Below are 288,358 nucleotides of genomic sequence, written 5' to 3' on the forward strand. Positions count from 1 at the left end.
TGCTATTGTTTCTTTAATACTGACTGCTTAATGGGTACTAGATCTTAAAAATTCGATCATTTTGATCTTTCTTTTTTTCAATCTTACCCTGTTTCCAAGAGACCCTCCTTACTCTGTCATGTGACTTATGCGGATGTTCCCTCCAGTGATTCTAATAGCCTGTGAAAATGCATGTGGGTTATTTTTACTTTATTTACATTATCCATTCCCTCCACGCTTTAGACTTTCTTTTATGTACAGCCATTTCTTTTAGTTATGATTCTGTATTTCCATTTATTTATTTATTTATTTATTTGACAGACAGAGATCACAAGTAGGCAGAGAGACAGGCAGAGAGAGAGGAGGAAACAGGCTCCCTGGCGAGCAGAGAGCCCGATGCGGGGCTCGATCCCAGACCCTGGGATCACGACCTGAGCCGAAGGCAGAGGCTTTTACCCACTTAGCCACCCAGGCACACCTGTATTTCCATTTTTATCTTATTCTGGATTTTCTTCATTGCTTATTATTTTGATTTTTTTTTATTATGATTAAAATAAAGTAGGGGATTTGACAGACATCCCTCCAGGCTGGTGTTCTTAAACATAAGACTAAGTGCTAACCATCTGAGGAAATGTTAATTCTTGAATAGTACAATAAACAGAGTCAATGCTCATAAATATCACTGATAATTAAAATCTATAAATTTAACTGGTAAATTATGAGAGGCATTCCATTAGAGTCCCTGATCTTAGCAGTCTAATTGCTAAGTGAATATAGTTCCATGCAAGTGGACAGCTAACACATCAAAATGAATTTTATCATTATTGCAATATAAATTGTTATTGATTTTGAGTTCATGTGCCTTCCTTTTTATTCTAAAGATTGATTTTTCCATATAAGGGAAGAAGTGGTTAGCTAGATAATGCCCTTAAAGCTTTAGAAATAGACTGGTTCAACTCAACCTTTGAAGTATTATTATCATTATGCTGTTAGTAATTACTAAATATCTGTAGTTTTCAAAATAGATGAGTTAATATTTTTAACTGTTTAGACAGAAGTGCTTTCTTGAAGTTGGTGTTGGTTGTTAGGGGGACCATATGTCTTCAAGAGGCTAGCATGGGCTTTCTTTATGGGACAATGTTCCAAGAGGCTAAGTCCCAACACACAAATGCATTTCAAGCCTCAGCTTATATCATGGTTGCTGATATTCCATTGATCAAGGCAAGCCAACATGGCCAGCAAAGCTAACATGGCCAACAAGGCAAGCCAACATACCCTCAATGTGGGAGGGGACTATACAAGATCACAGAGAGAGGGACTTGTACTTTATTAGGGGCCCTTATTGTAACAATGTATCATGCTTAAAGTACTGGGATAGTCTCTAAGACATTCTCTTAGGTTCCTATCCTGCTGACCTTTTTCTGTTCATTCTACACAACCACAATTGGACAGTCCTTCTTAAAAACCAATTATTCTGTCACCTAGAGCTCAGTTATTCTCAATCTGTGATAATTTTGTTACCCAGGAGACATCTGGCAATGTTTGGAGACATTATTGGTTGTCACAATTTGTCAACGGAAAGATGCTACTAACATCTAGTAGGTTAACACTAGAGATGCTGCAAAGCATCCTGACATACACAGGGCTAGCTTCCCATGACAAAGAGTTATTTGGCCAAAAATGCAATAGTGGTTAAGAAAACCTACATCTTAGCTCATAAATTCCCAGAGGTTCCCCAATAAAAAGAGAACTAAGGGTTAACTCTTCATCTGGACATTCAGAGTCCTCTGGTCCCACTTCATATACCCAAAATCTCTCTCTTTAGATTACATCAGTGCTCCTACTATCCCCTTGATTATGTAATTAACATAATAGCTCCTTATTATTGTCACAAAATGTGTATATCAAACTTAATTTTCCCCTCCTCTGTCTAACCAAACCATTTCCCAGCTTTCGAGGAAGAGCTGGATCCTTCTGTTCCTACCAAAGTTTCCACAATTTCATTGTGACCTGTCACAAAGACGTTACTTAGTATGAATTATGTCAGCTTAAGTAAACAAGGCTCAGGAATGTCCTTTTTTTTTCATGGTTTTACTTTTCAAGTTAAAGTTCTATTCTGTCTGGAATTTGGTTTGGGTCAGATATGAGTTGTAGAATTAACTTTACAGTGATTTTTCTAGTTGTTCTAACACTGGTTATTCAACTGTCCCTTCCCCATGGATTTAAATGTCACTTTTGACATATACTCATTTCCTCCCTGTATTTGGGTTTATTTCTGGACTTTGTAGTCAGTTCTACTAAGGAATCACATTTTGAAGGAAATCTTGGGCTTATAAAAAGATTCCTGAAGTTCCTAGTGGGTTGCCTTTCATATTTTAAGTGTTTTTTATACAGCATTAAGCATATGGCAGAGGAGATCAGGAGAAACAGAAGAGGAGGTATGAAGCATAAGACTAATTCATTAGGCACAAGTACAAACTGACAACCATCTGAAATTGTCATGTAAATCAGTGAGAAAATAATTGATTTATAGAAAGAGTAAGGAACCTCCAGTTTATCTAAAACATGAGATGCTTCTGCAAAGCCAGTCACAAGTTACTGAGGAATGCTTCTGAATATCTTCAGCAATATACTCAGGGGAAGGCCAGGGTTGTGTAATCTGTCTCTAATTTTTTTAAGAAAGAGGGAGAAGAAAGAAATAGGAAGCATTTCTTTTCTGTTCTAGCATCCAAAAACAGCTAGTGAGAAATTGGAGATAACAGAGCAACCTTTGAGAGCCAATGAATTGGTAGGTAAAGAGAGCTTGCCTGTATTTATTAGCATGACTTTGGGAAAGATCAGCTTGCTCTGTGGCTACCCAAGGATTTTAAAAATCAGAGATAATCTTGTTAGAGTGTGTTTCTCAAAACAGTGAAAAGATATTATGTGATCTAATACACTTCTAAAACACAAATAAATTTGGAAAAGAATCCTATTCTGCCCCTTCTTGGATGAGATAAAGAAAGCAGTTTATACTTGCTTAAGCTAAAATTTCCTAAATGTATTTGACTATGAAAGTAGGGTTTTGGGTTTGGTTTGGTTTTTGTTTCAATTTCTGAGGGCTTTCCACCAAGTTAGTGATCTTGAGAACATTCTTCAGGAAACCAGTGACCAGGGTAATGAGTCATGAGAAATTATTCCTTTGCCCCAATATCATAAATTGACCCAATTTCTTATAACAGGGAATTAGCATGATCCCCTAACTTCCTCTTCACTCAGTAAAATGGGAGAGGCTTTTAGTGGAAGCCTGTTGTAATCTACCCTATAGGATTTCTTTCAGATACAAGAGCCTTCCTCAAAGTCACTTAACATTCCAGTTACTCTGCCCCAGAGAGATCCAATGAGCCTGTTAAGATGGGACAAGATAACCAAGTAATGGCATACCACTGAGGGACCAATTAGGAGGTTCAGAAATTTCTCAAACATAGGCACCTCTGCAAGACCTTGAGTCTTAGTTCTCTCATGGATATCTGCCATGGCTTGCTGTTTCTAAGGAAGTTACAAGAAAATTTTGAAGATTTTATAAAAAAAGAATGTGTCCACAAATTTATATCATAGTGATTTACTTGCTCGTTAAGTAAATCTGGAAAAAAGAGAAAAGAATAATGTAACACTGATTTACAAAATTGCAAATATGAACATTTTGTCAGATTTTTTTTTTTTTTTTTTAGAAAATACAGCATTATGGATCCATCTAGATGAACTTCCTCTTTGATTGCCTATTGTTTCTGTAATCAATATACAGCATTGTTGTGTGTGTGTATGTGTTGGCAGTTATCAGACTTTGGGAAATCATGAATTATAGACAATTAGTATGGAATGTCAACTCTGCTCTGGTTTGTGAAATGGTGTTTATACTGTTTAGAACACAATAGAGTTGGTTCGATTGAAATTGAAAAAAGGATCCTCTCTCTCTATTGAATTACCTTTGTCAGAAATCAAATGGCCATACATGTATGGCTCTATTTCTGGACTTTTTATTCTGTCTTCTTGACTTGTACATTTTTTTTAAAGATTTTAGTTATTTATTTGACAGAAATCACAAGTAGACAGAGAGGCAGGCAGAGAGAGAGAGGGAAGCAGGCTCCCTGCTGAGCAGAGAGCCCGATGGGGACTCGATCCCAGGACCCTGAGATCACGACCTGAGCCGAAGGCAGCGGCTTAACCCACTGAGCCACCCAGGCGCCCTTGACTTGTACATTTATCCTTTCACCAAGACTATATGGTCTTGATCACATTGCTTGATAGTAAGTCTCAAAATCAAGTAGGATAAGTTCTACAGCTTTTTCTTTTTCCAATAGTTTTGGATATTCCTTGGTCTTAGGTATTTCCATATAAATTTTAAGATCAGTTTTTCAATTTATACTTATATGTCTGGCATTGTGATCATGTTGAATCTTGTAGATCAATTTTAGGAGAATTGATATCTTAATATTAAGTCTGCCTATCAATAAACATGTTGTATCCCTCATTTATTTGTTTCCAGCACATAAAATTCAATTGATTTTGGAATTTTGACAAACTTATATTCTGAGACTTTGATCAACTCACTTATTAGTGATCTGGTAGAATTCTTAGAATATTCTTCTTACACAGTCATGTCGTCTGTGGGAAGAAAAGGGTAGTTTTACTTCTTCATTTCCCATATGTATGTGTTTTCTTTTTCTTGCTTTACTGCACTGGTTTGGACTTCTACTACAATGTAGAATTACAGTGGTAAGAACAGATCTCCTTGCTTTGTTTCTAATCACGGGGGAATCATTCACTCTTCCACTGTTGATTGTAAAGTTAACAATAGAGTTTTTGTAGATGCTTTTTATAGGGTTTAGAAATTTCTCCTCTGTTCCTTCATTGCTGAGAATATTTATCATGGATGGATTTTGGATTTTATTAGATGCTTTCAGCATCTATTTAGAGGATAGTGGTTTTTTCCCTCCATCATCCTGTTAATGTGATGAATTCTATTGATGAATTTTCAAATTCTAGTCCAGCTTTTACTTTCATGGGGTCTCACAGGGGTCTCACATGACCCCTCCCTCAGGACAGTTAGACTTCCTACATGGTGCCTCAGGGCTCCTACCATGAGTTTTCAGAGAGTCTTGGGCCAAGGCTGCAAGGCTTCTTACAACCTAGCCTCAGAAGTCTCCAGTGTTAGTTCAGCCACCTTCTATTGGTCAAGCTAATCACTAAGGCCAATGCCAACTCAAAAGGAGGGTAAATTGTCACCATCACTCAATGTGAGGAGTAGTAAAGAATTTTTGACCATCTTTAATCTACTACACCTTTTTTGTTTTGAGTTGGGCTTTATATTACATCCTTTTTGTTTTCTACATCTCTGTCTGAAGTGGGATGGGCTATTTTTCACTTCAGCTCTGGCTGCCATATTTACCTGACATTCCCCTCACCTGTTTTAGACCTCAACTTAGGTATCATTTCCCTGACTTTCCAAAAAGAGATTATGCTTTCCTCCTAAGTGTCCCCATAGGACCCCATTTGCACCCCCAAACCTACTGCACATGCGGATCTGTCCTCCAGCCATATTTTTTCCCAAACATTAAGCATTCTTTTTTTTTTTTTTTTTTTTTTTTTTTTTCAGACAGAGATCACAAGTAAGCAGAGAAGCAGGCAGAGAGAGAGGGGGAAGCAGGCTCCCTGTTGAGCAGAGAGCCTGATGCGGGGCTTGATCCCAAGATCCCAGGACCATGACCTGAGCTGAAGACAGAGGCTTAACCCACTGAGCCAGCCAGGTGCCCCTAAGCGTTCTTTTTAAGATGCTGTACTTCATCTACAATATTCCCTCTTCCCAGGATCCTTTCCCTATTTTGCCACCATGCAATCATATTTCATCCTTTGAATATCCTTTCACAAAGTTAGGCTTCCCAATTTGGGAGATAAGAAAACTAAATCTGAGGTTGAGTGTTATCACTAAAATCACACAGCTACTCAAACTAGGATTCAAACCAGATTGCCCGATTCAAGTGCTCCATGGCACTTGTACATGGCACAAGTACCAAAGGCTCTCTTGCTTGGCCCCATCCCCTATGCATTCTGCCCAACAGTCAGCCTTGAGGCTGTTCGAGTTTACTTTGCCTGCACGTCTAGTTAGCTGTAGATACCAAGCAATTTGTATCTCCTCTGAAAGTAGTGGTGGTCAAGCCCCCTTGCGCTCACTGTAGAGCAACTCTGAGTTGACCCGTAAAATCTTCATCATTGGGACAGAGACAAAGTTACCCATTGGGTGATGTTACTTGATGTCAGTGGTGCACTGTTGCTTATCCTCCTTCCCTTGACTGTTCTACCTGCCCCACTTCCCTTACCTTCCATGTCCATGTGAATCCTCATCCCAGTGTCTGGGTAACCTGCCATACAGTGTACACCTATGTCCTCGGCATGAAATAGTCACTACAGAGACTCAAGTCAAAGGGCATGACTCTGTGGGATATATGGGCTTCCCAGAAGTCACTACAATGCCCTGATGCAAGTTCTAAAGAAATAAAATATTGGGCATTGCTGTATTACATATAAACCATGGTGCATACAATTAAATATATATAACTTATAAAAGGAAAACATTCCTTCCAGAGTTAACTGACATATGATTCTCTCTTAACACACTGAGTGACTCAAAAGTAGATTGCAATTTACCAATTAGGAATCTCAGGTAAAAGTTTAAATTCATTATAAACAAATAGTAAAAACTGGCAAGAAAATACCAATATTTAAAATTTTATCATTTTTATTTTATTATGGGGGGGTAAAGATGTTTGACATACAAAAATGGATTATTTTTTATAAGATCTCAACATAGTACCATGCAATTATTCCTTGATTGTCTACCTCTTAAGTCAAAAATAATATATATCTTGCTTTAATTGGGAATATTTCTGGGCATATTTAACTTAGTATATTGTTAATGTCTTTATTACTAGAAATTCTATTTTCCTGAAAACATTAGCATCATATAATACTTGGTCTCTTTTGAAAGTCTCTTTTATTTTGCACATGTCAGAAGTTACAGTGCAACCATATAGATGGAGAATCTTCAACCTAAAAAAAAAGCGAAGAGACAAGACCCCCAATTATGGTGGAGACAGTAGAGCCTAGATTCTAAGCATGGTAAGTGTATGAAAATTATTTATGTTAAGTACTTTATGTTTCTCAAGGAGAAAGATAGCATCAAACTTGAGAACATCAAGTACATTTTAAAATTCTGTCGCCTAAGGGCGCCTGGGTGGCTCAGTGGGTTAAGCCGCTTGCCTTTGGCTCAGGTCATGATCTCAGGGTCCTGGGATCGAGCCTCACATCAGGATCTCTGCTCAGCAAGGACCCTGCTTCCTCCTCTCTCTCTGCCTGCTTCTCTGCTTGCTTGCCATCTCTCTCTGTCAAATAAATAAATAAAATTTTTAAAAAAATTAAAAAAAAATAAAATTCTGTTGCCTTAGTAAGGAATGGTGAGAATATCTGAAGTTGAAGACCAGCTATATTCTGAAGGAAAGGGTATGTTCTGTGCTACTGTAACACTCACTCTCCATAAAAAAAGTTTTAGTGGAACACAGTCCTGTGCATTCACTTTCACGCTAGATGGGCACAGCTGAGTAGTTGCAATAGGCACATCTGACCTGTCAAACCTAAAGTATTCATTCTCTGGCCCTTTACAAAAGGATTTTTCCAACCCTACTTTATGTGAAGTAGTGAGGGAAGGACATGTCTCACATGTTCTCATAGCACAAGTTAACAAAATGCTCTAGCAAAGGATCTCCTTGTTTTCAAACTAATCCTCTACCTCGTGCTTCTGAAAATTCCTCAAATCCAATAAAAACATAATATTTCAACTTACAGGGAAAGAAGTGCATTCATCTCACAGCAATAGTGGTAGCATGAAGGAAGAATGCGGAAACTCCATCAATGGAGACTCGTTTAGCATTTTTTTTAAATAAGGAAATATTGACCAGGCAGAATCTTATGCAATCAGCTGATATGTGTGACTGCTAAGGTTTTTCGTTTCTCAGTATTGTAGAAAAACCCAGTAATAAATTCTTCTCAGGATGTATTAATTTTGCCTTTGATAAAGAATTGCCAGGCCTAGTTTCAGAAGGCAAAAAGGGCCATGATTTTTATGGTGCTTCCCATTTTGCCTTCCCTGCCAGTAGTTCCAACTTCAGTCTTCACTCACCTTGACCCCAGTTCCATTTCTCCTGTTTCTCTACCTGGTTTCTGAGCAAACTTTTTTTTTTTTTTTTTTTTTTTACCATAATTTCAAACTGCTCAGCTGTGTGTGTGTGTATGTGTCTGTGTGTTTACCTATTTAAAAAAAAAAATCCTAAAGCCTTTGGAAAGGAGGCAGGATTTAAATTTAGGAATAATTATAAACAACTATTAGGCAGTTGTGTGCATTTTAATGTTGATGGTACTGGAACAATAATCATGCCAGTATTCCCTTATTAGTTTACTACTTTTTTTTTTTTTTTAAAGTTTTTTTATTTATTTGACACAGAGAAGGAGAGGGAGAGCAAACACAAGTGTGGGAGCAGCAGGCAGAGGGAGAGGGAGAAGTAGACTCCCTGCTGAGCAAGGAACTGGACATGGGACTCGATCCCAGTTCCCTAGGATCATGACCTGAGCTAAAGGTAGACACTTAACAGACTGAGCCATACAGGTGCCTCAGTCTACTACTTGTTTTAGAACTGCCTAGGACACACTCAACTTTTTCCCAAACTTACATTCTAACAAAAGACAAATCATGTTCTATGATCACAATGGATTTCTTCTTAGGAAATCCTATGAATTTGATCTCAAATGCTCAAAAATTACTTTTAGCCCCAGGGAATGCAATGTGTGCATTGTTAGATCAGAGACACATTTATATTCATTGAAAATAATGGAGAATTGTACATTTCTATGTGGCATGGAAGTTCCCAATTCTATAATAGGAGATGGTAAAATATTTATCTTTTTTTTTAGACTAAGAAAGATTAAAGCTCCTGTTACCAGAAGTACAAAATGGGAAAAACTAGATCAGTCATATAGATATCTATAAAATTCAAAAACCCTTCCTTTTCCTCTAGAAAGTATTCTATAATTCAGTATTCAAAGGATGAGATATTCAAATAAGTCTCTTCCACCAATACCCTGGAGTCTCAGCTTAGCAATGAACTAGGACACTAATTTTTTACTGATGTAGTAATTGGAAATACAGAATCAGGATTTCTAACCCTCTTACATGTATTCTTTAATGTTAAAGAAGATGGGTGAAGAAAGTGAAATCTAGCTTAAAAAGAAAAAAAAAAAAGTAAGAGGTCGCATTTGCACCATGCAATGAGATATTGGAAGAAGACAGAATTCTTTGCCCACCAACACATTTGTGGAAGAATGCCTTATCTTTAGGATTTTGGAAAATAATGTAAATTCCATTATGTCTTCTAAGTTCTCAATTCATATTTTTAGTAATAAACAAATTATTAGTTAATTTTCATAAGACATAGATGATCAGCAAACTGAATTTCCTCAAACTGTTCCATTATTTTGTTTGTTTTGAAACCTAAAAAGTTCTGGGGTTCTATACAGAAGTATTTGTTCTATGGATTCCTCTATTTTCTGAAAGATTAACTCATTATAGAAATCTCAGATTTCCTCCAAAAAGTTCAGATTTCACAGAGGAGACTAGGATTAATCAAATAATTCTTGAAATATGGGACATCTGAAATGGTAGTTTCAACTCCAAAAACTCCTCAAATGTTTCCCCCCCCCCCCCCCCCCCGGGCTTGTATATCGTTCTGGTAAATGGTATCTCAAGGACAGAGGCCAACATAACTGAAAAATATCTAATGTCCCTCAAGTATTTTTTCCTCAACTTTTCAATGAACTTCAAAGTACCAACGAGCTAATATATTTTTTGTGCTATATGAGAAGTCATGAAAACTTGGTTTGGTCTTAAATAAAGTTTCAGAGGCTACTTTCTGGGAAATATTTAATGATAGCTAGAATTCTGTGTTGATAAAATGGAAGCAACACTGAGGATTTATAAGTAATAATACAAATATTTAATACTAAACAAACCAATGCACAGCTGATATCAAGTTTTCATTTTGTGATGATATTTAAGACTGAAAGAGAAACAAGTGGACAAAAATAAACATTCTCTTACCATCTACAGTTTTCACAAAGTTTTTGAACCACGTCCAGGGTGACATTCTTGCAGAAACTGAGTTTCACATGTTCCAAACTAATGTGACAATAATTAGCCAATGAATAAACTCTGGGAAGGAGAAAGAGAACAAAAAGTTATGAGAATAGATAGTGAAGTGTACTTTTTTATGAAGTTTTCAAAAACTCAGCCCCCAAATTTACCTTGGCTTTGCATGTTCACTAACCCCACACTATCCCTCCTCCCCTACCAGTCCTGCCCTCCCATCCAGACAGAGACTGCAAACATAGTTCCCTAACAGCAGCACATGCAATGAACACACCGAATAAAATTTCCAGACAAAAACAAAACAAAAAAAAGTAAAGAAGACAGGGGAAAAGATCTAAAGATGTCAGATTCTACTTGGAGATACTTAGAGAAAGGGCAATAGTAGGTAGATCCAGAGGGTTATTACAGTGTTGTCATTTTGATGGGTATTTAGTTATAATGAAGTAAAAGTGATCATTATCTTAACATCTGGCACCAGACTTACTCCCAGAAGGGACCTGTCTTTGTTTGGGCTAATACTGTGCTAGATGTTTGTAGGAGGAAAGGGCCTGCAGAACAACATGTGATAGTTCTGCCACTCTTCATGGACAGGGATGGGTTTTTCTTCCTCCTGACAGCTGGGTAAAGACCATGGAGTGGGGAGAGACAGAAGGCAGAAAATGGGGCGAGGCCAGAGCTGGCAAGGTAAGGTTGACGGGACACTTGAGGCTGTGAGAAGGTGTTCTCTTTGTTGTGATCTAGGCCTTTCTTCGGGTTCCCTGAAACATTTCTACTGAGGTTTATTTCACTCACTATTGAGATAGAAGAGGCTGAGTTACCATTGTGCATGTGAGAGGGAGCAGGACCCCAAGAAGCACAAGACAGGAGGGGACCTGAGAGTCTAAGTCCCACCACCCCAGAATTTGTCAGAATCATGAGGATGGAATTTTGGAAATGTTGAAGAGTCTACCTAGATCTTGGGAGTAAAATGTCCACTCCCAGGACAAGGGATCCATGTATAACCTAAATTGTTAGTCCTCACGGGATGACTCCTGGACCAGCAGCATCAGCATCACCTAAGAAATTGTTAGAAAATTTGGCTTTACTCCTGATCCACTAACTCAGAAACTATAGAGTTGGGGCTCACCAGTCTGTGTCTATAGGGGTGTGTGTGTGTGTGTGTATTTCTGTTTAAGATTTTGTATATTTATTTGAGAGAGAAAGGGAGAGAGAGAGCAGGAGCACATGGAAGGAGGGACAGAGGGAGAGGGAGAACATCTCCAGCAGACTCTGCTCTGAGCACAGAGCCAGAGGTGGGGCTCAATCTCATGACCCCAAGATCATGACCTGAGCTGAAATCAAGAGTTGGATGCTCACCTAAGGGTCCCACACAAGCCTGTGCTTTAACAAGTCTTCTGAGTGATCCTGATGTACATAAAAATTGAGAACTACTGATCTTATTGATGGTTCACAGCCTTGGCCACACAGCAGATCCACCTGTGATCCAATGATTAGCAAATATGGATGCTAGAGAATCATTGTCAGTGATTCTACCAATCTAAACAAATTGTACTTCTGAGAAACAGATTACTGAAAATAAATCTATAGGTTAAAGTAAAAACCTCTGGTAAGCAGGAGTTTTTACTGACCTTCTAGTTGGGCTTCCTAAAAATAGTAATTGTGCTTTAACAGAATCCATGTTCAGTATTTGTGCCCTCTGTAAGCATTAATTCTTCTGTCCATTTCAGACTCTTCTGTTAGGCTAGTTACCAGGTCTCCATCTAAAATTGGGGGACTATGGGAAGGCAGGTAAGAATGGGGAATAGGAAGAAGGGGGGAAAGTTAGGGCAAGTAGGTCTGTAGCAAACATATTTTTACTATCCCCAGAACTGTTGGGAAATGGGACAGTCATCAATGTCAGAAACATGAGATGATCCCACAGAAATAAAGCCATGCCAATGTTAAAAGCAAAGGAACTTTCAAACTTAAATGCTACGTATTATCATCTTTGCTCTCCAGATATAGACCCAGATAGTATGTGTGGCCTGTACTCACTATCAAAGATGATCTGTTTGGGGATTTTGAATATTTTACATAGCATACCATGGAGAGGTCTCCTAATGTTAACAAGGGCAAGGGGAAAAGCTTCCTTAGACTGTCTCTGATATACTTCCCCATGTTTCATACTGGTGAAAGCACATTATCTATAGTAAGAAATCTATGCTTTTCAATGTTAAAAGAACATTATACATACAAAAAATTCCACAATTTATGTCCTCACCTTTAAAATGGACATTTTCTTAGGGTACCTGGGTGGCTCAGTCAGTTAAGCTCTTGCCTTCTGCTCAGGTCATGATCCCAGGGTCCTGGGATCAAGTCCTACATCGGGCTTCACTGCTCGGCTAGGAGTTTCCTTCTCCCTCTCCCTCTGCCCCTCCCCCCACAACTTATGCTCTCTCTCTTTCTCACTCTGTCTCTTTCTCAAATAAATAGGTAAAATCTTTAAAAAAAGAAAATGGACACTTTCTCTAGTTTTCAAGTAATAACAGAAAAATCAGAGGACTTTAAATGTCATGATAATATCCATAAATATTGAAATTCTGATATCTCTTGGGGTTCCACTGAATGATTAGACCAGTGCTCTCAAGTCTTCCCTTTAATAATTATGAAAATTCAAAGTTCTTTACAATGGGTTTATTCAAACTGAGTAATGATAATTTTTACTTTCTAAGAAATAACCACCTTAAATAAGTAGCATGAGTGTATGCATAGTGAATAATACTTATGATTTGAACAAAAACAATTTTAATGGTATTTATAAACAAATAATAATGCCTAACACAGAGTGCTTTTCATATTTAAGGCCCTTAAATCTTTTCCTGAGTTAAGTCACTTAGTCCCCACGAAGACCCTGAGGCAGGACCTATCATTTTCATCTTCATGTTACTGATGAGGAAAGTGAGGCACAGAGAGGTTTAATATCTCATCCAAGGTCACCCAGCTAATAAAAGAGCTGGGGTTTGGGTCAGGGAATCGGGCCCCAAAGTCCATGCTAAATCAATCCTGCCTCTCAAATGAAACAAATGATTTAGTCTACTTGCACAAGAATTATGTGAGTGTTTTCCTGAACATTTTAGTTAGAGATCTTATCGCCTCACAGGAAAAAAAAAGTAATCTGCTTCTCATTCCTGAGTGTCTATCAGTAAATGAGTCGGCAAGACTCTGTTTGATAATTGTTCCTGTTCATTTCTGGTCCAAACCTCAATGATAATATAAAAACCACAGGACGCAGACCCAGGTTTCTGTTGCATGTTTTCATGAACATGGGAACAGTGTTTCATGTTTTCCTCTAAGAAAACAAGTTCACTAACGTGAGGAAGGCAATGTAAGAACAGGTTTCACATTGCTGTAAATGTTTCTCTCAGGTTATTCAACTACTTCCGGAAGTCCCCATTGCTTTCAGAATAGAACATTCTTTTCTCTTACAATCGAATAAATCCTGCTCAGATAGGCTCTGCTGTAGAGGTACCCCTGCTCCGAGAGAGGCAGTAAAACAATGAAACACCCACTCATGTCGTATATTTGCCTACTTGATCACCTCTCTCTAAATTAAGCTACTGAATGGCTGGCTTGGGGGCAGTAAACAAGGCAACTGTAACTGGTTTTGTATTCACATTTGAATTAACTGAATGTTTTATTGGAGACAAAATAGAAAAGGAAGATCCTGAGGCAGCATGAAGCAGATAATCCAGTAAGAGTGCCAGGAAAGCCAACAAAAATGGGGGTGTTGCCATAGTTACCAATAAACACACACACACACACACACACACACACACACACAGCCTACAACCTCCATGTCAGTAAGATAGTGAAAACCAGCAAAATAAGCTCTCAAGTCTGGGGTTGTTCTCTCCTCTGTACTTTAATTAGTATGATCCAGCCTTTGGAGACAAGCCAGAATGAAAAAAAAAAGTCTTTAATTCTGCCTGTTAGTAGGTTCTAGCCTTATGAAACCCTCTCTGAAGTGAAGCCTCTGGTACATATCATTGTAATTAGGGACACAGCAACCTTCTACCGTGAAGGTAGTCTCCTAATTAGGGACTGACCTGAGCTGTGTATCATTCATGCAGGCCCCCCGCCAACAGTAACACAGGAAAGACTTGGGTTCCAGTCAAGTCACACTTTTGTTAGTTCTGTATCACCCAGACGGGTGACTTTTGTCTCAGAGACAAAATCAGTAAAAGCTAACAGTGGCTTATCATTAGCCCAGCACACTGTATATTCACTTTTTATTTTGTTATATTTCAGTCAGACATTTATAAGTGAAATCCAAACACGTATAGTAAGATGATCAGCGGGATCATAAGCACAGTCTTTATCCAGATACTCACAGATAAAAGACAAAATGAAAGAAAGGTCAGCGGGCGGAGGGGGGGGGTATAGTTTTCATCTGTAACGTGGCTTAAGCATAAATAAAAACTGGGCCTGAAGAAAAAGTAGGCCTCAAGGCTATAATGAAGTACATTTATGATGTCTTCCTTTCTATTCTATTATACTGATTTTTCCCATGTAGATTTGTAGGATCTGACAAGCGTCCTCTGTCTACCAACTGCGGCGTCCATTATGACGATCATAGACAGACGTGATGAGCAAGAGGGATGATATTGGTGAAGTTGCAAAGAGGAGAGGAAGCATGTCGGTTCTGTAAATCCAGCAGAAGTGTGTGTGGGCCCAGTGGTCTGCTAACCCAAGGGCATAGATCTGCGGTAAATACTGTCGTAAATGAATGGAAAACACCAGGGTAGTTTGAATTCATGTCTATTTTACATGCCCCTCTTATTTCCATTCAGACCCATTTCCAGACCCTGCATCTAGTATATAGATGCAATTCCATAGGAGGAAACCAAGTATAACCTTTATATTTTTTGTAGACCAACAGGGGGCCACACCCTAAAATACCGTCATAGAACAAATGCATTCAATAAAAAGGGCTTCGTGTGTGACTCTTCCAAACTGATAAATGATTGTCTCATATATTATCTTTAATCAGAGATTTTAAGTTCAACAGATGTTAACTAGACTTATTGTGGTGATAATTTTGCAGTATACAAATACTGAATTTTTATGTTGTATGCCTGAAACTCATATAATGTTATTTATCAGTTAAACTCCAATAAAAAATAAGTAAATCAAGCAGCTTAGATCTAGAAAAATAAGACAGTATGTATTTATCATTGTAACACATTGTAAAGTGTGTATATTTTATACATATTCGGGTATTCTACTTTAAGTTATATTCAGTGTATCAAGAAATCCTGAGAATCACCTGGAAAACTTTTCATGAAATGGTATACTGGAACAAATACTTAACAAAATTTTTTAAAAATTGATCATTAATACCATAATATCTATAAAGAATATTTATAAATCTATGAAGCTTCACATATGTATGTTTCTTTTTTTTAAGATTTATTTTTTTGAGAGAGAGAGAGAGAGACAGAGCATGCATTGGGAGAGGGGCAGAGTAAAAAGTAGAAACAGGCTCCCTGGTGAGCAGGAAGCCTAAATCAGGTCTCAGTCCCAGGTCCCTAAGATCACAACCTGAGCAGAAAGCAACCACTTAACTGACTGAGCCACCCAGGCACCCCCCCAAGATATATGTTTCAATAGTACAAGGGAAACCCCACAACACAGAAATAAATAAAAGCAAAATACCATTAAGGATATTAAAAAAAGGGGAACGTGCTTTTCCCTCTTCCTCTGCTGCTCCCCCTGCTTGTGGTCTCCCTCTCTCTCAAATAAATAAATTAAAATCTTAAATATATATATATTAAAAGCATTGAATGTCAAGAAGCACCAGCAAGGGGCGCCTGGGTAGCTCAGTCGGTTAAGCCGCTGCCTTCGGCTGGGGTCATGATCCCAGAGTCCTGGGATCGAGCCCCGCGTCCAGCTCTCGACTCAGCAGGGAGCCTGCTTCCTCCTCTCTGCCACCTGCTTCCCTTGCCTACTTGTGATCTCTGTCTGTCAAATAAATAAATAAATAATCTTAAAAAAAAAAAAAAAAGAAGCACCAGCAAAATACGCTGTCCATAACATTGGCTCTGTATGTACCAGAGCACTGAGGTCTCCACTGGCAAGGCAGGCAGGTCCACACACCACTGTTGGAAGAATGCACTGTACAGCCTTCCGAGAGCACTCCAGCAATATTAATTTCAAAGCCTTAGAAATGTTAATTTCCTAATTTTTTGAACTAGTAATTCTATTTTTTAGGGCTTTCCATGAATGAAATAATAAAAGATGCAAATATTTGCATATGAGGATATTTTTTAGTATGTTATTTTTTATAAAGAAAATCAGAAGCAATCTCTACACCCAACATTAAGATAATTTTTTTAAAGATTTTATTTATTTATTTGACAGACAGAGATCACAAGCAGGTAGAGAGGCAGGCAGAGAGAGAGAGGAGGAAGCAGGCTCCCTGCTGAGCCGAGAGCCGGACGCGGGGCTCGATCCCAGGACCCTGAGATCATGACCTGAGCCGAAGGCAGAGGCTTAACCCTCTTAGCCACCCAGGCGCCCAAGATAATTTTTAAATTAAGTATAGCATATTTATGTAATGGGATATCAAGCAAACATCAGAATAATATTTTTGAAAATTAATGGTTTATTAGGAGAACATGGTACAAGTTTAGATGGAAAAGTGACAAACGATTATATTTATGGGATGATTCATATTTAAGTACATTAAGCGATTTGTAAGAAAGCTTTTGGAAAATATAAGCTCTTTTTGTAAAAAAAGAATTCACATTCACAATGTGAATGCCCACCTGAATCCTACCAATCCTTCAAGGATTATCTGAGGTTAAACCATTCTCTAGAAGTCACCCCCCCCCCTTAAAAGATGTGTATGCTATTTAGATTTTTACATGTGTGTGTGTGTGTGAGAGAGAGATACTTTTCTTAAATTAGGTGGTAAGTACCTTGAAGGAAGTACTTGTCTGGATATTGTTTTCTATCCCTTACTGCAAACAGCTCACCTAATTATTTTGAATTTATGATCTTTTTAAAGTATGCCGATTAAACTCGATGGCAGGAGTTTGTTGCATCTACTCCCAGAATAGTCAGCTCTTGTGATTCTAAGGAGTTAAGGCTGAACCACAAAGCAATCTTTTATCTGAAAATTTTTAAAGATATGTACCAGTAAGAGAAAATAAGTACAAGAACATTATTTGATGTTTCCAGGAAAATAAAATGCTTCCAGTAAACCATTCCCTTGTGGAGGCCAAGAAAAACAAGGCTGTACTCACCTCAAGTCTAGCACTGACATAAGTACAGCCATCTTGACAAAGCAAAAGCTGGCACCTTGCACCCCCCTCTCCATTCGCTCCCCTCCCCTCAGTAGTATGTATGAACCAATAGTTAACTTGCAGAAATCACAATCCTGCAAGACAGGAGTCTCCCTTGGTTTACAAATGTCTCAATGCAAAATCTCACTAACAAGGACGCTTGATAGGAGGAATGTGACATTCCACCAGGAAACTCCCAACTGTCTTCATATTAGAGGGAAAAACGGCCTTGGCTTGATAATAAGTAGGGCTCCAATATCCTGACAGTCTTCTTTATCCCGATAGCCCTTCTGAACACCCCCTTTCTCCTCACCCATCGCTGAGTCCACCCTTGCTCTGCCTTTAAAAACCCTGACTATAATCTGGTTCAGGGTACAGGTCCCTACTCTGCTGCATCAGGTACACTTGGGCCCAAGCTTAAGCTTGTCAAATAAACCCTCATGTGATTACATTGCTGTTGGCTCCTTGGTGGTCTCTCAGATGTGAAAACTTGAGCACAACAACCCTGTCCTCCAACTTCCCTGAAAACTAAAAATAGTAATAGTAATAATATCTAGAAGCTGGAGAATCTGTTGACTTCTTGTAATCATTAAAAAGTTGATTCTCTGTAAGTTTGATTATTCTAAATTATTTTATAGATATAAAATCTCAATTTTCATGAGACAAAATAATTTAAGCATCCTTTGCAATGTTGCAAAACTTCAGACAGTAATTATTAAAGTGTGTGTGACCCTTCACATTCCAAACCAATATCCCCTCTATGTTTATTTTATTGTTTTTATTTTTTAAATATTTTCAGGTATCTTTGGCAAAGAAGATTTTTTAAGTAATCAACCCTGATTTGGAGCTAACCCACTAATGACCCTGTGGTGTAGTAAATGTATTAGGTGTTATGAGAGATGGAATGAAGTACAATTAATCCCTTAAAATCATTGTTTGATGAGATGGCCCATTCAGAGCTCAAGAATATTTTTGTTCAAATATACAGCTATAAAAGCAACCAGATGTGATATATGGGCTTAGGCAAGAACCGTCATCAGTGTGTTACTCAGAAAGTGGAAATAATGCCAGCTCTGAACACTTCTCCATGAGTGTTAATTACATGGTGTATACCAAGTTACTCCCAAACTTAGCTTAAAATAATATCACATAATATCTCTGTTTCTCTGCCTCAGGAATCCAAGTACAACTTAATTGAGTGGTTCTGGCTCAAGGTGCCTCATGGGATTGTAGTCAAACTGTTGGGAGGGCTGAGTCTCATCGATAGGCTTGGCTGTGGGAAGATTTCCTTCCAAGTTCACTCACATGGTTATTGTTCCTTTCTGGCTGTTGCCCAGAGAATTTAGTTCCTCACCGTGTGGACTTCTTCCCAGATTGCCTGAGTGTCCTTATGATGTAACTGGTGGCTCTCCCACAAGAAATAATGAGTGAGAGAGAGAGAGAGAGAGAGAAAGAAGAAAGCTGCCCTAGATGGAAGGCTCAGTCTTTTATCACCTTGTCTCAGATGTGAGATGCTATCACTTCTGCTGTGTTCTGTTGGTCTCCGAGACCAATGCTAATACAGTGTTGGAAGGACCTACACAGGGCATGAATTCTAGGAGTTGGGAATCTTCGGGGGCTAGTTTGGGAACTAGCTACCACAATGATAGAATATCGCCTATTATTAACTGTGATCAAATATTAAGAGTCACTGAAATAGGCATTTTGTCACATCCCTTGACTTGTTTGGGGCCCAGGAATGCCATAAGCAAATTCAGATTCCTTTTGGCCTACCATCTCATGGTCTACATTATAGGCTGCATTTAAGGTGCCCTTAAAATGACGAACTGAAGTGGATAATTAACTCATGATTCATTTTTCTAAAGCAACTGGATAAAAAAGGACAATCTCATTTCTCTACCCTCTTCTGCTTATTCCTGTAGAGCTGAGGTCTAGATATTTGAGCTGGCGGCAGCTTCTTGCCAATACGTGGATTCCTGCATTGTAATCTGTCAGTTTTCACTCACATCGGGATACCTGTAGAGTTTAAGTAAAAAGGATTTAGTAGGGGCTTTTCATAAATGGGCACACTTGAGGCACCTGGGTGGCTCAGTGGGTTAAAAGCCTCTGCCTTTGGCTGGGGTCATGATCCCAGGGTCCTGGGATCAAGCCCTGCAAAGGGCTCTCTGCTCAGCAGGGAGCCTGCTTCCCCTCCTTCTCTCTCTGCCCGCCTCTCTGCCTGCTTGTGATCTCTGTCTGTCAAACAAATAAATAAAAATATTAAAAAAATAAAATAAAATAAATGGGCACACTCAGTTTCCCCTTTCCTAGCTAACAGATCAAGAGTTGGTGTTTCTAGGGGTGCCTGGGTGGCTCAGTGGGTTAAGCCTCTGCCTTCAGCTCGGGTCATGATCTTAGGGTTTTGGGATCGAGCCCCACATCGGGCTCTCTGCTCTGCGGGGAGCTTGCTTTCTCCTCTCTCTCCCCTTGCCTCTCTGCCTGCCTCTCTGCCTACTTGTGATCTGTCAAATAAATAAATAAAATCTTTAAAAAAAAGAGTTGGTGTTTCTATATGGGGAAACATTAATGTCATATTTAACTGAGTCTCTGAGAGGAAAGGACACTTCAATGGAATTTGCTGTTACAAAGAAAGCACACACCTACGCAATTCAAATCACATTGTCCTTTGCCCAAGTCTTATATTCCTAGAGATAGAGATCTGTCTACACTGCCCCCTACATCTATTTAGTTAACCATCATGAGCTCTAAGTATTTAAACAAGTTTAGTCTTAACCTAGAATTTTATAGATTGATCTGATCTTGAGAGTTATTTTGAAAAGTATTAAAGATAATATAAGCAAGATTTCTATGACCAGAGTTCAAATAAAGCTCAAATGTTTTTGCAGCTTTCTTTTAAGTATTTTTAAGTATCAAAATCAAGATATAGAATAAAGAGGTTTCTAATCAAAAGGTATTTGAAAAATCATTGTCAGATTTTTGCAAGAGCAAGAACAGCTTCAGCTTTCATAACAGGGAAGGGCTTGTAATATAAACATCTACTCAGATATGACAGTAACTATATTTTAACATTTTATTATCTGTATTATTTATATTCTTTGTTATTAATCTCTTTTTTTGTTGTTTAATGTCAAAGGTCACCTTGAAGAGTCAGTTTACAACCCTTCAAGCTCATGAGACAAAAATCACTTCCAGGGTCTTCTCTTCTAGAGTCTTACTTCCAGAAACCACCACAGGTTCCCTGCCTGGCTTCTCCAAGGAAGCAAACAAGCATTTCAGAATGCCTTTGCTTGATTTGCATGAAAGCCAGCAGTAGATGCTCATAAAAAGGGGTGCATTTCTAGCAGCAAGAATGGCATTGTTTGCCTTTTACTCCCTTTTCCCTCTTTTAAAGGAAATAGGACATTCTTAAGAAATGAAAGGCTTGGGGCACCTGGGTGGCTCAGTGGGTTAAAGCTTCTGCCTTTGGCTCAGGTCATGATCCCAGGGTCCTGGGATCCAGCCCTGCATCAGGCTCTCTGCTTAGCAGGGAGCCTGCTTCCCTTTCTCTCTTTCTGCCTGCCTCTCTGCCTGCTTGTCATTTCTGTCTGTCAAAGAAATAAATAAAATCTAAAAAAAAAAAAAAAAAAGGAAATGAAAGGCTCACTAGACAGGTACAGGGGCTGGAGTCAAAAGTGCTGGTTTTGTGTCCTTGTTCTCTGATGCATCCCATGACACTCAAACCCTCCCCTCGCACAAGGCAGACTTCCATAAAATTAGGAATTAGGGTATCCTTATCTACTTAGGTTGCAAATGAAAGATTAAAACCAGCTTTCTATTGGGGAAAATACGACATAGGATGTGCAGCCAGATGACTTGGTGTGGAGTCTCACAGTGCCATTTACTAATTATGCAAATCTGGACAAGTTACTTAATTCCTTTAAACCCCAGTTTCCCTTGAGGAAAAAATAATGGGAGTAGCTGTCTATCATTTAGTTATTACGGCGGTCAGTGTATGTGTCTGTGAAAGTGCTACTCTGATGGAAGGCAATATTATTAAAGAGGTGGCACATTGCTGGATTTCCCAGCTCTTCCTCTGTCCCCCATGTTTTCCATAGAGGTGGCAGTCCCTATTCAGTGCAACTGTTCCTGCTGGTGGTGTCATCACCCCTTCCAAAGCTCTCTTTCGTCAGAGAGAACAGTTTGTAGTGAATGATGCTCAGTTGCTAATACTCATTCGTTCTGATGGAGAGAGCACTTGGTGGTCAGATGACCTGGGATCTGATCCCAGTCCTGCCGTTTCCCGGCCGTGGGAGCTTGGGCAAGTCACAGCACCCTCTCTGGGTCTTGATACTATCCTTGTTATTTAAAGAAGTGTTTGGATTAGGGAAATCTTTAAGGTTTTCTTTGGCACAAAAATTCAAAATCTATAATTATCATAGATGTTATATGATAAGTTATTAATATTTCCTTAAGTGCTTCAACTATAGAATGGCCATTTTATTTTAATGACCGTAAAACTTTTTGACAGTCCTCCAACTGCGAGGTGAGATCTATATGCCTTTCCCTATAAAAGTGGGCACAGTCATTATCTATTTGTATCACTAGAGCACAGAGGAAATGATACTACATGAATTCCAAGGCTATGTCATACAGAGGGATGCAGCTGCCTCCTTGCTTCCTAGGTACTCCTGCTAGAGCCATGAGCTTCCATGTAGAAAGCTGCACTGTCCTGGGCAGCCATGCCATGAGGAAGGAAGGCCAAACCATAGGGAAAGGCCATGTGTAAGCTCTTCGGAGGACAGTATCCGTTCAGTCCAGAGTTCAAGTCATTCCTACCCAGAAGCCAAACATGTGAGTGAGAGATTATTCTAGACCCTTTCAGTCTTCCCAGTTTAGGGAAGAACAGACATCCTATAGAACAGAGATAAGCAATCATTTCCATACACAAACCAAAGAATCTGGGAATCTAATAAAATGGTTATTTTGTACCGCTTGATTCCAGGGGCAGTTATTATACAGAAATGGTAACTGGAAGAAAGGCTAATAATACCATATAAAATAAAGATAGGAGGTTGTCCTCCATGTCCTTTGCAGCTGTGGAATTCTCAGTTAAAAGAAAGTGAAGAAACTGGTCGTGAGATGGGAATCAGTTAAGCACACAGTGCTGAGGCTCAGACCTTTCCAGCATCAGCTTTAACACCGTGCCTCTCCCTGGTGAACACTCTTGGCTAAGTGGACTTCTGTTATAGGTGGTATTTTGCCTGACTGCTCTGCCTTCCCCTGACCTCTTGTCACCGTCGCCATTCTTGCTTACATTTGAGGGTAGAAGGACAAAGAGGTTAGAACTATTTACTGCTGTTGTTAAGACAGGCCCATTAAAGATATAGAATGGTCACTGTGCTGTTGTTGGAATCCTACCCTAAATTTGCCCTTCAAACAAACTTTGATTAGACCAAATCTCACACTTCCTCAAACTGTGCATCCAGTCCTTTCTGTTTCGTTCCATTCCAGTCAGTGTTGATGGGTCAGGTCTCTTCAGAGAATGATGCCGGCTTTTGAGCTCTACACAAAAACATATCAGGCAGAACTCTGGCTCCTAATTCATCCATCCACAAGTGTGTATTGGTTTTTTCAGTGACTTAAATCAAGAAAAAACACAGACCAAAGCCACAGTCTTAAAGAACAACGTGACCACTGTGCTGAGGTCTGGGACAGTGCTCAGAGAGAAGAGATTAACTGAGGGTTCGCACATGGGCACTGATTTCCACTAAGCTCCTGTCTGTTACCGAGAGCAAGCACTGAGGACAGGACTGTCCACCTTAGGGCACCAAGTCACAATGAGATGGACAATCCAATCTTTTACCTACAGGACGAAATAAATAAGAATTTCTTTTCAAGCACCGGGCTCCCTGCCCAGCAAAGACAGGGCAGTGATTCAGGAATGTTTTGGTTAAAATGTGCCTTTTTTTCAGATGCATTGTCATTGTCATCAGCATACTAACAGGTCTGATTGAGGAGTGCCTGAGGTATGTCAGATTCTGAGCTAGTCACTTCGTATGCACTAACTATACTCCTTGCAGTGGTCCTACAAAATAAACATTAGTGTCACTTTACAATAAGGAAAGTGTGCACCTGGGAGTTAAACGTCTTGCTGAGGCTGTCCCTAAGGAAGGGGCAAAGCAAACAGTCAAGTTTAGAGCTGATGGTTCCAAAGCCCGTATTTTTCCCAAAGCACTTTCTGTTAAGAACTAACCTGGTAAGAGTCAGTCATCTGATGCAAGCAAGCACAAAGGTTTCCTGTTAATAAAATCAGGCACTAAGAGAGACTTTGATAAATTAATGATAGAAAGTGGACTTAGTTGTAAGATTATAAAATGAATGTCGGGTATAGGCCTAGTAGGTTCAGTTTTAGGTTCAGTTTTATTATTAGAATAAAATCAGTTATGGAACCTTAGGAAAATGAGGTGTTATGAAGGATGGAAATGCACCAAACTAGAAGCAGACAGGAAAATCAGATCTAACTTGTGATTAATGGCATGGATTCGCATGATTTTCCTGCTTCTTTTAACCACCACCCATCATGGTTTTATCACCATCATAGTAATGACTGCTGAGTACTGCCTTACTAAGAAGGTTGTATTCCTCTCCCTGACATTATCGTCATCAGGAAAAATCACTAATAATCACCTAATTGCAATGAGGGTGGTACTAGGCACTGAATGAACACAGACTTGGATTCTCCCTCTCATGATTTTTAATAGAGCAGGATCTTGGAAGTACCATCCCTTTATATACCCGTGCAGAAGGGGAAATCAAGTCCTACAGTGCTCTCCGACCCTTATATCTATCCATCTCTGTGCCTTTACCTAGATCCGTATTTATCCACGTTGTGAATTTATTCATGATGTATCATGTTTGTGCTCTAATAGTTATTGCCTTTACCTTATAGTCTGGTTTAAGTGCACATATACATCATACTCTTTATGTGAGTGAGTCCAAAGACCACTTTTCAAACCATGCTATAAACATTCGGGTGCATATGCCCCTTCGGGTCACTACGTTTGTATCTTTAGGGTAAATACCCAGTAGGGCTCTGGACCACAAAGTCTACAGTTTCAAAAGCAAAAGAGCTGCCCTTCTTCCATGGCAGCTTTCTTTCTTTCTTTCTTTTTTATTTATTTTTTTAATTTTTATTTTTTATAAACATATAATATATTTTTATCCCCAGGGGTACAAGTCTGTGAATCGCCAGGTTTACACACTTCACAGCACTCACCAAAGCACATACCCTCCCCAATGTCCATAACCCCACCCCCCTTTTCCCAACCCCACTCCCCCCAGCAACCCTCAGTTTGTTTTGTGAGATTAAGAGTCACTTATGGTTTGTCTCCCTCCCAATCCCATCTTGTTTCATTGATTCTTCTCCTACCCACTTAAGCCCCCATGTTGCATCACCACTTCCTCATATCAGGGAGATCATATGATAGTTGTCTTTCTCTGCTTGACTTATTTCACTAAGCATGATACGCTCTAGTTCTAACCATGTTGTCGCAAATGGCAAGATTTCATTTCTTTTGATGGCTGCATAGTATTCCATTGTGTATATATACCACATCTTCTTGATCCATTCATCTGTTGATGGACATCTACGTTCTTCCCATAGTTTGGCCATTGTGGACATTGCTGCTATAAACATTTGGGTGCACATGCCCCTTCGGGTCACTACGTTTGTATCTTTAGGGTAAATACCCAGTAGTGCAATTGCTGGATCATAGGCCAGTTCTATTTTCAACATTGTGAGGAACCTCCATGCTGTTATCCAGAGTGGTTGCACCAGCTTGCATTCCCACCAACAGTGTAGGAGGGTTCCCCTTTCTCTGCATCCTCGCCAGCATCTGTCATTTCCTGACTTGTAAATTTTAGCCATTCTGACAGGTGTGAGGTGATATCTCATGGTGCTTTTGATTTGTATTTCCCTGATGCCGAGTGATATGGAGCACTTTTTCATGTGTCTGTTGGCCATCTGGATGTCTTCTTTGCAGAAATGTCTGTTCATGTCCTCTGCCCATTTCTTGATTGGATTATTTGTTCTTTGGGAGTTGACTTTGCTAAGTTCCTTATAGATTTTGGACACTAGTCCTTTATCTGATATGTCATTTAAATATCTTCTCCCATCTGTCAGTTGTCTTTTGGTTTTGTTAACTGTTTCCTTTGCTGTGCAAAAGCTTTTGATCTTGATAAAATCCCAATAGTTCATTTTTGCCCTTGCTTCCTTTGCGTTTGGCGATGTTCCTAGGAAGATGTTGCTGTGGCTGAGGTCGAAGAGGTTGCTGCCTGTGTTCTCCTAGAGGATTTTTATGGATTCCTTTCTCACATTGAGGTCCTTCATCCATTTTGAGTTTATTTTCATGTGTGGTGTAAGGAAATGGTCCAATTTCATTTTTCTGCATGTGGCTGTCCAATTTTCCCAGCACCATTTATTGAAGAGGCTGTCTATTTTCCATTGGACATTCTTTCCTGCTTTGTCGAAGATTAGTTGACCATAGAGTTGAAGGTCTATTTCTGGGCTCTCTATTCTGTTCCATTGATCTATGTGTCTGTTTTTGTGCCATTACCATGCTGTCTTGATGATGACAGCTTTGTAATAGAACTTGAGGTCCAGAATTGTGATGCCACCAACTTTGGCTTTTTTTTTTTTTTTTCAATATTCCTTTGGTTATTCGAGGTCTTTTCTGGTTCCATATAAATTTTAGCATTATTTGTTCCATTTCCTTAAAAAAGATGGATGGTACTTTGATAGGAATTGCATTATATGTGTAGATTGCTTTAGGTAGCATAGACATTTTCACAATATTTATTCTTCCAATCCAGGAGCATGGAACATTTTTCCATTTCTTTGTGTCTTCCTCAATTTCTTTCATGAGTACTTTATAGTTTTCTGAGCATAGATTCTGTGCCTCTTTGGTTAGGTTTATTCCTAGGTATCTTATGGTTTGGGGTGTAATTGTAAATAGGATTGACTCCATAATTTCTCTTTCTTCTGTCTTGTTAGTGTAGAGAAATGCAACTGATTTTTGTGCATTGATTTTATATCCTGACAGTTTACTGAATTCCTGTACAAGTTCTAGCAGTTTTGGAGTGGAGTCTTTTGGGTTTTCCACATATAGTATCATATCATCTGTGAAGAGTGATAATTTGACTTCTTCTTTGCCGAGTTGGATCCCTTAAATTTCCTTTTGTTGTCTGATGGCTGAGGCTAGGACTTCTAGTACTATGTTGAATAGCACTGGTAATAATGGACATCGCTGCTGTGTTCCTGACCTTAGCGGAAAAGCTTTCAGTTTTTCTCCATTGAGACTGATATTTGCGGTGAGTTTTTCATAAATGGCTTTGATAATATTGAGGTATGTGCCCTCTATCCCTACACTTTGAAGAGTTTTGATCATGAAGGTATGCTGTACTTTGTCAAATGCTTTTTCAGCATCTATTGAGAGTATCATATGGTTCTTGTTCTTTCTTTTATTGATGTGTTGTATCACATTGACTGATTTGCAGATGTTGAACCAACCTTGCAGCCCTGGAATAAATCCCACTTGGTCATGGTGAATAATCCTTTTAATGTACTGTTGAATCCTATTGGCTAGTATTTTGGTGAGAATTTTTGCATCTGTATTCATCAAGGATATTGGTTTATACATCTCTTTTTTGATGGGATCCTTGTCTGGTTTTGGGATCAAGGTGATGCTGGCCTCATAAAATGAGTTTGGAAGTTTTCCTTCCATTGCTATTTTTTGGAACGGTTTCAGGAGAATAGGAATTAGTTCTTCTTTAAATGTTTGTTAGAATTCCCCCAGGAAGCCATCTGGCCCTGGGCTTTTGTTTATTTGGAGATTTTTAATGACTGTTTCAATCTCCTTACTGGTTATGGGTCTGTTCAGGCTTTCTATTTCTTCCTGGTTCAGTTGTGGTAGTTTTTATGTCTCTAGGAATGCATCCATTTCTTCCAGATTGTTAAATTTGTTGGCGTAGAGTTGCTCATAGCATGTTCTTATAATTGTTTGTATTTCTTTGGTGTTAGTTGTGATCTCTCCTCTTTCATTCATGATTTTATTTATTTGGGTCCTTTCTCTTTTCTTTTTGATAAGTCTAGCCAGGGGTTTATCAATTTTATTAATTCTTCCAAAGAACCAGCTCCTAGTTTCGTTGATTTGTTCTATTGTTTTTTTGGTTTCTATTTCATTGATTTCTGCTCTGATCTTTATGATTTCTCTTCTCCTGCTGGGCTTAGGGTTTCTTTCTTGTTCTTTCTCCAGCTCCTTTAGGTGTAGGGTTAGGTTGTGTACCTGAGACATTTCTTGTTTCTTGAGAAAGCCTTGTACCACTCTATATTTTCCTCTCAGGACTGCCTTTGTTGTGTCCCACAGATTTGGAACCATTGTGTTTTCATTATCATTTGTTTCCATGATTTTTTTCAATTCTTCTTTAATTTCCTTGTTGACCCATTCATTCTTTAGAAGGATGCTGTTTAGTCTCCAGGTATTTGGGTTCTTTCCAAACTTCCACTTGTGGTTGAGTTCTAGTTTCAGAGCATTGTGGTCTGAAAATATGCAGGGAATGATTCCAATCTTTTGATACAGGTTGAGTCCTGATTTAGGACCGAGGATGTGATCTATTCTGGAGAATGTTCCATGTGCACTAGAGAAGAATGTGTATTCTATTGCTTTGGGATGAAATGTTCTGAATATATCTGTGATGTCCATCTGGTCCAGTGTGTCATTTAAGGCCTTTATTTCCTTTTTATATTTTGCTTGGATGATCTGTCCATTTCAGTGAGGGGAGTGTTAAAGTCTCCTACTATTATTGTATTATTGTTGATGTGTTTCTTTGATTTTGTTATTAATTGGATTATATATTTGGCTGCTCCCACGTTGGGGGCATAGATATTTACAATTGTTATATCTTCTTGTTGGACAGACCCTTTGAGTATTATATAGTGTCCTTCCTCATCTCTTATTATAGTCTTTGGCTTAAAATCTAATTGATCTGGTATAGGATTGCCACTCCTGCTTTCTTCTGATGTCCATTAGCGTGGTAAATTCTTTTCCACCCCCTCACTTTAAATCTAGAGGTGTCTTTGGGCTTAAAATGAGTTTCTTGTAGGCAACATATAGATGGTTTTTTTTTTTTTAATCCATTCTGATACCCCATGTCTTTTGATTGGGGCATTTAGCCCATTAACATTCAGGGTAACTATTGAGAGATATGAATTTAGTGCCATTGTATTGCCTGTAAGGTGACTGTTACTGTATATGGTCTCTGTTCCTTTCTGATCTACCACTTGTAGGCTCTCTCTTTGCTTAGAGGACCCCTTTCAATATTTCCTGTAGAGCTGGTTTGGTGTTTGCAAATTCTTTCAGTTTTTGTTTGTCCTGGAAGCTTTTAATCTCTCCTTCTATTTTCAATGATAGCCTAGCTGGATATAGTATTCTTAGCTGCATGTTTTTCTTGTTTAGTGCTCTGAATTTATCATTCCAGCTCTTTCTGGCCTGCCAGGTCTCTGTGGATAAGTCTGCTGCAAATCTAATATTTTTACCATGTATGTTACAGACTTCTTTTCCTGGGCTGCTTTCAGGATTTTCTCTTTGTCACTAAGACTTGTATATTTTACTATTCTTATTGATTTTGAGGGACGTTCTCTGCACCTCCTGAATTTTGATGCTCGTTCCCTTTGCCATATTAGGGAAATTCTCCCCAATAATTCTCTCCAGTATACCTTCTGCTCCCCTCTCTCTTTCTTCTTCTTCTGGAATCCCAATTATTCTAATGTTGTTTCATCTTATGGTGTCACTTATCTCTCGAATTCTCCCCTCGTGGTCCAGTAGCTGTTTGTCCCTCTTTTGCTCAGCTTCTTTATTCTCTGCCATTTGTTCTTCTATATCACTAATTATTTCTTCTGCCTCATTTATCCTAGCAGTGAGAGCCTCCATTTTTTATTGCACCTCTTTAATAGCTTTTTTGATTTCAACTTGTTTAGATTTTAGTTCTTTTATTTCTCCAGAAAGGGCTTTTATCCCAAATCGTGAGGTGGGAGAAAGGGGATAAACATAGGTTCAAAAAGAAAGAAAGAAAGAAAAAAAGAAAAGAACAGAATTTAAAAAAAGAAAGTGAATAAAGGAAAATATAAAAAGGAAAAAACATATATATTAGATAAACTGGTTAAAAAACGTTAAAAAAGGGTAAAAGTTAAAAAAAAATAGCAGAAGAAGAGAAAAAATAATGAAAAATAAAAAAGTTAAATTAACTGCAAAACTAAAAAAAAAAAAATCATAGGGAGAAAGCCATGAGATCTGTGCTTTGCTTTCTCCTCCTCTGGAATTCTGCTGCTCTCCTTGGTATTGAAACCTCACTCCTTGGTAGGTGAACTTGGTCTTGGCTGGATTTCTTGTTGATCTTCTGGGGGAGGGGCCTGTTGTAGTGATTCTCAAGTGTCTTTGCCCCAGGCGGAATTGCACCGCCCTTACCTGGGCCGGGCTGAGTAAGCTGCTGGGGTTTGCTTACAGGAGCTTTTGTTCCCTGAGCGCTTTTCGTAGAGTTCTGGAGGACGGGAATACAAATGGCGGCCTCCTGGTCTCTGGCCCAGAGGAGCCAATCCCAGGGCCCCACTCCTCAGTGCGCCCTCAGAGAACAGCGCCCAGTAACTCCCGTCTGCCTGTCCTCTGGCCGCGCTCCTAGCTCACCGAGCCTGCAACCGGTTCAAGGTAATCCTGAGCTGTGAGCTTACTGTCAGCTCTGTCTCTGTATCCGGCTTCCCCGTTCTAATACCTGTAAGCTCTGTGACACTCATACACCCCTGATCCTTCTATGACCCTGCAGGACCTGAGGCCATGCTGACCCTGCGTGGGCTTCACCCTCTTTTAGCCTCTGGAGCGATGTCCCTCAGCGGAACAGACTTTTAAAAGTTCTGATTTTGTGCTCCGTTTCTCCACCACTTGCTGGGAGCCGGCCCCTCCCCCCGGGGTCTATCTTCCCGTCGCTTTGGATTCACTTCTCCGCCAGTCCTACCTTTCAGAAAGTGGTTGATTTTCTGTTTCTAGAATTGCTGTTCTTCTTCTCTTCCATCTGCCGATGGATTTGTAGGTATTTGCAATCTTTAGATAAGCTATCTAGCTGATCTCCTGCTAGCTGAAATAGTCTCAGCCTGCTACTTCTCCGCCATCTTGACTCCTCCCTCCCATGGCAGCTTTCTTAAGAACTTACTGAAAGGCTTGACAGTTAGAGACTATCATAAAGGGCCTTCGACTTTCCAGGACAAAAGAAGATGGAAAATCACAGGAGAGATCCTGTCCAGGACATCATGTTATGCTAAGTGATTTTCTCATACACTCAGATGACCCACACTTCAAGGAAACCTTAGATAAGAGAAAGTCCAACTTAAACAGAGGGCAAATGAGGAAGTAGCTATTCATTTTAAAATAATTCTAAGCAAAGTTCTTAAATATAAGAAGCCCCCCCCCAAATAAGACTTGACTCACAACATTTAAATTGACATATCAACACCCAGCGCCCCAAGACCTTTTGGACCTGAGCTCCAAATCTGTGGTCTGGTATGTCTATTTTAGTGTTAGAATCTATAGCATTCCCAATACATCAAAATATATAAATCAGAGTCATAGGGGTGCTTATCCCATATTGTACTTAGATTAACTAAGGAACCACAAAACTGATAGTGATATGGCATTTTTAAAAATAGCCTCTTATCATTTAAGTGATAGGCTCTGGCTTTGTACAACATCCATCCTCTCATTCATGATATCAATAACCCAACATGGCACAGGTAGTGCTAATTTGGGAGCTCTTTGTGGATTAGAAGCGAATATCTAGAAATTAAATAAGATTAAGCTTTTGTTACTATGTCAGTTTGCTGTTTTGAGCAAAAAGAGACTAAGAATTTTGAGCTTGTGAAAGACTTCCCCAAACATATCTGAATACATCATCAAGCAAGCTAAGAGCAGACTGTCTACTTTCAATGGGGAATTCTTTTCAAGACATGACGTTTTGATTAAAAGAGAAAGAAATGCAGTATTGTCCTTCTCTCATTACTTCATTCCGAGCAGTGTTCAAGGCAAGAACAATCCGGTGCTCAAGATGAAGCTGTAAAAGAGAAAACAATACCGAAGTTTTAATTCAGCTGCTTACAACAGATCACCTTTCCACTGGCTTCTAATCAACCACTATCAAAAAGCATAAAAATATGTTCTCAGCCAGAAGTGTTGTCCACTCCAAGGTCATGGAATTGCAGTCCACATTCAGTTTGTGAAAATCAGCCTGTCCCATGGTCATGTCACCTTTCAGTTCATTATACTGGAGGGGGAAGTCAGCCCGCCTTGTCCTTCCTCATACGCAGAAACCAGTGGTTATGGGAGGTGGGGAGGCAGATGGTGGGGAGAAGCAGGGAGTCAGGTATACTAGCTTTGTGACCTGTATCCTATTTCTTTTAACCCCCGGAACCTCAATGACTCCAATTGATAGTTGGGGATAATGTTTCTTCTCCCACAAAGAAGATAGATGGGAAGCTAATGGACTAATGCTTGTAACAAGTGCCTTGTACAGTTCTTGGAATATGGGAGGGGCTCAATAAATGAAAACAATTATCACTATCTCTTGTTTGTTCGAGAGTTTTATTGAATTACTATAAATATTAGTTCAGTTAAAAAGTGGTAGAAGATGCAGTTAATGGGTTGACTATTAGGTCTGTCACCTGCCCCATAACTACATAACACTGCTTCCCTAAGGATATCATATTTGCTTCTCTACAGTTTAAAGCATTTTCTTTTGAGTAGGAAAGAATAATCCAGTGCCCAAACCCCTTTTATCCTGGTACTATGAGTTCTCCCCCCTCCCTCCTTAAATGCACATTTCACTGCATTACTTCATGATAAGGCTGGAAAGCCACAGAAGCATTATTAGTTTAATGTTCTGGAAACATAGGAATGTGGAGACTTCGTTAAAAGTCTGGTACAAGAGGTCTCACCATACTGTGACCAGCAGCATTACGTGTGGTAATTTCTCATTAAGTTCTCCAGGTTCCTGACCAGGCAGGCCTCAGAAAGCCTGGGGACTCTCCTTGTGCTCAGGGTCCTCAGGTGTGACAGTGCAAGGCCACCCTCAGCAATAGGGGCAAGGCAGCCAAATACTCCCATTTTGCAGAGACTAAGGAAGAAAGAAAGAAGAATTAGCAAAATTTACCACGTTCTGTGATCCACTGCATCTGAGAAGATCCCTTATGTCACCTGTGTGGCATTTTTACTTTTTCATGGTGGGAAGCTTCCATGGTGGGAAGCCTGCGTATTGAGAAGTCAGTATATGATGCTGATAACATGGAGCTGGTAAATTTATTCACCAGATGAATAAAATTCCTCAAGAGTGGAAGTATTTTTCACAAAAACAAGTCATGTTGATTCCCCTTATTCCTGACAGTCACGTTCTGTACAGTTGCTGCAAACACTGGATTAATGAATACTTAATCGTTGCTTCTAAAGGAAATGCAAGGTTAGGTTCTTGCAAGCCTCTGGTCATGACATTTTTGTCAGCTGGTCAATACGTAACCTGTTTTATGTGTGTTTTGGTTTAAATTACTTACTTCTTTATTGAAGATTTTATTTATTTATTAAAGAGAGAGAGAGAACACCCGAGAGCCTGAGCCAGGGAGTGGCAGAGGGAGAAGGAGAAGCAGACACCTGGCTGAGCAGGGAGCCCAACATGGAGCTCGGTTCTAGGACCCTGAGACCATGACCTGAGCTGAAGGCAGATGCTCAACCAATGGAGCCACCCAGGCGCCCCTAAAGACGCCTATTTTAAGATATATATCACCTATTCATCAGCATAGGACTCTTGGCCAATGCTGTAACTCCTGCTGAAATAAATTAAGCTGACACTTCTCCATAAGACACTCTACAGCCTCTTGCCCTTAGGAACACTGCACAGCACTTCAGTACTATGCTTGGGGACCATCTTAAGCAATAGAATTAACAACTACAACAAAAGCACAAAAATGTGAAAAACATGGCACTAAGTGGACTGCCTCAGGGACACTTACACTATGAGAACCAAAACAAGAAGGCAGAGCCTCACCCAGTTGGATGTCAGCTCAGAACACGCACCGCAGGCAATGCAGGTTTATTACCAGGGAGGCTCTGTTGATTTGGGAATTACAATAAATTTGAACAAATAGGCAAGTTCACAAATATGGCATCCCCAAATAAGGAGGATCGACAATATCAATACACTAAAATCAGCAATAATAGATGAGGTTAAAGGCAGCTTCCAGGAGAAGCAACATGACCTTAGATTGTGCTAAGGACTCCTGAATTACAGGGAAACCATGCTCAAGGGCAGTGCAGATTCATCAAAAATGTCGTCACACTTCTTACAGATTGATACTACACAGGAGTATGAAACCATCCCTCACGCTCAAATTACTTACAGGACATATAAAGCCTGTCTGATTGCTGCAAAGCACTAAGGCTTGAAAGTGTGCAGTATCTATCACATGGCTGGCGCTGGTCTACTTTTCACACACATTTGTCTGACTGGGGTTACTACTTGCTGTGCTTTAGGAGCCTCGTCTTAAGAGAATTTTGGTTCAGGGCAGAAGCAGGGGAAGGTAGTTAGCAATAACGTGTCTACTTGGTATAAAGCTACACGATCAAGAGTTGGCTCTGAAGGAATCTGGGAGTTTCTGCCAGCTCCTGCTGGCCGCCCTCTATAAATGTGGTTCTTGAACCAGAAGAACCTTGTTAGAAATACAGACAGCTGGGGCTTCCCCAGACCTATTGTCTCAGAAGCTCAGAAGGTGGAATGCAGCACCCTGTGGCTGACAAGCCCCTCGCCTCCCTGCAACTCTAGCTTGAGAGAGCTGGGCCTCAGGAATTTTCCTCATCATATCCAGGTCACTTGAGTCCTTAGCACAGGCACGTGGGTCTTGGATCCATAGTGACATCTCAGATAAGTGAGTTCCTTAGTGAGTAATGAAGCTTTAATTACCTATTTCCCAGAACCAGAACAAAATAATAAACTACCTCAAATGATGGCATGCTTTTAGGACGTTATTTCAAGAGCAACTTGTATGAAAATTAACGAGTTATTGTGAAGTATTTTAACACATAGCCTATTATTGCCCCATCAATTGAGACAGGTTCATTTGAGTTAAGAAATTTTTAAAAATTTTTTTTAAGATTTTATTTATTTATTTGACAGAGAGAGAGATCACAAATAGGCAGAGAGATAGGCAGAGAGAGAGGGGGAAGCAGGCTCTCTGCCTTGCAGAGAGCCTGATGCGGGGCTGGATCTCAGGACCCTGAGATCATGACCTGAGCCGAAGGCAGAGGCTTAACCCACTGAGCCACCCAGGAGCCCCCCCCCCCAAATTTTTTTTTTAAGGGCAAAAAAAAAGCATATATTCAGATGTGGGGTGTCTTTATGTTGTGTGTTAGTGGAATTTGTGAGGATAGTTGTGTAGATGGAAGCAAAAGTCAGAAAGAGAAATCTAGCATATTATAGTATCAGAATTATAATGAAATATGACATATGCTGTTATAAGAACATTTTTTTTCTTAAAGTCATTTCCCATTTACCTAAATAAATATTTATTATACTGATTGTGCTCTGGCCATCTAGTAGTCAGCTAAAACTCATTGTGAGATATGATCTATATTGAATAAAAGTCAGATTTTACTGAAAGTTCCCAACATAGTAAGGGAATGTGTACTTCAGTGTCAAAGGCCTCTGCCTTTTTTTTTTGCAGCCCGTGTTCTTAGGACCCATCCTTTACCTCTCTGAAGCTCACTTTCCTCATCTGTAAAATGAGGATATTAGAGAAGTCTAGGGCGCCTGATCTAAAATTCTACCTGAAGGGGACACTGATTTGGATATGCAAGCATTGGCTTGAGAACTCTAGTCTCAGAGAAGAGGAAACACTTGAGGTAGAGGCAGAAACTGAAACCTCGGGTGCAGTCGTTCACTGTTAGCTACTGCAAGATAGGATGGGACAGGCAGGACCAGCAGGAACGGTAGCCTGAGGGAAGAAATACTGGGGAGACATCAACATCAGGGCACAAGGGAATGCTGCCTTCCTGGTCCTAAGGGAATGTATTTGAATGACATTCATACCTAAGGAAAAATGTAATTCCCCCCGGAATTCAGCCCAGCTGAAGCCCAGCAAGGTTAACAATTGCCTATTGCCCTTCCACTATGATGTTGTTCGTGTGCATTTGACCTCATTATCTGTCCCAGTGGCTGTTTTTTCATAGAATTTGATCTCCAACTTAATTACCTGAACCTGGACCCTTAACCTGCTTCCAGCTAGGCTTGTCCAATCTTAGAAAGACCTTGATATTAGTTTCAAGAGATTTTACTCAGCTTTTACCACCTTGTTGGAAAATATTATTGTTATCCAAGTAGAGCGAGGCCCACAGACCAACAGTTCCTAAGAGGAGGGGCACGCCATGGGACATTGGCCACATGGGCAAGAGCCTTTATGGTGGTTTCCATGGGAAAGAATCGGTGAGGCAGGGTAAGCCAGTTTAGAATTAGTTTGGATCATTTTGGTAGGCTTTAGGGCACAGGGGCTATCCCTAGTTGTCTGGTGCCTGGTCCTCCTGTGACTGGGACAGGCAAATAGTGGCATGGACTATAATAGAGAGATAAAGAATGTGGGTAGGAGGGTTTGGACTTGGATTGGTTGGCTCACATATGAAAACCACACTTGCAAGTGAGTCCTTGACTCTCTGGGAACTGGGGCCCTGGGAACAGCAGTCTCTCTAGGGCCACCAAGGCCCTAGATGTCAAAGCATCAGAATAAAAAGTTGTATCTCCCATGACCTCTTTCCCTCTGGCTATTCTCAACCTCCTTTACATGGTTCTCAGTTATCATAAGAGCAAAAGAAGGAAGCATCTGCACAGAATAGGTGAAGTCAAATACCCAAGGAATCAGCTTGTATTCGATGTGGTCATATCTACAGCAAGTACAACACAGAGCTATTTGTAGGAGACCCAAGCTTCAAACCCATTGTCACTGTTCAGTAGCTCTTGAATGTCATCAGCACTCAAAACCTCTGGGTTGTTTTGTTTGTAATGTGCTGACCAGTAATAGTAATACATAACAAATGATTGTGATAACCCAATGAGATAAGGCACTTTAAAGCCGTAAAGCACTATGTAAGTTTCATCATTTGTAGTAATTTTAATAACATAAAAGTAGATCAACAGAGGCAAATACTGAAGTGTTTATGGGCGAAATAATGTACCTGGGATTTGCTCTAAATAACCCCAGAAAACAAACAAGAAGTGGAGGGGACTGATGACACAAGATTGATAAAATGTTGGTAATACTGAGGGTGAATGATGGGTTTGTGGGAATTCTTTACATAATTTTGTATATTTCTAATATTTTCATAACAAAAATTTTAAGTACAAGTTGAGAGAGAAAAGAAGCATTAGACTTTAGCCATCACTGGAAAACAGCTATTATGTAAGAACACAAACTCTATTGTACAATTTTTTTTTTCCTGTCATAAATCAAAGGCCCTCTTTCCTTGGACTCCTGGATTGCTAAAGCAACTTGATCTTGTCAATGGTTCCAAGTATCTCCAGGCTAAAATTGACTTAGGTTAATCAAATTCTTGTTATAATCCATTTGTATTAAGCAATGGAATTCCTAATGGTAAAACTATAATCAACATGTTATGACTGGTGTATGATGAGAGGTCCTATTCAATTAGGAGATTTCCCGAATCAAAGACTCTTCACTCTCAAGAGAGCTTTACTGAATAGTGGTGGAGGTTGCTTAATTAGTAAGGTTAAAACATCTTTCAGAAACAAGGTCAAGATGACATTTCTATCTGTGCCAAGTTGATGAAAGAATTCTCCAAAGACTACACTCAGAAATCTTGGTGTGAAAATTCCTGGAAGACTTACCAACAGAAGGAAAAGGAAAATATGTTGATATTAATAGTATCAGTGGACCTTTCTTTAAGCACATTGTTGGCATTGGATTTACATAAGCATTTCCTTAAACTTTCCATAAAGTGATCAGCTTTTGCGTTGAGCAACTTTTTCCCCAAATTCATTATTCTTGTTTGGAAAAATAAGAATCCTTAAAACAACAACTCTCACCCCCACCAAAAAAAAAGACAAAAAACAAACAAAAAAAACCCATAAACCATAATTCTAAGCCAATCAACAGAGGAAATTAAAAAAGAGGCAATCCTTGGAGAGTCTTCTTTTCACAATATCTGTAAAGCTACTGAAAGAGATTGAAGAAACACTGAGTCAGTCTGTGCAATAAAAGGAGATGACTAACATAAGAGATCCTTTAATCAAAAAGTTGTATGTAGTGACAAAGCACTTGATAATCAAGGTCTGCTAGAGAAAAGGAGAGAGTATGAATCTGTACAAATATACTTGGTGGTATTGGTCCATTCAAACTGCAAGAAATTGCTTCCTTTATCTTCCCATAACAAGAAAACTTCAGTGACAAATCCTGGAAAATTCTTTGTTTCATCTGATGAGTCAATTCTGTTTTCCAAACAATTATATTCTTGGTAGATGACATCAACTGTCAAACCCCTCATTTAACTCTGTATACTTTTTTTTTTTTTTTGTCTTTAGCTAGCTAAAAACTTTATTTCAAACAAAAATTAAAAACAAATTGAGAGTTACTTCTCTGGGTGCCGGAGCAGGGAGGGATCAGGCCAAGGAATTCTCTGTGGCTGGCTGATATCCTCATGCACTAAAGGGGTTGTGATCGTTCCCTTCCTTGCCCCTAGGATGGGGATCCCTCCACAAGCATGAGACCCTGTGCCAGAGCCCACCTAGCAAGAGAAACTCGGCCTGGGCCAGTCGTTGGGAGGAGACAGAGCCAGGCAGCAGGTAGGCCATGGCCAACCACAAGATCCAGTCCTGAGTACCAAGAACCTACTCTCCCCACCCTCCCCACCTCCTGGGACCGCAAAAAGAGTAAGGCTGGCCTGTGGGAAGGAACTTCATGGACCCTGGCTAGTAGTAGAAAGAGAATAAAGTCCCAGTGCCCCTCACATCAATTACCTCTGTTCTCTAGAGGGCAGTGAGTCCTGTCTGGGTACTTTAATATAGCTGACAACGATATTAAAATATTGTCCACTCTCTAAAAACAGCTAAATGTTCAAATTAGTATCGGGACACCCAAGTAGTATAAAGTAAAACAGGCCACATTATTTAATACTTGCCCACAACCAAGACTAGCTTGCCCTGGACAGAAGACCTCCACACCCTTCCTGTGCTTTCAAACATCAATTTAGTGCTGAGTGTAAACAACAGTTCAGCTAAGAGGAAGAAATGAAAGCTTCGCATTTATGGACTGTCTACCTTGTTCCAGGTAAATGAGTTTCATAACTTATATTGTTAATAGGGAGGAATATGGGGTTCAAGAGCTGTTTTGTAGCTGACTCAAGCTTGAGCATTAAAAGCATCTGTAAGAGGGTAAGTTTCCACGCTTCATGCTTTGTTTCTTTTTGCTGCTTCCAAGGCCAAGGTGAGCTTTACATTACCAGCCAGATATTCAAAGTATTGGCCACTTCCCTCCAATCTTGAAGAGTCACAAATAAGAGATTAGTCTCAAGCCCTGAGGACCATTATGTTAAAAGTGAAAAAATAAAAAGTGGAAGACACCATCAAGCCTGGAGAACAACACATAAAGATGCACCAACTGAAATTCGCATCACCTTGACCCATCCAAGGTCACTGAAAACTGATAAGGTGTACACCTCACCCCTCTCTCCTCAAGCTTACTTTTCAAATCTTAATCCCCTTCAATGTGTTTTTTTCATTTCCACTTGATAAAACAATTAATCTAACTGAAAAAATTAACCCAAAATAAAATTCTCTTTTCTCACCCCGAATTTGCCATAATTGTGAATAAACCGTAAGAGAAAAGCTTTGTGTTTTTAAAAACAAAATTCAAGGCATTATATGGCATCATGTACTTGAAAGTACCTTGAAAACTGTTCCAAGGCCTGTAAACACTATGAAAGGATATGATTACATTATTATAGATCCCAGACAATTTATGGCAAGCAAGTGTGCTGCTAGGGTATAAAAGCTGAACCTAATCATAGGCAGGGATTATGATGAGAAGACTGCATAACAGTAAGGTTTTACACCATCTCATGCCTTAGCTGCGGGGTTGCAGCCTGGAAGAACACCACTCGAGGCCAAGTGATTGCAGAAACTGCAGCTGCTGGGACCAGCATCAGCTAAGAGAAGTCATCTGCACACAGGCCCATTGCTGACTCTCCTTAGATTAACTGAAAACCCATGTATTTTCACCAGGAATATCCGAAGTATGAATGTCTGTCATTCTGTTCTCTCCTCTACCCTCATCCATCTGTTGGGATTTCTGGGCCTTTGACCCAGCCCATCCCTCTAAACCCATCTAAACCCTTGAGTTCCATTCTATGGAAATACTGCTCCATACTAAAATCTTCTGTGAAGTTATCTGTTTGAAAAATCCCTCAACCTTGCCTTAAGGGAGAAGCCCCACCCCCACCCAATTACTTTCCCACATCCCTCACAAGTGGAAATTGTTCATTCTCTCATTGCCATGGAGCTCAAAATCTGGACGGAGAATTTTTGTCCTCTGTGTGCACGATCATCACTTGCCAACAATGATCGCCTCCTCTCACATGATACACAACAGCTTCTCCAACTTCCCTTAGATGTCATTTACCACCCTTCAACACATCAACTTCCCTCATCCCTCCATCACCATCATTTATGAAAGACTTTAGCATAGGCCCAGTCTTCCTCCCCACCCAAGTCCTGCGAATAGCCTGGGTGACTTTAGTTGCCAAGTGGACAGCCCATCTAACATCTTTTTTATTTTTTATTATTTATTTATTTATTTATTTTTTAAAGATTTTATTTATTTATTTGACAGAAAGAGATCACAAGCAGGCAGAGAGGCAGGCAGAGAGAGAGGAGGAAGCAGGCTCCCTGCTGAGCAGAGAGCCCGATGTGGGCCTCGATCCCAGGACCCTGAGATCATGACCTGAGCCGAAGGCAGCGGCTTAACCCACTGAGCCACCCAGGCGCCCCCATCTAACATCTTGACCTTGGATTCTCGACCTCCTGATCTCTTATGATCTTCTGTGCACCCCCATCAGCCACTTACTCGTTAGTATGGCCTTGAATTTGTCATACCCTGAAATTACTGACTAGGACTTCCCTTATTTAGATCTTGACTTCTTTTCCTTCCTGCTTATAACTACTTTTCTAGCTACTCTCACTGTGGCCATTCTTCCATCTCATCAAGGCCTTCAAATAAATGTCTAGGCAAAAAGGATTTTTCAAATACATGCAATTTCTTTAAAAGATAGAAAAGACTTTGTAATGGAAATGTTTATGTGAGGATCTAAAAATAGAGCTCTGGAATTATGGAGATGGGTAGGAAGGGTGTCACAGGTAAAAATGCAGCACAATCTGCTAGTACTAAGTTAGACTGTGCTTGTTATAAAATATGGAACTAATAATCAGAAGCACTGTATAAATGAAGTCCCTAAGCAAATACCATGTGTGTGTTTGGGGGTTCAGTGGAGAGGTAACACACGCATGAACATGAGCTGGTATGCACAGGAGTTCCTGGAGATGACTGTGAGCAAGCTGAAGCAAAAGACTAAAATCAACAAAATCAGGGGTCTTTGTAAAAAGATCTGCCTTTTGCAGGAGGGTCTGAAAATGTACCTGTAATAAAGTAAGCCTTACTTAACAAAGACAGCAGTGGAAGATGGGATGAACATGAGTCCATGTGAAGATTATAAGCCCTACATGTGTTAACAATATAAAAACATATGTTACACCAGAATTGAACTCGTAAAAGCAGAGGTGGTTAGGTAGCATCATAAGAACATATTAGGTAAATATTATGATATAGAGAATGCAGATTGATATACCTATATCAATAGATATATCAATATGTATTATGATATAGAGAATGCAATTTTTTAAAATTGATATTTTAAAAAAAATCCACCATAAAGCCAGTAGAGGAAGACAAGCATATTCTGACCTTTAAAGTTTAGACACAGAAATAATGGGATATATATTGCTCCAGTAGGAACCCAAATTTGTAAGTTCCCGTGGCAGCAAGAGACCCAGGGCCAGAAATAGTCAAGAAGTAGACAGCAATCTGGAAGGTATCCAGAGCTACTGCCATTTATTTAATATCCTAAAGCAGACCTCTGGGAATCCCCTAGTGTCTTCTGTTCCTCATGTACTATTCCAGTTTCTCAGCAAGGTCTCTCCATTTTAACTCATAAATGTCCTACTTCTCTCTGACTTTTCACTGCCACTGCCCTTGGATACCATTGTCTCTGGTCCAGACCGCATTGGTAATAATTACTAGATGAGAGCCCTGCTGTTCAAACATGTTTCCCATGTCAGAGGCATCAGCACTATGTGGGAACTTGCCAGATATGCAAATTCTCAGACCATAACCCAGACCCCCTGAATTATAATCTGCATCTTAATAAGACTTCCAGGTAATTCATATGCACATACAAGTCTAAGAAGCCCTGGACCAAAGAACATTGGAAACTTCCTCTCAATTTTATGGGCCAGTGGTAGTGTAAAACCAAATCGGCTTGTAATGATCTAAAGGTAAAGAGAAACAAGAGCCCTAATTTTTTTGTTTGTTTTTGTTTTGTTTTTTAAGATTTTATTTATTTATTTGACAGAGATCACAACTAGGCAGAGAGGCAGGCAGAGAGAGGGGGAAGCAGGCTCCCCACTGAGCAGAGAACCCAATGCAGGGCTTGATCCCAGGACCCTGAGATCATGACCTGAGCTGGAGGCAGAGGTTTAATCCACTGAGCCACCCAGGCACCCCAAGAGCCCTCACTTGTTAAGAATACATTTAAATCTTTAAATTCTTCAATGAGGAAGGGTACTCAGTTCGTGCTTCAATTTGTTGATGTTATTTGTAACTAAGAGTTCTTGAATTGCAGTTTCTGTGTTTGTGATTTGACTCCAGGTGGTGGGAGGGTAGAGACAGGAATTCTCCTAGATCTCCTTGTGACCCCTAATCTAGCACTATAAAAACCAAAAGGAACAACAGAGTCTTGCTAGTGAACCAAATGGGATCTTGAGCAACAACACTGTAAAGAACCAGAATATCTATATTAAACATCTGTGTGTTCAAAAACACAGGTGAACCTCAAAGCATTAGGTTGAGGGAAAGAAGCCAAATGCACACAAAAAATACACATTGCTCTATACTTGCATTTAAATGAAGTTCAAGAAAAGGTAAAAGTAAGCTATGGTGATAGAAAAATAAAGAATGATTACTTCCAGGGAGAGAGATGGTAGCTAAGAGAAACATTAGGGAGCTTTCTGGAGTGATAGAATATATCTTAATGTTGGTGATGCTTATGTGGATGTAGACCCATTCTTTGAGTAGTACACTTAAAGCTTTGTTCATTTTACTCCATGTAAATTATACTTCACTAAGACAAAAATAAATAAATAAAAATCATTGCATTAAATCTGAGTTTCATAAAAGGGAAAACTTGGATAAACTTACTTCAGCACAGTATTTTGAAAGTTCATGCTACCAAGTCATGGCTTAAGCCAGAGGTCAGAGAACCAGAGCCTACAGTCACCATATTTATTTCAAAAACAACAACAACAACAACAACAACAAGTTGAATTGGAACACAGACACACCCATTTTTTTATAGCGACTATATGTTCTTCCAAGCCTAAAGTATTTACTATCTGGTGGCTTTCCATAAAAAATTTGCCAGTGGGGCACCTGGATGGCTCAGTGGTTAAGCCTTTGCCTTTGGCTCATGTCATGATCTCAGGGTCCTGGGATCAAGCCCCACGTCGGGCTCTCTGCTAGGCAGGGAGACTACTTACCCCTCTCTCTCTGCCTGCCTCTCTGACTACTTGTGATCTCTCTGTCAAATAAATAAATAATCTTTAAAAAAAAATTGCCAAATACTGACCTGGGCCAATAGTTTGTAACTTCTGGGGGGGGATTCACGTTTGTCTCAGAGAATCCAGCGAAAGCTATAGACCATTTCCTCAAGAAAATATACAGGTTCTTAAATATAAAACGTTCCTTATAATCTCAGGAAGTTCTACCCTCGGAAGCACAGTCATCATCCCCAACTTGAGACTTCCTGTTTGAGGTTTCCATCACCATCTACTAAACCACTGTACTGAGAAGAGTCCACACGTTGGCTCTATGAACCACAAACGATTGAATTTCCTCTTCACACTCTCATTCCCTCCATGGAACTACTTAGGGTATAGCCAATAATAAAATAAAATTGCAATACCTCATCTTGCATCAGTCAGTGTATTTTGTTCTCCTTCTGGGTGACAGTCTATATACTACTTAGTCTTAGAATTTTTTCTAAAAATGTCTTGTTTGGTATCAAGGTAGACCAAGAACACCAGAAGTGATGAACTGGTGGTCCTTAGCCTCAATACCAGAAAAAAAGCACAAAGCTATAGCTTACAGACAAGGGGTGAGCAATGTCACATTCACATGAAGATATTGTCATGTTTATCCAATAGACCAAGAATGGAGAGGAAGTAAGAACATGGGGACCAAACGATGGCGTGTATGTGGATACTCTGAGCTCTTGCACAGCAGGGCCATCCCCTGCAGCACCTTGAATGTTGTAGGAAACTCATAGGCAATAAAGAAATGGATAAATTAAACTAATTTATAAAAACAAAAGTCATTATTTTATGTGTTTCAGGCGTCCTGGGAGCAACACAATAGTTTAATTCATTTTGCATTACATAAAAAGACAATTATGAGCGAGGAACACCCCTTGTGTTTCTTTAATGCTTATTTCATATTAATGTGCTCACACGACATATATCAAAGGTCTAGTTGGTGGGAGGTCTACCAACTTATTAGCAGCATTTATTGTCCTAAAAGAAACCATTCAGAGTCATTTGAGGAGGACATGGCATGTTTTGAGCAATTCCTAAATAATAATAATAATGATTATAATAATAAGAATAATAAGAAAGGATCTTCACACAAAATAAAAACACTCCAGTAAACATGATCTCTGATCTAATGCTAGTTCTACAGTTTTTCATTACTGCCTTCCTAGCTGCTGTACGAACAGTGGGTGGCATTCTACAAAAGCTGATTAATGCTAGGATCTCAAATTGCTGAAAATTGAAGGAATGTGCCCCATGCTGACAATTTGCTAATCAAAAAATTGTCATTTCTATCGTTGTGCAAGGCTTTAGCCTATCTTATTTTCTTCTCAAATGCCATGTTATATTCTCCATTCAATGAGATTGAATGCTTTTTTCTAACAGTAAAAAGGTTTTATGGGTTCATCAGGAGGCTAAATCTCTCTAATTCCAATGAATCAAACACCAAAGTGGAAGGAATATATTTCTGAAAACATTTGCTATTTTTGGTATCAGGTCAATAACAATCCACAGATCTGTGCTGACATGGACCTCCCAAGTTTATAAAAAAGCATTTTATTACCCACACAATTATATTTTTAAAGAAAATTAAATGTGCCAATTCATTTGTGGTCGTTAGCATTGTTAAGGTCTCAGAGCAATTGGCATAGATCAGCCTATGCAAAGTGGCCATCTCAGTGTGGACAAATGATGACTATCAGAACAACCATATTTAGAAGCCAAAATGGCTTCTTTAACACTGACACTAGTAGTCCCTATGGCTCCTAAGCCACAGGGGACATGGGCCAAACTCTCAAAGTGGCTCTCACCACCCCTTCCCCCATGGCTTGAAGTCAAGGTGCACTTCCCCCTTGGAGAATACTGCTAACTTACTCCTCAAATTCCCTTCTCCAGCTCTACAAAATTTACGTCTCCTACAGACTGAGAGTAACTGCCAATCCTGCAAAACTAACCTTACACTCTCTTAGCATGTCCTCTATGGGTGGTCTGGCATCTTAATTTAGAATGAAAATGGGGGTATTTTCTCAAACCTTGCTTGAGAAATGGCAACACAGAGGACAGGATCTACCACCCTAGTGGACGTAAGAAGAAAGGAGTCAGAACAGAAATGTGCACATAGAACCAGGACCTTAAATGTCTCTACCTTCAGTGAAAGAATAAGCTGGGCTCACCCCAAAAAAGGAGACACCACAGAAAGTGCCCATCTGCCCTTCAGTTTATAATCACAAGTTGGCCCTCACACTGCATGGTGCCCTAAATTTTTACCACTTGTTTGATCTGAAAAACCCCCAAGTCCAGATTTTTTTAAGGTGATTCTGATTTAGAACGAGGAAGAAAAAAAGGCAAATTCTTACTGGAGAAAAGTACATTTACCCTGTCCTCCTGGTGTTCTGAAAGGAGCTTGAAACATGAGCTGACATTAAAAACTAAGAAGTCACATGAGGAAACAAGGCATCATGAGCAAGAATTGCCAGAAACAACAAGTGGCAAAGTCAAATGCACAGAAGCTGAAGAAACTGGAATTTTTAGTTACAGAATATAAAATAAGAATATACGATATTTCTAAAGAAATTCCAGAAATTATTAAAAGTATGTGCAAATAATGAAAAACTATCAAACTTGGATAGGCAGATTTGAAGAGAGAAAAGAAAGAAAAGAAAAGAGAGAAGAAGGAAGAGAAGGAAAAAAGGAAAAGGAAGGAAGGAAAGAAATTCAAGCATGAAAATGTAATAATTAAAATGTAGAATTCAGGGATGCCTGGGTGGCTCAGTAGGTTAAGTGTGTGCCTTCAGCTCAGGTCATGATCCCAGGATCCTGGCATCCAGCCCCGCATCTAGCTCCTTGCTCAATGGGGAGCCTGCTTCTCCCTCTGCTTGCTGCACCCCCTGCTTGTGCTCTCTCTCTCTTTCCCTCTGACAAATAAATAAATAAAATCTTTTTTTAAAATGTAGAATTCAATTGCTGGATTAAAGGGCATGCAGTGGGAGAGTTAATGAGCTAGAAATCGAGCTGAAGGTTATATGCAGAATGCAAACGTTTACAAATTTGACAAGACATTGATCTTCCCAGGTAACATAACACTTACAAAATTTTTAATAAGAAAATTTCAGAGAAAATTTCTGGAGGAAATTGAGAAAACATTCTAAATATAGTCCAGAAAAATGGAACAGGAAAGAATGGAGAATAAAATGTTTAAAAATAAAAGGAAGCACTTCTCCTTTTATTTAATAGAAATATAATAGAGAAATGTGATATTAACACAAGAATTGGCAGACACATTAATGTAATAGACTGGGTAGACATTCTACGTATTCTGATGAGGAGGAAAGCTTACTATGTAATAAAGCTTCTAAACCAAAAAGATACTATTTAGAAACATATCTAATACTGTCTAGCAAATGGTATTAGAAGACTGGCCCCGCTCACAGAAGTCATTCCAAATTATCACTTTACACTAGTGACTGAAATAAGTAAGAATGGATTTTTCCTTCTTGCATCTTTAACATTGAATCTCTTTTCCTAGTAGCCAATGAAATGAATGACCAAAATCTGAGAAAAGTGAAAACATCCACAGCTCTTCAACAACAAACCCCCCAAAGCAAAGGTCACTGAATGTAATACACGTAAAACACCTTTGAATGGAAATAAATAGATTCTGGAGCCAAGAAGGGTCAGTATGACTTGGTTCATAGTTCCGCCTGCAGCCCCAGGATTGGTGATGGCAACAAATTGCTGAAATTCTCAGCAATTCCTGAAAATTTGAGGAGCAAAATGATTTCTGCACAATGAGTCTGCAAATAAGACAACTTTTTCTTTGAAAAGATAAGAAAAAGGAAGGCAAAAACCTAAATACTAACAGCATATAGTTTGGGGTGGTAGGAATACAGGTAATTGTATTTTCTTAGTACATTTTTAGTTTCCAAAGAATAAAATCAATGTAAATAAATATAAATCAATATAAATATATATGTAAATAAATATATAAATATATATATATATATCACTATAAATATAAAGAGTTAAATTGAGAAAACACTTTTTAAAGTAGAAAAAGTGGACAAATATTAAGTTCAGGGCTTTTGACGCTTTTTTTAAACTAAAAACATGGAAGAAAACATAAAGGAGATTAATATAACTAAATAGTTTTTATAAATCTGAACATGGGAGTTTTTAAATGTGAATGGCAACTTGGAAAAATGCTTACAATAGCTGTAATAGAAAGTACCCCTATATCGAGAGCTCTTAAAAAGAAAACCTCTGAAATATGAACATATATTTCACAGAATAGAAGCAAATAATAAACTTGGGATAAACAAATGTTCTATTGGGTCAGTCTGAAGGCTTAGCCTTCAGCTAAAATCATGATCCTGGGGTCCTAGGATGGAGCCCTGCTTTAGGCTCCCTGCTCAGCAGGAAGCCTGCATCTCTCCCTCTGCCCTTCCCTATGCTCATGCTCTCTCTCACTCTCTCGAATAAATAAATAAAATCTTAAAAAATTTTTCTATTAAACTTTTAACTCTGCTATCAAAGAGAAGTAAATCAAAATCGTGAAATATAACCTAATTCTATCTAAGAAGCAAAAAATTTATTTAAAATTATAATAATGCTCAATGCCAGTAAAATGAGGTTTGATTGACATTTTTACATTCTGCTGAAATACATACTGTTACCACTTTCTAGAAAGCTATTTTGCAATATTTATGTTCATGCCCTTGATCCAGTAATTCCACCTCTAAGTCTCTATTCTAAGATTTTTTCATCATATTACATACAATAACAAACATTCAGAAACCATCCAAATATCTGTTAGTGAGTTTGTACATAAATTTTATGCAACCATTAAAAGTTATTCTTTTAAGGGATATTTTATGAATTGAGAATATCCTTTCAATGCAGTCAATGAAAATAAAAACTACAGAACTATCCTAGTGATCATGGTTCTATTTAAATTATTTTTTTAATATATATAAAAAAGACTGAAAGATCACATGTGAACAGTGCTCCTCACAGGGTAGTAGAATTAAGGGCCATTAAAAATTTTTTTTATCTAATTCTATATGTTTTAATTTTTTTAAAATATACATTGTTTTATATTTTAAAAACAAGCACTGTGGGGCACTTGAGTGGCATAGTCAGTTAAACATCTGACTCTTGGTTTTAGCTCAGGTCATGAACTCAAGGTCCTGAGACTGAACCCTGCATTGGACTCCATGTTCAATGTGGAGTCTTCTTGTCCCTCTCCCTCCCCCCATTGCTCTTGCTTTCTCAGTCTCTCAAATAAATAAATAAAACCTTTTAAAAAATAAAATAATAAATAAAATATCAATAAGTGTTTAATTTAAAAATCCCTCTGGGTTTAAGAATCAATTTTCAATAAATATAGAAGAAATAAAATAAAATATAGATATAATAGTCTAATATCAACAAGAGAAAAGAACTGTGTTATCTTTTTTTTTTAAAAGATTTTATTTATTTATTTGACAGAGAGAGATCACAAATTGGCAGAGAGACAGACAGAGAGAGAGATGAGGAGAAGCAGGCTCCCTGCTGAGCAGAGAGCCCTATGCGGGACTCGATCCCAGGCCCCTGGGATCATGACCCGAGCCGAAGGCAGAGGCTCAACCCACTGAGCCACACAGGCGCCCCAGAACTGTGTTATCTTAAAAGAATAAAATCTTTGTTACAAAAAACACTATGCCTTCAGTAGAACTTGAATGGAAAATGTACACATGAAGAAATGCAAAGAGCTAACATATGAATCAAGATAAAACCAAGTAATGAAAAACAGGAGTATTAAAGGAATCATGCAATATCTTTTTCTCCCTATAAAATCAGTGATGCTCAATTTGTCCTCAGCCCTCAACTCTCCACCCCATCCCAAACAACAGAGTGACTGGCCAGAGTATCATGAGCAGGCATTCTGTTCTACCATTGATGGAGTATAACTTGATGGAATCCTTGAAATCATCTGGAAATGTGAATCAAGATTTCATGGTATTTTCCTGTGGTTAGACCCAGAAATATCCCTTTGGATATTCTAGCCTAAATATGTAGTCATAAGAAGGGAGGTAGGAATTTCTATGCAGAAACATCACTGGGGCTGTATTTACTTTCAAATATTAGAAACTGTTAACTGTTCAACATTTGAGAGATGGATAATAAATTTTGGAAACACTAAACTGATTTTAATCACAAGTTTTCAATAATGTAGGAAATTGTTTTCTAAAATGTTAAAGGTAAGAAAGTTAAAACTATTAAAAAACAAACCTGTGTATTAAAAACAGTTAAAAGCAAATATATGCAAATAGTAATACCTAAAACAAAGAAACAAGGAAAATACACTGGAATTTTTCTAAACTGAAGGATTAATATTATAGAGTGAGTGAAGGTGAAATTCGAAACCAGCAACTGAACATTTTGGAAATCCCTGCCAAGACTTCATTTCTAGTTTTATCTTTCCACTTAATGTTGACATATGTCAAAATTATCCAAGGTCAAGGACTCAAAAAAAAATGAGATAATTCAGAGAAACCACAGTCTGCTGCCAACTTATTCAAGAAATGTTGGCCTTCTTAATTTACTCACACACTTTGCTAATCAGAATTCAATTTGATGAGCTTTTTATTGGCCAGCTGCAACCGTTTGTTTGTTTGTTTGTTTGTTTGTTTGTTTTGCTTTGTTTGTTTCTTTAATCACAAAGGACCATGCTCCTTGGTGTGTTTTTCTACCAAACAAGCTATTATACAATTCACAGCCTGGTGACTTTGGGAGGATTCAGGGTATTCCCCCAAATTATTCTGTGTATTGTGCCAGATCCTGCAAGTGCAAAAGGTAGTCTTGCTTTAAAAGTTGCTTATGGAGACAAGGTTATCATTGTAGAAATACTGGGAAATAAACAGTGTATGCTACAGGCATTCAGAGAAGGGCATAATCAGTGTAGGCTGAAACAAAGGGGCATTTATTGAGCACATACTAAATACCAGTCACTGAGAGTTGTGTATTTTTTTAAATAAACTTTCTCTTAATTTTCATAACAACTCTCCCTGATAATCATTATGACCCATATTTTATAAGTAAGGTAACTGGGGCTCAGAAAATATATGTAACTTTCCTAAATCCACATAACTAATGAGCAGGCTTATATGATTCCATTTTTTTCTCCTGCTACTTAAAGAACACTTCACAGAGAAAGTTTTGTGGGGGAAGGAATAACATGTCAATATGTAAAAGGATAGATATTCTATAAATAAATTATAATCCATTCATTACTCCTGCCTCACAATAAGTTGATCAATGACTAGAGTCAATTTAGTAGAATATTTTTCTCCTTATAGAGTAGAAAGGCTAAGGTATCAAAAACAACCACAGTTTTAATTAAGCAAATATCTAGTTTCTCCATTACTCTTTCCAAAAACACAATATTAAACTGATTCCTAATTTATGAAATTATAAGGAAGAGAATGAAGAGAGTGAAGAGAGTGAATTGAAGTGATGATGTTTCAAACAGATCCTTGAGAAAATATCGAACTCCCAATTCATATCGCACTCCTCATCTGCCATGTTTTTAACACATTATCACATCTAAGTACTATTCAATTAGACTTTCCCAGGCTGGTAACATTGGGAAATTTTATTTATTTTTTTTAATGGACACTGAAATACAAATTTAATAAAATGTGCATGTATTTCAATAAATTGTTCTTATTTTGATTTTTCCTCCCATTTTATTTTCCAGCTACAATTCTTTATTAAACTTCAGAGAACAACCTACTTTAATATTAAATGTGTATGGGAAACTTTGTTTAAAAAGCAAATAAAAAGTTGAAGAAAAGGCAGCAGGTTCTCTCCATAGGGAGAGGTTGTGATAAAAGTCCTGTTTATCCAGAAGTTGTTCATGCCTGGACTTCAGTGTCCTCTGGTCCCCACACTGGGCAAGACTCACCAGACTCCCTTGGCATGTCCACAAATCAGAATCAGACTCAAACATGAGGAGCAAAAATGTGTCACCCTCCAAATCATCTTACCTCAGAAATAGGCCAACCCTGCTCTCCATGAAGCTTCTTTCTAAATGGTTCCCATAGGGTGTGGAAGCGCAGAGAGAACGGTCACTGTATCTGAAGCCCGCCCCCCCTCCCCCAGTTTGAGCCTTCACATTACTGAAGTCAAACCTCCTCCACAGAATCCCTATGGAATCCTGTGAGTCTGAGCAGCTTCCCACAGTGCCATTGGCTACTGGTCACCCTACCGTGGTGTGTGGGCAGTTCCTCCCCCAAAGTGTGGGAGAATGACAGCTACTGAAAAGATAGTCATTTGATCTTTCCAGAATGGTGGGATAAATGCATGGTGTTAACTCTGTCCATTTGATTTCATCAAATCATGATGGGAAAAGTCCCTAGTTATTTGTGATTGGCCTTGAGGTTCTGAATGAGTGAGGGAAAATGTTTTCCACATCTTTCCTTGAGTTGTGCCAGAACACGCTATGCTTGAAAACTGGAAAGTCTAGCTTCTATAACTTACTGTGTGCCGGTTAGCAGTTAGCCACTTAATGGCTCTGGGCCTAAGTTTATTCAACATACACATGTGGATAATGAGTTCTTGATGAAACACCAAATAACATAATACAAAAACCATAGAATGCACTGTGTAAACTGATAGGTGATACATAAATGAAAAGTAAGTGTAAATGAGAAGCTTATCATTATTACCTATTTCCATGCTTTTTAACTAAAGTTTTAATGGCTTTATCTGTAATCTCCCATCCATTGACAGAGAGTCCTTAAAAGCTGGAAGTTTACAAAAAAAAGAAAAAAGAATTACCTCTTAATAATATCTCTATTTTATTTTTTAAAAGATTTTATTTATTTATTTGAGAGAGAATGAGAGAGAGAGAGAGAAGGAGAAGAGGATGGTCAGAGGGAGAAGCAGACCCCGCTGAGCAGAAAGCCTGATGCGGGACTAGATCCCAGGACTCCAGGATCAAGACCTGAGCTGAAGGAAGTTGCTTAACCACCTGAGCCACCCAGACGCCCTATTATTTCTATTTTTAAAAAAAGAATTTCAGGGGTGCCGGTGGCTCAGTGGGTTCAGCCTCTGCCTTTGGCTTGGGTCATGATCTCACAGTCCTGGGATCGAGCCCTGCATTGGGCTCTCTGCTCAGCAGGGAGCCTGCTTCCTGCCTCTCTGTCTACTTGTGATCTCTCTCTCTCTCTCTCTCTGTCAAATAAATAAATAAATAAAAATCTTAAAAAAAAAATAGAATTTCATACCAAAGTCTGCGGTTCTTTAGTTTTTCAAATAGCCTCAAAATATCCAAAGAGGAATTTTGGTAAAAAGTGCACTTTTTTTTTAAATTTTTTATTTTTTATAAACATATATTTTTATCCCCAGGGGTACAGGTCTGTGAATCACCAGGTTTACACACTTTCACAGCACTCACCAAAGCACATACCCTCCCCAATGTCCATAATCCCACCCCCTTATCCCAAACCCCCTTCCCCCAGCAACCCTCAGTTTGTTTTGTGAGATTAAGAGTCACTTATGGTTTGTCAATTTTGACTTATCAACTTTGGGGAACATCTCAATAAGTCAGGCACAAATATTTATCTTTATTTCTTAGATTTCTTTTCTCTAAGTTTTTCTTTATAGAAAAATGTATTTTCATTTCAAATTATTTTATCAAGGCTTCAGTTATGTCCAAGGAACATGGTTGTATAAAGGTTATGGAATATTCCTGGGTGTGGTCATTTAAAATATAGTTTCTATCATCACCTCCATGTTCTTAAGCCAAGAATAATTTCCTATAAATTAAAGAAAGCATATAATGACATCATGATCCTTTTAAAGATTCTCTATGCTCAATGCTAGGCCAGGCTTCATCTAGAAATTAACAAAGAAATGAAATACAGTGAGTCTTACATAGCCTTTGATTTTAGATTTACCACCATATATAATGGGACATAAGAGCAACAGTGCTGTTTATATGACACATTCCTTCTCACTGGGTGCACAAAATAAAAAAGGCTAAAAGATCATACCTGGTACCAGATTACACTAGCAGTAGGGATTCTTTCTGAAAACAAGGCTCAATATAAAGTCCTTATCTTAAAATGTCCTATAAGGAAAGTTTTCATGTTGAGAAGCATGACTGAAGAACCCTTACTAAAGTCACAAGTCATAGAAATGTGTATCTTACATAATTACTTGGAGCAAAAGAAGACAACTAAGGTAATAGCCATGGAGATGGGAGACTTCCCTCCCTATCAAAATTGCCACCTGCAATTTTGAAGCAGGCCATGAGGGAGTTGAAAATTGTGTCATTTTCATTACACAGGCAACTGGAAGAAATTAGCGATATTGCTCAGTGCAGCCATTTCCTGGTTTTCATCTGCTATACACATATGGAAACATATAACAGTGGATTCCTGTATTACTTCCCCTTTTAGGAAACCAGTAAAGACACTGATAGCTTCAAAATGACACTAAATGTATTTTGCAAAAGTTCTTATGGACCCTGTGTACAGACATTATATTTGTGATGATTGACAACACACCTGATTTTGCTGCTTGAGATGGAAAAGCCATTAATGCTTCATTGCCTTCTGCATCTGACATAGACTGACATCAAAGATTCTATTAAAAATTCTGAAAGAAGCCTTGCATACTGTTCGGAGAGTGTCAACTTTGTTAGAGCTAGGGATTGGGTAGTTAAAGGGGCAGGTGGAAAACTAAAACTACTCTGGCCACAATTCTACTCTAGAAAAAGAGATTAAGAGCAGATCAATTATGATATCAGAATGGCTGTGTAAAATCGTTTTGTTTTCTCTTTCCTTCTAGAAATGTGCTAGGATTACAATGCCCCATTCGGCAGAGCTTGTTGCTTTGACCATGAAATGGAATCAGTTGCTTTAGGTTCCAGTGCAAGATTTGCTACCTGCCCGTTCCTTCTGACAGTTGCCAGTACTCCACACAGTGCTCGCTCTTTGAGCCCAGGCCCTGGTCTGAGCCAGATGAAGCTGTGGACTGGAGCTTCCAACCCATGTAAGATGGACATGAGCAAGAAATAAACCTCTGCTGTTTTAAGCTACTGAGATCTAGAAGTTCTTTGTTACAATGTAACCTATTTTTCTGAGGACAGATTCAAGGAATCTGGCAACTTTCTACCACCAGAGTATTTCAGCAAGTAGAATTCTGCAGATAATCAGAAACTCTGCAGAGCTCTTTTCCATGTTTCTTAAACTCAGATGACCCTTAAAATTTAAATGTAGATCTGTAATCTTTTCCTCACTGTCATAAACAGCACCAGTGATGAAAAGCTTGCCAGGGTGACCTCTTGCTTTAGGAACAAAGGAGGGAATACAATATCAGTTCCACTGAAGAGCCTCTGGGAAATCCAGAATGCCGTGATCTTGATATCCATCAACCATTACCTGATAAAGAGACCTTCTAGAGTTCTGATTCCATTTATGCATCTCTCTGAGTCAGGCCTCTCAACTCTCAACTTCTGTTACCATCAAAACAAAAAGTCACAACCATTAGGATGTTAAAGATGATCTTTGTATTCAGGAAGAGCTTTTGTGTTAGAGTTGCTTTGGAGCAGATTTAATTTTTGCTTATGCTTTAATTATACAGTTTGGAACTATTTCAGTTTCTTGGGGATGGAATTAACTTTTGCATGAAAGTATTTATGAGATAAACTATATGTAAAGATAATGTTCTGATTTTTCTGAAGAGAATAAAATTTCAAGGCAACATATCAATAGGTGTAAATATATCATACCAATTAATATGCTTATATGTACATCAGTTGGTAATATACATGTATTTGTATATATCAATATACTTATCAATATACGCAAAAGGCTTGATGCATGTGTTTAGGTGACTCATTATGGGTGAGGAATCCTTTGCTTTCATCTGATTCTCAAAGAAGTTGTTACTTATAATATTGTAATTACTTCTCTAAACTAGGGGTCAACAACCATGGCCCACAGGCCAAATATAGCCTGCCACCTGATTTTGTAAACGAAGTTTTACTGGAACATGACTGGGTTCATTTACTTACATGTTATCTATGGCTGCCACAAAGTCAGAGTTGAGTAGTTATGATAGACTGTATGGCCTACAAGCCTAAAATATAAACTACTTTTATAAAATATAAACTACCCACTTGAGAGAGAAAGTCTTCTGATTCCTGCTCTGGACTCTGCTCCATCTACAGTCAGACACTCCCGGCTGTGAACTGAGACTAGCAGGTCTGACTCTACAAAAATCATTGCTCGATTAGAGCCAAACATTAAACCCAGAAAAAAAATCCTCACTGTTTCTTTCTGCCAGAAACAGATAGAAGGCAGAGGGCAATGAAACTCTGGGTTCCAAAACAGCCTCTACTACTTACCAGATGTGTGAAGTTAGACCAGTTACTGAATCTCACTGTGCCTCAGTTTACTCCTCAGCAAAATGAAGAAAATAATAAGAATTCCTACCTCGTAGGGATTAATATAATGCATAAGTAGCACTTAGAACAGTGGCTTGCATATAATAAGAGCAAGAAATGTTATTTCAAAAAACGTATTATCAAAGAATTAATTGGAGGAACGGCAGGGGAAGTGTTGGTGCATTATCTTGAAGCTGCTTGTGTGCAAGCCATCACGACCACAGCTGTGGCTAGGAGCCAATTTACGCCCACAGCTGTAAGTCTGTGGCAAAGGGCCCCTATGTGGAGCAGGACCTTGTCTCCTGTAAGATCAGGACCATTGCAGCTTGTCACATTCAGCTCCTGCGTGATTAAAACCAAGGGAGCATTCATTAGAAATGCTTCAGAATCCCTTGAGAACAGGGCATGATCCGAAAGAGATGTCAGAAACTAACAGAGAGGGTTAGGGAGTGAGAGAAATCACCATAGAAGCCAGCGGCTGAGGTATAAACAGCTTGGCAAAGGGGGAAGGAGAATATGATGAAAGGAAATCAAAACTAGAATGTTTCCGGGAACCTGGTGGGGGGCTCAGTTAAGCGTCTGGCTCTCAATTTTGGCTCAGGTCATGATCTCAGGGTCGTGGGTTCTAGCTCCAAGTCAGACTCTGTGCTCAGCAGGCAGTCTACTTGAGATTCTCTCCCTCTGCCCCTCCCCCCCAAAATAAATTAATAAATCTTTAAGAAACAAAACTAGAATGTATCTTTTTTAGCCAGCCTGCCTTTCAGCAGGCCTATTTACTGAAACTGCCATGCCTTCTTTCTGATAGCAAAGGATTACACTGCAGGAGAGAAGGAACTCAAGAGCCCTGGTGGGATGATAGGAACTCATTCAAATGGCCAACATTGTGTGGCCATTCAACGCTATTTTTACGAAGAGCTTTCAATCAACTGAGAAAATGTTTGAGTGAAAACAAGAACTACAAAATGTTTTATATATTTTATAATCTCCATTATGTTCTTTAAATGTTATTTTAACATGCTCTTTAGTAAATATAGATTGGGGTGCCTGGAATGGCTCAGTTGGTTAAGCATCTAACTCTTGATTTGGACTCAGGTCATGATCTCAGAGCTGTGGGGTTGAGCCCCGCATCAGGCTCCGCACTCAGCGGGGAGCTTGCCCTAGATTCTTTCCCTCTCCTTCTGCCCCTCCCCTTGTACTCTCTCTAACAAATAAATAAATGTATAAATAAATAAATAAATAAATAAATAATTTTGTAGCTTAAAATTTTTTTGCAGCAAGGCAAAACTAATTGTTAGTGGAGAGCTCAGAACAGTGATTTGCTCTGGGGGAAGTTGGCATGGAGATTCTTACCATTAACACCAAAAGCATCATGCCCAACATTATTCTAATTAAACAATATCAAAAATTAATTTTTTGCTACATTGTGCTTAAAAAAAAAAAAACCAGGGCTCTCCTGGGACACCAAAGAAACAGGCCTGGATTTCCAGCCCTGCCTATTTGTTTACAGAAGGATTTTTGCCCTTTTTGTGCCCTGGACTCCATTGACAGATGGGCAAACTTATGAACCTGCATCAGAATAATGACTGCAAATGAATTAAATACAACATACAGCATTGCCAAGGAAGCCAATTATATGGAAATACAGGTGCCAAAATTTTTAAAAATTTGTGATATAGTAACACATTTGTTTCTTTATTAATACAGCATATAATATGGTGTAGCTGCTGGTCCAGTAACGGCCGTGATTTTGAAGTAGTGACAGTTATAAACTGCATTTTGGGATTCTGCGGTAACTTTAGTGTAAAATGAAAATAAGTATGTCTTCTGCTGGTGAGACCAAGTCACAGGTATTACTAATACTAGGTGATTAGTTGCCATTAGTCATAATAGAAGGAGATGCTAAATCTCCTCCTAGGGGTAGAAGTGGAAGTAGACATGTAATCTCTTTTCCAAGTTCACAAGCCCTTTGGATTTCCAATGTCACAAGAGCCCCAGGTTAAGAGTCGCTACCAGGTTAAGAGCTGCTAACTGAGACTTACCTGTCCTTTTGTTAGGACAAACTGGGAAAGGAAACGTGGTACGGGGAGGACACGGGAGAAAGCAAAGAAAAAGACTGAGAGCGAGAGACAGTGAGAGACTGAGAGACTAAGATGTGGAATGGAACAATTCCAGCATCGTGAATGAAAGGCTGGTGTGTGTGTTGGCAGGACAGTGGAGAAGCAAAAAGCAGGAATAAAAACGAAATGAGAGCCTGGAAGGAGAAAGTGAGCTTCATTTCCCAGGCACCACAGGTAGGGGTGAGTTACCGGGTGTCCTGATCCAGGGGTGTCACCGCTTTCATAGACGATCCTTTGTCTGCGAGCAGCCCTGAAACCAGACACCCGCAGCAAGGAGGTGGGAAGCCCAGCAAGCCTACGGAAATGCATACCCCTGAGACTGCCATGGCCGTGACTCAGAAAAACAAATTTAGATATGATTTCCCTAATTTTTCGTGCCTTCCAACAAGAATCAACCCTGCTTGTGATGGACAATATTTCTCATGATATTTCTTGAATGAATTCATATTTGCTCCTATGTATTGACCTGAAACTCAACCAATGTAGTGCCTACTCCCACAAAGAGGATTTTTTGCAAAAACGAATGGAATTATTTCTGACATTTCCACTTCTCCTACTCCGTAATTTATATAAAGACCATGTTTTCATTATGAAGCATTTTGGCAATTCTGAAACTCTAAAAACAGTGATGATGGCTTCAATATAATAGTTTTTATTCCATATTATTAGTTTTTATTCCATATTATTTTGTTCAAGCAAGTCCATATTCTGGTATTTACCAATCACTGAGCAAAGAAAGAGAAAAATAATTCAAATCAATGGATTTTATCCCCACACAGGTCAGTTATCTTTAAACAAAAACAAGGAAACAAAATCCAGGAATGTTCTATGTCACAGACTATATACTATTAACTCTTGTTGGATGACTTTCAAATAGTGCCTTTGGGGCCAAGACAGTGATAAAATCAATAAAACTGCATCACTAGTGTGGGAATGAATTTTAGCACCTTGATTTAAAGTCAATTAAAATTTAACAGCTAGTGCTTCAAATTCAAATATTTTGTTACTACTCTGGAGTATTTATTTCGAAGAGCAGAGGCACCCTCGTCTCATGTAAACCAACAATTCATGTAAGAGTGAGATGTTAAGTGGAAGGTTGTTCCTTATTTTTTAAAAATGTGCATCTTCCTTAGACCAGGTTTAGTGTCACTGCCAGGAAGCCATTTGGGTTGATAACGGCCCATCTTACTTGGAGATGTCGTCTCAGGACCATTCTAGATTGCAGTGGGTCACTTCCGTACCTGCTCCAGTCTAGACACAGGAAAGCCAAGAGATTCCACACACTCTGATTCAATTATTGGCACTGAGGTGGAAGGTTACAGGTTTGCGCCTCTCTGAACCATAAAAATGAAACATCTATGTGGGTACAGCCTGGACTATGGGATTTAAAATAATGGTGCCTTTTAGCATCATCAGGACAAATAATCTCTTCATGCAGTGCATATCTGGACATCTGCAGAACCTGTGAAGACATCTTTTTTGACCAATCTGCCTTTTTGCTTAGAAGTCGCTCTGGTGATAACTGCCTAAAGCCACATTCACAAAGTATATGTTTCCTGGAACCGACATTGAACAGATTCCATGGGGAAAAGAGGGTTCTGGGCTAGAATGTCTTTTCCAAAGATGGTAGCAACAATATCTCCTCCTTGTCTACATGTGCTTAATGGAGCTCTACCACTGTCTCATCAAGATGTAAAATTGAATTCCCTTGCTTTTGTGATCTTGGGATCCACTTACATGTGAAAGTCATGCTTGCCTGGTATCCAAGGTTATGAATCACCATAGCTTTCACCTGTGGTTGGAAGCTCTGAGCTACCATGAAAGAGTCCTAAGACTGTGGGCAGCCATGCTGTGAGGAAGTGCAATCCAGCCTCCATGAGACCACAAGGAGATACTCCAAGGTGATGTAAAGAGAAAAATACCCCAGCTGCTCCTGCCACCTGCTGCTCTAGCCCTAGCCACCACCTGACTACACTGAATGACAGCCCCCAAGTCAGAACCTTCCAGGTGTGAGTCCTTCCCCAATTCCTGATCCACAGAAACTAGGAGGAAATGAAATGTTTATTGTTTTAAGTCTCTAAATTTTGGGGCACTTGTTCATACTAAGAGGAAGAGGTTCCATCACAACATTTGGCCAAAGCTGGGTTAAATAAGACTCTATAGGTTTTTACTTTGCCAGAAGGATTTCCCAGAGCCTTCATATGCAAATGAGCATGTGCATCTCCAAGACTGACATTTAGTGTGCAGAACTTCCTAATTTGTGTCCCCAAGAAACCATTTTTATAGCTACACTCAAGGGATAACTTTGGGAAACACTGGGCTAAAATGATGCATTTTTATCCCGGGCAGGTTCTCCTTTCCCCCAGTGATCTGAACTCCAGATAATAAGTTTACTTCACTGTGATAATAAATTGAGGAATAAATGGTTATTGGAAGCCTAGAAGGAGTCACCTCTTGGTAACTCCTGTGTGTGATGTAAACTCATTCTAACATATCACTGAGCAAACAGTATGAACTCTGAATGTCACTCACTATTTGCTATGCCAATAATAGCTCCAGGATATACTGTCCTTTCAACGGGTTCAGCAAACATTTTGATGTGCTGAAATTCTCATAACCCTCTGGCTCTTCTGACTCTTTCACTTTCAAACTGAAAAGCTCTAAAGTGTTGGTTAGAGAAAGAGAGAGAGGCATTTTGTGCCAAATGTCTTTGAGAGGAATGAAGGAATGATGCAGAAAATTCCACTTAGTAGAATCAGTTCCCCACATGGCTTTAAGATAGAGTGCTTCTCCTGTCCTGAAGATTCTAAAAGGCCAGGAATGAGGATTGTTTTTAAAGCTTTTATTTATTTATTTGACAGACAGAGATCACAAGTAGGCAGAGAGGCAGGCAGAGAGAGAGGAGGAAGCAGGCTCCCTGCTGAGCAGAGAGGCTCAATCCCAGGACCCTGAGATCATGACCTGAGCCGAAGGCAGAGGCTTTAACCCACTGAGCCACCCAGGCACCCCAGGAATGAGGATTAAACTGCTAGAGATTGTTGGGAAACTTCTGCCCACTTTGTAAGTGTTAAAAATTAGAGAGAGAATGTTGAAAAAGTTAGAAAAAGTTCATTTTTCTAATCAAATATGTGAAATGGGAATTAAGGTAAAGGGATCAAACCTTAATAAATATATAACAAGGGAGTATCACTTTCTGATTTGATAAAAGAGTAGGAGTTACCCATATGATTCCCAGTTAGTCACTATATGACTATCAATGTATGACATCAAATGCTCTAATCCATGACTCAGTTTCTCCATGACTAAATTACCACTCAGTTTTCAAGCTCTTTTACCTAAGGAACTCTAAATAGGGTCAAAGTTACAGCTAGGACAAAGATGAGGCCAACAAGACACTCCCTTTGGATGTAAAATTATAGGAGATGTTCAAAATCTCAGTTATTGACACATAACATATTTAGTGCAATAGTTTTTTTATCAAAATTCATGCAAATGAATTCTATAATGAACAAATGTCAAAATTTCCAATAAAAAAGCAGGATCAATATTACTGATTTTTCTTTTTGTCTTAGGTTCCAATATGGCAAGATACAGTGCTATTATGAAGCCCTTAAGAGTAAGGTAAATTGAACACCGATTCATCACACATGATTAGTATGACAGACTAGTGATCAATACTTACATTGTTTTGGGTTCCCCTCTTCAACTGAGAAACACTATTTTACATACAGAGCATATTATTTATTTAAGCAAATTACTTTGGGTCTCTGTGCTAGTCAAAACTCTGATAGCCAAATTTAATAGCTATAGATACAGATATGGATAAAGAGACAGACATATAGATAGAGATATCTAGATACAGCTCTGTATTCCCAAGGTACTGAAATGGATTTTTCCATCACACACAGGCTTTCTCATCCCTCTTCTCCCCTCTCTACTCTCAGTCCCCTGAACAGCTAAGGTGGCTTGACTTGTACTTTGTAACAGAGAACACACAGGTAGGAACTCAATGACTTACACAGAGAAAACCTGTGAAGAACATGCAGTTTGCATCTCTTCCTAGTGGGAAGAGTCTCTCACTTTGGTCAGACTGATTGGAAGAAGATTCTTTCATCCAACAAAGATTTGTTCTTTTTCGGGACGCTTGGGTGGCTCAGTGGATTAAGCCTCTGCCTTCGGCTCAGGTCATGATCTCAGGGTCCTAGGATGGAGCCCCGCATTGGGCTCTTTGCTCAGCAGGGAGCCTGTTTTCCCTCTCTCTCTCTCTGCCTGCCTCTCTGCCTACTTATGATCTCTCTTTGTCAAATAAATAAAATCTTTGGGACACCTGGGTGGCTCAGTTGTTTAGAGGACTGCCTTTGACTCAGGTCATGATCCCGGTGTCCTGGGAATGAGTCCTGCATCAGGCTCCCAGCTCCACGGGGAGTCTGCTTCTCCCTCCGACCTTCTCCTCGCTCATGCTCTCTCTCACTGTCTCTCTCTCTTTAAAAATAAAATCTTAAAAAATAAGTAAATAAATAAATAAATCTTAAAAAAAAAAATAATTTGTTCCTCTTCGATCATAGTAGTTTTGGATAGATGGGTGGATGGATGGATAGATGGATAGACAGATAGGAAATAAGGTCTTTGTTAAATTTAAAGACAAAGATGGTACCAAATGGATTAAAAGTTACAAAATGACTGGTGCACAGATTGGCACTCAGATTTTTTTAAAAAAATAACTCTTATTATTATTATTAAAGTGATATATGCCCACTATAAAAGACTAAGTAAATGAAGGAAGAAAGTAAAAGCAACCTGCAAATAGGATTGTAAAATATTGTAACTGCTTTGGAAAACCATTTGGCAACACCTCAAAATGTCCAATATGTAGTTAGCGTGTGACCCAGCAATTTCCTTCCTAGGTAAGTAGACAAGAGGATTGTACGTGAATGCTCTTAGCAGCATTGTTCATAGTAGCAAAAGAGTGGAAACAACCCAAATGTCCATGGATAAACAAAATGTGATAGATCAATAAAATGAAATTATTCAGCCGTAAAACAAGAATGAAATAACGATGCATGCTGTAATGTAGACAAACCTTGAAAACATGTTACATGAAAGAAGCGAGACGCAAAAGACACCTCTAATTCCATTTATATGAAACAGCCTGAACACTGAAATTCGTAGACATGGAAGGTAGATGAGTATTGCTAGATCTAGGCTGGAGGAGGGGAGACGGGGATTGATTGCTAGTGGGCACAGGATTTCTTTTTGGGGTACTGAAAGATAGCAGTGATGGTTGTACAACTCAGTGAATATACTAAAAACGGTTGAATTGTATGCTTTAAAGGTGGGAATTTTATGGTTTGTAAATCATATCTCAATAAACCAGTTATTCTTTTAAAACCCAACCATAAGTCTAAAACATAAAAATAAGTACCATTAATATTTTCAGTGTTGCAGGTTATTTCCTGGTGATTATCCACCAGTGAGTTCACTCCACAATAACCCCGTTGTCAATGCAGACACAGCCCAAATGCCTCTAAGCTTTTTTTCTCTATAGGCAGGAAGTATTACCTGTATTTGTATTTCACAGACATGTTAAGGTAGACAGTGATTCAAGAATATTTCTTCCAAGGTATCCCTCAACCCTTAGTTGAAACTTCCCTATACCTGGCTCATCAGTGTATATCAATACTCAGTGGAGAGTCCTTGGTCAATATGTAATTATTATAGTTTCCCTAGAAGACCAACAGCTTCACTACATTCATGAGAATGTAAATTATATATATGTTACATATATAATATAAATAGTAGAGACATCATCTTACATATTTTAATTAAAGCTATAATATTAAAAATACATTAAAATAATAATAGACCATACGTTCATCACCCTCGTGAAATTACTTTTATTTCTGCATATATGTCTATTGTCTTCTATTGACTAATAGGATGTTTTATAATTGCAATCATAATATAATAAGAACATGCCTTCTTTTTTATTTAAACAGTCTCCATGCATCTTTAGCTTTACTATTATTTGCATGGTTTCATAACATACACTTGTGCAAAGTGAGAATGCATAGCCATGTCCCTAATATTAAATATGACACAGTTAGAGTGAACACCTTTAATATAGAAATACATATGAAGAAGGAAATACTAAGTAGTTGTATCTATTTAATATACACATATGACTTATTTAACCTTGAGTACTTCATTAAGATAAATTTCTGCATGGTGGATGATTAGCTCTCATTGCAAATTATCATTTTTCTTCTATCAGATAACCAATCTATAGAGCCACTACAAGGAATGTGTACCAATTCTACTATAACATTGCTTATATTATATGGTATAATTTTTTTTAAAGATTTTTCTTTATTTATTCAACAGACAGAGATCACAAGTAAGCAAAGAGGCAGGCAGAGAGAGAGGAGAAAGCAGGCTCCTCACTGTGCAGAGAGCCCGATGCAGGACTCCATCCCAGGACCCTGAAATCATGACCTGAACCGAAGGCAGAGGCTTAACCCACTGAACCACCCAGGCACCCCTAAATGGTATAATTTTAAAAAACATTTCAGTTGGCCTATTTTAGTTGTCCAGAGTTGTTTATTTCATGTATTTTTTCCTGGAATGATGAGCTCTTCTATTTTGTGTGTTCCCCTTTAGTTAATTATTCATTCAATATTTAAGACATATGTATTAGGTGGGTAATGTAATATACAGAAATGTCCCATTCCTTATAGACTTCGCAGTCTAGTGAAATGCATCCATATCCTCTTTAGTGAACCTTTGAAGTTTGAATGTCATCTTCATAAATATGAGTTCTTAAAAATATTGTATCTATCAGCACCTTTGGGTTTTTTTTTTAAAGATTTTATTTATTTATTTGACAGACGGAGATCATAAGTAGGCAGAGAAGAAGGCAGAGAGAGAAGAGGAGGAAGCAGGCTCCCTGCTGCGCAGAGAGCCCAATGCGGGCTCCATGCCAGCATCGTGGGATCCTGACCTGAGCCGAAGGCAGAAGCTTTAACCCACTGAGCCACCCAGGTGCCCCACCTTTGGGGTTTTTTAATGGTATAGAAATTTTAAATAGTGTTGAAGCTATCAATCATCCCTTTACAATTTATCTCCTAAAGAATGAAGTTGTTCCCTGTTGTATATTATTGACTAAAGGTTCTAGTCTTTGTCAATTTTTATTATAAACTGATATGACTTTTATATTTTTATTCTGAATGGATTGATTTTGAAATACGATAAAGCAGGGATTCACCTTAATTTTACTGAAATGTTATCCTGTTTCTATAATACCCTCTATTAAACAACACTTCCTTAACTTTTTCAAACACAGGCACAGTTTGGCACATATATATTCATGTATCTATCACCTTATGTTGCTCTCTCATTGTGTTCATTGATAGTCCCGTTTTCACTGTATCAAAATACTGTCTGGGAAATTGTTGGTTTATGGACTAAGCCTGATAGTACACATGATAAAAGAACATAGTCCCTGGATGCAAAATTAATAAGATAGTAAGTACGTAATGAAAATTATAATCATAAAAATGGAGCAAATTGGAGTCGGAAGTTAAGTGTGGTGAAACATTCATATTAAAAAGTCAATCTTGAAAAATGTTACTGCTTGGTCTGCCTGGATGTGACATTTCCTGTAACAGTGGGACATCACTCAGTAGACAAAAAACAGGACAATGGTGAATGTTGAGAAGGATTAAAGAGCTAGAGGCAGCAAGACAGTAACAGGCTCATGCTGGGAAGAAGAAAAAGCGAGTGGTCCAGATCGATATCGCAAAGCTTGCTGACTGAAGTCAGAAGCTAGATCAGCTGGGGCAGGGGCCAGTGCATGTCACTTGATTTGAATGCTATGGAAAGGCACGAAAGTTTATTTAAACACAGTTTGCAGCCAGGCAGGGTGAGAAGGCTGGAAATTCAGGAGGCAGCCGTGGAGAAGCCACAAGGGATTTTTATGTATGAAGAGAATAAGAAGGAATGCACGTGGAGCAGAAAAAACGCTAAGAGGCAGGGAAGGAGGCCAGGGAGGCGGAAGGAAGGGCCAGATGGACGGATGCAGGTTAAACTGGCAACACGCTGTTGCATTTCTAAAAAAGAAAGATAAAAGATACTTAAAAGACGGTCTTGAACATTATCCATGGAAGGAGCTACCCCATTTGAAAATAGAAATGCAATTTAATTGTTAGTTACTTTACAAAGACCACACAGCATAAGAAATTAAATAGTACCAGCAGTGATTTATCCAAAGCTACAGAACCTGGGTCAGTGGTACTTGCATTAATCTGTTTTTCCAAACATCTAAGACCCTTAAAGCTTCCCAGGCACACTGTTTTCCTAACTGCGTCCATTGACCAAACACTCCCAGCGGGCTAGTTTCAGAAGGCACCACCTTTGAAAATGCTACCACTATCGGTCCTTTCTGTTAGGTCTCAAGTGGTCCAGTTACGCCTTTATGGCTACGTGCCTCACAGTTCTTAGTGACAGCATTACCCATAAACTGCCAATGGTGAAGATGGTCCTCTAAGGAAAATATAATAAGGAAGTAATGAATGTCGGGGGAGAAGTCCGGAAAATAGTGGACGCCAAGCACAGAGCAGGGGAAAAAAGCAATCGTATCCTGAAAATTAACTCCGATTTAGGTTTGACACCCTAAAAATGTCCAAAGGGGCAGAAAAAGGACAACAGTGGAATCTATTTGGAGGTTCTCCCACAACATTTCTTCTAGATCAACAGGAGCGGTTATTGTCATTAAACGTGATGAACATCTCAGTTCTTCTAGACTATAACCAACTTTTTCAACATGGCTCTTTTTCCCATTGTGCCAAACACATCCTAGGCTATTTTACTAGGAAGACTGCGTTCCTTTCAAAAATCCCCTGTGGAGCTATGTGACCTCTCGGTCTATGTGACCTCTATCCATGCCTGGAAGAAAGGTCTGAATTTTTATGACATCAACTGTTGCAAACAAACCCTACTTCAAACTCTTAGAAGCTTTTTTAAAAAAATTATTTATTTATTTTTAAAGATTTTATTTATTTATTTGACAGGCAGAGATCACAAGTAGGCAGAGAGGCAGGCAGAGAGAGAGGGAGGCAGATTCCCCGCAGAGCAAAGAGCCTAAAGCAGGGCTTGATCCCAGGACCCTGAGATTATGACCTGAGCCAAAGGCAGAAGCTCAACCCACTGAGCCACCCAGGCGCCCTCTCCCTTTGGTTTTTAAATAAAAACGTATGAATGGTGTCATGAAAATGATAAGACTTATCTGTGGTGGCCACCTCTTTTCCAAACAGTCTCTGCCCAGATTAAAAGGTCATGAATATTTGGACATGAAACGGAACACAGTTATTAACAGAGCAACTATTTGGGAACAACCTCCGTTTGGGGGGCAAAGGTCACAGAGCACCAGGCCCTCAGTGAGTCTGGAAATGTGACATTGCAGAATTGTCCCTGTTTGTGTCTTCCTGAACGGTAATCAAGATACGAGTGATGGGGGCTCCAAATCACGAGCAGACCAGCTCGTCTGGCACCTTACTGCTCCGAACGGCAGTGTTGACATTACCCGGGACCTTGTTACAAGTGCAGAACCTGCATTTTAACTGGATCCCTAGGGGATTTACGTGCATGTTCAAGTTTTAGAAGCACTATATGTTAAAAAAAGATTTGCTGCTCTAGCACACACCCCTCCAAAATATTTCCTGGTGTATAAACTAGAGCAGAAATTGTACAAACTAGAACAGAAAATGTAGAGTGTAGAAATGGATTTGGGCTAAAAATCTTAAGGGTCATAGAAAGAAAAGCCCCACTTAACATGAAAACATTTCATTAGTGTAGCCAATATTAGGATGTTTTTAGCATATGGTAACAGGCTGCTAATTTCGTCTTCACACTTTAAAATAGCAACAGGGGCGCCTGGGTGGCTCAGTGGGTTAAGCCTCTGCCTTCGGCTCAGGTCATGATTTCAGAGTCCTGGGATCAAGCCCCGGATCGGTATCTTCGCTGAACGGGGACTCTGCTTACCCCCCCCCCCCCGCTGCCTGCCCCTCTGCCTACTTGTGATCTCTCTCTCTGTCAAATAAATAAATAAATAAAATCTTATAAATAAATAAATAAGTAAATAAAATAAAATACCAACATATTGGGGAAATTATAACAGCGGTGGGAACTAAAGATATAAATCAACAATATTAATGATGTTTTTCAATCACTGGGAGGAATTAGTCCTAACTGTGGTGTAGATGGGTCATACTGAAACATGATGGCCAGGGAGCTCATGTACGGGTTTCTTAAGAATGCAACATGGTCATAAAAATTCATTATTACACTAGACACCTAATTCCTGAAAAGTTCTTCCTCCCTACAAAAATTATTTCCTGGGAATTCTTCAGTCCCTCATTGTTGGGTTCACTTTAGAGTCTATAATGCCCAGTAATTCAACTTGGCCATGAGGTCATGAGTCCAGCAGTAGGGCATTGCATCCCATCTTGTCACATGATGAGTAACTGGGAGCATAAAAAGGAAGCGGTCCACTGGGAGACCGAATTTACCCATGTTCTACCTCTAACAAAGCAGGAGCTACACACTGATTCAAAATTTTCAGTAGTAAATACACAACCTCTTAGAAAACCAAGCAATAGGAACAAAATGACCTGCCTCAATAAAGTAATACTGATCAGGATAAATGTCTTCTGTTTGACCTCCAGCTTACATCCTGAAAGAGAATTCTGATGTTGGTAGACAGTGAGAGAATCCAAATAAAATATGGGAGTCCTATTGGCTACCAAACATCAGACCGGAAGCAATCTTCCTCACTCAAAGTTCAGAAATCAGAAAAAAAAGTATGTAAGATGTAGTTTTTGAAGATCAAAGAAGGATTATTATTGCTCCACATGGGCAGGGGAAAATTATTCTTTTTTTAAAAGATTTTATTTTTTTATTAAACACAGAGAGAGAGAGAGAGAGAGAGCACAAGCAGGAAAAGTGGCAGGCAGAAGGAGAAGCAGATTCCCTGCTGACCAAGGAGACCAATTCAGGACTCGATCCCAGGACCCCGGGATCATGACCTGAGCCAAAGGTGGTCACTTAGCTGACTGAACCACCCAGGTATTCCAGAAAAATTATTCTTATTAGCACTGAGGAATCAGATAGAAATTTTAAAAATGAAGGAAAAAATGATGAAAAAAGAAGTCACTGAGACACATGGCTCCTGTAAAAAGGTAAATCACAAGGACATGTAAGAAATGTAGAGGAAGGAATATGGTAGTAGCTAACTAAAACACAGCTCAGGGCAGCAAAGAGCAGAAAACAGAACTAGTGTGATGGCACCAATTACAAAACAGAATCGGTGGGACCAAACACCAACTAGAAAAGCTCCAGAAGGAAAAAAGAGATGAAATTAATTAGACAAACAGAAAGCAATAAATCACAGAGCACGGAGATCTGCATCAGCTGAGCTTCAAGAAGGAATAGTGAGAGTCTGAGACATGCTTGCATGAGACAGCCCCAATCACTCCCCCAGCTTCTTCCAGCTCTGTAGGCATGGGGCTCTGCCAAGCAGGGCACACGCTGTGCTTCCAGGAAGATGGTTCAGTCCCTTTGGGGTGGTGGTGACCTCTATACCCAATGGCATTGGGTTTTGTTTTTTGTTTTGCTTTGATTTTAAGATTTTACTTATTTGAGAGAGAGAGCACAAGCAGCCGGGAGAGGGAGAAGGAGAAGCCAACTGAGCACAGATCCCAGTGCAGGGCTCCATGGGGGGGCTTCATGGAAGACTCCATCCCAGGACCCGAGGATCATGACCTGAGCTGAAGGCAGATGCCTAACTGACAGCCACCCAGGCACTACAGACGACTAGTAGTGACACCCATGTCCAATGGCATTGTTGATGACAGTGATGAAAGAGATGATTGAATGAATTGGGGGTTGGGGGGAGCAGTTGGTCTACTGCCTAAGGTTGAGGTTCTGATGGAGCAAGCACATTCCTGGCCCAGGATTGTCTAGGACTGGGGAGTAGGAGCAAAGATTAGCCACAAGGGAACATGTAGGAACTGTCTGGGATCATGACAATGTTCTGAAATCAAAAATCCGTGAACTTTACTCTTAGCATGCATAAATTTTATATGACATTTATTCACCAATAATACTGTTTTTATTTTATTTTTATTATCATTTTTTATAACTCTTAAAAATTATTTTATTTAGTATTATGAATGTTGGTATACCAAACAATTTTTTAAAGCAATGATACTTTCTTAACTTTATAAGTTAATTACTTTTTTTTTTTTTTTACTTTTTATTTTTTATAAACATATATTTTTATCCCCAGGGGTACAGGTCTGTGAATCACCAGGTTTACACACTTCACAGCACTCACCAAAGCACATACCCTCCCCAATGTCCATAATCCCACCCCCTTCTCCCAAACCCCCTCCCCCCAGCAACCCTCAGTTTGATTAAGAGTCACTTATGGTTTGTCTCCCTCCCAATCCCATCTTGTTTCATTTATTCTTCTCCTACCCACTTAAGCCTCCATGTTGCATCACCACTTCCTCATATCAGGGAGATCATATGATAGTTGTCTTTCTCTGCTTGACTTATTTCGCTAAGCATGATACGTTCTAGTTCCATCCATGTTGTCGCAAATGGCAAGATTTCATTTCTTTTGATGGCTGCATAGTATTCCATTGTGTATATATACCACATCTTCTTGATCCATTCATCTGTGGATGGACATCTAGGTTCTTTCCATAGTTTGGCTATTGTGGACATTGCTGCTATAAACATTCGGGTGCATGTGCCCCTTTGGATCACTACGTTTGTATCTTTAGGGTAAATACCCAATAGTGCAATTGCTGGGTCATAGGGCAGTTCTATTTTCAACATTCTGAGGAACCTCCATGCTGTTTTCCAGAGTGGCTGCACCAGCTTGCATTCCCACCAACAGTGTAGGAGTGTTCCCCTTTCTCCACATCCTCGCCAGCATCTGTCATTTCCTGACTTGTTGATTTTAGCCATTCTGACTGGTGTGAGGTGATATCTCATTGTGGTTTTGATTTGTATTTCCCTGATGCCGAGTGATATGGAGCACTTTTTCATGTGTCTGTTGGCCATCTGGATGTCTTCTTTGCAGAAATGTCTGTTCATGTCCTCTGCCCATTTCTTGATTGGATTATTTGTTCTTTGGGAGTTGACTTTGCTAAGTTCTTTATAGATTCTGGACACTAGTCCTTTATCTGATATGTCGTTTGCAAATATCTTCTCCCATTCTGTCAGTTGTCTTTTGATTTTGTTAACTGTTTCCTTTGCTGTGCAAAAGCTTTTGATCTTGATGAAATCCCAATAGTTCATTTTTGCCCTTGCTTCCCTTGCCTTTTGCGTTGTTCCTAGGAAGATGTTGCTGCGGCAGAGGTCGAAGAGGTTGCTGCCTGTGTTCTCCTCAAGGATTTTGATGGATTCCTTTCGCACATTGAGGTCCTTCATCCATTTTGAGTCTATTTTTGTGTGTGGTGTAAGGAAATGGTCCAATTTCATTTTTCTGCATGTGGCTGTCCAATTTTCCCAGCACCATTTATTGAAGAGGCTGTCTTTTTTCCATTGGACATTCTTTCCTGCTTTGTCGAAGATGAGTTGACCATAGAGTTGAGGGTCTATTTCTGGGCTCTCTATTCTGTTCCATTGATCTATGTGTCTGTTTTTGTGCCAGTACCATGCTGTCTTGATGATGACAGCTTTGTAATAGAGCTTGAAGTCCGGAATTGTGATGCCACCAACGTTGGCTTTCTTTTTCAATATCCCTTTGGCTATTCGAGGTCTTTTCTGGTTCCATATAAATTTTAGCATTATTTGTTCCATTTCTTTGAAAAAGATGGATGGTACTTTGATAGGAATTGCATTAAATGTGTAGATTGCTTTAGGTAGCATAGACATTTTCACAATATTTATTCTTCCAATCCAGGAACATGGAACATTTTTCCATTTCTTTGTGTCTTCCTCAATTTCTTTCATGAGTACTTTATAGTTTTCTGAGTATAGATTCTGTGTCTCTTTGGTTAGGTTTATTCCTAGGTATCTTATGGTTTTGGATGCAATTGTAAATGGGATTGACTCCTTAATATCTCTTTCTTCTGTCTTGCTGTTGGTGTAGAGAAATGCAACTGATTTCTGTGCATTGATTTTATATCCTGACACTTTACTGAATTCCTGTATAAGTTCTAGCAGTTTTGGAGTGGAGTCTTTTGGGTTTTCCACATATAGTATCATATCATCTGCGAAGAGTGATAATTTGACTTCTTCTTTGCCGATTTGGATGCCTTTAATTTCCTTTTGTTGTCTGATTGCTGAGGCTAGGACCTCTAGTACTATGTTGAATAGCAGTGGTGATAATGGACACCCCTGCCGTGTCCCTGACCTTAGTGGAAAAGCTTTCAGTTTTTCTCCATTGAGAATGATATTTGCGGTGGGTTTTTCATAGATGGCTTTGATGATATTGAGGTATGTGCCCTCTATCCCTACACTTTGAAGAGTTTTGATCAGGAAGGGATGCTGTACTTTGTCAAATGCTTTTTCAGCATCTATTGAAAGTATCATATGGTTCTTGTTCTTTCTTTTATTGATGTGTTCTATCACATTGACTGATTTGCGGATGTTGAACCAACCTTGCAGCCCTGGAATAAATCCCACTTGGTCGTGGTGAATAATCTTTTTAATGTACTGTTGAATCCTATTGGCTAGTATTTTGTTGAGTATTTTCGCATCTGTGTTCATCAAGGATATCGGTCTATAGCTCTCTTTTTTGGTGGGATCCTTGTCTGGTTTTGGGATCAAGGTGATGCTGGCCTCATAAAATGAGTTTGGAAGTTTTCCTTCCATTTCTATTTTTTGGAACAGTTTCAGGAGAATAGGAATTAGTTCTTCTTTAAATGTTTGGTAGAATTCCTCCGGGAAGCCGTCTGGCCCTGGGCTTTTGTTTGTTTGGAGATTTTTAATGACTCTTTCAATCTCCTTACTGGTTATGGGTCTGTTCAGGCTTTCTATTTCTTCCTGGTTCAGTTGTGGTAGTTTATATGTTTCTAGGAATGCATCCATTTCTTCCAGATTGTCAAATTTATTGCCGTAGAGTTGCTCATAGTATGTTCTTATAATAGTTTGTATTTCTTTGGTGTTAGTTGTGATCTCTTTTCTTTCATTCATGATTTTATTTATTTGGGTCCTTTCTCTTTTCTTTTTGATAAGTCGGGCCAGGGGTTTATCAATTTTATTAATTCTTTCAAAGAACCAGCTCCTACTTTCGTTGATTTTTTCTATTGTTTTTTTGGTTTCTATTTCATTGATTTCTGCTCTGAGCTTTATGATTTCTCTTCTCCTGCTGGGCTTAGGGTTTCTTTCTTGTTCTTTCTCCAGCTCCTTTAGGTGTAGGGGTAGGTTGTGTACCTGAGACCTTTCTTGTTTCTTGAGAAAGGCTTGTACCGCTATATATTTTCCTCTCAGGACTGCCTTTATTGTGTCCCACAGATTTTGAACCGTTGTATTTTCATTATCATTTGTTTCCATGATTTTTTTCAATTCTTCTTTAATTTCCCGGTTGGCCCATTCATTCTTTAGAAGGATACTGTTTAGTCTCCATGTATTTGGGTTCTTTCCAAACTTCCTTTTGTGGTTGAGTTCTAGCTTTAGAGCATTGTGGTCTGAAAATATGCAGGGAATGATCCCAATCTTTTGATACCGGTTGAGTCCTGATTTAGGACCGAGGATGTGATCTATTCTGGAGAATGTTCCATGTGCACTAGAGAAGAATGTGTATTCTGTTGCTTTGGGATGAAATGTTCTGAATATATCTGTGATGTCCATCTGGTCCAGTGTGTCGTTTAAGGCCTTTATTTCCTTGCTGATCTTTTGCTTGGATGACCTGTCCATTTCAGTGTGGGAAGTGTTAAAGTCCCCTACTATTATTGTATTGTTGTTGATGTGTTTCTTTGATTTTGTTATTAATTGGTTTATATAGTTGGCTGCTCCCACGTTGGGGACGTAGATATTTAAAATTGTTAAATCTTCTTGTTGGACAGACCGTTTGAGTATGATATAGTGTCCTTCCTCATCTCTTATTATAGTCTTTGGCTTAAAATCTAATTGATCTGATATAAGGATTGCCACTCCTGCTTTCTTCTGATGTCCATTAGCATGGTAAATTCTTTTCTACCCCCTCACTTTAAATCTGGAGGTGTCTTCGGGCTTAAAATGAGTTTCTTGGAGGCAACATATAGATGGGTTTTGTTTTTTTATCCATTCTGATACCCTGTGTCTTTTGACAGGGGCATTTAGCCCATTCACATTCAGGGTAACTATTGAGAGATATGAATTTAGTGCCATTGTATTGCCTGTAAGGTGACTGTTATTGTATATGGTCTCTGTTCCTTTCTGATCTACCACTTATAGGCTCTCTCTTTGCTTAGAGGACCCCTTTCAATATTTCCTGTAGAGCTGGTTTGGTATTTGCAAATTCTTTCAGTTGTTGTTTGTCCTGGAAGCTTTTAATCTCTCCTTCTATTTTCAATGATAGCCTAGCTGGATATAGTATTCTGGGCTGCATGTTTTTCTCGTTTAGTGCTCTAAAAATATCATGCCAGCTCTTTCTGGCCTGCCAGGTCTCTGTGGATAAGTCAGCTGCCAATCTAATATTTTTACCATTGTATGTTACAGACTTCTTTTCCCGGGCTGCTTTCAGGATTTTCTCTTTGTCACTGAGACTTGTAAATTTTACTATTAGGTGACGGGGTGTGGGCCTATTCTTATTGATTTTGAGGGGCATTCTCTGAACCTCCTGAATTTTGATGCTCGTTCCCTTTGCCATATTGGGGAAATTCTCCCCAATAATTCTCTCCAGTATACCTTCTGCTCCCCTCTCTCTTTCTTCTTCTTCTGGAATCCCAATTATTCTAATGTTGTTTCGTCTTATGGTGTCACTTAATTCTCGAATTCTCCCCTCGTGGTCCAGTAGCTGTTTGTCCCTCTTTTGCTCAGCTTCTTTATTCTCTGTCATTTGGTCTTCTATATCACTAATTCTTTCTTCTGCCTCATTTATCCTAGCAGTTAGAGCCTCCATTTTTGATTGCACCTCATTAATAGCTTTTTTGATTTCAACTTGGTTAGATTTTAGTTCTTTTATTTCTCCAGAAAGGGCTTTTATATCTCTCGAGAGGGTCTCTCTAATATCTTCCATCCCTTTTTCGAGCCCGGCTAGAACCTTGAGAATTGTCATTCTGAACTCTAGATCTGACATATTACCGATGTCTGTATTGATTAGGTCCCTAGCCTTCGGTACTGCCTCTTGTTCTTTTTTTTGCGTTGAATTTTTACGTCTTGTCATTTTGGCCAGATAAGAGTAAATGAAGGGGCAAGTAAAATACTAAAAGGGTGGCAACAACCCCAGGAAAATATGCTTTAACTAAATTAGAAGAGATCCAAAATCGTGAGTGGGGAGAAAGGGGATAAAAAGAGGTTCAAAAAGAAAGAAAGAAAAAAAAAGAAAAGAAAAAAAATTTTTTTTAAAAAAAGAAAACACCTGAGAAAAATGTAAAAAAGAAAAAATATATATATTAGATAAACTAGTAAAAAATCATTAAAAAAGAAAAAGGTAACAGTTAAAAAAAAAATTTTACCCAAAGGTGAGAAGAAAAAGAAAAAAAAAATGAAAAAGAAAAAATTAAATTAACTGCAAGACTAAAAAAAAATCACAGGAAAAAAGCCATGAGTTCCGTGCTGGCTTTCTCCTCCTCTGGAATTCTGCTGCTCTCCTTGGTATTGAAACCGCACTCCTTGGTAGGTGAACTTGGTCTCGGCTTGATTTCTTGTTGATCTTCTGGGGGAGGGGCCTGTTGTAGTGATTCTCAAGTGTCCGCCCCAGGCGGAATTACCCCTCCGTTACCAGGGGCCGGGGTGAGTAATCCGCTCGGGTTTGCTTTCAGGAGCTTTTGTTCCCTGAGCACTTTCCATAGAGTTCCGGAGGACGGGAATACAAATGGCGGCCTCCTGGTCTCCGGTCCGGAGGAGCCGAGAGCCCAGGGCCCCACTCCTCAGTGTGCCCTCAGAGAACAGTGCCCAGTTACTCCCGTCTGCCTGACCTCCGGCCACGCTCCGAGCTCACCGAGCCTGCGACCGGTTCAAGGTAACACCGAGCTGCGAGCTTACTGTCGGCTCTGTCTCTGTAGCCGGCTTTCCCGTTCCAATACCCGCAAGCTCTGCGACACTCAGACACCCCTGATCCTTCTGTGACCCTGCGGGACCTGAGGCCACGCTGACCCCGCGTGGGCTTCACTCTGGTTTAGCCTCTGGAGCGATGTCCCTCAGCGGAACAGACTTTTAAAAGTCCTGATTTTGTGCGCGGTTGCTCCGCCGCTTGCCGGGAGCCGCCCCCCCCCCCCCCCCCCCCCGGGGTCTATCTTCCCGTCGCTTTGGATTCACTTCTCCGCCGGTCCTACCTTTCAGAAAGTGGTTGTTTTTCTGTTTCCAGAATTGCTGTTCTTCTTCTCTTCGGTCTGCCGATGGATTTTCAGGTGTTTGCAATCTTTAGATAAGCTATCTAGCTGATCTCCGGCTAGCTGAAGCAGTCTCAGCTTGCTACTTCTCCGCCATCTTGACTCCTCCCCCAGTTAATTACTTTTTAATTTAATAAGTAGTTGTAAGCCCCCAAAAGATAAAATACTCTTCATAAACTATTTGGCAAATTTATTCTCTCTTTAATATATGTATTAATTTTGGGGGCAATGGGTGGCTCAGTTCAGCTCAGTTCATGATCCCAGGGTCCTGGGATCGAGCCCCACATTGGGTTCCCTGCTCGGTAGGGAGTCTGCTTCTCCTTCTCCCACTCCCCCTGCTTGTGTTCCTGCACTCACTCTCTCTCTCTGTCAAATAAATAAATAAAATCTTTATACACACACACACATACACACACACACAAACATATAAACTTTCAATTTCTTTTCCTTTTTTAAGATTTTAAAATAATAGTTTTATACATAAAACTATGGCCCCAACTATCCATTATTGTAACATTTAACATTTGCAGTAAAAATTATGCTCTTATATCTCAACATATAAAATATCTGAGCTTTTCTACCCTCAATTACATGTGTAGTATTTACAACTGCATATTCAGATATTAACAGCTAGTCTACATGATCTCCCTTTTAGTTACACTGATTACATATGGTCGTGACCAAACTGATCACTTGGTCATGCACAAGTCCAAGGACACCAGAAATGCCACTGAAGTGATGATTTAGTACTTAGACTTTCAAAGGCTGAGGCCAGAGTTGAAGCCAAAGAGCGGATCTTGGCTGAATAGTGACATTGAGGTCACACTGAGGAGCTTTTCTACTTCATCTGAAATTTAATTCTTCATATAATGTTTAGAATTAAGACTCAGAGTCTAAAAAGGAAAACTTTCTAAGATTAAAAAAAGGCTCAGCTGATAGCTCTAAAGAACTCACCATGTGTCTCACAAAAATTAATATTGCTCAGTCTTCAGCTTGTCTTGGCAACAGTTTTATTTTCATATAAAAATTGTGTAAGTGATACAATCTTATCCATGTGGGAAAAGAAAACCAGAAAAACGTAACTTGCGGAAGAAAAATAATCACTGAACCTAGTCTTCACCTGTATGAATGTAAATGTCATAATAAAAAGAAGAAATTTTTACACAATTTTAATAGGACAAGTTGAGCTCTCAAAATTGTATGCCAAGCTAAGATGTAGCTCTTTGTCAAGGCCAAAGAATTATAATCAGGTGTGTTTATTTGATGCACAAAAGAGTTGGTGCATTTCTCTGAATTGCATGCAAATTACATGCAGTTCAGATGAAGTTTGATTTGTAAACAATATTTTTCCCACCTCACAGATCCACACCTGCTGCAAATCTGGGGCCTCGAGTAATTGCCTTCAGGGGCAGGCAAGTAGCATACACAAGGGGAGAAGGCCAGGTGTATTACCACGGTACAACAGCGTCCTCTTTTTGGAGTGTTAGCCCTCATCTTGACACTTAGCTTCTGCATCAGGGAAAGGCAGGGGTGCTGAGGACCATGGCCACCATGGGGGGCCATGCCACTCAATGGACACTTTTCAGGAATGGGAATCTGTATTGCTGAGTCTTGTCATGTTTAAAAGAAATTTGATATCTACATTTTTATACTTTAAAGAATCTTCAGTTTCTGCATCTGAAAATGAAGGGTTTTGTCCAGGATCCGTGGCTATCGTGCTATGTCATGCTACAAAAGTCTGTCTTCGAGTTAAATTCTCTGCAGAACAGAAGAATTTGAAACAGAACTAGATTATATTTCAAATCCCCATGATTTTAGGACCCTAAATAAGAGCTGGCTGAGTTATGATCTGGGATCTGGCTGGTCAGCATACTGAATGCCAATTTAACTCATTTGGTTAGCTCAACTGAGCAGGCATTAAGCGACTGCTGTGGATGGACACTGTGCCCAGGTCATGATCTGTCCCTTTATGGATGTGGGCTCACACAGCTGACAGTCACACATACTTCCTCCCGGGCAAGGAAGGTAGAACACCACAGAGGCTGCTGAACATCTTGCTCCTGCTTAGGGAGGAGGGACAGAGGGAAGATGTCAGCTAGGGGGACATTTCTGCTGTGCCTTACAGGCTGGGCTGAATTTTTCCGAGCAGAGATAGGCCTGGTGGTGGTTATCCGGAACAGTATGAAGAAACACACGGGGGTAAGAAAGTACACAGCACAGGCAGACAGAATGAGACAGCTGGTATACAAAAGGAAACAGCACCCAGAAAGGAAGCATTAACTTATTTACTGGAGAGCAACTGAGTTACACTAATCAGTTACTTTCTTAGAGTATCCCGCATGGAGGAGGAGAAAAACCTGGGCTTGGATTGGCATGGCTGCAAATCCTAGTTTCCATGTATAAATCATTTATTCAATTACGCTCTTTAAATTTGAATCACAAGGACTTTATCCTAATAATCCAAATCCCCTTAAATTTTATAAATACTTAAAACACAAATATTTACAGATTTTTATGCAAGATATTAATAATATGGGTTCGATTCTCATCAACATTTCTAGTCTTAATTTCTAGGATTATGATCTGTGAATTCATAAAAAAGACAATTTAAATCACCCCAAACAATTTTGAGCCTACTTTTCCAAGCAATTTTGGGGGCTGTCTCCTCAGTTTGCTAAAAATCTCTACCAACCAGAATGATTGGCTGGAATGTAGCCTGAATTTTTGTTCAAAATTCAGTGACACAGAGCCCTCTTTAAACATTGAGCAAGGACTATAAAACTTATAATAGAAGCTAATCGAACATTCTGATCACTGGGGTGAAGTCACAAAATGATATAGTTTTCATGTCAGATTTGAGCCTATAAACCCCATCCACTAGAGAGAATTCTGGGTTAATTTCACTTGATATATTACATTTTTAAGATAAACTATATTTTTAATATATATTTATATGTATATATACATAATGTTAAATATGATCATTTATTTTCCCAGTTAGCTGAAGAGACCTTAGAACTTGAGGGAAACCTGAATCCTTTTCATATTCTTTCTACCTGGCAGGGACCCAATGCTTTATTCAATATTAAAAAGGCAGCTAATCGGATTCTCTATGTCTTAAGCCTGTCTCACCACAACTGCTAACGTGGGCCTTGCCTATTTTGCTGTGGAATGAATAATAGATCCAAAGAAGATTATTAAGTACAATATGGAAAAGGAACTTCAAAATACCCACAGTTCAATAAGATTAAAAATAAGAAAGAAAGAAAATAGAAATAAACAAAAAAAAGGGAAGAAAAATAAAATGAGAACAAAGTTTAGGTTAGTTTACAAAATGTAAGTCATAACATCCTATGTCCTATGAATATGTCTAATTTCACAGATTTAAGTCTATGTTTCCTAGCAAGGAATTTCTAAGACAAAGCAGAAAGCATCGTCATACCTTCCATAAAGTAAACACAAATCAGTTACTCAGAACGATGACAACTCCCCAACAATGACAAGAACCCTAAGTCCAAGTTCTTTGAGAAGTTTATCTCATGTGCACTCATGAAGAGTTCAGTTGATAATGTAACTATAAAGAATGCTCAGCCCTAAAGTTTAATAACTGATGATATGTGAAGTGGACAAAAGAAGTGCTAAAAATGCAAAAAATAGAGTTCTTGAAGGTGACACTCCTCAGGGAGCCATATGGTGGCTCATAAGTTAAGTCCTCAAAGACATTCATGTACAAATGCAAGACAACTGTTTTTTGCAAGATTCCTCAAAGTGGCCAAGTATATATGAGCAATCACCAGTAATTCAGTTAATCTCTGTGGACTTCAGTAATGGTCAGTTTGAAAGAGGGAAGATGACTGGCAGGTGGAACAGTGTAGATAATCCCTAAGAGTCCTTTTAGCTCTGGGGAAAAAATGTCTGTGATTCTTTTTATAGTTTTTATTGAAGTGTAATTGACATACAATGTTATATTTGTTTCAGGTGTAGGACATAGTGATTCATCAATTCTCCACATTACTCAGGACTCACCTTAAGTATATCCAGCAACTGCCACCATGTAATGTTATTGCAATATTACTGAATGTATTTCCTACGCTGTACTTCTCACCTTGGGGACTTAATATTTTATAAGTGGAAATTTGTACCCGTTAGTCCCCTTTATCTATTTCACCCATGCCCCCACCCACCTTCCCTTTGGGCAAATCACCAGTTCCCTGTATTTAAGAATCTGTTTATTCATTTGCTTTGTTTTCTAGATTTCACATAAAAGTGAGATGGATTTTGTCTTTCTCTGACTTCTTTCACTTGTCATAATACGTTCTAGGTCCATTTACGTCATGGCAAATGGCAAGATTTCACTCTTTTTTATGGCTGAGTAATGTGATTCTTGGTGAAATTTTTTTTACTGAGCCCCTACTATGTGCTATATCCTTGGATTAAAAGGAATTCTAAACCCACACACAAAAGGGTGCAAAGACCCCTTTGATTATTTTGTAATTGTGCTTTACTGGAGAGTAGATTTGCTGCTATTTGCCTGTTATTATAGCAGGAAAGAATCCAATATTTGCACACCAATTGATCCATGAATGTCAACAGAGAGCGGGCACCTTCTGTCCTCCTAAATTGTTAATCTTTGAATCTCAGATGAAGGTTAGAAACTCTCCCTAAGTATTTAAAATTCCTTTTGAATGCTTCTTTCAGACTGAAATTTTCAAACAAATATGTAACTGGGTGCATATGCTAAATGAGGCACTCAGCACCTCACTGTCTTAAAATCTGTGTATCGAAATCCCAGGAATGTTTCCCACCATTAAAAAGACACAACTAGAAATGTTGGGCTTTTGAAAACTTGGGGACCAAACAGTGCAGAAAAGACAGAGCCCCCAGGAACTGGAGGAAAATTAAAGAAGTGGACCAATAACAACTAACAATCTTTAAGAAAATTTTAAATCGGGGCTCCTGAGTGGCTCAGTGTGTTAAAGCCTCTGCCTTTGGCTCAGGTCATGATCCCAGGGTTCTGGAATCGAGCCCCACATCGGGCTCTCTGCTTAGCAGTGAGTCTGCCCCCCCCCAAACCCTGTCTGCCTCTCTGCCTACTTGTGATCTCTGTCAAATGAATAAATAAAATCTTTAAGAAAAAAAAGAAAATTTTAAATCTTCAAGATATTGTACAAAATCATTATGTTCCAAACCTCCCCAAAGCTACAAATATTTAACTTTATGCATAGATCATGAATGTGTCATATATATGTATGTGTGAGTACATACATATCTCTTTGTGTATTTTTCCCATAATATTTTTGGGACTATTTTGGGAATATCTGTAAATCTGGCTTAGAACATTTGCAATCCCATTCTTCTCACCTCAAAAGAAGAAAACTGTGTAACAAAATGAAAAGCACACTCCAGATCATTTTTACAGTTGCAGGATCCTGACATTTTTCTGTAAATGAAGCATGTTTTCAGTGTGTTATCATAGTGGTCCCAATTTTCCAGACATGAACAACTCCTTGTAAATTTCCAAACAAAACAAACTCAGTAAGTATGGTACTTGCATTTCTGAGAAATTCAGCACATATTAAAACTGTGCAAAAATTACTTGGAGTGTCTATGTAAAGTCATCTATGCTCAGATAATTATAAAGTACTTTTTTACCTGCATGAAAGTTGAATCAGACATTAAAATATAATGGGGGATATGTGTTATGGGTTGAAGTGTGATTCCCAAAACTTTACATTTTGAAGCCCTATCCACAGTGCCTCAGAATGTGACCTTATTTGGGAATAGGTTCATTGCAGATGTAATTAGTGAAGATGAGGTTGAACTGGTATGGGAGGGCCTATAACCCCATAAGCCTGTTGGTGGTACCCTGCTATGACCATCCTCCCCAGCTAATACAACATGGATCTGGGCGCAGTCTCAGAGGATAGCTCTTCACACTCTTTTCACTTTTTACACCAAGCAAATGTACTACCCATCCAACAGATTACATTTGTGTGTAGTCTTATGCCAAAGAGATAATGTTTTATGCGGAGTGACAGGAAAGGGAGGGAGAAAGCCATCAAAACGCAATCCATACTGTTCCCCCCGGGAGAAACAGTGTCAGGTGTGCAGCCAGTACTGATACCTGAAAAGCAGCCCCACAGCTCTGGAGAAGTCCTTCGGCCCTTGCTCCGTCATGGCCTGGACAACATGGCGGCAGCAGTGCAGAGAGAGAGAACGGGGCTGGTGGCCAGCCGCAGCCACTAGCCAGTCATCCTGTAGGATGCAGCAGTCTGTGATCCAGACCTGCTTTCCTGGGAGTTAAAAATAATAACAATAAATAAAACCAAAGACCTTAAGGAGATCCCCTCCAATAGCACCCTCAGGATAAGGCCCATTCCAGGTGTCCTCTCTTGTGCCATCAAGGTTACTGAGCACCAGCAAGTACCAGGCACTGTGGTGCATGTGGAGATGTAAACACATAGATACATAGACCCTGTTCTCAGGCTGCTCAGCTGGGAGAGGCAGACCTCCAAGGGAGGGTCATGTGTGCAAGGTCACCAGCAACCCTGACCAATGATGGAGTAAAGATGCTGGAAGATTGTATGAAGGGTAATGTCAGAGTTAGAGAAGCCTTCTCTGGGAAGAGACATTTGTGCTGATGTGAGAATCCGCATGGAAGGGAGAAGGGAAAGAGCCTGGCACAGGGAAGGGAAGAAAGGCTGGTGTGACCTGCATTTGCACAGTGGGGGGTGCGGTGACCCAAGATGAGGTGGCAAAGGGTCACACTGCATGAGGCCTTGTGGCCTTGGATAAGGGTCAGAACCCAGTGATTTTAAGCAAGAATCCATCTTGAGTTTTAAAAAAAGATCACTCTGGCCACCTCGTGGAGATGTGATGGGTCATTCTTAACATTCCCCATTCTCTCTAGGGCAAAATGATTTCCAACAATTATTGTTTCCTGGAGCTGTTTGGGTTTAGTTGCAATTCCTTTAAATATACTTTCTTAAGACATCATCTAAAATCAGCAAATCATTTCGTGTATGAGCAAAAAGCGGACATATCAAACTTCTGCTGTTGAAAATTTTAAGCATATAAATTCTCTACGTGGTTATATGAAATAATGGAACTAAAGTAACTCTTTTTTTTTTTTAAAGATTTTATTTATTTATTTGTCAGAGAGAGAGAGAGTGAGAGCGAGCACAGGCAGACAGAGTGGAAGGCAGAGGCAGAGGGAGAAGCAGGCTCCCTGCGGAGCAAGGAGCCCGATGTGGGGCTCGATCCCAGGATGCTGGGATCATGACCTGAGCCGAAGGCAGCTGCTTAACCAACTGAGCCACCCAGGTGTCCCTAAAGTAACTCTTTATCTTTATATTCCCTGGGCTGTGATCGTGAAATTTGGATCAGCCATTTAAATACTTGAATGTGATGCTCCAGAAGACACACAATCATGCACTAAACTTTCAAAAGATGTGGATTCATGAGGCCATGTGAGTCAGGGGCCCGCTGTGTTACTGAGAACTCAAGGATCCATTTCCACGTAGAATACAATGTTTATCAAAGGGTTAAGTATTGCAAATGGATTCATTTAAAGCTCATATATTAATTATTAGAATTCCAGAGCAACTGCAACAGTTGTATACAACTTAGGTTAAGATTTTCTTTTCCACGGGCGTCTGGATGGCTCAGTGGGTTAAGCCTCTGCCTTTGGCTCAGGTCATGATCTCAGGGTCTTGGGATGGAGCCCCGCATCGGGTTCCCTACTCAGCAGGGAACCTGCTTCCCCCTTTCTCTCTGCCTGCCTCTCTGCCTACTTGTGATCTTTCTGTCAAATAAATAAATAAATAAACTTAAAAAAAAAAAAAAAAGATTTTCTTTTCCAGCAATGAGTACTTCATTGCTGAAACCATTTAGATTTGCCTTTGCATGGTGATAATAGGTTTAGTAGGTAACTTTTAGTAGGTTTTCTTACTGCTTTTAAACTCTTTACAGTCAATGTACCTCCTTCCTAATGCACCCTGGACACGTCTCCTCCCTCTGCCCCCAGCCCTCAGGACACCACAGGTGTGAAGAATGCACTGAAGGAGAGCAAGACATCTGGAGAAGGCCAGTAGGAGGAAAGCCAGTGGCAGAGAAAATGGAGGCTTGTTAGGGCTTTGTGACTGACTGGACATTCAGACAGGGAAAGGAATGAGGCCACGCCCAGCAGTCTGCTGGGCACCCAGGGGGATGGACTCATTGGTCTGTAGATGGAGACTGATGCCACAAGAATGGCCTGGGAAGGGAGGGTTGTGCAGTAGTGCTGAACCTTGATGAGCTCTAACATGGAGAAGGGAGTATGTTGGCAAATATTATTTCCATTTTGCAACCAGAAAACCAAGGCACTGGGCAATTACATCAGTTTTCCAAAAGCAACTTAGGAGATACCAGGGTTGATTTTTGGCCTCATCTTGCGCACCCAATTACTTGTTCAAACTTTGTTTTGAGAAAGAACCATCTCTCGGAGATATTGAAAAGAAACACAAGGTCTATCACTCTGCATTGCAGTGAGGAGTTGCCTACAGACATTACCAGTGTCTGGTGCAGTTGGAACTTAGAGCTAAAGAGGACATGGTATGAAGAGAGCAACACAGACCTGCTTCTCTCTGAAAATAGGTTTGTTTTACGTGACATGTGGTTTCAGGAAGTCCAGGAAGGCTACCAAAGACGTAGAAGAAAGCCCACAGAAGCTGGCATCACCAAAACCAAGAGGAGAGGACATTTCAGGGAGAAAGACCTCTTCTGATATCCCTGGTGCCTAAACCGGGGTCTTCACATGCGGTAGGGGCTCAATACTTGCAAGATGGCAGGAGATCTGATAGACCAGAAGTCTCACGAGGCTAAGGATCCATCCCCTCGATCTAGATCCAGCTCTAAGGAAACTTTACGTGCTGACTTTTTAAAAATTTTTTTTTCGTTGTTCCAAAATTCATTGTTTATGCACCACACCCAGTGATCCATGCAACATATGCCTTCCTTAATACCCACCACCAGGCTCACCCAACCCCCCACCCCACCCCTCCAAAACCCTCAGTTTGTTTTTCAGAGTCCATAGTCTCTTGTGGTTCATCTCCCCTTCTGATTTCCCCCAACTCACTTCTCCTCTCCTTCTCCCAATGTCCTCCATGTTATTCCTTATGCTTCACAAGTGAAACCATATGATAATTCACTCTTTCTGCTTGACTTATTTCACTCAGCATAATCTCCTCCAGTCCTGTTCATGTTGATACTAAAGTTGGATATTCATCTTTTCTGATGGAGGTGTAATACTCCGTAGTATATATAGACCATATCTTCTTTATCCATTCATCTGTTGAAGGGCATCTTGGTCCTTTCCACAGTTCTGTGACTGTGGCCATTGCTGCTATGAACATAGGCTCTTCTTTTCACTACATCTATATCTCTGGGGTAAATACCCAGTAGTGCAATTGCAGAGTCATAGGGTAGCTCTATTTTTAATTTTTTGAGGAATCTCCACACTGTTCTCCAAGGTGGCTGCACCAACTTGCATTCCCACCAGCAGTATAAAAGGGTTTCCCTTTCTCCATATCTTTTCCAAAAGTTGTTGTTTACTCTCTTAATGATTTTGGCCATTCTAACTGGTATAAGGTAGTATCTCAGTGTGGTTTTGATTTGAATCTATGGCTAATGATGATGAACATTTTTCCATGTGTCTGTTAGCCCAAATGTGAAGCCTTAATCAAATAATTTAACTTATGTCAGATTGGACCACTTCTAGAATAATTATCATTGCCTTCATTTATCAGATTGAATCACAAATTCCAAAAGCAGAGCTGGAAGGGACCTTACACACCATCTTCCTTCTTTGGGCCCTTCAATCTAAGGAAGCCCAGGCTAAGAAAGAGCCTCTCTTTCATAAAGGTCACCATTCCATCTTACAGGTCCATTGTCTTTCTTCATGTGTGGAAGAAAATGAAGAAAGCCACTAGACTCTCAGAATACCTCTGTGCACATGTACACACATACACACATACTGAAAACTGTAACTGAGGCCTAACTCAGAAACCTTACCTATTTTTTCCCATCAATCTCTCCAACCTCTTGTACAGTATTGATAGGGCCTGTTGCAACAAAGAGATAATTAAAATCTCAGGCACAGTTGACAAGACTAAATCTTGCTAACCACATAAACCCCTTCTATGCAGTTAGTGACACTGCGCTCAGAATAAAGTGAGCATACCACTGGAGAATTTGGATGACCAGTGTTTTCTGCTCCAGCCCAATGAAATATTCTATGCTGCTTGATTCTGCCAAAAGAATACCTTCAGAAAATTGTTTTGCAGAGTAACATAAAATACATAGTCAAGCCTTGAATAGCACAGGTATGAACTATACGGGTCCACTTACACACAGAATTTTTAAATAAATACAGTACAGGACTAAATGTGTTTTCTCTTCTTTATGATTTTTTAAATATTTTTTCTCTAGCTTACTTTATTGTAAGAATACTGTATATTAAACATATAGTGCACACAACATGTGTTAACCAACTGTTTATGTTATCAGGAAGGATTCTGGTCAATAGTGAGCTACTAGGAGTTTGGGGGAATCAAGTTACACACAGATATTCTCCTGCATGAGGGGCCAGCCCTCCTCACCCCCACAGTCAAGGGTCAATTGCAGTAGAAATTAGAAATAAGTTCGATCAATTCCAACTCAAATGCTATGACTTTAGTGAAGACAAAGGTTACCAGGTCTCCTCAATTCTCTCTTATTACTGCTTATAGAAATCTGCTGTCCTCTGCATATTCAAGGGAGCCCACTATTTACTGTAAATGTTCCAAGGCACTACGAATCACTCCAGAGTTTAAGAAGACCATCTCTAATGCTATGGAAACCACAGAGAAGGTGTATGTCAATTTCATGTCACAAGGCAGTCTTTCATTTTGTTTCTCCATCACAGGGACTCTGAGCTGCCTTCTGTACTTTCCCTGGAATGACAGTGCCCTTTCTTCTCTAACCTAGTAATTCAGCTGTCTAAGACTTTCAAATTCCACCCCATGCCATAGAAGTCTCATACAGACCCATTGTGTGATACTATTTAACGATATTTTATTCCTTTTGATTTTATCTTCTAGTCCTTGGCACCAGTGGGCCTTAAGGTAAATAAAAAGATAAAACTTCAGAAGCGACACCTAAAAAAAAAAAGGCAGCTCCTGCCATATAGTGAAGAGTCTGTGGCACATTCTCAGGTAGGTATCGCAGACCCAGGTGTGTTGCACACAGTCATGGAATACCACTTCACTGAGGCCTCACCCTGACACCTGCTTAGTGCCCAACAGTTGTCAAATAACCTTTCCACAGCTCCTTAGGAAGCCTACATAGAATAGTGGAGAATGCATAGGATACAGACCCAAGATGCCTTTTTTAAAGTCCTGGATCTATTATTTATTGCTGTGTGACTTAAGAGTTACTTATTCTCTCTGGGCTCCAGCAACTATGAACCATGGATGGTTTTGGGGTAAAGAGTAGGCAATACAACAGCTCACATCCTGGTCTACATTTGGCCACTTGCCAGCTCTCGGTCAATATGGCCTCAAATACCTTATTATAAAACAAGAACAATAATATCTTCCCTGTATGGACAGTGTTGCTGTTATATAAGGAAAGGAGAGATGGCCTGTGAACTACACAATCTTCAAAGGTTGAAGGAACACCCTTCTTGGGCCTCCTTACCTTATCCATTTGCCTGTTAAGGTCTCATTTAAAAGCCCAAACCCTTCTGGAACCCTTTCTCCCCAGCATGGAAAGTACCATCCACAGTCCTATGTGCACTAGTGTGATTCCAGATGGGTCAGGAACTCCAGAACACTGGGTCTCTGCTGCCTTACAGTCATAGCGAGAGAACTGACAGCTGGGCAGAAAGCTGTTCCCTCCCCCTCCCCTGCCCTCACTCCCTGGGTGCACAGGTTTGCCTTTGAAATATAAAAAAAATCAGGAACTTTCAAAGCACCATAAGTTGGAACATGATTTCTATAAGTTCTTGATAAAGGTTGGATGACCTTCTTTCTACCCCATGGCAGTTCCCTTGCTCACAATCTGATGTTTTTTTTAAGCTTGCCTTTTCCTTTCTCCACTCCAGCAGACACCTTTCCTCCTGCTTATGTTTAAAAAAAAAAAAAAGAATATTTATATTCACAGACTTAATGAAGTATCCTACAAAGGTGAAATTACAAATACTATATTTTAGGTTCTCCACTATCTAAGGAAGTAATGGCAGAAGGTGTTTTTATCCCTGTTTTAGAATTAAAAAAAATAAAAAGGCAAGAGTCAGAAAGGCTGGGTGATGTGCTCCAAGGCCACATAGATAGTATGTGGCCAAGCCTGGCCCCACACGCCAGCTTGCTGACTCAAGGTCAATATTCTGAAGTTACACCTTGTGGGTTCCGTAAGAAACTCAAGAGGTACAGCCAAGAAGGAACATTCTAGTCACCTATAATAAACAGACTGAATCCTGAAATAAACCAGAAATTAAAAAAGGAAAAGGTCATTGACTCTAAGAATAACAGGCAGCATTTTGGGGTCATTCAGTCTCCCAGAGTCATGTTCAGAGGGCCAAAAACACACTTCAGGGACATTAGGATTCCTGGATGCCCTGTCTCTTCTTCCCTCTATGGTGCCTGAATTCCATACATTTTCTTCCAGTGAAAAATGCAAACAAGTGCCTCCATTTTCTTTTTAGAACTAGGATGGTGTGGAGGTAGAAATACTTCAATGTACCAATGAGAATACTCTGGAAGAAAAATACATATATTTTTCTCTACTTTTTGCAATCACTCCAGCATACAGACAGACAGAGCCAGCTTGTCACTTGGATTTGTCAGTCAGCTTCCAGCAAGGTTTGCTTTCAGAAATTTCAGGGCAGCAGTTTGGTGCAGTGAAAAGAACCCCAACTCTGCAAACTTGAGCTTCTATCCCAGAATCTGTCACTTAATAGCTATGTGGCCCTGCGATGCATTTATCCTGCCTGGAAACATGGGGGTATCTGTTGGAGAGCTATAGCCAGTATCACAAACTTTTTTTTTTTTTTTAAAGATTTATTTATTTGACAGAGAGAGATCACAATTAGGCAGAGGCAGGTGGGGGGTGGGGGAAGCAGGCTCCCTGCTGAGCAGAGAGCCCAATGTGGGGCTCGATCCCAGGACCCTGAGATCATGACCTGCGCTGAAGGCAGAGGCTTAGCCCGCTGAGCTACCCAGCCCCCCACCCTCCCAGTATCACAAACTATGACTCCCGGGCTTTACAGTGCCCATAGACATAACTTCCTTGATTCCCAAAACTGTGAAATGTACTTTATAAATTCCTTTAGAGGAAGCCTGCCTTCTCCTGTTTGGCACACTCTGTTCTCCCCTCTGGTCTTATACTGACCTGCGTTAAGGTTTGTGTTCTGCGGCCAGGCCCATGGACCTCTCTTCAGGAGTCCCATGAGGGTGTAAAATCTCCTAGCATAGAGCAAACCCTGAGGCAATATCTGAGTGATCTCTGCAACCTGAGAAGTGGCATTCTGCAATTTGAGTTTCAACTTCCAGTCTCTGTTGCTTGCCCCTCCACTTCTTCCCTTTTCCAATGATGGGGTGCCTGGGGCATAGTACTTGGGCTTCTCCTGTTTCTTATTCCCATTGGTGACCCCATCCAATCTCATGGTCAAATATGATCTACATACTGATGATTCCCAAATGTGTAGATTTTACCTAATGTGTTCCAGAACAGACACATCAGGAACCCAAGTCTCATTTATCTAACTGCATGCATGACTCTCTCCCCTTGACTATCAAAAGGTGGGATAATCTTACATTTGTTTCTCTAGAACCTTTCTGGTTTGCATAGGAAAGTCTTGGATTGTGCCTGTGGTCCCAACAGCATCCCATCTGATCTAGCTTGTGCCCTGGATTTTCCATTTTATATTAGATTTATTTTATTTTTAAAAAATAGATTTTATTTATTTATTTGAGGGAGAGAGAGCATGAGCAGGGGGTGGTGGTGATGGAGCGAGAGGGAGAAGCAGGCTTTTCACTGAGCAAGGAGCTGGAAGCTAGACTCAATCCCAGGACCATGACGTCATGACCTGAGCTCAAGGCAGACGGTTAACAGAATGAGCCACACAGGCACCCCAGGATTTTTCATTTTTAATGAAATATTATCATTATTATTTTATTACAGTGAGCTGGGATGGGTTTATGAGGTCTCCACTTTGTACTTCCAACTCCTGCCTTGATCTTGTTTAATAATATGGAAGATACATGGGGCGTATACAAAGTTTTCATATTAACACGTGGTTCCATTTAAAATAACCCATCTCTCTTTTCCCCACCATTTCAAGATGAAACCTAATCCTCCCTCTCAAATATAGCATTGAAGACACTTACTGCTTTAAAGAAAGTCTGGACAGAAGAGAAGGTTAAGTCAGGGCACCTGGGTGGCTCAGTCAGTTAAGCATCCAACTCTTGACTTCAGCTCAGCTCATGGTCTCAGGGTTCTAAGATGGAGTTCCATATCCAGCTCTGTGCTGGGTGTGGAGGACCCAATCACCTCAATCCAGCAATCAATTAATCAGTCAATGAACTAAGAGTTGGCTAACTCCTGGTATCAGGTGGCGAAAGGAAAAACCCTGGAAGCTCCTATAGCAACCACCGCTTGGTGCACCAGCCAGTGTTGCTCTGGAGGCTTCCATGCCCTACAAAATGAAGACACAGCTGCCAGTCAGTGAGGTCAGGGGTCAGTGCAGGAATTACAGGTCAGGTGGACATAAAAAATACACAGGAAATAGAGTGAGCACAGGACTAAGAGCAGTCTTAGTAGTTTAGTGAACTTGGTTACAGAGGTCTTATCATGTAGATGGTATTAATCTGTGACTACCTATTTTATTGTTCGAGAACAGTTTTTGAGTTTTTATTATTTTTTTGGATTTGTTTTTATTATTATTTTTAAATTTTTATTTTATTTTTTCAGTATTCCAAGATTCATTGTTCATATTATATTTTAAAATATTTATAAATACTTACAGATATTAAATGGGAATCATTATATATTTTTACAACTATATCTAATATTTGTAAGTAATATTTGTAAGCTTTACATATACATATATAAATTACAAAACAGTGTGTGAATAGATGTAAAGATATTTTTCAAAACAAAAATATGCTTTCTCTCTTCGATGCATAACCTCAAGCAAATTAGAAAAGTCTGAGCTTTTAAAAAGTGCTTTGTAAGTTAACCTTAATGTTCTGCACTTACATTGAACATTTTATAAGTAAGCCCTCTAAATTGTTGGTACCCCTTGTTCTGCATCACTTGAATATTTTTAGTAAAATGTTCAATGAATGGAGTATCAAAAATTTTAGCTTTTGCAATTTGCTTTTAAAAGTTTCAGTGATAGGGGTGCCTGGGTAGCTCAGTGGGTTAAGCCGCTGCCTTCGGCTCAGGTCATGATCTCACGGTCCTGGGATCTAGTCCCACATCGGGCTCTCTGCTCAGCAGGGAGCCTGCTTCCCTCTCTCTCTCTTTGCCTGCCTCTCCATCTACTTGTGATTTCTCTCTGTCAAATAAATAAATAAAATCTTAAAAAAAAAAGTTTCAGTGATAATAAGTAATGCTTAAAGGCAGAAATTTCCTGAACTATATTCTATAAAAACAAGGAAGGGAGGAATTGAAAAAATTTAGTAGCCAGAATTCAAATGGGAAATAATATTTAGCTTTGAAATTCTCTAACTGTGCTTTTGGATATCCCGATGTATAGCTCTTTTGGATATCCTGATGTATAGCTCTTTTCATGGAGCTCCTATTTTTTTTTTTAAAGATTTTATTTTTTAATTTGACAGAGAGAAATCACAAGTAGACGGAGAGGCAGCCAGAAAGAGAGAGAGATAGGGAAGCAGGCTCCCTGCTGAGCAGAGAGCCCGATGCGGGCCTCGATCCCAGGACGAGGGCATGACCTGAGCCGAAGGCAGCAGCTTAACCCACTGAGCCACCCAGGCGCCCCAGGAGCTCCTATTTTTAATTGGATAATTTTATATTCTACATTGAAATGAAATAAATTGAGAAAATACACAAATTTTCATCATTTACATTTCGAAAAACATTGAAAATAATTATAAACAAATTATTTGATAATTTTATCTTATAAAATATTTGTTGAATAAACACAAAACTTATGAAAATATCATAGATGCTATATTTACAAATTTCAATACAGAAAAATCAGAATTCAGACTTTTGTTCACTCCAGAGGACTTACCATGAGCTCACTAGGTATCCAGACATCTATAAAGAGAGTTGATTTAAAATATGATGGCCTACAGATGAAAATCAATAGAAAGTATCAGTAATTTAAAAATTGTAACCATAGAATGCAACCACTTTCTCAAGCAAAAACTAAGGAAGTTTGTTGCCAGAAGATTTCCCTTGACAGATATGTTAAAAGAAGTTATTTAGAGAGAAGGAAAATCATATAGACCAGAAATTCAAATCTGCATAAAGAAAAGAAGACCATCAGAGAAAGAATAAGTGAAGGTAAAATAAAAGTTCTCTTTTTCTTGTTTTCAATTGTTCTAACTATGACAGTTTGTTCAAAACATTAAGAGCAACAAAGTACTTGATTATGTAGGCATATGTATATGAAATGAATGGCAGCAAGGATAAATGGGACGGGAAGGAAGAATTAGAATTACTTTGTTATAATGCACTGTAATGTACTCACACCACCTGTGAAGCAGTACAGTGTGAGTTGAACATGGACTTGGATTAGTTTTAAGTGCATATTGCTAACCCCTAGGGCAATCACAAAAGAAAGTTAGGAAAAAATGTATAACTTATATGCTAAGAAAGGAGAAAAATGAAATCATATAAAACATTCAACGAAACCCACAAAAGGCAGAAAAGAGAGCAGAAGACAAAAATAGGAACAAAAAACTAAGACAACAAATAGAAAACAGTAAGGAATGTGGCAAATATTAATCCAACTATGTCACTTGCAACAGTGCAACTGTACCAGCTAAAAGACAGAGACTGTCATAATGCATCAAAATACAAGACCCAACTACATGTTGTCTACAAGAAATCCACTCTAAGTATAAAGACACATATAGATAAAAAGTAAATGAATGGAGATATACTATGATAACATTAATCAAAAGAAAGAAGGAGTAGTTACATTAACTTCAGACAGACTTTGGAAAACGGAGCATTATCGGGGATAAAGACGGTAATTACATAATTATGAAAGGGTCAATTCTCCAAGAAGACCTAATAATCCTTAACAAATCTGTTCCTAACAAAAGAGCACCAAGCTTATGAGGCAAAAACTGATAGAATTGCAAGGAGAAATAGATGAATCCACTATCCTTTTTTTTTTTTTTTAAGATTTTTATTTATTTATTTGACAGAGAGAGAGAGATCACAAGTAGGCAGAGAGGCAGGCAGAGAGAGAGGGGGAAGTAGGCTCCCTGCTGAGCAGAGAGCCCGATGCGGGGCTCGATCCCAGAACCCTGAGATCATGACCTGAGCCGAAGGCAGCAGCTTAACCCACTGAGCCACTCAGGTGCCCTGAATCCACTATTCTAACTGCAGACTTCAACAACCCTCTCTCAGAACTGGATAGATCCAGCCAGAAAATCACTACAGACACAGTTGAACTCAACACCACTGCCAATCAACTGTACACAATGGACGTCCATAGACTATGTCACCCAACAACAGCAGAATACACATTCTTCTCAAGCTCATGTGGAATATGAACCAACACAGACCACACTCTGGGCCATAAAATATATCTTAACAAATAAATTTAAAAGAACAGAAATCATACAATGTCTGTTCTCATACCATAGGGAACCTCAACTAGAAGTTAGTAACATAAAAGTAGTTTGAAAATCCCCAAATGTTTGGAAATTTAAAAATATACTTTTGAGTAACACACTCAGAACATCCAATATGATATTAAAGGAGAACAAGGGTGGATGACTGGTACTACCCAACTTCGAGTCTCACTGTAAATCTACAGCAATTAAGGTATTATGCTATTGTTGAAAGAATAAACAAATAGATCATTGGAATAAAATAGAGAGCCCAGCAAAATAGCTCCATAAATAGAGTCAACTGATCTTTTTTTTAAAAAGTACGAAAGGCAATACAAAGAAGCGAAGATAATTTGTTCATGAAATAATGCTAGAACAATTGGACAGCCACATATAAACAAAAATGATGTCTATATATACTTAACACCATTCACAAAAATTAACACAGAATGCATCACAAACTGAAATGTAACAGGCCAAAATATAAATTTAGCTTCCAGAAGATAACATAGGAGAAAACCTAGATGACTTGGGGTGTGTTTTGCCTTTATAGATACAACACCAATGATAGGATCCATGAAATGCATAACTGAGAAGTTGTATTTCATCAAATTTAAAATTTCTGCTCTGCAAAAGACCTATCAAAAGAATAAGAAGACAAGCCACAGACTGGGAGAAACTATTTGCAAATGATACATCTGATAGAAATCTGTTATACAAAACATACAAAGAATTCTTAAAACTCAACAAGAAAACAAACATCAGCATTAAAAAATGGGTCAAAGACCTTCACAGGCACCTCACACCCAAGAAGATATACAGGTAACAAGCATATGGAAAAATGCTCTACGCCATAAGTCATCAGGGAAATGAAAATTAAAACAATAAGATACCATTGCACACCTATCTGAATGGCTGATATATGGAGCATTGACAACACCAAAGGCTGACCAGGGTGTGGAAAAACAGAGACTCTTATTTGCTGCTGCTGGAAATGTACACTTTGGAAGACAGCTTGGTATTTTTTTTTTTTTAAGATTTTATTTATTCGTTAGGGAGAGAGAGAAACAGAGCACAAGCACAGGTGGACAAAGTGCCAGCCTAGAGGCAGAGGGAGAAGCAGTCTCCCTGCCGAGCAAGGAGCCTGATGTGGGACTTGATCCCAAGACGCTGGGATCATGACCTGAGCCAAAGGCAGCCGCTTCACCAACTGAGCCACCCAGGCGTCCCAGATTGGCATTTTCTTACAAAAGTAAATATGCTCTTACCAACCAATCCAGCAGTTGAGTTCCTTGGTATCCACCCAAAGGAGTTAAAAACGTATGTCCATACAAAAGCCTGCACAGAGATGTTCACCGCACTTCACCTCTGTTGATAATTGCCCAAACTCAGAAGCAAATAAAAGGTCCAGGAGATGAATGGGTCAACTGTAGTACATCCAGACAATGGGATATTATTGAGCATTAAACATTAAACATTAATGAGCTATCCAGCTCATTAGGTGCATATTACTAAGTCACTGAAGCCAATCTGAAAAGACTACTCACTTGGATGATTAACTCCTCCTTCATCTGCCCAAGCTATTCTCAAGCCTGAGCAAATTTTTTTTAAAGTAGTAGAATTTGAATATCACCACTTTGCAATACCTAAGGGATTAATAAATATAAGCATTGAATATCAACAGGTGCTAACACCAGACCGAAAAAGCAACATGTAGACATTTTACTTCCTGATGGAAGAACACAATGCCATTTGAAAGGTATGTGGCTCAGTGGGTTAAAGCCTCTGCCTTCAGCTCAGGTCCTGATCTCAGGGTCCTGGGATTGAACCCTGTACCAGGCTCTCTGCTTAGTGGGGAGCCTGCTTCTGCCCCCACCTCCACTGCCTGCCTCTCTGCCTACTTGTCATCTCTATCAAATAAATAAGTAAATAAAAATCTTTTTTAAAAAGTAAGTATAATAAAAAGTATCTGACAAAAATAAAACCTGAATCTGAGTAGACCTCTAAGCCTAATTAATAATGTATAAGAAGTACTGGGGAAGAGAGGCATGTTGGAGAGCTCCAAAAGATACCATCAGCAAATCCAGAATGTGGAAGTCTCCACAATGTCAGCAACAGTAATCTGGATTTTTCCACAAATAAACTAAAGAGTTAAAAAACAAACAAACAAACAAACAAAAAATAAGGGGAGAGAGGAGAATTTACAGATTAAAACAGACTAAAAAATGCATCAACCAGTTGAATGTGTGTCTCTTATTTGGATCCTGCATTTTTCTAAAAAAAGACTAGAATATGACATATATAGGAGAAATAGAAGGATAAATATTGGTTGATATGTGTTGGTATGTGATGATATTAGCATGTTATTATTAATTGTGTGGGGCATAATGGTATTGCAATTGGGTTTTTAAGTGTCTGCTCAATGAACTCTAGTACCTTCTCCTCTTCCTCAGGATTAAGAGCTACAGTTCTTACAATAGCTGTGTGGTAAAACCTACACGGACTGGCTCTTTTCCCTGTCACTTTATCTCTTATTACTCTTCCTCTTAGCTAGCAGATAATTAGGAGCAAGAAAGGTTCCTGTAGGTGGTGGAAGCCAGAGTACTAGATGGTATTAACCAGAACAAACTAGAAGTCATCTAAAACTGAACAGTCCTAATATCCTAACATGTCTCAGCTGCTCTTCAACTTCCAATACAGAAGCATTTATAAACCCTTTCCCTAAAATAAAATCATAATTTAGATTTAAGTTGTACTTGAAATAAATAAAGAGTTAAATAGGACATCGAGAGGAAGATATGCCTGAGTATATTAAAGGGAAGATAAACTGCAGAAGCTCCAGATTATGAACAAACTAAGGTTTGTCCCTAGCAGATGCATGGTCATCACTCCCCCTCCCCGCAGTGACACACCGTCTTCCTCCCCTCCTCCGCAATAAAGTGCACAGCCCTTGATTTAACCACGGGTGAACAACACAGGACAGCTCGAGGTACAAGTCAGGTCAGTGCAGCCCTCCCCTCCCAAGTCAGTGCTAGGAACACTGCATATTCCTTCTCTCCAGCCTGAAAGCTGACTGTTGAACTCTCGGAAAGGTTCAATATCACTGTGAAAGGAAACAATCTGGCCCTTGTCCACAAACAAAATACAAGTGTGACCACGCCTCCCCCACTCCCCCCACCCCCCGCCCGAGGTCGCCAAGTACAGACACAGCTGGGGAGGGCAATCTGCGTGACCTGGTAGGAACTCTTAATTACACTTGACACACAGGATTGCAAATAGGGACATAGGGACGGGAAGTCACAAGGAAAGCACTGTTGCACCTGTAAGCCTTCTCTAAACAACCAACCAGAAAGACAAGTCCAGGAACTGGTGGTGGACGCCCATTGACGCAAAACCCGGGAGCCACGGTATAAAGTAACAGGCAACCCTGTGGCCACGTTAGCAGTAAGACGCTGTGGGGAGTGTGGTGTGTCCATCCGCACAATGCATGTGTGTTTGGGTGTGTATGCACAGTGAGTCTTCTCGAATCCCACAGCTCTTGTTCTGGATCCTTCTTTAGTGGTGTTATGTTTCCAGGGGGTTTCCTTGAGCCTGAGGTCACAAACAATGGGCAGCTCCTCCTCTCCCCTGCCTTACCCCACCCCCACTCCAGCCGGATCACCTGACCTATGAAGGATTCCTCTAGTTACTGCAAAGTAAGCTCTGCTCCCAGTTGAGCTCTGAGCCTGGAAGTCATCAGTTCTCTGATGCCATCCACCTTGGGCTCCAGTGTTGGGAACTCAAAACCACCTCGGATCTCAGCGCAACTACACAGAGAGAGAAGGTTCTCTTCAGCTCTTCCTGCAATTGAGGTTGAGGTCCAAGATCCCAGCATCCAAAGAAGAGAAGCTCTCTGCCAAGAACACAAGTTCAAGAGCAAGAGGGCCTGGAGCCAGACTCCCTGGGTTCAAATCCCAGTTTTGCCACTTCCTGGCTCTGTGGTCTGGGGAAGTTCATCCCCATGCTTCTATTTCCTAATCAGCAAATGGGGTCAAAGTAGCAGTTTCTTCAGAAGGTCCTAAAAAGGATTTAATTAGTTAATATACTTGAGGGTCTTAGAACAATGCCAGGCACAAAATTGAGACTTATTTATGAGTCCCTAAATAAGAGATAAATAAGTAAGGAGTAAGCAGAAAATACCTTGGGAAAAAAAACTCATGTGATGAAAATAACACTGGAACTGGCCTTGGGGATGGTGGCTGGCAACTCCTTGCTCTACCACAAACTAGCAAATATCTTAGGTAAATCGCTTAGAGGCTTTAGAGCTTACTTTCTGGCAATACCAATCTCTTCCCCGGGATTGCTGTAAAAGCCTAGGAGACGTTCAAGACAGTAACACTTTGTAAATACATATTCTACAAATGCTGGGGATATGCCTCTTGCATTTTCTTTCTCTTGCAGCGGCGCTATTGACACAGAATTCACATACCATACAACTCACCCATTTAAAGTGTGCAGTTCAGAGACTTTTTTGTATTTTCACAGTTTTGCAACCATCACTATAATCAACTGTAGAACATTTTTAACATCCCCCACAAGAAATCCCATCGGCTTTAGCAGTCACCCCCCATTACTCACTCTCCCTCCCCCAGAGCTAGGTAACTGCTAATCTACTTTCTGTCTATATAAATTTGCCTACTATAGACATTTCCTATATTCAATATTTCCTATATTCAATATTCCTATTGAATAATATAATGTATGGTGTTTTGTGTTAGGGTTCTTGGACTTGACATAATGTTTTCAAGGTTCATCCAAGTAGTGTTAGTACTTTATTTCTTTGTATGGGTGAATAATACTCTATTATATAGATATATCACATTTTATTATCCTCAGTTGATGACCATTTGGGATGTTTCTACTTTTTGTCTATTATGACTAATGCTGCTCTGAACATTCATGATGGTTTTTTGTGTGGACCTATATTTTCAGTTCTCCTGGGCATGTATCTAGACATGAAATTGCTGGGTTATAAGGCTAATTTGATACTTAACATTTTGAGGGACAGCTAAATGTTTTCCAAAGAGCCTGCTCCAGCAGTCCTACCAGTTTCTGCACATCCCTGTCCATACTGGCTACTATTTTTTTTTTATAGTCATCTTAGTGGGTATGATGAAATGGTATCTCACCATGGTTTTGACTTGCATTTCCCTGATGGCTAATGGTGTTGAGCATCTTTTAATGTGCTTCTTGGCCATTTGTGTATCTTCTTTGGAGAAATGTCTATTCAGATCCTTTGCTCATTTTTAATTGGGTTGTCTTCCTATTATTGAATGGTTGGAGTTCTTTATATATTCTAGACACAAATCCCTTACTCCAATATTCCTTATTCCCACCACCTTATTTGTACATTATTGGCAAACATATTACATTTCTGTATGTGATAGATTTGCAGTACAATTAAATATATATCACTCTGTGTGGTTGCTTTTTAAATCCATTAATACAAGAAAGAAGAAATGTGCATTCATCCTGTTTTTTATAATAACATAATAACCTTTACCAGTGTTCTTCGTTTTTGTCTGTATGGATTTAAATTACTTTCTGAATGGTTTGAAGAACTTCCTTTAGTATTTCTTGTAGGGTGGGTTGGCTGGCAACAAATTCTTTATCTTTGTTTATCTGGGAATGTCTGCATATCATTTTCATTTTTGAAATATGGTTTCACTAAATATAAGATTCTTGGCTGAAAGGTTTTCTTGTTTGTGTGTTTACTTTTCAGATTTTGACTAGGACATCCAACTGCCTTCTGGCCTCCATTGTTTCTGGTGAAAAGTTTCAGGTGAGATGTTGCTCTTATTGCAATTTCTTTGTATGTCATTTGTCATTCTTCTCTTGACACTTTCAAGATTTTCTCTTTATTTTTGGCTTCTAATATTTTTACTACAAAATGTCCTCGTGTGGATCACTTTACATTTATCTACATAGAGTTTGTTGAGTTTCTTGATGTACATTGTTTTCTCATCAGTTTTCTTTCTCTCTTCTCCATTGGGGACTTTCATTATGTGTGTGGTGGTGTGTTTACTGGTTTTTTTCATTCTCTTCTTTTTCTCTCTGTTGGTTTCATGATTTCTGTCTTCAAGCTTGTTAATTTCTTCTTTTCTCGGTTCAGATCTACTGCTGAAACCCTGTAGTGACAAGTTCCAGGACTTTAAATGGTTGTTTTTAAATAATCCTCACAAGGTGTGGTTGTTTCATTGGGGAGTAAGTCTTCAGAGATCTTCAGGCTGTCATTGCAGAAGTGGAAGTCCCTCCTGTGTTCTTTATTGTTCACCTCCTCAAAGACATTAAATTTGAAAATGTCTTTCTCTCCAATAGCCCACTTTACTGTTACAAAACACCATATCACGGTGCCTGGGTGGCTCAGTCACTTAGGCATCTTGGTTTCAGCTCAGGTCCTGATCTCAGGGTTGTGGGAATTGAGCCCCTCATTGGGCTCCACACTTAGCAGGGAGTCTGCTTGGGATTTTCTCTCTCTCCCTCTGCTCCTCCCCCTATACACCCTCTCTCTTTATCTCTCTCTCTAAAAGAAACAAATAAGTATTTTAATAAAAGACCATATTTTACACTGAGGTACCACTCAAGCCCTTGCTAGTTGACAAGTCTTGTAAGCAGTTCTTGCCTTATCCTTCTGCACCATTATTCACTCCCTCCTGGAGATTTTCTTCTCCCCTTGTTTCACTATTCAGGTTACCCCAAACCATAAAATGGTTCTTTCCTTCTATCTACTTTTAAATGCTGGTGTAACTGGTGGAGGTGTTAATGCTGGTGTAACTGTCTCTCTTCCCTTATTACCTGGATGCCCTGGCTGCCTCATCCATGCTGATGGCTTATACTTTCACTCATGTCTTCTAACCACCAGTTCATGTCTCCAGCCAAAACCTTTCCTTGAGCCCCACACCCAACTACCTACTGGACATTTCTGTTGTGACCCACAGACACCTCAAATTTACTAAACACAGCTAAGATTGGACTCCCCCTTTTCTCCAAAGCTTGTTTCTCTTTTATATTTCATATTATGCTTAATTATATCCAACTGTCTAATCACCTAAACCAGGAAGCTGGGAGCTTTCCTCATGTCCTCCTCTCTTCTCACATTCTACTGTCCTGAGAGCTAAGCTTTTTCCCCAAAGTCTGTGCCTTAACTCAAGATTTCATTGTTTGCCAACCAGCCTAGCATAACCTTCCATTCTTCCCCACTGCCAGTCCATTCTCTACATGGCAACCAAGGTGATCTTCCTGAATCACAAATCTGATTATGTGATTCCTTGCCAAAACATTTTTATTACCACTCCTGTTGTCTACAATCATGTTCCCTAATAGCAGTGATCTAAGTACAGCCTTCACAATTTTTTGCCATAACTATTATCATTGTCATCATACATTTATTTGCATGGCATATTTATCATTATTTGTTTACCTAGATTTATTTCAAGGGGAAATTTGATCTCTATTTCGAAAAATCAGTATCATTGGTCATAAGCAAGATAATTAGGATAATAAATCCATAGCTATTAAAACAAAAAATACTTGTCTAAGTAGCCTTTAAACCTTCTTGATTCACAGCATTAATACTCTTACCACTGAGAAACCCAGTCTTAGAGCAAAATCATTGTCACCATACAGAAAGCAAAGACTGTCAAACCTCAGATAAGCATAAAGCAGAAGATGGCTTATTCCAAGAGATGAATATTGTTGTGGTTTTTGTTTCTTCAGTATCTACAGTGCCAACCCAGTCCAATGAGAAGGGGTAACCAGCATTAGATAAGTTGCATCAAAGCAAGGACCATGTCTCTTTCATTTATTTACCACCTGTCATTCATAGCCCGTCAAACACTAGAGTACCTAGAGTGTGGGAGGTGCTTACTGGATATTTCCTGAATAAATGTACCTTAAAAAACCTACCGTAATTGCAAAGAAATTTCTCTGACAAGTTCATATTTTATCAAAAAACAAGTAACTTGATATTTTGCTAAATAAACAAGGAGAGCATAGTGTGAAAAACATGTTGCCATTTGCATCACACATGCACACGTGCGTGCACGCGCACACACACACGAATGACTGCAATGACGACCTTTTAAAATATAGGGTTGGCTCCAACTAAAAAAATTGAAAAATAGAGAATGAAAATATTTTCACTATATTCCACTTGATAGCGCTTGAATTTTATTCTATAGGTATGTGTATTACTTTAAGAAAATTTTTTTAAGCCAAGTGCAAAATATAGGAACCAAAACCAAGAGGAAAATATTTTAAATCATATAACATATGCCTCTATATCAGGATGGTTAAAAATTACACTAACCTGCATCTTGCAATCAAACAGAATATGAAAAGCAAGCATGATTAAAGAAGAAATTTCAACCTGTTAGAATGAAGCAGATACAGTGAAGAATAAATAGCCAGCCACTTTAAATGCAACTGGTTGTCTAGGTCTGCAAAATCTGTAATTTTACAGAAGTCAATATTTTTGCCAATTATGAATAAGGAAACCAGGAATGGACCAATGGATAAATGTTACTCTTGTTTCCAAAACATGGTGAAAGGGAAACTTTTTGAAATATTTGATCAATAAATATGACACAAATCACAGTAAAACTTCTAGAACACGTTGATCTAAGAAAAAGATCAGGGGCGCCTGCGTGACTCACTGGGTTAAGCCACTGCCTTTGGCTCAGATCATGATCCCAGGGTCCTGGGATTGAGCCCCACATCGGGCTCTCTGTTCAGCAGGGAGCCTGCTTCCTCCTCTTTCTCTGCCTGCTTCTCTGCCTACTTGTGATCTCTGTCAAATAAATAAGTAAAGTCTTTAAAAAAGGAAAAGAAAGAAAGAAAAAGAAGATCATTAGATCTAAGGAAAAGAAGAGAACTACTATTATTGGGTGTTGCTGCATCAGGCAATGTTGTGGGTGTTTTACCCAAAGTTCTTCTCAGTTTAAAATAATCACTGTAAGGATGCTTACAGGGAAATGTTGCTCTGATTGACCAGATCTGGGTCCTGTGTTCTTCTTGGAAATCACAATGAACCCAATTAAGGGAAGACTGCTTCCCCAGAGGGATCAGGGATGCCATTATCAAAATGAAAATAGAGGCTAGAAATTCAAAAGGGACATTCACCTACAAAAAATTGTAGCCTTTAGCTTCACTAATAGAAGCAAAGCACAGATCTCAGGATATGAAAATGCATGTGTAGTTCTGTCAGAATTTATCTGCTTATTTTGTGATACATTTTAAAGTAAGACTCTGTTAAGAAGACCATACATCTCGGATTTCCCTGGACAGTCCCTGTTTACATTCTTTTGTCTCCTTGTAATTATTAGGCACCCCTGTTATTCTCAAATGTGCCCCAATAACGGAGAAGTAAATTAGAAGACGATGTTAGATCTTGGCAAATAAGAGAGCATCAGGAGGTGATGTGTGTTCAAAATGGTGAAAGTCTGAACTGGAAAAAAAAAAAAAGAAAAGAAAAGAAAAGAAAAAAGAAAGTGCTGGAGAAACCAGGGGTGTTTATCCAAGAGAAAGCTATTATGAGATATGAGAGTTGACTTCAAATATTTGAAGGACACCCACTTAAAGAGAAGGGCTAGGATAGAATTGTTTTGTGTGATTCCAGAAGACAGCCCATATCATGGGCAGAGCTTCAGGGAGTAGGTTTTATCTTTACATAAGAAAAATTTCTGAGCACTAGCTGGATGGAAGAACCAGAATGGGAGACAGCCTCAGATTCCTGAGAAGGGTTTGTGCCCAAGCATCAGAGACTATAATGATATGATTGCCATCAGACCACAGATCTTCAAGACCAAACACAATCAAACCTAAAAGAAAAATTAGGATAAAGCAGGGATGAAGAAGGGATGGATTTTTGTGTAATTACAAGATTTGGAGGAGGCAGCAATGGTCCCCAGAGCTAAGCATCCTCTCCAGCTGAACCCTTGTGAGGCAGCCTGTGACACTGGTGTCATGGAAGGATCGACAGAGCATTTCCTTAAAGAGTTATTACCTCAGGTGTGACAGCAGTGTGGTAATCAGTGGTCATTTTTTCGTGCAAGATAATTTCCTGAACACAGTAATTTCCCGGTCAGAAGAGAGATGAGGCCATGAGAAATAGCACATGCCTCCAAACCATTTCAGAATAGAGCACCATTACTTCCTCCCCAAACACCACCAATTAAAAAGCTATTTAATCCAAGTCATGTGAGAAGACTGATGTTCACACATCCCTCTCACTATTTGACTAAATATAAAACAAGGTAACATTCCTGTCAATTCTTCTTCATCACTCTCCTATTATAAAACACAGTTAACAAAGACTTGTTGACTAGAAATTGACTTCAACTTTAAAATCCTTTTCACTTGCTTAGACACATTTATGTTTGTGGTGTCTTGGTCTGAGGAATTTGTGCATAGGCACATGAAGGACTCCTATGTCCAGAAAGGTAGCCAGCAACCATATGAGGCTATTTAAATAAATTTAAATTAAAAAAATTAGAAGTGTATTTATTTCGTCACATTTCAGTGTTTTTGCTTATAGTCATATGTGGCTAGTGGCTACCATATAGAACAAATATAGAGCATTTCCATGATTATAGAAAGTTTTATTAAACAGCACTGTTCTATAGTCTATATTGAGTTTCCATCTGTGTGTTTTTGTCCCTTTTGTAAATGGAATCATTCAACATATACTATTTATGTGTCTCATTTCTTCTGTTTAACATTGTGAGTTCCATCTGTGTCTTTGTTTATAGCAGTACTTCTTTCATTTCCATTTTAGTAATGAATTGTATCAATAGACAATTTACTGATCCATGCTACTCTTGATGGACATTTAGATTTTATCCAGTTATGACTATCACAAATAAAGCTGCTATGAGAATTCTTTTGATGCCTATATGTATGGGATTTTGTTGAATAGATACCTACCAGCAGAATCACTCAACCCACTTTTTGTCAAAATAGCAAATGAAATAGAATGGAACTAAGTGGAATGGAATGGAATGAAGCAGGACATAATACAATAAAGTAGAATTAAGAATACATCACATGTAGTAAGGTTAAGTATTTTTTTTTTAAGATTTTGTTTATTTGAGAGAGTGAGAGCACACACACAAGCAGCCGGAGGGGCAGAGGGAGAGGGAGAAGGAGACTCCCCACTGAGCAGAGAGCCGAACGAGGCTTAATCCCAGAATCCTGGGATCATGACCTGAACTGGAGGCAGATACTTAACTAAGCCACTCAGGTGCCCCAAGTATTGTTTTTCAAAAAACCTTCATTCAGTCATACATGTTTGCTGAGAAATGATATAAAATGTATTTCTCTGAGGGGCACCTGGGTGGCTCAGTCTTTAAGCATTTGCCTTGGCTCAGGTCATGACCCCAGGGTCCTGGAATCGAGTCCAGCATTGGGCGCCCTGCTCAGCTAGCAATCTGCTTCTCTCTCTCTCACCCCCACCCCCACCCACCACTTGTGTTCCCTCTCTCACTGTCTCTCTCTCTGTGTCAAATAAATAAATAAAAATTTTTTAAAAAATGTATTTCTGAGTCACAATACAATTTGTAAGCACTGCATCAATATCTTTAAAATCTGTGTTTCTAGACCAAAGTAGCCATAAACAAAACTTTGCAGGGTGGTGGGAATTTTTTCTTTGGGGAGAAGAGTAGGGATAGTTAAAATGAGGGGAAATGGGAGTCTGTGCTTGGTGGTATTTGTGAATGCAGTGGCCCAAGGTGAGCATTTCTTAGATAGGAGATGGGAAAAGGGCTCCCTCTCAAAAAATGAACTAGACACATGTGGACCAGTATACTAAATCTTTCACTGCATAATTCAAGAAAGGCTTTAAATTGAATACCCTTGGGAGAAGTAACACAGCAACACATAATAGTTCCATGACAGGTGAGAGATATTTTCCTGGGGTATTTTTGAGAAGGCAAAAGAGGTAGAAGGTAGAAGGTTATATCTGGCAAACTTGCTCTCTTTCATAGTCTTGCCCGGACCCTACAGAATGGGACACATGGACCTGGGGGCTTCCATTGCTGGACTGATGTTAATGTGACTTCTCTCCCTAGCACTGGGCATAAACACCAAGGCAGAATTCTGAGACCAGGGAATTCAAATACCCAGCCATCTTTGTCTTAGTCCTTTGTTACTCAGCCTAACTTGGGTCCACCCGGTGGCATCTATGCAGACACAACGTTCTCATCACTGATAGCTGGAAGTGCCAATGTATTAATTACACTGGTGGGCTTTATGTTCATCCTGTCCCTCTGTCTGGAAAGACTCTCTTCTTCCTCTTGGGCTGCAAAACTCATAGATGTTACTCTGGCCAGCTCAGTAAACCTGCTTCTTACAATTTCAAGCTCAATCCGCTGCTCCTTTTCCTGTGCCTAATCCTGCTGTTGTACTAGTGAAATTGTGCCTTAAAATTGTTCTCTGTTAATGCCTGTTTGCCCGGCTAGTTTTCCTTGTGGGTGGTAAGTGGTGTTATCTGTTTATCTCTTAGCACCAAGCCATACTAGGCCCATAAAAGGCACTTCATAAATAACTGATTAATATATATGGATTGGAGACAATGTCTATGAAATTGGCTGTTGGCTGCATTCATCACGTAAGATACAATTTATTTATAAAACACAGGACCTAAACAGCATCAAGAAAAGTAACACGAAACGTCACTGTCTAAAATAGAAAAAAAAAAAAAAAGAAGTATCTCTCCTATTAAGAATTTATTCCTGTGAAAAGCCTTTTCTCCGAGCAGCTGGCTTGTTTTTCTTTTCTGGAGCAATGAGAATTTTGTGATTCCTCATGCTCACCTCATTCGAGGCCCAGAAAAACAGAGTCGATTATGCAGTGACTTTACAATTATGAAAAGATTTAAAAAGAACACCAAATTATATGTATTTATTTCCCCTTGCCTTTATTTTTTTTATGTGACCCTTATTTTTGTTTTGTCCTGATATCATTATAAAATGAAATTTATATTTCTTATTGCTATACACTTTTTTTAAATACCTCAAAAATCTTTTAGGAAAAAGTATGGAGTACATAAGTAAATAATAACACAAGACAAATGTTTTTAACTATCTACAAAACTACTTTTTTTTAAAGATTTTATTTATTTATTTGACAGACAGAGATCACAAGTAGGCAGAAAGGCAGGCAGAGAGAGAGAGAGAGAGAGAGGAAAGCAGGCTCCCTGCTGAGCAGAGAGCCTGATGTGGGACTCGATCCCAGGACCCTGAGATCATGACCTGAGCTGAAGGCAGTGGCTTAACACACTGAGTCACCCAGGTGCCCTACAAAACTACTTTTTTACCTAATCTGGCAAACAAAAATAAAAATTCCATACTGTGCTAACTCTTCCTCGATACTTATCCACTCCTGGAAACAAAAAAGCACAACCAGTTTGGATCATTCTCCAGAGTAAGTGTCCACTCTTACTCACAGTGAGTTGGACTCTAGTCAGATGAAGGAGTCTGGTGAGGCTCAAAGATGTGTGCACATTGCCCTTGGCTGCCCCACAATCACGCAACCGCTCAAAACATCCGGCTTCATTTGCAGGATCTCCACCCAGGAGTCCTGCTCACTCTAAACAACACACCTGATGTCGAAAACACTAATGCACGGTGTCTGAGACACAAGAGTCTGCTGCTTCCAGCCATTCAGTGTTGTTAACACTGCCAGTTGCCATTAGCCTCAAGTTGTACTGTGAGAATGTCACAGAAGCCAAAATCTCTGACTAGTAGCAGGGGAAAAGCAGACCAATCAATAGTCATCAGCACCTTCTCAGATGTATTTGTTTATGGCCTTAAAGCTCCTGTTGACTAAATCATGGAAAGCAGGAGTTTCCTACACCTATACCATGACTGTCACTGGACAACCAAAGGTTTATGCTGTACATCAAAGCGAATCTGTGATTCAATTTTTCAAAATTCCAATTTAAATGTAATTCCTTTGAGTCATCTTCAGTAAGGCTATTTAATTCGAAAACAATTGTCTAATAAAGAATTACATGATCAGGATAAGTGTAAACACTTAGGCAAATAAACTCATATTTTGGGTTCAATTAGTCAATTACATTATCATTAGCAGAATGGTCAGATTAGACCAAATGGAACAAAATATAAAAGTCTAGGGAAAAAAATGTAAGTATATAAGTATTTGGGCAATTTACCATTTGAGAAGAAAAAAACAAAAACAAAAACAAAAACACTTTAGGTTCCAAAACTTGTCAAATGTCAAATGGGTGAAATATTTAAATGTAGGAGAGGAATTCATAAAAATAACAGAAGAAAATTTAAATAAATATATAACAACCTCTAAAGTACAAATGTGTGTTTTGTTTTGTTTTCAAAAAAGAACACAAAATTAGAAACCATAAAAAGTTTTCATTATATTAAAATTTCACCCTGGCATATCAAAACAAGACTATAGAAAAAAGGCAGATGACAAACTGGAGAAACAGTTTGTAAGATACATACTAGGACACTGAAACATTTCTACTTCAGCACCCAAGGCATGGTGTGCCAATTACCTGGATTCTAAATGTTGATACAGGGAGTTTGTGAAAACCAATTTTGCAGCCCTTAGCCACTCTTCTGCTTCAACAGGATCAAAGGGTTTAAGCTGGAGAGGCTAGAAGTTGGAGTTGAGAGAATCTCTTTGGAGAGCGTTATTGATGTGCTCTGGGTAACAGTCACGAGTGGGGTACCACTTGGTCCTTTTCTGAAGCCTCGAAACAGATCATCTAAGACTTCTCAAGGAACTTGGTGTGTACTTCCTGAAGTGTGCAGTGTGGGATGGACTTGCATCTGACTCGGCTCTGAATTTAAAGAAAACAATGCCCACAGTTGGGAGGCCGGCTGAAACAAGTGTGTGAGCAAACTAGAGAAATATGTTTGGGAAATCACAGCAGGTCAAGGTATACAATCTGGGGAACAGATGTGGAATCCACAGAATGAATATCAGTGGGGGGAGCAGGCTCATGGAGGCAATATCAGGGTATCTGCTTGGGGTCATTCAAACCAAACCTCCTATTGAAGACAACTGAAAAAATCGATGTAGAATTTATTTTTAAATTCATCTGGAACGTACTAAAAAGCTAAATGGTAAGGAAAAACCTAGCTGAATGCCTGGAAAAGCTGTAACCCAGTATAGTTAGTCTAGAACCCCCTTTTCCCTAGGGTATGTTCCTCTCTAACAAAGGCAGCAGAGAGACCAGACAGTGGTTTTCACAGGGCTCTTGGGGATAGAGGGAATCAAAAGAAAGAATCAGTCCCTGCAAGGCCAAGGACACAAGGCAACCACCCATGGGTTTGACCCAAACCCTAGGATTAAGAATGAATGAAGACTCAACTATTCCTGGGACCTGGACTGTCCTAGGAGGTCAAGAAAACCTCAAGCACTAAAACTGAAAAAAGCTGATAACCATGTTAATAGTGTCCCCAGGGGCCAAGCAGAATCAAATTCTGGAGGAATGTAAAACCATCTTAGGGCTCAAATTTTCCCACAAATAACTTTTCAAAAACAATGTTCCATATATAATCAAAGAAAACAAGGCACAAATAAGAAACAACAGAAAGGGACTCAGAGGGCTATAAATGACCAGACATGGGCTTTAAAACAAGTACAGTTAGTATATTTCAGAAAATAAAATCTTAGAATGAATCTGCAAACTTTAAAGAGTAGCAAGTTTAATGAAGAAAGAGAAATTCTAGAACTGAAAGATAAGAAGAAAAAAAATCTAAGAACTTAACAAACAGGATAACACTCAATGATGTGCTTGAGTTTAATATTTAAATGAAGGATTAGTTTAATATTCCAAAATCAATCAATGCAATTCATCATGTTAACAGAATAAAGGAGAAAAAGTGTATCATTTTACTAAATTAAAAACATGTGATTGAATGTAATATCAATTCATGACAAAAACTCTCAGCAAACTAGGAGTAGAAAATATCCACAATCTGATAAATGTCATCTACTTAAAACCAATAACCAACATCAATCTCAAGGATGAAATATTAAACTGTTTCCTGCAAGACTGGGAAAAAAGGCAGGAATGACTGCTCCATCATTTCTGCCCAACATCATCCTACAGGTCCTAGACACTATATGAAGACCAGAAGACAAAAGGCAAAAATAATGGAAAGGAAGATGTAGAACTGTTTCTGTATTCAAGTAACATTATTATTTATATCTTAATAAATCTAGAAACAAATATTAAATATAAGAATTGAGCTTAGCAAGCTAAAGGGACACAATGCTGAGATAGAGAGATAAGTAGATAGATATATAATTTTTAAAAGATTTTATTTATTTATTTGAGGGAATGAGAGCACAAGCAGAAGAGGGTTGAGGGGCAGAGGGAGAGGAGAAGCAGACCCCCTGCTGAGCAGGAAGCCCAAAGTCAGGATCTCCATGGGGTTCAATGCCAAGACCTCAAGATCATGACCTCAGAGCCAAAAGCAGATGATGCTTAACTAACTGAGCGACCCAGGTGCCCCACAATGTTGATATATAAAAACAATTTTAGGAGTGCCTGGCTGGCTCAGTAGGTTAAGCAATTGTCTTTGGCTCAGGTCATGATCCCAGGGTCCTGGGGTGGAGTCCTGCACTGGACTCTCTGGCTGAACAGAGAGCCTGCTCCTCCTTCTCCCTCTGCTTGCCGTTCTGCCTAACTGTGCTCTCTCTCTGTCAAATAAATAAATAAAATATTTAAAAATAAATAAGTAAATAAAAATAAAATCAATTGTATATTTTATACTAAGGGCAAACAAAGAAAAATAAAATTTACAAAAATAAGTTCATTTACAGTAACATCAAAAAGCAGAAAATACTTAAGAATAAACTTAATAAAGGATAAGCAAACCCCTACAATAAAATGTCTAAGACATAGCTAATATTATTTTTATAAGTGAAATAAATGGAGATAGAAACCATCTTTATGGATCAGAAAACAATATAGTATTAGTGTAAGGATAAACATAGATCAATGGGACAAAATAGAGATTATGAAAAAGACACACTTTATATAGTCAACTGAAGTTTTATAAAGATATCGAGGCTATTCAGTAGGGCAAGGATAACCTTGTCAACACGTGGTACTAGAGGAATCAGATAACCATATGGGAAAAGAAAAATCATCACTCAAATAGTAATTCAAAATGATAAACCTAAATCTAAAAGCTAAAAGGATAAAAATTCAATAAGGAAACATAGAAAATGTTTGTGACCTAGTGATAGGCAACAATTTCTTCAATAGGATATGAAAAGCACATACTATAGAAAAAAATTGTTAAACTGGGCTTTATCAATATGAATGAAATTTGCTGCTTGAAAGAATCCATTAAGAAAAGGAAAAGTCACAGACTGGGAGAAGGTACTTGCAAATACATATATCTGATAAAGGCCTTATATCCCAAATATATAAAGACCTTTCACAAATTAATAAGGAAAAAAAGGCAAGTTATTTGAACAGACAGTTTACAAAAGAAAATATACAAATGGCCAATAAGCACATAAAAAAGAATATTGGTACCATTAGTCATCAGGGAAATGCAAATTCAATACACAATGAGTGGTCACCCTACACATCATAGTGATCAAAAATAAGACCGATGATACCGACTATTGGTAAGGTTGTACAATGACCCTAAGATTATACAATGATGGTGGGAGCCTAAAATTGTTTTTAGGTTTTGGAAACCAGCATTTTGAAAAAAAAAAAAAAATCTTAACATTTAACATTGTAGCATATGACCTAGCCCTTCCTTACTAGACTTCTACCCAAGATAAACAAAAACACATGTCCACACAAAGGCTTATATATGAATGTTCATTGCAGAATTCTTTGTAATCTCCAAAAGCTCAAAATGTCCAAGTGAATAAACAAAATGTGCCATATTCGTACTATGAAATACTACGCAACAATGAAAAAAAGAGTGGGTTACTGATATATGCAGTAATAGCAATGAATCTTGAAATCATTGTGCTGAGTTCAAGAAGCCAGACACAAACAGAATGCATATGTATGATTCTATTTATATAGAATGCTAATTAATACATTACAACAAAAAGTTGTCTGAGGCCAGGCACTCCTCCTCCTGAAGGTGGGATAGATTGGAAGGGTACACAAGGAAAATATAAAATGGAAATGTTCTATATCTTGACTGTGGTGTTAATTTCATAAGTGTAACTGTCTAAACTTATCAAATTGTATACTTTCAATGGGTAGAGTTTTATATCATGAATTGTACCTCAATAACGTTAAGAGAAAAAAAAAACTTGTAAAAGGAACATCACTTGGATCACTTAGATATACTTAGACTATTCACAAATTTCTGTTTGCATGGAAAATCATTCTTATAAACTCTGTACATGGCGAAGCAGTTACAATTTCACTTGGCAATAAGCAGTATATTGTGAATCCTTGAACATTTAGCAGAACATTATCTAGCAGTGTTTCTAGATAGGATTCCTCATTATTTTTTCCATTTTTCCAGTGTGAAAGAATATATTCTAGACACAGATTAAGCAAGGCGCTTGAAGATTTTAGGTATGAATACAGTTTACTTTAAATGAACATGATTTTTTAAAAAATGAATTTAATCAGTGGGGTTTTTCTTCTTACTGTTAGATAGCTTGACTTCTATTAAATCATTGTTATTATCCAATTTGTTACAGGACTCCAAAGCATTCATCATCTATGGTTGAATTATTATAATCATTTAGAAAAAGCAGTCAGGGCATTTGTACTACATAATAAAGTCAGTGAAATGTTAAACTTATGGAGAAAACATTCTCATTTTGTTTCTAAAGTAAACTACTTGAAGAAATTAAAACTCTTCATCTTAAAAGAAATGCAAAATCTCAATGCTTAACATGGACTGTTAGTAATTAGAGAGTGGGGATTTTCTCTGGGAGGAAACAGCTCTCTGGGAGGAATTTGGGGCCACTTTTGAAAAATTAGCTTTCCTCCCAGAGCAGAATTTCTCAGAATCACCTGTGGACTTGGGACACCTTAGATGGCTGGACCCACCCAGAAGGCCTGCGGTGGGGTTGGAGTATTTGCATTTCCAAGTCCCCAGGTTAGGGGGACCACACTTTGAGAACAAGGGTCATCCCAGAGGAAGAGGAGGGAAACTGGAATGGACAGATGATGAGTAAAACTTGGACACAAGTAAATGGGGGACGGAACAATATCCTCACCAGTTCAAGTTTTTCACTAATCACTACAATTGCGATTGGGGAGTGACTAGGGACATTTTGAGTCATGGGTGGCACCTGAGCTGTGCTGCACGGGACTGGTAGAGATGGGAGAAAAGGAGATGTTGGGTGAAGGAAGTATCAGGAACAAAGGATCAGGAATGGCCTCAGGACGTATAGAAAGTCCTCCAAGAACAGTGTGGGCTCTAATCAAATGGAAGGTAGGGAGAGATGCGACGGGAGGGTGGTGCCGGCTGGCGGGATATATTCTCTTCCACAGGCAAGCAAGGCACACTGCTTTTCAGGGTCAGAGGTCCTATGCTTGGCGTCATGCAACCAGATGTGATTTTATAGAGGCTTTTCCAGCACTGGCCCTTTGCGCATGCTCCTGGGTCCTTAATGGCAAGACTACCCCTCCCCCACCCTTTATTTCCCCACTCAAACCCTATTCTCACTTCAGAGACCAGCTCAAGCTCTATTTCACCCCATGTTCCTTCCTAAAGACAAAATTCCACATTGAATTATCCCACCCCTGCTCTACACTTGGCTAGACCTTACCGTTTTCTCCTGTTTCTAAGTATTCCTCATCTCTTCAGCCAATCAGAAAAATCCCTCAGGATAAGAACCAGGATCCCACAATACCTAGTATAAGACCAGCTGCATCATAAGAATTAAAAATAAAACAAAACAAAAAACACACACAACCCCCCCCAAAACCTCACTGCTTGATTGGCAGGTTGCTAACATATTAAATCATCAACATTAATTGTTTTTTATTGCTTGTTTTCTCCGTGATGGCGGTACTCAAAAGATGGTTCCTAGACCAGAATCAACGTTGCTAGTCAGCGTCAACGACTGGGAATGTGTTGGAAAAGCACAGACTCAGCCCTGCCCAGAACCAAGAGTTACTAACTGTGGGGGGAGGGTGGCCACCTGTATTTTAACAAGACCTTCAGGTGATTAGGAGGCACACTTGAGTTTGAGAACCATTGCTTTCTACAAGGCTTGAATCCCAAAGTAAGTCCAGCTGGCTTTTAAGGCTTGGAAACAGTACTGTGTATAATTTAAAATCTATTTTTTTTAAATTATAAAATTTCATCTTATAATTCTGTTTTATGCAATTAAATAAGATATATACTCTATCTAATATATATTATTAGATAATATATGATAAAATGCATAATTAGATTTTATACAATTCTATTTTAAATTATAAAGATAATTTAAATAGGAACAAAAGATAGTATGATGAGAAAGCAAGGATAGAACTTACCAGAGCCAGCCCTGTTCTTGCTCAGCAAAGCCAGTACCCCCTCACCCATCCTTTATACGTGTTAGCAGTGAGCCACGGACGGAGCCCCCAGCCTGCTGTGTGCTGGGGTGCAGCCTTGCCCACCTGAAAGCCCTGGGTGGGGGAGATCTTATTTATTCCTGAATTCCTCCCCCCTCAACTTAGTGAATGCGAAGCTACAGTGGTAATTAGACAGGCAGCCTTCACAATTTTTTGCAGAACAAAGTTCTCCAGAAAGAATCATTCTCTCACCCCACTGACGAGCTACCCTGCTTGCTACCATCCTCCTTCTAAACCTATGTCCCAGTGTTGAAAGGCACGACACCTAAAACCCTAATCTTCAGATGACCTTTCCTTAATACTAGCCATAAAAATAATTAAGTGGTTTGCTTTTATTATTTGCTCTACTGAAGGGAAATTTAAATTTGAGGACTTCATATTCACACTTGGGATTGCAATGACAAATATATATTCAATGTGAAACGTAAGAAAGTCCTGTGAGAGGCTCCAAACTGATTTCTAACATTTTTCTCCAGCCACATCATTTACAGAATTCCATGGGAGAACAGGTAAATAGAACACAATTTTATTTTATTTTGTTTTGTTTTCATGTGGGTTTTTTGTTGTTTTTGTGTTTGTTTTATAAGTAAATAAATAAATTAAAAAAACAAAACTATTTTGTCAAGAAAGATTAAATCTGGGTGCCTGGGTGGCTCAGTGGGTTAAGCCGCTCAGGTCATGATCTCAGGGTCCTGGGATCGAGTCCCGCATCGGGCTCTCTGGTCAGCAGGGAGCCTGCTTCCTTCTCTCTCTCTCTCTGCCTACTTGTGATCTCTGTCTGTCAAATAAATAAATAAAATCTTAAAAAAAAAAAAAGAAAGATTAAATCTTATAAAAAGTACTACGTAAGCTCCTAGATCCCAGGCCCAAGAGCAAAAATATTCATAGGTTTTTTCTTTTTTTTTTTTTCCCCTCCACAGAAATTATCCTGGAAAAAGAGGAATCAGGTGAAATCAAATGTTTTAGGCAGGAGGAAGCAAAGTTTCCCTTTAAAAGTTTTAAGGAAACTAAATAGTAAATATGTTAGGCTTGGAGGGTCTTAAGGTCTTTGTGGCATCTACTCACCCCTGCCATTGCAGCAAGAGAGCAGATGTAGACGATGTGTGAGCAAATGGGCATGGGTGCGTTCCCAAATAATTTTATTTACAAAACCAAGTGGCTAGAGTTTATGACTCCATGGTTTGGGGAATCCTAGAAATGTCCTGATGCCTAGCATGAAAGTACAACACAAGCACAACTGCGTAAGTTAACCAAAAAACCCAATGACCCAACTTGGGAAATTCCTTCTTTACAAATCCTCCCCATGTCTATTAGAAGCTCATCCCCATTTTTGAAACAACAGAGCGAGACTGCGGAGAGCCGTTCTCAAGATATCATCAAGTACTGTCTGTCTAGTGATGGAATGAAGCCGGGATAAGAGGGTTAGGGAAGCCACCACATTCTCCCTGCCCCTCAGACCAGAACCCTCAGTCACGGTGAATGCCCAAGCCTCCTCCAAACAGCTACCCTCCAATGGTAGAACAAAAGGAGGTATCTGGCTTCTTGAGGACATCCCAAGTCAGTTAAATCCATCCTAGATGACCTACCTGTAGATTTCATGTCACGTGAGAAAAAATAAAATGCTTTCTGAAAGTCTAAGCCACCATTACTACAGGTCTCTGTAACCAGTCACCAAATGGAATCCCTACCTGCTACAAAGTCTTTTTGCTCTCTTCTTGTTACTCAGTCTCTTCAGAATGTCCTTCTTCCCTCCACCTTCTATTAAATAACTATGTTTTAAAAAAATATCTGTTAATCATAAAAATGAACAGTAAGATATCCACTAATTCTAATGGGACAATAGGCATCTATCTACATACACAACACAAAAGAAAAATACCTGTTCGTTGATGAGCTTGCCTCTCATTTATGGGAAACATCAGGTCTTTGAGGATTCAGGTTAATAACTCTCAGCTTTTCATTTACTTATGACTGTGGATTTCACAGCCCTCAATATTTTTATTCTGTGAATGCTGAATTTTTTATCTTGTTCTTAATGACGTCAACATTGTATATTAGGGGGGAAGAGACGCCTAACTAAGAGAATAGGAACACCTGGAAAAAGACTGGTTCTTGGCCAACGTTCCCACTTCACTAAATCCTTTGTTAAGACACGTAATTACTGGGGCACCTGGATGGCTCAGTCGTTAAGCATCTGCCTTCGGCTCAGGTCATGATCCTGGGGTCCTGGGATCGAGCCCCACATTGGGTTTCCTGCTCGGCGGGAAGCCTGCTTCTCCCTCTCCCACTCCTCCTGCTGTGTTCCCTCTCTTTCTGTGTTTCTCTCTGTCAAATAAATAAATACAATCTTAAAAAAAAAAAAAGACACGTAATTACTAACTGCCCAAATTGAAAGGCATTTTCACTCAAATTGCCACAACTGTGCTACAGCAATGATCATTGTGAAAAGCCTGAAACCCTCACCTGGCTTTAGGCAAAGCCATTATTCAAGCCTCATCAGCCTCTCCCATCCACCATGGCCTACTCCCATCTAGTCACCAAATGACATTCCTACTAGAGCAAGATTTGTCCCATTTGGGGCTTTTTCGAACTTAAGTAAAAATGAGACTAGCATGTTGATTATTCGTGCGGTGCGTGGGCTGGCTACCTTGTTTTCCGTCTCCGCATCTCGAAGCACAGTCTTACAAAAGACTTTTTCAACAGATCCTAGAAGAGGAAAAGAAATTTAGCACATGAGACCCATGGGAGGAAACCAGTGACATAGCCCCCTAGTCAATGAACAGGGTCCCCAACCGCCCCAAGGAGTCTGTAAGTCATCACGCTCAACTCACAGAGAGGAAAGCCCAGCCTGGGAAGTTTTGATGCTTCTGTGGGTTTTGACCTTTCCGTCACCAGGAAAAACAGTGTGCTAACAAAGTCTCCAGGAATGACGAAGGCCTTTCCCTGGACAGAAGGCACCTTAGTCTGATCATAGTTTCCTGTTACAGAATGATGAACAGGCAGGCACCAACCACAAACCCCTGCAGAAACAGCCCCATTCCCGTCACAGCTTCCCCTTTATTACTTCTTGACAGGCCAAGACTAAAAGACTATCAGGTGAGGAAAGCAGCACGGTCATCGGTTGGATTCACTCATTTCATCTGAACAATTTTCAGCCATTATTTTTTTCTAAATTTTTAAAAAGATTTTTATTTATTTATTTGAGAGAGAAATCACAAGTAGGCAGAGCAGCAGGCAGAGAGAGAGGAGGAAGCAGGCTCCCCGCCTAGCAGAGAGCCCGATTCTGGGCTCGATCTCAGGACCCTGGGATCACAACCTGAGCCAAAGGCAGAGACTTAACCCACTGAGTCACCCAGGCGCCCCTAGCCATCATTTTTTTAGCACTTGGAATCTATGGAAAAGAACCCCGTGGCAGGTGAGGGCTTCAGACCTTTACACACTATCCACTGGAGCTTCCATTTGGAAGCCCACAATATTGAGAAGACTTAAACTTGATCATTCTTCCTCTTTGGTGAATTACGGACTTCAAAGTATCAAACCTTTATCCGCCTCATACACCCTCCCTCATTCCTATCCAAAGAAATGCTTTCTTTGGCAATGACATGGATTGAAACATTATCCAGAGATGGTAACATTAGGGAAAGTTGGATCAACGGTATATGAGAAGTCTGTACTTTGCAACTTTTCTGGAAATATAAAATTACTCCAAAACAAAAAGGGATTCAAAGAAGAATGCGTTAGGGGGTAGTTGGGTGGCCCAGTTAGTTGAGTGTCTGACTCTTCATCTCAGCTCAGGTCTTGATCTTGGGGTCCTGAGTTCAAGTCCTGCATTGGGCTCCATGCTGAGTATGGAGCCTACTTAAAATAAATAAAAAATAAAATAAAATAAAAGGGACTGGGTTAGATAAGGACAACAGTGGTAAACACAGTTGACTACATCCAGAGCAAGTAAAACCGGTTGTTCCAGGTTAACGGAAGTAATGAAGAGTGCAATTTTATCACCGCAAAAGAGTAAGTAGTGACATCATGCCAAAATGTAAGCTGTTTCATTCCTATTTTTTATTAAAAGATTTTATTTATTTGTTAGAGAGAGAGAACACGAGTAGGGGCAGAGGCAGAGGGAGAAGCAGGTTCCCCACTGATCAAGAAGCCCAATGTGGGGCTGGAGCCTGATGTGGGGCTCGATCCCAGGACCTGGGATCATGACCTGAGCCAAAGGAAGATGCTTAACCAACTGAGCCACCCAGGCATCCCTCAGTACTATTTCTTATGTAAATGTCTTTACTTTTGAGAACCCAAGAAACTGCATTGGATAATGTGCCCAGGATCCTACAAGAGACGGTTTATAATATCCAGCAGTTAAATGGACACATCCACCCCTATGCAAGGCCTTTTTGAGGTGCAGAGTATAGAATATGGAATGGGTTTGCTGTGTGGAGATGTGGGATTCTTTGCTGCTGGGACCCAAACGCAAGCAGAAGTAGTGGACAACACTGCAAAGTGAGATAAAAAGGAAATGCCAAAACCCATGTGCGTGCCCATCAAATGGGGCTCCCACCTCCCTGGGGGAAGCCCCATGTGTCTTAACCAGGACCACACTTCATAGCCAGACCAACAGGAGGGCAATACAGAAACCCAGTCTGGTGCTATAAGCTGAGAGAGAATGGAGAGTGGGTTTATTCCCTTTCCACAGTATAAATACCTACAGGTATATAAGATCAGAGAAAATTCAAGAACTGTGTACACTCACCCTGGAATATCTTCCCTTCACCCTCACTATGATGAATGGACTTCTTCACACAAAATTTGTATGCCAATAATTCTAAGCATTTCGATGAGCCCTAGAGAGAAAAATCCATTCTTGAGGTAGGCAGAATGCAAACACCCTGCATTACTTTGCTTGAATGAAACCACATCTAACGCAGTGCTTGGTGCATCGTAAGTATCCGATAAATGCTAATTTCCTCCCTCTAACTGGTCTCAGACATATGGAATTATATATTAAAATCAAAATTGATATTTCTTTATGGTAGTGCATGTGATAAATGAGACAAGAAGAATCCTACATGTCTAAAATCAAAAATAAAGATAGAGAATGTAAATTAGGCAGGAGGTGGCGGAAGAGCATCCCGGGGGTCAAAGGGAGAGCGCATGTGTATAAACAGGTGAAACAATTATACTGAAGTCTGATGACATCAAAGGCATTTTATATTGGCCTCTTCAGTCACGTCTCCAAGCCTCAAGCAAGATCGACTTACAAGGTTCTACGCTGCATGAGCTTGGGTGGCAGCAGACAGAAGTGCTTACTAACTCCTCATCGCTTTTTAGAATAGTTTTAGATGTACAGAAAAGTCACAAAGGCAATAAAATAAAAAAAGGAACTCTCTAGTTTCTACACCCCCCCCCTTTGTTTTGCCTGTTAATGTCTTACATTACCATAAAATATTTGGCACTAGTAAGAAACCAACACTGGCAAATTAGTATTAAATTAATTCCATACTTGATTCAGAGTTTAATAGTTTCTCCATTAAGGCCCTTTTTCTGTCGCAGGATCCCATCCAAGACACCACAGTACGTTCAGTCATCAGATCTCCTTAGGCTCCTCTCACCTGAGAAGGATCAAGGGATTCTCAGACTTCCCTTGTTCATGACCTTGACAGTTTTAAGGACTACTGGCCAAGTATTTTGTAGAATGTTCATTGATTTGCGTTTATCTGATGTTTTCCTCACAGTTCACCTGAGTTCTGGCCTTTAGAGAAGAAGACTATAGAGTTGCAGGGCTCTTTTTTTTTTTTTTTTTTTTTAAGATTTATTTATTTATTTGAGGTGGGGGACAGGCAGAGGGAGAGCATCTTCAAGCAGATTCCTGCTAAGCACGGAGCCTAGTTCTGGGCTTGATCTCATGATTCATGAAATCATGCCTGAGCTGAAATTAAGAGTCAGATGCTTAACCGACTGAGCCACCCAGGTGCCCCAGGGAATTGCCCTTCTTAAACACCGTGGACTACTGGCTATCACTTATAATGCTGATGACTTGTTGACTTATCACTGATAATGCTGATCTTGACCACCTGGTCAAGGTCGAGCTTGCCAGTTCCGCTACTGTAAGATTACTTCCCCGCCTTCCATACTCTGAAGTCATTAAGTATAGCCCAATCTTGAATTGGGGGAGGGGAGCTCAAGCTCCACCTGCATATTATATAAACTATTAATATCTAAATTATTTGAAATTCTTCTGTAAAGAAGATGTAATCTCTTCTCTACCACTGATTTATTTATTTATTCATTTCTATCAGCATGGACTCATGGATATTTTATACTTTCAATTCTAACTCTAGGTTATTGATTTTCATGCTCAAATTGTTCTGGCTTTGGTCAGCTCTAGTGGGATGGCTCCTGCATTCCTTTAATGTGTCCACCCTTTTGTTTCTTGAACAATTCCTTACCCCCTGGTGCTGCAGGATGTTCCTGACCCCCTTCCCTTCTGTGCCCCAGCCCTACAAACAGTCATCTCTCCATGGAGACTGGCTTCCTTTGATCAGAGAACGGTGTCAGAGGAAAAGAGCCATGCACTGGGTTCCCCATTGGTTGGGTGCTCAGAGATCACACTCCAACTGTCTGTGACAGGCCTGGCCTCCCCTGGAGGCTTATTCTGGAGCATGGACTTGGTCCACCAGCATCTCCTTACTGAATTATGGTTGTCCCATGTCTGGGACCTCACACTTCTGTGTGGTGGGACTTCAGTTTGAGGAATTTTTCTGCCCTGGACATGAGTAAGAGCCAAGGTGTATGGGCTCACCTGGACCCTGAACCATTCATTCTACCACTCAGAGGCAGAATGAATTATCTGGTGATTTTGAAAGAGGAAACTAAGTTTCCTCAGCCCTGTCAGGGTTCTCTCTTTCCAACATGTCTGACAGAAGAGCAGAGGCAGCAGTCCCTGATGCCTTCAGGAGGGTGTGGGGTGGGGACAGCTGGTCTCAGGATGAGGAGGCGCACCCTGGCCATGCTGCTAAGTCGTGTCAATCAGTCATTCATGCATTCGTTTGTTCCTTGGGTAACAAGTATGTATTTACCTCATATACAAGTTGTTCCAGGCACTGGTGATACAGCAGTGGAAAAACAGGCACACGAAAACCAGACTTCCTTCCCTCATCGAGCTAACATACTTGCAGGGGAATAAGGATCACAAGCAGGAACCAATATGTAAAGATCGGAGGGCTAGCAGTGCTAGAAACACACAAGGCAGGCTACGTAGAGAGAGCCAGCAAGGAGGGAAGAGGGTCCAGGAGAGGACGACCCTCTGAATGAGGGGACGCTCATTAGTGGGCTTTGAATGGAGGAATAGTTCCTCTCCTTTCTCTTTTTTCTTAGGGGCCACTCTGTCAAGTTTAAAGTGGCCTATTGATAGGAGTCTTGGGCAATAGGAAGATAAAGGACAAAGCAGGAAGGCTAGCTGGGTGGCTCCCACAGTCACCGAGGCCAGAGATGATGATGGCTTGGGCCGGGGTGGTGGCAGAGGAGTCGCACACGGAAGAGAGAAGGACCCATGGATTTCCAGGAGTTTGGTCTGCACCACTGGCTCGCAGAATTGGACTTGACCGAGACAGGGACGGGTGCGGGATCAGTTGGGGTAGAGAGGATCAGGAGTTCAATCAGAGACACGATCCGTTAGTAATGGTGAAGAAAGCCTGAACGTCAGTGTCGGAAAGCGCCACACAGATCTGGCCCCTCAGAGCTACCTGACAAACAGCTATGATCAGTGGAAACACCTTTCCCACTCCTGTGACTCTGTACCTGGATCAGACTGTAAGTCTCACCCTGCACAGCTAGAATGATCTAAGTCACGTGTAGAAAGTGGAACTCTGGCTTCTGTGGGTCCACGTGAGCCCCCACGCCCTGCTCGCATTCACGTCCATGTCAGCCTTACGCAAGTCCTGTGGGAGACAGGGCAGAGAGCAGTCCTTGGCCTGCTGCCGGCCTCTCGAGAATGTGGAGACGCTGTACCTCCTGTACTCCCATTTTGTACCTTTCTGTAAAGCCCCCTAAATGTGATATGGGATTGAAGCCTCTCTGTGTCTTGAGTCTGAGGCCAGCTCATACCTATAACCACAGCTGCGCTACTGCATAATAAAGATGGTTTTTTCATCTCTCTCTGCCTGACTCCTGTCCTCCCATAATTGGGATGGGAAAAAAGCGGTGTTAATTATTGCCTCCCTGGATCTCTGACATCCCAGTGGGAGTTTCCTCGAGGTGGTGATATGTGCTAATCAGTCTTTATCATAGCTGAGAGGCCAAAAAGCAAACCACAGACCTGGAAATCTAATCCTGCTACATCAATTAAATCTTCACCAGTTGTTGGAAGGACGAAAATTCTCAAGAGTTGCTCTTCCAGTGAAGAACAGGTTGTTCCCCAGACAGGAAGGAGTGAGCTGCTGTTCTGTGATGCTGTCACTGAAAACTGAGCAACATGGCCCCAGTCAGCCTCTGGGACCCAACACTCCCTGGTTACAAGAGTCATTCTGCGTCTTCACGAAGCATCTCCTGATACTGCGTAAACGCAGCCCTTGGGAGCCACAGAAAGACCAACCTGGAGAGGGGTCTTTGGCAAGGTTCTGATGGGCACACGGAGCAGCTGGTGGGAGTCTGTCCTTTGTTCCCTCAAGTGGTGGCAAGAGGAAAAAAAGCGCCAGAGGATATCCAAGTAATGCTGGTGGTGTTCAATGGTGATTCCCTAATAAGGAATTTCTGAAGGAAAGGTTTGGAAATCATTTTTGAGACCACAGAGTTAACGGGTGCTTCTCTGAACACTATGTTAACATGCGAGCAGTTTGCATATCATAGACCCAGCTCCCCTTTCTTCACCCCTGCCTATCAGCGCCCTTGGGTTTTCCATTCTAATTGGGTCTGGCACATGCAATTTCTCTCTCTATTCCCATCTGGCAGATCTGACCACTTGGCATATTCACTACTTGGCCATCTACCAACCGCATAAGCATTGGCGGGGCGCGGCGTCCCAGTGCAAAGTCTCTCCTCTGCTTCAGCCCAGCAGGGTCTGGAAATACTTTGAGATCTTCAGCAACAAAAGGACAGGGAAGCAATTCAGCCGGTTGATGGGGACACTGCTTTGTTCTTGTGTAAGAGAGAGAATTGTAGTTTGCAAGTTCACGTGAACACCTCCTGGAAGTCATCGCACCCACGCTGACCTCACAAAATCTCTCTCTCATTCTTAGATGCCCCAGGAACAAATGACCTCTTGGACCTATTTATTTATTTATAATGAGGTGATAATGACCTATTTATTTATTTATTTATAATGAAGTAATCACAGTTCATCATTCCTTTCCTACATAATGTCAGGACTCCCCAAATAACGTATTCTTTGCTAAATCCCTCAGACATATAATCTGGAAATAAGGAACCAACTGAAATCTATGAGTACATGACACTTATATTCAAAGCAAACAGATACCCTAACACACAATTTAGGAAAAGATAATGTAAGGGACTTCACCCCTTCCTCTTTACTGTCTAAAAAATGCAATGCCAACAGTTTCTGCTCCTTTTATTATGCATAGGGAAAGCTCGTTCCTTATGCAAATTTGGAAGGTTTTCACTTTCACACCCTGCACATTTTTATAGGGGATGGACTCCCATGCCAGGCGCCCTGCTGGCAGACCCCAGACAGTGGCCCCAATTCATTAGCCCACTGGACCAGTTAATGTGACACACATAGAGATCAGGAGGCCAATTAGTGGATCTCAGGTTCCTTCCAGCTCCTACCACCCACCACTCACCTCAATCCAGTGTCTCAGGCAGAGTAAACCTGCTCGCCAGGCCTGGGAGCTAAAGCCATGCCCCCGTCAGCCCACCCCTCCCTGAGCCCATTGTAGTTACATGTGTTTGGGGGCCCTGTCGCCTCCTATGTAGACAGGGGTGGAGAAAGCAAAGTCCAAAGGATGAGAAAAGGCAGAAGGAGTAGCTCTCTATTCCTCTACAGTTTAAAAACCTACAGATAGGCAGAGAAAAGGGATAAACAGAAAACACTTTGTCATGGAAATAAACACCTAAAGTATTTAGACAATGAAAGAAGCAAAGAAGATTGCCACAGGAAGGGGTCAGCACACAAAGAACTCATCCAAAAGTTACAAACTTCAAACACCTGGTCTGAGCCCTGAGAGGCTTTCATCTCAAATTACACTGCTTGCTGACTCCCCAACTATTTCCAAGACCTTTGCAAGAAAAAAAAGATCCAACCCTCTTCCAAAGTTTGGCAGGATTTTAGGTCAGGAAACAAAACCAGGTTACACTTTTGCAAGTTGGGGTCCCCCACCCCATACATTTTGGAGACACCTGGATAGACTAAACAAAACAAAACAAAAACAAAACCCAAAACAAAATAGCACTTGACCCCTGAAAACTTACTAGGGCAAAGTCAGTTTTATTTTCCTATTAGAGATCTGCTCTCGAGAGTTCTGCACTGGGGCCCCTGGATGGCTCAGTCAATTGAGTGTCTGCTTTTGGCTCAGATCATGATCCCCAGGTCCTGGAATCAAGTCCTGCATCAGGATCCTTGCTCACGGGAGAGCTTACTTCTCCCTCTCCCTCTGCTGCTCCCCCTTCTTGTGCCTCTCTCTCTGACAAATAAATAAATAAACAGTATCTTTAAAAAAGAGAGAGGGAGAGGGACGCCTGGGTGGCTCAGTTGGTTAAGCAGCTGCCTTCGGCTCAGGTCATGATCCCAGCGTCTTGGGATCGAGTCCCACATCGGGCTCCTTGCTCAGCAGGGAGCCTGCTTCTCCCTCTGCCTCTGCCTGCAATTCTGTCTGCCTGTGCTCACTCTCTCCCCCTCTCTCTCTGATAAATAAATAAAATCTTTAAAAAAAAAAAAAAAGAGAGAGAGAAAGAGAGAGGGAGGGAGAGTTACGCACTTTCAGCAAAAGCAAGCATGCATGCATCTACTGACTGAGGCCCTCTGTCTAGCAGGAAATCGCTCACCAACATGGGCAGCCTGCATGTTGAAACTCGCTCACCAACATGGGCAGCCTGCATGTTGAAACAGCGTCATCCACTAGAGGTCAGGACGAGACTGTCGTGTTCAGTGCTGCTGAGGCCCCACTGAGATTCCAGGTGAGTACAGACTCAGGGAGAAATGAAGCCTAAGACATCAGAGAGTGACACCCACAGCCATGGGTGACAGGTCTGCACAAGGCACTTCTGAATCCTCTTACAAAGAGTTTCCTTCCACGTCTAAAGATAATGTAAGGGACTTCACCTGACAGGACAGCACCTGTCAGCAAAAGTTGACACAGAATGAAGGACTCAGAAGGTAGCAGGACAGAGGACAGATCTTTCCTGAACTGAAGATCAGAAGGAAGGATGAGAGCAGGTAGGACCCTGGAGTTGGCAAGAAAGATGCCAAGATACGCCACGTGGCCAGTAGGGATGACAGAAAAGGAGAACAAAGAAATGGGCAGGGGAAGTGCCTCTCTAGTTCTCAGACCCGGAGGTGGGCTGGAAACCAGCCCTAGCCTAGGGCATTCATGGGGAACTGATTAACTACAGATATCACACGTGTGACGCGGAACACGGTAGAGCCGCCAAAGACTGAGCCATACCTGTCTGTTGGTAAGGAAGGACCTCTAAGACGTGTTTAAGTAAGAAATAGAAGACAGTATGCTCTTTAATGGTGGCATTTGTGTACATGTGTTAAGGATACACACACGCACACATACATACCCATATGGATGCAGGAAAGTCTTCCAAAAAGATTCACGCACACCCAACCAAAAAGGAGGTTCCCGATCAGGGCCTTCGCACTTGTGGTTGCTCTTATTCAGCTCCTCCCCAGAGCCTCCTCTCAGTTCTACAGTCAATCCTCATCTCAGTAGGACACCCCTGGCCGCCATATTTAAAATCCCAACCCCTCCAGCACTCTCTATCCCCTTTTGCTGCTTTATTTTCCTCTCAAACACTTACTGTCAGCTGCCACATTTCATGGTTTACTTATTTGTGTGTGTTATTTTTGCCTCACTCCCTAGATTATCATCTTCATGAGGGGAGGGATTTTTTTATCTGTTTTGTTGTGTGTCCCCAGTGCCTGAGGCAGTGTCTGCTCATAACAAGGACTCAATGTTTGTTACATGAATTAGTTAAGATGAAATGTTCCCTTTATTGATGTTCCCTGAAGTACAAAGACCTAGAAATTACTTAAGGGCCACCAAGGCAATGAAACAGGGATGAAGCCGCCTTGGACGTGATCTCTAGCTGACTTCACACTAGAAGTGGGTCTAAGGAATCTAGGACTCTGTCCTTCAAGGCTTTCACTCTCTGGAACATGTTTGAGTCCAGGTTCTAACAGGGAATGCAACTACTCATAGACTTTTGATAAAAGGATGGCCCTCCTTTTCCTAGAAGGTCATTGACTTCTATCAGTTGCACAGGTTTGGGACCATCCTGGTGAAGCTGGGGAAGAAAGACACCTACCCGCTAAGTTAAACCAGCTGACTGTACCCTGACTTTGATGGGATGGCCACCGGCCTCAGGTCTCTGTCTGGAATGAGGTTCTTCTCCACATAGCGTACTTTCTTCAGCCTCAAACTGCATCAAAAAGATGCAGCAGAATGCTAAGAAACGGCCCATTCAAGAGTCACAGCATACAAGAATGTATCTTCCTAGCATCGTATCATGCTGAAATAATTGTAAATCACCATAGCTTGAGTATTCTCTTTGCAGAGGTCTTGCTAAGGGAGACAGCTCCAAATACTAATCAGATTCAGGGGCGATGGGGTGGGAGGCAATTCCTTAAGCAATCTAGCTCCATTTCATAATTTTTAAAAAATAGCATTCTGAGAAATGTTTTCAGAATAAAACGTGACTTGTCATGTGAGCCAACATGTAGCAGTTGGGTAAACTGTAGATATTAATGGGATGCTTTTTCTACTTCCTCATTCCTAACTACAAATTAGTTACCTCCTGAAGATCTAGCTCTACTTAGTATGTAGATAGGGAAAATTACTTGGTGCAATTTCATGCTTGGCTTGTGTTCTCTTCAATTCCATTTTTCAAGTGATTTGCATTCTATTTTAAATACTCTAGCTCCTAAATGCATGAATAAATATGGTAATATCTCTCTTCCCAGATTATCAGACCTCGGACTATTCTGGGCATCTGAAAGCCAGCCCAGGACATACACGGAGGAAGCTAAAATCACTCTGCCGCATAGAACCATGCACTTTGCTCCTTAGGCTTTCACTCAAAGCCTTATTAACTCTTATTTAATGCACAAGCTTAACAAGTACGTTTAATTAATTTCTAGATCTAAAGCAGATTGGAAGGACATAGTAGTAAGACTGTTAAAATGATTCAGGGGTGAGAAAGATGATAACAATAAAAGGGAAAACAGAACCATAGGTAATAATGAAGATTAATTGTCAAGACAGTATTTAACTATGACCAGCATATGTTGAAATGACAGCGAGCTTTTGTAATTTATTTTAAAAAATTTTTAAACCGAAATTGCTTTAAAAAGAAGCAGTATTTAAAAGAGAAAGTTATTGTTATCTGGATTATTTCTTCAAAGGACCCAACTTTTAATTCCTTAAGCTAGTAAAAATGGAAATGTTTATATAGAGACCATATAATAGTCATGTATATATATTACACATATAATTTATAGATATATTAGAGATGATAGATCACAGCAATCCACTAAAAATGAGGTCAGCTTTCCACAAACTTTACATTTATTTACTCATTTATTCAATAAATAATTATTGAGCTTTTTTAAATTATTTTTTTTCTAATTATTTTATTTATTTATTTGACAGACAGAGATCACAAGCAGGCAGAGAGGCAGGCAGCGAGAAAGGAGGAAGCAGGTTCCCTGCTGAGCAGAGAGCCTGATGCAGGGCTCGATACCAGGACTCTGGGATCATGACCTGAGCTGAAGGCAGAGGCTTAACCCACTGAGCCACCCAGGCGCCCAATTATTATTTAAGTAAGCTCCACATGGAGTCCAATACCGAGCCCAACACAGAGGTTGCACTCACGATGCTGAGTTCAAGACCTAAGCCCAAATCAAGAGTGAGATGCTTAACTGACTAAGCCACCCAGGCACTCCTTGAGCTCTTATGAAGTGCTAAGCACAGTGCTATTTCCAAGTGAGCTGGACAGAGTTGACCTTGCCCTTATAGACTCTCCTTACATTCTATTTCATCCTATTTTAGATAAGTTCCTAGAAAGAAGAAAACAGAGTGCATTGAGAGCAAAGAGACCAATAGACCTGATCTAGTCTGAGGGTGGTGGGGTGGGGAGCGGCCCTGGGGCTTTAAGCTCAGCTCTGGAGTGGTCATCCCTTAAGTAGGTGAGTTGCTCATGGTGCAGAGGGAAGTGGAAAGGCGTGGGGGTGGAAGAGCACTGTGGCCAAGGGACTGAATGCACCAAGCACGCACTGTGGCTGCAGTGAAGAGGGTAAGAGGAAGGGATGGGGCCATGCTGAGCCCAGAGGATGTGTTAGTGAAGGTCACCTTCACTCTAAGGACAATGGAGGTCCACAGCAGAGTGACCTTTTAAGACGTTTGGAAAAAAAAAAAATCACTCTGATGGCAGTAGGAGGAATAGATCAAAGTGAGAGTCAGAGTATTTATGGGGAATAAGGTAGGAGGTTACTATAGTCCTCCAGGGAGAGCAGAGGGTAAAAGTGTGAGTGGAAGAAAAATAGCTAGAATCAACAATATTCAGGAGGCAAAGACTTGTGGGATTTGGAAGGCACCACAATGGAGGGTAAAGAAGGGGGCAAAGTCAGGACAGCCGTCAGGGTTCTGACGCGGACAGCTGGGTGTGTAGGGGTGCCAGGCACTAATGGAAGATACTACAGAGCGGCAGGGCTATCATGGGATGAGGAACAGGGACCCATGGATGTAGTGTTAGACTTGCCTAATGTGGAGCTCCAGTGAAACATTCAGGTGGCGTGTCAGTCAGGAGGATGTAGGCCTGTGTCTGGAGTCCAGAGACCATGTCTGAGGGTAAGATATAATGTTCAAGCCCTGTGCTTCCACTGGTTGTGGAACAACAGATTTTATTGGCAAGAACCAAAACTTCTCAAGGGAAAACTTGGGTGCTTTTGATACAATTCCTGAAATCTCAGGAATTAAATCACTTGCACTTTCTAAAGACATTGGATGAAGCAAGAAAAATGGATTCCACATTGGTAAGCTCAAACCAACCATGGGAACATATAATCTAATGGAGAACAGTGGCTGCAATTTAACATAAGGATATGTCAACATGGCACAACATACAACTGCTTTCATATCAAATTATATTCAACCGAAAGTTCACAGTCACATTCTGGGGGTGGCATTCAGGAGAACTGGAAACCAGAAGAGATTACTGCAGGCTCCTTCACACAGGAGTTTAAAGCTGTGGTGGCATGGGCGTACACAGGAGCCGGTTAAGAAATGTGGTGTTAATGACCTACAGGACTATAGAAAATCAGTCTGCAGAGAAAGTAGACTGGAGGGATTTAGATCAAGAGTTCTCAGATGGGGCTGGACACTGGCTCCGCCATGTATTAACCAGGGGAACCTGGACGAGATCCTCACCTCCCTAATCTCAGTGACATCTTCTGTAAAATGGACTGCTGGAAGGAATAAATGAAACACTGCATGAAACATGCTTAGCACATACAAAGTAAGTACTTTGTAAACATTCACTGTTTTCAGGAAGAGGAGGAGGACTGTTAAGATAGTCATGGGGCTATTTTATAAAAGGGGTATAAACATATACTAAAAAGATATAACAGTTCCAGAAGTTGGGATTTATCAAATACACATAGTATTAATATTACTTTTACTAATCTTACCTTACATGTACATAGCACTTGATAATGTTCAAAGTACTTCCATATACTTTATTCAATTAACTTTTACAATAACCATTCAAATAGACAGGATAAGTATCATACCCACCTTATAAGTCATAAAACTGACTCTCAGAGAGTTTTAGTAACTCAACCAAAGCCACTCAGTCAAGAAATGGCAGGGCCCTAGTTCCTACTCAAGTCTCTGATGACTTCAGCTTCTGTATTCCAGCACTGGTTCAAGGTCACAAAACAAGTGAGGAACTCTTTGGAGAAGTCTGCTTTAGGAGCCAGCTCTACACAGTTTTTCCCCATAGCCAAATGTAACAGTAAAGATGGATGAGGGCTCTTGCCATCTTGGAAGCAAAGCCAAGAAATGGAAAGAGGCTGAATGCTGATGTTATTGCATTGAATTGCTAGATGAAACCATAACAAATGAGCTAGATGAAACCATAACAAATAAGCAAACCAATACATTTTTTGTTACCTCAGTAGTCTGAGCAGTGTCTCCATCACTTGCAAACAAAATAATCCAAATATAGCCAATGTATTAGAAAACTCACTACTCCTTCAAAAAAAAAATCCAAGTATCTTACATCTTTGACTATAGTCATGCTATTTCCACCAAATGGTATTCCTTTCTTTCCTTTTCTTTCTTTCTTTTTAGAGAGGGAGAGAAAGGGGGGCAGTGTAAGAGGCCAGAGGGAGAAGGAGAGAGAGCATCTCAAGCAGACTCCACACTGGGGATGCAGGTTTCCATCTCAAAACTCTGAGATCATGACGTGAACAAAAATCAGGAGTCAGACACTTAACTGACTGAGCCATCCAGGCAACCCCTGGTATTCCTTTTCTTACCTGTTAAACTCCTACCCATCCTTCAAAACCTCACTTACCATCAAGTAAAGGAAGAATTTTCTGATTCCACCAGCATAACAACTTCTCCTTTTGTTCTCCAAGCATTTTGTTTGCACTTCTCTTAGAGAACTTCATATTCTAGAGTAACTATTTCTTCTTCCCTTCTGTGTCTAACACCCTGTATCTTTCCATGGTAGACCATCAATACATAATTGACTTTACTGCATTGTATAAGCTAGAGTATGAACTAATTTCTCAGAAGATTGCCCGTATTGATACTTGGCTATTTAAAATGATAATATTATGTGAGAGAAGGGAAGTCAAACCTTGGCTTCACATCTCCACATTTATGAGCTGAATATCCAATATTGGACCATTTCCTGATCTCTCCCATAGCCGACCATTCTGGATGTCATTTTGAGGGAAGTAGAACATAACTTCCCTAAAAGTACAAAATAAAAAGTTACAAATCCATCACATTTCCTTTTAAGCACATGGATTGGATTTTACCGGTGTCCTTTAGAATCTGCAGTGCTGGAAGTCATGCCACTCAGCTTCCCAGATCTTATAAGAATATTGTAAGCCAACTTTAATATGTATCTTCTCCCATTTCAGCTGTATCTCAAAAAGCTTTTGAGTATTCTATTTTATTACTCTTTATAACCAATCCTGTAACCTTGTTCCAAAAAAAAAACCCAAAAAGGAATGAATTCTAATAAGAATTTTTGTTTTTGCATAAAGATCTAGCAAATTGTGAATTCCTAATCTGAGCTTATTCTATGAAATGAAAATGCATTAATCATTTTCTGTCTACACAGCCTTCAAATTGGAGAGGCAAATTCTATTTTCTAATGCTAGGTTATTAAAATGTATTTTACATCAAAGGCATAAAATGTTTATTTCCACACAAACTACTCGACAGCAGAATGAATAGAATTCTGCTCATAAAAAATGCAGGCACCTGAGAGAGAGATCTCTTTAGCCAAAATGAATGCTGTTGCTTTGCTCTTTCCAAATAACTATTTTCTGAGATTATTTTTTAATTAGCTAATGGTTTTGGTCTGCCAAAATAAAGCTAATATTTGCATAATATCTCAATAGTTTATACTTCAAGTTATCCCTGATATGGACTGAGAGCTTGTGTCCCCCCAAAGTTCATATGTTGAGACCCACCTCCCACCTGCCATGTGATGGTATCAGGAAGTGGGCCTTTGAGAGGTCATTAGGGTTACATGAGGTCATGGGGGTCATTAGAGTTAGATGAGGTCATGCGGGCGGGGGGCGGTTCAAGTTGGGATTCATGCCCTTAGAGGAGTCATGAGAGAGCTTGCTTCCCCTTTCTGCTTCTGCGATGTTGAGGACATAGCACAGATATAGGAGCAGACCCTCACTAGACACTGGATTTGCTGAAACCTTGGTCTTGGACTTCCCAGCCTCTAGGACTGTGAGAGATAAATGTTTGTTGTTTAAACAACACAGTCGACGGAATTTTTGTTACAGCAGCCCAGAGGGACCAAGACAATCCCCATTTTATATCTATGGAAAATGAAGCGAAGAATTAATACATTAATACATCAAACACATGATGAAGCCAGAAGCTTGTGGCTTATCCCCAGGGGCCACGTGATAGGTGAGACAAGTGTCAACAAACGTGATGCTCATGAAACCCTTTCCCCAGCTTTGATTTTATACCATAGATGCCTTGAGGTTCTCTCTTCCAGATCTCCTCCAGAGCTGCCTGTTTGGCACAGCCTTGTCCTTGGGGATGGGGGCCCCCTCACCTTCTACAGCTGCATGCTATCACCCCCATCTCTCCACTCCTTGGTCTTTCTGTCCAGGCTGGCCCTTCTGGACCTGCCCTTCCCTTCTGAAGGTGTGGTTACTGACTCTGATTCATATATTTAGGCCCCTGAAAGGCAAAGAGGAGTTCCTCTGTTCTGAAGAGCCATTCCTGATCTGTTCAACATGTGTAAGTAATAGAAATATGTCTCCAGCACATTGGCCTCTAGCTCTAGTGTACACAGTTGCTCATCACCATCATCTTGGAATAGAAAGGATCCTTTCAAACCAGTTATAGAAATACCTCTGGAAATAGGGTAAGGTTGAAGGCAGTATCTTTTCCATTTGTTCATGAGTTCCTTGTCTGGTGACCACTCAGGGCGCCTGTACTGATCTACCCTCTGTCCTAGGGGGAGGCAGTTGGTCAAACCAAGTGCTGCCATGGGGCACCACGTGCATCTGTGGTGGGCCCATGGAAGACAATGACACCTAACCATCCATGAAAAGCAGCATTCTCCAAGGAGTCCTCTGCCACATTCATTGGAAGGCAGGCAACTTCAGGGTCCAAATAACTTTCAGGATGTATTAGATCAAATTGCTTCCGAGTTATCAAAGAAGGACTGTTTATTTATTTATTTATTTATTATTTTGGGCATAACAGTATTCATTACTTTTGCACCACACCCAGTGCTCCAGGCAATACGTGCCTGCTATAATACCCACCACCTGGTACCCCGACATCCCATCCCCCGTCCCTTCAAAACCCTCAGATTGTTTTTCAGAGTCCATAGTCTCTCATGGTTCACCTTGCCCTCTAATTTCCCCCAACTCCCTTCTCCACTCTAACTCCCCATGTCCTCCATGCTATTTGTTATGCTCCACAAATAAGTGAAACCATATGATAATTGACTCTCTCTGCTTGACTTATTTCACTCAGCATAATCTCTTCCAGTCCCGTCCATGTTGCTACAAAAGTTGGGTATTCATCCTTTCTGATGGAGGCATAATACTCCATAGTGTATATGGACCACATCTTCCTTATCCATTGAAGGGCATCTTGGTTCTTTCCACAGTTTGGTGACCGTGGCCATTGCTGTTATAAAAATTGGGGTACAGATGGCACTTCTTTTCACTACATCTGTATCTTTGGGGTAAATACCCAGTAGTGCAATGGCAGGGTCATAGGGGAAGTTCTATTTTTAATTTCTTGAGGAATCTCCACACTGTTCTCCAAAGAGGCTGCACCAACTTGCATTCCCACCAACAGTGGAAGAGGGTTCCCCTTTCTCCACATCCCCTCCAAAACATGTTGTTTCCTGTCTTGCTAATTTTGGCCATTCTAACTGGTGTAAGGTGATATCTCAATGTCGTTTTTTTTTTTGTTGTTGTTTTTTCAGGTTTTTTTTGTATTTTAATTTTTTATTTTTTTTATAAACATATATTTTTATCCCCAGGGGTACAGGTCTGTGAATCACCAGGTTTACACACTTCACAGCACTCACCAAAGCACATACCCTCCCCAATGTCCATAATCCCACCCCATTCTCCCAAACCCCCTCCCCCCAGCAACCCTCAGTTTGTTTTGTGAGATTAAGAGTCACTTATGGTTTGTTTTCAATGTAGTTTCAATTTTAATCTCCCTGATGGCTAGTGATGATGAACATTTTTTCATATGTCTGATAGCCATTTGTATGTCTTGATTGAAGAAGTGTCTGTTCATATCTTCTGCCCATTTTTTGATATGATTGTCTGTTTTGTGTGTGTTGAGTTTGAGGAGTTCATTATAGATCCTGGATATCAACCTTTTGTCTGTACTGTCATTTGCAAATATCTTCTCCCATCCCGTCGGTTGCCTCTTTGTTTTTTTGACTGTTTCCTTTGTTGTGCAGAAGCTTTTGATTTTGATGAAGTCCCAAAAGTTTATTTTCGCTTTTGTTTCCTTTGCCTTTGGAGACATATCTTGAAAGAATTTGCTGTGGCTGATATTGAAGAGATTACTGCCTATGTTCTCCTCTAGGATTCTGATGGATTCCTGTCTCACGTTAAGGTCTTTCATCCATTTTTGAGTTTATCTTTGTGTATGGTGTAAGAGAATGGTCGAGTTTCATTCTTCTACATATAGCTGCCCAGTTTTTCCAAGACCATTTATTGAAGAGACTGTCTTTTTTCCACTGTATATTTTTTCCTGTGTTGTCGAAGATTATTTGACCATTAGAGTTGAAGGTCCATATCTGGGTTCTCTACTCTGTTCCACTGGTCTATGTGTCTGTTTTTATGCCACTACCATGCTGTCTTGGTGATCACAGCTTTGTAGTAAAGCTTGAAATTAGGTAACGTGATGCCCCCAGCTTTATTTTTGTTTTTCAACATTTCCTTAGTGATTCGGGGTCTCTTCTGATTCCATACAAATTTTAGGATTATTTGCTCCAACTCTTTGAAGAATACCGGTGGAATTTTGATTGGAATAGCATTAAAAGTATAGATTGCTCTAGGCAGTATAGACATTTTAACAATGTTTATTCTTCCAATCTAAGAGCATGGAATGGTCTTCCATCTTTTGTGTCTTCTTCAATTTCTTTCATGAGTGTTCTGCAGTTCCTCGAGTACAGATCCTTTACCTCTTTGTTTAGGTTTATTCCCAGGTATCTTATGGTTCTTGGTGCTATAGTAAATGGAATCGATTCTCTAATTTCCCTTTCTGTACATTCATTATTAGTGTATAAGAAAGCCACTGATTTCTGTATATTGACTTTGTATCCTGCCACGTTGCTGAATTGTTGTTTGAGTTCTAGTAGTTTGGGGGTGGAGTCTTTTGGGTTTTCCAATAAAGAATCATGTCATCTGCAAAGAGAGAGAGTTTGACTTCTTCATTACCAATTTGGATACCTTTTATTTCTCTTTGTTGTCTGATTGCTTTTGCTAGGACTTCTAATACTATGTTGAACAAGAGTGGTGAGAGTGGGCATCCTTGTCGTGTTCCTGATCTCAACGGAAGGACACAAGCTTTTTCCCATTGAGGATGAGATTTGCTGTGGGTCTTTCATAGATAGATTTGATGAAGTTCAGGAATGTTCCCTCTTTCCCTATACTTTGAAGCATTTTAATCAGGAACGGATGCTGAATTTTGTCAAATGCTTTTTCTGCATCAGTTGAGAGGACCATGTGGTTCTTCTCTCTTCTCTTATTAATTTGTTCTATCACATTGATTGATTTGCGAATGTTGAACCAATCTTGTAGCCCAGGGATAAATCCCACCTGGTCATGGTGGGTAATCTTTTTAATGTGCTGTTGGATCCTGTTTGCTAGGATCTTGTTGAGAATCTTAACATCCATATTCATCAGTGATATTGGTCTGAGATTCTCCTTTTTGGTAGGGTCTTTGCCTGGTTTGGGGATCTGGGTAATGCTGGCTTCAGAGAAAGAGTCAGGAAGTTCTCCTTTTCCTTCAATTTTTTGAAACAGCTTCAGGAGAATAGGTGTTATTTCTTCTCTGAAAGTTTGGTAGAATTCCCCAGGGAATCCATCAGGTCCTGGGCTCTTGTCTTTTTGGGAGGTTTTTGATCACTGCTTCAATCTCATTACTAGATATTGGTCTATTCAGGTTGCCAATTTCTTCCTGGTTCAATTTTGGGAGTTTATAGTTTCCCAGGGATGCATCCATTTCATCTAGGTTGCTTAGCTTATTAGCATATAACTGCTGATAATAACTTCTGATGATTGTTTCTACTTCCTTGGTGTTCGTTGTGATCTCTCCCTTTTCATTCATAATTTTATGTATTTGAGCTTTCTCTCTTTTCTTTTGGTTTAGTGTCGCCAATGGTTTATCAATCTTATTGATTTTTTCAAAAAACCAGCTTCTAGTTTCACTGATACCTTCTACTGTATCTCTGGTTTCTACCTCATTGATCTCAGATCTAATCTTGATTATTTCCCTTCTTATGTGTGGAGTTGGTTTGATTTGTTGTTGATACTCTAGTTCTTTAAGGTGTAGAGACAGCTGCTGTGTTCTGGATTTTTCAATTTTTTTGAGGGAGGCTTGGATGGCTATATATTTCCCCCTTAGGACCGCCTTTGCTGTATCTCATAGGTTTTGGATCGAAGTGTCTTCATTGTCATTGGTTTCCATGAATTGTTTCAGTTCTTCCTTGATCTCCTGGTTGATCCAAGCATTCTTAAACAAGGTGGTCTTTAGCTTCCAGGTGTTTGAGTTCCTTTGGAACTTTTCCTTGTGATTGAGCTCCAGTTCAAAGCATTGTGATCTGAGAATGTGCAGGGAATAATCTCAGTCTTTTGGTATCAGTTGAGTCCTGATTTGTGACCCAGTATGTGGTCTATTCTTGAGAAGGTTCCATGTGCACTTGAGAAGAATAAGTATTCTGTTGTTTTAGGGTGGAATGTTCTGTATATATCTATGAGGTCCATCTGGGTCAATGTGTCATTCAATGCTCTTGTTTCTTTATTGATTTTCTGCTTCAATGATCTATTTCTGAGAGAGATGTGTTAAGATCTCCAACTATTAGTGTATTCATATCAATATGACTTTTTATCTTGATTAACAGTTTTCTTATGTAATTGGCTGCTCCCATATTGGGGGCATAGATATTTACAATTGTTAGATCATCTTGGTGGATAGTCCCTTTAAGAATGATGTAGTGTCCTTCTGTATCTCTGACTACAGTCTTTAGTTTAAAATCTAATTTGTCTGATATAAGAATCGCTACCCCAGCCTTCTTTTGAGGCCCATTGGCATGAAAGATGCTTCTCCATTCCTTCACTTTCAGTCTGGGTGCATCTTTAGGTTCAAGATGGGTCTCTTGTAGACAACATATGGATGGGTCCTGTTGTTTTATCCAGTATGCCGTATTATGGGTGCATTTAGGCCATTCACATTGAGAGTGATTATTGATAGATACATTTTTATTGACATTGTGTTACCTTTGAAGTCTTTCTTTCTGTAGATTGTCTCTATATTTCTGTTCAATGCTATTCTTGGGCTTTTTCCTCCTTTAAAGAAGCCCCCTTGATATTTCCTGCAGTATCGGCCTGGTGGTTGCATAGTCTTTTAAGCCTTGCTGGTCTTGGATACTCTTTATCTCTCCATCCATTTTGAATGTCAGTCTTGCTGGATAAAGTATTCTTGGCTACATTTTCTTCTCATTTAGTGCCCTGAATATATCTTGCCAGCCCTTTCTGGCTGGCCATGTCTCTGTGGACAGGTCTGACGTTATTCTGATGGGCTTTCCTCTGTATGTAAGGATCTTCTTTGTCCTAGCTGCTTTCCAGAGGTTCTGCCTACAATTATAATTCTTCATAAAGAAGGACTGTTTTTAGTAGAACTCTGCATGCCTCTGTTCTGACCACCTCTTGGCACTATCCCCATAATAGTCCCTTTTACTCTTTCTGTGATGGCAGGTTTCCATTCATTTTTGTGGCTAATATCAGTTTGGGGGACCCTAAAGTGAACCCCATATTATCTGATTCCTTCCTCTTTCCAGTGGAGCTGTGACTGGAGTTATACTGGGACCCCCAGGAAGTTTCTTGATGGGCTCTTCGCCTCTGGAATTGTCAGCCTTGAATTGCACTGTGACACCCTTGGTGGTCCTCAGAAAGGACTCTTCTGGTCCTCTGCAGACCTTCCTCACTTTAGCCTGCAGGATGCACCCCCAGGGGCAGGCGAACCACTTAGCCCTATGGTTCTCGACACTAATATGCAGTCACTTGTGGGAGACAAGGCAATTTCTGAGAACCCTCTACACTGCCTGCCTAGAATGTATCTTCTAGGTGTCCCTTTACTTTCTGCAGGTTCATCCAAACATTCCTCCTCTGAGCTATCAGTCAGTGGAGTCCAGAAGTAACTCTTTCTGGGTGAGCTCTGTCTGGTTTCCTCTAAAACCTTACTTCCTTCAGAAGTGTGGCGGAGTTGTGGCCTCTCAGGAAATGTCTCATCCTCACTGCTCTCTGAATACAACTATTTCCCAGTCAATAGAGATTACCTCTCCATATGTCCCCATGCAGAACATCATCCCACATAACCATAGGAGCTCAAGATGCTGGGGTGTCATAGAAGAGACATTTCAATAGACTTCTGGAGAGATAATATATCAGCTGAGACCTGAATTTCATACCAAGTTAGCCCAGCCAAGAGAACGGAGGATAGAATGTTCCAAGCAGGCAGAACAGCAGGTGGGGAGGCTTTCAGATAAGAGAAAATTTAGCCAGAAGACTCTTGGCCAAAACAGAAGGCTGCAGAACCCCAGAAGTGGGGTGAATCAGTTACTACAAGTAGTTGAAGAATCTTTATGTGAGCTTATGTGACAATGGCCTGGGTAAAAAAACAAATGACCCTGGAATTCAGGGTCACATAAAAACAACTTCTGAGCCCAGAGAAGTATTTTGACATTGTGAATTTTCTCAATCATTATCCTAAAAGTATAATGATTGTCAGGTTGTTTTTGGAATAAGAACTTTCAGATTGGGACCAGGACCTTATATTCAAATAGTCATGTTCCATTGACCTAGACATCACCTCTACCCCCCCCCCCCTTCTCCAATCCCATTAAGTGTCTGCTGGCTGATCTGACTCTCTACCCAATAGAAAATCAATCTCATAAATAAATGCATTCCCAGGTGTTACTGACAAATTATAGTGTTATATAAATAATGTTGATACTAAATAGTATTAAATGGACACTTTCTCTTAAACATGCATGTATGCACTTTGAGAAATGATTCCTGAAGATACCATGTGTATCTTGAGAGTAACAGATAGTTGCATCTGGAATTTTCTAAGGAAAAGGGACCCATCCATCTTAGGAGGCAAGGGAACCTGCCTACTGTTTTCCATAGTGGCTGCACAAATTTACATTCCCATCAGCAGTGCACAGGGGTTCTTTTTTCTTCACACCTTCTCTCTTTTGTTTTTTAATAACTGCCATCTGAACAGCTGTGAGATGTTATGTCTTATGTGTTTGATTTGCATTTCCCTGATGATGAGTGGTGTTGAGCATCTTTTCATATATTGGCCATCGTATGTCTTCTTTGAAGAGATGTCTATTCAGATCCTCTGTCCATTTTTTTAAAAGATTTTATTTATTTATTTGACAGAAATCACAAGTAGGCAGAGAGAGAGGAAGGGAAGCAGGCTCCCTGCCAGGCAGAGAGCCCAATGCGGGGCTTGATCTCAGGACCCTGGGATTTTGACGTGAGCCGAAGGCAGAGGCTTTAACCCCCTGAGCCACCCAGGTGCCCCTTCTGTGCATTTTTAAGCAGATTATTTTTATTTTATTTTTTGCTATTGACTTATATGACTTCCTTACATATTTTGGATATTAACTTCAATCAGATACATAGTATGCAAATATTTTCTCCCACTCCATAGGTTCCCTTTTCATTTTTTGTTTGTTTGTTTCCTCTCAAAAAAATAAAAGTAGAAGTGCTGTAGCTGTAGGTTCCAGTAATCCCACTTCTGGGTCTAAATCCAAAGGAAATGACATCAGTATCTTAAAAAAAAAAATCTGCGCTTTCATGTTCATTGCAGTATTATTCACAATAGCCAGGATATGGAAACAGTCTAGGTATTGATGGATAAATAGATAAGAAAAAAAATTTATATATATATATATATATATATATATATATATATATATATATATATATAATACAGCCATAAAAAGAAGGTGATCCTGTCATTTGCAACATGGATGAACCTAGAGGACATGATGTTGAGTGGAATAAGACAGACAGAGAAAGACAGACACCAAATGAAATCACTTAGGCATGGGTTCCAAAAAAGTCAAATTCACAGAAAAAAAGAGAGGAGCTGTGGTTGCCAAGGGCTGGGAGGTAGGAAAATGGAGAGGCATTGGTCAAGGGGTAGAAACTTCCAGCTATAAGATTAACAAATTCCAGAGATCTAAGTTACAGTACAGTGACTATAATACTGAATTGTATACTTGCTACTTGCTAAGAATGTAGATCTTAAGTATTCTTACCACACACACATACAAAATAGTAACTATGTGAAGAGAAAAAAAGGTGATTATAAATAACAAAGAAATATTTTCCCACCCAGTGCCTTCTGTTACATTTTCTCCAGCCCCAGGGTGTCAGGGAAGATAAGAGTACAAGGTAGCAGGCTCAGGTGAGGCCAGTGGTTTGGCAGGATGGCACAAGCATCATACACTTCAACTAGAGCAGTTCCATTGCCTTGGAAATAGTAAGACTGCCTGTCCGGAAAGGGTTTTGCCTCTCAGAATGTTGGAAACCCACATTCTACAGCATTCTTATTTTACAGACGAGGAGACTGAAGAATGGAATAACTAAGCAACAAGGTCAAGGGCAGCACACAATGGTGCATAGTTGGTGGGCGCACCACGAGGAGCTCGCAGACCGCACATGGGCCCTCACCTGCCCCTGGCGGGTCCAGCCGACTGTGATCACTTCTGCCCACTACACTGCTTCTATCTGTCCTATTGCTTGGAAACTCCTTGTTTAACCATGCTTACAGGAGTCACTTGAATTATTATTACTCGAATTATTTTACTTTTTACCAAAACATTTATTTTGAAGCAACTGAAATTTCCAGAACAGCTGCTGGCACAGTAAAAACAGGGTGACCAATCATTTTCCTGGGACAGAGGGGTTTCCCAAACACAGGACTGTCAATGCCAAAACTGGGACTGTCCCAAGCACACCAGAGTGGCTGTTATTCCAAATTCAAAGACACCCCCCACCCCGTATAAGTTGCCCACCTGGTACTCCACCACCTCTGAATACTTTGGTGTAGATTTTCTACAAGAACATTTTCTGTCATAACTTACAAACCATCAAAATCAGGAAAGTAGCATTGACACCTTATGACTCTCTTATTCCCAGACTCCATTCATGTGTAGCAACTGTCCCAACAATGTCCTTTCTAAGAAAGAAATTCACTTCTGATTCCCACTTTGCATTTAGTTCTCATGTTTCTCTGGTCCCCTTCAATCTGGAACGGTTCCTCAGTCTCTCCTTGGCTTCAGTGATGTTGTAAGATAGCCACAGGTGGTTTCTCTGATAAGCTAGGTAGGGTCCAAGTTCCTTTGGGACACACATTGTATGCTGAAAGCATAGAGCACGAAGAACATGTTTATCATTGTCAAAGTTGCCCCATAAATAACTGGTCAACCAACAGGAGCCAGCAGCTAAAGGTAGCCATGATTCTACTGGGGTACTGATTTAGGTTTTCTCAGCAACAACCCAAAGTCCCCCAAACCCTGGTGGTCCCATGCTAGCAGAGCTGAAGAATGGAAAGACTCTCTCTCTCTTCCACAGTCCCTCACCCCTCTACATTCTCTTTAGAAGTCAAGAACATACTGAAGAGATCCAGAGCTGAAAGAGTTAAATTGTGTGAAGCTTCTGCTAACTTGCTTTTCTGTACCTGCTCTGCTGCTTTGCGGGTTGAACCTTGAGAAGTAGGAGCATGGCCTTCCCCTTGTGTTCTCCTCCACTCCCCCAAGGCCCTACATCCTGAGCACTTTCCCTGCTTAAGAGATGTCCTTGAATTATGCTTGTGGTTAACAAAGAAGAGAACTGTTTTGTCCTAGTTTCACAGCCGCCCAGCTACACCCGGACGATAAGATATGGCTAACTGAAAAATGTAAACTGTGCAGAGCATACCAGAAACTGTAACTGTGTAAAGAGGTCACTGTGATTGTGGCTTTGTACTGAGCCTTTGTCTAAAATATGTATAAAAACCATATGCTCCCTTTGATCAGGGCTCTCAGCCTCTGCCTGATCTTCGGGTATGTTGCAGAGCCCCAGCATGCTGGAACAATAAAGCCCGTGTTGTTGCAGAAAGAGCTGCCTTGGTGTCGTTCCTCTGCGCCTCCCTAGGTTGAGGTCTTCTCAACCCTAACATTTGGAGGTTCCACCGAGATTTAACCTAGCCAACGGGACGCCAGACAGGATGGCCCCAACTCACTCTTTGGATAAGTCTACGGCACCTATTCCTCTTTTGGTAACGATATTCATGTGCACATGTTAGTCTGATTCTGTTTTCTTGTGATTTCTGGTGATATCTGGGCAACCTTCAGTGTCTGACAGACGTGTCTGGGAGACACCGGTTGCAACCCTGGGGGACGCCCCGGAGGTGAAGGAGGGCCAGGGACGCCTGGTGGCCTCCTATCAGGTAGATCCAGAGGATCCACATCTGCTATATCCCAGAAAACACTATCATAGGCCACTATTTTATTTTTCATCTCTCCTACAGTCCTAGTGGGGACAAGCGCTTGTGTCCTGCTTTCTTCTAGGTTTGGTGACCGCAGGAATCTTCCTGTACTTCGAGATGGGACAAAACACATCAACTCCCCTGTCCCTAACCCTAGCCCATTGGTCAGAGGTTCAGGCTAGGGCTCATAATCTCTCTCTCTCTATAAAGAAAACTAAATGGCAGACTCTCTGTGCCGCTGAATGGCCATCTTTCAAGGTCAACTGGCCCCCTGAGGGGTCTTTCCATCTTTCCCTGATTTTGCAGGTCAAGAGCGTCATCTACCGGCCCCGACCCGGAGGGACATCCAGACCAGGAGCCTTATATCTTGGTGTGGCAGGATCTCTGCGAAAATCCTCCCTCTTGGGTTAAGCCTTTTCTGCCACCGGCTCCTAATCTCCCACTTCCTTTGTCCCTTTTGCCTGCAAATCCGATGGTCCTTGCTCTAACAGCGCCCATCCCCCCGGCCGGACCCACTCCAACTCCCCTGTAAAGTCTCTTTCAAGCCCCCTGTACTTCCAGACTCACAGGACCTTCTCCTCTTTGAAGCTCCCCCTCCTTACCCTCCAGTACCTGGTCCACAGCCCCTACCTCCTCATATTCCTCCTCAACCGGGACCGGTGCCTTCTGATCCGCCTTCCACCACCTCTGCACTGGTGCCTGACTCCGTCTCTCCTTCCGGACCAGCCCATGGCACCCGTAGCTGCACGGCCCGGGCTGATAATGACCAAGGTCCTGAGGCGGAGGCAGTCGTGCTCCTGCTCAGACCATATGGCCCAGACATTCCAAATGGGCAAGGGGGCCACATGCCGGCCCTCCAGTACTGGCCTTTCTCCTCCTCTGATCTCTATAACTGGAAAAATAATAACCCTCCTTTCTCTGAGGACCCTGCCCGCATAACAGATCTAATTACCTCTCTACTGAACTCCCATCAGCCCACATGGGACGGCTGCCAGCAGCTGCTCTCAGTCCTCCTCACCTCTGAGGAGAAGGAGAATGTCCTCCTGAATGCCCGAAAGAATGTGCCTGGCCCCGGCGGGCAACCTACACAGCTTCCTAATCTGATTGATGAATATTCACCTCTGATGCGCCCTGAGTGGGATCCTAATCTGCCTGAAGGTAGGAGATACCTCGAAATCTATCACCAGACTCTAGCGGCAGGTCTCAGGGAAGCGAACCGAAAGTCCACTAATTTAGCTAAGGTAAGAGGTGTGATCCAGGCCCCTACTGAAAGCCCCTCTCTATTTCTAGAAAGGCTTCTTGATGCCTACGGAGGTATACTCCCGTTGACCCTCAGTTGGAGGAACAGCAGGCGTCAATAGCCATGGCTTTCATTGGGCAGTCTGCACTAGACATAAGAAGGAAGCTGCAGAGGCTGGAGAGATTACAAGACTTAACTATTAGAGATTTGGTCAGAGAAGCTAACAAAATTTTTAATAAAAGGGAAACAGAGGAGGAGAAAGAGGAAAGGAAGGAGAGAGAAAGAGAGGAAAAGGAAAAAGAAAGGGATAAAAGAAGGAACAAAGAGTTGACTAAGATCCTGGCCGCAGTGGTAGAAACTGGTAGAAAATCAGATACTAAGACTTCAGGAAAGATAAGGAACCTGGGCCACTCTCCTAGGCGACGCCCGAACTTGGCCTCAGACCAGTGTGCCTACTGTAAAGAGCGTGGACACTGGGCTAAGGAATGTCCTAAAAAGAAGAACAAGCCACCATCCCGCACTACCAACCTCCTGGCTCTTGAAGATGATGATTAGGGGGGACGGGGCTTGGGCCCCCTCCCCGAGCTCAGGGTATAATTTCTGGTGGAGGGGACTCCTATCGATTTTGAGGTTGATACTGGAGCTGTTTATTCAGTCTTGCAGCAGGCCCTAGGGCCCCTCTCATCCAAAAGGGCCCTTGTCAGGGAGGGCGAAAGGGAGCAGGTACCGCCCCTGGACCACCAAGCGGATGGTGGATTTAGGGAATGGGAGGGTGCACCACTCCTTTTTGGTGCTCTCTGAATGCCCTGCCTGCTGGGGATAGACTTGCTGACCAAATTGCTAGCCAGGATTACCTTCACTGATTCCAGGCCTTTGATTGATTTTTTTTAAACCGCAGTTCGGATAAGGATCTTTCCCCTCCACTATCTCCGCCTGTAGTCAATACCCTGACTGTCACCCTAGAAGATGAGTACAAGCTGTTTGAAGGGCCCAACCCTACGGACCACCTCCCGGATTTGGAAGGATGGCTACAGGACTTCCCTGAGGCTTGGGCTGAAACTGTGGGATTGGGTTTAGCAACTGCCCAACCCCCTGTAGTGGTGGCACTTAAGACCTCTGCCACCCCTATTCAGGTAAAACAATACCCAATGAGTAAGGAAGCTTGAGAGGGCTTCCGCCCTCACATCACCAAGCTCCTTCAACAAGGAGTCTTAGTGCCCTGCCAGTCAGCCTGGAACACTCCCTTACTCCCTGTAAAGAAACCTGGAACTAGTGACTATGGCCCTGTGGAAGACCTAAGGGAAGTGAATGCTTGGGTGGAGATAATACACCCTACGGTGCCAAACCCATATAATCTCCTCAGCACGCTAAGTCCCTCCCGAGTCTGGTACACTGTGCTAGACTTAAAAGATGCCTTCTTCTGTTTGTGGCTGCATCCTGACAGCTAACACATTTTTGCTTTTGAGTGGACCGATCCTGACGCTGGAATTTCGGGTCAACTCACCTGGACGCGGCTTCCCCAGGGTTTTAGAAATTCTCCCACCCTGTTTGGTGAAGCCTTGCATAAGGACTTGAAATCCTTCCAGGAGACACATCCCACTTTAACTCTTTTGCAGTATGTGGATGACCTCCTACTGGCTGCTGAGACCCAGCAGGAGTGTCTCCATGGGGCTAAAGCCCTGTTAAGGGCTCTGGCTACCCTGGGATATCGAGCCTCTGCCAAAAAGGCTCAACTCTGCCAGTTAGAAGTGATGTTTCTAGGCTATAAGATCAAGGAAGGTAAAAGGTGGCTCACGGACGCAAATTCCGCCTCCTCAGACTAGAAGGCAACTAAGGGAGTTCCTAGGGATGGCAGGCTTCTGTCGCTTATGGATACCTGGCTTCGCTTCCTTAGCTGCCCCGCTTTATCCCCTCACCAAAAATGAGGCCCCCGGGGCACCTGGGTGGCTCAGTGGGTTAAGTCGCTGCCTTCAGCTTGGGTCATGATCTTGGGGTCCTGGGATCGAGTCCCGCTTCGGGCTCTCTGCTCAGCAGGGAGCCTGCTTCTCTCTCTCTCTCTCTCTCTGCCTGCCTCTTTGTGATTTCTCTCTGTCAAATAAATAAATAAAATCTTAAAAAAAAATGAGGCCCCCTATGAATGGGGGAAGGAACAACAAGAGGCTTTTGATGGGATAAAGCGGGCACTGCTTTCAGCCCCCGACTTGGCCTTACCAGATGTAGAAAAACCCTTTACCTTGTACTTGGAAGGAAGAAACGGGGTGGCAAGAGGAGTACTGACCCAATCCTTGGGCCCCTGGAAGCGCCCCGTAGCCTAACTATCCAAAAGATTGGGTCCTGTTGCTGGCGGATGACCAAGGTGCCTGAAAGTCATAGCCGCCGCGGCTTTACTTGTCAGGGATGCTGACAAATTGACTTTGGGACAGAAAATCACTCTTACTGCCCCTCACACTTTGGAAAGTGTGATCCGGCAACCCCCAGACCGCTGGCTCTGCAATGCTCGCATAACCCACGATCAGAGCCTCCTGTTAGACAAAGACCACATCTCTTTTGGCAATCCTGTGCTCCTTCCTCCCGCCCCCTGCTGCCAGAGCAGACGGATGACCCAGGAATCCATGCCTGCCAGGACATCCTGGCTGAAGAGACAGGCGCGAGGCCAGACCTCAAGGACAGACCCCTGCCCCATGCTGATGTAACTTTGTTCACGGACGGGAGCAGCTTCCTACAACAAGGGGAGCAACGGGCAGGGGCGGCGGTGGTTGGGCCTCGAACTGTGGTTTGGTCAGCACCCTTAACTCCTGGAACTTCTGCTCAGAAAACAGAACTTATTGCTCTAACCCAAGCCTTGCGCCTGGTGACGGGCCAGCAGGCTAATATCTACACAGACAGCCGCTATGCCTTTGCCACTGCTCATGTACATGGTGCCATCTACCGGCAGCGGGGGCTTCTCACCTCCACTGGAAAGAAATCAAGAACAAAGGGAAGATTATAGATCTCCTTGAGGCTATCCACCTCCCAAAGGAGATAGCCATCATACACTGCCCTGGACATCAAAAAGGTGAAGACCCGGTTGCCCTAACCGTCGCGCAGACGAAGAAGCAAGAGCGACCGCCCTGCGTGACCCCCTGGTAGCAAACATCCTGACTATTGGAAGAAGTCACTGAGCTGGAGACCCTGGAGGAAAAGGTAAATGAATTTTTACTTTTCACCCACAGCCTCACCCATCTAGGTACCAGAGTGCTGCTGGAGTTATTAAAGGACCAAAATCTACCGTCCCTACCTCCGGGTAGGGCGAAGGGACTGGCTCAAGACATTGTTTCCTCCTGCGAAGCCTGCACAGTGACAAACGTGCAATGAGCAGACGGCTCCCCCGGAACCAGGGACCGGGGAAACCGGCCTGGAATCTTCTGGGAAGTAGACTTCACCGAGGTAACACCAGCAACATATGGAAATAAGTATCTGCTAGTCTTTATAGACACTTTTTCAGGATGGGTCGAGGCCTTCCCCACTAAGAAGGAGACGGCCATGGTCATGGCCAAGAAGATCCTAGAAGAGATCTTTCCCTGATTTGGGCTGCCTAAGGTAATAGGATCTGGTAATGGACCTGCATTTGTGGCCCAGGTAAGTCAGGGATTGGCCAGGGTCTTGGGGTTTAATTGGAAACTGCATTGTGCTTATAGACCCCAGAGTTGAGGGCAGGTAGAAAGAATGAATAGAACTATAAAAGAGACCTTAACCAAATTAGCTATAGAGACTGGCTTGAAAGATTGGAGGGTGCTCCTTCCTTATGCCCTTTTCCGTGCGCATAATACCCCTTCCCCCTCTAGGAGGAACCTGACCCCATTTGAAATCCTCTATGGGGGACCCCCTCCTTTAAAACACATGACTGAACATGGATATGGGACATCTGGTACTTCCTCTGCCATGCTGATACCCAGACTTAAGGCTCTGGAGACCATCCAGAAATATATCTGGAAGGGCCTATCAGAGGCCTACCGACCGGGTACTGTTACTCCCCACTCTTATTCTGTAGGTGATTGGGTCTACGTCCGCCGACACCAGGTACACAGCCTTGAGCCTCGGTGGAAGTGACCCTACTTGATCCTGCTGACCACGCCAACTGCTGTCAAGGTCGACGGCATTGTGGCCTGGATCCATGCTAGTCAGCTCAGACCTGCTCCTGCTGATCGACACCAGAGCGGCACACTCCTGTCCCCTCCTGAGACTAACAGACTTGGGCAACCAGGTGGCACCGACGACCTTCACCAGTCTACAGGCTCTACTCCAAGCGGTGGACTGCCCATCGGCACCCAACCAACCCCCTCCGCATCAAGCTGGCCCGTAAGAATCCCACAACATGACTCTGTTTCTCGGGCCAGTCCTTTCGCTCCTGGCAGCACTAACTCTGTGCAGCCAACTTAGAATGATTTATAGCAATCCCCATGCGCCCCAACAAATGGCATGGGAGATTTCGAATCCTACAGGCCAGGTCGTATGGAAGATACATAGGACTCATGCCCCTGGTGCGTGGCGGCCATCATTAACCCCTGATCTTTGCCAGTTATTCATGGGGTTAGATACCTGGGACATACCAGACCAAGAAGACCAGAATAAAATGCCCATTTGCATGCCTTACCCTCTTGGTAAGGAGCCCTATTATGGGTGCTCGACTGCCCAGGTCCGATGTGCACTTAGCTCCCTAGATTTTTATGTTTGTCCTAAGGATGGGCGGAAGCGAGCCCAAGTTCTAAAATGTCCAGAATCTTTCTACTGTAAGGCTTGGGGGTGCGAGAACACGGGATATGCCTATTGGTGACCCTCATCCTCATGGGATTGGATCCAAGTCCAGAGAAATAATACCCATCACAACAAAAGGGATCCAATACCGGCCTGTTGGACTGGAGTATCAGGATGTGAGAAGTCAGCACTGTGTAATGGCTTAAATATTACCTTTACACCCGCTGGGAGAGACCCTTCTACTTTAACTCATTGGTATAAAGGAAGGACATGGGGACTGCGGTATATAAAGAGGGTTATGATGATGGTCTATGATTTACCATCTGCTTGTGGACGATAGAGACTCCTAAACCGGTAGGCCCTAATCCAGTTCTCAAACCATCTTGTCCAGCCCCAATGCCAGGACCCCCTTCGGAGCCCCACTCTCTGCCCACAACCGGCAGCCCCCCTTTGGGAACTCTAGCTCCGGGGACCTCTTCTCCCACCTCACCATCCTCGACCCAATTCCCTCTAACATCCCCCGTTACTCAGTCTCCCCCCCCCCCCCCCGGGTCCAGCATTATTCCACTTAATAAAGGGGGCCTATTCTGTCCTGAATGCTACTCATAGTGAGCTAACGACCTCCTGCTGGCTCTGCTTATCAGCTTCCCCTCCCTATTATGAAGGTGTAGCCAGTAATGGAACCATTAGTTCCACCACGGCCTGTAGTTGGGATGCAAAACCCCGGTTGACCCTCCCTGAGGTGAGAGGCAAGGGAACCTGCATCAGGACCGCTCCTACTGCCTTGCAAGATTTGTGCGCTGAAACCATGGACTCTAATTCTTCTGATCCCTATCTGGCACCGAGCTCTGGCCTATGGTGGGCCTGTGACACAGGGCTCACCCCTTGCATCTCTACTGGCATCTTCAATGCCTCTGCTCATTTCTGTGTGATGGTACAACTATATCCCCGCATTCTATACCACTCCTCCGACAGCTTTGAAGACCATTTCAGGCCCCTGGTCACTCGCTATAAGAGAGAGCCTATTTCTATTTCTCTGGCTAGTCTCATGGGCCTAGGGGTTGCAGCAGGAGTGGGAATGGGAGTAGGTTCCATGGTGCATACTTCCAGCCAAATTGCCCACCTACAGGCTGCCATTGATCAAGACCTTAAGGCATTAGAAACCTCTATCACTGCCTTATAGGACTCTCTGACCTCCCTAGCTGAGGTGGTCCTCCAGAATAGAAGGGACTTAGATCTCCTGTTTATGAAAGAGGGTGGCCTATGCGCCGCTCTTGGGGAAGAATGTTGCTTTTATGCAGACCACTCTGGAATGGTCCAGGAATCCATGGCCTGGAGGCTCGCCAACAAGAAAGAGAGGCTCAGAGAGGATGGTTCGAATCTTGGTTTTCTCAGTCACCTTGGCTAACAACTCTTTTGTCAGCGCTTGTGGGACCCATACTTTTTCTCCTCCTGCTTTTGACTATAGGACCCTGTATTTTAAATAAGTTGATAGCCTTTGTACAAGATAGAATAGGACAGATCAAGTTAATGGTAATAAGGCAACAATATGAAGCATTACACTCAGATGATCTTCACAATCTCTAAGGTTAGAGATACCCACAAGAAGAAGTGGGGAATGAAGAGATCCAGAGCTGAAAGAGTTAAATTGTGTGAAGCTTCTGCTAACTTGCTTTTCTGTAACTGCTCTGCTGCTTTGCGGGTTGAACCTTGAGAAGTAGGAGCATGGCCTTCCCCTTGTGTTCTCCTCCACTCCCCCAAGGCCCTACATCCTGAGCACTTTCCCTGCTTAAGAGATGTCCTTGAATTATGCTTGTGGTTAACAAAGAAGAGAACTGTTTTGTCCTAGTTTCACAGCCGCCCAGCTACACCTGGACGATAAGATATGACTAACTGAAAAATGTAAACTGTGCAGAGCATACCAGAAACTGTAACTGTGTAAAGAGGTCACTGTGATTGTGGCTTTGTACCGAGCCTTTGTCTAAAAAATGTATAAAAACCATATGCTCCCTTTGATCAGGGCTCTCAGCCTCTGCCTGATCTTCGGGTATGTTGCAGAGCCCCAGCATGCTGGAACAATAAAGCCCGTGTTGTTGCAGAAAGAGCTGCTTTGGTGTCGTTCCTCTGCGCCTCCCTAGGTTGAGGTCTTCTTGACCCTAACAATACTCATTCTAGGCTGGCCCCACAAGCCCTAGCAGCACTGGACTAACCCAACAAGGAGTGAGATACTGGGACTACGGAAATGAGCCTGTGTATTGCTTTGCATTGACCTTATTTTTGTTGTGATGCACACTGAGCATTATTAGGGCCACAGTGGGGTAAGAGGACTTGGCTCTTGCCTAGGCCAATGGTGCCTGTTGCTTGTTAGAGATGGACACTCAGATCTGGAGAGAGGAGGACCACAGCTATGCCCACAGGCAGTAGTGGGTGAGTTTTAAGGGAACATGTAGATTCTGGAAGCCCAGATTCCAGTAGGGAGTTTTAAGGGAACCTGTAGATTCTTTCCACAGGTTTTTGACCATAAACAATGATGGCATGAACACCACTGTCAGGAAATTATATGTCCATTATATCAGAAATCCCAAACCCAGTAACTTAAAAGGAAAAAAAAACCCAAACCCTTAGGTGTATGGGCTGTCTATCTCTATACCTATAACATAGGCCACCACATAATCACAATAACAATAATTGCTAACACGAAGCACTTAATGTTTTAAAAATAGAGGCACAAAGAAGCCAAGTAAATTGCCCAAGGTCAAATGCTCATAAGTGGAAGGGTCAGAGTTCTTGCTCTTAACTCTTGGATAATAACTTAATTACTTAGTTGGCTCTGCACTGACATAACCAATGAATAGCCCGAATTGATAAGTGACTAATTCAAATACAAACAGGCCAGCCTGCCCATGAAAAAGAAAACATCTGAAGTCAAATAGAAAAAGAAAACAAACAAACAAACAAAAAAAACAAATGTTTCAAAATCACAGCTGGCAAATGACTTCAGAGCAGGATGCAGAACTCGCAGTGGTAGTCTACACAGATAACAGATGTCTACTTAATAGGTCTGTTTCTCATTCCTTGGTAAATGTCAAACTTTCTTTCAATACCCCAGTGCTTCATTGTTTCAATCTTGTTTCCTGCAATCCATTGAAATCTTCCAAGAGCTCAGCCCTACTGCCGAGACCCTGCATGGACTGCAGTCTGCAGTTTACACGTGCCATCTACAGGCATAAGAGGATGCTGGTTTTCTCCAAGGCAGCCAACAGGATTGTTTAATGGACTGTCATCCCCAAAGCCCCAGGAGGCAGAGCGGAAGGAAGTCAAGAAAAGGGCAGGGAGGAGATGGTTAGCACAAAAACTAGCAACATTATGAGAGCCGCCAGAGGGGACTAAAGGAAATGGCAATCAAATGGGAGAGAAGAAAACAAAAATGTTAACCATATTAAATGAACAGCTGGGAAAAGTAGAAAGGGTATCAGTTACAGACCCGAAATGGAATTTGACTTCACCTCAACCCAAACCATGAGTACCCCAATAAATGATTAGAACACACAAGAGAATCTTCCAGAAAGATAAACCTGGAAACACAATACAAACTTTAAAGGCACTATAGACTCCACAGCGAACCGTCTCCCCCACAAATCCATCAGAACCCACTGCTCCGTTTCTGTGCTTACACAATATCTTCTAAGTTTAAAATAAAACTAAATAATCTGCAATTTCATCTCAGGCCAGCCTATGATGGAAGGAGCTGATAGAGAAAATGCTTCTATTCCCATCCCCCATTTTCATGTGGAAGCTGAAGGATTCTCTAAGCCAGGACCCAAGTGAAACAACAGTAAAGGAAAGGCTCTCTTGGCCACAGCACGTTTGCTCTTATGTACATGTTTTCCCTCTCAGCATTCATGTGCTTATTGACTGGCTAAAGAAAAACACGATCACAGTCCAATTTTCACTTTTCAGTTGTCACTTAGAAAAAAAATTCTACCTTCTCCTTAGCCACTACTACATCATTCTAGATGTTCCAGCAGGCAATGTGGTATGTGGGAAAATTGTGGATTTTGGATTCTTGCAAAAAATCCATAGTTTAAATTCTAGCTCCATAAGTGATCAGTGCCTCTTAGCCCTAGTTTCTTCATTCATTAAGAAAAAAAAAAAAAAAAAAAAAAAGGTAGAAAAACAGTTCCCTCCCTATCTCATGGTGTAGAAATAAATGGGGATATTTACTCCAGATTCCTGGGCCAGAAGAAATAATTTTAAAGCTCAGTTGTGCTTCCTGTTCCTCTTAATTTATACAACAAATGCAAAAACTCTGAAGCACTTTTCCTCTTTTTGTTTATTCATTTGTCAAACGTTCCTGGGAGATTTCTGTAAGACAGAATGGATGTGGTTGTCTCTGTCCCCATAGAACTACAGTGAAGGGGTGGAGACAACAATGAAATAGCTCACTGTTAAATGAGTGGATGAATTTGCTTAAATTAATGAGGGGCTGGGGCTTGAATAAAGCTCCATTATGGCCAAAGAAAATGAACTTAAATTTAGAGTACTGAGTGTGAGCTCATAAGCTAGACCCCAAGTGGATTTAATTCTGGACTCCACCACTGGGCAAGTTTCTGAAATTCTCTGTGCCTCCCTTTTGTTGCAGGGTTCTGGTCTCATGGACTTAAAGAATGATTCTCAGGGGGAAAAAAGAATGAAGTGAAGTGAAAGTTTACTAAGTGAAGATAAGAACTCAAAGGAAAGGAGCTCTCTAGAGTGAGAGGAGTCCCAAATGTGTTGCCCCTAAGGGTTTTTATGGTCAGTCTTTTGTAGAAAATGGACCAAGGAACTTGGTAAATATCTGATCTATAACATTAAGGGCAAACAAAGTAGATGTTATGTTCCCTTCTTTCTGGTTAATATCTTGTCTATAACATTTCTCAAAATCTGGGATTTCTGTGAGCCAGGTTACTTACCCTCTGCTTGACCCTAGTTACCTACCCCCTACCTACCTAGTCTCTTCCTATCTAGCCCTGCCTTTCCCTTATTCTCATCTTTGCTAAGCAGGAGATAATAATTCCCCACTGGGTTACTGAGAAAAGGAAAAAGCAACACTTCTTCTTGGAGTTCCCCACTTCTCCTCTGAGGCACTTACTCTATAAATCTACTGGTTTCCTGAGATACCTAGATTTCCATGTAGTCTCCAGGTATCTCGAACTGCCCTAAAGAAGCATTTCAGAAGTGGTCCAATGGTTTTTAATCCATAACCAAAAATAAGAGATGACACCCAATCCCCCAGCCCCCAGCCTGAGGATAGGAGGACCCACTAGCTAAAATGTACATACCAGCTAGATACTTTGGCATATTTTAAGGGTTTGCTCAAGCCTAAGAGTTGACAACAGAAAACCCAGCACTTTTTGAGGCTATGGCCCTCTTCTAAAGGAAACTGACTGGAATGAGCGGAGGCTCATTGATTAGAATTACCAGGCTCAACCCAGATGTATCTGATCGCAGAGTTTTCATTCCCACTTTACCCCCTGAGAACCTGACCTCCATCTGGTTCAGCTGAAGCAGCAGCCCTTGAAAAGAAAGGCAGGACTGAAAGGGACAAAAAGTCCAGGTTCTGGAAATCTCCTTGGTGTGGCCGCTTACTGGCACAAATGCATAAGCCACAGGCCTGAGTGCCCTCGTGCATCACAGGAAGACCATGCAAAGGTAAATCGCTAAGGCAAGTAAAAATCCCAGATTCTCACAGCTGGGGGCGGGGGCGGGGGCTTGGGGGTCAGTTTGTCCCAAGCGTTTGAACTGAAGGTAAAAATGGTACATAAAGCTACTAGGAAAGCGTGTATTCCTCTTCTCCCCCACCTCACCCCCCCCCAAAAAAACCCCAAAACTCTTAATGCTTATTTTAAATAAGGCACAAAAATACTCAAATCAATAATAATAGTAGTGGCAATAATAATAATAAGATATTTCTTAGCCTGACTGTCCTGGACCCGAATCTCCTTCTCCATAGGGTGGTGGGCGCCGGGACAGACAGGTGAAAGGGGCTGGGTCTTAAGCAAGCCGCAGGCGGCGCGGTTTGGGTCGCCATGGAAACCGTGGCGGCCTAGGGGCTGATCCGGGCAAGTGGGAGGGTCGGGCAGTGGCTGCCAGGAGCCGCCAAGGGAATAAAGCTACTGACTTCCTTTGACCCTCAAGAGCTGGGCCTTTCCCGGGGACCGGAAACAGAAAATTGCTTCTCAACTCAGAATCACACTGGTTGGAAACCCAGACCCCAGGCCTCCACTCCCGACCTGCTGAATCAAAATCTCCGCAGCGAGGACCCGGAATCTGGATTTAACCAGGTGCTACATAGGGTAGGGAGGTTGGGGGAACACCGGGTTCGCTTGTTCTTTTTTTCCTCAACGCCCCCCCCAACACACCCCCTCGTAGTGGTAGAAGACTCTGCACCCACTTTCCTCACCAGCGGCTCTCTAGCTTGGGGGAGTCCTTGGAGCTGGAAAGGCAGGAACACTTCAGTTCTTAACCTGAAGTGTAAACCGACTGGAAGCGTCGCTGCTCTTTGTAGGTTCCCCAGTAGGGGGCAGCCTCGTCCTTTGCTCCTGTTCGTTCCGCCAAACGGGTCCACGTGTTTTTAAATCCAGTTCATTTCTGCCGCAGTCTGGTTAATATCAGCTGTTCTAGAAAGCGGAGTTTGGATGCAGAGAGAAATGTCTCCTTAGGAGGAATGGGGCAGTAACGGAGCTCCCTAGAGTGGGATCATCTATGAGTCTCTAGTACCCCGTGCATTTACCATGCCTTATGATGGTAACCTGTTTCTAGATCGGACTTCCATGTCATATGCATGGCATGTAAAGGCAGATGTTCTATATTAGCTTAGAATGTACTTCCTCCAATTCAAACTTCTTCCAAATCGGAACTATTGCTAAGTGAGTGCGAGGGAGTTGAAATGAGTAAGGCCAACAAAAGCTGTTTTACACAAGGGGCTTTCCTGAGCTAGTGTGTATTGTAATTTCTCAAGATAAAGCAACAACAATGAGCATTTATTTCCCATGGCACCTTCTTTCTGAGAGTGACTCGCAGACCAAACTATGGTCACAGAACCCCCTTTGGGAAACACTCAGCTGGGGAAATAGTGTGACCTCCCCCATGAAGTTTGTGTAAGGTGGATGGTACAGAGCTGTTGGCGCTTCTGGTTTCTCAGCATGGCGATGGCAAAATCGATTAGGTCCGCCTTCCAGGAGAGGGAGGGATGGAAGAGGTCATTTGAAAAAGGGGATGGGGTGCCTGAATGGCTCAGTGGGTTAAAGCCTCTGCCTTCAGGCCAGGTCATGATCCCAGGGTCCTGGAATTGAGAGTCCTGGGACCGAGCCGGCATCCAGCTCTCTGCTCAGCAGGAAGTCGGCTTCCTTCTCTCTCTCTCCGCCTGCCTCTCTGCCTATTTGTGATGTGTCTGTCAAATAAATACATAAACCTTTAAAGAAAGTGGGATAAAGAATTAAATTGCTGGGGGATATGTTAATGGGTATGTTTCAGGCGCTTGGTATATTTTACACCTTGGAACCACCCTCTGAGGTATCAGTCTATCCCCATTTTAGAGAGAAATTGAAAACAAGTTATTCCAAAACCGTATCCAGCCTTGAGTAGGCAGAAAATGACAGGGCTGATATTCAAAGTCAGAGCTTCCTTAGTACAAGGCAGAACCCAGCCCAGCACCACGGGAGCCCGCAGGACTTGGGCAGAACACAGGTTTTATTTCCAGGGTCAGCTGAGTAATAATGGTGAAAAGTAGTCCGCTCTCAAATAGTGAGCCCCCCAGTGTCAGCTTTTGATGGGGGGCAGGAAATAATTCTTTTTCAATATATATATGGTTAGGAAAAATTGGAAAATTTGCTGGAACAGCATCAAAGCAGTGACTTCATGACTGACAATTTCCATAGCGTCCAATTAGAGAGTCAAGTTTGACTTTGAGTTTCCTGGTTTCATTGAGTAGGAGAGGGTACTGCCATTAGGCTTAGCAATGAAAGAACAAGGATTTTTTATTATTAATATTTTTTCATTTTTCAAAATTTATGTATATTTAGGGATGGATAGAGAGACAGGGAGATAGAGAATGCACAGCAGGTGGGAAGGGGCAGAGGGAGAGGAGAGAGAGAATCCCATGCTGATTCCTACCCCAGCGTGGAGCCTGACTCAGGGTTGATCTCAGGACCATAAGATCATGACCTGAATGGAAACCAAGAGCCCAGTGCTTAACCGACTGAACCTCCCAGGTGCCCCTGGCTTTGCTGTTTCAATTTTATTTTATTGGAAAGAAAATAAGTTAGCCTCAGCTAGAATGAAACCAAACCCAAAAAAGCTATGGGATATTTGGGTGGACCAAACACAGGTGTGAAATTGGATCCTGATTCTGAATTATACTGATTGGGATCCCCGGTGCTACTGAAAATTATTGGCATAATAGTGTCAGCTACAGAGAAAATGTTCGGGGGTGGGGGGGATAGAGAGGACAGGCGTGTTTCAGGACACTTGAGGAAAGGGAGATTTTGAAGATGACACTGATGGGTCTTTGAACTTTTTCTCAGTTTCCGATCTTTTCTGCCACAGCCTACACAGACACAGCAAAAAGCTAGTTTATCTGCAAAATAGAGAATCTAAATGGCAGAAATATAGAGGGATTTCTACCGAAGACTCATTTTCTGGAAAGCATTATGACTTTTCAGAAGCCTTATCAGAAGTCTCTCTCATGTTTCAAGTTCACAGTCAAAGAAAGGCTGAATCACTGAAGGGAATGAATCAGAAGTTAAAAATAACATAAAAAGTCTGTCCATTGAGCCTCCTCTTAAATGCTTGCTAAAATGTGTGTTCCCGCAGGGCTCCTATGGAAGGCCCATTTAAGTACAACAGAGAGGCTTTCTGGAGCTGGGGCGGGGGGGGGGGGGGGGGGGGGGGGGGGGTTGGGCCGAGGGCGGGGGTGTTCCTACTGGAGGAGGGCTCCTCCTATCCTCGGGCTCTTCCAGAATGTCTCTCAGTCTGCAGAGTTAGCCAGACTCAAAGCACACATGTCCAGGGAGAGAGCGAGTTAGCCCGCATCCGTGTCACTGTGTGAAACCGAGTGGGAAGTACAGCTGAAACGGAAGGATCAAAGATGAGAAGGTGGCCAAGGCTCACAGCCTCCACTGCTGAAAGAGCGAGCCTGGGGCTTGCTGCTTTCCTGCGTGCTTATGATGATTAACTAGCAGATATCAGAAAAGACTTGCTCGCTCTTAGGATTCAACAACTCTTTGGTGAGAGGCAGGACCCCATGTTAAAAAGAAAAAAAGCTTATTCCTGAAGTCATTTGTATGTCCGTTGCTTGAACCTGAAAATTCTTGATTCTCAGGATGGGTCCTCTAAACTCTTTACCTTTGTAGGCATTCACTCCTTCTGTGATCACCCAGCAGATATTTAGTAAGCTCCTACTGTGTGTCATGTAGAGTGTGAAATCTACAGCAGTGAACAAGAAGACAAAAACCCTAGCTGTCATGGAGCTTATGTTCTAATGGGAGGGGCAGACAAATAATATATAAGAAAATCATGCTGTATATGAAATAATGACCAATACAGAAGAGAAAAGGAAAGCAGGGATGAGGGATAAAGAAGTGTTGGGGCATGTGGTCTCCTTGCAAAGGGGACATTCAAGCACAGACCTCAGCAACTGGAGAAGTTAATTGTGCAGTAGTATGTGGAGGATTGTCTTCCAGGGCTGAGGGGAAAGCAAGTGCAAAGGCCCTGTGGTGTGAGTGAGCTGGCAGGTTTGGAGAGCAGAAAGGATGCAGTGTGGCTGGAGCTGACTGAGCAGGCAGGAGAGTGACAGGAGGTGAGGTCAGAGAAGCAGTGGGAAGCGTGGCTTTACAGACCCTTGTATTCCTTTGACTTTTTCTCTGAGATATGAGCCTGCTGAAGGAGAATGTTATGATCAGCTCCTTAAAATATTGAGATCTAATTCACATATTATTAAATTCACCCATTCAAAGTATACAGTTCAGTGATTTTAGTCTACTTAGAGTTGTGCACTATATAATTCCAAAACATTCTCATCCAACCAAAAAAAGCTCTAGTACTTGTTAGCAGTTACTCCCCATTCTTCCCTCCCCCGAGTCCTGGGAAATGACTACCCTGTTTTCATCTCTGTGAACTTGGCAATTCTGGACATCTCACAAAATTAATTCCTATATTGTATGAATTCTTGGGCCTGGTTTTTGTTTCCCTTGGCATATTTTGAGGATTCATTCTTGTTGTACCCTGCATCAGTACCTTAGTCTTTTTCATATCTGAATGATACTACTTCATATGGCTATACCACACCTGTTTCTCCATTCCTCAGTTGATGAACATTTGAGTACTTTCCACTTTAGAGCTGTTACAAATAATACTATCATAAATACTCATATGCAAATGAATAGATTCTTGTGTGTGTGAACTTGTTTTTAATCTCTTGGGTATGGATCTAGGAGTGCAATTGCTGGGTTATGTGGTAACTGTGTGTTTAACTTTCTGAGGAACTTGCCCAACTTTTTCCAAGCAGCATACGTCGGCAATGCATAAGGGTTCCAATTTCTCCATATCCTGCCATCTGCTTTTTTTTTTTTTATACCATCCTGGTGGGTGTGAGGTGGTATTTAATTGTGGTTTTGATTTGCATTTCCCAAAGACTAACAATACTGAGCATCTTCTCATGTGCTTATTAGATATTTGCACTACTTCTTTGGAAAAATAGATCTGTTATCTTAAAATGGGTTTATTTGTGTGTTTATTGTTGAGGTGAAATGCTTCTTCATATATTTTAGATACTAGATTCTTATCACTTCGATGATTTGAAAATATTTTCTCCCATTCTATGGATTATCTCTTTTTTTTACTTTCTTGAGGGTGTCCTTTGAAGCATGGAAGTATTTAATTTTGATAAGTTCCAATTTATGTATTTTTATTTTGTTGGTAATGCATTTAGTGTTATGTTTAAAAACCAATGCCTAATTTAAGGTCACTAAGATTTATGCATTTTTTAAGAGTTTTATGGTTTTGGCTCTTATATCTAGGCCTTTGATCCATTTTGACTCATTTTTAATTTTTGTTTTAAGCACTGTGAGGAATGGGTCCAGCTTCATTATTTTGTATTCGGATAGCCAGTGGTCCTAGGACCATTTGTCAAAGACTGTTCTTTCCCTCCTTTGAATTGTCTGGGTACCCTTTTTGAAAATCTTTGTCCATAAGTGTGTGGGTTTACCTCTGGAGCCTTGATTATATTCCGTAGATCAATTCATCTTTTGCCAATGCACAATGTCTGGATTACTGTAGCTTTTTGTATTAAGTTTTGAAACCTAAAGTGTGAGAATCCAACTTTGTTCTTTGTTTTCAAGATTGCTTTGGCCATTCTGAGTCACTTGCATTTTCATATGAAATTTCAGGAACACTTGCCAACTGCTGCAAAACAGGCAGCTGAGATTTTGATAGAGATTGCCTTGAATACAGAAGTCAATTTGGGGAGTCTTGTCATCTTAATACTAAATTTTCCAGTCTAAGAACATGCAATGTCTTTCCCTTTACTTAGGTCTTATTTGATTTCTTGTAATGATGTTTTGTTATTTTCAGCATACAAGACTTATACTTCTTTTTTTTCATTTTTAATTTTTTATTAACATATAATGTATTATTAGCCCCAGGGGTACAGGTCTATGAATTGCCAGGTGTATACACTTCACAGCACTTACCATAGCACATACCTTCCCCAATGTCCATCACCCAACCACCCTCTCCCTTTACCCCCGCCCCGGGCAACACTCAGTTTGTTTTTTGAGATTAAGAGTCTCTTATAGACTTGTACTTTTGTTAAATTTATTACTGGATATTTTACTCTTGTGTATTGTAAGTAGAACAAGGTTTTCTTGATTTCATTTGTGGATTGTTCATTGCTAGTATGTAGAAATATAAAAATTTTTTTGTATATTGATCTTGTATCCTATAACTTTGTTGAACTCCTTTATTAGCTCTAATAATTTTTTGTGTATTTTGTAGGATTTTCTATAAACAAGAGCATATCATATGAAAATGGAGATAGTTTTAATTCTTTCCAGTTTATATGCCTATTACTTTATTTCCTTGCTCAGTTTTCCTGGCTAGAACCTCCAGCACAATGTTTAATAAAAATGGCAAGAGAGAAGACATTCTTGTTTCTGATCTTTGGGGCAGGGAAAACTTTCAGTTCTTGCTGATTCAGTATGAAGTTAACTGCCAGTTTTTCTTAGATGCTCTTGACAAAGTTAAAAAAAAATTTTCTTTTCCTAGTGATTGTGTGTTTCTGTCATAAAAAGATGTTGCATTTTGTCAGATACTTTATTAAAATGATCATATGAGTTTTTTCATCCTGTATTTTATTAATATTTTGTATTGCATAGATTTTTTTTTTCATATGTTAAAGCAACATTGCATTTCTGGGATAAATCCTACTTGGTCATAGAGTATAACCCCTACTCTATGTTGCTGGAGTCTGTTTATATTTTATTGAGGATTTTGTATCTATATTCCTAAGTGATATTGACCTATAATTTTCTTGTGAGATCTTTATCTGTTTTTGTATCAGGGAAATGAGTTGGGAAGTGTGCCTCCCTCAGACATGTTTTGCAGGAGTTTTTAAGGATTGGTGTTAACTCTTTTTCAGTGTATGAAAGAATTCACCAGTGAAGACATCTGGGCTTAGACTTTTCTTTGTTGGAGGTTTTTTTGATGACTGATTCAATCTCTTTATTTGTCATAGGTATATTCACATATTCTGTTTCTTCTTTTTTTTAATTTTTAATTTTTTATAAACATATATTTTTATCCCCAGGGGTACAGGTCTGTGAATCACCAGGTTTACACACTTCACAGCACTCACCAAAGCACATACCCTCCCCAATGTCCATAAACCCACCCCCTTCGCCCAACCCCCCTCCCCCCAGCAACCCTCAGTTTGTTTTGTGAGATTAAGAGTCACTTATGGTTTGTCTCTCTCCCAATCCCATCTTGTTTCATTTATTCTTCTCCTACCCACTTATCCCCCCATGTTGCATCTCCACTTCCTCATATCAGGGAGATCATATGATAGCTGTCTTTCTCCAATTGACATTTCGCTAAGCATGATACCCTCTAGTTCCATCCACATTATCGCAAATGGCAAGATTTCATTTTTTGATGGCTGCATAGTATTCCATTGGGTATATATACCACTTCTTCTTTATCCAGTCATCTGTTGATGGACATCTAGGTTCTTTCCATAGTTTGGCTATCGTAGACATTGCTGCTATAAACATTCGGGTGCACATGCCACTTCGGACCACTACGTTTGTATCTTTAGGGTAAATACCCAGTAGTGCAATTGCTGGGTCATAGGGTAGTTCTATTTTCAACATTTTGAGGAACCTCCATGCTGTCTTCCAGAGTCCACCAACAGTGTAGGAGGGTTCCCCTTTCTCTGCATCCTCGCCAGCATCTGTCATTTCCTGACTTGTTAATTTTAGCCATTCTGACTGGTGTGAGGTGATATCTCCTTGTGGTTTTGATTTGTATTTCCCTGATGCCGAGTGATATGGAGCACTTTTTCATGTGTCTGTTGGCCATCTGGATGTCTTCTTTGCAGAAATGTCTGTTCATGTCCTCTGCCCATTTCTTGATTGGATTATTTGTTCTTTGGGTGTTGAGTTTGCTAAGTTCTTTATAGATTTTGGACACTAGCCCTTTATCTAATCTGTCATTTGCAAATATTTTCTCCCATTCTGTCAATTGTGTTTTGCTTTTGTTAACAGTTTCCTTTGCTGTGCAAAAGATTTTGATCTTGATAAAATCCCAATAGTTCATTTTTTCACTTGCTTCCCTTGCTTTTTGCGATGTTCCTAGGAAGATGTTGCTGTGGGTGAGGTGGAAGAGGTTGCTGCCTGTGTTCTCATCAAGGATTTTGATGGATTCCTTTCTCACATTGAGGTCTTTCATCCATTTTGAGTCTATTTTTGTGTGTGGTGTAAGGAAATGGTCCAATTTCATTCTTCTGCATGTAGCTGTCCAATTTTCCCAACACCATTTATTGAAGAGGCTGTCTTTTTCCCATTGGACATTCTTTCCTGCTTTGTCGAAGATTAGTTGACCATAGCGTTGAGGGTCTATTCTGCGCTCTCTATTCTGTTCCATTGATCTATGTGTCTGTTTTTGTGCCAGTACCATACTGTCTTGATGATGACAGCTTTGTAATAGAGCTTGAAGTCTGGAATTGTGATGCCACGAACTTTGGCTTTCTTTTTCAATATTCCTTTGGCTATTTGAGGTGTTTTCTGATTCCATATAAATTTTTTGTTAATATGATTATTTTTATCCTAACAAATAGGATTATTTGTTCCATTTCTTTGGAAAAAATGGATGGTATTTTGATAGGAATTGCATTAAATGTGTAGGTTGCTTTAGGTAGCATAGACATTTTCACAATATTTATTCATCCAATTCAGGAGCATGGAACATTTTTCCATTTCTTTGTGTCTTTCTCAATTTCTTTCATGAGCACTTTATAGTTTTCTGAGTATAGATTCTTAGGCTCTTTGGTTAGGTTTATTCCTAGGTATCTTATAGTTTGGGGTGCAATTGTAAATGGGATTGACTCCTTAATTTCTGTTTCTTCTGTCTTGTTGTTAGTGTAGAGAAATACAACTGATTTCTGTGCATTGATTTTATATCCTGACACTTTACTGAATTCCTGTACAAGTTCTAGCAGTTTTGGAGTGAAGTCTTTTGGGTTTTCCACATGTAGTATCATATCTGCAAAGAGTGATAGTTTGACTACTTCTTTGCCAATTTGGATGCCTTTCATTTCCTTTTGTTGTCTGATGGCTGAGGCTAGGACTATGTTGAATAGCAGTGGTGATAATGGACATCCCTGCCGTGTTCCTGACCTTAGCGAAAAAGCTTTCAGTTTTTCTCCACTGAGAATGATATTTTGCGGTGGGTGCCTTCAGGATTTTCTCTTTGTCACTAAGACTTATAAATTTTACTATTAGGTGACAGGGTGTGGACCTATTCTTGTTGATTTTGAGGGGGGTTCTCTGCACTTCCTAGATTTTGATGCTTGTTCCCTTTGTCATATTAGGGAAATTCTCTCCAATAATTCTCTCTAATATACCTTCTGCTCCCCTCTCTCTTCTTCTTCTGGAATCCCAATTATTCTAATGTTGTTTCATCTTATGGTATCACTTATCTCTCGAATTCTCCCCTCGTGGTCCAGTAGCTGTTTGTCCCTCTTTTGCTCAGCTTCTTTATTCTCTGTCATTTGGTCTTCTATATCACTAATTCTTTCTTCTGCCTCATTTATCCTAGCAGTGAGAGCCTCCATTTTTTATTGCACCTCATTGATAGTTTTTTTTATTTCAACATGGTTAGATTTTAGTTCTTTTATTTCTCCAGAAAGAGCTTTTATGTCTCCCGAGAGGGTTTCTCTTATATCTTCCATGCCTTTTTCAACCCCCACTAGAACCTTGAGAATCGTCATTCTGAACTCTAGATCTGACATATTACCAATGTCTGTATTGATTAGGTCCCTAGCCTTTGGTACTGCCTCTTGTTCTTTTTTTGTGGTGAATTTTTCCACCTGTCATTTTGTCCAGATAAGAGTATATGAAGGAGCAAGTAAAATACTAAAAGGGTGGCAAAGACCCCAAGAAAATATGCTTTAACCAAATCAAAAGAGACCCCAAATCATGGGTGGGGGGGGAGAAAGGGGATTAAAAAGAGATTCAGAAAAAAAAAATTTTAAAAAGAAAATGAACAAAGAAAAAATATAAAAAAGAAAAAATATATACATATTAGATAAACTAGTTAAAAATGTTTAAAAAGAAAAGGGTAAAAGTTAAAAAAAATTAGTAGAAGAAAAAAAATGAAAAAGAAAAAAAATTAAATTAACTGCAAGACTAAAGAATCATGGGGAGAAAGCCATGAGTTCTGTGCTTTGTTTTCTCCTCCTCTGGAATTCTGCTGCTCTCCTTGGTATTGAAACCACACTCCTTGGTAGGTGAACTTGGTCCTGGCAGGATTTCTTGTTGATCTTCTGGGGGAGGGGCCTGTTGTATTGATTCTCAAGTGTCTTTGCCCCAGGTGGAATTGCACCACCCTTACCAGGGGCTGGGCTGAGTAATCCCCTCGGGTTTGCTTTCGGAAGCTGTTGTTCCCTTAGAGCTCTCTGTACAGTTCCAGAGGACGGGAATGAAAATGGCGGCCTCCCAGTCTCCAGCCCGGAGGAGCCGAGAGCTTGGGCCCCACTCTTCAGTGTGCCCTCAGAGAATAGCGCCCAATTACTCCCTGGCCTCTGGCCGCACTCCGAGCTCACGGAGCCTGTGACCAGTTCAAGGTAACCCCGATCTGAGAGCTCACTTATCGGCTCTGTCTCTGTAGCCAGCTTCCCAGTTCTAATACCTGTGAGTTCTGCAACACTCAGACACCCTTGATCCTTCTGTGACCCTGCGGTACCCGAGGCCACGCTGACCCCACGTGGGCTTCACCCTGGTTTAGCCTCTGGAGCGATGTCCCTCAGCGGAACAGACTTTTAAAAGCCCTGATTTGGTGCTCTGTTGCTCCCCCGCTTGCCAGGAGCCAGCCCCTCCCCCGGCAGTCTATCTTCCCATTGCTTTGAATTCACTTCTCCACCAATCCTACCTTTCAGAAAGTGGTTGATTTTCTGTTTCTAGAATTGCTGTTCTTTGATCTCCCGTTGGATTTGTGGGTGTTTTCAATCTTTAGATAAGCTATCTAACTGATCTCCTGCTACCTGATGTAGTCTCAGCCTGCTACTTCTCAGCCATCTTGACTCCTCCCTTATTCTGTTTCTTCTTGATTCAGTTTTGGTACTTTGTGTCTTTCTAGAAATTTATCCACTTCATCTACATTATCTACTCTGATAGTTCATGATATTCACTTCCAGTCCTTTTTATTTTTTTGAGGTTAGAAGTAGTTATCTTTCACACCTAATTTTAGTAACTTGAGTTTTTCTGTTTTTTCTTATGTATGTCTAGCTAAACTGTTTGGAAGTTTTCCTTCCATTTTTATTTTTTCAAACTCATTTTATGAGGCCCACATCACGTTGACCCCAGCATCATCCTGACCCCCAAACCAGAAAAGACCCCACCAAAAAGGAGAAGTACCGACCAATATCCTTGATGAACACAGATGCAAAATCTCTCACCAAAATACTAGCCAGCAGGATCCAACAGTACATTAAAAGGATGATTCACCATGGCCAAGTGGGATTTATTCCTGGACTGCAAGGTTGGTTCAACATCTGCAAATCAATCAATGTGTTATAATACATTAATAAAAGAAAGAACAAGAGGGATGCCTGGGTGGCTCAGTAGGTTAAAGCCTCTGCCTTTGGCTCAGGTCATGATCCCAGGGTCCTGGGATCAAGCCCCACACTGGGCTCTCTGCTTAGCAGGGAGCCTGTTTCTGTCTCTCTCTCTGCCTGCCTCTCTGCCTACTTGTGATCTCTGTCTGTCAAATAAATAATAAATAAAATCTTAAAAAAAAAAAAGAAAGAACAAGAACCATATGATACTCTCAATAGATGCTGAACAAGCATTTGACAAAGTACAGTATCCTTTCTTGATGAAAACTCTTCACAGTGTAGGCATAGAGGGTACATACCTCAATATCATGAAAGCCGTCTATGAAAAACCCACAGCAAATATCATTCTCAATGGGGAAAAACTGAGAGCTTTTCCGCTAAGGTCAGGAACATGGCAGACCTTTCCACTATCACCACTGCTATCCTGCATAGTACATAGTACTGGAATCCTAGCCTCAGCTGAATGAAATAAAAGAAATAAAGAATATAGAAGAAATTAAATAAAAGGCATCCAAATCGGCAAAAAAAAAAAAAAATCACTTTATCTTTTCAAAGAAGCAAGTTTTGATTTTGATTTTTTTTCTTTACTAATTATCCATTTATTTCTGCTCTAATATTTATTACATACTCAATTCTGTCTGCTTTGGGTTTAATTCTACTTTTTCTAGTTTAAGGTGAAAGGTTATTGATTTGAGATCTTTTTTAATATAAGCATTTATAACTCTAAATTTCTCTCTGAGCCCTGTTTTTGTTGCATCCATGAACTTTGATATGTTGTTTTTGTTTATAGTCATCCCAATGTTTTTTCTCATTTTCCACTCTCCCCCCACTTTTTAAATATAATAGAACCTTTGCTAGCATGTTTCAAGTTTCATATTAGTTGGTTTCATCTATATTTTTCCAGAATTTAAATATTAGTATATGTATCTATTATTATGGATCTAATTTTTCCATCTATTTGGAGTAATTCAAAGAAGAGAAATGCCTATCCCTCTTTCCACACTGAATAGCACTATAGTACCAGCAAGGTGTGTTTTCACCTGGTCATTCTCTAGGTAGCCTATGCCTCCATTCATACCAGAATGCAGTTCTACCAGGGACTTGAATGAAGCCAGGGAGGAAAAATGATTGGTTTAGGCAATAATCTCATCCTTGACATCCATTGAAAGTAGATGTTCAAATCAAGGTCAAGATCACAATTTTAAGTATTCTCATCATTTGTTAGCAATCCAAAGAAGAGATAAAATTGCTGAAATGCCCACCATTTTCTAAATATGGAATGGTGTATGTTTCATAGTCCATTATTAATCTAAAAGAAACATTTTTAAAAGATTTTATTTATTTATTTGACAGGCAGAGATCACAAGTAGGCAGAGAGGTAGGCAGAGAGAGAGAAGGGGAAGCAGGTTCCCTGCCGAGCGGAGAACCCAATGCAGGGCTTGATCCCAGGATCCTGGGATCATGACCTGAGCCGAAGGCAAAGGCTTTAACCCACTGAGCCACTAAAAGAAAGGAGCCCCTAAAAGAAACTTGGCCTTACTTCTTGATCATGGCATCCCCTGGGCAATTTGCCCTGTCACTTATTTATCATGGAAGAAGAGCTATAATAAGAGGCCATGTAAGAAAGGGCTCAGTCATTAAGTGTCTGCCTTCAGCTCAGGTCATGATCCCAGGGTCCTGGGATGGAGTCTCACATTGGGTGTCTTGCTCTGTGGGAAGCCTGCTTGTCCCTTTCCTACTCCCCCTGCTTGCGTTCCCTCTCTCACTGTGTCTCTCTGTCAAAAAATAAATAAATAAAATCTGTTTTAAAAAGTCATGTAAGAAATAATCAATACTTAAGTAGGTCACACACAGCTGGCCAGAATCATGTTTTATTGTTATATGAGCACTCCTAACTAGTAATTAATCTATTAAGATCTTTTATTTCTTCATGATTCAGTCTTGGTAGGTTGTAGACTTCTAGGAATTTATCTATTTCTTTTAGGTTGTCCAAATTGTTCACGTAGATCTCCTTTAGTTCCCAATTTGGGATTATCTAGGATTCCTGGGTCTGGGTGCATATTTCCTTTCCTAGGTTAAGAAAGTTTCCTAGGTTAAGAAAGTTTCCAGCCATTATTTCTTCAGATTATCTAGGATTCCTGGGTCTGGGTGCTTATTTCCTTTCCTAGGTTAAGAAAGTTTCCAGCCATTATTTCTTCAAGCAAGTTTTCTGCCCCCTTTTCTCTCTCTTCTGCTGGGAGTCCTATAATGCAAATATTTGTCTGTTTCATATTGTCCTTTAAGTTCCTTAGCCTACCTTCTGTCTTGTTCATTCTTTTTTTTTTTCTTTCTCTGATCTCATTGGGTGAATTCCCCTGCTGCCTTCTCGAGTTCATGGAATTTTTCTTCTGCTTCATCTCCTCCACTGTTGAACCCCTCTATCATATTTTTCATTTCAGTTGTTATATTCTTCATCTCTGTAACTGCTCTTTGCTCTTTCTTATATTTTTCTATCTCTTTGTTGAACTTCTCACTGGATGAACCATTCTTCTCCTGGGCTTGGTGAGCATCTTTATGGCCATTAACTTGAATTCTGTATAGGCAAATCATAAGATTTTTCTCTTTCATTTGGGACATAGTCCGCTTTCTTCATTTTCCTTGACTCTCTGTGTTGGTTTCTACGCATTATAGAAATAGCCACCCTGGGGTGCCTGGGTGACTCAGTGGGCTAAAGCCTTTGTCTTCAGCTCAGGTCATGATCCCAGGTCCTGAGATTGAGCCCAGGGTCTGGGGATAGAGCCCCACATCGACTCTCTTCTCAGCAGAGAGCCTGCTTCCCCATCTCTCTCTCTGCCTGCCTCTCTGCCTACTTGTGATCTGTCAAATTAAAAAATAAATAACATCTTTAAAAAAGAAAGAAAGAAAGAGCCACCTTTTCCAGTCTTGAGGGAGTGGCCTTGTGTTGGAGATAAACCTTAGCATTCAACCCTTCCCTAACTCTTGGTTGTCTCTCAAAACTTTTTGATTGTCAAAGCAGCCTTCTTTATTCTTAGTGGCTCCCAGTAGTTGATTAGTTGATGGGGGTGCCTAGGCTTGTCAGGGTCCCAAGGGGCGTATCTCAGTCAGCACCTAAATTCGGCAGCTGGGAAGCCATACCCTGATGCAGAAAGTTTTAAAGTCTGCAAATATACTTCCTGCAGGAGAAGAATGGAAAATGGGTGTTTCTGTGTGCTCCCTCTGCACTGAGCCGTGGGGCAGTAGCTAGTTAAGTACTGTTTCTTTGAAAAATACCAGTAGAATTTTTATAGGAATGGCATTAAAGTACAGATTGCCCTAGGCAATATAGACATTTTAACAATGTTTATTCTTCCGATCCAAGAGCATGCAATGGTCTTCCATCTTTTTGTGTCTTCTTCAATTTCTTTCATGAGTGTTCTGTAGTTCCTCAAGTACAGATCCTTGACCTCTTTGAGCTGGAGCAAATAATCCTAAAATTTGTATGGAATCAGAAGAGACCCCAAATTGCTAAGGAAATGTTGAAAAAGAAAAACAAAACTGGGGACATCACATTTCAAGCTTTACTACAAACCTATGATCACCAAGACAGCATGGTACTGGCATAAAAACAGACACATAGACCAGTGGAACAGAGTAGAGAGCCCAGATAAAAACCCTCAACTCTATGATCAGAAAATCTTCGACAAAACAGGAAAAAATATACAGTGAAAAAAAGACAGTTTCTTTAATAAATGGTGCTGGGAACATTGGGCAGCTATATATAGAAGAATGAAACTCGACCATTCTCTTACACTGTACACAAAGATAAACTCGAAATGGATAAAAGACCTCGATGTGAGACAGGAATCCATCAGAATCCTAGAGGAGAACATAGGCAGTAACCTTTTCGAAATCAGCCACAGCAACTTCTTTCAAGATATGTCTCCAAAGGTAAAGGAAACAAAAGTGAAAATGAACTTTGGGGACTTCATCAAGATCAAAAGCTTTTGCACAGCAAAGGAAACAGTCAAAAAAAAAAAAAAAAAAAAAACAAAGAGGCAACCCACGGAATGGGAGAAGGTATTTGCAAATGACAGTACAGACAAAAGGTTGATATCCAGGATCTATAAAGAACTTCTCAAACTCAATACACACAAAACAGATAATCATGCCAAAAAATGGGCAGAAGACATGAACAGACACTTCTCCAATGAAGACCTACAAATGGCTATCAGACACATGAAAAAATGTTCATCATCACTAGCCATCAGAGAGATTCAAATCAAAACCACATTGAGATGCCACCTTATACCAGTTAGAATGGCCAAAATTAGCAAGACAGGAAACAACGTGCATTGGAGAGGATGTGGAGAAAGGGGAACCCTCTTCCACTGTTGGTAGGAATGCAATTTGGTGCAGCCTCTTTGGAGAACAGTGTGGGGATTCCTCAAGAAATTAAAAATAGAACTTCTCTCTGACCCTGCCATTGCACTACTGGGTATTTACCCCAAAGAAACAGATGTAGTGAAAAGAAGGGCCATCTGTACCCCAATGTTTATAGCAGCAGTGGCCATGGTCACCAAACTGTGGAAGGAACCAAGATGCCCTTCAACGGACAAATGGATAAGGAAGATGTGGTCCATATACACTATGGAGTATTATGCCTCCATCGGAAATGATGAATACTCAACTTTTGTAGCAACATGGACGGGGCTGGAAGAGATAATGCTGAGTGAAATCAGTCAAGCAGAGAGAGTCAATTATCATATTGTTTCACTTATTCGTGGAGCATAACAAATAACATGGAGGACATGGGGAGATGGAGAGGAGAAGGGAGTTGAGAGAAATTGGAAGGGGAGATGAACCATGAGAGATTAGGGACTCTGAAAAACAATCTGAGGGTTTTGAAGGAGCGGGGGATGGGAGGTTGGGGACCCAGGTGGTGGGTATTATGGAGGGCATGTATTGCATGGTGCACTGCGTGTGGTGGATAAACAATGAATGATGTTACACTGAAAAGAAAAAAAAAAAAACTGTGTCTTTGCTACTGTCTGGTTGAACCTGTGAACACAAGCCCTGCTAGCTCCCAGAGCCTGGCAATCAAAGGGTGGCCCTTGGGTGGCAGCCTCAAAAACTGTGGCAGGAGGGATGCCTGGGTGGCTCAGTGGTTAAGCCTCTACCTTTGGATCAAGTCATGATCTCAGGGTCCTGGGATCAAGCCCTGCATCGGGCTCTCTGCTCAGCAGGGAGCCTGCTTCCCCCCCTTTCTCTCTGCCTGTGTCTCTGCTTATTTGTGATCTGTCTCAAATAAATAAATAATCTTTTAAAAATAAATAAATAAATAAAACTGTGGCAGCAGACATGTGCACACTTTTTTTCCTAGGAGATACCAACAACATGGAGTAAGGCAGAGGGAGAGTCTAAAGGCAGCACCCATTCTCTCTCAAGCAACAGCTATGCTCATAAACTAATAACCTCTCTCATACACAGACTTGGGGTGGTTCAGTTTGTTCCCGTTTGCTGTGCTCTGGGGTATAGCTTGTTGAGAACTCTCCATTAGTTCTAGTCCCTAGGGGACCCATAAACCTAAGCCTACCAACTTATATGTCCATGAGCAGCAGCTGCAAAAGCCTGCATGATTTCTTTTTTGAAATTATAAGCCCCTTGGGATTTCTTGTTTGACCCAATATTTATTTAAAAATGTGTTTCATTTCTACATTATTGTGATTTTATCATATTCCCTTCAATAATTGATTTATAGTTGTGATTAAAGAACAAATTTTGTGGGGCACTTGGGTAGCTCAGTGGGTTAAAGCCTCTGCCTTTGGTTCAGGTCATGATCCTGGGATCCTGAGATCGAGCCCCACTTCGGGCTCTCTGCTCAGCGGGGAGCCTGCTTCCCCGCCTTCTCTCTGCCTACTTGTGATCTCTGTCAAATAAATAAAATCTTAAAAAAAATTGTATAAATTTTGTTGCCTTAAATGTACTGAGACTTGTTTTATGGACTAACATATGATCTGTCCTGGAGGATGATCTACATCTATTTTTTTGGAAGAAAAGATACTGCTGTCATTGGTTATAGGCTTCTTCAAATGTCTTATGGTCTAACTGGTTGATAATGGAATTCACATATTTATTTCTTTCTTGATCTTCTGTTAGGAGCTTAGCCATTATTACAGTTAGGGATATTGAGGTCCCCAGTTAGTCTCTGAATTGTCTGTTTCTCTTTCAGATCTGACAGTTTTTGCTTCATGTGTTTTTGAGGCTTTATTGGTAAATATGTGTACATTTGTAAATGCTGTATCTTCTAATGGATGGATTCTCTTATCCTTATAAAACATTCTTTGTCTCTATTAACAATTAGTGTAGCCACTGATATCAGACAAAATAAAAACTAATAGAAGTTGTCAGCAGGAGGGGGAACTGTGTGCATACAAAGGGCAGAGAAACAGGCCATGGCACCACGGAGCTCACACAAGGGACACTACTCCCCATAACATTTGGCTTTTAAAACCAGAGGTCATCCTTCGTGGCTCAGTCCATTTGGCATCTGCCTTTGGCTTAGGTCGTGGTCCCTGGGTCCTGGGATTGAGCCCTGTGTTGGGTTCCCTGCCCAGCGGGGAGTATGCTTCTCCCTCTCCCTCTGCTGCTCCCCCTGCTTGTGCTCCCTTGCTCTCTCTGTCAAATAAATAAATAGAATCTTAAAAATACATTAAAAACATACATACATAGCAGAGGGGCTGAATTCCACGAGTTTGGGACAGAATTTCACGAGTTTTTTTAAGTAGTGGGACATGGAACTTGGAGCTTTAAAAGTCAGGAAAAGTGACTCAGACACAAGAGTAGAGTATAAGCAACAAACACAAGATACTCACCTGAAGGGCCAGGTTCTGGTGAATAGGGGACACTGTACCTACTTTGTTGAGGGTTTTTATTGGGAATAGATGTTGCACTTTGTCAAACGCTTTTTCTGCAACTATTGAGAGGATCATATGGTTCTTTTTCTTTCTTTTTTTAATGCAGTATGCCATGTTGATTGATTTGTGAGTATTGAACCACTCATGCAATCCAGGGATAAATCCCATTTGATTGTGGTGAATGATTCTTTTAATGCACCACTGGATTTTATTGAGAATTTTAGCATCCATGTTCATCAGGTATATTGGCCTGTAGTTTTTTCTTTTTAGTAGAATCTTTATCTGGTTTTGGTATCAGGGTAATGCTGGACCCATAGAATGAATTTGGAAGTTTTCCGTCTTTTTCTATTTTTTGGAATAGTTTGAGAAGAATAGGTATTTACTCTTCTTTTATTAATTCATTATTAGTGTATAGTTGCAACATATTTTTATGTATTAAGTATGTATCCTGCTTCTTTACTGAATTCTATTCTAATAGTTTTTCGTGGCATCTTTAGGGTTTTCTAATAGAGTATGTCATCTGAAAATAGTCACTTTTTAACTTTTACAATTTGAGTGTCTTTTTTTTCTTTTTTGGGGGGGCATCTGATTGTTGTGGCTAGGACTTCCAGTACTATATAAATAAAAGTGTCAAGAGTGGTCTTGTCTTTTTCCTGATATTAGAAAAACTTTGAGTTTGGTTTTTTTTAACATCATATTCCTACCATTGAGTATGATGTTAGCTGTGGGTTTGTCTTTATGGCTTTTATTATGTTTAGGTATGTTCCCTCTCTATGCCATGTTGAAAGTTTTTATCATAAATGGATATCAAATTATATGCTTTTTCTGCATCTATTGAGATGATTATATCACTTTTATTTATTTATTTATTTATTTATTTAGTGTGGTAGATCATTTTGATTGATTCATGGATATTGAACTCTCCTTGCATCCCTGGAATAAATCCCACTTGGTCATAATAGATGATCCTTTTAATGTATTGTTGAATCAGGTTTGCTAATATTTTGTTGACATTTTGTACAAGTGTTCATTAGGGCTATTTTTCTATAATATTATTTTGTTGTAGTGTCTGTGTATATTTTTGGCATCAGGGTAATGCCTCAAAGAATGAAATTGGAAGCATTCTGGGCTCTTCAATTTCTGGAACAGTTCCAGAAGTATAGTTACTAATTCATCTTTAAATGTTTGGTAGAATTTATATGTGAAGCTATCTGCTTCTAGGCTCTTATTTGTTGGGAATTTTTTTATTACTGTCTCAATTTCATGATTGGTATTTTTTTCAATTTTCTATTTCTTTTTGACTCACTCCTGGAAGATTGTATGTTTCCAGTAATTTGTCTAATTCCTTTAAGTGGTCCTATTTGTTGGCATATATCTGTTTCCTAGTAGTCTCATGATCTTTTGTATTTCTGGATTGTCAGTTGTAACTTCTCCTCTTTCATTTCTGATTTTATTTTATGTTTTTAGAATGAGCCTAGATAAAGGTTTATTATTGTATCTTATCCAAGTACCAGCTATTAGTTTCATTGATTTTTTTTTTCATTGTTACTTAGACTTTATTTCATTTATTTCTACTCTCGTGTTTATGATTTTCTTCCTTCGACCAATGTTGGGCTTGATTTGGTCTTTTTCTCTAGGTCCTTTAGGTGTAAATTTAGATTTTTTTTGGATGTATTTTTTCTGTTTGTTTCTTCAGGTGGACCCATATCACCAAAAACTTCTTAAAACTGCTTTTGCTTCATCCATTACATTTTGGACTCTTTGTTTTCCCTTAACTTTGTCTCAAGATATTTTTTTTAAATTTCCTTTGTTTTCATCATTGACTCATTGATGGTTTAGTAGAATGTTGATTAGCCTCCAAATGTTCGTGCTTTTTTTCCCTTATAAGTGAGTTTTCATCTTATTGTGGTCAAATATTGTCTAACATGTTGTTAAAATACACCGTTTCCTTTTGATTTTCTGAATGGATCCATCCTTTGATATATATAGGTTATTAAATTTCCTATTATATTACTGTCAATTTCATCTTTGTGCTTGTTCATATTTATTTTATGTGTTTAAGTGCTCCAATGTTGCATGAATCAATATTTACACTTGTTTATCTTCTTGTTTGATTGATCTGTTTTACCATTATGTAATCCCTTCTTTGTCTTGTGTTTATAATAAAGTCCCTTTTGTCTGATACTCTGATACAAGTACCATTACCTCAGCGCCCCCTCCCCCACACTTCTATTAACATGGAATATCTTTTTCCATCTTTTCACTTTCAGGCTGTATGTATGTATCTTTTGGTCTGAATTGAGTCTCTTATAGGCAGCATACAGATGGGTCTTGTTTTATTTTTTATTCATTTTATCACCCCATGTCTTCTGATTAGAGCATTTACACTATTTACATTTAATGTAAGTATTGATAGGTATGTACTTATTGCCATTTTATTTATTTTTTTATTTTGTTTATTTTAAAAAGTTTTTAAAAATATTTTATTTACTTGACAGAGAGACAGGAAGAGAGGGAACATAAGCAGGGGAAGTGGGAGAGGGAGAAACAGGCCCCCCATGGAACAACGAGCCAGAGGTGGGGCAACATTCCAGGACTCTGGGATCATGACGTGAGCCAAAGGCAGATGCCTAACAACTGAGTCATCCAGGAACCCTGAAACTGATCATTATTTTTTAAAAAAACACAACCTCCCCAAATTCACCTCAGTAGGGAGAGAGAATCTAAACAAACAAATTAAAGTGGAACAAAGAAATTAAAGAGCCCCTCCAACCAAAATGGCCCATACAGCTTTTCAGGTTATTTCCATCAAACTGTTAAAGAGAAAATAATGCCAATTTTTTTTTATTTCTTTTCAGTGTAACAGTATTCATTGTTTTTGCACCACACCTAGTGCTCCATGCAATTTTATTTATTATTTCTTGGTTTTTCATCATTCTTTTCTTTTTTTCTTTTGTTCTTTTCTTGTAAATTATGATTTTTCTTTAGTGTTCAGCTTACCTTTTCCTTTATCTTGTGTCTATTACAAATTTTTAGTTTATATGGGGTTAATAGACAGCATCCTAAATATATCGTAGTGTGTGTGTGTGTGTATATATATATATATTCATGTATATTAAATTTGAATTTAAAAATAGTCTAAAAATATTTATTTTCACTTCCCTGGTACCCCCACACATTTTGTGTATATGTTGTCATATTTTGCATCTTTTCATTTGTGATTCTCCTGATCTAATTTTTTAGATCTATTTTACTACTTTTAACTTCTAACTTTCATATTAACTTTAAAGTGTTGATCAACTCTATTGTATGTTTGCTTTTACTCATGAAATTTTTCTTTCATAGTTTTGTCCTAATTATAACCATTTCTTTTCCACTTAAAGAAGTCCCTTTCATATTCTTTTAAGCCCAATTTAGTGGTGATGAACTCCATTAATATTTGTTTGGAGAATAGTATATCTCTCCTTCAATTCTGAATAATAAACTTGTTGGATAGAGTATTCTTAGTTGTAGATTTTTTTTTTTCCTTTCAGCATTTTGAGTATATCATACCATTCCCTCGTGGCCTTCCAGGTTTCTGCCAGAAAAAAAAAAAAATCAGCTTATAACATTATGGGGTTTCCCTTGTTTATAACTAGACACTTCTCTTGTTGCCTTCTAAAGTTCTGTCTTCATCTTTCATCTTCGACATTTTAATTTTTTTTTTAGATTTTATTTATTTATTTGACAGAGAGAGATCACAGTAGACAGAGAGGCAGGCAGAGAGAGAGAGGAGGAAGCAGGCTCCCCGCTGAGCAGAGAGCCCGATGTGGGACTCGATCCCAGGACCCTGAGATCATGACCTGAACCGAAGGCAGCGGCTTAACCCACTGAGCCACCCAGGCACCCGACATTTTAATTTTCATGTGTCAGAGTGTGCACCTCCTTGGGTTGATCTTGTTTGGAACACTCTGTGCTTTCTGAATTTTGATGTTTGTTTCCTGGGAAGTTTTCAGCTATTTTTTCTTCACATACGTTTTCTGCCCATTTCTCTCTTCTCCTTCTGGGACCTTGAACTGTGGTAGTTTGTTCATTTAATGTTGTCTAAGAAGTCACTTAAACCTATACTCCTTTTTTTAAATTCTTTTTTTCCTTTTTGCTGTTCAGAGTTAGTGCTTTCCATTACCTTGTCTTTCAGGTCACTGATCTGTTCTTCTGCATCCTCTAATCTGTTGATTTCCTCTGATGTAGTTTTCATTTCAGTTATTCTTCAACTTGGGTTCTTTTTTTTTCTATTTTCTCCTTATGTTTAAGTTCTCACTGAGTTGATACACAGCTCCCTCTATCCCAGTGAGCATCTCTCTGCCCATTACTTTGAGCTCTTTATCAGGCAGATTGTTTATCTCTGTTTTATTTAGTTCTTTTTGTGTTTTTGTCTCATTCTTTGTTTGGAATGTATTCTGTCTCCTCATTTTGCATGACTTTCTGTGTTTGTTTCTATGTATTAGGCAGAACAACTAATTATCCTAAACTTGAGGGAATGGTCCTGTGGATGGGCATCCTCTCTGTAAACTCTGTGTGCCTGGTGACTTTAGAGGGCTAGCTGGAGTTATGGCTGTTGTGTGCTGGTTTTTCCTTGGCACTCTATGCTGGAGCCATCCTGGTGGATGGTTAGAGCTGAAATAAGCATAAACTGGGGCAATCTCAGGCCTTGCTGTGCAGAGGGTGCCTTAAGAAGACAGATGAAGCAACAGTGAGCACAGCCCACTGTGCTGTCATTCTCCATTCTAAGCATACTCTGGCAGGATAAAACTAAAGCTTTTTTGTGTGCAGCTTGGGCAGCCCAAAGGATCTCTGTGCAAAGGGCATGCTGGCAGGATGACTGAACCTGAAGTGGGTGGAAACTGGAGTGTCCCAGGGAGCTCCCCAAATGGGCAGGCTGTCAGGTCAGCTGGAGGAGAGGCTTGCATGGACCCTGTGGCTCTGGAGCAGTTTGCTCGGGGGATGCTTTTGTAGGGCAGCTAGAGCCGAGGTAGAGCCCAATGCAATGGTTTAGGGTGTTCTACACAGGGTGATCCTCATGGGATGGCTGGAGTAAAGGCAGGTGCAGTCCAGGGTGTTCTAGGGGCACACATCCTGGCAGTACAGTCTTTGTTTTGATGTCTATTTTGTCTGATATATAAGTATTGCTACTTCAGCTTCCTTTTAATTTCCATGGAATATCTTTTCCATCCCTTTGCTTTTAGTGTGTATGTCTTTAGATCTGAAATGAGTCTCTAGTAGGTAGCATATATGAGTCTTGTTTTTTTTAATCCATTCAGATACCTTATTTTTTGATTGGAGCATTTAGTCCATTTATATTTAAAGTAATTGTTGATCTGTACTTATTGCCCCTGTAATTTGGTGACTCTCTTTAGGGCTATGTTTGTATCCCTTTGGTTTTTTTGTGTATCTATTATACATATTTGTTCTGTGATATCATGATGATCACATATAATATCCAATGAGTATATATATGGGTAGCTGTCTATTTTATTGTTGATGGTTACTTAAGTTCAAGTGTGCTCTAAAAGCACAACATTCTTATTCCCTGCCACTTCTTTTTAAGTTTTTGACGTCCTATTTCTTGACATCCTATTTTACAACTTGTTTTGTGTATTCCTTTACAAATTATTTTAGGTTTAGAAGATTTTTTACTACTTTTGTCTTTTAGCCTTTATATTAGCTATACAGGTGGTTTATCTACTACCTTTACTATATGTTTACATTTTCCAGGTTTTAAAATTTTCTTGTTTCTAATAATGGCCTTTTTTTTTTTCCAATTTAAAGAAGTTCCTTTAACATTTCTTGTAAGGCTTATTTGGTGTTGATGAACTTTTTAAGCTTTTGCATATCCAGAAAACTTCCTAGTAGAGCATGTTTGGTTGTAAGTTCTTTCCTTTTATCACTTTGAATATATTTTGCCACTCCCTTTTGGCCTGTGAAGATTCTGCTGAAAAATCAGTTGATAATCTTATGGGTGTTTCCTTTTATGAAACTAGTTATTTTTCTCTTGCTGCTTTTTCTCTAACTGCTGACACTTTGTTCATAGTGTGTCTTGGTATGGGACTCCTGGTTTATCTTCTTGGAGACTCCCTAGTGTGATTCCTGGACTTGGATGTCTGTTTCCTTTACCAGGTTAGGGGAGACTATTATTCCTTCAATATTATTTCTTCAAATAGGTTTTCTCTTCCTTTATCTCTTTTTCTTTCTGAGGCCCCTAAAATATGAATGTTAAGTTGATACTGTCCCAGAGGCCTTTAAATTTATCCTCATTTGTTCATTCTTCTTTTTGCTGTTCTGATTGGCTAATTCCTACTACCCTGTCTTCTAATTTCTAATTTCTACTACCCTGTCTTCCAGATTGCTGATTTGTTCTCTGCATCATCTAATCTGCTATTCATTCCCTCTAGTGTATCTTTCATCTATTATCATATTTTTCAGCTTTAAAGATTCTCTATTATAATTTCTATCTCTTTGTTGATGTTCTGTGTTCACCCATTCTTCTCCTAAGTTTGATGAGCATTTTAATGACCATTACTTTGAACTCATTATTGGTGGGCTGCTTAGCTCTATTTCATTTCATTTTTTCCCCTGAGGTTTGTCTTATTCTTTAGTTTGGAAAATATTTCCACATTTTTTACAAGTCCCTCTTTCTACGTATTGGGTAGGTGAGTTATGTTTCCTTAAAAGCTTAAAAGCTTTTTGATAAGCCTAGTTCTTGCCACAGTGGTTATCCACTATTTTAGGCAAACTTGAAGTAAAACAATTGAGTTTAATTGTGTTAGACAAGTGTTCTGGAAAAGAGACTTTTCTTACTCAGGGAAAACTCTGAGTGAGGGCAAATCAAAACAGCATTTCAAGTGGAGTCTTCCAGAGAACCACTAGATAGGTCACATAATGACAATTCTTTGAGACTAAGGCTTGGAAGAAGGTCTACCCATGTTCTACCCTCCTATGGCTTCCAGACTGCTGGTTTTCATCATAATTTAAAGCTTTTTTAAGACCATCATGGAACTGGAAAAAGAAAGATGGGAGTAGTGGGAGTTAAAATGCCACAAAACTTTTTATTCTCACCTAAATACTGTTGTTTTTGTTAAATAAATGCTCCCCAAATTGCTGCAAATCTTTGATCACTTTCCAGAGTTCTGGAAGAGTCAATTCTAACAATTTTTGCTGATTTTTTTTTGTTGTTGTTGGTTTTTATGGAGGAGAGAATTTTAAGAGGTCATTATTCCACCAATGTTACCTGATCATTTAGAAGTTTCTTTTTAGCTTTTCTTTGAAGAATGGACAGCAAATGGGCCAGAGTGGAAGCAGGGAGACCAATTAGGTTATTGCAGTAATTCAGATTATGTGATGGTTTGGGTTAATGTGGTAGCAGTGCAGATGGTTAGTAATGATTAGACTCTAAACATATTTGAAGGTACCTGGTTTTGCTGATGAATTGGATATGGCACGTGAAAGTCTCTGAGCAGCGTTTGAACAACTGGAAGGATAGAATGCCCAAAAGAGAAGACTTGAGAATAACAGTATTTTACCTAAGTTGTTGGTATATATTGTTAATTAGAAAACTTGACAAATGGGCCCAACACTGCACTTTTAGGAAATATTTTGAGTTGCCACTTTGAAGGCAAGGAGCTCACCTGTCTTGGGGGAAAGAGAACCAAGGTCTCCTTGAGCTCCAGTCTGTCCAAATCTGCCTTTCTGGGGTGATAGACAGCTCATATGGGATGTGGACTTGTGGATGGAAAATAATGGATGGATTCTCAAGTAGCTGCTCAGGGGAGTCATCCAAAGGAGCTCTTTAGAACAAAGGTAGAGCCAGGGCTGTAGCCCTTGATGGTGGATCAGGAGCCCAAACCAACCAACTTATAGACACCCACAGAAGGAAGAGAGATGGAGCCATATTGTGAGTGAGAAACAGGATATAGTTTCTTGATGATTGCTTCTTTCATTATTTTACCCCAGATATGTGGGATGTAGACATGTTGCCCCAGTGGTACAGGGTCAGGAAAAGTACAAGCTACTTGATGCCTTTTTCTTCCATAACACTTAACACAGTAAAGTGTCCTTACTACTTTCCTTATATATGTTTTTAACCAGACAGTGGGCTTTTGAAGGGAGACACTGTGCAGTAGTCTTCTCTCCATCCCCAGGGCCTGGTAGAATGCCTAGAACATAGTAGGACTAATATATATTTGTCAAATAATTGAATGGTGGCTATCCTGTGTTGTGGAACAGAGGCTAAGGAGAATAGGCAAAACAGGCAGAAATCTGAGGGTCTGGGTGAGGGTTCAGGAGAAGGTCGGGTGCTGAGGTCTCTTCCTTGAGTACATTACAAGAAGTTAGAACAACCAGAGCTTCGTAGTTTTGCTCTTCCTAACAGCTTCCAAAGAAGACACCAAATTTGGGATTTTCTCAAAGTGCTACTTTTGGAAACCAACAAATAGTTTTGTTGTTATTGTTGTTGTTGTTTTTCCCCCTTTCCCTTTCCTTCTTTTTTCTGCCTGGGTTCTATTTAGGTCATAGATAATAATGAAACATCTTTGTACGTATGAAGGGGGAAATACCTCAACTTTCTGAGAAAAAAATGGAGAGTCAGAATCTTGTGGGTTGGGTCTTGGAGAGAAACATGGAATGAAGAGCAGGATAGAACCAGGGCAGTGACAGGAGGGGTTGTGTGGTATGTGGGAAGCTACAGTAGCTAGGTAGGTCCTCCAGTTACAGGCTGAGGGACAGGCGGAGTGTGTGTGTAGGGGGAGATAGAGAGCAGTCTTGGGCCATCCAGTTTTTAGATCCATGACCTGAGTCACAGCTGTAGACCTTAGCTTGCTTCTGGCCCCAGAACTGAGGAGCAGAGAACAGGTAGAATAAGGGTAGCAGAGCTATCTGAAGGCAGGGGAGGAAAGGCTAAGCTAGGGCAACCACATCCAGCAAGAACACTCCCAACGGCCCCTATTCCATTACACCACACTGCTGAGAGGGGGGCCAGGATTGTTCCTAGAAGGCTAATGCTGGTCCCAGAGCTTCAATCCATAATTGGATCAGGAGAGACATTGTGTATAGGTCTCTCTGCTTCGAACGAGGAGCCTGGTAAAAGATATTCTTAAGAAGAGGAAGCAGGGGGTGCCTGGGTGGCTCGGTGGGTTAAAGTCTCTGCCTTCGGCTTAGGTCATGGTCCCAGGGTCCTGGGTTCGAGCCCCACATCGGGCTCTCTGCTCAGCAGGGAGCCTGCTTCTCTTCCTCTCTCTCTGCCTGCCTCTCTGCCTACTTGTGATCCCTGTCTGTAAAATAAATAAATGAAATCTTTAAAAAAAAGAAGAAGAGGAAGCAGCCTTGGATATAAGGGACTATAGAGAAGGAGGGAATTTAGGGGGATTAAAAACTACATAGTCAAATTTTAGCTTCTGTACGTTGGGTGTGTGAGTTGGTTCCCATAAGTTGAAGTTACCTAGAAAATCCTAGAATCTGTAGCTGTTGCCGCCTCTAAGTACTTCTCCCTCTAGGGAGGAGGGTCCAGCTGGCCCCCAAACTTCCTTTCTCTTTCCTTGGGGCAATTTCTTTGAGCTCTGCTATATCTTCCCGAAATACCCGTATTATTACTCAAAAATAACCCTGCTACATGGGAATATCCAATATTAACTTTAGATTTTTTATTTTTTCAGAGTTGGAGGAATGCTAAATCCTTCAATTGGAGCAAATGGACTGAGCAGAGGGTCTTTCAGAGTTTCCGACTTCATGGTTTTCTAACAATAAAAATATACCCATCTGCCTTTTTTTTAATAAAGCTTTTTTAAAAGATTTTATTTATTTATTTGACAGAGAGATCACAAGTAGGCAGAGAGAGAGGGGGAAGCAGACTCCCCACTGAGCAGAGAGCTCGATGCAGGGCTCCATCCCAGGACCCCGAGATCATGATCTGAGCCAAAGGCAGAGGCCCCAACTCACTGAGCCACCCAGGCACCCCCCCCATGCCTTTATTCTAGGCTTTTGACCTCTTCCATCTGTCCAATCCTACCCTTCCCCACAGCAGCACTAGTCTTTCATCTTGGGTATCTTTTCCCTGCCTGCATGACTTCTCTCCCTTCTATTCTTGAACACCACCTAGTTGGCTCCAAGAATCTAGTTCTTCTGATACACAGCTTTGCACGTAGTCCTGCCCCTGGCCAGCTGCTGGCCATCCCAGAGGCCCTTTGGCATAGTGCTTTGCTTTGGCCCAACAACATTAAATGTCAGTCATCTTCTCAACCACATTCATTTTTGGCTTCTCTAAACAGCATGGCTAGGAGATCTCTGGGCTCCAGCCCACAAGTCCTGCCAGAGGATTAAGTTTCCAGAAGTTTGGCCCCTAATATCCAGATCAAATTTAAATTGGGTGCAAACTGCTCCTTTTGCTGGAGCCCTCATGGGCTGCCCCGGCTCCTCCCCAAAAGTAGATCTCTAATCGTGGTTAAATATTTCACAGACAGGCTAATTCTAGCTCAAAGGAAAGAGTGTGTGTTCTTCCAGGGGAGAATTCTGTAAATAGTACCATCATCTGCTCCAAAGATCAGAGGAAGGCAGGCATTCTATACTCTTCTCAGATGTTCCCTTCCATATATACAGGATGGGGCTTCCTTTGATCTCTGCCTCTTTGTTTGATGAAGGTTTCCCTTTATTTGCAGTTCAGCTTCTAGCAAATTAATTTCCCAGTTTTTCCTGGCCATATGACTTTTGAAGAAGGATTACCTCCTGTCTATCAGAAGCTGACACTTCACACTTTCTTCTGCTATTCAAGGGCTGACTGCTCTCTACTCCCACTTTTCACCATTACTCAAGTGACCATAAAAAATATGCAACATGGAGGCTTAAGTGGGTACGAGAAGAATAAATGAAAGAAGATGGGATTGGGAGGGAGACAAACCATAAGTGACTCTTAATCTCACAAAACAAACTGAGGGTTGCTGGGGGGAGGGGGTTTGGGAGAAGGGGGTGGTATTATGGACATTGGGGAGAGTATGTGTTTTGGTGAGTGCTGTGAAGTGTGTAAACCTGGTGATTCACAGACCTGTACCCCTGGGGATAAAAATATATGTTTATAAAAAATAAAAAATTATATTAAAAAAAAATAAATAAATAAAACCTCTTATTCTCCCCACCCTCTTGCTGGCTTCCCTGGTGCTGGGTCTGGGTCTTACAGGTACTAAGGGTAATCTGGCTCCAAAAAGCCCTATCACTTCCTGCCTACATGAGCTTGGATGTGATATTTGTGTAATTCATGTGTATTGGTTTTTGTTTATAACACAGAACAAAATACCAGATAGGATAGTGTTGCACAGAAATAGAAATCCAGTAGATCTCTAGATCTCTGCTCTAGTATGCAGCAGAGTAATGATCAACACATTACGTGAGGAAGCTACTTAATAACCAAGAAGAATTGCCCAAAATAACTAGAAGAAATAGTGTCTGGCACTCACATAGAGTAGGGAATACTGCATGTTCCCATCATCAGTGATGAAAAGCTCATAATTTGGCGAGCTTTCACTAGAATACACAGAAGATTCTTGCTTCAGATGTGGAGAATTATTAGCCCAACAATAAATTCTTCTCCCCTCTTTCCTAACAAATCTTAAAAGCAAGACCCAAAGACTCAAACTACTTCTAAGAAAACTAATTGTACCTCAGAACAAGCAAAAGAAAATTCATACGAATACAAATGTATCTAGCACCCAAGAAAGTAAAATTCATAGTGTTATCCAATTAAAGATTACCATTTAAAAAGTTACCATGCATATAAAGAAACAAGAAAATATGACACATAAGGTACTAAGGTAATCTGGCTCCAAATAGCCCTATCACTTCTTGCCTACATGAAGAAAAATAAAACCCAGAACTGGCAAAGGTGTTGTAATTAAAAGCTAGGAACGTGGGGTGCCTAGGTGGCTCAGTCAGTTAAGTGTCTGCCTTCAGCTCAGGTCATGATCCCGGGGTCCTGGGATGGAGCCCTATATCTTCTCCCTCTCCCTCTGCATGCTACTCCCCTGCTTGTGCTCTCTCTGGCTGTCAAATAAAGTCTTAAAAAAAAAAAGCTAAGAACATTAAATGTGTTTTAATATGTTCAAAGATTAAGTAGAGATATGAAAGATAAATTTTTAAAAATTTCTAGGGGTTCTGAGTGGCTCAGTCAGTTAAGGATCTGACTCTAATTTTTTCACTCAGGTCATGATCTAAGGGTCATGAGATTGAGCCCTGCATCAGGCTCCGCACTCCGCAGGGAGTCTGCATGATACTCTCTCTCCCTCTCTCTCTGCTCCTCCTTCCTGCTTGCATGCTCATTCTCTCTATATAATAAGTATATCTTTAAAATAATAAAATTTCTAGAGATGAAAATTACATTGTATGAGATAAAAAATCGATACACTCTTGGTAAGACTAATCGCCATCATATGTTATAGAACACAAATTAGTGAATTTGAAGACCAAACAATAGAAACTCTCCCAAAGGAAACCCAAAGAGAAAAAAAGAACTTAAATAAATGAAAAGAGCATAAGCATCCTACTATACTTGCAACTGAAGTCCTCAACAAGAGGAAAGAGAATAGGAAAAGTGGACCTCAGAGGTAGATATAAAACTCAAAACTATAAAATATCTAAATGGAAGCATGGGAGCAGATCTTTCTGCCCTTCAGTTAGGTGAAGACCTCTTTGCTATAACACTAAAAGTGTGAGGCATAAAAGAAAAAAAAATCAATAGAATGTGCTTCACTAAAATTAAAAACTTAGACTTTTCAAAAGGTACTGTTAAGAGAGCAAAAAGATAAGCCACAGACTGGGAGAAAATATTTGCAACGTGTATATGATAAGTAATTCTACCTGGATGATATGAAGAACTCTCAAAATTCCATAGTAAGAAAACAACCTAGTAAAAATTGGATGAAAAAGTTGAAAGTTCACCAGAAAAGATGTATGAATGGCAAGCAAACACATAAAAATATCCTCAATATCGTTAATCATAAGGAAAATGAAAAATGAAGGTGGCTCAGTTAGTTGGACGTCCGACTATTGACTTTTGGTTCAGGTCATGATCTCAGAGTCATGGGATCAAGCCCCGAGCTGGGGTCCCTGCTGAGCATGGAGCCTGCTGGGAATTCTTTCCCTTTGCTTCCTGGCCCCACTTGCATTTGTTCTCTCTCTCTCTCTTTCTCGCTAAACAACAAAAAAATTATTTAAGAAAACGAAAAATGACATCACTGTGAGATACCACTGCCCACTATTAAAATGACTACAATTGGAAGGACAGACTATACCAGCTGGTGTCTAGGATATTGAGAAATTGGAACTTTTACAGGTTACTCTTTCTTCTTTTTCTCTTTCTCATCCTCTTTTTTCTCTCTCCCCCCTTCCTTTTTTTAATGGGCTGAGTTTATTTCACTTCTGATTATAATCAGGAAGTGTATGTACACTTCTGTCCAAGCAATTTTGCATGGTGTGGATTTTACAATAGGTATCATGCACAAGATTAAAATAAGACCCCAAAATGGAACTTTTAAAAGAGGACCCATCAGGGAACTGAGGTCCTGGGACCTGGAATATGGAGATAGAGAGGAATCTGGAGTCACAGCGAGAATCTGTTGTGCCTAGAACAAAAGCGACCAGAGTCATAAACCCATAGGAATGGTGATTTTGACAACTTGCCAGATGCTCAGTGTGGACAAAATGAGTATGAAGAACTCCAGGTTTTGCCTAGGGGTAGTTCTCATGCTTTTGTGGGCTTTCCCTCCAGAAATGCCATCAGGTCCTTATGATGAACCTAGAAAGGTCTCTAGTGATAGTGGAAGAGTCACCACTGGGAAATCTATCTGAAGCATTCTTTATAGTGAACGCTTACTCTGGTGGGAAAGAAAGACTTTATCAGAGCTTTTCCCAGGTGGTGAAAAGCATTCCTCCCACTTCACCCCCTCTAGCTTTCCTGTCTCATGTGAGGAAGAAAAGAGCTAAGGAAGGTCATAGCCCAGGGACAAAAAAAAAACCCCTGAGATTTAACCATAATATTGGAATGCTCCTCCACTATACCGTACCACCACACAGACAGGACCCCAGTATCATAATAGTGAATTACAGCAGCAAGAGAGACACAGTCTCTCTTTGAAGTGAGGTACTTAAGGCAACCCGCTATAAACCGGGCAGGTGAAAACAAGAACCCTGGAGGAAGTGGAATCTTCTGGCACTTATAGCTACAGCAAACATCAAACCCTGCCCAACTGTCAGGCAGATCACCATAAAAACTCATACTAAAGATCCACCAGCAGCATTTATCTGATATGTCATATCTGACTTTCATCTGTACCCCAATGTTTATAGCAGTGATGGCCACGGTCGCCAAACTGTGGAAAGAACCAAGATGCCCTTCAACGGACGAATGGATAAGGAAGATATGTGGCCCATATACACTACGGAGTATTATGCCTCCATTAGAAAGGATGAATTTCCAACTTTTGTAGCAACATGGATGAGACTGGAAGAGATTATGCTGAGTGAAATAATTCAAGCAGAGAGTGTCATATGGTTATCACTTAATTATCATATGGTTTCATTTATTTCTGGAGCGTAACAAATAACATGAAGGACATGGGGAAATGGAGAAGAGAAGAGAGTTGAGGGAAATTGGAGGGGGAGATGAACCATGAGAGACTATGGACTCTGAAAAACAATCTGGGGGTTTTGAAGGGGGCGGCAGGAAATTGGGGGAGCCAAGTGGTGGGTATTAAGGAGGGTACGTATTGCATGGAACACTGGGTGTGGTGCAAAAAAAATGAATTGTTACGCTGAAAAGAAAAAACAAACAAACAAATTTAAAGCCTGATAAATATGCAATAAAAAAAATAATACTCCCTGAGGAGCCTGAAGTATAACCTAAAGCAGGCATTAGAATCTGACGAAGATACACACTCGTGTTAGAATAATTGGACCGGGAGTTTAATTGCTTTATGTGATGGGGCTCTGTGGTCAGCAGGGAGCCTGCTCCAGATTCTCTCTCCTTCCCTTTCCCTTGCCCCTCCCCCCACTCGCACAAGTGCTTGTGCTCTCACTCTAAAATAAATACAATCTTTAAAAACAAAATCTTAAAAAAAAATTCTGTAGTTCAGACTAGTAGGATCTGAGCTCATGTGACCCAGAGAAAAAGTATACATTTCTACAGTTTCATTTCTGAAAATTTTCTATTTGACCATTCTGTTACTTAGATTTTAGCTTTTGCTTCCTGTCTTGTCTTTTATCTTTCATAAAAACAGAACAAAACAAAACAAAAAAGCGTATTTTGCTTCTCTTATTTTTCACTTTTCTTTCTGGTTCATAGAGATTCTGCATCAAGTCCCTCTGACTTCTCTCTTTACCCTCTCTGAGTTTCTCTACCCCCACCTCTAACTCTATCACCTTCCGCTTTACTCTGCAGGGTAGTTGAGATCTGACCCAGTTTCTATCCCAAACTTTGGGCAAACAGAAACCAAGAATTCTAGCAGCTGGACAGCCTCTTCCTTAAGAGGCCACTTATAGGGGGGCCTGGGTGGCTCAGTGGATTAAGCCACTGCCTTCGGCTCAGGTCATGATCTCAGGGTCCTGGGATCGGGTCCTGCATCGAGCTCTCTGCTCAGCAGGGAGCTTGCTTCCCTCTCTCTCTCTCTCTGGCTGCCTCTCTGTCTACTTGTGATTTCTCTCTGTCAAATAAATAAATCTTTAAAAAAAAAAAAAAAAGAGGCCACTTATACTTCCATCTGTAACTTGACCTTTTATATACTCCCTGCCCCAAAACAACTTGTCCAAGCATTTCTTTATGAATATAGTTTTCTTCCTGAAAGGAATTTTGATGTATTACATTTTCTCCATCTTGTGCCTTAAAATTCTACAGGAATCCATAATGTGGAAGAGTCTCTCTTATTCTTGACATATTCCATACCTAAATTGCAAGTATACCGTGATTTTGGACCATGTGGCTATGGACACATTCTTAGCACTTGAACTTTGAGAAGAATTAAAACTCTTTTGGATGCATCTGCATCCAGTGTGACTTTACAGATCACAAAATGTTTGGTTTATAGGTGGAGATAGAAGAAAAAGAAGAAAAAAGAAGAAAAAGAGCTGTTTGTTTTTAAAAAGCAAATTCTGGGGCGCCTGGGTGGCTCAGTGGGTTAGGCCGCTGCCTTCGGCTCAGGTCATGATCTCAGGGTCCTGGGATCGAGTCCCGCATCGGGCTCTCTGCTCAGCAGGGAGCCTGCTTCCTTCTCTCTCTCTCTGCCTGCCTCTCCGTGTACTTGTAATTTCTGTCAAATAAATAAATAAAATCTTTAAAAAAAAAAAAAGCAAATTCTGATTCTTTATGGTTAATATCTTTTTCTGAAACTTCCAGATCCAATTTTGTTATTTTTGTTTCAGAGATGCTGTTGCTTTGGTAGAACAGAAGGTTCTAGATAACTGACCAGGTTACCATGAGTCTGCAATGCCCTAGGGGTGCAGGACTGTACGCCCCACCTGCTAACACTTCTAAAGCAGTTACTGTGTGTCCAGCTCTCTTCCAAAGGATTTACAAATGAGAACTCACTTAAACCTCACAACTCTGAGAGAAGTGCTATAAATCATGTCATTTTAAAGGTGAGGAGATCAAGACAGAAAGACAAAACCACCTGCCCAAGGTCACACCTTAGAACAGCAAAGCTGGGCTTAGAGCCCAGGCCATCTGTCTCAGAGCCGAAGCTCATCATCCTACTACAACGGTTTCTTCTCCAGGTATACCAGATGCTTTCATTATGCCTTTTAGGGACCACTTTGATGCTCTGGCTTTTTGTCATTATTATAAAAGCACTAAACAATCACTATCCTCATTATAGTTTTTTTTTAATTAAAAATGCAGTATTTTCTTAATATATGTTTTTATTTAAATCCCAGTTAACATACCATGTGGTGTCAGTGTCAAGTGTACAGTATAGTGATTCAACACTTCCATACAACACCCAGTGCTCCTCACAGCAAGCACACACCTTAATCTCCAGCCCCCCACCCACCTCCCCTCTGGTAACCATCACTTTGTTCTCTATAGTTAAGAGTCTGTTTCTTGGTTTGCCGCCTTCTATTTTTTTCCCCCCTTTGCTTGTTTTTTTTTTTTTTTCTTAGATTCTACATATGGATGAAATCATACAGTATTTGTCTTTCTCTGCCTTATTTCACTTAGAATTATGCTAACTCCATCTATGTCCTTGCAAATGGCAAGATTTCATTTTTTTATGCCTGAGTTATATTCTACTGCATATGTCTGTCCATATGCATGTATGTATATACATACATATATATATATATACACACCATATATACATACACACCACATCTTTATCTGTTCATCAGTAAGTGGGCCCTTGGGCTGTTTCCATAATTTGGCTATTGTAGTTAATGCTGCTGTAAACATTAGGGTGCATGTGCTCCTTTAAATCAGAATTTTTGTATCCTTTGGGTCAATACCCAGTAGTGCAATTGCTGGGTCATAAGGTAGCTCTATTTTAACTCTTTGAGGAACCTCCGTACTGTTTTCCAGAGTGGCTGCACCAGCTTGCATTCCCACCAACAGTGTAAGAGGACTCCCCTTTCTCCGCATCCTCACCAACACCTGTTGTTTCTTGTGTTGTCAATTTTAGTCATTCTGACACGTATGCGGTGATGTCTAATTGTAGTTCTGATTCACATTTTCCTGATGAGTGATGCTGAGCATCCTTTCATGTGTCTGTTGGTCACATGTATGTCGTCCTTGAAAAAAAATGTCTATTCATATCTTCTGTCCCTTTTTATTTATTTATTTTTTTAAGGTTTTATTTATTTATTTGACAGAGAGATCGCAAGTAGGCAGAGAGTCAGGGGGAAGCAGGCTCCCTGCTGAGCAGAGAGCCTCATGCGGGGCTCAATCCCAAGACCCTGAGATCATGACCTGAGCCGAAGGCAGCAGCTTAATCCACTGAGCCACCCAGGTGCCCCTTCTGCCCCTTTTTAATCAGATAATTCATTTTTAGGGTATTGAGTTTTACAAGTTTCTATATGTTTTACATACTAACCCCTTTATCCAATATGTTATTTGAAAATATTTTCTCCCATTCTGTAAGTTGCCTTTTAGTTTTGTTGATTGTTTCCTTCACTGTGCAGAAGCGTTTTATTTGGATATAATAGTTCATTTTTGCTTTTGTTTCCCTTGCCTCAGGAGACCTATCTAGTAAGAAGTTGTTATAGCCAATGTCAAAGAATTTACTGATTGTGTTCTCCTCTAGAATTTTTATGGTTTCAAACCTACATTTGGGTTTTTTTTTTTTAAGATTTTATTTATTTGACAGAGATCATAAGTAGGCAGAGAGGCAGGCAAAGAGGGGTGGGGAGCAGGCTCCCCGCCGAGCAGAGAGCCCAATGTGGGGCTCAATCCCAGGACCCTGGGATCATGACCTGAGCCAAAGGCAGAGGCTCAATCCACTGAGCCACAAAGGCGCCCCTACATTAAGGTTTTTAAACCATTTTGAATTAATTTTTGTGTATGGTGTAAGAAAGTGGTCCAGTTTCATTCTTTTGCATGTTCAGGTCCAATTTTCCCAACACCATTTGTTGAAGTCTCTTCCCCCCCCCCCCAATATTCTTTCTTCTTTGTTGAAGATTAGTTGACCGTATAGTTGTGGGTCCATTTCAGAGTTTTCTCTTGTTCTATGTGTCTGTTTTTGTGCCAGTACCATCATGTTTTGACCACTATATATAGCTTTGTAATATAACTTGAATCCAAAATTGTGATGCCTCCAACTTTGCTTTGCTTTTTCAAAGGTTGCTTTGCAGTTCAGGTCTTTTGTGGTTCCATACATATTTGAGGATAGTTTTTTCTATCTCTGTGAAAAATGCTTTTGGTATTTTGATAGGGATTGCCTTAAGTGTGTGAATTGTTTTGGGTAGTATAGACATTTTCACAACATTTGGTGTTCCAATCCATAAGCATGGAATGTGTTTCCATTTTTTTGTGTGGTCTTCAGTTTCTTTCATGAGTGTTTTCCAGTTTGCAGAGAACAGGTCTTTCACCTCTTTAATTAGGTTTATTCCTGGTGTCTTATATTTTTGGTGCAATTATAAATGGGATGGATTCCTTGATTTCTCTTTCTACTGCTTCATTACTAGTGCATAGAAATGCAAAATATTTCTGTACATTGATTTTGTATCCTGTGACTTTACTGAATTCATTTATCAGTTCTACAGGGTTTTGGTAGGGCTTTCAGATTTCCTATATATAATATCATGTCATCTGCAAATAGTGAAATTTCAACTTACTCCTTACTGATTTGGATACCTTTTATTTCCTTTTGTTGTCCGATTGCTGTGACTAAGACTTCCAGTACTGAGTTAATAACAGTCGTAAAAGTGGACACCCCTGTGTTCCTGACCATAGAGGAAAAAACGTTTGGTTTTTCCCATTTATCATCCATTGTGGATGATATTAGCTTCAGGTTTCTCTTAGAAGGCCTTTATTATGTTGAGGTGTATCCCCTCTGTCCCTACTTTTTTGTGGATTTTTCTCATGAATAGGTATTGTATTTTATCAAATGCCTTTCTGTATCTATTGAAATGGTCACATGGTTCTTACCCTTTCTTTTACTAATATGGAATATCACATTGATTCATTTGTGAATATTGAACCACACTTGCAACCCAGAAGTAAATCCCACTTGATTGTGTTGAATGGTTTTTTTAAAGCATTATTGGGTTTTATCTGTGAGTATTTTATTGAGAATGTTGCATCCATGTTCATCAGGGATATTCTAAGTAATTATTAAAACAGCTTAATAATAAAAAGAAAATTTTATTAGAAATTTATCTCTTAATGTTACAAATGAGATTATTCTTTATTCTTTATCCATGGAGAAATACTACTACTGCTAAAGCACATCTGGGTTCAGTACCAACATATTTCTCATTGTGATAGAATTAAGTGCTGAGAAGACTTGATGACAAGTAGATGGAAATGGAAAGATGTGTTTATAGCAGAGCCACTCAATTCATGAACCCTTTACAAAATATTACAAAAACAACATAAGGAACTATAAACAAACGTAATTTTTGTAACAACTTTATTGAGATACAATACACACACCATTAAATCACCAACTTAACGTGTATGATCCACTGATCTTTAGTCTATTCACAGTTATAAAACTCTCCCCATCACCAGTACCTAATTCCAGAACATTTTCATCACCTAAAAACTATACCTGTTAGCAGTCACTCCCCCTCCTCCCTGCTCCTACCCTGAGAAACCAGTAATCTTTCCTTTTTTTTTTAAATTTATTTTTTATTTATTTTCAGCATAACAGTACTCATTATTTTTTGTACCACACCCAGTGCTCCATGCAATCCGTGCCCTCTATAATACCCACCACCTGGTACCCTGACCTCCCACCCCCCACCCCTTCAAAAGCCACAGATTGTTTTTCAGAGTCCATAGTCTCTCATGGTTCATCCCCACTTCCAATTTCCCCCAACTCCCTTCTCCTCTCTAACTCCCCATGTCCTCCATGCTATTTGTTATGCTCCACAAATAAGTGAAACCATATGATAATTGACTCTCTCTGCTTGACTTATTTCACTCAGCATAATCTCTTCCAGTCCTGTCCATGTTGCTACAAAAGTTGGGTATTCGTCCTTTCTGATGAAGGCATAATACTCCATAGTGTATATGGACCACATCTTCCTTATCCATTCGTCCGTTGAAGGGCATCTTGGTTCTTTCCACAGTTTGGAGACCGTGGGCATTGCTGCTATAAACATTGGGGTACAGATGGCCCTTCTTTTCACTACATCTGTATCTTTGGGGTAAATACCCAAAACCGCTAAGGAAATGTCGAAAAACAAAAATAAAACGGGGGGCATCATGTTACCTGATTTCAAGCTTTGCTACAAAGCTGTGATCATCAAGACAGCATGGTACTGGCATCAAAACAGACACATAAACCAGTGTAACAGAGTAGAGAGCCCAGATATGGACCCTCAACTCTATGGTCAGATAATCTTTGACAAAACAGGAAAAAATATATAGTGGAAAAAAGACAATCTCTTCAATAAATGGTGCTGGGAAAACTGGACAGCTATATGTAGAAGAATGAAACTCGACCATTCTCTTACACCGTACACAAAGATAAACTCAAAATGGATAAAAGACCTCAACGTGAGACAAGAATCCATCAGAATCCTACAGGAGAACATAGGCAGTAATCTCTTCGATATCAGCCACAGCAACTTCTTTCAAGATATGTCTCCAAAGGCAAAATAAACTTTTAGGACTTCATCAAAATCAAAAGCTTCTGCACAGCAATGGAAACAGTCAAAAAAACAAAGAGGCAACCCACGGAATGGGAGAAAATATTTGCAAACGACAGTACAGACAAAAGGTTGATATCCAGGATCTATAATGAACTCACACAACCCTTTGGAGTCAAGAAATATTCCCCTTATACAGGGGCTCATTCTCCATTTTAGAACAACTCCTGTGGTCTCTGATGTGCACCTCCTCGAGAAATGAGCGTCAGCCCCTGGAGGGCCCCAGATAAACTGTGGCCTGTCTGGGCTACCTGGGTTCCGTAGAGGCTCCCCCAGACCTCCTGTCAATGGAAAGAGTCCCAAGGCACCACGGTCCCTTCCTCCCAGGTGGTCATGGCAGTGTGGCCAGAACGGGACTCCGCCTTGGCTGGGCAATGAGGGGCTCTACCCTGGTGGCTGAGCCTGTGTGTGGTGTTCCTAGACTGAAAGCCTATGTTTTATGGAAGTACCTTTTTTCTAGACACTTAGAATTTAGTAGGGTGTATTAGACAAATTATATGTTTAACTGGAAAAATCTAACTGCATTTCAAATCCTTTCTTTCTATCTACCTGGTATTTAAAAAGCCATTTTGGTAACGTCTGACTGTGTTTATACCTTAGGCAATTGAGACAGTTAGATTGACTCTCTTTCCCACCTCAAGATGTTTAAAAAAATAAATAGCATTTAATGGGATTTTGCATGCCAAGGTTTAGGCTGTGACTGTAGGAGCATAAAAATGGGTTTGTATGGAATGGGAAGGTTAACAAGCCTTCCCCCTCAACTCCCAGCCTCCCTCTCACAGAGTGGTCCTGGCAGTCCCCTTCCTGCCTGTAAATACTCAGGGTTGCCTCATTGGCATGTCAGCACGGGGGGGAGAAGAAGCCAGATGATTTTATGATCCATAAATGCAAGCACCAGACATGCTCCGAAATTCATTAGTGTTTGCCTGTCATTACAAACAGCCTGTGTTGTTTGCTTTCTGACTAGACGGGCGGACAGGCAGGGCCCAACTTCTGGGGCATGGAGGGCTGTGAAGCCCTGACTCTTGAGAAATGAGAGTTTAAAGCAAGCTTTTAATTTATGGCTAAAGATTGTTTCTTGCTCTTGAGTGTAAGTTTTGAAACTTTAGATGTAGATCGGCTTTTCCTTCAGTGGAAAATATGAGGTTCTTCTCATAAAATGAGAAGTGATTTCTTGTTTTTTTTCAGCTCTAGTGGTTCGCCCATTGGAATATCTGGACAGAGAAAAGCAACTCAGAAAGAGCTGGGTCCGGTAGGTCTGCTCACTGGGCGGGTTAGGAGGGAGACGCCAGCGCACCGGTGAGGGCAGGTAACACCCTCCTCACCTCCCGCCCGCCGACCCACACACGCACCTGGGGATGAATTTGGCCTTGTCTCCAAGTCGCGCCTGGAAGTCCTGCCAAGCCTGGCCGGCGCTCGCCCGACCCCAGGGGGCTGCCAGCGCGTCCCCGTCGCCCTCGTCCTCTTGGCTGTCCCCGGGTCGGGTCCCACCTGGGCTGAGGCGTACGCGGGCTCCCAGGGAGCCCAGCCTCGGTGCCGCCCCCGCGGCAGGACCCACGGAAGCCGCGCGCGAACTCCTGGAAGGTGACGGCGCCGTGGCGGTCAGCGTCTAGCCGCCGGAACACGGCCTCGGCGTCGGCCGGCCGCACACGCAGCTCCGCGCACAGCGCGCCGAACTCCTCGCGCTCCAGGCGCCCCGAGCGGTTCGCGTCGCAGGCAGCGAAGAGCGAGCGCATGTGGGCCAACTCCTCCCGGTCCCCGTCCGCCTCCATCCCGCCCCGTAAGGGTAGCCCAAAGGGCTCCAGGGGCAACGGGGCACGCGGTCCGCCAGGGCAGCGGTGACAGCGGGAAGTCCGGGGCCACCTGCTGCTGCCGGAAGCCCCGGGAAGTCGACCTGGTCCAGCTGGTTGGGCCGCTTGCAGGAATGTCCGGGCGGGGCGGGGCGCTCCAACGCTGCTCCCGCGCGGTCCTCTGAGCCCCACTCCAAGTACAGTGCAGCAGCGGCTGCTGGAGACTGAGCACCCTGGGAGCGGCCCTCACACTTTCCGCTAGGCCTGACTCCGCCCAGCCAGGTAGGAGGGGCGCGTGGCTCGGACTCCCACGCCTCCGGAGCCCGCTGTCCCTTCTGTGCCAGGCTCCAGCCGGCCCAGCCCGGATTGGGGCCTCTTGGACTTGGGACACCCGGCCAGAACCGGGGCTTCAGCGGTAGCGTTTGCCAGGGTCTTTGGAGTAAAACACTGGTTGCTCAGGTAAAGCAAAGGGCTAGCAGGAGTGTGCAAAGCTACCTGGACAAAAAGAGCAAAGGAGGATAGGGGTAGGACTCCCAAATTGGTTAACGTTATGAGTATTTCAGTCTCTTGTAATTGCGGAACTTTGGTGACGTCTGCATATACAAGTTTTCTTGCAAACTAATCTACGAGATTTACCAGAACACCCCATTTTCTGGTTAATACACATCAGAAATCACTTAGATCCCTGCATCCGAATAATTTTTCTCGGTCCTTGTCTCCACAACCTGAAAAAGAATTAGTAATCAAAATCCTTTGGCAGGCAGCGACAGTTAAAAACTAGGGTGATTTCAAAAATTTTTTTATATAAATCTTAGGGAAATCTTATGTCCAAGTGCATGTTACCCTTTGTAACCCTTACTTTAGCAGTGCTATTGTTTCTTTAATACTGACTGCTTAATGGGTAGTAGATCTTAAAAATTCGATCATTTTGATATTTCTTTTTTTCAATCTATGATAATTTTGTTTCCCGGGAGACATCTGGCAATGTTTGGAGACATTATTGGTTGTCACAATTTGTCAAGGGAAAGATCTGGATTATGTAATTAACATAATAGTTACTTATTATCATCACAAAATGTGAATATCAAACTTAATTTTCCCCTCTTCTGTCTAACCATACCAATTCCCAGCCTTCATGGAAGAGTTGGAAGTCCCCATCGCTTTCAGAATAGAACAATCTTTTCTCCTACAATCAAATAAATCCTGCTCAGATAGGCTTTGTTGTGGAGGTACCCGTGCTCTGAGAGATGCAATAAAACAATAAGACACCCACTCATGTCGTATATTTGCCTACTTGATCACCTCTCTCTAAATTAAGCTACTGAACGGCTGGCTTGGGGGCAGTAAACAAGGCAACATAACTGGTTTTGAATTCACATTTGAATTAACTGAATGTTTTATTGGAGACAAAGTAATAGAAAAGGCAGATCCGGAGGCAGCATGAAGCAGATAATCCAGTAAGAGTTCCAGGAGAGCCAACAAAAATGGGGGTGTTGTCAGAGTTACCAACACACACACACACACACACAGAGCCTACAATCTCCATGTCAGTAAGATAGTGAAAACCAGCAAAATAAACTCTCAAGTCTGGGGTTGTTCTCTCCTCTGTACTTTAATTAGTATGATCCAGCCTTTGGAGACAAGCCAGAATGAAAATAAAAAAAGTCTTTAATTCTGCCTGTTAGTAGGTTCTAGCCTTATGAAACCCTCTCTGAAGTGAAGCCTCTGGTACATATCAGTGTAATTAGAGACACAACACCCTTCTACTGTGAAGGTAGTCTCCTAATTAGGGACTGACCTGAGCTGTGTATCATTCATGCAGGCCCCCTGCCAACAGTAACACAGGAAAGACTCGGGTTCCAGTCAAGTCACACTTTTGTTAGTTCTGTATCACCCAGACAAGGGACTTTTGTCTCAGAGACAAAATCAGTAAAAGCTAATAGTGGCTTATCATTAGCCTAGCACACTGTATATTCACTTTATATTTTGTTATATTTCAGTCAGACATTTATAAGTGAAAACCAAACACGTATAGTAAGATGATCAGCGGGATCATAAGCACAGTCTTTATCCAGATAGTCACAGATAAAAGACAAAATGAAAGAAAGGTCAGTGGGGTGCGGGGTAGTTTCCATCTGTAACGTGGCTTAAGCATAAATAAAAATTGGGCCTGAAGGAAAAGCAGGCCTCAAGGCTATAATGAAGTACATTTATGATGTCTTCCTTTCTATTCTATTCTACTGATTTTTCCCATGTAGAGATCTGTAGGATCTGACAAGCGTCCTCTGTCTACCAACTGCGGCATCCATTATGATGATCATAGACAGACGTGATGAGCAAGAGGGATGATATTGGTGAAGTTGCAAAGAGGAGAGGAAGCATGTCGGTTCTGTAAATCCAGCAGAAGTGTGTGTGGGCCCAGTGGTCTGCTAACCCAAGGGCATAGATCTGTGGTAAATACTGTTGTAAATGAATGGAAAAGACCAGGGTAGTTTGAATTCATGTCTATTTTACATGCCCCTCTTATTTCCATTCGGACCCATTTCCAGACCCTGCATCTAGTATATAGATGCAATTCCACAGGAGGAAACCAAGTATAACCTTTATATTTTTCACAGACCAACAGGGGGTCACACCCTAAAATACCAATGCAAAACAAATGAATTCGATAAAAAGGGCTTTGTGGGTGCTTCTCTCAAACTGATAAATGATTGTCTCATATATTATCTTTAATCAGAGATTTTAAATTCAACAGATGTTAACTAGACTTATTGTGGTGATAATTTTGCAGTATATACAAATACTGAATTTTTATGTTGTATGCCTGAAACTCATATAATGTTAGTTATCAGTTAAACTCCAATAAAAAAAAATAAGTAAATCAAGCAACTTAGCTCTAGAAAAATAGGACAGTATGTATTTATCATTGTAACACATTGTAAAGTATGTATGTTTTATACATATTCATGTATTCTACTTTAAAATGTATTCAGTGTATCAAGAAAACCTGAGAATCACCTGGAAAACTTTTCATGAAATGGTACCCTGGAACAAATATTTAACAACATTTTTAAAAAACTGATCATTAATACCATAATATCTATAAAGAATATTTCCTGAACCTATGGAGCTACACATAGTATGTTTCTTTTTTTAAAGATTTTATTCATTTTTTTAAAAAAGATTTTACTTATCTATTTGACAGAGTGAAAGACACAAGCAGGTAGAGCAGCAGAGGGGGAGAGAGAAGCAGACTCCCCACCAAGCAGGGAGCCCAATGTGGGGCTCGATCCCAGGATCCTGGGACCATGACCCAAACCGAAGGCAGTTGCCCAACCATCTGAGCCACACAGGCCCCCCTAAGATTTTATTTTTTTGAGAGAGAGAGAGAGACAGAGCATGAGTAGGGAGAGGGGCAGAGTAAAAGGTAGAAGCAGGCTCCCCAGTGAGCAGGAAGCCTAAACAGGTCTCAGTCCCAGGTCCCCAAGATCACAACCCTGGGCAGAAAGCATCTGCTTAGCTGACTGAGCCACCCACGCACCCCCCAAGATATATGTTTCAATAATACAAGGGAAATCCCCCAACACAGAAATAAATAATGCAAAATACCATTTAAAAAGGGGGAGACTGCTTTCCCCCCTTCCTCTGCTGCTCCCCCTGCTTGTGGTCTCCTTCTCTCTCAAATAAATAAAAATCTTAAAATATATATATTAAAAACATTTAATGTCAAGAAGCATCATCAAAACAAATCAAAATAAGATACGCTGTCCATAACATTGGCTCTGTATGTACCAGAGCACTGAGGACTCCACTGGCGAGGCAAGGCAGGCAGGTCCACACACCGCTGTTGGAAGAATGCACTGTACAGCCTTTCCGAGAACACTTCAAGCAATATTAATTTGAAAGCCTTAAAAATGTTAATTTCCTAATTTTTTGAACTAGTAATTCTATTTTTTAGGGCTTTCTATGAATGAAATAATCAAAGATGCAAATATTTGCATACGAGGCTATTTTTTACTATGTTATTTTTTATTAAAAAATCAGAAGCAATCTCTATGCCCAACAATAAGATAATTTTTAAATTAAGTATATCATATTTATGTAATGGGATATCAAGCAAACATCAGAATAATAGTTTTGAAAATTAATTTTTCATTAGGAGAATATGGCGTAAGTTTAGATGGAAAAGTGACAAACAAGACTATATTTATGGGATGATTCATATTTAAGTATATTAAGTGATTTGTAAGAAAGCTTTTGGCAAATATAACCTCTTTTTTTAAAAAATCACAAGGTGAAAGAATTTGTTCTTGCCTAGACTTCCTTTTCCTCTCCTCTGCCCACCTGAATCCTACCAGTCCTTCAAGGATTATCTGAGGTTAAACCATTCTCCAGAAGTCACCCCCCTCTTAAAGGATGTGTATGCTATTTAGACTTTTGCATGTGTGTGTGTAAAAGAGAGAGAGAATTTTCTTAAATTAGGTGATAAGTACCTTGAAGGAAGTTCTTGTCTGAGATATTGTTTTCAAACTGCTCACCTAATTATTTTGAATTTATTATCTATTTAAAGTATGCCGATTAAACTCGATGGCAGGAGTTTGTTGCATCTGCTCCCGGAACAGTCAGCTCTTGTGATTCTAAGGAGTAAAGACTTAACAACAAAGCAATCGTTTGTCTGAAAAATTTTAAAGATATGTGCCCGTAAGAGCAAATAGGTACAAGAACATTATTTGATGTTTCCAGGAAAATAAAATGCTTCCAGGAAACCATTACCCTGCCCTCCAACTTCCCTGCCTACTAAAAATAGTGATAGTAATAATATCTAGAAGCTAGAGAATCTGTTGTCTTCTTATAATCATTAAAAAGTTGATTGGGTGCACCTGGGTGGTTCAGTGGCTTAAGCCGCTCCCTTCGGCTCAGGTCATGATCTCAGGGTCCTGGGATCGAGCCCCACATCAGGTTCTCTGCTCAGCAGGGAGCCTGCTTCCCTCTCTCTCTCTCTACCTGCCTCTCTACCTACTTGTGATCTCTCTCTGTCAAATAAATAAATAAAATCTTTAAAAAAAAGTTGAATCTCTGTAAGTTTGATTATTTTAAATTATTTTATAGATATAAAATCTTGATTTTCATGAGACGAATTAATTTAAGCATCCTTTACAATGTTGCAAAACTTCAGACAGTAATTATTAAAGTCTCTGTGACCCTTCATATTTGTACACATTCCAAACCAATATCCCCTCTATGTTTATTTTATTGTTTTTATTTTTTTTAAATGTTTTCAGATTTCTTTGGCAAAGAAGATATTTTAAGGAACCAACCCTGATTTGGAGCTAACCCACTAATGACCCTATGGTGTAGTAAATGTGTTAGGTCTTATGAGAGATGGAATGAAGTACAATTAATCCCTTAAAATCAATTTTTTACGAGATGGCCCATTCAGAACTCAAGAATATATTTGTTAAGATATAAGCTATAAAAGCAACCAGATGTGATATATGGGTTTAGGCAACAGCTGTCATCAGTGTCTTACTCAGAAAGTGAAAATAATGCCAGCTCTGAACTCTTCTTCATGAGTTTTAGTTACATGGTGTATACCAAGTTACCCCCCAACTTAGCTTAAAATAATAATCACATAATATCTCTGTTTCTCTGCCTCAGGAATCCAAGTACAATTTAGTTGAGTGGTTCTGGCTCAAGGTGCCTCATGAGATTGTAGTCAGACTGTTGGGAGGGTTGAGTCTCATCCACAGGCTTGGCTGTGGGAAGATTTCCTTCCAAGCTCACTCACATGGTTATTGTTCCTTTCTGGCTGTTGCCCAGATAATTTAGTTCCTCACAGTGTGGACTTCTTCCCAGATTGCCTGAGTGTCCTTATGATGTAACTGCTGGCTCTCCCACAAGAAATAATGAGTGAGAGAGAGAGAGAGAGAGAGAGAAAGAAGAAAGCTGCCCTAGATGGAAGGCTCAGTCTTTTATCACCTAGTCTCAGATGTGAGATGCTATCACTTCTGCTGTGTTCTGTTGGTGTCCGAGATCAATGCTAATACAGTGTTGGAAGGACCTACACAGGGTATGAATTCTAGGAGCTGGGAATCCTCAGGGGCTAGTTTGGGAGCTCGCTACCACAATGATAGAATATCATCTATCTGTTATTAACTGTGATCAAATATGAAGAGTCACTGAAATAGGCATTTTGTCACATCCCTTGACTTGGTTGGGGCCCAGGAATGTCATAAGCAGATTCAGATTCCTTTTGGCCTACCATCTCATGGTCTACATTATAGGCTGCATTTAAGGTGCCCTTAAAATGACGAACTGAAGTGGATAATTAACTCATGATTCATTTTTGTAAAGCAACTGGATAAAAAAGGACAATTGCATTTCCCTACCCTCTTCTGCTTATTCCTGTAGAGCTGAGGTCTAGATATTTGAGCTGGCGGCAGCTTCTTGCCAACACGGGGATTCCTGCATTGTAATCTGTCAGTTTTCACTCACATCGGGATACCTGTAGAGTTTAAGTAAAAAGGATTTAGTAGGGGCTTTTCATAAATGGGCACACTCAGCTGCCCCTTTCCTAGCTAGCAGATCAGGAGTTGGTGTTTCTATATGGGGAAACATTAGTGTCATATTTAACTGAGAGGAAAGGACACTTCACTGAAATTTGCTGTTACAAAGAAGGCACACACCGACGCAATTCAAATCACATTGTCCTTTGCCCAAGTCTTACTTTCCTAGAGATAGAGGTCTGTCTACACTGCCCCCCCCACATCTACTTAGTTAACTATCATGAGCTCTAAGTATTTAAACAAGTTTAGTCTTAACCTAGAATTTCATAGATTGATTTGATCGTGAGAGTTATTTTAAAAAGCATTAAAGATAATATAAGCAAGATTTCTATGACCAGAGTTCAAATAAAGCTCAAATGTTTTTGCAGCTTTCATTTAAGTATTTTTAAGTATCAAAATCAAGACATAGAATAAAGAGGTTTCTAATCAAAAAGCTATTTGAAAAATCATTGTCAAATTTTTGCAAGAGCAAGAACAGCTTCAGCTTTCATAACAGGGAAGGGCTTGTAATATAAACATCTACTCAGATATGACAGTAACTATATTTTAACATTTTATTATCTGTACTATTTATATTCTTTGTTATTAATCTCTTTTTTTTTTTGACACATGAAAAAGTGCTCCATATCACTCGGCATCAGGGAAATATAAATCAAAACCACAATGAGATATCACCTCACACCAGTCAGAATGGCTAAAATCAACAAGTCAGGAAATGACAGATGCTGGCGAGGATGTGGAGAAAGGGGAACCCTCCTACATTGTTGGTGGGAATGCAAGCTGGTGCAGCCACTCTGGAAAACAGCATGGAGGTTCCTCAGAATGTTGAAAATAGAACTGCCCTATGACCCAGCAATTGCACTATTGGGTATTTACCCTAAAGATACAAATGTAGTGATCCAAAGGGGCACATGCACCCGAATGTTTATAGCAGCAATGTCCACAATAGCCAAACTATGGAAAGAACCTAGATGTCCATCAACAGATGAATGGATCAAGAAGATGTGGTATATATACACAATGGAATACTATGCAGCCATCAAAAGTAATCTCTTTTTTTGTTGTTTAATGTCGAAAGTCACCTTGGAGAGTCAGTTTACAACCCTTCAAGCTCATGAGACAAAAATCACTTCCAGGGTCTTCTCTTCTTCTAGAGTCTTACTTCCAGAAACCACCACAGGTTCCCTGCCTGGCTTCTCCAAGGAAGCAAACAAGCATTTCAGAATGCCTTTGCTTGATTTGCATGAAAGCCAGCAGTAGGTGCCCATAAAAAGGGGTGCATTCCTAGCAGCAAGAATGGCATTGTTTGCCTTCTACTCCTTTTTCCCTCTTCTAAAGGAAAAAGGACATTCTTAAGAAATGAAAGGCTTGGGGCACCTGGGTGGTTCAGTGGGTTAAAGCCTCTGCCTTTGGCTCAGGTCATGATCCCAGGGTCCTGGGATCAAGCCCTGCATTGGGCTTTCTGCTTGGCAGGGAGCCTGCTTCCCTTCCTCTCTCTCTGCCTGCCTCTCTGCCTGCTTATGATCTCTGTCTGTCAAATAAATAAATAAAATCTTAAAAAAAAAAAAGGAAATGAAAGGCTCACTAGACAGGTACAGGGGCTGGAGTCTAAAGTGCTGGTTTTGTGTCCTTGTCCTCCGATGCATCCCATGACACCCAACCCCTCCCCTCGCATAAGGCAAACTTCCATAAAATTAGGAATTAGGGTATCCTTATCTACTTATGTTGCAAATGAAAGATTAAAACCAGTTTTCTGTTGGGGAAAATACGACATATGATGTGCAGCTATATGACTTGGGTGTGGGGTCTCACAGTGCCATTCATTAATTATGCAAATTTGGACAAGTTACTTAATTCCTTTAAACCCCAGTTTCCCTTGGGGAAAAAATAAAGGGAGTAACTGTTTATCATTTAGTTATTATCGCCATTATTATGGCTATCAATGTATGTGTCTACTCTCCCTCTCTAGGTCCTGTAATGTCATGGGAGATTTGCTGAGGCCAAGAATTCTTCAAAGCTCTGCCAAAATCACACTTAAGTTCTCTGTCTACAACCATTTCCACCCTCTGGCCTCGGGTGATGAGAATCTTTTCAAAAGCTACCAAGGAGGCCTCTGACACTCACACTTTACTTTGAATTATTAAGAGGTCTGAACCTGTCATTTTCTTTTTCACTAAGTCAATGGTACTTAGCAACAGCCACTCAGTTTCACAGTCTTTACAGTTGCTACTTGCCCATATCTCTCCAGTGCCTAAGAAATTGTGCCGGTTAGTGCATCCTCTCCACCTGCACCTCATCCCATTCCCCTCAAGTGAAAGTCTTAGTAGTTAGTCTTAGTAGTTGCCTGTTACAGCGTCCCAAAGACTATCAGGACATCACCTATCACTCGTGATCCAGCTGGCAAGTCAGATCTAACTACAAAATTCTATCCTTAGCATCTGCTTCTCAGATCTATTTCTAGGACAAACCAACTTAGGTTGAGTTTCTTAAAAGTGGAGCGTGACATGGGGATTCTTATTCAAGTCACTAGAGGAGTATTCTTAGGAGAAAAGGAGTGAACAGTGCCTGAGCTGGCCATAAAATCATGAATAATGGTCTCGATCAAAGACGAGCTTTAGTCTGAACCCAGGAGGAAGTTTTGGAACACACCCTGCACTAAGTAATCTCACTGTAAGATGAGGAACCAGGCTTTCATCCCTTGGTACCAATCAACTGTTAACTGAAGTTTGTTGGGTGGGTACTATGTAACCTTTCCAAGTGCTGAAGCTCCTGTTTGGCCAGGGGTAACTCTCTAGATAAAGGGCCAGCTGTGAGTTGTGAACAGCAAGCACTTGCGGCAGCTAAAGGATGGGCACAGTGGCAGATGAAAAGGATCCATGCACCAATACCATCCCTACAACAGATCAGGGGATGTCTGAGATTCTGTACTCTAGAACAGTTCTTGGGTGATGCCAATGTGACTAGGCCAAGGACCACACTCTGAGTGGTATGAAATAGATTGTTTTGTTTTCAGGTTTTTCTACCTTTTTCCCCTACATCCCTTTAACTTTTCTTTCCTTCATTTTTCTCCTTTCTAATTACGCTGATCTCCAAACCAGTTTCTGGGACTGCATTCAGAGGTTTGGGTATCTCCCAAGTTTTTTTTTCAGAAGGAATAAAAGCCTCAATTTACTACTTTTCTTTTGACACATCCAGTTACCTAAACTAAAGTTGATTTTTAAGCAGGATGCTTTCTTCACATGAGTGAACAGTTCTTTTTACTTTTTACAGTATTTATGTCATTTTTATTTTTTATTTGCATATAGTTGATACACAATATTGCCTTAGTTTCAGATGTACAACTCAGTGATTGGACAAGTTTTTTCATTATGCTCTGTTCACCACAGGTATAAGTATAGTTCTTTTGGACAGGTTTATTCATTTATTCATTCATTCAAGATTTATTCACCCATTGGGAAGAGAGAGTGTGCACATGTGCATGGAAGTAGGGGGAGAGGCAGAGAGAGGGAGAGAATCTCAAGCAGCCTCCCCGCCATTCAGGGAGCCCCACCTGGGGCTCGATCTGAAGACACAGGAGATCCTGACCTGAGTGGAAATGATGAGTCTGATGCTTAACCTTAACCAACTGAGCCCCCTAGGGGCCACAGGTCTTTTTAAATATTATAGTCTTGGGATCTGATTCAAGAACAAGGCAGGACTCTCAGCTTTTCGTGAGAAGACCAGTAACAGCAGAGCTACCTTAAACTAGGAACCACAACCAATCTTTTGATTCCAGTGTAGCACTAAAAGTATTTACAAGCCTAATTACTATGGGGTCTCCTGATTGGATGGGGGTCCCCAAATGTGAGGTGAGCCGATCTGGTGGAAGCCTATAGTGCATGAGTGGTAAAAAAAATCACCTAAGGCAGAACAAAGGAGATAGAATACACCTTGAGCACACTGCAAGGGAGCAGCAGGCAGGACAGCAGAACAGAGACTGCGGCAGGCTGTCGTTATAGGGGGGGAGGTGAGGAGGTATGGGAACATACAGAATTTTCCTTTTTTGGTACCTGTGTCTGGGTATAAGTAACCTATTGATCAGCTAGGGCTTAGGGATATTTTAAGCCACCCACTGGGCTCGTTCGAACTCAGCCAGTGTGTCACTGTGGGCCCTTCGGCCTGACTCACGTTTCCATTGTTCGAGTTGATTGCCTGAAAGTGGCCTCTACAATTACTTCCAACTTAGTTGGAAATGCGGAGATCCCAAAAAGTTAAGGAATGTATTCATGGTCGCACAAGTGACTGGCAACTTTTGGATAAGGTATATCCTCATCCTTGGGCTTCTTGTTATGCTATGCTACAATTAATTAATGCTACAATTAATGCTGCACCTTGAAAACAATTTTCAAAAGAGGGCTACCAGCCATCATTTTTATACTTACACTTTATTCTTAGAGCACAGTGGAGTAGAGCATTGACATGAAAATAGAAACTCTGTGTCAAAGCCAAGCTTCAGGGCTCTAGACACTCTACAGTGGACTGAAAGGTCTGACTTAGTTTAGGATGCCAATATTCACTTCATAGAAAATCTCCCATTATTATAGCATCATCCCCTGTAGTGTAGAAAATTTTTAATAAGACCATGATACCTGCTTCAGATTGGAGAAGATGACTTTTATTGCTCTCTGCTGTATCTTAAGTATTGCCATTTTTCATAGCATGGAGGTGACTGGGAAACAGGATGTATTCAGTACAGTCCAAGACTATCTTTCTCTATTCACATTAAAATTGGGACATTATTACCAGAATCATTAACATTATTCTCCTACTACTCCCCATTCTCCTCATCAAATATAACTCTCTGTGAGGGCTCTGAACTAGGCATCTCTCGGCTTCCAAAAGTAACTATTTATTAAATGAAAATGTGGCTGAGACTGCATGTCAGGATGAGGAAGAAGCGGTGCCTCTGGGCAGGTCTGATCTTCCAGGCAGGTGACCTGTTCCTGCAGAACCAAAAAGAGACTCTGCTGGGCCAGGGTGAAGGCTGTCCTACCCTTTCACAGATGACCAAGTTCATAATGCTAGGCCAGGGGTGTCAAATAAAGGGCATCCCAGTTTAAGAAAGACGTGAGAAGTTAGGAGCAGTTCAGAGGACAGCTGCTGTGAAGATAAAAGAAGATGGAGGAAGAGTGGGATTATTAAAACCTGACAAAAAGGAACCTGGAAAACCTGTCACAGGTAGTTGATTTTCAAACATACGTGGGGATGATAATCTAGGGTGGAGCTTCTCAACCGCTTTACCTGCAAGGCGCTCCTAGGAAAGGATATACAAGGCCCACAAGGGCAATCAGGTGAGGATCTTCAAGACTACATTCTGCAGGAAGGCTGTGACACTCCTGGGTCCCACCCTGCCACCACAGGAGGGGATCAGTAGCTTACTTAGCAGCCTGTAACCTATCCCAGCCTTTGGGGAGTTTATGAACTGTATGTTTGTGCTCCTCCCCAAATTCATATGATGAAACCCTAATCTCAGTGTGATGGTATTAGGAGATGGGGACTTTGGGAGGTGATTAGGTCATGAGGGTGGGGCCCTCATAAATGAGTTTAGTGTCCTTAGAATAGAGACCCCAGAAACCTCTCACCCACTTTTTCTGCCACATCAGGTTGTAGGGAGAAGATGCACCTGCGTGTGAACCAGGAGGAAGGTGTCAACAGACACTGAATCATCTGTGACTTGACCTTGGAATTCCCATCCTCCCGAACTATGAAAAATATATGTGTGTCGTTTAAACCACCCGGTCTATGGCATTTGTTACAGGGCTGCAACTCACTGAGAAGGAACTTGTACAACTATTAGGGTGTTGATGTACAGAACACAGTATTTTAGGTAGAGTAAGAAGACCTGGGGTCAATATTTTATGAAATACTGAAATAAAAGGAGAAAACACTTTGTTCTTCAATATGAAATATACTGGATTGTTTTTTCAAAGGGTGTGTGTGTGTGTATGTGTGGGTGTGTTAGCTTGTCCCCAAACCTTTTATGCAGTTTAGCTTCACTAACTTTAGGAATACGAGTGCTACACAGTTACCCCCAAGACTATTTGAAGGTTTAATTATTTACAGTCATTTTACATTGACTTTAGTTTGGGGATTATTGAATAATGTATTATTGAGTTTAATTGAGTCAGCCTCTCTGACGGAAGATACTAAAGGCCGAATGAAACAACAACTTAAATGTGCTGTGCAACATGTACGGAACTAAGTGAGTGTGAAAGAACGTTAAGGTCTCTATCTGGGCTCATGGAAGCCAAACACATTTTCTTTTAAAGGTTTTATTTATTTGACAGAGAGCACACAATCAGGGGAGCTGCAGGCAGAGGGAGTGGGGGAATCAGGCTCCCCGTGCCGTGGAGCAAGGAGCCAAATGTGGAGCTTGATCTCAGAACCCTCAGATCATGACCTGAGCTGAGGGCGATTACTTAGCCGACTGAGCCACCCAGGTGTCCCAGGCAAACACACTGTATATGAAAGCTGGATCTGAGGACCTATGTGATCCAGGGTACAAGCAAAAACTCCAGGTAGCCTTGCAGACTTTCAAGGCACAGGCCTGGTAAGACCAAAGCCAAGTTCTCAAACAGTGAAGAGGGACCCAGGTAACATATGAATTATACATGGAACGACAGAAAATTTCATAAGTTTCATAAGTGATGAAAAGGAGTAGGAAAATAGGATGGCAGACCTGAAGGACCAGGAGGATGGAGGGGTCTTCTGAGCTAGTAGGTGGGGAGGGGCTCTGGACACACCTTGTTCAACTGTCCCCTCCCTCACCCTCAGAAACTCTTTGTGACAGTGCTCTGTGATGTAAGCCTGGGGAGGATATATATTCAGCGTGTGCACAGTATAGGCTGTCTTGTGATTTAGACTATGGATTTCCAATACTGGAATGTTCTCTCATTTATGAATAGCGATACCAAACCATGTCTGAGCTCTGGCTCAACATGTTGGGAAATGGATCCCAACTTCACCTTCCTGTGTGGTTTGGGATTGCTCCTTCTGTTCCTGTGCTACCTGGTGGCGATTCCAATCAAAACTACCCAAAAGGTAAGAAAACCTTGGAGAGGGGGGGAACTCAACATGGATTATTACGGTTTCCATTTCTAATCCCAAATCTTATTCCTTTTTTTTTTTTTTTTAGATTTTATTTAAGACGAAGAGAGCACAAGTGGGGTAGAGGGGCAGAGGGAGGGCAAAATGGGAGTGCCATGTTGGGCTAGATCCCAAGACCCTGGAACCCTGACCTGACCCCAAGGCAGACACTTAACCAACTGAGCCATCCAGGAGCCCTAATCCCAGGTTTTAAAAGGAGTTTGGTAGAGTGGGAGAAACACCTAAAATGGGAATTCTTAAGAGAACAGACACTCACTCCTCTAGGAAAAGAGGCCTGGCAGGGGTAAGTGTTAAGAAAGGACTAGGGGTTCTAATTGAAACTAGTCTATCAGGGTATGGTGGTAGTTCTTGGATAAAATCCCAAACTCAGGGATTCTGTAGTCTTGGATTGGGTTACTTTGAGAGGATGGGGTCTGTGTAAGAGAACAAAGTTTCCCAGCACTCGACCATATCAAGTCCCATTCCCATGTCCAGCATCACTCGATCAAGCCTTCCTTCATGCTGAGCTGATCAGGAGAACACTGCTAAGCCTCTGAGAAGACAGTGAGGTTGGAGCTATGACCTAGTATACAGGGTCCTACCTGAGGCAGCACAGGTGTGACTGTTGGGCTTCCTTTTCTATGTCCTCAATGAACAAAGGACTTCTGATTGGGAATACCAAGTGTGGACCTCCTAGACAAAGTCGTCCCCTGGGTTTTCTAAAGAGTAAATATTGACAACATTTTATCATCTTTAAAACTGAAAAAAACAAGGAACACAAAGTTCTACTAAAGTCCTAGAATTCTTGCATAAAGGACGTTTCCATTTCTGAGAGAAGAGTAAGACATGGGTCCCAACCCCCCTCATTGTTCATTTTTCTTCTAGCGTCAGGGCAGAGCCAAGAGGAGGAGGAAAGGAGGGACACTGGAAGGTAAGGTTCTGCCTATTCCACCTGAGCTTTCTCCAAGGCTGATCCTTGCTGTCCTCTCCATGAGGGCCCGGTCCATGAACTCTGAGGTTGCGAGCTGCTAGATACATTCCCTCAGAGGAGAGGCTCATGGAAATGTAGCCAGGGTACAAAACGCTTCTCAGATCCCTGCTCTGACCATTATTGAGCATGAAGCAGTGATGGATCTGGACGAGTGCTTCCCACTAGGTGGCCGTGTGAGATGACGAGTCAGAACTTCTGTCTCCTGACTTTGTGAAAGCTCTCTGACATCATGGACCTTCAGGAGTCTTCCCTGACCTCTCTGCTTGATAGAGGTGGTCTGATCATCACATGGATAATTTACATGAAAGTACTTTATACAGGAAGCTAGATTACTAACCAGCTTCACATCACTGGCCATTTGCCCTCATCTATTGATTGTTGGGGCTTTCAGAGTCCAACATCCCAAGGCTGTCCTATAAGTGGACTCCTGGATTAATACCTATGTTTCTGCTTTCACTATATAACACAGTCTCCTGTTTCCCCAGATGGCAGATGGTACCAACGGGAAGTGGAGGAGGCCCGGAAGCTGATCTCGATTTTAAGAAGGTGACCAGTTTTCCCCCTTGATCCTATTGCCTCTTAGAGCAGGTTTTATGCAATTGCAGGATTCACTGCAGTCTGTCATAGCCATGGGGTGGGGGTAGCCATAGGAACAGATATTGGGGTGAATGCTACTGAGTACACTGTCAGGTCATAAAAGTGGGGCATTGTGAAGGGATAGCAGGCTTCAGGTGGCCCCTCCCTTGTCAGGTCTGCATGGCCGCCTCCCCTTGTTCTGCAGTTTTTTACCTCCTGTCTCCTGCAGCCCCCTCGGCCGGCATCATGATACCATCCACTTTCGTCAACTGTTATGTCCAGACCCCTCCTGTGAGATATGTAACAGCACATCTACTGAGATCGATCGGCTGCTGTTCCTGCAGGCTCTGGAAGATTCTACTCCCTTGGCTTCCACAGCTTCTGTGACTTCTTCATCATTCACTCTCTCCACTGACTTCTCAGCAGTCCCTCCAGGAGAGCTAATACCAGCTTCGCTGCCTGAGTCTTCCCCACCACCTGCCTCCATCTTCTCACCTAACCCAGTGATCCCTGTGGCTGATTTCTTTCCACCCTCACCACCGGGTGATTCTGTGCCACCAGAGCCCTTTCCTCCCTTGGATTCCAAATTCCCAATGGACCATTTCCCAGCCCAGCCCCCTGCCTTTCCACCTCCTGTCCCACCCCATCATGCCCATTCAGTGGACCGTAGCGTCCAAACAGAGACAGTGTCTCTAAATACCCTTTCCCAAGATGTCAGCCCCTTACCGGAGTTGTGGGAGCAGTGTCCATATCCTACCACCTCGGAAGAGGGCCATTTACAGCAAACCCCCATCCAGTTCTTCTGGGGTCTCCAAACTCCAAGCAGGTCCTTCTTCCCTGCTGCTAATGCCTCAGATAACATCTCGAATGCCTCCCCAGAGCAGGAATCCCCAGTAGTTCCCCATCCACTTCCTCCATCCTTGCCTGAGAACCCGCCTCAACTCCTGCCTCAAACCCAGCCCCTACCTCTCCCTCATGTCCAGCCCCAGGCCCACCTTCAATCCCCACTCCCAATCCTGCCATCTGGTCCTCTATCTGACATCAAAATCTGTGGAGCTTGTTTCCACAGACCTCAAAATGAGCCTGAGATTCTGTCATCAACAGAAATGGAACATCTGGAATGCAACGTGTTGCAGAAGATACAGAAACGTGTGTGGGGTTTACCCACTATAGTCCAAAGATCCCAGGAGGACTACTGTTCTTCTGCGTCTAACCCTTGTTTCAGCCACAAGGCCACCAAGGCTCATGTTGTAGTTTCTGTCCCTCCTGGGCAGTTTCCTCTGAATGAAGAGCTTCAGAGAAAACTGGAGTCTCATCTTGAAAACAGGCTCATCCTACACCAGAGGGGCCTAACCCGCAGGATCTATGAGTCTCTAGCACTGACTCTTCCACAGCTACCTGAGTCTCAGAGTCCCATCAGAAGGAGTATGTCAAAAAACGTGTATGTGGAGCTCCCAGAAATTCTGCTAGAGGAGAGTTCCTGCAAAGATGACCTGCAGAAGGATCAGGGACACAACACAGAGAATGATATGGGGTATGGTTCTGACCAAGAACATAGCCCATCCGTGAAAAACTCGATGGTGGCTGTGGAGACTACGGGACAGAGACAACTTAATGCCGTGAAAACTCTGCATAATTCATGGCACTCCGTGGAGCAGACATCACTCACTTTGAAGAAATCCCAGCATGAACTAAGACAGGGAAGTTTGCCACCATCACAGGTTGAGGATGACTCCCTGAATAACTTCCAGGAGCTTCCCCTTGTTACACCTACGGCAGCACAGACGCTGGAAGATCATATTAAAAGGCCTAATAAGAGGGTGACTTGGGGCCTTCCCCCTAGGGTCCTTGAATCCATACATCACTATAAATCAAAAGAGTTTAATGGAAGCTTGACATCTCTCCATGGACACAAAGAAGGAACAGCAAATTCAGCCCCCATCCCCGATCATCCTTTCCCTGCCACCTCAACTGCGGGCAAGGAGGAACAAAGAATTTTGAGGCCATTAGCCTCTAATATAACCCATCAGACTCCTACATCTGTCAAACGTGACTCCATAGGCAACAGATGGCCCCCAAGGCTGCCTAAAAGGCAAGGTGCACTCAGACGGCCTACAAGTCAGGGCAAGGAGGAACAAAGAATTTTGAGGCCATTAGCCTCTAATATAACCCATCAGACTCCTACATCTGTCAAACGTGACTCCATAGGCAACAGATGGCCCCCAAGGCCGCCTAAAAGGCAAGGTGCACTCAGACGGCCTACAAGGCAAGGTGTGCTCACATGGGAGCCAAAGGTCAAAAGTGCAAATGCCGATACTGGAAGGGGACAGTAACCAGGCATAAAGGGGAAGAAGCCAGAACCTGGTGGTGTGCCCACAGAGTAAATATTTCTCTAGGAACATGTTGTCTGTTCTGTGTACTGTCTTGGGAGCAATGGTTTTGGGCAAATCAGTTCAGCCGTTACTGATTGCTTCCTTCATCTTCTAAAAGGTGACCAATCTCCTGGACCTCTTGGGAAATATGTATCATGTGCCCCCGAAAGCCGCCAAAGCCCATTCTCCCTCTGATGGGCTCTTTCTCCTGTCCCATGGCTTAGCCTTCCTGAAAATATACAGTAGCTCACACCTCTCCCCCTGAATGCTTTACACCCTTTACAGTAAGTCTTCTATATCGGACGAGAATCAAAGACAGGTATAGCTTTCAGAAAATAATGATTAAGAAACTGTTGTTTCTTCACTGTTACTGTGTTAGCTTAATTATGACTTAGAAGTCAGTGATCAGAGGATCCCACAGGTGCATGAACTCTGAATGGGAGTGTTTTCGGGGGATGGGGTGTTGTTCTTGGGCTGGTTGGGTCACTTAGCTGTTAGTGATAGGAATGTTGACAAGGCAGCTACCTCCTTCCAGGATAAGACACCGTTGATGAAATGAAAAGGTGAAAGAGAAACCTTGCTGGTAGAACAGAAGTTTATGTCTAATCATCCCCTTCTCAGGACTCTGTCCTGCTCCCCTCCTTCCTCGTCTGATCCAGCACCAACACTTTGAGGCAGACTGGAATCTGGCACAGCCTACCGATGCCTTATACCAAAAAGTCATGGCTCTGTTATTTGAGTATGCAAGCAATACCTGCAGGCTGTCAGGCATGGCATCCCCTTTGGGGGAAGGTGATCTTGGTGCCTGCCTTCCATCCACACACGATGACAATATATAAGATACGGCCTTTACTATGGCTAGGATGGCGGTATGCCACCTTCAAAATTCACGGCCTTAGTGGAGCCATGGTAGCTCTTCCCCAGAACACGTGCAACTTATGAGCCAGAGGTGAATTCTAACTGTGTACCAGGATACAGATGTTTGGGGGCTTACCATGGAACTCTATGGAATGCTTTTGTTTGGGGGGCGGGGGGTCCATGATGGCACACATTCCCACATTTAAAACAGGGCTCTGTAGGGAGGGCAACTCCATCTCAGACTGGGACTCAAAATGGGGTGAGTGTGCTAGAGAACACCTGAGGTAGTCTTCTGGACAGTCTCAGGACTGCTCAGTGCTAAAACAAAAAACCAATTGTCAGAGGGTTTTGAAGGGACAGGGTGTGGGAGGTTGGGGGGGACCAGGTGGTGGGTATTAGAGAGGGCATGGATTGCATGAAGCACTGGGTGTGGTGCAAAAATAATGAATACTGTTATACTGAAAATAAAAAGTAAGTAAAAAAAAAAAGTTGACACTACCACACTTGTACACTTGTAGCTTCTTGTCCAGGTTATCATTGACCCTACACTATCTGAATGTTGGGGGTCAGAGAAAGAATGCAGATTTGATGCTGTGGAGGCTCTGAGTGGGACAATAGGTGGGAAGGGGCCCCGGGCAGGGAGCCTGAAGAGGTGAGGAGGGGGTGCAGGAGGCTCTAACATCTATGTGGACAGACCAGCCAGTAATCCAGCCTGCGGGTTCCTACATAATCTCATTTTAGAGTCCATTATGGCCAAACCAGTGCACTTCGTGCCACCCTGTAGAGCTCATTACCGGGAATATTTCTGGCATCAGAATCCTATAGTTTGACATTCTGTCCCTCTGCCTCATGCCCCTGTCCTTCCAGTTTGTATGTCCCTGTTAATTTTTCTACTCACATCATTCACCTTCCACTTCTTGCCTATCCAGCAAGGGCTTGTTCTTCCTTTCCTCACTCTCCAAGGTACAACTGATGGCTTGTCGGGTAACCAACATGTAAAAACCACCAGTCCAGCATAGGAAATAGAGTCCATGGTACTGGAGCAGCGTTATCTGGTGACATGTGGTAGCCGCAGTTGTGGTGAGCCCAGCACAGCATAGAGTTGCATACCTGACACTAATATGATATTGCATCAGCCATTCTTTAGATAAACAAAACAAAACAAACAAAACAAAATAAAACAGGCTCTAGTACAAATGGACAACCCGATCTAATCCCTTTCAGTCCTTCCTGCCTGACAAAATCTTGTCTCTCTTCCTTTTTTAGAAATGCCTTTCTGTATGTAATTGATTATTGTTGGATTAAATCTCCCATGTCAAAACTGAGTCTAATCACAACTCAGTCTACTGATGCCACATGAAATTCAGCCCCAGCACTACCTGGAAATCATTCATTCATTCCACATATATTTATCCAAGACTTATTAACTTGAACAAAATAAATGGAGTTAGGTCACTATTTCCTTAGTACATTCTCTCCTCAGTGTACTCAGATCTAATTCATTTTATTTGACAGAGAGCACGGGCACAATCAGAGGGAGTGACAGAGGTAGAGGGAGAAGCAGGCTTCCTACCAAGCAGGAGCAGGACTCAATTCCAGGACACCTGGGTCATCACCGGAATCGAAGGCAGATTCTTAACCGACTGAGACACCCAGGTGGCCCTCAGATCTATTTCAAATTTCCTTTACTTTCCTCAAACTTAGGCCATCTTCACTTGCCCAGCGGATGTGCTGGATCAGAGCTCACAGAAGAGCAAGAAAGTAGTGATCGAGCCTCTCACAAAACAAAACAAACCCAAATCCTTTCAAAAAAGTCTCCCCATTCTTCTTTTTCCTCTTCCTTCCTGTTATACGGAAAGAGGTTTCCTTCCCAATCTCAAAGGAAATATACTTTCTGAGATGCCTTTATTCAGAGAGCTAACTTCTGGTCTTGATGGACTGATCCACCCTTGCCCGGTCTCCTTCTGACCCCTCCTCCCTCTCCCTTTGAGGCACCCAACATCTTTGTTTATTATTTAATGGTTTTACTACATCTATTTTTTTTTCTTTTAATGGCTTTTACTACAGAAACATGTCCAAGAGCACATATAACAACATGACTTTGCACATATCTGCCACCCAACTTGTACTGTTATCATTGGGCGGGTGTGATACACTGTGACTAAAGTGCAAAAGCCCCTTTAAAACACCTTGCCTAGGGAAGCAAGGGCAAAAATGAACTATTGGGATTTCATCAAGATCAAAAGCTTTTGCACAGCAAAGGAAACAGTTAACAAAATCAAAAGACAACTGACAGAATGGGAGAAGATATTTGCAAACGACATATCAGATAAAGGACTAGTGTCCACAATCTATAAAGAACTTAGCAAACTCAACACCCAAAGAACAAATAATCCAATCACAAGAAATGGGCAGAGGACATGAACAGACATTTCTGCAAAGAAGACATCCAGATGGCCAACAGACACATGAAAAAGTGCTCCATATCACTCGGCATCAGGGAAATACAAATCAAAACCACAATGAGATATCACCTGACACCAGTCAGAATGACTAAAATCAACAAGTCAGGAAATGACAGATGCTGGCGAGGATGTGGAGAAAGGGGAACCCTCCTACACTGTTGGTGGGAATGCAAGCTGGTGCAGCCACTCTGGAAAACAGCATGGAGGTTCCTCAGAATGTTGAAAATAGAACTGCCCTATGACCCAGCAATTGCACTATTGGGTATTTACCCTAAAGATACAAATGTAGTGATCCAAAGGGGCACGTGCACCCGAATGTTTATAGCAGCAATGTCCACAATAGCCAAACTATGGAAAGAACCTAGATGTCCATCAACAGATGAATGGATCAAGAAGATGTGGTATATATACACAATGGAATACTATGCAGCCATCAAAAGAAATGAAATCTTGCCATTTGCGACAACATGGATGGAACTAGAACGTATCATGCTTAGCGAAATAAGTCAAACAGAGAAAGACAACTATCATATGATCTCCCTGATATGAGGAAGTGGTGATGCAACATGGGGGCTTAAGTGGGTAGGAGAAGAATCAATGAAACAAGATGGGAATGGGAGGGAGACAAACCATAAGTGACCCTTAATCTTACAAAACAAACTGAGGGTTGCTGGGGGGAGGGGGGTTGGGAGAAGGGGCGGTGGGGTTATGGACATTGGGGAGGGTATGTGCTTTGGTGAGTGCTGATACACAGACCTGTAACCCTGGGGATAAAAATACATGTTTATAAAAAATAAAAAATTAAAAAAAAAACACCTTGCCTTCCATCTCTGAGACATATGCTATGCGTCCACGTCGAAGCCCTCAAATTTCTTTGATATTTATCACCTGTGCTACACACTTATTCACCACCGATGTATGGAACTTGGTGTTAAAAAGGCCCTGGGCTTTAGAGGCTTTGCAATCAGTTCTGCTCTGCCTTATAGTAAATGCTGAGGAGCCATCTGAGTGAATTCCTCAACCCCACAGAAGAAGTAATCTTACAGACAAATTAAGGGGAGAATTTCACTGTCCCTTAATCACTCGGTAACTGTAATATGTAAAAAGCATAGAAGAACACTTTATATGTTGTTAAAGGCTTGACATTGTGTGCTTTCAAATATTTAGAAGAAAACTTTGTCATGTTACTGTTTAAATAAGCTACTGTGTATCACCTTAAATGAAATAGACCAAACACTCCCCTCTTTCCAAAATTCCATTAAGAGTTAAAGATTAGATGAAAACGGCTCAATATCATTAACCATCAGGAAAATGCAAATCAAAATCAATATTTACCAAAACTTCACACCTACAACGCTGGCTAAATTCAAAAAGAATACAAATGTTGGTGGGAATGTGGAGAAATTAGAACCCCCATGCAATGTTGGTGGGAATGAAAAATGGTGCAGCCAATTTGGAAACAGTGTGGCAGTTGATCAAAAAGTTCAACATAGAGTTAACATAAGACCCAGCAATTCCACTTCTCGGTATACACTCCCCAGAAATGAAAACATGGGTCTACACAAAAACTTGTAAACAAATGTTTATAGCTATCTTATTTATAAGGTCAAAAGATGGAAGCAATTCAAACATCCATCAACTGAGAAATGGGTGAATTAAAGATAACATATTCCTATGATACAATATTTTGGGGAATAAAAAAGACCAAGCCATGCCACTACAGGGATGAACCTTGAAAACATGTTAAATGAAAGAAGCCATTCACTAATGGTCACATATGACTCTATTCACATGAGGTGTCCAGAATAGTAAAATCTACAACACAGAAAATAGAGTCATCTTAGAGCTTGAGGGAGGAGAGAAAGGAGAATGATAGCAAAAGGTTGCAGATTTGTTTCTCTTAAGCCATGACAATGTTTTAAAATTGACTGTGGTGATGCCTGTACTGAAAATCAAGGAATTATACGTGTTAATGGGTAAATTGTATGGTATGTGAACTGTATTTCAGTAAGGCTGTTAAAACAAGTAAAGGATTTAAAAATAAGTGCTTAAGGATGACAAGAAGGGGAGCATAAAGAACAAAAGCTGTAAACACATTTTTGGAAAACGGAAATCTGGTGGAGGAGTGGAAACTGACTCGCAGAACAAACAAAGTGCTGGCAAATCAATTCACACTGCAAAACCCAGGAGAAGAGCAACGTGGTGGCACCAGAGAAAAATGAAATTAGGGCTTTTGTGTTAGTAAACATGTAGAATTTTTGTTCTTTGTTTTTTTTTTTATATTGCATATAATTTCTAAATTTTTTTTGAAAGGGGGCACTCTTTGCCAGTTTTGTAAAAACTTGCTGAAATGTTAGCATGTTCCAAATGTGCAGAGAGGATCCCAGGTTTCCTGCATAGGACAGAACCTGAGACAACTGTTGTAAAGTTGGCATTGCACACATCTGGGGTCAGAGTATGGTGGAGGCACTAGCTTCTGGAATCAAAGTCAGAAATCTCAAAGGTTGGGTTAAAAACATTTAAAAAATGTATTTGAAAATACAGTTGTGGAAAAGTTGCATAGATGGTAAAGCCATAGATGGTAAAGCCATATCCCCTTTATCCAGATGTTCCTATTATGATTTTGACCTGTTTACAATCTCTCTCTCCTTTCTTCCTTCCCCTTCTCTCTCTATAGGAAGACATGTATATGCCTAGGAAAACTATGCATACATTCTTGAGTATTTGAGAATACATTTCATGCATCATGCACTTTTTCCCTGAATATTTCCTTGTGTGTTTCTTAAGAAAAAGAATATTCTCTGACACCACAGTTATCTCCTTCGGTAAATTTCATAGTGACATAAAATTTTTAACTAATCTCTCACTCATATTCCATTTTTATCAATTTATCAAGTAACGCTTGTGTGTGTGTTTGTGTGTGTGTGTGTACCTCTTTACAAGATCTAGTCTAGGATGACCTACTACATCCAGTTCCTGTGCATCTTTAGTTTCCTTTAATATGGATCAGTTTCTCAGCCTCTTTTAGAACGAGGCCAGGTTTGAAAAATAAAATCATTGTGCCATATTTAAACCCTTTCTCACCTGGAAATGTTTTGGGGTGGAACTTATCTTGCTCAGACTTTAAAGGATATTTTTATAGTTGTGAGTCCTAGGGGCCTTAGGGACAGTTAAGACCACACTTTCTATTTGAAAACAATTCCAGAAACTCAAAGATATGTGGAGGGATTTTTTTTCTTTTTTCTTTTTTTTTTTTTTATTATTATTTTTTTAAATTTATTTTTTATTTTCAGCATAACAGTATTCATTATTTCTCACCACACCCAGTGCTCCATGCAATTCGTACCCTTTATAATACCCACCACCTAGTAACCCAAACTCCCACCCCCCACCCCTTCAAAATCCTCAGATTGGTTTTCAGAGTCCATAGTCTCTCATGGTTCACCTCCCCTTCCAATTTCCCCCAACTCCCTTCTCCTCTCTAACTCCCCATGTCCTCCATGCTATTTGTTATGCTCCACAAATAAGTGAAACCATATGATAATTGACTCTCTCTGTTTGACTTATTTCACTCAGCATAATAATCTCTTCCAGTCCCGTCCATGCTGCTACAAAAGTTGGGTATTTGTCCTTTCTTTTTTTTTTTTTTTTTTTTTTTTTATAAACATATATTTTTATCCCCAGGGGTACAGGTCTGTGAATCACCAGGTTTACACACTTCACAGCACTCACCAAAGCACATACCCTCCCCAATGTCCATAATCCCACCCCCTTCTCCCAAACCCACTCCCCCCAGCAACCCTCAGTTTGTTTTGTGTCTTTTTTTTTTTTTTAAGATTTTATTTATTTATTTGATAGAGAGAGATCACAAGTAGGAAGAGAGACAGGCAGAGAGAGAGAGAGAGAGAGAGGAGGAAGCAGGCTCCCTGCTGAGCAGAGAGCCCGATGCAGGACTCAATCCCGGGACCCTGAGATCACGACCCGAGCAGAAGGCAGCGGCTTAACCCACTGAGCCACCCAGGCGCCCCTGGAGGGATTTTTCTTATCAGACATCCGTCTGAAGTCAAGGAGGGTATGTGAAGAGGGGTGGGCTTGAAGAGTACCTTCCCTCGGGTAGAGACAATGGTGAAACTGTGGATGCAGGATAAGAGAGGGGAAAAAAAGGAACTGTCATTATAGGCAAAACTTCTTCAAATGGCAGGGAAAGGATTGGGTGTCTAGGGCCAAGACTGATTCATCATCAGCAAGGGAATGTAGGCGAGTCAAGTAAGGAAATGATACAGGGCTTAGTTTCAACAGTTTATAATCTAAATAATGAAGCTGTAAGAGTTCCAACAATGAAATGACTAGGTAGCATGGGGAGAAGAAATAAATACATATAACCATCAAAAAAATGAGATTATTGTTTAAAATCAGTAGAGATGACAATAAGGTATTTTGGTGAAAAGGTAGAACGTATGTGGGAAAAAAACTTTTCTTGGAAGAAATAAACATAGGTGTCATTCAAAAAACCAAAAAAAAAAAAAAAAAAAAAAGAAAAAAGAAACAAACTTGTCAGCATTGAATAGAAAAAGTGGATACTATTTGTATCCACATGGCTGCTTTAATTTTAGGACTAAGGTGGCTTTTTAGGATATCACTTATTATTTAAAATAGAGGTGTTGAGAACATTGGGGATTTCATCATCAGTGCTCTACGAGTTACAACTGAGTGATCTAGAGAAGTCTACCCTCTCCGAGCTTCGGTTTTGTTCTTTCATAATAGAGGCACACTAATACCTGAGCTGCTTACACCATGGGGTGATTGTGAGGTTGCTCTCAGTAAACTTCTTGAAAAGGTAGCAAATCATTTACACTTGCTGTTAGTTTAGGAGGAGAAGTGCTGTGAACCTCCCTACTGAACCTCAGTGGAGGTTATTTTTGGTGAGATTCTATATATATAAGATTCTATATATATATACCTTTCAGGTCTTGTTCCTGAAAATAGAACTGCCCTATGACCCAGCAATTGCACTATTGGGTATTTACCCTAAAGATACAAACATAGTGATCCAAAGGGGCACGTGCACCCGAATGTTTATAGTAGCAATGTCCACAATAGCCAAACTATGGAAAGAACCTAGATGTCCATCAACAGATGAATGGATCAAGAAGATGTGGTATATATACACAATGGAATACTATGCAGCCATCAAAAGAAATGAAATCTTGCCATTTGCGACAACATGGATGGAACTAGAGCGTATCATGCTTAGCGAAATAAGTCAAGCAGAGAAAGACAACTATCATATGATCTCCCTGATATGAGGAAGTGGTGATGCAACATGGGGGCTTAAGTGGGTAGGAGAAGAATCAATGAAACAAGATGGGAATGGGAGGGAGACAAACCATAAGTTCCTTTAAATTTTGAAGGAACTTCTACCAGGTTCTGAGAAAAGATTTAACTCAAGGCACAGAAATGTACGTAAGGATATCTAGCCAACACATGCCCTTTTAAAAGAGAAAAGCCATTCTTCGACTATCCTCCCAAAGAGCCATTAATCTGTATCAGATAATCGCAGAGATTAGACATGCAGAGTTGCCTTTCTAAGGAGCATGGTGTGTGCGAGCATTTGTGACCCACAGTACCTGTCACTTTGTTCCTCTGTTCCAGAGATCACCTGGCAATTCCCAAATGCGGCAGGATACCTGTCCTGGGTCCTGTGTAACTCTGAGCCTGCACAGGGCTTTTCCCTAGAACAGCACCATGAGGTCCTTAAGGACGGAGACCAGGACTTAACAGGTGTTTGTGTCTCTTGGCTTCCAAAAGTAACTATTTATTAAATGAAAATGTGGCTGAGACTGCATGTCAGGATGAGGAAGAAGCGGTGCCTCTGGGCAGGTCTGATCTTCCAGGCAGGTGACCTGTTCCTGCAGAACCAAAAAGAGACTCTGCTGGGCCAGGGTGAAGGCTGTCCTACCCTTTCACAGATGACCAAGTTCATAATGCTAGGCCAGGGGTGTCAAATAAAGGGCATCCCAGTTTAAGAAAGACATGAGAAGTTAGGAGCAGTTCAGAGGACAGCTGCTGTGAAGATAAAAGAAGATGGAGGAAGAGTGGGATTATTAAAACCTGACAAAAAGGAACCTGGAAAACCTGTCACAGGTAGTTGATTTTCAAACATACGTGGGGATGATAATCTAGGGTGGAGCTTCTCAACCGCTTTACCTGCAAGGCGCTCCTAGGAAAGGATATACAAGGCCCACAAGGGCAATCAGGTGAGGATCTTCAAGACTACATTCTGCAGGAAGGCTGTGACACTCCTGGGTCCCACCCTGCCACCACAGGAGGGGATCAGTAGCTTACTTAGCAGCCTGTAACCTATCCCAGCCTTTGGGGAGTTTATGAACTGTATGTTTGTGCTCCTCCCCAAATTCATATGATGAAACCCTAATCTCAGTGTGATGGTATTAGGAGATGGGGACTTTGGGAGGTGATTAGGTCATGAGGGTGGGGCCCTCATAAATGAGTTTAGTGTCCTTAGAATAGAGACCCCAGAAACCTCTCACCCACTTTTTCTGCCACATCAGGTTGTAGGGAGAAGATGCACCTGCATGTGAACCAGGAGGAAGGTGTCAACAGACACTGAATCATCTGTGACTTGACCTTGGAATTCCCATCCTCCCGAACTATGAAAAATATATGTGTGTCGTTTAAACCACCCGGTCTATGGCATTTGTTACAGGGCTGCAACTCACTGAGAAGGAACTTGTACAACTATTAGGGTGTTGATGTACAGAACACAGTATTTTAGGTAGAGTAAGAAGACCTGGGGTCAATATTTTATGAAATACTGAAATAAAAGGAGAAAACACTTTGTTCTTCAATATGAAATATACTGGATTGTTTTGTCAAAGGGTGTGTGTGTGTGTGTGTGTGTGTGTGTGTGTGTGTTAGCTTGTCCCCAAACCTTTTATGCAGTTTAGCTTCACTAACTTTAGGAATACGAGTGCTACACAGTTACCCCCAAGACTATTTGAAGGTTTAATTATTTACAGTCATTTTACATTGACTTTAGTTTGGGGATTATTGAATAATGTATTATTGAGTTTAATTGAGTCAGCCTCTCTGACGGAAGATACTAAAGGCCGAATGAAACAACAACTTAAATGTGCTGTGCAACATGTACGGAACTAAGTGAGTATGAAAGAACGTTAAGGTCTCTATCTGGGCTCATGGAAGCCAAACACATTTTCTTTTAAAGGTTTTATTTATTTGACAGAGAGCACACAATCAGGGGAGCTGCAGGCAGAGGGAGTGGGGGAATCAGGCTCCCCGTGCCGTGGAGCAAGGAGCCAAATGTGGAGCTTGATCTCAGAACCCTCAGATCATGACCTGAGCTGAGGGCGATTACTTAGCCGACTGAGCCACCCAGGTGTCCCAGGCAAACACACTGTATATGAAAGCTGGATCTGAGGACCTATGTGATCCAGGGTACAAGCAAAAACTCCAGGTAGCCTTGCAGACTTTCAAGGCACAGGCCTGGTAAGACCAAAGCCAAGTTCTCAAACAGTGAAGAGGGACCCAGGTAACATATGAATTATACATGGAACGACAGAAAATTTCATAAGTTTCGTAAGTGATGAAAAGGAGTAGGAAAATAGGATGGCAGACCTGAAGGACCAGGAGGATGGAGGGGTCTTCTGAGCTAGTAGGTGGGGAGGGGCTCTGGACACACCTTGTTCAACTGTCCCCTCCCTCACCCTCAGAAACTCTTTGTGACAGTGCTCTGTGATGTAAGCCTGGGGAGGATATATATTCAGCGTGTGCACAGTATAGGCTGTCTTGTGATTTAGACTATGGATTTCCAATACTGGAATGTTCTCTCATTTATGAATAGCGATACCAAACCATGTCTGAGCTCTGGCTCAACATGTTGGGAAATGGATCCCAACTTCACCTTCCTGTGTGGTTTGGGATTGCTCCTTCTGTTCCTGTGCTACCTGGTGGCGATTCCAATCAAAACTACCCAAAAGGTAAGAAAACCTTGGAGAGGGGGGGAACTCAACATGGATTATTACGGTTTCCATTTCTAATCCCAAATCTTATTCCTTTTTTTTTTTTTTTTAGATTTTATTTAAGACGAAGAGAGCACAAGTGAGGTAGAGGGGCAGAGGGACGGCAAAATGGGAGTGCAATGTTGGGCTAGATCCCAAGACCCTGGAACCCTGACCTGACCCCAAGGCAGACACTTAACCAACTGAGCCATCCAGGAGCCCTAATCCCAGGTTTTAAAAGGAGTTTGGTAGAGTGGGAGAAACACCTAAAATGGGAAGTCTTAAGAGAACAGACACTCACTCCTCTAGGAAAAGAGGCCTGGCAGGGGTAAGTGTTAAGAAAGGACTAGGGGTTCTAATTGAAACTAGTCTATCAGGGTATGGTGGTAGTTCTTGGATAAAATCCCAAACTCAGGGATTCTGTAGTCTTGGATTGGGTTATTTTGAGAGGATGGGGTCTGTGTAAGAGAACAAAGTTTCCCAGCACTCGACCATATCAAGTCCCATTCCCATGTCCAGCATCACTCGATCAAGCCTTCCTTCATGCTGAGCTGATCAGGAGAACACTTCTAAGCCTCTGAGAAGACAGTGAGGTCGGAGCTATGACCTAGTATACAGGGTCCTACCTGAGGCAGCACAGGTGTGGCTGTTGGGCTTCCTTTTCTATGTCCTCAATGAACAAAGGACTTCTGATTGGGAATACCAAGTGTGGACCTCCTAGACAAAGTCGTCCCCTGGGTTTTCTAAAGAGTAAATATTGACAACATTTTATCATCTTTAAAAGTGAGTCCCACGTCGGGCTCTCTGCTCAGCAGGGAGCCTGCTTCCCTCTTTCTCTCTCTCTCTACCTGCCTCTCCATTTACTTGTGATTTCTGTCTGTCAAATAAATAAATAAAATCTTTAAAAAAAAAAAACTGAAAAAAGCAAGGAACACAAAGTTCTACTAAAGTCCTAGAATTCTTGCATAAAGGACGTTTCCATTTCTGAGAGAAGAGTAAGACATGGGTCCCAACCCCCCTCATTGTTCATTTTTCTTCTATTGTCAGGGCAGAGCCAAGAGGAGGAGGAAAGGAGGGACACTGGAAGGTAAGGTTCTGCCTATTCCACCTGAGCTCTCTCCAAGGCTGATCCTTGCTGTCCTCTCCATGAGGGCCCGGTCCATGAAATCTTGAGGTTGCGAGCTGCTAGATACATTCCCTCAGAGGAGAGGCTCATGGAAATGTAGCCAGGGTACAAAACCCTTCTCAGATCCCTGATCTGACCATTATTGAGCATGAAGCAGTGATGGATCTGGACGAGTGCTTCCCACTAGGTGGCCGTGTGAGATGACGAGTCAGAACTTCTGTCTCCTGACTTTGTGAAAGCTCTCTGACATCATGGACCTTCAGGAGTCTTCCCTGACCTCTCTGCTTGATAGAGGTGGTCTGATCATCACATGGATAATTTACATGAAAGTACTTTATACAGGAAGCTAGATTACTAACCAGCTTCACATCACTGGCCATTTGCCCTCATCTATTGATTGTTGGGGCTTTCAGAGTCCAACATCCCAAGGCTGTCCTATAAGGGGACTCCTGGATTAATACCTATGTTTCTGCTTTCACTATATAACACAGTCTCCTGTTTCCCCAGATGGCAGATGGTACCAACGGGAAGTGGAGGAGGCCCGGAAGCTGATCTCGATTTTAAGAAGGTGACCAGTTTTCCCCCTTGATCCTATTGCCTCTTAGAGCAGGTTTTATGCAATTGCAGGATTCACTGCAGTCTGTCATGGCCATGGGGTGGGGGTAGCCATAGGAACAGATATTGGGGTGAATGCTACTGAGTACACTGTCAGGTCATAAAAGTGGGGCATTGTGAAGGGATAGCAGGCTTCAGGTGGCCCCTCCCTTGTCAGGTCTGCATGGCCGCCTCCCCTTGTTCTGCAGTTTTTTACCTCCTGTCTCCTGCAGCCCCCTCGGCCGGCATCATGATACCATCCACTTTCGTCAACTGTTATGTCCAGACCCCTCCTGTGAGATATGTAACAGCACATCTACTGAGATCGATCGGCTGCTGTTCCTGCAGGCTCTGGAAGATTCTACTCCCTTGGCTTCCACAGCTTCTGTGACTTCATCATTCACTCTCTCCACTGACTTCTCAGCAGTCCCTCCAGGAGAGCTAATACCAGCTTCGCTGCCTGAGTCTTCCCCACCACCTGCCTCCATCTTCTCACCTAACCCAGTGATCCCTGTGGCTGATTTCTTTCCACCCTCACCACCGGGTGATTCTGTGCCACCAGAGCCCTTTCCTCCCTTGGATTCCAAATTCCCAATGGACCATTTCCCAGCCCAGCCCCCTGCCTTTCCACCTCCTGTCCCACCCCATCATGCCCATTCAGTGGACCGTAGCGTCCAAACAGAGACAGTGTCTCTAAATACCCTTTCCCAAGATGTCAGCCCCTTACCGGAGTTGTGGGAGCAGTGTCCATATCCTACCACCTCGGAAGAGGGCCATTTACAGCAAACCCCCATCCAGTTCTTCTGGGGTCTCCAAACTCCAAGCAGGTCCTTCTTCCCTGCTGCTAATGCCTCAGATAACATCTCGAATGCCTCCCCAGAGCAGGAATCCCCAGTAGTTCCCCATCCACTTCCTCCATCCTTGCCTGAGAACCCGCCTCAACTCCTGCCTCAAACCCAGCCCCTACCTCTCCCTCATGTCCAGCCCCAGGCCCACCTTCAATCCCCACTCCCAATCCTGCCATCTGGTCCTCTATCTGACATCAAAATCTGTGGAGCTTGTTTCCACAGACCTCAAAATGAGCCTGAGATTCTGTCATCAACAGAAATGGAACATCTGGAATGCAACGTGTTGCAGAAGATACAGAAACGTGTGTGGGGTTTACCCACTATAGTCCAAAGATCCCAGGAGGACTACTGTTCTTCTGCGTCTAACCCTTGTTTCAGCCACAAGGCCACCAAGGCTCATGTTGTAGTTTCTGTCCCTCCTGGGCAGTTTCCTCTGAATGAAGAGCTTCAGAGAAAACTGGAGTCTCATCTTGAAAACAGGCTCATCCTACACCAGAGGGGCCTAACCCGCAGGATCTATGAGTCTCTAGCACTGACTCTTCCACAGCTACCTGAGTCTCAGAGTCCCATCAGAAGGAGTATGTCAAAAAGCGTGTATGTGGAGCTCCCAGAAATTCTGCTAGAGGAGAGTTCCTGCAAAGATGACCTGCAGAAGGATCAGGGACACAACACAGAGAATGATATGGGGTATGGTTCTGACCAAGAACATAGCCCATCCGTGAAAAACTCGATGGTGGCTGTGGAGATTACGGGACAGAGACAACTTAATGCCGTGAAAACTCTGCATAATTCATGGCACTCCGTGGAGCAGACATCACTCACTTTGAAGAAATCCCAGCATGAACTAAGACAGGGAAGTTTGCCACCATCACAGGTTGAGGATGACTCCCTGAATAACTTCCAGGAGCTTCCCCTTGTTACACCTACGGCAGCACAGACGCTGGAAGATCATATTAAAAGGCCTAATAAGAGGGTGACTTGGGGCCTTCCCCCTAGGGTCCTTGAATCCATACATCACTTTAAATCAAAAGAGTTTAATGGAAGCTTGACATCTCTCCATGGACACAAAGAAGGAACAGCAAATTCAGCCCCCATCCCCGATCATCCTTTCCCTGCCACCTCAACTGCGGGCAAGGAGGAACAAAGAATTTTGAGGCCATTAGCCTCTCATATAACCCATCAGACTCCTACATCTGTCAAACGTGACTCCATAGGCAACAGATGGCCCCCAAGGCCGCCTAAAAGGCAAGGTGCACTCAGACGGCCTACAAGTCAGGGCAAGGAGGAACAAAGAATTTTGAGGCCATTAGCCTCTAATATAACCCATCAGACTCCTACATCTGTCAAACGTGACTCCATAGGCAACAGATGGCCCCCAAGGCCGCCTAAAAGGCAAGGTGCACTCAGACGGCCTACAAGGCAAGGTGTGCTCACATGGGAGCCAAAGGTCAAAAGTGCAAATGCCGATACTGGAAGGGGACAGTAACCAGGCATAAAGGGGAAGAAGCCAGAACCTGGTGGTGTGCCCACAGAGTAAATATTTCTCTAGGAACATGTTGTTTGTTCTGTGTACTGTCTTGGGAGCAATGGTTTTGGGCAAATCAGTTCAGCCGTTACTGATTGCTTCCTTCATCTTCTAAAAGGTGACCAATCTCCTGGACCTCTTGGGAAATATGTATCATGTGCCCCCGAAAGCCGCCAAAGCCCATTCTCCCTCTGATGGGCTCTTTCTCCTGTCCCATGGCTTAGCCTTCCTGAAAATATACAGTAGCTCACACCTCTCCCCCTGAATGCTTTACACCCTTTACAGTAAGTCTTCTATATCGGAGGAGAATCAAAGACAGGTATAGCTTTCAGAAAATAATGATTAAGAAACTGTTGTTTCTTCACTGTTACTGTGTTAGCTTAATTATGACTTAGAAGTCAGTGATCAGAGGATCCCACAGGTGCATGAACTCTGAATGGGAGTGTTTTCGGGGGATGGGGTGTTGTTCTTGGGCTGGTTGGGTCACTTAGCTGTTAGTGATAGGAATGTTGACAAGGCAGCTACCTCCTTCCATGATAAGACACCGTTGATGAAATGAAAAGGTGAAAGAGAAACCTTGCTGGTAGAACAGAAGTTTATGTCTAATCATCCCCTTCTCAGGACTCTGTCCTGCTCCCCTCCTTCCTCGTCTGATCCAGCACCAACACTTTGAGGCAGACTGGCATCTGGCACAGCCTACCGATGCCTTATACCAAAAAGTCATGGCTCTGTTATTTGAGTATGCAAGCAATACCTGCAGGCTGTCAGGCATGGCATCCCCTTTGGGGGAAGGTGATCTTGGTGCCTGCCTTCCATCCACACACGTTGACAATATATAAGATACGGCCTTTACTATGGCTAGGATGGCGGTATGCCACCTTCAATATTCACGGCCTTAGTGGAGCCATGGTAGCTCTTCCCCAGAACACATGCAACTTATGAGCCAGAGGTGAATTCTAACTGTGTACCAGGATACAGATGTTTGGAGGCTTACCATGGAACTCTATGGAATGCTTTAGTTTGGGGGGCGGGGGGTCCATGATGGCACACATTCCCACATTTAAAACAGGGCTCTGTAGGGAGGGCAAATCCATCTCACTGGGACTCAAAATGGGGTGAGTGTGCTAGAGAACACCTGAGGTAGTCTTCTGGACAGTCTCAGGACTGCTCAGTGATAAAACAAAAAACCAGTTGTCAGAGGGTTTTGAAGGGACAGGGTGTGGGAGGTTGGGGGGGACCAGGTGGTGGGTATTAGAGAGGGCATGGATTGCATGAAGCACTGGGTGTGGTGCAAAAATAATGAATACTGTTATACTGAAAATAAAAGGTAAGTAAAAAAAAAAAAGTTGACACTACCACACTTGTACACTTGTAGCTTCTTGTCCAGGTTATCATTGACCCTACACTATCTGAATGTTGGGGGTCAGAGAAAAAATGCAGATTTGATGCTGTGGAGGCCCTGAGTGGGACAATAGGTGGGAAGGGGCCCCAGGCAGGGAGCCTGAAGAGGTGAGGAGGGGGTGCAGGAGGCTCTAACATCTATGTGGACAGACCAGCCAGTAATCCAGCCTGCCGGTTCCTACATAATCTCATTTTAGAGTCCATTATGGCCAAACCAGTGCACTTCGTGCCACCCTGTAGAGCTCATTACCGGGAATATTTCTGGCATCAGAATCCTATAGTTTGACATTCTGTCCCTCTGCCTCATGCCCCTGTCCTTCCAGTTTGTATGTCCCTCTTAATTTTTCTACTCACATCATTCACCTTCCACTTCTTGCCTATCCAGCAAGGGCTTGTTCTTCCTTTCCTCACTCTCCAAGGTACAACTGATGGCTGGTCAGGTAACCAACATGTAAAAACCACCAGTCCAGCATAGGAAATAGAGTCCATGGTACTGGAGCAGCGTTATCTGGTGACATGTGGTAGCCGCAGTTGTGGTGAGCCCAGCACAGCATAGAGTTGCATACCTGACACTAATATGATATTGCATCAGCCATTCTTTAGATAAACAAAACAAAACAAACAAAACAAAATAAAACAGGCTCTAGTACAAATGGACAACCCGATCTAATCCCTTTCAGTCCTTCCTGCCTGACAAAATCTTGTCTCTCTTCCTTTTTTAGAAATGCCTTTCTGTATGTAATTGATTATTGTTGGATTAAATCTCCCATGTCAAAACTGAGTCTAATCACAACTCAGTCTACTGATGCCACATGAAATTCAGCCCCAGCACTACCTGGAAATCATTCATTCATTCCACATATATTTATCCAAGACTTATTAACTTGAACAAAATAAATGGAGTTAGGTCACTATTTCCTTAGTACATTCTCTCCTCAGTGTACTCAGATCTAATTCATTTTATTTGACAGAGAGCACGGGCACAATCAGAGGGAGTGGCAGAGGTAGAGGGAGAAGCAGGCTTCCTACCAAGCAGGAGCAGGACTCAATTCCAGGACACCTGGGTCATCACCGGAATCGAAGGCAGATTCTTAACTGACTGAGACACCCAGGTGGCCCTCAGATCTATTTCAAATTTCCTTTACTTTCCTCAAACTTAGGCCATCTTCACTTGCCCAGCTCTGATGTGCTGGATCAGAGCTCACAGAAGAGCAAGAAAGTAGTGATCGAGCCTCTCACAAAACAAAACAAACCCAAATCCTTTCAAAAAAGTCTCCCCATTCTTCTTTTTCCTCTTCCTTCCTGTTATACGGAAAGAGGTTTCCTTCCCAATCTCAAAGGAAATATACTTTCTGAGATGCCTTTATTCAGAGAGCTAACTTCTGGTCTTGATGGACTGATCCACCCTTGCCAGGTCTCCTTCTGACCCCTCCTCCCTCTCCCTTTGAGGCACCCAACATCTTTATTATTTAATGGTTTTACTACATCTATTCTTTTTCTTTTAATGGCTTTTACTACAGAAACATGTCCAAGAGCACATATAACAACATGACTTTGCACATATCTGCCACCCAACTTGTACTGTTATCATTGGGCGGGTGTGATACACTGTGACTAAAGTGCAAAAGCCCCTTTAAAACACCTTGCCTAGGGAAGCAAGGACAAAAATGAACTATTGGGATTTCATCAAGATCAAAAGCTTTTGCACAGCAAAGGAAACAGTTAACAAAATCAAAAGACAACTGACAGAATGGGAGAAGATATTTGCAAACGACATATCAGATAAAGGACTAGTGTTCAAAATCTATAAAGAACTTAGCAAACTCAACACCCAAAGAACAAATAATCCAATCAAGAAATGGGCAGAGGACATGAACAGACATTTCTGCAAAGAAGACATCCAGATGGCCAACAGACACATGAAAAAGTGCTCCATATCACTCGGCATCAGGGAAATACAAATCAAAACCACAATGAGATATCACCTCACCTCACACCAGTCAGAATGGCTAAAATCAACAAGTCAGGAAATGACAGATGCTGGCGAGGATGTGGAGAAAGGGGAACCCTCGTACACTGTTGGTGGGAATGCAAGCTGGTGCAGCCACTCTGGAAAACAGCATGGAGGTTCCTCAAAATGTTGAAAATAGAACTGCCCTATGACTCAGCAATTGCACTATTGGGTATTTACCCTAAAGATACAAACGTAGTGATCCAAAGGGGCACGTGCACCCAAATGTTTATAGCAGCAAGGTCCACAATAGCCAAACTATGGAAAGAACCTAGATGTCCATCAACAGATGAATGGATCAAGAAGATATGGTATATATACACAATGGAATACTATGCAGCCATCAAAAGAAATGAAATCTTGCCATTTGCGACAACATGGATGGAACCAGAACGTATCATGCTTAGCGAAATAAGTCAAACAGAGAAAGACAGCTATCATATGATCTCCCTGATAAATGAGGAAGTGGTGATGCAACATGGGGGCTTAAGTGGGTAGGAGAAGAATCAATGAAACAAGATGGGATTGGGAGGGAGACAAACCATAAGTGACCCTTTATCTTACAAAACAAACTGAGAGTTGCTGGGGGGAGGGGGGTTGGGAGAAGGGGCGGTGGGGTTATGGACATTGGGGAGGGTATGTGCTTTGGTGAGTGCTGATACACAGACCTGTAACCCTGGGGATAAAAATACATGTTTATAAAAAATAAAAAATTAAAAAAAAAACACCTTGCCTTCCATCTCTGAGACATATGCTATGCGTCCACGTCGAAGCCCTCAAATTTCTTTGATATTTATCACCTGTGCTGCACACTTATTCACCACCGATGTATGGAACTTGGTGTTAAAAAGGCCCTGGGCTTTAGAGGCTTTGCAATCAGTTCTGCTCTGCCTTATAGTAAACGCTGAGGAGCCATCTGAGTGAATTCCTCAACCCCACAGAAGAAGTAATCTTACAGACAAATTAAGGGGAGAATTTCACTGTCCCTTAATCACTCGGTAACTGTAATATGTAAAAAGCATAGAAGAACACTTTATATGTTGTTAAAGGCTTGACATTGTGTGCTTTCAAATATTTAGAAGAAAACTTTGTCATGTTACTGTTTAAATAAGCTACTGTGTATCACCTTAAATGAAATAGACCAAACACTCCCCTCTTTCCAAAATTCCATTAAGAGTTAAAGATTAGATGAAAATGGCTCAATATCATTAACCATCAGGAAAATGCAAATCAAAATCAATATTTACCAAAACTTCACACCTACAACGCTGGCTAAATTCAAAAAGAATACAAATGTTGGTGGGAATGTGGAGAAATTAGAACCCCCATGCAATGTTGGTGGGAATGAAAAATGGTGCAGCCAATTTGGAAACAGTGTGGCAGTTGATCAAAAAGTTCAACATAGAGTTAACATAAGACCCAGCAATTCCACTTCTCGGTATACACTCCCCAGAAATGAAAACATGGGTCTACACAAAAACTTGTAAACAAATGTTTATAGCTATCTTATTTATAAGGTCAAAAGATGGAAGCAATTCAAACATCCATCAACTGAGAAATGGGTGAATTAAAGATAACATATTCCTATGATACAATATTTTGGGGAATAAAAAAGACCAAGCCATGCCACTACAGGGATGAACCTTGAAAACATGTTAAATGAAAGAAGCCATTCACTAATGGTCACATATGACTCTATTCACATGAGGTGTCCAGAATAGTAAAATCTACAACACAGAAAATAGAGTCATCTTAGAGCTTGAGGGAGGAGAGAAAGGAGAATGATAGCAAAAGGTTGCAGATTTGTTTCTCTTAAGCCATGACAATGTTTTAAAATTGACTGTGGTGATGCCTGTACTGAAAATCAAGGAATTATACGTGTTAATGGGTAAATTGTATGGTATGTGAACTGTATTTCAGTAAGGCTGTTAAAACAAGTAAAGGATTTAAAAATAAGTGCTTAAGGATGACAAGAAGGGGAGCATAAAGAACAAAAGCTGTAAACACATTTTTGGAAAACGGAAATCTGGTGGAGGAGTGGAAACTGACTCGCAGAACAAACAAAGTGCTGGCAAATCAATTCACACTGCAAAACCCAGGAGAAGAGCAACGTGGTGGCACCAGAGAAAAATGAAATTAGGGCTTTTGTGTTAGTAAACATGTAGAATTTTTGTTCTTTGTTTTTTTTATATTGCATATAATTTCTAAATTTTTTTTGAAAGGGGGCACTCTTTGCCAGTTTTGTAAAAACTTGCTGAAATGTTAGCATGTTCCAAATGTGCAGAGAGGATCCCAGGTTTCCTGCATAGGACAGAACCTGAGACAACTGTTTTAAAGTTGGTTTTGCACACATATGGGGTCAGAGTATGGTGGAGGCACTAGCTTCTGGAATCAAAGTCAGAAATCTCAAAGGTTGGGTTAAAAACATTTAAAAAATGTATTTGAAAATACAGTTGTGGAAAAGTTGCATAGATGGTAAAGCCATAGATGGTAAAGCCATATCCCCTTTATCCAGATGTTCCTATTATGATTTTGACCTGTTTACAATCTCTCTCTCCTTTCTTCCTTCCCCTTCTCTCTCTATAGGAAGACATGTATATGCCTAGGAAAACTATGCATACATTCTTGAGTATTTGAGAATACATTTCATGCATCATGCACTTTTTCCCTGAATATTTCCTTGTGTGTTTCTTAAGAAAAAGAATATTCTCTGACACCACAGTTATCTCCTTCAGTAAATTTCATAGTGACATAAAATTTTTAACTAATCTCTCACTCATATTCCATTTTTATCAATTTATCAAGTAACGCTGTGTGTGTGTTTGTGTGTGTGTGTGTACCTCTTTACAAGATCTAGTCTAGGATGACCTACTACATCCAGTTCCTGTGCATCTTTAGTTTCCTTTAATATGGATCAGTTTCTCAGCCTCTTTTAGAACGAGGCCAGGTTTGAAAAATAAAATCATTGTGCCATATTTAAACCCTTTCTCACCTGGAAATGTTTTGGGGTGGAACTTATCTTGCTCAGACTTTAAAGGATATTTTTATAGTTGTGAGTCCTAGGGGCCTTAGGGACAGTTAAGACCACACTTTCTATTTGAAAACAATTCCAGAAACTCAAAGATATGTGGAGGGATTTTTTTTCTTTTTTCTTTTTTTTTTTAAGATTTTATTTATTTATTTGATAGAGAGAGATCACAAGTAGGAAGAGAGACAGGCAGAGAGAGAGAGAGAGAGAGAGGAGGAAGCAGGCTCCCTGCTGAGCAGAGAGCCCGATGCAGGACTCAATCCCGGGACCCTGAGATCACGACCCGAGCAGAAGGCAGCGGCTTAACCCACTGAGCCACCCAGGCGCCCCTGGAGGGATTTTTCTTAACAGACATCCGTCTGAAGTCAAGGAGGGTATGTGAAGAGGGGTGGGCTTGAAGAGTACCTTCCTTTGGGTAGAGACAATGGTGAAGGAAGTACCTTCCCTTGGGTAGAGACTATGGTGAAACTGTGGATGCAGGATAAGAAAGGGGAAAAAAAGGAACTGTCATTATAGGCAAAACTTCTTCAAATGGCAGGGAAAGGATTGGGTGTCTAGGGCCAAGACTGATTCATCATCAGCAAGGGAATGTAGGCGAGTCAAGTAAGGAAATGATACAGGGCTTAGTTTCAACAGTTTATAATCTAAATAATGAAGCTGTAAGAGTTCCAACAATGAAATGACTAGGTAGCATGGGGAGAAGAAATAAATACATATAACCATCAAAAAAATGAGATTATTGTTTAAAATCAGTAGAGATGACAATAAGGTATTTTGGTGAAAAGGTAGAACGTATGTGGGAAAAAAACTTTTCTTGGAAGAAATAAACATAAGTGTCATTCAAAAAACCAAAAAAAAAAAAAAAAAGAAAAAAGAAAAAAGAAACAAACTTGTCAGCATTGAATAGAAAAAGTGGATACTATTTGTATCCACATGGCTGCTTTAATTTTAGGACTAAGGTGGCTTTTTAGGATATCACTTATTATTTAAAATAGAGGTGTTGAGAACATTGGGGATTTCATCATCAGTGCTCTACGAGTTACAACTGAGTGATCTAGAGAAGTCTACCCTCTCCGAGCTTCGGTTTTGTTCTTTCATAATAGAGGCACACTAATACCTGAGCTGCTTACACCATGGGGTGATTGTGAGGTTGCTCTCAGTAAACTTCTTGAAAAGGTAGCAAATCATTTACACTTGCTGTTAGTTTAGGAGGAGAAGTGCTGTGAACCTCCCTACTGAACCTCAGTGGAGGTTATTTTTGGTGAGATTCTATATATATAAGATTCTATATATATATACCTTTCAGGTCTTGTTCCTGAAAATAGAACTGCCCTATGACCCAGCAATTGCACTATTGGGTATTTACCCTAAAGATACAAACATAGTGATCCAAAGGGGCACGTGCACCCGAATGTTTATAGTAGCAATGTCCACAATAGCCAAACTATGGAAAGAACCTAGATGTCCATCAACAGATGAATGGATCAAGAAGATGTGGTATATATACACAATGGAATACTATGCAGCCATCAAAAGAAATGAAATCTTGCCATTTGCGACAACATGGATGGAACTAGAGCGTATCATGCTTAGCGAAATAAGTCAAGCAGAGAAAGACAACTATCATATGATCTCCCTGATATGAGGAAGTGGTGATGCAACATGGGGGCTTAAGTGGGTAGGAGAAGAATCAATGAAACAAGATGGGAATGGGAGGGAGACAAACCATAAGTTCCTTTAAATTTTGAAGGAACTTCTACCAGGTTCTGAGAAAAGATTTAACTCAAGGCACAGAAATGTACGTAAGGATATCTAGCCAACACATGCCCTTTTAAAAGAGAAAAGCCATTCTTCGACTATCCTCCCAAAGAGCCATTAATCTGTATCAGATAATCGCAGAGATTAGACATGCAGAGTTGCCTTTCTAAGGAGCATGGTGTGTGCGAGCATTTGTGACCCACAGTACCTGTCACTTTGTTCCTCTGTTCCAGAGATCACCTGGCAATTCCCAAATGCGGCAGGATACCTGTCCTGGGTCCTGTGTAACTCTGAGCCTGCACAGGGCTTTTCCCTAGAACAGCACCATGAGGTCCTTAAGGACGGAGACCAGGACTTAACAGGTGTTTGTGTCTCTTGGCTTCCAAAAGTAACTATTTATTAAATGAAAATGTGGCTGAGACTGCATGTCAGGATGAGGAAGAAGCGGTGCCTCTGGGCAGGTCTGATCTTCCAGGCAGGTGACCTGTTCCTGCAGAACCAAAAAGAGACTCTGCTGGGCCAGGGTGAAGGCTGTCCTACCCTTTCACAGATGACCAAGTTCATAATGCTAGGCCAGGGGTGTCAAATAAAGGGCATCCCAGTTTAAGAAAGACGTGAGAAGTTAGGAGCAGTTCAGAGGACAGCTGCTGTGAAGATAAAAGAAGATGGAGGAAGAGTGGGATTATTAAAACCTGACAAAAAGGAACCTGGAAAACCTGTCACAGGTAGTTGATTTTCAAACATACGTGGGGATGATAATCTAGGGTGGAGCTTCTCAACCGCTTTACCTGCAGGGCACGCCTATGAAAGGATATACAAGGCCCACAAGGGCAATCAGGTGAGGATCTTCAAGACTACATTCTGCAGGAAGGCTGTGACACTCCTGGGTCCCACCCTGCCACCACAGGAGGGGATCAGTAGCTTACTTAGCAGCCTGTAACCTATCCCAGCCTTTGGGGAGTTTATGAACTGTATGTTTGTGCTCCTCCCCAAATTCATATGATGAAACCCTAATCTCAGTGTGATGGTATTAGGAGATGGGGACTTTGGGAGGTGATTAGGTCATGAGGGTGGGGCCCTCATAAATGAGTTTAGTGTCCTTAGAATAGAGACCCCAGAAACCTCTCACCCACTTTTTCTGCCACATCAGGTTGTAGGGAGAAGATGCACCTGCATGTGAACCAGGAGGAAGGTGTCAACAGACACTGAATCTTCTGTGACTTGACCTTGGAATTCCCATCCTCCCGAACTATGAAAAATATATGTGTGTCGTTTAAACCACCCGGTCTATGGCATTTGTTACAGGGCTGCAACTCACTGAGAAGGAACTTGTACAACTATTAGGGTGTTGATGTACAGAACACAGTATTTTAGGTAGAGTAAGAAGACCTGGGGTCAATATTTTATGAAATACTGAAATAAAAGGAGAAAACACTTTGTTCTTCAATATGAAATATACTGGATTGTTTTGTCAAAGGGTGTGTGTGTGTGTGTGTGTGTGTGTGTGTGTGTGTTAGCTTGTCCCCAAACCTTTTATGCAGTTTAGCTTCACTAACTTTAGGAATACGAGTGCTACACAGTTACCCCCAAGACTATTTGAAGGTTTAATTATTTACAGTCATTTTACATTGACTTTAGTTTGGGGATTATTGAATAATGTATTATTGAGTTTAATTGAGTCAGCCTCTCTGACGGAAGATACTAAAGGCCGAATGAAACAACAACTTAAATGTGCTGTGCAACATGTACGGAACTAAGTGAGTATGAAAGAACGTTAAGGTCTCTATCTGGGCTCATGGAAGCCAAACACATTTTCTTTTAAAGGTTTTATTTATTTGACAGAGAGCACACAATCAGGGGAGCTGCAGGCAGAGGGAGTGGGGGAATCAGGCTCCCCGTGCCGTGGAGCAAGGAGCCAAATGTGGAGCTTGATCTCAGAACCCTCAGATCATGACCTGAGCTGAGGGCGATTACTTAGCCGACTGAGCCACCCAGGTGTCCCAGGCAAACACACTGTATATGAAAGCTGGATCTGAGGACCTATGTGATCCAGGGTACAAGCAAAAACTCCAGGTAGCCTTGCAGACTTTCAAGGCACAGGCCTGGTAAGACCAAAGCCAAGTTCTCAAACAGTGAAGAGGGACCCAGGTAACATATGAATTATACATGGAACGACAGAAAATTTCATAAGTTTCGTAAGTGATGAAAAGGAGTAGGAAAATAGGATGGCAGACCTGAAGGACCAGGAGGATGGAGGGGTCTTCTGAGCTAGTAGGTGGGGAGGGGCTCTGGACACACCTTGTTCAACTGTCCCCTCCCTCACCCTCAGAAACTCTTTGTGACAGTGCTCTGTGATGTAAGCCTGGGGAGGATATATATTCAGCGTGTGCACAGTATAGGCTGTCTTGTGATTTAGACTATGGATTTCCAATACTGGAATGTTCTCTCATTTATGAATAGCGATACCAAACCATGTCTGAGCTCTGGCTCAACATGTTGGGAAATGGATCCCAACTTCACCTTCCTGTGTGGTTTGGGATTGCTCCTTCTGTTCCTGTGCTACCTGGTGGCGATTCCAATCAAAACTACCCAAAAGGTAAGAAAACCTTGGAGAGGGGGGGAACTCAACATGGATTATTACGGTTTCCATTTCTAATCCCAAATCTTATTCCTTTTTTTTTTTTTTTAGATTTTATTTAAGACGAAGAGAGCACAAGTGGGGTAGAGGGGCAGAGGGAGGGCAAAATGGGAGTGCCATGTTGGGCTAGATCCCAAGACCCTGGAACCCTGACCTGACCCCAAGGCAGACACTTAACCAACTGAGCCATCCAGGAGCCCTAATCCCAGGTTTTAAAAGGAGTTTGGTAGAGTGGGAGAAACACCTAAAATGGGAAGTCTTAAGAGAACAGACACTCACTCCTCTAGGAAAAGAGGCCTGGCAGGGGTAAGTGTTAAGAAAGGACTAGGGGTTCTAATTGAAACTAGTCTATCAGGGTATGGTGGTAGTTCTTGGATAAAATCCCAAACTCAGGGATTCTGTAGTCTTGGATTGGGTTATTTTGAGAGGATGGGGTCTGTGTAAGAGAACAAAGTTTCCCAGCACTCGACCATATCAAGTCACATTCCCATGTCCAGCATCACTCGATCAAGCCTTCCTTCATGCTGAGCTGATCAGGAGAACACTGCTAAGCCTCTGAGAAGACAGTGAGGTCGGAGCTATGACCTAGTATACAGGGTCCTACCTGAGGCAGCACAGGTGTGACTGTTGGGCTTCCTTTTCTATGTCCTCAATGAACAAAGGACTTCTGATTGGGAATACCAAGTGTGGACCTCCTAGACAAAGTCGTCCCCTGGGTTTTCTAAAGAGTAAATATTGACAACATTTTATCATCTTTAAAACTGAAAAAAGTTGGGGCACCTGTGTGGCTCAGTGGGTTAAGCCGCTGCCTTCGGCTCAGGTCATGATCTCAGGGTCCTGGGATCGAGTCCCACGTCGGGCTCTCTGCTCAGCAGGGAGCCTGCTTCCCTCTCTCTCTCTCTCTCTACCTGCCTCTCCATTTACTTGTGATTTCTGTCTGTCAAATAAATAAATAAAATCTTTAAAAAAAAAACTGAAAAAAGCAAGGAACACAAAGTTCTACTAAAGTCCTAGAATTCTTGCATAAAGTATGTTTCCATTTCTGAGAGAAGAGTAAGACATGGGTCCCAACCCCCCTCATTGTTCATTTTTCTTCTAGCATCAGGGCAGAGCCAAGAGGAGGAGGAAAGGAGGGACACTGGAAGGTAAGGTTCTGCCTATTCCACCTGAGCTCTCTCCAAGGCTGATCCTTGCTGTCCTCTCCATGAGGGCCCGGTCCATGAAATCTTGAGGTTGCGAGCTGCTAGATACATTCCCTCAGAGGAGAGGCTCATGGAAATGTAGCCAGGGTACAAAACCCTTCTCAGATCCCTGATCTGACCATTATTGAGCATGAAGCAGTGATGGATCTGGACGAGTGCTTCCCACTAGGTGGCCGTGTGAGATGACGAGTCAGAACTTCTGTCTCCTGACTTTGTGAAAGCTCTCTGACATCATGGACCTTCAGGAGTCTTCCCTGACCTCTCTGCTTGATAGAGGTGGTCTGATCATCACATGGATAATTTACATGAAAGTACTTTATACAGGAAGCTAGATTACTAACCAGCTTCACATCACTGGCCATTTGCCCTCATCTATTGATTGTTGGGGCTTTCAGAGTCCAACATCCCAAGGCTGTCCTATAAGGGGACTCCTGGATTAATACCTATGTTTCTGCTTTCACTATATAACACAGTCTCCTGTTTCCCCAGATGGCAGATGGTACCAACGGGAAGTGGAGGAGGCCCGGAAGCTGATCTCGATTTTAAGAAGGTGACCAGTTTTCCCCCTTGATCCTATTGCCTCTTAGAGCAGGTTTTATGCAATTGCAGGATTCACTGCAGTCTGTCATGGCCATGGGGTGGGGGTAGCCATAGGAACAGATATTGGGGTGAATGCTACTGAGTACACTGTCAGGTCATAAAAGTGGGGCATTGTGAAGGGATAGCAGGCTTCAGGTGGCCCCTCCCTTGTCAGGTCTGCATGGCCGCCTCCCCTTGTTCTGCAGTTTTTTACCTCCTGTCTCCTGCAGCCCCCTCGGCCGGCATCATGATACCATCCACTTTCGTCAACTGTTATGTCCAGACCCCTCCTGTGAGATATGTAACAGCACATCTACTGAGATCGATCGGCTGCTGTTCCTGCAGGCTCTGGAAGATTCTACTCCCTTGGCTTCCACAGCTTCTGTGACTTCATCATTCACTCTCTCCACTGACTTCTCAGCAGTCCCTCCAGGAGAGCTAATACCAGCTTCGCTGCCTGAGTCTTCCCCACCACCTGCCTCCATCTTCTCACCTAACCCAGTGATCCCTGTGGCTGATTTCTTTCCACCCTCACCACCGGGTGATTCTGTGCCACCAGAGCCCTTTCCTCCCTTGGATTCCAAATTCCCAATGGACCATTTCCCAGCCCAGCCCCCTGCCTTTCCACCTCCTGTCCCACCCCATCATGCCCATTCAGTGGACCGTAGCGTCCAAACAGAGACAGTGTCTCTAAATACCCTTTCCCAAGATGTCAGCCCCTTACCGGAGTTGTGGGAGCAGTGTCCATATCCTACCACCTCGGAAGAGGGCCATTTACAGCAAACCCCCATCCAGTTCTTCTGGGGTCTCCAAACTCCAAGCAGGTCCTTCTTCCCTGCTGCTAATGCCTCAGATAACATCTCGAATGCCTCCCCAGAGCAGGAATCCCCAGTAGTTCCCCATCCACTTCCTCCATCCTTGCCTGAGAACCCGCCTCAACTCCTGCCTCAAACCCAGCCCCTACCTCTCCCTCATGTCCAGCCCCAGGCCCACCTTCAATCCCCACTCCCAATCCTGCCATCTGGTCCTCTATCTGACATCAAAATCTGTGGAGCTTGTTTCCACAGACCTCAAAATGAGCCTGAGATTCTGTCATCAACAGAAATGGAACATCTGGAATGCAACGTGTTGCAGAAGATACAGAAACGTGTGTGGGGTTTACCCACTATAGTCCAAAGATCCCAGGAGGACTACTGTTCTTCTGCGTCTAACCCTTGTTTCAGCCACAAGGCCACCAAGGCTCATGTTGTAGTTTCTGTCCCTCCTGGGCAGTTTCCTCTGAATGAAGAGCTTCAGAGAAAACTGGAGTCTCATCTTGAAAACAGGCTCATCCTACACCAGAGGGGCCTAACCCGCAGGATCTATGAGTCTCTAGCACTGACTCTTCCACAGCTACCTGAGTCTCAGAGTCCCATCAGAAGGAGTATGTCAAAAAGCGTGTATGTGGAGCTCCCAGAAATTCTGCTAGAGGAGAGTTCCTGCAAAGATGACCTGCAGAAGGATCAGGGACACAACACAGAGAATGATATGGGGTATGGTTCTGACCAAGAACATAGCCCATCCGTGAAAAACTCGATGGTGGCTGTGGAGACTACGGGACAGAGACAACTTAATGCCGTGAAAACTCTGCATAATTCATGGCACTCCGTGGAGCAGACATCACTCACTTTGAAGAAATCCCAGCATGAACTAAGACAGGGAAGTTTGCCACCATCACAGGTTGAGGATGACTCCCTGAATAACTTCCAGGAGCTTCCCCTTGTTACACCTACGGCAGCACAGACGCTGGAAGATCATATTAAAAGGCCTAATAAGAGGGTGACTTGGGGCCTTCCCCCTAGGGTCCTTGAATCCATACATCACTATAAATCAAAAGAGTTTAATGGAAGCTTGACATCTCTCCATGGACACAAAGAAGGAACAGCAAATTCAGCCCCCATCCCCGATCATCCTTTCCCTGCCACCTCAACTGCGGGCAAGGAGGAACAAAGAATTTTGAGGCCATTAGCCTCTAATATAACCCATCAGACTCCTACATCTGTCAAACGTGACTCCATAGGCAACAGATGGCCCCCAAGGCTGCCTAAAAGGCAAGGTGCACTCAGACGGCCTACAAGTCAGGGCAAGGAGGAACAAAGAATTTTGAGGCCATTAGCCTCTAATATAACCCATCAGACTCCTACATCTGTCAAACGTGACTCCATAGGCAACAGATGGCCCCCAAGGCCGCCTAAAAGGCAAGGTGCACTCAGACGGCCTACAAGGCAAGGTGTGCTCACATGGGAGCCAAAGGTCAAAAGTGCAAATGCCGATACTGGAAGGGGACAGTAACCAGGCATAAAGGGGAAGAAGCCAGAACCTGGTGGTGTGCCCACAGAGTAAATATTTCTCTAGGAACATGTTGTCTGTTCTGTGTACTGTCTTGGGAGCAATGGTTTTGGGCAAATCAGTTCAGCCGTTACTGATTGCTTCCTTCATCTTCTAAAAGGTGACCAATCTCCTGGACCTCTTGGGAAATATGTATCATGTGCCCCCGAAAGCCGCCAAAGCCCATTCTCCCTCTGATGGGCTCTTTCTCCTGTCCCATGGCTTAGCCTTCCTGAAAATATACAGTAGCTCACACCTCTCCCCCTGAATGCTTTACACCCTTTACAGTAAGTCTTCTATATCGGACGAGAATCAAAGACAGGTATAGCTTTCAGAAAATAATGATTAAGAAACTGTTGTTTCTTCACTGTTACTGTGTTAGCTTAATTATGACTTAGAAGTCAGTGATCAGAGGATCCCACAGGTGCATGAACTCTGAATGGGAGTGTTTTCGGGGGATGGGGTGTTGTTCTTGGGCTGGTTGGGTCACTTAGCTGTTAGTGATAGGAATGTTGACAAGGCAGCTACCTCCTTCCAGGATAAGACACCGTTGATGAAATGAAAAGGTGAAAGAGAAACCTTGCTGGTAGAACAGAAGTTTATGTCTAATCATCCCCTTCTCAGGACTCTGTCCTGCTCCCCTCCTTCCTCGTCTGATCCAGCACCAACACTTTGAGGCAGACTGGAATCTGGCACAGCCTACCGATGCCTTATACCAAAAAGTCATGGCTCTGTTATTTGAGTATGCAAGCAATACCTGCAGGCTGTCAGGCATGGCATCCCCTTTGGGGGAAGGTGATCTTGGTGCCTGCCTTCCATCCACACACGATGACAATATATAAGATACGGCCTTTACTATGGCTAGGATGGCGGTATGCCACCTTCAAAATTCACGGCCTTAGTGGAGCCATGGTAGCTCTTCCCCAGAACACGTGCAACTTATGAGCCAGAGGTGAATTCTAACTGTGTACCAGGATACAGATGTTTGGGGGCTTACCATGGAACTCTATGGAATGCTTTTGTTTGGGGGGGGGGTCCATGATGGCACACATTCCCACATTTAAAACAGGGCTCTGTAGGGAGGGCAACTCCATCTCAGACTGGGACTCAAAATGGGGTGAGTGTGCTAGAGAACACCTGAGGTAGTCTTCTGGACAGTCTCAGGACTGCTCAGTGCTAAAACAAAAAACCAGTTGTCAGAGGGTTTTGAAGGGACAGGGTGTGGGAGGTTGGGGGGGACCAGGTGGTGGGTATTAGAGAGGGCATGGATTGCATGAAGCACTGGGTGTGGTGCAAAAATAATGAATACTGTTATACTGAAAATAAAAAGTAAGTAAAAAAAAAAAGTTGACACTACCACACTTGTACACTTGTAGCTTCTTGTCCAGGTTATCATTGACCCTACACTATCTGAATGTTGGGGTCAGAGAAAGAATGCAGATTTGATGCTGTGGAGGCCCTGAGTGGGACAATAGGTGGGAAGGGGCCCCAGGCAGGGAGCCTGAAGAGGTGAGGAGGGGGTGCAGGAGGCTCTAACATCTATGTGGACAGACCAGCCAGTAATCCAGCCTGCCGGTTCCTACATAATCTCATTTTAGAGTCCATTATGGCCAAACCAGTGCACTTCGTGCCACCCTGTAGAGCTCATTACCGGGAATATTTCTGGCATCAGAATCCTATAGTTTGACATTCTGTCCCTCTGCCTCATGCCCCTGTCCTTCCAGTTTGTATGTCCCTGTTAATTTTTCTACTCACATCATTCACCTTCCACTTCTTGCCTATCCAGCAAGGGCTTGTTCTTCCTTTCCTCACTCTCCAAGGTACAACTGATGGCTTGTCGGGTAACCAACATGTAAAAACCACCAGTCCAGCATAGGAAATAGAGTCCATGGTACTCGAGCAGCGTTATCTGGTGACATGTGGTAGCCGCAGTTGTGGTGAGCCCAGCACAGCATAGAGTTGCATACCTGACACTAATATGATATTGCATCAGCCATTCTTTAGATAAACAAAACAAAACAAACAAAACAAAATAAAACAGGCTCTAGTACAAATGGACAACCCGATCTAATCCCTTTCAGTCCTTCCTGCCTGACAAAATCTTGTCTCTCTTCCTTTTTTAGAAATGCCTTTCTGTATGTAATTGATTATTGTTGGATTAAATCTCCCATGTCAAAACTGAGTCTAATCACAACTCAGTCTACTGATGCCACATGAAATTCAGCCCCAGCACTACCTGGAACTCGTTCATTCACTCCACAAATACTTATCCAAGACTTACTAACTTGAACAAAATAAATGGAGTTAGGTCACTATTTCCTTAGTACATTCTCTCTTCATTGTACCCAGATCTGATTTTATATCAAATTTTATTTGACAGAGAGCAGGAGCACAATCAGCGGGAGTGACAGTGGTAGAGGGAGAAGCAGGCTTCCTACCAAGCAGGGAGCAGGACTCACTCCCAGGGCACCAGGTTCATCACTTGAACCGAAACCAGATTCTTAACCGACTGAGAGACACAGGTGTCCCTCAGATCTATTTCAAATTTCCTTTACTTTCCTCAAACTTAGGCCATCTTCACTTGCCCAGCAGATGTGCTGGATCATAGCTCACAGAAGAGCAAGAAAGCAGTGATCGAGCCTCTCCAAAAACAAAACAAACCCAAATCCTTCCAAAAAATCTCCCCATTCTTCTTTTTCCTCTTCCTTCCCAATCTCAAAGCAAATATACTTTCTGAAATGTCTTTATTGAGAGTGAGCTAACTTCTAGTCTTGATGGACTGATCTACCCTTGCCAGTTCTCCTCTTGACCCCTCCTCCCTGTCATTATGAGGCACCCAATTTTTTTTTTTATGGTTTTACTACATCTTTTGTTTTTTTAATGGCTTTTACTACAGAAACATGTCCAAGAGCACATATAACAATATAACTTCGTACATATCTGCCGCCCATCTTGCACTGTTATCATTGGGCAGGTGTGATACACTGTGATTAAAGTGTAAAAGCCCCTTTAAAACACCTTGCCATCCATCTCTGAGATATAAGCTATGGGTCTGCGTCGAAGCCCTCACATTTCTTTGATATTTATCACCTGTGCTACACACTTATTCACAACAAGTGTATGCAGCATTGGTGTCAAAAAGGACCTGGGCTTTAGAGGCTTTAGCAATCAGTTCTTCTCTGCCTTAGAGTCAATGCTGAGGAGCCATCTGAGTGAATTCCTCAACCCCACAGAAGAAGTAATCTCACAGAACAAATTTAGGGCAGAATTTCACTGTCCCTTAATCACTCAGTAACCATAATTGCAAAAAGCATAGAACACTATATATGTTGTTAAAGGCTTGACATTGTGTGTTTTCAAATACTTAGAAGAAAAGTTTGTCATGTTACTGTCCAAATAAACTACTGTGTATCATCTTAAATGAAGTAGATCAAACACTCCCCTCTTTCCCAAAATGCCATTAAAAGTAAAAGATTAGATGAAAACTGCTCAATATCATTAGCCATCAGGAAAATGCAAATCAAAATCAGTATTTACCAAAACTTCACAGCTACAATGATGGCTAAAATAAAAAAGAATACAAATGTTGGTGGAAATGTGGAGAAATTAGAACCCCCATGCAATGTTGGTGGAAATGAAAAACGGTGCAGCTAATTTGGAAACAGTGTGGCAGTTGATCAAAAAGTTCAACATAGAGTTAACATAAGACCCAGCACTTGCACTTCTTGGTATATACTCAGGAGAAATGAAAACATAGGTCCACACAAAAACTTGTAAACAAATGTTTATAGCTATCTTATTAAAAGGTCAAAAGATGGAAACAATTCAAACATCTGTCAATTGGAAATTGGGTAAGTAAAATGTAGTGTATCCCTATGATATAATATTTTTTTGGAATAAAAAAGACCAATCTATGCCACAACAGGGATGAACCTTGAAAACATGTTAAATTAAAGAAGCCAGTCACTAATAACCACATATGTCTCCATTCACATGAAATATCCAGAATAGGGAAATGAAAAAGCAGAAAGGAGTTCATCTTAGAGCTGGAGGGAGGAGGGCAGAGGAGAATAATAGCAAAAGGTTGCAAATTTGTTTCTCTTAAATCATGACAACATTTTAAAATTGATTTTGGTGATGCTTATACTGAAAATCAAGGATTTATACATGTTAAATGGATGAATTTTATGGTATGTGAGCTGTATTTCAATAAAGCTTTTAAAACAAAGGATTTAAAAATAAATGCTTAATGATGACAAGAAGAGGAGCATAAAGGCCAAAAGTTGTCAACACATTTTTTGGAAGATGGAAATCTGGTGGAGGACTGGTAACTGACTAGCAGAGCAAAGTACTGGCAAATCAATTCACACCGCAAAATCCAAGAGAGGAGCAACCTGGTGGCACTAGAGAAAAAGGGAATTAGGTGTTCCATGTTAGTAAGCAATGTTGATGTTGAATTTTTGTTCTTTGTTTTTTGTTTTATATTGCATATAGTTTCTAAAAAAATTTTTTTGAGTGGGGGCGCTCTTTTCCAATTTTGTAAAACCTTGTTGAAATGTTAGCATGTTTCAAACGTGCAGAGAAGATCCCACATTTCTTGCATTGGACAGAACTTGAGACAACTGTTCTAAAGTTGGCATTGCACACATCTGGGGCTGGGTTATGGTGGAGGCAGTAGCTTCTGGAATCAAAGCCAGAAATCTCAAAGGTTGGGTTAAATTAATTTTTAAAATGTATTTGAAAATAAAGTTGTGGAAAAGTTGCATAGATGGAAAAGCCATGGGTGGTAAAGCCATATACACTTTATCCAGATGTACCTATTAAGATTTTGACCTGTTTACAATCTCTCTCTCCTTTTCTCCTTCCCCTTCTCTATATATAGGAAGACAGATATATGCATATGAAAATGATGCATATATTCTTGAATATTTGAGAGTACAATTCATGCATCACACACATTCTCCCTGAATATTTCATAGTGTATTTCTTATGAAAAAGAATATTCTCTGACAGCACATTTATCTCCTTTGGTAAATTTCACGTTGATGTAAAACTTAACTATTCTCCCACTCAAATCCCATTTTTATCAATTTATCAAGTAATGTCCTGTGTGTGTGTGTGTGTGTGTAAACCTCCTTACAGGATTTAGGCTAGAATCATATACATCCAGTTGCTGTGTATCTTTAGTTTCCTTTAATTGGGATCAGTTTCTCAGCCTCTTTTAGAACAAGGGCAGGTTTGAAAAATCAATTTGATGTGCCATATTTATAAGTTCTTCTTACCTGGAAATTTTTTTGGGTGGAGCTTATCTTGCTCAGACTTTGAAGGATGTTTGTATAGTTGTGAGTCCTAGGGGCCTATTTAAAACAATTCCAGACATTCAAAGATGTGTAGAGGGATTTTTCTTAACAGACATACGTCCTGCAGTCAAGGGAGGGTATGTGAAGTGGGGCAGGCTAGAAGTGTACTTTCCTTTGGGAGGGACAATGGTGAAGCTGTGGATTCAGTTCAAGAGCAGAAAATAAGGCTGTCGTTACTGGCAAACCCTCCTCATATGGAAGGGAAAGGATTGGGTGTCTAGGGCCAACACTGAATCATTCAAGTCAAGTAAGAAAATGTCAATCAGGTAATTAGAGTCCCTAAGAGATACTAAATCTTTCTTTTCAAATAGATGAATTCAAAACAACTTCCAAATGATGCTTTTGCTGAATCTTACAAATTTTAAGTAGTTTATTTTATATTTTATTTCATTTCATTTCATTTCATTTTTTATTTTATGAGTCTCTATGCTCAGTGTAGAGCCCAAGACAGGGCTTGAACTCATGATCCTGAGATCAAGACCTGAGCTGAGACCAAGAGCCAGATGCATACTGATTGAGCCACCTAAGTGCCCCTTCAGTTGTACTTTAATTTTCATTTGGTTTAAAATATTTCTTTCCTTTGGAGTCTCCTTTCATGGCCTGAGTATTAGTTGTGTGTCATTTAATCTAATCTAAACATATTGGGATTTCCAGTTATCTTTCTGTAGTTGATTTCTAGTTTAAGTCCACTAGGGTCTGAAAACGCACTTTGTGTGATTTCTATTTTATATTTGTTAATGTGTGTTTTATGGCCCTCAATATAGTCCATCTTAGCGAACGTTCCATGTGAGCTTGAGAAGTATGTGTATTCTGTGGTTGGATGAGGTATTCTATAAATGTCAATTAGAGCAAGTTGATTGATGATGTTTGTTTGGGGCAACTGTATCTTTACTGGTTTTCTGCCTTCTGAATCTGCCCATTTCTGAGAAGGGTTGTTGAAATCTCCAACAATAACAGTGGATTCATCCGTTTTTTCTTGCAATTATACCAGTTTTTTGCCTCACATATTTTGACACTATGTTCTTACATGTGTACCTGTTAAGGAGTGTTCTGTCTTCTTGGAGAATTGATGTCTTTGTTGTTATGCAATGCTCTTCTTTACTGCTGATAATTTTCCATGTTCTGAAGTTTGCTTTGTCCAAAATAATAGAATTATTCCTATTTTCTTTTCATTAGTGTTAGCATGATACATTTTTCTCTGTCTCTTTCCTTTTAATCTATCTGTATCATTATATTTAAAGCGAGTATTTTATAGACAACATATAATTAGGTCTTGGTTTTTTTTTTTAATGTGCTCTGACAGTCTCCTCTTTTAATTGGTGAATTCAGACTACTTCCATTTAGTGATTTCATTTATTTAATTTTTAAGATTTTATTTATTTATTTGACCAAGAGAGGGAGCACAAGTAGGCAGAGCAGCAGACAGATGGAGAGGGAGAAGCAAGCTCTACACTGAGCCAGGAGCCCCATATAGGACTCAGTCCCAGGACCTTTGAATCAGGACATGTGCAGAAGGCAGCCGCTTAACCTACTGAAACACCCAGGTGCCCCAAGTGATTTTTATATATATAGTAGGATTAACATCTCTACCTTCTCCGTACTATTTGCTATTCATTATACCTATTCCTCACCTCTTTTTCTATCTTTTCTGGTTTTAAAAAAGCATTACATATAATTCTATTTTCTCACTTTTGTTAGTCAACGACTTATTCTCTGTTTAAAAATATTTTAGTGGTTGCCCTAGAGTTTGTAATATATATTTACATCTACTCTAAGTCCACTTTCATATAAGAACTACTCTAAGTCCACTTCATAGATAGTGCAGGAGTGTCCAATTCCTCCTGTCCCTTGTACCACTGATGGCATTCATTTCACTTATCCATATACTATAATCACCCAACACACTGTCATTATTAGCTCAACTGAGAATAAGATGAATGAAAGTTTTATTTGATCCTCATTCATTCCTTCTCTTCCTTTCCTTTATGTAGATCTGAGTTATTTTCTTTCTCGACAAAAAACTTCTTTTAACATTTATGGAAGGCAGATATGTTGCTGATGAATTCCTTGTTTTTATTTGTCTAAGTTTTTATTTCTCTTTTACTTTTGCAAGATAATATCACTAGATATAGAATTTTGGATTGGTGTTTTTTTTCTTTCAACACTAAACATTTCACTCCAATCTCTTACTTTCATGGTTTATGATAATAGATCCTAATTCTTATGTTTTCTCTCTCTAGAAGTAGGGTTTTTATTTACCTCTGGATTATTTAAAATTTTATATTTTTTTTTCATAAAGTTTGAATATGATATGTTCAGGTATAGACCTTTTTAATATTTCCCTGCTTGGTGTACTCTAAACTTCTACAATGTATCGCTAACCTGTCATTATCTTGGAAAATCCTTGGTCATTATTACTTCAAACATTTTTTCTGTTCTTTCTTCTTCTGGTCTTCCAATTACATATCTATTATACAGTTTGAAACACAGTTCTTGGATATTCTAGATTTTATCATTAAGAAAATTATTTTCCTCTCTGTATTTCAGTTTAGAAAGTTTCTACTGACGTTTATGCAGACTCACATATTCTCTCCTTAACTTTATGCAACCTACAGAGGAGTTAATCAAAGGCATTCTTCATTTGTCATACTGCTTTTGTTTTCTAACATTTCCTTTTGATTCTTTCATAGAATTTCCCTTTCTCATCTTACATGCATCATCTGCTTTCATATATTGTCTACCTTTTCAAGTAGAGCCCTTAACATAATAGTCATGGTTATTTTAGCTTCTTTGTATGAGTATTCTGAAATGTATCATATCTGAATGTACATCTGATGCTTAGTTTGTCTTATCAGTTTGCTTTTCCCTGCCTTTTAGCATGCCTTGTAATTTTTCTTTGAAAGCCAAACATAATGTATTGGGTAATGGGAACTGAAATAAAGAGACTTTTAATATGAAGTCTTATGCTAATCTGGTTAGGTGTTAGGGTGTCTTTAATATTTACTGTAGCTACACATATAAGAGGCTACAGTTTCCTCTATTGTCCTTGTTTTTGTCTCCTCTAGTGTCTTTAATTTCCCTAAATCTCTCTAAATAAAACCTATACCTTGCAGCTCTTTTTTAGCTATGATCCTGTTCCTACACAGAGCTGTCAATACGGTAGTAAGGTGTCAGGGGAGGTGAGATGGTTAATCATTCGTCTTTTAATGGTCTTATGTTCCTGGATTGTGATGTTCACTAATATTTCAAAGATTTCTGTTTTGTTTTCTACCACTCTATAGATAAGAGAGGAAAGCTAGAGGGGGCAGCTGTAGTTGGGTAATTTACCTTCTCCCATGGGGCATAAAGCTCTGATAGGCTTTTCCCTGCTGAGCAGGCTTCTGTTATGGAAAACACACTGGGAATAATTCACAATGTTTTCAAAATGGGTTACCTTTCTCCTTTCTCTCAGACACTACACTCCTCTGCCAGAAGCAAGAGCTTTTTTTTTTTTTTTTTCTTTGTAGTTTACTATGAGAACAAGGTGGGGTTCCTGGTAATATAACCCATAAATAAATGGGAGGCCCCATTGGTTGTGACTCTGGGAGTTTCTCACTCTCAAACTAGCCCATATGAATCCTCCAGCAATTTGTCAAAGTGTCCGTTTAAGTTTTGTACCAGGAGAGCACTGTTGAGCCTCCAGTGCCTTCTGCTTCAAGTAAGTGAATCTTAGGTATGATTTTCTGCACTGACACTCTCAGAAGATTTGAGGTAGTGGTTTGACACTATGATTCCAAGAAATGTCATTGATTTTTAGTCTGTTCAGCATTTTACATCTTTCATGGACTGAAGCAATGACTCCCAAGCTTCTAAAATGTTATATCTGGAGCCAGAAGTTGCCCTTCAGAGAATGGGTCTTTATTTTCCTGTTCCTCTTCCCACATTTCTAAATGAGTTTGGTAGGGTCAGAGAAACACCTAAAATGGGAAGTCTAAGGAAAGAATAGACATTAACTCCTCCAGGAAAGGAGATCTGACAGGGCGAAGGATTAAGAAAGTACTAATATTTCCACTTGAAACACATAGTCTATTTGTGTATGGTGGTGGCTCTTGGATAAAATCCCAAACACAATGATTCTGCAGTTCTGGATTGGGTTATTTCAAGAGAATGACGTCTGTGTAAGAAAACAAATTTTCCCAAGTCTTGATCATGAGTCACATTCCCATGTCAAGCATCACGCAATCAAGCCTGCCTTCACATTGGGCTGATCAGAAGAACAGTGGTGAGCCTCTGAGAAGAGACTGGGGTCTGAGTTATAGCCTAGGATACAGGGTCTACCTAAGGGAACACAGATGTGACTGTCGGGATTCAGTTTGTATGTCATCATTGAGCAAAGAACTTCTGGTGAGAACATCGAGTGTGGACCTCCCAGACAAAATCCTCCTTTGTTTTTCAAAATAAAACCTTAAAAATTGATAAAAGCAAGGAAGACAAAGTTCTATAAATTACAATATAGTCCTGATGTTCTTGGATCAAGAATGTCTCCATTTCTGAGAGAAGAGTGAAAGATGAGTCCCCACCCTTCATTCTTTCCTTTTCATTCTAGCATCAGGGGAGAGCCAAGAGGAGGAAATGTAGGACTCTGAAAGGTAAGGTTCTCCCTATTCCACCTGAGCTCTCCAAGGCTGACCCTTCCTGTCCATTCTGTGAGGGCTCAGGTCCATGATCTCTGAGGATGCCAATTGCTAGATACATTCCCTATCAGAAAACAGAGCCCTCAGAGGAGAGGCTCGTGGAAACACAGAATGCAAAACCCTTCTCAGATTCCCTGCTCTGACCATGATGGAGCATGAAGCAGTGATGGATCTGCTGTGCAACAGGAGGCCATATGAGACACTAAGAGTCAGAATTTCTGAAGTTCTGAGACTTTCTGAAAGACCTGTGACATCATGGATACTCAACTTCCTCTTTAAGGTAGCATTGACCTATGTTTCACATAAGGTGGTTTCCAGTATCACATGGGATAGATAATACATACAAAAGCCCATTGCGAATGATAAAATAATTTAAGTCTTATTATTATCATTTATCATGTGACCTTGTATCCTAATTCTTGGAGCTCTCCAAGTCCAATCTACCAAGGATATCTTTAAAGGACTCTCTATTCAGCCTCTTATAAGATCTCTTGCTTCTTCTTCATCATTCTCCTGGTTTCTCGGAGTAGAGAACTTGTCAGAAGTAGGGGAGGCAAGAAAGGTGCTTTCTATTCTGTAAAGGTGAGTAAACATTACCTTCTTTCCTGTACCACTCTTTTAAGCAGAGACTATATATTTCTAGGGCCTCGGGGAAGCCTGGAATTGACACGAGAAGGAACATTCTCAGAGTTAGAGTTTGAAAATCTTGGGATGCTGGTGGGTGGGGGGCTACCTTTGCCAGACCAACCAGGGTCATATATGTTTGTTCTGGTCCTGGTTGCAGTTTTTTACCTCCTGTCTCCCACAGCCCCTAGGCTGGCATCATGATACCATCCACTTTCATCAACTATTACACACCCTTCTGTGGGGTGTGTAACAGCACAACTGCTGAGGTGAATTGGCTGCTGCTCCCAGAGGCCCTGGAAGATGCTACTCCTTCTCTGATCCCCTTGGTTTTATAGCTCCTGTGACTCACTCATCTTTCACTTCATCTCCTGACTTCTCTACAGTTGCTCCAGGAGACCTAATACCAGCCTCTTTGCCTGAGCCTTCCCCTCAATCCCCTCCATCTTCTCACCTAACCTAATGACCCCTTTAGCTGACTTTTTCTTACTCTCAGCCCTGGGAACTCCCTGTCACTAGAGCCAAAAGCCCAGGATTCTTTATTCCCAGAGAACCATTGCATACCTCTACCCCTTCCTTTGACTTCTTTACTACCATATGATGCTCAGACAACCAGAGGCCACTTTACCTCTGAATACCATCTCTGCTCTTGACCTCACCATTTCACAGGGTATCAACCTCTTACCAAATCTGTTTCAGACGGGGAATCCCACTGATGCATTTGCTTGTCATCATGTACCAGCAACTCTGTCTGTTTCACCACTGCCAGACTACCCTTTAACTGTGATTCAATCTAAATCGATTTCCATCTCATTGAAACCTGTTCCTGATAAATCATCTCCAGATAACCCTGGTGGGTTGTCTACTTATGTCCCCACAATCAGAGGTAATGACTGCTCAAACCCATCAGGTTCAGAATTCTCCTATTGCCAGGCCCATGCCAAGAACATGTTCCTTTCCTTCCCACATTATCACACTCTGATGTTCAGCAAGAGCAAGTTTACCTCCACCAACCAGAAACCTATTTCTGGAGAGACTGCTACTATGAACAAGGAGGCCAGTGGAATTTCTTTCCCTGGCCTTAACTTTCAGACTCTCTTGGAGAGATAAATTAAGAAGAGAATGGATTTCCAGATTTTAGAGAAGAAAGTAAAAGAGGAGGGGCCATTTTCCAAACAAATGTGGTCAGAATACCAATGCACATCTTTAGGGAATTTGTTGCATCTGTTTGATGGACAGGTCACCACAGCCTCCAAAAGTGGCTGGAACAATGAAGGCAAACCAGAGCAGCTCTCTATTTATCAAAAGCTCCTCTATGTCAAAGCTTTGGCAGAAAACTTGCATCAGAAATATAGCCAGCTCTTCTAGGGTCTTCCTTCTTTGCACAGTGAGTCCTTAGTAGCCACTCTCCTGTTTTCTAGTAGTATTTCCCCACTAGAGTATCACTTTGTCTTATTCAATGGAACTCATAATACTTCTGCCACCAAAATGAAAGCACCTCCACCACTTCCTCATTCCCAACCATTTCCTCTCCCCATTGTACATCCCCATTCCTTGCCTCAAACCCTGTCCCCATCCCAGCCCCTAACTTTCACTAATGTGAACACCCACGCCCATTTTCAATCTTGCCTCCTGATCATACCACCTTCTTCATCCCAGATTAGGGACTGTGGAGTGTCTTTCCATAGATCCAAGAATGAATCAGACTCTCCTATCTTGACTAAAAATCAACACCTGGGAAGGCACATGTTGCAGAAGCAACAGGAAAGTTTGTGGGCTTTAGTCCTCATGTTCCAGAAACCTAAAGAAACCATTTGTCCTCAAGCTCCCAACCTTGCATTGGTTAGCCGGTCATCCCATGCCTATGTACCAGTCTCCATCCTTCCTGGCCATTTTCATATCATCTGTGAACCCCAGGAGACACTGGAGTTACATAGCCCAAGGAAGGTAATCCCACACTGGTGCCTCCATGACTGTAGAAATCTAGACTCCCTAGCAGTGATGGAGCCTCAGCATACATTATCAGAACTCTCTCAGCAAAAAGGCAGACATGTTCACTTACAATTCTCTGAGTTCCAGGGCCATAGTAACAGGGATCTAGCAAAGACTGAATTGAGTCTCCCCGGAAGTTTCCATGAGAGGGTCCAAACAACGTTCCAGCTAAGAAAAGATATGAGGAAGAATCTTGGGTATATCCTAGAGAAGAGTCCAGAAGACAGCCCACAGAGGATCTCAGAATGCCACCTAGCGAGGGCTGCCTTAGAGACAACAAGGAACTGTGTGTTTCATTCAAGGAATCACTTGGGGAATGAATTATTGAATGTCTCAAGGAAGGACAGAGACCAGAAACAAATGAGAAATAATCTTAGTTTACATATGAACAAGAAGTTTTGGCAGATCACTGTGGGTAGGATTCCTTTAGGTGTGTGTTATTCGTGGCTAGCTGATGACAATACATTGCCTTTCTTTGGGAGTTCCCAGACTGCTACGAAAAACACAGATTCTAAAAAGACAATGGTGGGTAGGGTTTACTGCCAGAGCATCACTCTAGAGCATTCTTTTCTTGATCGCAGTACACGACAGGTGCTAGTGGCCCATATTATTAGATTTCGCATGAGTGAGAAAACCCCTCAGGGTTCTTGAATCCATAAGATTCTATATGTTGACAAAAGTCAAAACATGGCCTCTCCCCCAACTTGACTCTCACTCCTCAGCCATGCATATTTCTTCGGTGGGTTCCAAAACTGAGTTTTTAAAACCCCTTGAGGGAAGCTCTAAACCTTTTCTGGGAAACAGGGTGAGAACAACAAAGTCGGTCCCCACTGCGGATCATCCTCTCCCCGCTATGTCATCTGTGGGCAATGAAGGACAGGGGGGCCTGAAGGCATCACACTCTGACACTGACCATAAGACTACAGAGTGTATCCAAATAGCTGAGTGCAAAAGCCAGAGTTTTTAGCCCCTTACACACAGCATCAGAGCTCAAGTGAGCCAGTGAGACTGGACAAGACAACACATGTGGCCCAGAGGTGCCCACAAGGCAAGATGGGGCTAGATATGAGCCAAGGCATGAGAATGTGAGTTCCAGTAACAGAGTAGAAATGCAACAGGGCAAAGTGATGGTGGAGGAGAACTTACAACATTTTGCTATGTCCAACCTTTCCAAGGATATATTCGATACCGAGAAGCTCTGTATCCTTCAAACCCAGTCTTGGGACACCTTGACAACCAATGAGCTAGGAAGCTCCAAAATGACAAATGTCAACATGATTAAAGTAGATGCTGCCCTGACCACGAACACCTCTCACCAAAAATACTGGTTCCCCAAGATTCTAAACTATCAGACCTGAAAAGACAGATCCTGAGTGAGTTAAAGTTTAAACTGGAGAGTGAGGAGCATAACCAGGATCAAGGATGTCCCACTGACATGCCCCTTCCTTCAGAGAGCTTGACTTCTAAGGCTTCACTGACTCAGTCCCAGAGTGTGTGCAGCGGGGACATAGAAGCATCCCAGGTGCTGCATGTCCAACTGTAGGACAGCAGAATTAGCATGGAGCAGATGCAGGAACCCTTGGACTTGAAGCTGACCATCTGTAAGGGCCAGCCTATGAATTTCTCACAAAGAAGAAGTGCAATGAAAGCGAGACCTCAGGATCCCAAAGCAAGAAAATGCAGAAGTGAGGACTCAGGAGTAGGGACATCTGTAGGCAGAGAGGAGAATCCTCATGCTGAGGACAGAAAATTAGAGCACGTTTCCCCAACTCTGTCACAGAATGAACAGTTTCCTCTTGAAAGTTACTTCAGAAAAAAGATGAGGCAATTTTCTCAGTGGATAAATTCCAAGGAAAAAATCACAGGGCATCAAGAAAGTCCCCAGCAAAAAGCCAAGTTCATGTCCACCTTACTGCAGCACCAAGACCCAGTTGAAAGTGTGGCTACTTTTGGGAGTGATCGGCCTCCTGAAGCTCACAAGCTCACTACCATTGGGAAGGTCCTAGAAGAGAAGCTGGAACATATGTACATATCTGAGGCCTCAGAGTTAAGCCAGCAGCAGGAGGAACTATAGGCCCAGGTAGGGCATGACAAGAGCCCTCCCTCCAAATATTGGGCTCTTTCTGATCCACAACAAGAGAAACGGGCAAGTATCAAGTCCTGCAGCCAAGAATCTGTCTGTGCTGACCAGAACTGTCCTACAAAAATTAGAACAGAAAGAGGCTCAGACAGCCCCAGAAACCTGAGGCTTTTGAGAATCAGCTATTAAGCCAGAGTCAATGCCCTTCTTCTCTGACTTCTCTGAGTCTGTGCCTCATCCAAAACCCACCTGTGTGCATCAAGTATGCCAGGTCCTTCGGGCCACCAGGGGTGACCCTGATGAAAGTACTGTGTTTAGCAATTTGACTCTTCTACTCAGACAGAAAATGCTTCTCCAGCACTTCCAGGGAGAACAATTTCTCTGAAGAAATCATTCAGTCCTTGTTGAGAAAGCTTTACAATTTTCATGACAATATATCCTCTGATGAGAAACACCTTCAGCACAACCAAGAATATTAATCCTCCTCAATAAATGTTTTTTTCTAATAGAGAGTGGTGTTCTCTGTGTACTGCACTGGGACTGGGGCTGGGGCTTGTGCTTAAGGAAAGGAAGCAGTGCATTCAACTCTTAGTAGTTAACGCTTTTGGCTTCTACAAGTACACCAGTCCCTAGTACAAAGCCAGACAGTGACCTTCTCACTTTTATCCTGGGGTCCTTTATTTGAACCTGCTCCAATATCCTGTATTTAAAACATTTACTTTTTTTCATAAGAAGTGTAATGTGCTTACTCTGAAAACCTTCAGGCCTTTACAAATAGTGAGAAAAACCCTTAAAGTCTAGAACTTGATTAAAACTATCTTTCATCTGCTCCCAAACTATTTGTCAGGTAGGATACTATGTCAGCTAGGCCTCACCTCCTGGAGGCTACTCAGGACCAGTGATACCATTTCAACATATGAATACACAGGATAGTCTTTGAGCATGAAGATCGTACCTCCAGTGTACCTCCAGGGACGTCGTCCTCCTAAATGGTGCCTTCCTTCCCAGACATGCAACATTTTACCCCAAGATTACAGTAATTGAGGGGTACCTTAATTATCTATTGCTGTGTAATGGTTATTCCAAAATTTAGTGGGTTAAAAAATACATACTTATTACCTCATGGCTTCTGTGGGTCAGAAATTTGGGTGAGGCCTACCTGGATTCTCTGATTCAAGGCTGCATTTGAGGTGACAGCTGAGGCTACTACATTCTCATCTGGAGGCTTGACTGGGGAAGGACAAACTCCCGCACTCAGTGACATAGTTGCTGGCAGGATGCAGTTCCTCAAAGTCTGTTGGAATGAAATCCTCAGTACCCTTGCTGACTCTTGGATGGGGCTGACTGGCTCCTTATAAAATGGGCTTCTCCAGCATGGTAACTTGCTTCATCAAAGCAAGGAGAGAGTTTGCAAACAACATAGAAGTTACAATCTTTTGGAAACTAGTAATGGAAATGACATCCTATAACCTATTCTATCACTCAGAGGCAAATCACTAAGTCCAACCTATGCTTAAGGGGAGGTGTAATTACAAGGGTTTCATCTTGGACACCCTATTCAGTTTGCTGAAGCAAAAGTGGCAAAAAGTGCCATGTGGATTTTTGTCCTCATTCATATCCAAGTCATTAAGGTCAAAACTGTTTAATGGCTAAATGAAGTGGCACCTGGTAAGTAACCATCAAAGAGACTGCAGCATCCAAAGAAAGAAGGAAAGGTTATATAGGGAGGAAAAGTAGTTTGGGTTTATCCTGAATGGTTAAGTAAAATAAACCCTGAGAACCACCTGACTTACCAGTATTCAAACTGGGGGGTGGGTAGGGAAGCTGGTGTAATATGGCTCAAGCAGCTCTACCACAGTCTCTCTCTTTTGCCTTAGCTCCCAGACCATAGGTGTGTAGAAGTAACCTTCAGCTTCTATAGACTTAGCCAATGTTATAGAGGAAGGGAACCCTACAGGTTGCAAGGTTTAATTTCTGTTCTTGTTAATATATTTAATATAGCACATCCATCTTCTCAAATTTAATTCTCATAGCCTGAATATCAGAGAGAATGGGTCACTCAACTATTGGAAAAGGCAGTATTAAGGATCTTAGAGCACATACCCCCGTTTTGGAATATTTTCCATATACCTCTGTTGAAGGTTCTGATGCCTAGGAACTCTGTCACACTCAGGCACCCCTGTTCTTTCCATGATCCCGGGAATCCTGAGACCACATTGCCCCTCCTAGGATTCTGTCTGCTTCAGCACCTAGGAGGCTTTCAGGCAGGGACGTCCTTCACTGGAGCTGCCTTCTAAAAGTTCTGATTTTGTGCTCTGTTACTCTATCACTTGCCTGTAGCCAGCTAATGGAGGCTTCCTACCCCTCATTGATTACCTTCCCATATATCGCCACGGATTCCCTCCTTTCCACCTCCTACCTGGCAGAACATGCTCACTTTTCTGTTTGTAGAGTTGCAGGTGTTCTTTTCATCAATCGCCCCTTGATTTCACAGGTGTTTAGAATGATTTGATTGCTATCTAGCTGAATTCCTGCAACCAGACAAAAGTAGGGTCTCTTACTCCTCTGTCATCTTGGGCTGCAATCTCAATGCATATTTCTTAATCCCCTCTCATAGAAGGGCAACCTGAAGGACAGAGAAGGTATTATATATTTAGTGGGCTAGCATGAAAGTGGGATCCAGGGATGGAGATCCCCCTTATACTGTGAAGAATTATTTGGATGTAAAAGATGGGAAATACAACTTCACTGACTTAAAAAGGAAAATCTGTTGACTTAGGTATCTGAAAAAGTCTGGGAATAAGGCTGGCCTAAGGTACAAGGGTTAATACTGGGCCTCAAATGATGCCTTCAAGATTCACTTTCTATCCATTTCTTGGCATTCTGGAAGCACTTTCTGACTGTTTTGTAGCTTTAAGTGTATCTTCCAAGTTTTAAGTGTAGCTAATAACAGTTGTGTCTCTCAGTAGTCCTTACAGAAAATCCCACTGTGCCTTATTGGCTCCACTTTTGGCTCAGTTTTGCCCATCCCTGACCAATCACTTTTTTCAAAAGCATAAAATCATGTTTTGGCCAAGCCAGAGTTATAGATGCATTCTTAAAATAGGAGTGTTAGGGAAAGACAACTCCACCTTCCTGTAGACTGAGACTAGGAATGGGGTTAGTTCCCTAGAGGTCAATAAAGGGGCTGTTTCCAGAAGGTGAATGAATGCTAGGTATCAAAAATAAAACAGATATCTACTCCAGACCTCTTTCTCTCTGCCCCATTTCTGCTTTCTTGTCCAGAGTATTGCCATGAGTAAAGCTTGGAGTTGCAGGAAACACTTATTCTGAGGAGACTTAGGGATAAGAAGAGCCCTCAACATCCAGGTGGATAGAGTATCCAATAATCTGATCTCTCACTGTTCATCCCTTCTCATCCTTGAGTCCTTTACTTCCATTTCAGTTTAGTTATGGCCATATCCTAGAACTTATCACCAGGAACACTTTTGCCATCTGAACAGACAGTCTGACATTCCAATTCCACCCAATTTCTTCCTTTCAGCTAAGCTTAAACTTAGGAACTACAATACACTTTATACATCTCCCTGTCCATCTAAGAGTGGTTTGTCTCATTTCCTCACTCTTCAAGGAAAACTTCATTGTTCGTCAATTCCAAACCTAAAGAGCTCTACTTTAAAAAAAAAAATTATTTTTAAAATTTCTTTTCGGTGTTACAAAATTCTGTGTTTATGCACCACACCCAGTGCTCCATTCAATACGTGCCCTCCACAATACCCACCACCAGCCTCACCCAACCTCCCACTGCCTTCCCCTCCAAAACCCTCAGTTAGTTCCTCAGAGTCCACAGTCTCTCACGGTTTGTCTCCCCCTCCAATTCCCCCCAGCTCCCTGCTCCTCCTCATCTAAGAGCTCTACTTTTGACAGCTTTTCATTCGCCTTTCATCTGTTATGCCAGGCAAAAGGCAGTTGTGTCTTTTCTTAGACCTGTATTCTAATAAAGGGGTGACTCATCTAAGATATAATCAACACAAGTAATTGTGTCAATGCCACCATAAATGTTCTATAGTATTAGTCAACTTCAATAATCCGTGAAAACACCCATTAGTTCCTTCAGTGTTTAATGTGCACTAGGCATTCTTCGAAGCATTAGGGGCACACCAGTGAAGGAAACAAAGCTCCCTGTCTTGACCGACCTCATATGATTGTTATTTAGTCAATTATCTTACCTAAGTGTTCAAAACGATTTCACTTTTCTACAATTTCTCCTGTCTCCTCCCTCATTGAGTGTATGTGCTGGACCACAGCAGGGGAATAAAAAGTCACCAGAACTTTTCATCATTAAAAAACTTCAAAGAGTAACAAAATCAACACGTGAACATCTATCCCTTCTTTTCTCTTTTCTTCCTATTATACTGGAAGGTTTTCCTCGGGGATCTGTCCTTGCTTCCCAACCTACAACACTTTTTTCACTGTTTGAATATTTGGCTTAATCATCTACTTTTCTCGAAAACTGAGAACATACAGTCTGGCACGCCAGCAGAGTTCAGAAACTTCTAGATGGATGAGGCAGTAAATGAAGGGATTTTGAAGGGCAGGTCCTGACCCGCCTTCTCTGGGGGCGGAGCCACGCACAGGGCAAGTCGCACTGGGGGTGTGGCTACGTACAGGGGAAGCCGCACCCTTCCGTGGGTCACATCCAGGAGGGGACTGCATCCAGGGGCGGGCTTCGTCTCGGGAAAGCCACACCCAGGGGCGGTATTACCCCAGGGTGAGCCTCGCTCCAGGGCAGGCCACGTCCAGGTAGGCGCCCTCAGGACCGGGCCACTTTGAGGTCGAGCCACACGTGGGGTGGTCACTATGTCCAGGGCAAACCAGGGCAAACGGTGCCAAGAGCGGGATAACGTTCAGGGCAACGCATACGCGGGGGCGGACCATGTCCAGAGTGAGCCCATCTACGTGCGGGGCTGAGGAGGCTGTGGCTTTTGGCTTCTTCATGGCGGCGGTGCTGTACCGTCTGACTGTTAAGCATTTCACCTCGGTCTTCTGGATCCTGTCTCCATCACTTCCGAAAGTCGAGTTTTGATTTGCCTCAAAGTCAGATTTTGACGGAGAACTTCTGGGTGTCCGAACGACCTTCCCTTCTGCCCAGAAGGACCCTTCCCACAGTTGGCCTTTTCCATCCTGGCTGTTGGCACTAGAGGCCGCTCAACGCCTCAGAGAACGTGCTGAGGCTTGGGGGTGGGGCCGTGCCTGGGCCACGCGAGCGCCCTTTGCGGAGGTCACTGGGATGGAACTTGCTGAGGTGATCCTAGTAATGAATAGGGCGGCGATATGGACCCCTGTTAAGACTTCACCTTGTACCAGCTGCCTGCCCTTGTACAAGAAGCCTGGCTCAGATCTCATCTATTGTTTGCAGAGATAATAATATCTGACAGGGGTGGCCCTGGGACGTGGAATGAAGTGAAACATTTAGAGTCGTGTTAAGGGTTGATGTTACTGAAGGGTTTGGGGCGCCTGTGGTGACCTCGTAGACTTCCGGCCCCCGGAGAGCCTAGTGCCTTGCAAGTGCCTGCACTGGTCGGGACAGTGAGACGTCAAGATGTGAGTTCAGACACTCAATTAACAGTCATCATTTCTGATTCGCTGCAGAACCCGGAACTGGAAGGATGTTCGCAGTTCGCCAGTTTTCAAACAAGCCAACAAGAGCTTCAACCACGGGGACCTAGCGGTGAGTTCAGTAGGGATGGTTTGTGGGAGCCTCAGGTATAGGTCATCGAGGCATTATGGACAGGCTAGAGGCAGAGCCCTTTGTCACGCCTTGCCTGAACCAGGATAGCAGGACGCGCACCTCTCCAGCAGGCGGGACTATGTGTCTTTGGTTAGACGGAAACACTCAGGTAGTTGTCCTATGTTGAGGGCATTGATGCATTCATGCCTTCTGTGTGTCCTGGTTCTGTGTTAGGAAGTGTCACCATGTTTATCATAGTAAGTGGTGGAAGAGAATCCCATTTGCAACTGTTTCCACTATTAGAAAGTATTAAATGTGAATTTGAAAGATATGTGAAGCTAAAATAAACTTCATAGATTCCCACCTTCAGAACAATTACTGCTAACTTTCTGATGCATCTTCTTAGAGATTTTACTATATCTACTTTTAAAAAGAATTAATTTATTTATTTGACAGAGATCACAAGCAGGCAGAGAGCAGGCAGAGAGAGAGGAAGGGAAGCAGGCTCCCTGCCAAGCAGAGAGCTGGATGTGGGGCTCCGTCCCAGGACCTTGGGATCATGACCTGAGCCGAAGGCAGAAGCTTTAACCCACTGAGCCACCCAGGTGCCCCACTATGTCTACTTTTAATACTGCTTAAATAATATATATTTTAACTGAAAAGCACTATCATAAACATTTTTAAGTTATTATAAACTTTAATGTTTTTATGATAACATTCTTTTAAGTGGTGAAATATTCAACTGCTTTTTGTTGACATTTGGTTAGTTTCTAACTTCTGAAATTTTACTATTTTTGCTTGCCACATTTGGTCGTAATTGTACTTATTTCTAAACCCTCCTTTTTCAAACAGCATCAGGCTTTTCCTATGTCTGATTAACCCCAGATTCTGCCTTAGGCCAAATGCTTTTTTCTTTCTCCTGCTTCCTTAGATGAGTTGTGTGGTCATGTGGTTAGCTGATTCAGCAGTAGACTGTCCTCTGAGTGTCAAGCCAATGAAACCAAATGCTTGCTAAACATCCTCAATATAAGATCTTACAGACTGAACCTGTTGTCTTCCTTTATCTCTAACCTCCCCTTCCCCATACAGTCCCAGTTTCAGTAGCACCTGAAAATCCAAGCAAGAAACACAAGAGCCACATTACATTCTTACCTCTTTATTGTGGCTAGTCAGCTACTTCGTGGAGAAGCTGGAAAAATATGCCGTGCAGAGAAATCCTCAAACTCTCATAGTAATAGGACATTCCCCAAAGAGATAATAAGATCCTTCAGGTCATGAGCTATATTTTGGTAATTAATTTTAAAGATTTTTATTTATTTATTTATTTATTTATTTATTTGAAAGACAGATCACAAGTAGGCAGACAGGTGGGCAGAGACAGAGAGAGGAGGAAGTAGACTCCCCGCTCAGCAGAGAGCCTGACGCGGGGCTCTATCCCAAAACCCTGGGATCATGACCCGAGCCGAAGGCAGAGGGCTCAACCCACTGAGCCACCCAGGTGCCCCTTGGTAATTAATTTTAATTATATTAGTAATATACGTTCACATTCTCCTCAGTCAAAATTAAAACACTCTCATTAAATACCCCATTCCAAAACAAAGTGTCTCATTCCACATCAATCAATTAATTAATTTCTTTGCTACTTATATCAATATAGGCTATTGGTTTCTAGTTGGTTCAGTTTAGACTGCTACTGTCTATTTAATTTGGTGCCCAAACTGTCATTTTTAACTGATTACCTCAGTCTGACTGCTGTGTTCTTTGGATTTATCTCAGTCATTTTTTACTTTCTTTTTTAAAATTAGTTTATTTATTTTCAGCATAACAGTATTCATTATTTTTTCACCACACCCAGTGCTCCATGAAATCCGTGCCCTCTATAATACCCACCACCTGGTACCCCGACCTCCCACCCTCCCAACACTTCAAACCCCTCAGATTGTTTTTGAGAGTCCATAGTCTCTCATGATTCACCTCCCCTTCCAATTTACCCCAACTCCCTTCTCCTCTCTAACTCCCCATGTCCTCCATGCTATTTGTTATGCTCCACAAATAAGTAAAACTATATGATAATTGACTCTCTCTGTTTGACTGATTTCACTCAGCATAATCTCTTCTAGTCCCATCCATGTTGCTTCAAAAGTTGGGTATTCATCCTTTCTGATGGAGGCATAATACTCCATAGTGTATATGGACCACATCTTCCTTATCCATTCATCCGTTGAAGGGCATCTTGGTTCTTTACAGTTTGGCGACCGTGGCCATTACTGCTATAAACATTGGGGTACAGATGGCCCTTCTTTTCACTACATCTGTATCATTGGGGTAAATACCCAGGAGTGCAATTGCAGGGTCATAGGGAAGCTCTATTTTTAATTTCTTGAGGAATCTCCACACTGTTCTCCAAAGAGGCTGCACCAACTTGCATTCCCACCAACAGTGGAAGAGGGTTCCCCTTTCTCCACATCCCCTCCAACACATGTTGTTTCCTATCTTGCTAATTTTGGCCATTCTAACTGGTGTAAGGTGATATCTCAATGTAGTTTTAATTTGAATCTCCCTGAGGGCTAGCGATAATGAACATTTTTTCATGAGTCTGATAGCCATTTGTATGTCTTGATTGGAGAAGTGTCTGTTCATATCTTCTGCCCATTTTTTGATATGATTGTCCGTTTTGTGTGTGTTGAGCTTGAGGAGTTCATTATAGATCCTCGATATCAACCTTTTGTCTGTACTGTCATTTGCAAATATCTTCTCCCATTCCGTAGGTTGCCTCTTTGTTTTCTTGACTGTTTCCTTTGCTGTGCAGAAGCTTTTGATTTTGATGAAGTCCCAAAAGTTTATTTTTGCTTTTGTTTCCTTTGCCTTTGGAGACATATCATTGAAAGAATTTGCTGTGGCTGATATTGAAGAGATTACTGCCTATGTTCTCCTCTAGGATTCTGATGGATTCCTGTCTCACATTGAGGTCTTTTATCCATTTTGAGTTTATCTTTGTGTACAGTGTAAGAGAATGGTCGAGTTTCATTCTTCTACATATAGCTGCCCAGTTTTCCCAGCACCAGTTATTGAAGAGACTGTCTTTTTCCCATTGTATATTTTTTCCTGTTTTGTCGAAGATTAATTGACCATAGAGTTGAGGGTCCATATCTTGGCTCTCTACTCTGTTCCACTGGTCTATGTGTCTGTTTTTATGCCAGTACCATGCTGTCTTGGGTGACCACAGCTTTGTAGTAAAGCTTGAAATCAGGTAACGTGATGCCCCCAGTTTTATTTTTGTTTTTCAACATTTCTTTAGTGATTCAGGGTCTCATCTGATTCCATACAAATTTTAGGATTATTTGCTCCAGCTCTTTGAAGAATACTGTCAAGCAGAGATAGTCATTTATCATATAGTTTCACTTATTTGTGGAGCATAACAAATAGCATGGAGGACAAGGACTGTTAGAGAGGAGAAGGGAGTTGGGGTAAATTGGAAGGGGAGGTGAATCATGAGAGACTATGGACTCTGAAAAACAATCTGAGGGGTTTGAAGTGGCGGCGGGGTGGGAGGTCGGGGTGGTGGGTATTATAGAGGGCACGGATTGCATGGAGCACTGGGTGTGGTGAAAAAATAATGAATACTGTTATGCTGAAAATAAATAAATTAATTTTAAAAAAAGATATGTGTCCAAAAAGCTAAACCTAATAATTAATCTATTGTATTTATTATCTTCTTGGTTAACATGCCCAGAGGATAATGCCACAGTGGTGAGTCAAACATACCACACAACTATTTACGTTATATTTCTAGATAAAATAACAAAATTGCACTTACTAAAAACACTACATCACTTTATCCTTCAGTTTCTTCCCATATCTTGTCTCCTCAGGTGACACATGCTCTTATGTCATATGACATGAGTGCGGGGCCTCTGAGAAGAAAGCCCACAGCAAGGGTACAGAAGCTGTGAGGAAATCTGGATAAGCAGGTAAGCAGGCTATTATTTGGCCTAATTAGAAAGTCCTCTTCCTACACTTTAGAATCCAGAGGTTTCAGAAACAAAATTAAAACGGTGCCACAACCAAGTCATAGATGCAAGTCCAAATGCTTATAATTGCTCCATCACCCCATGAGAGGTTCTGATTAAAATAAGTCACATTGACCTTAGATGACATGGCCTTAGGGCAATTATTCCCCACAGGACTTAATTAAATGCAATTAGACTAGTGAGAGTATATTTAACAAGGCCCCTTGCAATACCTATGTTTCCAATTTATTTTTCCAGCAACTTTCAATAAGGATTTGATTCATTCAACATCCATCAATGGATAATGATTTAATACTCACCCCTACAAGGTGACAGTAGGATACCTGCGTCCCATGATTCAGAAATTAGAGAGAAAAGACAGACACATGACAAATTAAACAGTGCTGCCCAGATTTATCTGGTAATTGTATCCTAGATGTATAGAAAATAGTAGGAACTGATACAGGCCTGTATTAGGCCACTATTAATTATAACAAGAGCCTCGCATATGAACAATGATTTCTGGCAATAATATGAGAAGCCACAAGCATTGTGCAAGTGATTCTGGACAAGGGAGGCACAATGTCAAATATGACTTCCTGGGTTAAAGCATGGATGTCAGGAGGCAGCAGGCAGTAGTGGTCATCAGAGAGGGGAATCAGAGAGGACCCTGAGAGGAAAAAGGAGGGGTCCAAGGACAGAGAGTCCTGAGAAGGTTCAGGAGTGCACAGTCAGGGATGAGCCAGGGTCTAGATAGTCAGAAACTGAGGTGAACCTGGGCACTTTAGATCTGAGCAAGGAATGAGTTTGGAATGAGCAGACTTCTGGGGCCCCAGAAGACTCAGACACTGAAGGGAAAGGGGCAGCCTCCCCAAACCAGGAAATCTGGAATAAACCGTGTTATTATAACCCAGAACACAGCCTTGGCAGCAGCAAACAAGAGTCTGGCAAGGGATTCCAGTCAGGTGTGGATATACAGAATTAACAAAGCACTGACACTACTAACTGGAGCCCCTGGTTTTCTTAGGGTGTCTGCAAATCTGCAGAAGCTCCAAGAAAAGAAAGAAAAGAAACAAGTGAAAATTAAATTTTAAAAAATATATAGTTGTAATCATCACAGAAAAAAGAGCAAGGTAGGATTCGTCACGTAATAGTTTTGATCTTTGGGAACTGGAATATGCATGAAAGTAGAATATGAAGTTGTCAGTGAGGCTAAATGTATTTCTCCGGTTCTGCTGGAAACTGAGGAAACTTTTGCTCCAACCAGGAAGTTGCTGAGATGTTTCTTTGTTTGTTAGTTAGGCACTGTCCTACCCCAGAATTGCAGTAGAGATAAGGTCATGTGCAACTCCTAGTTACAGAAAGCAGTATGGAAAGTGAGTTCACCCGGATCTGATTTAGTTCTAGAAGAAGAAAACAGGTGTGTGTGTGGGGCTGGGGGCATGCTAATATTAGGAGAATCAGCTGGTTTCCAGGAGAAATGATGAGTTGTGCAGGCATGGAGCAAGACATTGAAGGAAGTCTCTACTAGCCGGCTGAAGGAAGATTAGGGCTGAAGTATAGACTTTGGAGTCATACAGAGAGCTGATAAATGAAGGTGAGTAGGGGAGGCATTGTTACTTCTCAATAAGTCACATCATCTGTTATTTATATGAAATTCTTTCTGTTACCTCCATTTTTAAGGGGCTGACTCATTTTACATAAACAAGAGTATGCCTGGTGTTGTAGACTTTGACCCCAGTTGGACATGATCTTAATTAGATGGACAGAAGTGGATGTTTGTGAACTGGAAACATCTGAAGGTGCAGTTTAAAAGATACCTGCTGCAAAGAGGTGACAGAGCAGAGCCTAGGGGCTGGCTGGTCATCAGCAACCATTGAGCAGATGCTCAAGAAAATAGGGTTTATACCTCCATCAGTCACTTGAGTTAAGACTGGCTCATTTCAGCATTTGAAAAATCATGGGAGATATGCTAAAAATATTCTCTCTTGAGTTTTCAGTTATTTTCTGGTTGCTATCATGGCGTCATTATCCTGGCCCTTCACATGGCATCCTGGAACTTCTGCCTCTATTCCAACCTAAACTTCAAAGCCAAAAGCAAAATAAAAGGTAAAATAAACCCAAACAAAAATATTCTGTGTGGGAAACTGCTTTTGAATAAAGGTTTTACTGGTTTATAAAACATCTGAATTTAGAGTACAGTGGCCAAACGCTTCAGGTACTCATTTTCTCACTGAGCCAGCTTTAGTGCCATTAACTATGGGTGAATGTTGGGGTGGGTATGACACCCTATATGCAGAAACAGGTCTGGGTCCATTGGCTTGGTGATAGCAAGGACAAGTGTGTACCATGCCAACTCTATTGAAACGCACCCAATTTTGGAGCAACAATTTAACATAAGCAGCCAAACATGGACTTAGTCCAGCCGCAAATGTCCTACTAAAACTGTGTGATGGCTCATAAAGATAGCTCTGTCTCTAGGAATTTTATGGACAAAAACAGTGTGTTGAACTGATAAATAGCATCCCCAATAGTTCCATAAAGAGCTATGTCTGTATTGCTTTGGACCACCATGCAGCAGAGAAATGTCCAGCAGAAGGAATTAAGAATGAAGCCTGCACTCTCCTTTTCTTTCTTATGCTGCAAATATGACTTCATTTTTTCCCCTAATCTTCAAACTGGAAAAAGAAAATTCTAAGTATATCAAATGAAAGAATGTTAAGGCGCACCATTGTTTTGAGAAGGCATCTTCCACTGCGTCACTAATGTCCCTTCTGTGACAATCCATGATCCTGGATATGTTTCTTTTGGAATTATGCCCACATATCTCTTAAACATCTTTAAATTTAAATGCAAATAATGAGAATTATACGACACGTTGGGTTTCCCTTTTTGTACTAGTTTCTAAGGAGCTCAGAGTGAAAATCAGTGCGGACTTTCTTATCCCAAGCACTTAAATACAATGATTTTCTGCCTCCTTTATGTGAATCCACCCTCTTTTTAAAAATATCTATTGTAAGTATAGTTTGACATGTTTTTAATTTCTCAATATTTTGGAGGGAGTGTAATTTTTTGAGGGTATAAAGTTGAAGAATAGAAAGAAATAGAATTAGTTCTTTATTACCCATGCTTTGCATGGTTATTATGACCTGAGATATTTTTTCCAACACAGTGTGGCTTTGTTGAGTGGATAACATTAATGCACATCATACTATCTTGCCACTGAGCTTCCTATGGGATCTTGTTTATTTTGCTCCAAAGTATAAAGGGTGGATTTAAGATGGAAAGATAGGAAAAGATGAGGTGAAAGGGGGAGGAGCAAGAGAAGAATACATAGTTTCTTGAACAAGTGAGTGAGAATAAAGGTGTTTTTGAATAATTTTTATAAAATACTTTGAAATTCTTTTTCTCTCTGAAATTGTACATACTTTCCCAGCATTAGCATGAGTTATTGAGAAGTTATTATAATGGCAGTGCTTTATATGACATCAACAGAAAGAATGAGCACATGTAAACTTTTGATCATACAGAAGACCCATTGAGATAAATGCCAGAATTTTCCTGTAGGATGTATTAAGTGTATTTTGACTTTATATTTGGTCTTAGATACTGAAATATTTTACTCTTACCCAAATCCTTTTGACCTTGGCAATTTGGGAACTAATATGTGTTTTGTGCTATGTTAAGATATCATCAATTATGAGATTTATAACTGCTAATGAAATTATAGGGTACTCCACAAAATGAACTTCTGGGCTTTAACTGATGGTTTAGGACGGGAATTTCTCAGAGAAATTGTGAATGAATTCATTCAGTGAGAGAAAGAAATACCAAAATATGCTATTTCTTCTGGATGCCTGAAGACTAAAATCCTATCTATATTCTCAACAAGGTTAGAAAAACCCATATTCTTTGGCTGAAATTAGAAGCGGAAATTGTAGATGTATTAGGATTCTTTAATGAGATCTCTTGCATAAAATGAACAAGGTGATAGTCAAGAAACTAATTTTTCATTTTGAAATATATGTACACTAGGGGTGCCTGGGTGGCTCAGTCTATTAAGTTTCTGCCCTTGGCTCAGGTCGTGATGCCAGGGTCCTGGGACCATGTCCTGCATCAGGCTAAAGAAGCCTGATGAAAGACTTTATGGGGAGCCTGCTTTACCCTCTGCTTGCTGCTCTGCTTGTGCTCTCTCTCTCTCTTTTGGACGAATAAATAGATAGATAAATAAGTAAATAAATAAAATCTTAAAAAAAAATATATATATATATATATATATATATATATATATATATATATATATGCATGCTAAGGAATAACAAGGTACCCACATACTTAATAGCAACTTCTATTTTTTATTAGACTGATAGGAAAATTCAGTGGGTAAAGATGATAGGATATTGGTGCTTATGCCAATAGTTGCATTCCTTCTTCAATGAGAATTTCTTCGTCTTTTCACTGCTAGAGCACGGTAGTCACCCCTGAGGCCTAACACACAGTAAGTCTACATTGGGCTACAGGATCTCTTCATTCTGACTAAATTAACCTTTCGAATTCATCAAATAAACAGGCTCTGTTTCTGTTAATTGGCCATTTTATTGAGTAAACTGATTGACTTGAGCATTCATTTCAGGTCACTTAAAAATGTATACCTGCAGTATACATGATCTCTGTAGATTCAACAGGTCTTATTGAAATCTAATGCTTGAAAACAAAAATGGCCATCTCTAAGTAGCATAGGAAACTTATACAAAGCCAATTAATTTTTCAAATCTCTTTTTAATTCACTTATTCAGCAGAAATTTTTTGAATAGTAATGGGAGAAACTATGAACCAGTCAGACCTATTATTTCTTTTGTCCCTGGAGCTTATGGCTAGGGATAGTGTTCTCGGTGCAAAGCTAGGAGTTAGTGCAGCGTTACATGGGAGGACATGGACAGGACATCTAACCCTGCTGGAGGTGGGGTGGGAGCAGAGAACAGACTAGACTTCCCGGAGGAAATGACCAAAGCTGGAAGGTGTGATGGGGAGACTGATGCAATAAGAAGCAAGAAATACATGACCTATTTTTCACTATATCAAAAGAAAAGAAGAAAAAGATGAATGTGGAAAATGGCAAGAATCTGCCAGGATTCCATTTGTGATTTTCTTTGTGGAACAAGATGGGGTACAATCACATTCTTGGTGTAGGGGAAGGAATGAGGAAGACAAATCAGGATGGGATAATACAGGCAGGGAGAATTGTGCAAGTGAGATAGAAGGTTTGAGAAAAGTAAGGAATATAATAGGATTGCCAACAGCATTGAGAGTCCAGTTAAGATGAGTTCATGACTTTTTAGAGACATCATTTCCCATAGTTCTGTGATATCAACCAGCAGGACTCCATTGATCAGGTATAGATGTAGAGGAAATGGTGAGATGGATAACTGAGGGCAATGGTTTTGTTAGGCTGGAGTGTTAGAATAATCACGGGCAAAGAGTGAGTTTGAAAACATAAACCATCTAGTCTCACTTGAATAGGAAAAGCAGTAACTCTGGAGGAAGCTGATAGAGAGGTTCAAGGTATTAGGAGTCTCAGTGGGGTCAAAAAACCAATCTCAATAGTGACTCATTAAGAGGGTTCAATGATAAAGTAGGGGCCAACCCTTGGGGGAGCACTTCCAGATGATGACACAGTGTAGTGTGTTTCTAAAGAACAGGTGGCTGAAGTGAAGTAATGGTAAAATTCTCTGGAGTAGAAGCCCTGGGTGGCAAGAGAGCATTCATGCTGGTGTGGGAGCTGCATAGGAGGATGTTAGGATATGAGAAATGATGGCAGACTCTGAACCATGTGTTAGGCTCACTAACGAACTGAAAACAGGATAGTGGGCATTTCATAGAAGCAGAGTTTTTAAAAGATCTTGGGGTAGTTATAGCATGGGGAACAGATAAACACCAACCACATCTGCCCCCAGGCTGGGAAAGTGAGCAGCTTCTCCTAGAGAAGGTGTCAATAACTCACTATCCTCAGGAGAGAGCTTCTGGGAAGAAAGGTGAAGAGCGAAGGATTTAGACACAAAGAGGTGCCATGACTTGCCCAAAGTCACCAAATAAGACACTCGGGCTTTATCAATACCCCTTGGTACTTAAGGTTTTATCAATATCCCTTGGTACTTAAGGTTCTAATACTTGCCATAGACTTTCTTACTGCAAGTACTTGCAACTCCCTGCCAAGGAATTCTATGACTGCAGGGCAAATAGAATGGGCAGGAGAGGGCTTATGCCCCAGGACCAACACTTAACAAATAATGGAAAAAGACAGTGAATACACGTCCATGTTCCTTTGCCCCCAGATAGTACAACTCTAAGCTATGTTCTCTACAGTTTCCCAGAGTCCCTAGAGGTGAGCTATAGTTGTCCACGCCGGCTCATTAATGCATTCTGCATTGGTCTTTTCCTTGTTTGTCTTGTGTTCCCCCCTCCTTAGCTTCCTGGGATCGTGTTGCCTCCTCAAATGCAAGATGCCCATCTATATTTGAATTTCATATAAAGAATATTTTTTAGTGTAATTATATTCCAAATTTTGCATGGGGCACAACTTATACTAAAACAATTTTTTGTTATTTATTTGAACTTCAAATTTAGCTGAGTTACTGCATGTTTATTTGCCATATCTAGCAACCCTATTTGGGATTGTCTTTCAAATAATCAGTGTGTATTCCTATCCTTGCCTCAAGATCTGCTTCTGATGGAGCCCAAAGTAAGATAGTCAGCACTATTCCAGAGAGATAAGCTGTGGAGAAAACAAACTTGAGAAGCAACATTCAAATAAGATTGAAATGATAAATGGCTGTCGTTCTCTTGCCAGCTCTGAAGTTACTAGAAAAAGGCTACAAACCAGCCTCAGCACATTTAGCTTGATTTCTAAAAGCCATCACCTCATCAGAAAGCACCTATTATCCAGTCACCTTTATTAAACTCAATGCCAAGTATCATTAGTACAGCAATGCTATGATGATATGTATTCATTCCATCAGCAAATGTCCTAAATGTCTATCACTGGAGAACAACCTCTGTTTCGATAAAATAATATAACTGAATAGGAAAAGGGGAGGCCATGAATCCCTGGTGATCTCCTTGACCCCCCACTTCCTAGCAATAAGTTGGGCTTGATTACATCAACACTGGAATCCCAGATGCATTATTATTAATGAACTTGCAAACTGAGGCTTACTTGTTAATAATTTAATTAAAACCCCAAGTGTTTACTTGTTGCTGTTCCTCCCAAGAGATTCCTTTGCAAATTCTGCATAGAAGCTGTCTCGCTCTTATGCCCCAACAATATCGCCAACATTTTCCAAGCTGATACTCAGTACACCCTAATTCCTTATTTCCACGAAAACCTCCAAGCCTTGATGGTGTGTGGTTTCATTCCTCATCAGTGTAAAACTAGGCCTTTCAGAATATCTTCATTTCCTCCAGCATGTCTGGTGATTCCTGTGTCTTGAATTTCAATAGCAGAAGTTCAGTTGTTTATCACTTTTGTTTATGTGCAGTTAACAGAGATCGTTGGTGCTGTTGCAAAGTTGGGTTCAATCCAGATATAAAACTTGTTCAAGTGTTAAACAAAATTGTTGGTTTAATGAATGTGTGGTAACTTCTCTAATTATTTAAAATGATATCACACTGGTGCAATCTAATTTGGGCATCCACATTATTTTTATCTCTATTTTTAAAATGTAATCTATTTAAACTAAAATGAAACAAAAAACCCAGTTCACCCATTTCTCTAATCCCCTTTCCCCTGCCTCTGGCAAGCTCTGATCTCTTCTTTTCTCTGGATCTATGACCTTGTTTTCTTTGTTATAAATTCCACACTTAAAAGAGATCATACAGTATTTCTAACTCATTTCACTTAACAAAATGCTCTTATTTCTGACTTATTTCACTTAACAAAATGCTCTTTTGGTCCATATTGTCACAATGGCAAGATTTAGTTCTATTTTTAATTTTTTGAGAAAACTCCATACTGTTTCCCATAGTGGCTGAAACAATTTATATTCCCACCAACAGTGCACACAAAGGTTCTCTTTTCTCTGCATCCTCGCCAACACTTGTTATTTCTTGTCTTTTTGATACTAGCCATTCTGCCAGATGTAAGGTGTTATCTCCTTATGGTTTTGATTTGCATTTCCCTGATGATTGATGATATTGAGCATCTTTTCATGTACCTCTTGGCCATCTCTATGTCTTCTTTGGAAAAATGTCTATTCGGATTGCCATTATTTTCATGTATATTACCAATCTGTGGCAGTATCAGGAAACCTCAGGGCTACCAACAGCACTTGAGTCACTGGGGAATGCTAGTGAAGTTCACTTTAAAGAAAATAACTCTCACTTTTATATGCATTCACAGACTTCTTTTTGATTTCCATGGTGAGCCTATTGACTTCAATCGGTCCTTTTAGGATCACTTAGAAGGCCAGAGACTCATCGTGTCCTGATTCATTGACTTTGCTCCATGCTCGGCACTTGTTTGAAATCTGTGGGGTTCTGTCTAAAAGAAACTCAATAGGCAGCAGAGAGAGGCAAGTGTCTAGTCTCAAGCCTCCCTTGTAAAATGATTACAAAACCAAGTGGAGACTGGGAAACTGGGTATCATCTTGATAATGAGTCATCTTCGGAAAATGAATACTCAGATCCAGCGTGGCAGGAGAATGACTACAAAAGAAGGGACTTTATAAAGGGTCTTACATCTTTCTCCCCTGCCTGTGCAAACTTCACCACTTTGAAATCTTAAGAAGAAGTTGGTCCTACACCAGAGTTTGAAGGCAAATGATCTCCTGATTTCAAATCATGAAATTGAATAAAAATTGAAATCAAGATGAATGAAGATAACTATCTTCATTTACTTTCATCATATATTCCTAATTATATTTCAGGATTTTCCCTGTAGAATGAATGAATGGCAGTAACCCTGCCCAGAGGAGCTGTAAGGGTTCCAAAACAATGCACAAAATCACAGCGAGCCTTCTCCTATCTGCTTCTTTGTGAGGTCAGCATAGTTCTAATAATAATATCAGATAGTTTTTCTATTAACGGCAACTTAGGGAAATATGTACTTCCTAAGACCAGTCTGAAGAACCATAGTCCTGATGTCCCCTTTCCTTGCTCCATTTGGTTAATCCTACACTATATTTGAACATTTGAACATGACACAGTAACATAGATCGACTGAGGGGGGCAGGGTGCTCAATGACCAGGCATCCCAGGCTTTGCACCTCACTCATGACCAAGAGCTCTCCACTCATTCATACTCTAATTCAACTTTGTAATTAATTTTATTTAACTATTTAACACATTCTGAGTGATTTTTAGATCATTTAGTGTCTAGACAGTGCTCATATGACGTAAGATGAAGTGAATGAAACATGGAAAAATTCACACAAAATGGGAATTTTTCTGAGGGATTGAGCCAGTTAGCTATTTCATGGAATTCAACAGTTCATTTTTAAAAAACATTTTATTTATATATTTATTTTTTTTTCAATAGTTCATTTGTAAGAATGACTTTTCTTTATTATTTGAACTTGGCTGGGCATACCAACGTTTGCCAAGAGGATAGTTTTTTCATAATGTTAATGTCTTCAGACTATCCATGTGTAACCTTCATGCTGTTCTCACCTTCATAGGAATTTGGAAAGACCTTAGTTGAAAAATTAAAATTCATAGGCATCTCCCCCAAAACTTTTTTTCCTTCCTTCCTTCCTTTCTTCCTCTTTCTCTTTTCTTTTCTTTCTTTTTTTGTCACTGCTTGTAGAGCACACCTCAGAGTCTACTGGGAACCTGTTTTTACTACACAGCTTTTCCAAAGACCCAGGGCAAAGGCCACATCGTTTTAATGTGGAAATTAATGAAGGAAATGACTCTTTTGAGCAAGTACCAGATAAAGTTAGTGATTTACAAAGGCTTTTATCAGACTCCTGATGGCTTTTACAGAGTGGAACACTACATGACCCCAGTGATTTGTTTTCATTTACAAAGGTGCAGAGGCTTTGAATTTAAAAATGGAACATTTTCTTGGCAAATGTAAACAATTTAACATCCATTTCCCATCCAGCTATTCTACCAGGCTTTGAATTTAAAAATGGAACGTTTTCTTGGCAAATGTAAACAATTTAACATCCATTTCTCATCCAGCTATTCTACCAGTTCAAAAGAGTTTATATGAGTCTTATCTGTATTCTATTTCCTGCTGATTGGCAGCACCTCCTCGTTCAGCTGGGAAGCCAAAAATGTGCTGGCTCAGATTTGAACAGGAAAGGAATAACAAAGAAAACTGGGAAATAAACGTAATGAGCGGTTACAGGGTGCTGAAAACTATACTTATCGTTTCTTATTCTCGCAGAGTTGGTGCTGCCATATTGATTTATGCCTGGGAAGTCTTTTATGGAAACACACAACAAAAGCTTCAGATTATTTTGTCAACAAGAATACACAGTTTACCTTATCTTCAAAGTCCCCATCTATTCCTGATTTGAACAGTTCCATATTCCGTGCTTGCTGAGATCTCTGTGAGCCCTGGAGGAGATATGCATTGGATACAGTAATTCACCATAAGAGTTAAAGGCACCCAAAATGTCACAGAGCTGGTTTTCTAGGCCGGACAAAGAATTCTGGGGGAGCCATGAACAGTCTGGAGAACAAATTGTGGCTCTTCCAGGCCGACTTAGAGACAGTTTACTGAACCCCAGAGACCCTTTTTTTATTTTCTTCCAGAATGCAGAAGACATTTATTTGGCATATTGTTTGAGGGTCTTGAGTTTCTTTCTCACATTCAAGGCCTGGACAGTTGGAAAGGGGAAGAGGGAAATAACAAAGAAAGCCATCTAGACATTTTGTAGTGGAGCATCACGTTTATAAACCCTTTCCTTGCCTTGTCCTAACAATACATTATGAACTGAGATAAAATACTAGATCATAAACTTGGACCACACTGTAAGGATGACAGGAAAGCATTATAGTTTTCTTTCCTAAAATAAAACCTTAATTTGTTTTAAGATTACGTGACCAACAATTTCTGTTAAAGGTCCTTCCTCTAGCCACCATCCCAGAAATTTTCTCACTTTTCATTGGCTTTGCCACCCCACATTCCCTTAGACTGTCTACCCTACACTCTGCCTGCAATTTTCACTCCACTCTCAAGCTTCAGTTTAATTGGACTTAATAAGTATATGGGTAGGGTATGTTATTTTTCAATAAATGCCCTGATTTTCTTATCAATAAACATCATGACTGTCACCACTATCTAACAAATGGATGTTCATATTAAAGATAAGACATAATGTGAGGTAACTTTAGGACTAATTAATGAAGGATAGATGTAGATGTGCTTTCTGAGGCTCTCTAGGCAAAATCATTGGTAGACAGAGAATTATAGGTGTCCCAGGTTCTAGTCCTTGACTAAGACGTGTAACCTCTTTGAGCCTCTACTTTAATCACCAATTAAATGGGGGTATGGAGCTGAGAACTTGGAAAGTCTGTGATTCCTGAAAGGTTTTTTTTAAGCTTTTAAGCTTTGTGTTTCTAGGAAGCTGACCATGACCTCAAAAATTGCTTCCTGGCTATTAGATGTCCTTGCTATGAGGAGTGCAAAGTGTTTTACTAGAATACACATGTACTTACCTTCATATTAATATTTTACATCATTGAGTGCTATTGGCTCACCAAGAGTTCACCCATCAGATAACTTCTCATTCATTAGCCAACACACCGGTGCAGTGGGTAACAGTATAAACAGTATAAACAGTTTATAAACAGTATAACAGTATAAACGGCCACCTGCAGTATAGTGACATTCCAGAGAGCAAATAGAATGGGGCATATGATGGACAAATAAATGGTAAACTGAAGTTCACCAACCAGAAATTTTAACTGACAATTAACAGCAGTTTCCTAGCCTCCTGTTCTTTTCTCTATACCATGATACCTGCCTTCTTTTTCTTTCTCTGTACAAAAAAAATACACTGATTTCCTGTCCCTGTATTCACATATGGTTTCCATTTGAGAGGTCATCGGTTATTTGGACAATGATAACAAGATATTTCATTAAAAAGCAATCTTCAAATATTGAGCAACTCCAGAGATGGAATACACTCATTAATTTCATTTGATGATATGCAGTGTATGTACACAGTTACAGCTGGAGGAGGAGGCACACCATTTCCCCAGCCTCATAAACCCAGCCTCAGATATAAGATTAGGTTTCAAGAAAGTACAAGTTCATTTAAGAGATATATGCAAAACAAGGGGCCTGGGTGGCTCAGTTGGTTAAGCATCTGCCCTTGGGTCAGGTCATGATCAGCCTCGCATCCAGCTCCTTGCTCAGCAGGAGTCTGCTTCTCCCTTTACTTCTCCCCCTACCCCAACTCGTGCTCTCTTTCTCTCTTTCTAATAAATAAAATATTATAAGAAAAGATATACACTAAGTGTACATTTTGCTTCTTACCAAGACACTAGTCCTCTGAGCATTAAATTCAAATTATATGCCCAAAGAATATCTGTTAAAACAATGAATGGGTAAGTGAATAAGTTGCCTCTATATTAATATATAGTTGACCCTTGAACACAGGTTTGATCTGCACAGGTCCACTTACATGTGGTTTTTTAACATAGTACAGTACTGCCACTGTATTTTCTCTTTCCTGTAATTTTCTTAACATTTTCTTCTCTCCAGCTTATTTTATTGTCAGAATACAGCATATAGTACATGTAAAATACAAATATGTGTTAACCAAATGTTTATGGTATCAGTAAAGCTTCCAGGCAACAGTGGTATATTAACAAAGTTCCAGTGCAGTCTAAAATTATGCATGGATTTTTGACTGTAAAAAAATCATGAATGCCCCTAATTTCCACATTGTTCAAGGGTCAACTGTATATTGCACTGGTCACTGACTAGTGCGTGATGTTTATTATGTAGTCTACTTCACCAAAGTTGGAAAGTTGGAGAAATAATATTAGTATGTCTCATATGATTTTTTTTTCTTTATCTGTTTGTTTTCTTCTCCAAGGACAGACCAATAGGCTTTTCAGGTATACAATTTTTTTTAGGTGTCTTTGAGATTTAAAAGTATACAGAGCTTTCCTAAAATGTCATTCTGTTAGATAGATAACCTGATGCCTCATGCACATCTGATGGAGACAACTATTAGGTTCATTTATAACAGTTACTGGCTGGACTGGTGCCATAGAGCTAATTACTTTGTTTTCCTTGATATAAATGATGGGATGGGGTCCACATGATCTCCCGGTTCCCTCATGGCATTAATATCCTGTGGTTCTATGAAAGCAGCAACTCCACAGACAGAATGGTCTTTGTTCACTGTAATATGTAATGGGGAAAAAATAAAGCATTTATCCATGGTTATCTTTGCATAGTGGGATAATCGATAATTTTTAACTTATTATTTAAATTTTTGGTAAGAACTTTTTTACAATGAACATTCATGATTTTATAATCAAATGAGACAAACTTTATTTTGTTTTATTTTAAGAAAAAAAAATACCTGGGGCTTTGGGTGGCTCAGTCAGTAAGCATCTTTGGCTCAGGTCATGATCCCGGAGTCCTGCTCCCTGCTCACCAAGAAGCCTGTGAGAATTCTTCCTCTTCTACTCCCCCTGCTTGTGTTCTCTCTCTTGCTGCATCTCTGTCAAAAAACCAAAAACCAAAACCAAAACAAACAAAACAAAGCAAAAAACTAAAGAAAGAAAAACAAAAGGCATTAATAGTATTAGTTTTTGTATTCAGGTCTAGAGCCATGCTTTTCAGACTTTTCTGGATCCCATACTGGAGGTTCTGATTCAGTAACTCAGAATGAGGCCTGCACATTTGCGTTTTAGCAAGCTCCAAGATCACACTTTGTGGAACCTGCGTCTAATAGTGAAGCATCATATGGATATAGTGCTTTGAGTCAATCATAGTGATAATTATTCCTTATCTGTGACTACCACACTTACAAGGAAAATCTTCTGCATCAAAAAGTATTTAACTGGGAGTTCCTGGTGGCATAGTCAGTTAAGCGTCTGACTCGGTTTCAGCTCAGGTCATGATCTCAGGGTTGTGAGATAGAGCTCCAAGTCAGGCTCCACGCTCAGCTCAGACTCTGCTTGGGACTCTCTCTCCCTGGCACTCTGCTTTCCCCAACCCTATGCGCTCTCTCTCGCTCTCTCTCTCAAATAAACAAATAAATCTTAAAAAACAAAAGAAAAAAAAAAAACAACGTAAGGATCATCTAGGGCTAAAGGATTACCAAAGACTCAGCTTCACTGAAAAACCGTGTTTCCACCCCAGATGGCACTTAAATAACCCAAAACGGGCAGCTCACTATTCCAGTTTATTCCGTTTGGGTCCTGAAGACCCAGGATTCTCCAAAACTGCACACCAAGAAAACACAGACTGATATTTACACTCACTGGTCAGTGGTTTGGAACAGATCTTTTTCTGGAACTTTGGTACTAGAATACATTCTCTGTAATGGAATTATGGGTCATACCTCAACAATGGATTAGCTGGTCAGTGAACGGAACTGACTGTTTCATCATCAGGTTTCCCTTGAAATGTCAAGAAAGAAAAACTCAAAGGGAAAGAGCGAGAAAGGAAATGGCTTCCTAGGGCCCTCAATATTAACTTAGTAAGGGCTAAAGTTTGTGTGATGAATTCTGACTTCATTATGATTTTGTTGATTTGACCACATTACTGAGGTCTAAATGACAGAAGAAAGGAGAAATGGATCTTCCAGCCACAGAATGCTTTCAATTTTTAAGTCCTCATTTCAGAAGCAGCAAAAATACTAATATTTATTGTTTTTTCAGTACTTATGATCAGAATGTTTGTTTCTCCCTAAAGTTCCTATGTTGAAGCCCTGACTAATCTCCATTGTGATGGCATTTGGGGATGGAAACTCTGGGAGGTAAATGAGGTTAGGTGAGGCCATGAGGATGGAGTACTCATGATAGTGGCCTTGTAAGAGGACACAGTGAGATCAATCTCTCCATGCTCAGGCACTGAAGAAAGGCCATGTAAGGACAGAGGGAGAAGGTGGCCATATGCAAGTCAGGAACTAAATCAAATGATCTCTTGAGCTTGGATTTCCCAGTCTCCAGAATGTTGAGAAATAAATTTCTGCTGTTTAAGCCACCCAACCTGTGGTATTATGTTACAGCAGCCTGAATACGGCACTGTTAAGACAGTGCTTAAGTGCATTATCCGATTTAGTCATCCCCACATGGCCACTTTAAAGAAGAAACTCCAAATCACCAAAATCTTTTACTGTTTTCAGGGTCAGTGTCACTTTGGCAACAGTGTTCTTTTACGTCTCACCGTAGGCTAACAGCTAAAGGATCTTGGTACATATCTTAAGTGTGTGTGTGTGTGTGTGCACAAGAACCTGTCGTGCTCATATGCGAGGTGTAAGGTGTGTTTTGAGCTCCTGAGCCTGCAGTGGGGCGGATACTGGATTCACTTTATTGAGCATTTAATTCCCTCCCATTTTCCTCTAAGCAGTTCTCTGTCTCCACATTATTCCCAGAGGGGAAAAGGGAAGGATGCAGGAAGAGGGGGAAAGGAAGAGAAAAGAAAACCAAGAGTGAAAAGAGAAGACACCTGGGTGGCTCAGTTGACCATCCAACTCTTCATTTCACCGCCGGGTCATGAGATGGAGCCCCCCACCCACCCACCCAGGCTCTGTGCTTCTCAGGAAGTCTGCTTAAGATTTTCTCTCTCCCTCTCCCTCTCCCCATTGCTCACGTGCTCTCTTTCCCTCTCAAAAAAAAAAAAAAAAAAAAAGAGAGAGAGAGAAAGGAAGAGTGATAAGAGGGCTTTCCCTCTCAAACAAACAAACAAACAAAAGTGGGAGAGAAGAGACCAAATGATGTAAAAGACCAAATAAAGAAGTAGAATTTAGAAGGAAGAAATGGAGTGACTTTGAGGATTGCTCCTTTCTCCTGCCCCGCCCTCTGCTCTGTCCCCAAATTCCCAGTCTGCTGCCAGACCCACCCCACACCTCTTGGATCCATTCCTTAACCCTGTGCCTGCTGAAGGTGTCACCTCCCTCTCCAAGTTCTACCTGAGCACTCTGGCTAGAAGCTAAAATACAAGATTTCTGTTGCACCAAGAGACAAAGAAAACACAAAAACCTACAAGGGATTTCCAACACTTTCCAGTTCTTCAAAACCACAGCTCCGTACAGCCCTTCATGAGGTGGCCCTCCAGCATGTCTTCCCTCCCAGCTCCGGAGACCTTAAATGTATGCAGCACGGACACCAGGAGCCCTCTTCAGACTGAATTCCGAACTGCCCATTACACATCACCCCATTATGCATTGCATTCCTTGGGGCCTTATTTGGGAGATGAACATCGCTGAGGAAAGAGAGGCCGTTAGGGTACAGTATATTTCAAAACACAATTAAAATAAACTCTTCATGGGGAAATGTAAAAGGCATTTGTATTCTATTAAAGCCTTTGGCCTTACCAACTGCAGAGTGCTCTGTAACAAGGTCATTAGTAACCAGTCTAATGGGCAACAGGCATCAGCTGCACAAAAACAAACAGGGCCCCCAAACACCACAATAACTTCCCGTACCTGCTCTTGTTTGCTTGCTGAGCCCTCAAACATTGGGAGTTGCTGAAATACATAAAAGCGTAAGAGCTGGAGTCAATATTTACCAGCCTAAGTGAGTGATTTTATTTAGTGAGATGACTGAACCCCTTTGAATAAACACATCTTGCCAAGAACAACACCAGGCAGGCACTGGGGGAAGGGCTAAGGCAGAACTGGTTCTGTCCTCAGGCTGCGGCTCAGAGACTGTAGAGGGGCCTTCTCTGGCCACTCACCTGCACTTCTCCGCCACCTAGGGCAAGAGATCCAGTCCAGACACAAGCTGGGAGAACTCTCCCCTCCTGCCTGCTCTGGCTTCTGAATTCATGGTTCTCCTCGCATCACTGGAAGGTTTCATAAACACTCGTTCCTGGGCCCAGAGGTGCTGATTCGGTTAAGTGCAGGGTAGGGCCTGAGGATCTGCGTTTCTAACAAGCTGTTGGTTCTGGGAGCACACTGAGAACTCCTGGTCTAAGCCCAGCTCTGTGCGATAGAAGTGTAATGCAAGCCACAGGTGTAGTTTGAAATTTTTCGATGGACATGTTTAAAAAAAAAAAAAAAAGCAAACGGAAACAGATGATATTAAGTTTAATAATATATCCCAAATATAATTAATGTAACATAATCAATGTAAAAGTGACTGAAATATTTTATGCTTTTTTTTTTTTTTTGGTACTAAGTCTTCAAATGCCAGTATGTATTTTATACTTGCATCTCATCTCCATTTGGACTGGCCATATTTCAGCAACTCCACAGCTGCGTGTGACTAGTGGTTGTTTTAGTGCTTGTGGCGGAGTTTGAGACTGTGCTCTGGGTATACAGAACCCAGGATCAGGATTTCCAGGACCTACAGCCATAAGCCTACCTCCGGAGCCCGAGTGTCCCCTCAAGTGTGTGTCTTGCTGTTGGAATAGAATGCACAAACCCAGGCTCAAAGTTTGTCTTGGTGCTGGGAATGAGCTGAACAGGTGAAGAGTATTGGAATCAACTTGGACATAAGGGTTGGGGTGTCTGTACATATGAACATGAGGCCCCCTGAGGTGTGGGACTGAGGTGGAGGAGTGGAGAAAAGGGGCAAGCCCAGAGGGAAGGAGGGAGAGGCGAGAGAAGAAAAGGCAGAGAGGAAGAAAGGGAGAGAGGCAGAGAGGGAAGGAGAGAGAGCTATGATTGATTCTGTTGCAGCCTCGCTTCAGTTACAGAACAATCCATTCCCATGACACACCCTCAGTGAGTTTCACAGAAAATTCTGGTGACCACCAGGTTTGTACTGTCTCACCTGTCTTCGGGACACTCCAGGACTCCTCAGAGGAGATACCTCATATGCCTTCCTGCTGCAGGGCTCTGCTTCCTGGCTTTTCTCCTTTCTTTTGCAAATGGCTTGGGGTCTAACTTGAAAGACTGGTCATAAAGAAAATGATTACTTTTACACTGGCTGAAATGAGGAGAGGATTCTGTGAGGAGGGATTTATACATGAAAATCAATACCGGCATTGGAAAGCATCCCCTTTTGCCCATATAAGTGCTGCCCAGAGGGTGCAGAGCTGGAATTAACCTGGATCCTTTTATTATTATTATTACTATTATTATTATTACTATCACTATTTTTAATAAAGCTGCTTTATGATAGACTCTGATGTGAGCTCCCGCTCTGCAGCTGCACCAGTGTGAAGGGAAGGAGCAAATAGTTTCATTTAAGAATTATCTTTTATCCCACTTGGTTCTGTACCCCACTTCCACCCACCAAATCCTCCTGCAAGTCTCCAGAAAGTCAAAGGGAGAGAATGAAATTAAGCTTTTTATGGGCATAAACTCTATTTTCCAACATAATACGAACATTACCATCATAAAAGACAATGAGCTCTTTACCTGATTTTATAGGTTGTTTAATTTGTGATTTGCGATAATAAAAATTAGCTTTTGTATGGACGCTGTACTGAATGCTTACTGTCTGCCAGACTCCATGCTTGGTACTTTGCTTACTTCACTAATTTTTTTCAACAATCCTGTCAGAAGAAATGAGACCCATGTCTTTAGGAGGGAATGAGTGCTTG

General features: G+C 41.1%; 4 protein-coding genes, 4 long non-coding RNA genes and 1 pseudogene across 24 annotated transcripts in view; 7 read left to right on the plus strand and 2 right to left on the minus strand.

The window, feature by feature from the left end:
• Positions 1 to 6,736: 6,736 nt before the first annotated feature.
• LOC309846376 (uncharacterized protein) lies at positions 6,737 to 197,375 on the minus strand. 14 transcript variants are annotated; one of them, XM_082695269.1, is made up of 7 exons: positions 196,697 to 197,375; positions 119,788 to 119,878; positions 117,685 to 117,743; positions 117,208 to 117,384; positions 82,735 to 82,903; positions 10,163 to 10,273; positions 6,737 to 7,065 (listed from the first exon to the last, which is right to left on the minus strand). In XM_082695269.1, the coding sequence occupies exons 1-4, from the start codon at positions 197,114 to 197,116 to the stop codon at positions 117,217 to 117,219; spliced, it is 738 nt and encodes a 245-aa protein (XP_082551395.1). In that variant the 5' UTR covers positions 197,117 to 197,375; the 3' UTR covers positions 6,737 to 7,065; positions 10,163 to 10,273; positions 82,735 to 82,903; positions 117,208 to 117,216. The 14 variants fall into 14 exon arrangements, with proteins under 14 accessions (XP_082551395.1, XP_082551401.1, XP_082551399.1 ...); XM_082695274.1 differs by lacking the exons at positions 6,737 to 7,065; positions 10,163 to 10,273; positions 117,208 to 117,384 and adding exons at positions 29,544 to 31,665; positions 32,546 to 32,724; XM_082695272.1 differs by lacking the exons at positions 6,737 to 7,065; positions 10,163 to 10,273 and adding an exon at positions 32,643 to 32,724 and having other exon boundaries at positions 117,208 to 117,362.
• LOC309846414 lies at positions 10,290 to 15,628 on the plus strand. The gene is made up of 2 exons (XR_014301929.1): positions 10,290 to 10,894; positions 14,763 to 15,628. It is a non-coding gene; the product is annotated as an uncharacterized lncRNA (long non-coding RNA).
• LOC309846383 (uncharacterized protein) lies at positions 142,657 to 200,259 on the plus strand. Of its 3 annotated transcripts, XM_082695289.1 has the most exons (5): positions 142,657 to 144,895; positions 149,008 to 152,138; positions 152,871 to 155,402; positions 155,889 to 156,034; positions 188,334 to 188,863. In XM_082695289.1, exons 1-2 carry the CDS (start codon positions 144,583 to 144,585, stop codon positions 149,064 to 149,066), a joined length of 372 nt encoding a protein of 123 aa, XP_082551415.1. In that variant the 5' UTR covers positions 142,657 to 144,582; the 3' UTR covers positions 149,067 to 152,138; positions 152,871 to 155,402; positions 155,889 to 156,034; positions 188,334 to 188,863. The 3 variants fall into 3 exon arrangements, 1 of the variants encoding a protein (XP_082551415.1); XR_014301870.1 differs by lacking the exons at positions 142,657 to 144,895; positions 149,008 to 152,138; positions 188,334 to 188,863 and adding an exon at positions 199,393 to 200,259 and having other exon boundaries at positions 152,713 to 155,402; XR_014301871.1 differs by lacking the exons at positions 142,657 to 144,895; positions 149,008 to 152,138; positions 152,871 to 155,402; positions 155,889 to 156,034; positions 188,334 to 188,863 and adding exons at positions 197,367 to 197,416; positions 199,393 to 200,259.
• Positions 200,260 to 210,687: 10,428 nt separating this feature from the next.
• Positions 210,688 to 215,029, plus strand: LOC309846289 (spermatogenesis-associated protein 31D3-like; the record flags this gene model as incomplete). Its single annotated transcript, XM_082695173.1, has 5 exons — positions 210,688 to 210,780; positions 211,711 to 211,756; positions 212,302 to 212,362; positions 212,622 to 214,212; positions 214,883 to 215,029. 5 exons carry the CDS (start codon positions 210,688 to 210,690, stop codon positions 215,027 to 215,029), a joined length of 1,938 nt encoding a protein of 645 aa, XP_082551299.1.
• Positions 215,030 to 227,122: 12,093 nt separating this feature from the next.
• On the plus strand, positions 227,123 to 228,232 carry LOC309846166. The gene is made up of 3 exons (XR_014301756.1): positions 227,123 to 227,210; positions 227,757 to 227,817; positions 228,077 to 228,232. It is a non-coding gene; the product is annotated as an uncharacterized lncRNA (long non-coding RNA).
• Positions 228,233 to 240,917: 12,685 nt separating this feature from the next.
• Positions 240,918 to 245,468, plus strand: LOC309846290 (spermatogenesis-associated protein 31D3-like; the record flags this gene model as incomplete). Its single annotated transcript, XM_082695174.1, has 5 exons — positions 240,918 to 241,010; positions 242,152 to 242,197; positions 242,744 to 242,804; positions 243,040 to 244,651; positions 245,322 to 245,468. The coding sequence occupies 5 exons, from the start codon at positions 240,918 to 240,920 to the stop codon at positions 245,466 to 245,468; spliced, it is 1,959 nt and encodes a 652-aa protein (XP_082551300.1).
• Positions 245,469 to 255,381: 9,913 nt separating this feature from the next.
• Positions 255,382 to 288,358, plus strand: part of LOC309846291 (spermatogenesis-associated protein 31D1-like) — a 911,407-nt pseudogene continuing 878,430 nt past the window's right edge. The window contains exons 1-2 of the transcript in view: positions 255,382 to 255,513; positions 256,527 to 256,743. The product of the transcript in view is annotated as a spermatogenesis-associated protein 31D1-like (transcript). The remainder of the gene's footprint in view (positions 255,514 to 256,526; positions 256,744 to 288,358) is intronic.
• Positions 264,559 to 266,235, plus strand: LOC309846411. The gene is made up of 3 exons (XR_014301926.1): positions 264,559 to 264,700; positions 265,582 to 265,660; positions 266,117 to 266,235. It is a non-coding gene; the product is annotated as an uncharacterized lncRNA (long non-coding RNA).
• LOC309846406 lies at positions 279,879 to 284,100 on the minus strand. Its single transcript, XR_014301920.1, has 4 exons — positions 283,962 to 284,100; positions 283,218 to 283,409; positions 282,913 to 283,033; positions 279,879 to 280,230 (listed from the first exon to the last, which is right to left on the minus strand). It is a non-coding gene; the product is annotated as an uncharacterized lncRNA (long non-coding RNA).

The sequence above is a fragment of the Mustela nivalis genome, assembly GCF_964662115.1.
Source record: "Mustela nivalis genome assembly, chromosome: 13".
NCBI lineage: Eukaryota > Metazoa > Chordata > Mammalia > Carnivora > Mustelidae > Mustela > Mustela nivalis.

What these genes read in the sequence shown, in the direction of transcription:
- LOC309846383 (XM_082695289.1), top strand. Translation starts at nt 144,583, where the DNA reads ATGCCGGCCCTCCAGTACTGGCCTTTCTCCTCCTCTGATCTCTATAAC. An exon ending in GGATCCTAATCTGCCTGAAG is followed by an intron (nt 144,896 to 149,007) that starts GTAGGAGATACC and finishes CTTATTCTGTAG; the next exon opens with GTGATTGGGTCTACGTCCGC.
- LOC309846376 (XM_082695269.1), bottom strand. Translation starts at nt 197,116, where the DNA reads ATGGAGGCGGACGGGGACCGGGAGGAGTTGGCCCACATGCGCTCGCTC. An exon ending in AAGGCCAAATTCATCCCCAG is followed by an intron (nt 119,879 to 196,696) that starts GTGCGTGTGTGG and finishes TTTTCTCTCTAG; the next exon opens with GGCTCATCGAAATGCTTAGA. An exon ending in TGAAGGGAAGATATTCCAGG is followed by an intron (nt 117,744 to 119,787) that starts GTGAGTGTACAC and finishes TTCCTCTTCTAG; the next exon opens with GATCTGTTGAAAAAGTCTTT.